At 43.9% G+C, this 273,448-nt stretch overlaps 10 protein-coding genes, 1 long non-coding RNA gene and 2 pseudogenes across 24 annotated transcripts; 5 read left to right on the top strand and 8 right to left on the bottom strand.

The window, feature by feature from the left end:
* Nucleotides 1-7,778: 7,778 nt before the first annotated feature.
* LOC121567548 (protein yippee-like 2) lies at nucleotides 7,779-29,195 on the bottom strand. 2 transcript variants are annotated; one of them, XM_041877679.2, is made up of 5 exons: nucleotides 28,889-29,170; nucleotides 18,976-19,213; nucleotides 17,488-17,531; nucleotides 17,128-17,236; nucleotides 7,779-9,711 (listed from the first exon to the last, which is right to left on the bottom strand). In XM_041877679.2, exons 2-5 carry the CDS (start codon nucleotides 19,090-19,092, stop codon nucleotides 9,622-9,624), a joined length of 360 nt encoding a protein of 119 aa, XP_041733613.1. In that variant the 5' UTR covers nucleotides 19,093-19,213; nucleotides 28,889-29,170; the 3' UTR covers nucleotides 7,779-9,621. The 2 variants fall into 2 exon arrangements, with proteins under 2 accessions (XP_041733613.1, XP_045073617.1); XM_045217682.1 differs by lacking the exon at nucleotides 7,779-9,711 and having other exon boundaries at nucleotides 16,241-17,236; nucleotides 28,889-29,195.
* A 1,077-nt stretch (nucleotides 29,196-30,272) lies between these two features.
* Nucleotides 30,273-33,813, top strand: LOC121567542 (gastrula zinc finger protein XlCGF26.1). 2 transcript variants are annotated; one of them, XM_041877669.1, is made up of 5 exons: nucleotides 30,273-30,558; nucleotides 31,030-31,177; nucleotides 31,422-31,492; nucleotides 31,582-31,657; nucleotides 31,788-33,813. In XM_041877669.1, exons 1-5 carry the CDS (start codon nucleotides 30,394-30,396, stop codon nucleotides 33,317-33,319), a joined length of 1,992 nt encoding a protein of 663 aa, XP_041733603.1. In that variant the 5' UTR covers nucleotides 30,273-30,393; the 3' UTR covers nucleotides 33,320-33,813. The 2 variants fall into 2 exon arrangements, with proteins under 2 accessions (XP_041733603.1, XP_041733602.1); XM_041877668.1 differs by having other exon boundaries at nucleotides 30,273-30,582.
* An 8,759-nt stretch (nucleotides 33,814-42,572) lies between these two features.
* On the bottom strand, nucleotides 42,573-45,032 carry LOC121550503. The gene is made up of 2 exons (XM_041862784.2): nucleotides 43,923-45,032; nucleotides 42,573-43,836 (listed from the first exon to the last, which is right to left on the bottom strand). Exons 1-2 carry the CDS (start codon nucleotides 44,592-44,594, stop codon nucleotides 43,369-43,371), a joined length of 1,140 nt encoding a protein of 379 aa, XP_041718718.2. The 5' UTR covers nucleotides 44,595-45,032; the 3' UTR covers nucleotides 42,573-43,368.
* A 566-nt stretch (nucleotides 45,033-45,598) lies between these two features.
* Nucleotides 45,599-46,930, bottom strand: LOC121568457. The gene is made up of 2 exons (XR_006659372.1): nucleotides 46,408-46,930; nucleotides 45,599-45,999 (listed from the first exon to the last, which is right to left on the bottom strand). It is a non-coding gene; the product is annotated as an uncharacterized LOC121568457 (long non-coding RNA).
* Nucleotides 46,931-53,115: 6,185 nt separating this feature from the next.
* Nucleotides 53,116-59,466, top strand: LOC121567543 (gastrula zinc finger protein XlCGF57.1-like). Of its 3 annotated transcripts, none has more exons than XM_041877671.1 (4): nucleotides 53,116-53,159; nucleotides 56,893-57,157; nucleotides 57,285-57,367; nucleotides 57,684-59,466. In XM_041877671.1, exons 1-4 carry the CDS (start codon nucleotides 53,139-53,141, stop codon nucleotides 59,091-59,093), a joined length of 1,779 nt encoding a protein of 592 aa, XP_041733605.1. In that variant the 5' UTR covers nucleotides 53,116-53,138; the 3' UTR covers nucleotides 59,094-59,466. The 3 variants fall into 3 exon arrangements, with proteins under 3 accessions (XP_041733605.1, XP_041733604.1, XP_041733606.1); XM_041877670.2 differs by having other exon boundaries at nucleotides 53,132-53,429; XM_041877672.1 differs by lacking the exon at nucleotides 53,116-53,159 and adding an exon at nucleotides 53,453-55,057.
* A 7,407-nt stretch (nucleotides 59,467-66,873) lies between these two features.
* On the bottom strand, nucleotides 66,874-71,197 carry LOC121568456 (annotated as a pseudogene).
* A 15,574-nt stretch (nucleotides 71,198-86,771) lies between these two features.
* On the top strand, nucleotides 86,772-137,540 carry LOC121567538 (MAP/microtubule affinity-regulating kinase 4-like). 8 transcript variants are annotated; one of them, XM_045217576.1, is made up of 19 exons: nucleotides 86,772-87,743; nucleotides 101,030-101,227; nucleotides 101,831-101,884; nucleotides 113,372-113,420; nucleotides 117,522-117,587; nucleotides 120,141-120,211; nucleotides 120,436-120,492; nucleotides 120,705-120,941; nucleotides 121,293-121,412; nucleotides 121,546-121,645; nucleotides 121,855-121,964; nucleotides 122,559-122,751; nucleotides 123,379-123,605; nucleotides 124,469-124,575; nucleotides 127,377-127,646; nucleotides 129,634-129,716; nucleotides 131,389-131,433; nucleotides 131,697-131,745; nucleotides 134,641-137,540. In XM_045217576.1, exons 1-19 carry the CDS (start codon nucleotides 87,696-87,698, stop codon nucleotides 134,972-134,974), a joined length of 2,418 nt encoding a protein of 805 aa, XP_045073511.1. In that variant the 5' UTR covers nucleotides 86,772-87,695; the 3' UTR covers nucleotides 134,975-137,540. The 8 variants fall into 8 exon arrangements, with proteins under 8 accessions (XP_045073511.1, XP_045073526.1, XP_045073512.1 ...); XM_045217591.1 differs by having other exon boundaries at nucleotides 131,397-131,433; nucleotides 134,641-134,722; XM_045217577.1 differs by lacking the exon at nucleotides 131,697-131,745 and having other exon boundaries at nucleotides 131,397-131,433.
* A 2,070-nt stretch (nucleotides 137,541-139,610) lies between these two features.
* On the bottom strand, nucleotides 139,611-143,405 carry LOC121567537 (creatine kinase M-type). Its single transcript, XM_041877662.1, has 8 exons — nucleotides 143,301-143,405; nucleotides 141,990-142,199; nucleotides 141,627-141,781; nucleotides 141,325-141,457; nucleotides 141,011-141,182; nucleotides 140,747-140,870; nucleotides 140,361-140,550; nucleotides 139,611-140,131 (listed from the first exon to the last, which is right to left on the bottom strand). The coding sequence occupies exons 2-8, from the start codon at nucleotides 142,177-142,179 to the stop codon at nucleotides 139,953-139,955; spliced, it is 1,143 nt and encodes a 380-aa protein (XP_041733596.1). The 5' UTR covers nucleotides 142,180-142,199; nucleotides 143,301-143,405; the 3' UTR covers nucleotides 139,611-139,952.
* A 16,936-nt stretch (nucleotides 143,406-160,341) lies between these two features.
* On the top strand, nucleotides 160,342-172,946 carry LOC121567536 (kinesin light chain 1-like). 3 transcript variants are annotated; one of them, XM_045220957.1, is made up of 12 exons: nucleotides 160,342-160,633; nucleotides 166,195-166,425; nucleotides 166,573-166,803; nucleotides 167,130-167,205; nucleotides 169,086-169,314; nucleotides 169,440-169,527; nucleotides 169,781-169,882; nucleotides 170,701-170,874; nucleotides 171,093-171,204; nucleotides 171,583-171,760; nucleotides 171,851-171,914; nucleotides 172,113-172,946. In XM_045220957.1, exons 2-12 carry the CDS (start codon nucleotides 166,216-166,218, stop codon nucleotides 172,227-172,229), a joined length of 1,581 nt encoding a protein of 526 aa, XP_045076892.1. In that variant the 5' UTR covers nucleotides 160,342-160,633; nucleotides 166,195-166,215; the 3' UTR covers nucleotides 172,230-172,946. The 3 variants fall into 3 exon arrangements, with proteins under 3 accessions (XP_045076892.1, XP_041733594.2, XP_041733595.2); XM_041877660.2 differs by lacking the exons at nucleotides 171,851-171,914; nucleotides 172,113-172,946 and having other exon boundaries at nucleotides 160,344-160,633; nucleotides 171,093-171,192; nucleotides 171,603-171,732; XM_041877661.2 differs by lacking the exons at nucleotides 169,781-169,882; nucleotides 171,851-171,914; nucleotides 172,113-172,946 and having other exon boundaries at nucleotides 160,345-160,633; nucleotides 171,093-171,192; nucleotides 171,603-171,732.
* A 4,368-nt stretch (nucleotides 172,947-177,314) lies between these two features.
* On the bottom strand, nucleotides 177,315-191,250 carry ercc2 (excision repair cross-complementation group 2). Its single transcript, XM_041877659.2, has 23 exons — nucleotides 191,051-191,250; nucleotides 190,605-190,704; nucleotides 190,435-190,512; nucleotides 190,260-190,322; nucleotides 190,040-190,153; nucleotides 186,637-186,753; nucleotides 186,421-186,537; nucleotides 185,833-185,956; nucleotides 185,647-185,743; nucleotides 185,320-185,453; nucleotides 184,985-185,153; nucleotides 184,610-184,728; nucleotides 184,441-184,510; nucleotides 183,980-184,049; nucleotides 183,362-183,463; nucleotides 183,188-183,251; nucleotides 182,937-183,058; nucleotides 181,560-181,652; nucleotides 181,402-181,474; nucleotides 178,668-178,738; nucleotides 178,356-178,499; nucleotides 177,773-177,916; nucleotides 177,315-177,558 (listed from the first exon to the last, which is right to left on the bottom strand). Exons 1-23 carry the CDS (start codon nucleotides 191,053-191,055, stop codon nucleotides 177,466-177,468), a joined length of 2,283 nt encoding a protein of 760 aa, XP_041733593.1. The 5' UTR covers nucleotides 191,056-191,250; the 3' UTR covers nucleotides 177,315-177,465.
* A 9,225-nt stretch (nucleotides 191,251-200,475) lies between these two features.
* On the bottom strand, nucleotides 200,476-208,257 carry LOC121568278 (cdc42 effector protein 3-like). The gene is made up of 2 exons (XM_041878838.2): nucleotides 208,117-208,257; nucleotides 200,476-202,630 (listed from the first exon to the last, which is right to left on the bottom strand). Exon 2 carries the CDS (start codon nucleotides 202,268-202,270, stop codon nucleotides 201,398-201,400), a length of 873 nt encoding a protein of 290 aa, XP_041734772.1. The 5' UTR covers nucleotides 202,271-202,630; nucleotides 208,117-208,257; the 3' UTR covers nucleotides 200,476-201,397.
* Nucleotides 208,258-233,153: 24,896 nt separating this feature from the next.
* Nucleotides 233,154-248,693, bottom strand: LOC121567534 (zinc finger CCCH domain-containing protein 4-like). The gene is made up of 14 exons (XM_041877658.2): nucleotides 248,173-248,693; nucleotides 242,685-242,979; nucleotides 242,426-242,533; nucleotides 242,024-242,303; nucleotides 241,715-241,917; nucleotides 241,463-241,547; nucleotides 241,114-241,259; nucleotides 240,849-240,950; nucleotides 240,571-240,682; nucleotides 240,235-240,344; nucleotides 239,681-240,111; nucleotides 239,293-239,582; nucleotides 238,872-239,120; nucleotides 233,154-236,145 (listed from the first exon to the last, which is right to left on the bottom strand). Exons 1-14 carry the CDS (start codon nucleotides 248,250-248,252, stop codon nucleotides 234,476-234,478), a joined length of 4,161 nt encoding a protein of 1,386 aa, XP_041733592.2. The 5' UTR covers nucleotides 248,253-248,693; the 3' UTR covers nucleotides 233,154-234,475.
* Nucleotides 248,694-253,144: 4,451 nt separating this feature from the next.
* Nucleotides 253,145-271,803, top strand: LOC121567532 (annotated as a pseudogene).
* Nucleotides 271,804-273,448: the final 1,645 nt, after the last annotated feature.

The following is a 273,448-nucleotide window of genomic DNA, read 5'->3' as shown; positions in this document are numbered from 1 at the left end:
ATAGCCCATCCCATTCTTCTTTTAGGACGTTATCTCATCATGTACTACTCTTTCTAAGGATTCTATGGCGCTGGGGGAGATGGAGATAATTATTATGAAACATTTAATCATGTGAGGGATGTCTGGCTCTGTACTGTTAGGAACTGTCTAGAGTGGATTCATGTCTAACATTTTAATAATTGTTTAATGTAGCAATATTAACTAAGTTCCTTCTGTGTGAGTTGTACAGTAATACTGTTATATAAGCGTGATTAGTTGTGGACGGAATGCTTTTGTTCATTGTGAAGACAATGGGACTAAAGGTAGAAGGGGGGAGAGTTGCCATATTAACCCACTATTTACTAGTGATGTGGAGAAATGTCTCCCTCTTATACAATAATAAGGTTTATACTATGTGAGGGAGCCCACAATACCACAAAACAATTACTTTGTCAAACCATATCTTTCATATCACTCAATCTATTCAGCACAGTATTGAATAGTAGGCCCATAGTATTAACACAGTATTAACATCCTTTCATTGCTACCATTGTTATTGCTATACTATAGTATACACTATGAACCATAAGATTACGTTATGCCTGGACTGAAGAAAGAACATATCCTCTTTCAATGTTCAGCTAGAGCTTTTTTGGAGTGTATTGATTTGATTTATTGCATGGAAAAACAAAGTTGTGGTCCTTTTAACTGTCTCCCATTGATCTGAGAGTGGACTAATGCTACAATATCCGCTGTCTTTTCCACTCATTAAAGAAAGACCTGTTAACAAATACCAAGAACTGTACCTAATTCAAGTCAATTCCTTGACGTCTGTATTTAATAGGACATTGCTGTCAACATCAATGCCCAAGAAAGTACACTGTTGGTTAAAGTTATGTACAGCCGTTTAGCATTTGCCTTTTGCATTCTTTGAACACAGCTCCTTATTGTAACACAAGGCTTCTGTGAGGTTGCCTGTCATGTAGAACAGGGAATCGTGTCTGTCTGCTCTATTCATTATATTTCTGTCTGCAACATTCTGAACGTTTCACATCATGAAATAGACCCCAGTATCCAGCGTAATAATCAGTCAATCCTAATCTGATCGCCCTTCATTATATTTGCCAGCTAGACTGCATGGCAAGGAAGTCCTACAGTATCTCAATCTGGGTATAACTGCAATTCCATAGAACCCTCAGTCCTGGAGGGAAGACCTGGTTTTACATGTGTATATGAGTCCCTTTCACACACGCTCACATGCATGTACAATCTAAAAATATACATTTCAAAGTGGAAATTGAGCGTGAATCAATCTGTATTATCTGAGACAAATGTGGAAGTTACAGCAATCTCTAATCTAGAGGGAAAGTATGACCCTGCATTAATTCCTGGATCTGTTTTCAATCTCCCTCACACACTTCTATACTGCATACACAGAGAGCAGTACAGTACCAGTGAATCCCACCATGTATTGCTAATCGAACACAACAGGGTTGTGTTCATTAGGGTACGCAATGGAAAGCGTTTTGCAACAGAATGTGAAGGCAAATGTTTCTTATTGAACGCGTTCATTTAGTCCCTCCCTGTTTCTGTCCATTTTATCCCATTTGGTGCCAGGAAAGCATGCTGGTTTATTTATTTCAGTCTTCATTGTGAACAGGTGTCAGGCCCTACATGTCTCTGTGGGTGTTTCTGAGTAACTAGAGGTAAACATTCCTTCCCCCCTATGCTGTGCAGTGTACTGTACTGCAGGCCTCAGCTACGGGTGATCTGTGTTGGGATCTCTTCCTACCTGAGACCAGACCCAAGCACTCGGAGAAGATATCTGACCACACACACACACACACCACATGGTCTGTATTCCTTTTTTACATTAACCAGAGTTTACCCAATGTATTAATTTATTTCCAATTGTTCATTATCAATGTCCTATACAACAATGTGGAGGATGCTGTTTGCTTGGCTGTTGTTTGGCTAATTTGTGTTGTAGGCTTATGCAGTGTTGTGTCCTCTCTAATCCATTACAAGCAGGGAGGGGAGGAGGAAGGGGAGGAGTGATTCCATGGCTCCAAGAGAGGCTGAGCTATTTTTAGTTCCCTGCGGTTGGTTGAGAGCTGAGCAGGCGCTAGGCTCCATCAGGTCCCCTGGCACAGAGAGAGAGTGAGAGCAGCCTCTCTCCCCCTATACTCCGATGACTGAGGTTCTCTTAGACGGACCCCACCCCCACATCCCAAACAAACAACACATCCATTCAGACACACTACAGCCCCCTGGTTGCTGTCATCACAGATGTTGATAATGACAGGGTTGTTTTTTTATTCATCTGAAGTAAACAAGGTCTGGGTCCTTTATCATGTCATGTTATTTATCTGATAGTGACTGTGGTTCTGATGAATAGTGCTCTGATAGTGACTGTGGTTCTGGTGCATAGTGCTCTGATAGTGACTGTGGTTCTGATTCATAGTGCTCTGATAGTGACTGTGGTTCTGATGCATAGTGCTCTGATAGTCACTGTGGTTCTGATGCATAGTGCTCGGATAGTGACTGTGGTTCTGATGCATAGCGCTCTGATAGTGACTGTGGTTCTGATGCATAGCGCTCTGGATAGTGACTGTGGTTCTGATGCACTGTGCTCGGATAGTGACTGTGGTTCTGATGCATAGCGCTCTGATAGTGACTGTGGTTCTGATGCATAGCGCTCTGATAATGACTGGTTCTGATACATGGCACTCTGATTGTGACTGGGGTTCTGATGAATAGGGCTCTGATAGTGACTGTGGTTCTGATAAATAGCGGTCTGATAGTGACTGTGGTTCTGATGCATAGCACTCTGATAGTGACTGTGGTTCTTATCCATAGTGCTCGGATCGTAACTGTAGTTCTGATTCATAGTGCTCTGATAGTGACTGTGGTTCTGATGCATAGTGCTCGGATAGTGACTGTGGTTCTGATGCATAGTGCTCGGATAGTGACTGTGGTTCTGATGCATAGGGCTCTGATAGTGACCGTTATTCTGATGCATAGTGCTCGGATAGTGACTGTGGTTCTGATGCATAGTGCTCTGGATACTGACTGTGGTTCTGATGCATAGTGCTCTGATAGTGACCGTGGTTCTAATGTATAGTGCTCTGATAGTGACTGTAGTTCTCATGCATAGTGCTCGGATAGTGACTGTGGTTCTGATGCATAGTGCTCGGTTAGTGACTGTGGTTCTGATGCATAGTGCTCGGATAGTGACTGTGGTTCTGATGCATAGTGCTCTGATAGTGGCTGTGGTTCTGATGCATAGTGCTTGGATAGTGACTGTGGTTCTGATGCATAATGCTCTGATAGAGACTGTGGTTCAGATGCATAATGCTCTGATAGTCACTGTGGTTCTGATGCATAGTTATCTGATAGTGGCTGTGGTACTGATGCATAAGGCTCAGATAGTGACCGTGGTTCTGATGCATAGTGCTCGGATAGTGACTGTGGTTCTAATGCATAGTGCTTCGATAGTGATTGTGGTTCAGATGCATAGTGTTCGGATAGTGACTATGGTTCTGATAAATAGGGCTCGGAAAGTGACTGTGGTTCTGATGCATAGTGCTCGGAAAGTGACTGTGGTTCTGATGCATAGTGCTCTGATAGTGACTGTGGTTCTGATGCATAATGCTCAGATAGTGACTTTGGTTTTGATGCATAGTGCTCTGATAGTGACTTTGGTTCTGATGCATAGTGCTCAGATACTGACTGTGGTTCTGATGCATAGTGCTCGGATAGTGACTGTGGTTCTGATGCATAGTGCTCGGATAGTGACTGTGGTTCTGATGCATAGTGATCTGATTGTGACTGTGGTTCTGATGCATACTGCTCTGGATAGTGACTGTGGATCTGATGCATAGTGCTCTGGATATATGAGGGAAAACGATATATTCCACTTAGGAAAACTGGACAATAACAGTAGATCAATGCCCATAACAGCACATGCAGAATCACAATATAAGAAGGATTCTAACTAACCATCACATGCTAGGTCATTTATAGGATGTGTGTGATCTGTTATCAGTCAGGTCTTTTTTCTTAACCACATGACCTGACCAGGAAAATGTCTAGGTCTACCCACATCACAATACTTTATTGTGGAGTTGACATTTTCATCTACTTGGAGCCAGGAGGAGCTATAGTCTTTGTGTGCCTTTACAGGGTTAAAGCCCTAAAAAGGAGCCCTTATTGCGAAGGACTGTTAATGTGAAGTTAGGCCATGTGAATGTAATCACTGTTCAATGTTTGTGTGAATAAGGGTGTCAGCCATAGGAACAATAAACTATGATCAAACCCAGCCTGCCTCACTGGAGGCCTTTGATTACATTGTTTTCGCTTGCCTTGCACATTGAACACCAGTCATTGTGCTAACGATAGCTAGCATTGGCTTGCGAAACTGCCTCTCTTCCTTCATACTGGACACAGAGACATAGACATAGAAATGGTATCTACAAGTTCATCTGACTCTGGGGATGTAGATAAAGGGCATCATTGCCAAAATCCCGAAGTATCTCTTCAAGAGACTGATACAGACATGAGGTCACTGGACAATAAAATAAAGAGCTTTCCCTCTCTCGGTCTCTCCTCTAAGGGCTGTGGTTCTTGAATGCAAACAAACAAAACGGCAAATGCTTACTCAGGGGTGATGATGTTTCACCAACACAGACTGAGACAGAGTGCCTCCTGTTCATTGGACAGCTTTTAGAGGTTAGCTGAGTCCCCGGTGAGCTCCTTATGGTGAGATATCACACCAATATACCCTTTAACAGCTAGGAAAGCAGTGTTGCTGTTCTTTTTTATAAACTCTCAATAAAAAAACATATCTTTAAGAACAGAGGGAAGGTTCCCAGCTACAGTTATAGTCATAGTTCACAGGCATAGGAACGTTTGAGATGATCTGACGCATGTGGGTTTGTCATGAAACCTTGTACGGCTAAAAGAAGACGCAAACAAGCAAGTGTAAACTACATTCATTGTATTTCCTTCTTTCCCTGCTATAGACAGCCAGTCTGTGTGGGTTGGTCTCTGTACTCAAGCCGGGGCAGGGAAACAGTAGGAGCAGGGAAATGTCAGGAAGCGAGTCCTAACTCGCCCTCTGGGTCGGCTGAGGTCTGTACGGAGAAGACTGACGGGAGGATCGGGGGCGGTGATGATCACACAATGATATGAATGAACAAGTCCAATCATTCATTCAACCTGTTCAGATGTGTGCATCCTCTTTCTGTAATCACGTGGTACAGTATGTTCAGTAGGCAACACAGTACCTTCACGAAGGCTGTGTGAGTGAGACTGTATGACTCACATACTTTCTTAATAGTACTGGGCCAATAGCTGATAGGCGCAATCGCAGCCACAGGTAAACAAAAGCACTTGGGAGAGGCAAATGCCTTGCGCTTTCTTTCTTACTATATTCATAGTACAGAGTAACTCTATTTGTTTGTTTCACAATGCCATAGTTATGGTCAATTGGTCTGAGGCTGGGCGTAAAGACCTGGCATGACACCAGCTCCTACCAACGTGCCACAGCTCCACAAAATAGAGCCTGTGCGGTTGCTAAGAGAACTGGCAAAATGCAAACACAGCAACATCTGCTGCAATGATCTAACAGGGAGGCGGACTGGCCGGGCAGCGGAGCCCCCTCTCAGCCTGGCACCAAGCCTCCACTGGAAACCCCTCCACCAGGGAGATGAGTTGGAAGGGGAAGGAGAGAAAGAGCGAATGATAGGAGAGCGAGGGAGAAGATAGGGAAAGAAGAAGAGGGGCAGCGAGGCAGATGGGAGGAAAAGCATAGGAAAGGGAGATGGAGAGGTAGATAAAGGAGAGGAGGGGATAGGTAAGAAAGATAGAGAAACAGACAAATTGCTGGTGTGACATCAGCCCACACACTCTCCCCTGAAATCTGTTCCCCTCCCAACGAAAACAGCATGGGTTTCGAGCTAAAATAATGATCACATTTGTTTTTGATGAGGCTAGAAGTGGTTATGTATAATCAGTCCTCAAGAGCTGCTATAGATAAGGTGAAGCTGCCATTTTGTTTTTCCACTATTTGGAAAGTATTTAGACCCCTTGACTTTTTCCACATTTTGTTACGTTACAGCCTTATTCTAAAATGGATTCAATTAATTTTTTACTCATCAATCTACACACAATACCCCATAATGACAAAGTGAAAACATGTTTTTAGAAATTTTTGCAAATGTATTTAAAATTAAAAACAGAAATACCTTATTTACAAAAGTATTCAGAACCTTTGCTATGACTCAAAATTGAGCTCAGGTGCATCGTGTTTCCATTGATCATCCTTGAGATGTTTCTACAATTTGACTGAAATCCATCTGTGGTAAATTCAATTGATTGGACATGATTTGGAAAGGCACACACCTGTCTATATAAGGTCCCACAGTTGACAGTGCATGTCAGAGCAAAAACCAAGCCATGAGGTCGAAGGAATTGTCCGTAGAGCTCCGAGACAGGATTGTGTTGAGGCACAGATCTGCGAAAGGTTACCAAAACATTTCTGCAGCATTGAAGGTCCCCAAGAACACAGTGGCCTCCATCATTCTTAAATGGAAGAAGTTTGGAACCACCAAGACTATTCCTAGAGCTGGCCGCCCGGCCAAACTGAGCAATCGGGGGAGAAGGGCCTTGGTCAGGGAGGTGACCAAGAACCCGATGGTCACTCTGACAGAGCTCCAGAGTCCCTCTGGAGATAGGAGAACCTTCCGGAAGGACAACCATCTCTGCAGCATTCCACCAATCAGGCCTTTATGGTAGTGGCCTGACGGAAGCCACTCCTCAGTAAAAGGCACATGACAGCCCGCTTGGAGTTTGCCAAAAGGCACCTAAAGGACTCTCAGACAATGAGAAACAAGATTGAACTCTTTGGCCTGAATGCCAAGTGTCACGTCTGGAGGAAACCTGGCACCATCCCTACGGTGAAGCATGGTGGTGGCAGCATCATTCTGTTGGGATGTTTTTCAGCGGCAGGGACTGGGAGACTAGTCAGGATCGAGGGAAAGATGAACGGAGCAATGTACAGAGAGATCCTTGATGAAAACCTGCTCCAGAGCACTCAGGACCTCAGACTGGGGTGACGGTTCACCTTCCAACAGGACAACGCCCCTAAGCACACAGCCAAGACAATGCAGGAGTGGCTTCGGGACAAGTCTCTGAATGTCCTTGAGTAGTACCAGCCAGAGCCCGGACTTGAACCCGGTCGAACATCTCTGGAGAGACCTGAAAATAGCTGTGCAACCATCCAACCTGACAGAGTTTGAGAGGATCTGCAGAGAAGAATGGGAGAAACTCCCCGAATACAGGTGTGTCAAGCTTGTAGCGTCATACCCAAGAAGACTCGATGCTGTAATCACTGCCAAAGGTGCTCAACAAAGTACTGAGTAAAGTGTCTGAATACTTATGTAAATGTCATATTTCTGTTTTTCATTATTAACAAACCTGTTTTTGAATTTAATCCATTTTAGAATAAGGCTGTAACATAACAAAATGTGGAAAAAGTCAAGGGGTCTGAATACTTTCGAATGCACTGTATATGTACAGTGTATTAGCATATGTATACGAGATGTAGGCTATTGTATATGGCTGTATATATATAGCTCTGGTCTGTCCTTAGCCAATGTCAGTATCGTAATCTATGTCACTATCATATTCTATGTCACTATAATATTCTATTCTATACAAAAGAACATGGACCCTGATACTTGATACATTATGGTGATGTATATCCAAGACCAACATAGCACGCAGAACACATCCAATACAGGTATCAAGGTGATGCTTTAATTGACCAAGTTCCAATGATATTGTCACTCCTATCTCCTCCTTTACAAAAGACACTAAAATTGAAACATTTTCAAAGAGTAAAAAAGTAGTAAATATCCTTCAACCGACGAGGGATATACCAGAGAGAAAGCATGGCAAGAATCCAAATCATAATCATGACGATCACAGATAAAAGAGACATTACATATTACTATTTACATTTAGTAACACAGTCAGAGATTGACATAAATTATAATATGTATATATTAAGATCTGTAATTTACAAAAATCATAATGCATTATATCACAGAGAAAGGTTATCCATAACCTTGGCATTCAACAACAATTCTCAACCCCACGTTTTGCAACACTTTGACCTAAGCAAAAAAAAAATGTATCTTGTGTTTGGTCAATTTATTGTAGATGGGTGTGTTCTTTGGTTGTGCTAGGGACTTCTACAGACTCTGATTGGAAGTCTCGACTGTCAGTCAGTTGTCGTAGATACCAGGAAGATTAGTTTGATTAGTTGTGCTGCTTAGTTGGCTTCTGTTTAGAAAAATCCACAGGTCTACTGTACGGCTTCGCTGTTCAGTGTTTTAAGTGAGGGCCAGGTAGTAAGTTAGTGTGTGTAACAATCTATGAACTGCTATGGTCATCCCAGACTGAAAGAAAGCTTCAGAACGTCAACTTTTCAGAACTTCATATGAGCATCTCCTAAAGGCCTTCACATCCCAACCGCTTTCAGTTACCACACCAGGCCAAAACACTAGAACCAATCTCCAAGCATGTTCAAGTCAGAGCTTCAAAAGTCAAAGATGTTCAATTCCATAGTTCAAATTTAATCCAAAGTGGTGATGGTAGATTTATCATAATTTACATCAGACACAACACATGAAGGATCCAAACATCCCAAGACATGATTTCAGGCATCTACGGATGATGGAGAATGCCAAAGCACTGACTGATCAGATTCTTCTCAGAGTTTAGACATATCCTTGAATCCTTTCACACTCCCTATCATCCTGACTCTCACAACAAAAACTGCTGCCGGTAAGACCTGGAGTGGGTCACACGGCTGTGCAACCAGCTTTTACTACAACCCCACAACCAGGGTGGATTAGAATCCATAATCAGGACCTGCCCTCTCCCTGACCCTCCTCCCCTCAACCCTTTCCCCGCCCAGCCCCCACAGGCCTCAGTGCCAAACCTTAACACCAGGCCTCATCATTGTTTCAGCTGGCACAGCCTTGGGTGGATCAGATCAGCTGGATTTGGGGATAATCATCTTAGGCCATCTCATTCACATACAGACGAGAGCTCCCATCAGCTCTTTAACCCAAGGCTACTGACCATGCCAGGGCCTGGTCCCTCCTCACACTTCAGGCCAGCCAGCCCTAACATAGATAGTAACACAACAACACTGGCCTTGGCCAGGCTCTCTATCTGAAGAGCTACCCATCAGGCTGGGATGTTGGTCTGGGACATGCATGGCTGTTTGTGTTTGTGTGTGTGTATGCACGTGTGTGTGGGTGTGTGTTTGCTTGCCATTGCGTGTGTGTCTGGTGGTGTCCATCCATCCCAAATGACATCCTCCTCCAGTCCAGACACACACAGAGCCCAGAGGGGCAGGTCAGGCTGCTACTACAGCCTCACCCACACTCCCCTACTACCTCCACCCTGGAGGCTGCTGGTGTGTGTCATCAGGAGGGGAGGGTGAACGGAGAGGAGGACAGAGGTCCATGGTAAATCAAAGTCGCACACTCACCCACACACTCACCTCCTTCCCTCCCATCCACCCCCATTCAACCCCCAACCGAGTCATGGACGACGCTTCGTCTTTCAGTCCCAGCCGTTGTCCTTGATCATGTGGGCCAGCTCAATGATGAACTTGCCCTCCTTGTACTTCTGACTGCTCTCAAAGGCATGCTCCTGTGGGGGAGTGTCAGGGTGGGGGAAGAGATGGAGGGAGGAAGGGGTGGAAAAGAGGGAGGGGGAGAGAGAAGGAGGAAGGGGAGAAAGAAGATGAGGCTTTTCCGGGATGAAAGACTTCACACTCATTGCCATTGAAAACACTGTCCTCTGATTTCGCCTCCAACCTTACTGAACCATGTTATATAATGGAGCATTGCAGAGAGTGCTGTGGGCCACTGCAGATTACAAATGTAGTCAAATGTGTTTTTACTGTACATCTCAATCATATGTAGTCTTTCCTTTTCAAGCAGAGAGAGGCGTTATCAGGTTTCATGGTCTGGAAGTCCACTGGGTCAAGCGTCTGTTGAACTCGGATGGCGTTGTAGAAACAACCGTTTCAGGGATATTAATGGCCTCGCCCCACGTTTCGTTATATCTGGGCAGACGTGTGAGGTACGTGTGAGTCATAACACCCCCCCCACACACACACACACACACACACACACACACACACACACACACACACACACACACACACACACACACAGGGGTCTGAGGGGGGAAGTGGTAGTGACCAGGCTGATAAACTGGACAGCTGGTATGTGGACCGGCTGTGTGTTCCACATTGACCTGCTGCTAGAAATACCACCTTTACTAAGTACTGAACATGGTGGCACAATTATACTTCAGTGCAAATATAAAGCTGTCCACATCTATATCATACACTGCTCAAAAAAATTAAGGGAACACGTAAACAACACAATGTAACTCCAAGTCAATCACACTTCTGTGAAATCAAACTGTCCACTTAGGAAGCAACACTGATTGATAATACATTTCACATGCTGTTGTGCAAATGGAATAGACAACAGGTGGAAATTATAGGCAATTAGCAAGACACCCCCAATAAAGGACTGGTTTTGCAGGTGGTGACCACAGACCACTTCTCAGTTCCTATGCTTCCTGGCTGATGTTTTGGTCACTTTTGAATGCTGGCGGTGCTTTCACTCTAGTGGTAGCATGAGACGGAGTCTACAACCCACACAAGTGGCTCAGGTAGTGCAGCTCATCCAGGATGGCACATCAATGCGAGCTGTGGCAAGAAGGTTTGCTGTGTCTGTCAGCGTAGTGTCCAGAGCATGGAGGCGCTACCAGGAGACAGGCCAGTACATCAGGAGACGTGGAGGAGGCCGTAGGAGGGAAACAACCCAGCAGCAGGACTGCAACCTCCGCCTTTGTGCAAGGAGGAGCAGGAGGAGCACTGCCAGAGCCCTGCAAAATGACCTCCAGCAGGCCACAAATGTGCATGTGTCTGCTCAAACGGTCAGAAACAGACTCCATGAGGGTGGTATGAGGGCCCGATGTCCACAGGTGGGGGTTGTGCTTACAGCCCAACACCGTGCAGGACGTTTGGCATTTGCCAGAGAACACCAAGATTGGCAAATTCGCCACTGGCGCCCTGTGCTCTTCATAGATGAAAGCAGGTTCACACTGAGCACATGTGACAGAAGTGACAGAGTCTGGAGACGCCGTGGAGAACGTTCTGCTGCCTGCAACATCCTCCAGCATGACCGGTTTGGCGGTGGGTCAGTCATGGTGTGGGGTGGCATTTCTTTGGGGGCCGCACAGCCCTCCATGTGCTCGCCAGAGGTAGCCTGACTGCCATTAGGTACCGAGATGAGATCCTCAGACCCCTTGTGAGACCATATGCTGGTGCGGTTGGCCCTGGGTTCCTCCTAATGCAAGACAATGCTAGACCTCATGTGGCTGGAGTGTGTCAGCAGTTCCTGCAAGAGGAAGGCATTGATGCTATGGACTGGCCCGCCCGTTCCCCAGACCTGAATCCAATTGAGCACATCTGGGACATCATGTCTCGCTCCATCCACCAACGCCACGTTGCACCACAGACTGTCCAGGAGTTGGCGGATGCTTTAGTCCAGGTCTGGGAGGAGATCCCTCAGGAGACCATCCGCCACCTCATCAGGAGCATGCCCAGGCGTTGTAGGGAGGTCATACAGGCACGTGGAGGCCACACACACTACTGAGCCTCATTTTGACTTGTTTTAAGGACATTACATCAAAGTTGGATCAGCCTGTAGTGTGGTTTTCCACTTTAATTTTGAGGGTGACTCCAAATCCAGACCTACATGGGTTGATAAATTTGATTTCCATTGATAATTTTTGTGTGATTTTGTTGTCAGCACATTCAACTATGTATTTAATAAGATTATTTCATTCATTCAGATCTAGGATGTGTTATTTTAGTGATTTTTTTGAGCAGTGTATATACAGTTGAAGTCGGAAGTTTACATACACTTAGGTTGGAGTCATTAAAACAAGTTTTTCAACCACTCAAAAAAATTATTGTTAACAAATTATAGTTTTGGCAAGTTGGTTAGGACATCTACTTTGTGCATGACACAAGTAATTTTTCCAACAATTGTTTACAGACAGATTATTTCACTTATAATTCACTGTATCACAATTCCAGTGGTTCAGAAGTTTACATACACTAAGTTGACTGTAACTTTAAACAGCTTGGAAAATTCCAGAAAATGATGTCATGGCTTTAGACGCTTCTGATAGCCTAATTGACATCATTTGAGTCAATTGGAGGTGTAACTGTGGATGTATTTCAAGGCCTACCTTCAAACTCCATGCCTCTTTGCTTGACATCATGGGAAAATCTAAAGAAATCAGCCCAAAAAAATTGTAGACCTCCACAAGTCTGGTTCATCCTTAGGAGCAATTTCCAAACGCCTGAAGGTACCACGTTCATCTGTACAAACAATAGTAAGCAAGTATAAACACCATGGGACCACGCAGCCGTCATACCACTCAGGAAGGAGACGCGTTATGTCTCCTAGAGATTAACGTACTTTGGTGCGAAAAGTGCAAATCAATCACAGAACAACAGCAAAGGACCTTGTGAAGAAGCTGGAGGAAACAAGTACAAAAGTATCTATATCCACAGTTAAACGAGTCCTATATTGACATAACCTGAAAGACCGCTCAACAAGGAAGAAGCCACTGCTCCAAAACCGGCACAAACTGCACATGGGGACGAAGATCGTACTTTTTGGAGAAATGTCCTCTGGTCTGATGAAACAAAAATAGAACTGTTTGGCCATAATGACCATCGTTATGTTTGGAGGAAAAAGGGGGATGCTTGCAAGACGAAGAACACCATCCCAACTGTGAAGCACGGGGGTGGCAGCATCATGCTGTGGGGGTGCTTTGCTGCAGGAGGGACTGGTGCACTTCACAAAATAGATTGCATCATGAGGAAGGAAAATTATGTGGATATATTGAAGTTGTGGCAAAATGGTTTAAGGACAACAAAGTCAAGGTATCGGAGTGGCCATCACAAAGCCCTGACCTCAATCCTATAGAACATTTGTGGCCAGAACTGAAAAAGCATGTGCGAGCAAGGAGGCCTACAAACCTGACTCAGTTACACCAGCTCTGTCAGGAGGAATGGGCCAAAATTCACCCAACTTATTGTGGGAAGCTTCTGGAAGGCTACCCAAAACGTTTGACCCAAGTTAAACAGTTTAAAGGTAATGCTACCAAATACTAATTGAGTGTATGTAAACTTCTGACCCACTGGGAATGTGATGAAAGAAATAAAAGCTTAAATAAATCCTTCTCTCTACTATTATTCTGACATTTCACATTCTTAAAATAAAGTGGTGATCCTAACTGACATAAGACAGGGAATCTTTACTAGGATTAAATGTCAGGAATTGTGAAAAACTGAGTTTAAATGTATTTGGCTAAGGTGTATGTGAACTTCCGACTTCAACTGTATACAGCAAATTGACAACTAGAATGCCAAAGGTCTGCAAGGCTGTAATAGCTGCAAATGTAGGATTCTTTGATGAAAGAAAAGTTTGAAGGACACAATTATTATTTATATTAAAAATCATTATTTCTAATCTTGTTAATGACTACATTTCCTATGCATGTTGCTATATTTCCTATTCAAACTCATTTCATGTATGTTTTCATGGAAAACAAGGATGTTTCTAAGTGACCCCAAACTTTTGAATGGTAGTGTATATAATGTATACATTTGTGTTCCACAAGGAACAGTAACTGTATGTCTTTTTCAGTACAACTCAGATTGATGTCCACATCTATCTCCTCATATATATAGGCCACATTATATATAGGCTACATTATATATAGGCTACATTATATATACACACTACATTATACAGTGCCTTCGGAAAGTATTCAGACTCCTTGACTTTTTCCACATTTTGTTAGGTTACAGCCTTATTCTAAAATTGATAAAATAGTTTTTTCCCCTCATCAATCTACACACAATACCCCATAATGACAAAGCAAAAACTGATTTTTACAATTCTTTGCAAATGTATAAAAAATAACAAACGGAAATATCACATTTATATAAGTATTCAGACCCTTTACTCAGTACTGGGAGCCTGAGGGGGCCGGCTGAAGCATGGGAGCCTGAGTGGGCCGGCTGAGGCATGCGAGCCTGACGAGCCGGCTGAGGCATGGAAGCCTGACGGGGCCAGCTGAGGCATGGGAGCCTGACTGGGCCAGCTGAGGCATGGGAGCCTGACGAGCCGGCTGAGGCATGGGAGCCTGACGAGCCGGCTGAGGCATGGGAGCCTGACAAACTGGCTGAGAGTCAGCATTCTGTAAAAGCTTCCAGCATCTGGTATTCCCAAGCAGTCTCCCAACCAAGTACTAATCAGGCCCGACCCTGCTTAGCTACGACACCAGAAAAATTCCTGTTGCTTCCAATTGTTGAATCAGCATTCTGTAACACAGACGCTGGGAGACGAGAAGCAAGTACAGGGTGAGGGTTTAATAATAAATAAACATAGAACAAACCAAGAACAGCGTCTGGACATGAGAAACATAACATCAATGCTGACTGGGCAATGAACCTGAGGGAGTGACAGATATAGGGGAGGTAATCAATGACGTGATGGAGTCCAGGTGAGTCCCATAATGAAGCGCAGGTGTGCGTAATGATGAGTGAACTGGTGACCTCGAGCACCGGAGAGGGGGAGCGGGTGTAGACGTGACAGCGGAACTCTAGAGCTCTGTCAGAGTGACCATCGGGTTCTTGGTCACCTCCCTGACCAAGGCCCTTCTCCCCTGATTGCTCAGTTTGGCCGGGTGACCAGCTCTAGGAAGAGGCTTGGTGGTTCCAAACTTCTTCCATTTAAGAATGATGGAGGCCACTGTGTTCTTGGGGACCTTCAATGCTGCAGAACTGTTTTGGTACCCTTCCCCAGATCTGTGCCTCGACACAATCCCAGCTCTACGGATAATTCCTTCAACCTCATGGCTTGGTTTTGCTCTGACATGCACTGTCAACTGTGGGACCTTATATAGACAGGTGTGTGCCCTTCCAAATCATGTCCAATCAATTGAATTTACCACAGGTGGACTCCAATCAAGTTGTAGAAACATCTCAAGGATGATCAATGGAAACAGGATGCACCTGAGCTCAATTTCGAGTCTCATAGCAAAGGGTCTGAATACTTATGTAAATAAGGTATTTCTGTTTTTTTTTGCTAAAATGTCTAAAAACCTGTTTTCACTTTGTCATTATGGGGTATTGTGTGTAGCTTGCCGAGGATTTGTATTTATTTAATCAATTTTAGAATAAGGCTGTAACGTAGCAAAATGTGGAAAATGTCAAGGGGTCTGAATACTTTCCGAAGGCACATTAGATATAGGGTACATTAACCTGTATATAGGCTACATTATATATATATTGGCTACATTATTTGTAGGCTACATTATTTATAGGGCCTTCTTATTTTGTATACATTAAAACAGATATATTTTTTTGAATGGATTCTAACCCTTTGTCTAATTTGTGATTGGATAAGCAGTTGTTCTTGTTGCTGGTAAAACTGGTCTTGAATCACTACAGTTATCTCAGTGTGGACAGCCCAGCATGAATGGCTACTATTCTGAAACCAATTGAATCACTCTACAAACAAACACTTAAGGTTTTTGATAACAAACCAAACAGTTACCACCATTGTCACATCATTCACAAACATAATTTATTCAGTCTGGATAGCTTTAAGCAGTATGTAGATGCAAGCCTTGTCTTTAAGATCCTGCATGGTCTTGCCCCTCCACCTCTATGCCGGCATATCATGCTCAAGGAAAACACCTCCAGGATAACAAGAGCAGTAACTAGAGGGGATTGCGTTGTCCCTTTTCGACACAGCATATTCGGTCAATCGGCCTTCTCTGTTAGAGCTACAATATGTCACGATCGCCGGTAAGAGAGGACCAATGCGCAGCGTCGAATGCAAACATATTTATTAACACTGAAGGAAACACGAACAAAACAACAAACGATACGTGACAGTACACGGTCAAACATAAACAGACTTGAAACAAAATCCCACAAACACGAAAGAAAAGCCGACTGTTTAAATATGGCTCCCAATCAGAGACAACCAGCTGACAGCTGACACTCGTTGCCTCTGATTGGGAGTCACTCAGGCCAACATAGAAATAATCAAACTAGACCCACAACCTACAACACAAAACATAGAAACTAACACCCTGGCTCAACATAAGAGAGTCCCCCGAGCCAGGGCGTGACACAATATACTGGATTGCAATGCTCATGGACTTGAAAAGCTGCACTGATTATTGCACTTTTACATTTAAATTGAAAACATGGCTCAAATCTATCCAAACCTGTGCACATGAGTTATCTGTGGTTCCTCATATGTAAGATTACAGTGTTTTTATTACGAATAAGTTGTTGTTGTTGTTAGAATTATATATTATTGGATGTCAAGTATTTGTATTTTGTATTGTTTTAGTGTGTATTTGTATTGTGGCAGTATAATTGCCTTTACCTGCCCTGGGACTACGGGTGCAAATTAGCTTTTGGCTAACCCTGGCACATTTACATGGATGTTGCATTATTGTAATATTGATGTTGATTAATGTGCATTTTCCCCTATATATTTAAAAATTTTAAAATAATAATAATAAACATATTTGAACTAGGAGAAGGAGGTCAACTTCGGTTGATTGAGTACTTGGAAAATGTATAGGCCTACATCATGAGAAATATGCCCCTTAGATCAAGATTGGGACTGCAAGGAGTCCCTTTACTGAGTCAGCCTTTGTACTGTAATGTTACACTGATATTAGGAATGATGGGCCCAAAATAGTCTCAGGATTCAAAATTAAGACCAGAACTCAGCCATGTAAATACGATAACATGAACAGTGAAGTAGGGCCTGCACACTCAATTGTTCCAAAACCTTTATTAGTTCACAGCATTTCAATTCTACAACGATCTAATAAGGTATTACTAATGAAGGTAATAATGTGCCAGTGCCTATCCTCTCTAACTCTAGATACAGTATCTGCCCCCCCCAGACACGTGCACACTCTTACACTCACATATTTCCAACCCAGAGTTGTCTTGCAGTTCTCACAGTAGATATCTGCCACAGCATGCAGCCCCGTGAGCAACACTCTCTCTTCCGCCGGCCCACACCCCACGTTCACCCTGAGAGAGAGAGAGCGAGAGAGAGCAAGAGAAAGCAAGCTCATAAGCTGTTGCCTGTCTATACTGAGTCATAACGCCCACTCACACACTAGATAATATTGCCCAAAGGCACTTCATACTGAGCTAGATAGGGACCGTGTTCATACAGTAGGAATGAGCATCTTCATTTCATACTCATTGTGATTGTGCTCGTGGGCTGAGAACTGGATCATGGCTGTACTGTATCTACATGCAAACACACTGATACTCACACTGAGTTGAACAGATAAGCTCTGCCTTGGCTCCCCTGGAAAGACTGCATGAGAAGAAGATAAGTAGGTTAAAAAGGATCCTCAGCCCCGCCACTTCATTGGCGTGATCATTGAACAGCAGGAAATATCCCAGATTTTGCCTTTAAAGTAAGACTGACTGACTGACTGACAGACACATGTGCCTTCTGTACAGGTGAGGGTTTACTTTACATAGTGTAGCACATGGAAATAGTAATATTCTAACATACAAACACACACACCCACACAAGCTGTGGAAGTATGATGGCGGTGAAATGAGCAGGTGCAGTAGGCTCGTTTCCAGTCTGAAAGTGCAGCATCAGCTGTAATACTAGGTCCAAGTGTGAAGGAGTCTGCCAGCAGAGCTTTAAGACAGCTGCAGCAAGCACTCAATACCTTTCCAGTTATTACAGTGCGATGCATTGAAAGTTCTAATTAATCTGTAAAAACTACAGTATTTATACAGTATATCCTTTATTTAACCAGGGAAGTCACGTTAAGATGGACATCTCTTCCAAGTAAGTCCTGGAGCCAAACAGTAGCATGTTCTCTCATGCTCTCTCTTGGGAATGACTTGCAGGGCAGTGTTTCCCTTAAATACATGATTCAACTTATTACCAAACCCTTGATTAGTAGAATCAGGGTCAAGTTCATTCGGCACAAAACAGAAGAAAACGGACTGAAACACGGAGTGTCTATCTGGACTTGTCAAACAAGAAATACTCTAATTTTCTGTTGCAAAACATTTGAAAACGTTTTCCGCTGCATGCCCTAATGAACACCACCCAGGTGTGGTAGGGCTGGGCTTTAAAGATGGACTGCCTTTAAAAAGCAATGAATCCCTTTGAAAACGGCCTATGTGGCATCGATATGAGTCAGAAACCGTTATTCTAGTGTAAAGATGTAGTACAGTGTGTAATTAGGATAAGTCTCGTCTAAAATTTTGTTTGGAACATCCGTGCGTCACAACGGGTAAATGACGATGTCCATTTGCCCAATAACATGGGGTGAACAGCTGCGGTGATTGCTCTCAATCCAATAGCATAGACAGTGAGACAGACCTGCCCAGCAGCTCCGACTGTTTACATAAGACAACACGTCAGGCATTTTTTTACTTGAGAAATACTGCACCAAACAACTTAGTTAGATCTAAAATTGCGTGACTAAAACATCCTCTGCAAGTTCTTAGATTCATTCAGGGGACTTTGAGGAAAGTGAAATAGGCTTCCACATCTACAGTGTCTCACGGGGGACAAACATCATTAACCAAATGCGGAATCGGTTAGGAAACACACATCCAAGACTGAAATCTAGTTTTTCTAATGAGCAACAGAAAAACATACGTGCCAATCGGCATGTTCAGCGGCTCTTTAAAGGAAATGTGGAATAGATTGAGGGAAACACAATTAGAGCAAGCAGTGTTATTAGGGAATGGACAGTTGTGGTCGGTATGTTAAAGTCAGTATTCACCTTGGAGATGAGCTCGTCGTGGTTGGCCAGGTGCGCTCTGCAGTGGATGCAGCTGTAGGTTCGGTGGCAGCTGGGCAGGTAGGCCTGGAAGGTCTTGGAGCGCGTCATCCTGACCATCGGGTGTGGCGGGGTGGGGGGACGGTGCAGGAAGGGGCTGCCGGCCCAGCTAGGCTCGCAGGGGAAGCACCGCAACACACAGGTGAGGGCCGTTGTGGGGGGCGGGGCGGGAGGCACACACCTGTTGAAGCGGAGCACAGGAGATACACAATCTGATGAAGGTGGTCTATAGTCGAAACCTCGTTGTTGTTTTTGACCTAATCCCTGTGTAGGTTGTTGGCAACACAGCACAAACAGATCTGAGTCCAGGATAATCCGTGTGTGGATATAAAGAGATTTTAACTGGAGTGCCTTGGAGAAAAAAAAATTATGAGCTCCCACAGGGATACCTTTACATGGCTGCATAATGCATATCATTGGCTATCTTTTGACACTGTAAAATACAAAAATCTGTTAGCCTCCATATGTTCTCTGCATATGAAGTACAGTAGTGAAATTACTTTGCAGTGGAGCATGACAGAGCATGAATGTGTATGTAGCCTATGATAGATGACAAATGCCAACATGGTCGCTGAGGTATTCTATACTGAGTCAAGCATAGACTGTGATCTCATGATCATTGTATTATACTGAGAGACAGTAGCCTTAAAATAATTTCACTTTAGACTGTTAACTCAAAGAGGCTTGTAAGGGAAAGGCTGTGTACTATAAGCCTTTAAGACATGCCCTTGTTTTCTCTGTAGGCTTCTGCCTCTGAGCCAACAGTGTGGGACCGGGGCATAAAGAGACCACTCAGAGGTCTTGCGCGCACACAAACGCACGCACGCACGCACGCACACACGCACGCAGACACACGCTAACCTCGAAGCCTTTCTTTCTCTCTGTCATTTTAGGACAAAAATGTGAGGATAAGGCTAAAGCACAGTTTAGTACAGATCCAAGTAATCTCAACAATCTCCATAGACTCCAATTAGGAACAGGTTGTTACTCTAAACCAGGGTTGTGGTCAATTCCATTTAAATTCAGTCAATTCAGGAAGTAAACTTGAAATTCCAATTCCACATTTACCTCATTGAAACGCATTAAGGAATATTGGAATGGGAACTTCCTGAATTGACCCCAACCCTGCAGTAAACCCTGGGTGCAATGAGGTTCATCTAGTCAAACAGCCTTGGTTAGATACATATACAGTGGGGAGAACAAGTATTTGATACACTGCTGATTTTGCAGGTTTTCCTACTTACAAAGCATGTAGAGGTCTGTTTTTATCATAGGTACACTTCAACTGTGAGAGACGGAATCTAAAACAAAAATCCAGAAAATCACATTGTAATTAATTTGCATTTTATTGCATGACATAAGTATTTGATACATCAGAAAAGCAGAACTTAATATTTGGTACAGAAACCTTTGTTTGCAATTACAGAGATCATACGTTTCCTGTAGGTCTTGACCAGGTTTGCACACACTGCAGCAGGGATTTTGGCCCACTCCTCCATACAGACCTTCTCCAGATCCTTCAGGTTTCGGGGCTGTCGCTGGGCAATACGGACTTTCAGCTCCCTCCAAAGATTTTCTATTGGGTTCAGGTCTGGAGACTGGCTAGGCCACTCCAGGACCTTGAGATGCTTCTACGGAGCCACTCCTTAGTTGCCCTGGCTGTGTGTTTCGGGTCGTTGTCATGCTGGAAGACCCAGCCACGACCCATCTTCAATGCTCTTACTGAGGGAAGGAGGTTGTTGGCCAAGATCTCGCGATACATGGCCCCATCCATCCTCCCCTCAATACGGTGCAGTCGTCCTGTCCCCTTTGCAGAAAAGCATCCCCAAAGAATGATGTTTCCACCTCCATGCTTCACAGTTGGGATGGTGTTCTTGGGGTTGTACTCATCCTTCTTCTTCCTCCAAACACGGCGAGTGGAGTTTAGACCAAAAAGCTCTATTTTTGTCTCATCAGACCACATGACCTTCTCCCATTCCTCCTCTGGATCATCCAGATGGTCATTGGCAAACTTCAGACGGGCCTGGACATGCGCTGGCTTGAGCAGGGGGACCTTGCGTGCGCTGCAGGATTTTAATCCATGACGGCGTAGTGTGTTCCTAATGGTTTTCTTTGAGACTGTGGTCCCAGCTCTCTTCAGGTCATTGACCAGGTCCTGCCGTGTAGTTCTGGGCTGATCCCTCACCTTCCTCATGATCATTGATGCCCCACGAGGTGAGATCTTGCATGGAGCCCCAGACCAAGGGTGATTGACCGTCATCTTGAACTTCTTCCATTTTCTAATAATTGCGCCAACAGTTGTTGCCTTCTCACCAAGCTGCTTGCCTATTGTTCTGTAGCCCATCCCAGCCTTGTGCAGGTCTACCATTTTATCCCTGATGTCCTTACACAGCTCTCTGGTCTTGGCAATTGTGGAGAGGTTGGAGTCTGTTTGATTGAGTGTGTGGACAGGTGTCTTTTATACAGGTAACGAGTTCAAACAGGTGCAGTTAATACAGGTAATGAGTGGAGAACAGGAGGGCTTCTTAAAGAAAAACTAACAGGTCTGTGAGAGCCGGAATTCTTACTGGTTGGTAGGTGATCAAATACTTATGTCATGCAATAAAATGCAAATTAATTAGTTAAAAATCATACAATGTGATTTTCTGGATTTTTGTTTTAGATTCCGTCTCTCACAGTTGAAGTGTACCTATGATAAAAAATTACAGACCTCTACATGCTTTGGAAGTAGGAAAACCTGCAAAATCGGCAGTGTATCAAATACTTGTTCTCCCCATTGTATATCTGTCAACTAGCAGGTTCAAGGCCTGCCCTGTCATTATCTTGAAATATGGAGCTAAATACAGCTTCAATATATTTAGTTACAGTTTACTGTCAAAGCAATGATGTACTCTATGAATCCAATATGTTCCGTCGCTAATGGATGACGAGTCAACCACACTCTGCAATGGGTGGTATGATTACCTAGGTCTATTTCTGGTTTGATTACCTAGGTCTATTTTTGGTTTGATTACCTAGGTCTATTTCTGGTTTGATTACCTAGGTCTATTTCTGGTTTGATTACCTAGGTCTATTTTTGGTTTGATTACCTAGGTCTATTTTTGGTTTGATTACCTAGGTCTATTTTTGGTTTGATTACCTAGGTCTATTTCTGGTTTGATTACCTAGGTCTATTTTTGGTTTGATTACCTAGGTCTATTTTTGGTTTGATTACCTAGGTCTATTTTTGGTTTGATTACCTAGGTCTATTTCTGGTTTGATTACCTAGGTCTATTTCTGTCTCATGGGGATATCACACAGGCACGCCTCGCACACACACACATATAAACACACACTTACACACCAGTGTTGATATAGTATGGTGAAATCAAGTATTGTGAAAGAGAAACATTATGTCACGGCCTTCCAAAGGATCCATTCCCAAGCTTTTCCCATGTCAGTCAGTGACTTGAGAGATAAAATGAGAGGTGAGTCTCATGTGCATTACAAACGGAGAGACCGGCTTGTCTGCACCAAATCACATTAGCCTTCCAAATCACCTCGATTAGTAATGATGTTCCACCCTCGACTCAGATATAGAAAATCATTTGTCCAGGTCTCTCAGTTATAATATATATTATGTCTCCATGTAACATATGTATAGAATGAGAGTAACAGATGGTGAATACAGTGTATTCGGAAAGTATCCAGACCCCTTGACTTTTTTCACATTATGTTACTGTGATGAGTGTGATGAAAGGAGTCAGGCGCAGGAGGGTAATCACCGAATACAGAGTTTATTCCTTCGTTGACACATAACTGCGCTCAAATAGCGATCAACGAAACAGGCACAGGGGAAACTCTCATCCCTGGCAAATACACGGTAAAGGTAGAATCCAATAATACAATGGCACAGGGGGAAAATCTACCCTGGCAACAAAATGTATGAGTAGCTCCACTGAGCTATACTACTCTCACAAATAACAATCACCCACAAGGACAAGGGGGCAGAGGGAACACTTATACACAGACTAATGAGGGGATTAGAACCAGGTGTGTGTGATTGACAAGACAAATGTGATGATGATTGGGGCGGCAGTGGTTAGTAAGCAGGTGACGACGAACGCCGAAGCCTGCCCGAACAAGGAGGGGAGGCAGCCTCGGCCAAAGTCGTGACAGTTACTTTACAGCCTTATTATAAAATTGATTAAATTATTTTTTTCTTCATCAATCTACACACAATACCCCATAATGACAAAGCAAAAAAATACAAAAATACCTTGCTTATATAAGTATTCAGACCCTTTGCTATGAGACTCGAAATTGAGCTCAGGTGCATCCTGTTTCCATTGATCATCCTTGAGATGTTTCTACAACTTGATTGGAGTCCACCTGTGGTAAATTCAATTGATTGGACATGATTTGGAAAGGCACACACCTGTCTATATAAGGTCTGACAGTTGACAGTGCATGTCAGAGCAAAAACCAAGCCATGAGGTCGAAGGAATTGTCCGTAGAGCTCTGAGACAGGATTGTGTTGAGGCACAGATCTTGAGGCACAAAAAATGTCTGCAGCATTTAAGGTCCCCAAGAACACAGTGGCCCCCTTCATTCTTAAATGGAAGAAGTTTGGAACCACCAAGACTATTCCTAGAGCTGGCTGCCCGGCCAAACTGAGCAATCGGGGGAGAAGGGCCTTGATCAGGGAGGTGACCAAGAACCCAATGGTCACTCTGACAGAGCTCCAGAGTTCCGCTGTGGAGATGGGAGAACATTCCAGAAGGACAACCATCTCTGCAGCACTCCACCAATCAGGCCTTTAGGGTAGAGTGGCCAGACGGAAGCCACTCCTCAGTAAAAGGCACATGACAGCCCGCTTGGAGTTTGCCAAAAAGCACCTAAAGGACTCTCAGACCATGAGAAAGAAGATTCTCTGGTCTGATGAAACCAATATTGAATTATTTGGCCTAAATGCCAAGCGTCACGTCTGGAGGAAACCTGGCACCATCCCTACGGTGAAACATGGTGGTGGCAGCATCATGCTGTAGGGATATTTTTCAGTGGGAGGGACTGGGAGACTAGTCAGGATCGAGGGGAAAGATGAACGGAGCAAAGTACAGAGAGATCCTTGATGAAAACCTGCTCCAGAGCGCTCAGGACCTCAGACTGGGGTGAAGGTTCACCTTCTAACAGGACAATGACTCTAAGCATACAGCCAAGACAACGCAGGAGTGGCTTCGGGACAAGTCTCTGCACGTCCTTGAGTGACCCAGCCAGAGCCCGGACTTGAACCCAATCTAATATCTCTGGAGAGACCTGAAAATAGCTGTGCAGCGACGCTCCCCATCAAACCTGACAGAGCTTGAGACGATCTGCAGAGAAGAATGGGAGAAACTCCCCAAATACAAGTGTGCCAAGCTTGTAGCGTAATACCCAAGAAGACTTGAGGCTGTAATCACTGCCAAAGGTGCTTCAAAGTACTGAGTAAAGGGTCTGAATACTTATGCAAATGTGATATTTTGTTTTTTCATTTTATATAAATTAGCAAAAAAGTCTAAAAACCTGTTTTTCCTTTGTCGTTATGGTGTATTGTGTGTAGATTGATGATGGGGGAAAAAACCATTGAATCAATTTTAGAATAAGGCTGTAACGTAACAAAATGTGGAAAAAGTCAAGGGGTCTGAATTCTTTCCGAATGCCCTGTATATTCACTTGTTTCGAACATTTTATAACTCAACCTATGTTGCACCGGTTGTTTCTTAGGTGAGAGGCTGACCGACACATTGACGAATCCTCCACTCATTTTCAAACACCAGATCATCTTTTGATGCGCTCATCTAAAAAAGGATCTCTTTCAAGACCCAGCATTTGTTTGTAGACTAAATGCAGCCACTACAACAACACAGCACAGCATGGAGAAGCTCTACCCTGCTTTGCACCAAAGCCTCTTTGTTTCATATCACAGAAGAATATCTAAGAACGCTAAGAATAAGTCCAAAGACTAAAACCAAGACACAAATTCTCTCTCTGTCAAATAATTCTCTAAAAGATAACAGGGATGGGATCCGCCAATGCTCTGAGCTTGCAAAAACTGCCAGCATGTTTTTTTGACACATCATCATCATCATCATCATCATCTTCTCCTGTTTCTGTCTGCCTTGCCCCTGAAGGCTGATGTGCTGAGCTGTCTGGTATTGGTATAGTCTGGGTGCCACACTACATGCCACATCACTTACTAGCCAAAGGTCCTCTCTGGTATCACAACAACAACCTTGCTTATGTAACCGGAGAGAAGCTGCTGCTGCTGCTGTGGTCGCTCGAACAGTCAGAGGGAAGATGATAGCGATAGCAGCCAGGGGACTGAGAGAGAGACGGACTGGGGAGCGTGCGTCCTTGTGTTTGGGGTCCTAGTTGTCCTTCATAGCACACAGCCCCACAGTTCCAATGGGAGGCTTTATGTAGTTCCTCTCTCTCTTTCTCTCTCTCTCTCTCTCATTTTGTTTCAGGGGCAACAGACAGCATAGTGATGCGTTACATCACTGACAGCTACAGACCGAATCTCAAATCCCCTTATCTGATCTTGAGGGTGAACAATGTAATCCTTTATTGGGGTTTTCCCTTATTTGATTTGTATGAGCCTTCGAGGGGAGGACATAAATGTTATGGTGTGTGTGCGTGCGCCTCTGCATATTACTGTAATAATTGACTTGAAGAAACTGTATGTCAGTGAGGCTATGTTCATTTGTGTTTCTGTGATTCAGTCAGAAATCAATGAGTAGCCTACTAGCTATACAGTTAGCCTACCTACCCATTCATACATAGAGAGTGGTGGCGGACTGGTGTGTGTGTGTGTGTGTGTGTTGTTGGCTGTGTGTCTGGTTGGGTGCTTGTGTATTTGCATACATGAACCGGGTCAGAGACAGTGGCTGCCTGGATCACTGTATGTAGGGCAGACCTTTAGCCACCACAGATGGTGGGGTTGCCTCAGTTTAGCAATGCAAGGACGTTGATTCAACATACACAAACTCACACACACGCGCAGGCACACACGCACATATACACCTACACACACCTTGTTCATGAGTGTGCTCATTGATCCAAAATGTTGTCTTGTGTTGTGTGTACAGTAACATGTCATTATTTGAAAAAACATCTATCTTTACATTATGATGCTGGAAAAGTATTTACTCAGCATTGCCTTTTAGCATCACACTCGGAAAAGTCCTATACAGGAGTTGCAAGTGCTACAGTGCATTCGGAAAGTATTCAGACCCTTGACTTTTTCCACATTTAATTACGTTACAGCCTTATTCTAAAATTGATGAAATAAAACATTTTCCTTCATCAATCTACACATAATGTTTTTGCACATTTACATAATTATTCAGAACCTTTGCTATGAGACTCAAAATTGAGCTCAGGTGTATCCTGTTTCCATTGTTCATCCTTGAGATGTTTCTACAACTTGATTGGAATCCACCTGTGGGAAATTAAATTGATTGGAGATGATTTGGAAAGGCACACACCTGTCTATATAAGGTCCCACAGTTGACAGTGCATGTCAGAGCAAAAACCAAGCCATGAGGTCGAAGGAATTGTCCGTAGAGCTCCGAGACAGGATTGTGTTGAGGCACAGATCTGCGAAAGGTTACCAAAACATTTCTGCAGCATTGAAGGTCCCCAAGAACACATTGGCCTCCATCATTCTTAAATGGAAGAAGTTTGGAAAAACACCAAGACTCTTCCTAGAGCTGGCCGCCCGGCCAAACTGAGCAATCGGGGGAAAAGGGCCTTGGTCAGGGAGATGACCAAAAACCTGATGGTCACTCTGACAGAGCTCCAGAGGTCCTCTGTGGAGATGGGAGAACCTTCCAGAAGGACAACCATCTCTGCAGCACTCCACCAATCAGGCCTTTATGGTAGAGTGGCCAGATGGAAGCCACTCCTCAGTAAAAGGCACATGACAGCCCGCTTGGATTTGCCAAAAGGCACCTAAAGACTCTCAGACCATGAGAAACAAGATTCTCTGGTCTGATGAAACCAAGATTCAACTCTTTGGCCTGAATGCCAAGCGTCACGTCTGGAGGAAACCTGGCACCATCCCTACGGTGAAGCATGGTGATGGCAGCATCATGCTGTGGGGAAGTATTTCAGCGGCAGGGACTGGGAGACTAGTCAGGATCGAGGGAAAGATGAATGGAGCAAAGTACAGAGAGATCCTTAAAGAAAACCTGCTCCAGATTGCTCAGGACCTCAGACGGGGGCAAAGGTTGATGATCCTAAGCACACAGCCAAGACAACGCAGGAGTGGCTACGGGCAAGTCTCTGAATGTCCTTGAGTGGCCCAGCCAGAGCCCGGACATGAACCCGATCGAACATCTCTGGAGAGACCTGAAAATAGCTGTGCAGCGACGCTCCCCATCCAACCTGACAGAGCTTGAGAAGATCTGCAGAGAAGAATGGGAGAAACTCCCCAAATGTCAAGCTTGTAGCGTCATACCCAATAATCGAGGCTGTAATCGCTGCCAAAGGTGCTTCAACAAAGTACTGAGTAAAGGATCTGAATACTTATGTAAATGTGATATCTGTTTTCGCTTTGTCATTATGGGGTATTGTGTGTAGATTGATGAGGAAAAAAACGATTTAATCCATTTTAGAATAAGGCTGTAACGTAACAACATGTGGAAGAAGTCAAGGGGTCTGAATACTTTACGAATGTAAAGGCAACAAATCAATCAAATGTATTTATAAAGCCCTTTTACATCAGCAGATGTCACAAAGTGCTATACAGAAACCCAGCCTAAAACCCCAAACATCAAGCAATGCAGATGTAGAAGCATGGTGGCTAGGAAAAACTCCCTAGAAAGGCAGAAACCTAGGAAGAAACCTAGAGAGGAACCAGGCTCTGAGGGGTCCCCTTCTGGCTGTGCCGGGTGGAGATTATAACAGTACATGGCCATTAAGGCCAGATTTTTCTCCAAGATGTTCAAACGTTTATAGATGATCAGCAGGGTCAAATAATAATCACAGTGGTTGTAGAGGTTGCAACAGGTCAGTACCTCAGGAGTAAATGTAATTTGTCTATTAGCGCCAGTTGTCTATAGGATACATGCAAATAAATAATTTGACAATGGTCAACTGGGGGAATAGGCTACACATGATTAAACACCCAACACAGAAGCCATAATAAACATGAAGCAGACAGTGACAATGTACCGATTGGCCACAGCAACCGGCAGCCCAAACTTTAGCAAAAAAAATGCACCCTAGGGCAGACAACCTTAGATTCCTGTTACACCCGACCATTTAACTCCCAGGAACTCTCCCTTATATTGCCTTATGCTCACTGGCATGGCATCAGCCTCATGGCAAAATGTGTAGAATAGCAGGAAATTAGCTCTAAAACAGCACAATTTTCTCAGCCTCATGCCAAAATGTGTAAAGTAGCATGAAAACGGCACATTCTGCTCTCTGGCCCATGGCAAAAACGGGTGGGGGGCTTGCTCGGACCTTGCGCTACTCCACTGCATATCATGATATTGATATTGTAAGCAGTTATGTTCCATTACTGCCTGCGGCTGCTGGTGGTGCAGGATCAGGCCACGCGTAACGTGTAATAATAATAATAATAATAACAAGCAGCTCCACTGCAGACCTCGCCATCCCATCCCATCCATGCCCGCAACATAAACAACCAGCTTGCAACATTCTGAACTGCATTGGGCAATTCATTTATAATAGCCTATTCAACCATAATGGTCAAACATTTCATTATGCAACTGAAATTGAATTTAAGGATTATTATGACAGCAAAATATTCCCCATTATAACACAAATATATATATATATATAATGGCAAGGATTTACATAGATTTACCTTTGAATAGAAGAAAAATATGTTGATCACTTAAAAAGTCGCACCTCCTCGTTTTCCTCGTAGCAATGCCAAACCTAAATCCTTCTTCGCATTCCTTTCGAGGTAAATTTCCTCTCCAGCACTGGCAAGTCGTGCAGACGCAATGTTTTTAAGCGCGCGGTGCCCAGACTGAGTTTGATGTAATTGCACAGAACCACACTGTACTTCGTCTGAAGACAAATTGACAGCCGTGTCCGCCAACCAATACAGCGATAAGGCATAGCAACACTGCGCTTATTGGTTATGAATAGACAGGAGCAACCAATACTCTTGCTCGTAATGTTAGGCTGGCTACCTGCAGTGCTATTCAGTTTTAGGACAGAGACAGATACAGACCTGTATTAAAGAATTTGCTGAGGAAAGCTATATCATTCAGAGATTGTGTTGACATGATGTAAATAGGCAGAATAGGCACAGCAATGGACTATGGACTTCAACAACTGAACTTTTGATCCAAGATTAACTCTTCGTATGACTTGTTTTGACGTTCGGTGGACTCTCCTTGGACCCTACTTCAGGGTTCCCCAAACTCGGTCCTGGGGTCCCCCATGGATGCACGTTTTGGTTTTTGTCCTAGCACTACACAGCTGATTCATATAATCAAAGCTTGATGATGAGTTGGTAATTTGAATAAACTGTGTAGTGCTAGGGTAAAAACCAAAACGTGCAAAACGGATAGTTTGTTTCAAATCTTTATGTAACTGATTGCTACCTCCTAGTGGTGGTTTTAAACCACACTCAAGATAAGAGGTGAAAGTAAAAGTTGTGTGTGAAAGCAGATCAGCGCCATCTGATGTTTATACTTGGGGACGTGCTGTTTGATAGAAACAATCTAATTTCTTTCCAAATGGCTTCAACATCTATAAACATGACCTGAGTTTAATGGTAATTTAGCCGGAATCCTGAGAGACACGAGACATAGATGCGTTGCTTTTTCTGTTGAATATGCTCGATTGGTGTATATTTTATTCTTTAGATCATGTTTTAAATCTATACTGACTGATGTCTGGCGATTGTTATATTGTTGTTATAACATACCATATCTCCGGATGTTAGTGAGATATCAAGCCTAGCGGTTAAGAGCGTTGGGCCAGTAACCGAAACGTCACTGGTTCGAATCCCCGAGCCGACTAGGTGAAAAATCTGTCTATGTGCCCTTGAGCAAGGCACTTAACCCTAATTGCTCCTGTAAGTCGCTCTGGATCAGAGCGTCTGCTAAATGAAAAAAAATGTACAGTTCCAACTATCTCACGTGTTGGACTTTTATTTTGAAACTCGAAAATGGCTCAAGAAGTCGATATATGACGTACTAGAGACATTCTAGAAGCACTAAGGCTGCCATTTTTGTCTGGTGAGATGTGCAAGAGTGCCATCAAACAACTTTTGATTCAGCTAGCTATCATACTGGAACTAAAGAAGTCGAACAAAATTGTTAATTTTAGTATTAGATTGAGGACACAATTTCAATGGATTACGAGTCATTTCAATCACAAACAACGTCAATTTTGGCTATTGTTGTTGAAGCGGGCATAGCGGAAATGTGCAGAGTTGAGCATGAAGGGTCAATCATGGCATCATGTAGTGAAATATCTTGCACTGGAGATGATGGTGATCAAAATGCCAACACAGGGGTGGGTGTCTTTCTACCTAGCCAGGTAACTGTGTTGGACCCATTTTGAAACGAGGTTTGCGTAACAGTACCTAATGTAGCCTATTACTTCCAAGATAGCTAGCTGTTCATTAGCCTAACATCTTGACGGTCCGATGCTCAGTTAGTAAAATGTACTGACCCAGTCCTAACTTCAGGGGTCAGGAGGACTCTAGTCTCACTGGTATGATGGCCAACAGCCCAAACAGATTTTGGAACCACTGCTTTACTAGATGACCCTAGTTGATGTCATCCCTCAGATAACACACTAAAGATCAAACTGGGGGATATGGGGTGTTGTTTATTAGGATCGAACGGTGGGAGATGGGGTTTAGTTTTTTAGGATCAAACTGGGAGATGGGGTCATAATATGCCATTTAATATGTCATGATGTGGTTGTGATATTAGGTAGCCTAATATTACCTAGCCATGTTTTTCTTTCCATTTCCATCAGGCACAGCTTGTCTCCATCATGCACCTGTTGATGAAGGAAGCCGTTCGAAAGTTATGTAGGTTATTCAGAGAGTGTACTACAATTCTACAAAATGAAAATGAGACCCTGAAGAATAAGCTGGAATTTATGGTGACACCATTGGAAAAAGGTGAGATCCGAGAAAGAGTCATTCTGAGTTGACCAACAGTAATCAGTTCGGTTAGTTGGGAGAGTGGCTGCAATCCACAGGAAATCTCACAGATTGTAAAAATCCCAAATACAACATTAAAATCTAAATAGCAAGAATACCATGCAGAGCATTAGATTAACTGTACTGCGTAAACATTAATCTGATTTCATATGAAAGAGAAACAGGGTTGAAATAGTTCCACTTATTTCCATTTCTCTTTTAGGTTATGTCATGTCTCCTACCAGTGCAATGAAAGATGGGGAGACCTCCGCATCATCAGAGGAAGACTGTGAGGTGGGTAGATTGTATTTAATCAAATCATGCCAAATGAGAAATCATTGTAATAGGAAGTCTGTTTTTACTGTGTTTGTGTCTGTCGGCAGGAGGATGGCTCAATCGACTGTTCAATCAAGGAGTGTGATATCTCAGGAATCAATGCAACATCAACCAGTGGAGAGGGTAAAACTTTGATTGCAGTGATTCTGCTCAGTAGACGTCTCAACTGTATTTAGATACGTGTATTGCGATTAACCAGAGGTTCATGTGGCTTTCTTTATGTTTGCACTCTATTTGTCCTGAGGTCCTGCAGATGTTGACAATGCATGCAGAGAGAGTTCAGCCGCAGACAGTGACCCCCCTGCAGGAGACAGAGAGGAAGTAAAAACAGAGCCCACATCAAGAAACACTGAAAGTGACGTTGAACACATCAATGATGCTCTCACTGATGGCACACTGGTCAAAACAGACGGCAATGGAACAAATAAAGAAGTTTCATTTGCTGATGTAACAGAAACTACAGAGCACAGCAGCCTCAGAACAAAGCAGATCTTTCCCAAAAGGAAGAAATCCTTAAACTGTGACCAGTGTGGGAGGCGTTTTCATCTGAGCAGCTTGCTGAAACAGCACAAGCGAGTTCACACGGGAGAGAAGCCTTTCTGTTGTGGCCAGTGTGGAAAGAAGTTTATATACTTAACTTCTCTCAACAAGCATGTCTTGGGTCACTCAGAAGGGAGGACTTTCGGTTGCACCGTTTGCGGAAAGACATTCCGTGAGGAGAGAGCATTAAATTCACACAAGTTTGTTCATTCGGAGGCAAAACCATTCAACTGTCTGACTTGTGGACAGGGTTTCACAACAAGAAACAGTCTTATTGTGCACCAGAGAATTCACACGGGTGAAAAACCATATAGCTGCACTATGTGTGGAAAGAGTTTTGCACAATCCAGTTACCTCACGACACATAAGAGAACACACTCCCAGGACAAGCCATTTAGATGTGCTCAGTGTCAAAAGGGTTTCATGACTGAGCGGGCATTGAAATCTCACCAGGTAGTGCACACAGGGCTGAAGGCATTTAAATGTGAGATATGCGGGAGCAGTTTTGGTCACGAGGTCAACCTTAAAAGACACAGTCTGATTCACACAGGGACTAAACCGTTCAGCTGTAAGGTGTGCGGAAAGCAGTTCAACCAATCCAGCACCCTCAAAGGACACATGCAGGTACACGAAGGATTGAAGCCCTTTATGTGTGACATTTGTGGAAGAACGTTTGTATACAATTACGCTCTGAGAAACCACCAGCAGACACACATGGATGACGAAAAGAAGGACAAACACAGGAAACCACAAAGTTGTGAGATATGTGGGAAGCGCTACAGCTCCATTGGGACACTTAAAATACACCAGCTTCTTCACACAGGTGAGAAGCCATTTGTTTGCTCTACATGTGGGAAAACCTTCACCCAGCGAGCTGCTTGTGTCATACATCAGAAGGTTCACACTGGAGAGAAGTCTCACATGTGCGGCGTGTGTGGGAAGAGCTTCAGTTTGCCAAACAGTCTTAGACTACATGAACGAATTCACACTGGCGAGAAACCTTACACATGTGAAACTTGTGGGATGACCTTCCGTATCAGCGGTAACCTTAAAAGGCATATGCGCGTTCATACGGGAGAGAGGCCCTTTAGCTGTGAAGTATGTGGGAAAATGTTTAGCCAAGCTAATAATGTCAAAGCTCACATGCAGGTCCACAAAGGAGAAAAGCCATACTCATGTGACAATTGTGGAAAAAGCTTTGCCTATGTAAGAAATTTCAAGGAACACAAGTGTGTCAATAGATAACCATTTGCAGCACTGTGAGGATTGTATCACAACATTTCTAGCTAGGGGAACCTACATGGTTGACATGTAATTATCAACTTTTATTAGAGAGTGGGCATTGAAAAGTAAGTATGTTAGTTTTAGGGTTGATGATGCTGTAAATCGATATCTGGGCATTTGTTGAGCAGGAAGATGACTTGGTCTTAGTATTATAATTTATTTGAAGAAAAAACGTTTTTGTTCTTTTGCATTTTTTATCAAATCGCATAAGCTTATTTTTTCTTTAAAGGACAGATTAAAATTTACTGGGGGAGGGGTGGTCCAAAATAGCGGAGGGTTGTCAATTATTTATATATTTTTGCTTTGGGGAGGGTTGTGTATTTTTTTTTATTGGGCAAAGGGGAGAGTAGTGTGTTTTTTTTCCCTGGTTAACATTTTCTCTTCTGCTCGTATTTTCCCTATAAACAATGGCTTGACTTAGTTTTGATATTACCCTAATAAACTTAAGAAACGTTTGTGAAGGTTTGGTATAATGTGGCTATTATTACACTTTAGGCCTATAATATGAGGGCAGTGCGCCCCGGCACTCCAACTGACTTAGACAGTTCAACTTGAGGTGAGGAGGTATGTTTCAGGCCTACTTTTACCCCTTTTTTCCCCCAATTTCGTGATATCCAATTGGTAGTTACAGTCTTGTCCCATTGCTGCAACTCCCGTACGGACTTGGGAGAGGTGAAGGTCGAGAGCCATACGTCCTCCGAAATATGACCCTGCCAAGTCGCACTGCTTCTTGACAAACTGCTCGCTTTACCCGGAAGCCAGCCGCACCAATGTGTCGGAGGAAACACTGTACAACTGCGGCCAAAGTCAGCTTGCAGGCGCCCGGCCCGCCACAAGGAGTCGCTAGAGCGCGATGGGACAAGGAAATCCCGGCCTTGATGACGGCTTTTGCACACTCTTGGAATTCTCTCAACCAGCTTCACCTGGAATGCTTTTCCAATAGTCTTGAAGGAGTTCCCACATATGCTGAGCACTTGTTGGCTGCTTTTCCTTCACTCTGCGGTCCGACTCATCCCAAACCATCTCAATTGGGTTGAGGTCGGGGGATTGTGGAGGCCAGGTCATCTGATGCTTAGCTTATTTTTTTCTTTAAGCAATGGCTTTTTTCTGGCCACTCTTCCGTAAAGCCCAGCTCTGTGGAGTGTACGGCTTAAAGTGGTCCTATGGACAGATACTTCAATCTCCGCTGTGGAGCTTTGCAGCTCCTTCAGGGTTATCTTTGGTCTCTTTGTTGCCTCTCTGATTAATGACCTCTTTGCCTGGTCCGTGAGTTTTGGTGGGTGGCCCTCTCTTGGCAGGTTTGTTGTGGTGCCATATTCTTTCCATTTTATAATAATGGATTTAATTGTGCTCTGTGGGATGTTCAAAGTTTCAGATATTTTTTTATAACCCAACCCTGATCTGTACTTCTCCACAACTTTGTCTCTGACCTGTTTGGAGAGCTCCTTGGTCTTCATGGTGCGGCTTGCTTGGTGGTGCCCCTTGCTTTGTGGTGTTGCAGACTCTGGGGCCTTTCAGAACAGGTGTGTATATATATACATTTTACATTTTAAGTCATTTAGCAGACGCTCTTATCCAGTAAAAGGATTACTGTTATACTATTCCAGGTATTCCTTAAAGAGGTAGGGTTTCAAGTGTCTCCGGAAGGTGGTCAGTGACTCCGCTGTCCTGGCGTCGTGGGGGAGCTTGTTCCACCATTGGGGTGCCAGAGCAGCGAATAGCTTTGACTGGGCTGAGCGGGAACTGTGCTTCCGTAGAGGTAGGGGGGCTAGCAGGCCAGAGGTGGATGAACGTAGTGCCCTCATTTGGGTGTAGGGTCTGATCAGAGCCTGAAGGTAAGGAGGTGCTGTTCCCCACATAGCTCAGTAGGCAAGCACCATGGTTTTGTAGTAGATGCGAGCTTCAACTGGAAGCCAGTGGAGTGTGCGGAGGAGTGGGGTGACATGAGAGAACTTGGGAAGGTTGAACACCAGACGGGCTGCAGCATTCTGGATAAGTTGTAAGGGTTGAATGGCACAGGCAGGGAGCCCAGCCAACAGCGAGTTGCAGTAATCCAGACGGGAAATGACAAGTGCCTGGATTAGGACCTGTGACGCTTTCTGTGTAAGGTAGGGTCGCACTCTGCAAATGTTGTAGAGCATGAACCTGCAGGATCGGGTCACCGCTTTGATGTTAGCTGAGAACGACAGGGTGTTGTCCAGGGTCACGCCAAGGTTCTTTGCACTCTGGGAAGAAGACACAATGGAGTTGTCAACCGTGATGGCGAGATCATGGAGCGGGCAGTCCTTCCCCGGGAGGAAGAGCAGCTCCGTCTTGCCGAGGTTCAGCTTGAGGTGGTGATCCGACATCCACACTGATATGTCTGCCAGACATGCAGAGATGCGATTCGCCACCTGGTTATCAGAAGGGGGAAAGGAGAAAGTTAATTGTGTGTCATCTGTGTAGCAATGATAGGATAGACCATGTGAGGATATGACAGAGCCAAGTGACTTGGTGTATAGAGAGAATAGGAGAGGGCCTAGAACTGAGCCCTGGGGGACACCAGTGGTGAGAGCACGTGGTGCGGAGACAGATTCTCGCCACGCCACCTGGTAGGAGCGACCTGTCAGGTAGGACGCAATCCAAGAGTGAGCAGTGCCGGAGATGCCCAACTCGGAGAGGGTGGAGAGGAGGACCTGATGGTTCACAGTATCAAAGGCAGCAGATAGGTCTAGAAGGATAAGAGCAGAGGAGAGAGAGTTAGCTTTAGCAGTGCGGAGAGCCTCCGTGACACAGAGAAGAACAGTCTCAGTTCAATGACCAGTCTTGAAACCTGACTGGTCATTCTGAGAGAGATAACAGGAGAGTTGGCTAGAGACGGCATGCTCAAGAGTTTTGGAGAGAAAGAAGGGATACTGGTCTGTAGTTGTTGACATCGGAGGGATCGAGTGTAGGTTTTTTGAGGAGGGGTGCAACTCTCGCTCTCTTGAAGACGGAAGGGACATAGCCAGCGGTCAAGGATGAGTTGATGAACGAGGTGAGGTAAGGGAGAAGGTCTCCGGAAATGGTCTGGAGAAGAGCGGAGGGGATAGGGTCAAGCGGGCAGGTTGTTGGGCGGCCGGCCGTCACAAGTCGCAAGATTTCATCTGGAGAGAAAGGGGAGAAAGAAGTCAAAGCATATGGTAGGACAGTGTGAGCAGGACCAGCAGTGTCATTTGACTTAGTAAATGAGGATTGGATGTCGTCAACCTTCTTTTCAAAATGGTTGACGAAGTCATCCACAGAGAGGGAGGAGGAGGAGGATACAACAGGGAGGAGAAGGTGGCAAAGAGATTCCTAGGGTTAGAGGCAGAGGCTTGAAATTTAGAGTGGTAGAAAGTGGCTTTAGCAGCAGAAACAGATGAAGAAAATGTAGAGAGGAGGGAGTGAAAAGATGACAGGTCCGCAGGGAGTCTAGTTTTCCTCCATTTCCGCTCGGCTGCCCGGAGCCCTGTTCTGTGAGCTCGCAATGAGTCGTCAAGCCACGGAGCAGGAGGGGAGGACCGAGCCGGCCGGGAGGATAGGGGACATAGAGAGTCAAAGGATGCAGAAAGGGAGGAGAGGAGGGTTGAGGAGGCAGAATCAGGAGATCGGAGGGAGAAGGATTTAGCAGAGGGAAGAGATGATAGGATGGAAGAGGAGAGAGAGTGCAAAGGTTGCGATGGCACATTACCATCTGAGTAATTAATTCCATGAGGGGGGAGGGTGTTCCATTTAATTTACAGTACAAGGGGAGGCTCATGTGAAAATATTTGTAATGTTGGGGAGGAGGGTGCATTATTTTTTGATGACACCTTGAGTTGGACCATCCCACCCCCCCAGTAAATTTCGATCTGTCCCTAACCATATATTAACATTCCCTACACACCTGCAAAGCAATCTCTTGTTTCTTTGGATGTGCAAGTGCATTTCACTTATGTCAAAATTAAAAGTTCCTTTGACGGGAGACTCGGTGATGACTGATTTACTTTTTGATGCATTTGTTTGTAATGATTTCTGCGGTTTTTATAATGTACGCAATATTTTTCTTTAACACAATAATCACAATCTACCAGTACATTTGCCACCAACATCACTCTTTCCCATATAGCTAATGTATAACTGAAAACAACATCGCTTTTAGTTTGAAATACTAAAAACAGTTGTCACTAGTTACCACAGCCACAAAGTAATAAACCCCGCCTATTTCTACAATTTATCTTCTTAAAATATGATCTTAAACGTAACCTTAACCACACTGATAACGTAATGCCTAACCCTAACCTTAAATTAAGACCAAAAAGCAAATGTTTGTTTAAATGAATTTTTACGATATAACCACATTGACTTTGTGGCTACGGTAACTAGTGGAAACCACTAAAAACCCATGCCTCGACCCGGAAGAACATGTGGGTGGGAATCACGACGTGACTTATCCTAGAGCGGAGCTGCTTGTTGACGAACAGACAGGGATTTTTGAAATCGTTGAAAAATAAACAAACTTTACTCAGTGTGGCGGAGGTTCTGCACGGGCGTGCTGTGAATGGGTCAGAGATGGTAGGAGATAGTGATGGAGAGGAAAGTGAAGCAAGTATGTAACATAGTGGTACAAATAAAGGAGGGAGTAAGAAAGAGAAAAAGAAAGTGGGAGAGAAAGGGAGTAGGTGAATGAAGGGGAGCGAGAGGTCTACGGAGGTAGAGAGGAGGCAGAAAATGAAGTTTGAGGAGAGCAACCTAGCTTCCAACGCTAGCGGAAGTTCGGAGGTAGAAAGTACAGAGGAAGGGCAAGATAAGACATGAGAGGAACATGGAGGTGAGGAGGAGCATAAAGTGATTATGAAGTTTAGGGAGGAAGGAGGAGTTGGGGCGATGAGTCCGATAAGGTTGACGGCTGTGATAAAAGAGTTGATTGGGGAAGTTGTTAATGCTAAAGTGTTAAGAGATGGGAGATTGTTGGAGTGCTGTAAGGACATGGCGCAGAGGGAAAAAGCTATCGGAGTGAAGCAAATAGGGAAGTGTAAGGTGGAGTCGAGCAGCTGGACTGATCAAGCAGTGGAGTAAAGGGGTGATAACAGGATGGCCTGTGCAGTGTTGCCAACTCCTCAGTAAGGAAATTGGCTGTTCTAAAAGTCGCTAGAAGTCGCTAAATGACGTCATCACCTAATTTGCATAATTGGCCATGTGCATGTAATTGTGATGGACGCTGTAGGAGAGAGGAATAATGTCGTGGGAGAGACAAAAAGTGGGTAAAAAAACACCCTAAATATGTTTAGAACTACAAATGAACTTTCTTCTGTCAATTCTTGTTTTAAATTTTTTTTGTCAAAGTTGCGCCAATTCAAATCTGGTATTAGGAACAAAAGAGGTCAACACGACTTCTAAGATATACTAGTATTTTAATTAATATAAAACCTTCAATGGTAAATATGATGTTTCGTATATACGGGCTCCTTGAAATATAGTGGGGGAAAAAAGTATTTAGTCAGCCTCCAATTGTGCAAGTTCTCCCACTTAAAAAGATGAGAGAGGCCTGTAATTTTCATCATAGGTACACGTCAACTATGACAGACAAAATGAGGAAAAAAAATCCAGAAAATCACATTGTAGGATTTTTAATGAATTTATTTGCTAATTATGGTGGAAAATAAGTATTTGGTCAATAACAAAAGTTTCTCAATACTTTGTTATATACCCTTTGTTGGCAATGACACAGGTCAAACGTTTTATGTAAGTCTTCACAAGGTTTTCACACACTGTTGCTGGTATTTTGGCCCATTCCTCCATGCAGATCTCCTCTAGAGCAGTGATGTTTTGGGGCTGTCGCTGGGCAACACGGACTTTCAACTCCCTCCAAAGATTTTCTATGGGGTTGAGATCTGGAGACTCCAGGACCTTGAAATGCTTCTTACGAAGCCACTCCTTCGTTGCCCGGGCGGTGTGTTTGGGATCATTGTCATGCTGAAAGACCCAGCCACGTTTCATCTTCAATGCCCTTGCTGATGGAAGGAGGTTTTCACTCAAAATCTCACGATACATGGCCCCATTCATTCTTTCCTTTACACGGATCAGTCGTCCTGGTCCCTTTGCAGAAAAACAGCCCCAAAGTATGATGTTTTCACTCCCATGCTTCACAGTAGGTATGGTGTTCTTTGGATGCAACTCAGCATTCTTTGTCCTCCAAACACGACGAGTTGAGTTTTTACCAAAAAGTTATATTTTGGTTTCATCTGACCATATGACATTCTCCCAATCCTCTTCTGGATGCACTCTAGCAAACTTCAGACGGGCCTGGACATGTACTGGCTTAAGCAGGGGGACACGTCTAGCACTGCAGGATTTGAGTCCCTGGCGGCGTAGTGTGTTACTGATGGTAGGCTTTGTTACTTTGGTCCCAGCTCTCTGCAGATCATTCACTAGGTCCCCCCGTGTGGTTCTGGGATTTTTGCTCACCGTTCTTGTGATCATTTTGACCCCACGGGGTGAGATCTTGCGTGGAGCCCCAGATCGAGGGAGATTATCAGTGCTATTGTATGTCTTCCATTTCCTAATAATTGCTCCCACAGTTGATTTCTTCAAACCAAGCTGCTTACCTATTGCAGATTCAGTCTTCCCAGCCTGGTGCAGGTCTACAATTTTGTTTCTGGTGTCCTTTGACAGCTCTTTGGTCTTGGCCATAGTGGAGTTTGGAGTGTGACTGTTTGAGGTTGTGGACAGGTGTCTTTTATACTGATAACAAGTTCAAACAGGTGCCATTAATACAGGTAACGAGTGGAGGACAGAGGAGCCTCTTAAAGAAGAAGTTACAGGTCTGTGAGAGCCAGAAATCTTGCTTGTTTGTAGGTGACCAAATACTTATTTTCCACCATAATTTGCAAATAAATTCATTAAAAATCCTACAATGTGATTTTCTGGATTTTCTTTTCTCAATTTGTCTGTCATAGTTGACGTGTACCTATGATGAAAATTACAGGCCTCTCTCATCTTTTTAAGTGGGAGAACTTGCACAATTGGTGGCTGACTAAATACTTTTTTTCCCCACTGTACCTCGCAGGGCACTTCAGAGAACTAAAATCCATTGTTTTAGATTCTTCCTCAAATACTCTTACAGAGAGAGAGTTTCCCACCTCTCTGCTGGCCATTCAGAGTAGACGCTTGAGCGTGGTTTAGACTTACTCAGCCTATCCGTTGACGCACCCCTGTTGCCAGGCATAAGTTTATCATAACAACCTGTCATGGTGAGAAGAGCCAGCTCCCCTAGACACCATTCCTACGTCCAAGGAAGGTTCACAGATCACAAAGAACCAGTATAGTCTAGTATTTGGAGACACAAATTATTATCTTATCTTAACCCCTAAAACAGCTCTTCACATCAATCACAGCTTGCCAGGTGACACAACCTACATCAGCCCAGTCTAGAATGCATTCTTTCTAAGTTAGTCATCCCATCAATTAGGAGAATAATAAATCCCCCATAATGTTTTACATTTACATCCCGCCCTGAATGTAAGCCAGGGTGGGATCAGCCAGCGGCGGCTTCCTGCATGCGCGATTCATTTGCAGTCTGGACTCGGAGGGGTGAACATCTCCTGTTCTGACTGCAGCTGGGAGGGACTGTTGCGCGAGGACTGGGCCGCCTGTGAGTGCTTTGGGACAGGGGTAACAAAGCACCCGCTGCTCGTTGAGAAGAGAAAGAACGATACGTGCTTTCACGTCAGAGTCTCCAAAAGTCTCCAATAACACCAGAAAAAGTTGATTTGTCGCTAGTTGCTTTTTTGAAAACATGTCGCTAGAGGGGTCTGAATACTCGCTAAATATAGCGACAAAGTCGCTAAGTTGGCAACACTGGGCCTGTGAGTGTTAGCACTAAAGAGGTATGGGAAAATTTGAGATGAGGCGTTCTAGTGAATGTACACAGATTGCAAGCAACAAGGGGCTGAGATAGGGTAGATAGTACGTCTATTCTGTTACATTTTAAGGACCGGGTACTGCCAAATAAGGTAACAATAGGATATATGAGTTATTATGTGAGGGCTTATGTACCGAAGCCTTTAAGATGTTATAAATGCCAGAGGTTTGGGCATGTGGCAACAGTCTGTAAAGAGAAAAAGAGGTGTGCCAGGTGTGGAGGAGAGCATGAGTATGGGAAGTGTGGAGATGGTGTACAACCAAAGTGCTGCAACTGTGGGGGTGCTCATAGTGTGGCATATAGTTGGTGTGAGGCTATGAAGAAGGCAGTGGAGGTGCAACAAGTGAGAGCGGAGAGAAGGGTGTCATATGCTGAGGCAGTGAGGGTGGTCCAGGAGAGAAAGTGTCATATGCAGAGGCAGCGAGGGTGGTCCAGGTCCAGGGAGATACAGGTTCAAGGGAGAGATAGGTAGAAGCATCTCGACCTGGGATTACGGGGCAGGTGGGCAGCGATATGGTATACATAGTGTTAGAAATTGCGTATTGTTAGAAATTGCGTAATTCAAATCTGGTATTGGAATAAGAGAAAATCAAGAGATATTCAATCCAAGCTAAATGTATTATATGCAAAATGTATGTATGATAAGTATGATGGTTCGTATACGGGCTCACTGAAATACCACGCAGGGCAGACAGAGTTCTTCTTAAAATACTCTGACAGAGATAGTTCCCGCTCCCTGCTGGCCAATCAGAGTAGAGTCTGAGCGTGGCTTAGACTTACTCAGCCAATCCATTGGCGCACAGGCTGGTCCCAGCCCCTTGGCGCTCCACTGTTGCACACTGTTGCCAGGCATCTAGTTGTTTTGCAACTTATCCAGAAAGTCAGCACTTTTGCAGTACACGTCCTTGGACGGTTCACAGATCACAAAGAGGCAGTGTAGTCTAGTATTTTGAGACACAAATTCTTATCTCATCCTACCCCCTAACGTTCCTCACATGAATCACAGCTTGTTATGTGAAACAATTTATGGGTAATTCTTCAACTATGGTACTCTTTGAGCTAGACAGTTTCAGAAAATAAAAACAATTCTACAAACAATTTTTTAGTATCAGTTGGTTTCTCAATCTGTCTGGAAACCTTCCCTGAAGTTGGCTGTGATGATTTGTATTTACTAATATATATTTTTTGCCATTTTTATCTGACAGTCCAAGAAAACGGTCATTTCCATCACATAACAAAACATGTATTTTTAAGAGAAAATAATGAAATATCTTCTGTTATAAATATATTTGATTAAATAGCACACACATATCTGTTCAAATTTGTAATTTATTATTTTTTTCAGAAATGTAACTGTAAAGATTTTACAATGTTTACACTAAAAAACACCTAAAACTAGGTCAATGGAACATTTCATTTTCTTATCATAGCTCAAAATCATATATTTCTCAAAGTGTATACACAAATCTTAGCCCTAACTGCACAATTATCAACACCACTGAATATAGTTGGTTTGATTGTATGTTTTTTATATGTTTTACTTTAAAATATGTGTTGTGGTGGAAATGACATGGCGTGGCGGAAGAGACAGTGTGTGGCGGAAATGACAGATAGGCAACTTCCAATTAAAAACAATTTTTCTACTGCTCTATGTGGTGAACCAGAGCAAATCAATAAGCAACAGCATTTGTGAACAAAACATATCACCAATATTTTTAAATTAAAAACAATCCAAAAAATGAAAAAACATGAATTTGTGTTAAAAATCAGCAAATCATTTCTTCACTGTTTTCTACATGCTGAACTAGAGCAAACTAGTACAAACTAGAGCAAACCCTTTATGTCATCATTACCTTAACATAACCTTAATATAACCAGTTGAATAACAGATAAAATAGGCAATATATTTTGAAATTGAAAACTTATATGCCTATGCTGAACCAGAGCAAACACTCTGTACTTAAACATTACTGTCATGTGTGTTATATTGTAAATCCATGTACTGTCAAACGTAATCATGTGGAATAACAAGTTGAATCTGACTAAATAGACATTGTATTTGCTAAATACTGTATCTGTCAAACTTGCATATGGGCCAGAGGTTCAGTTATGTTTCATGGTCAAGAACAGAGCATATTTCTTTCCAAACTGTTGGCTCCACCATCACATGCCTCTTTGTTACTGGTTGAGGCTCTGGGACCAGCCTGATCACATCTTCTGGCCGGTACCAAATAACATCGTCTCTCATAGGCCAGAAGAACTTGTTTTTGCCAATATGACTCATGGTTCTCACCAGAGCACAACCCTCAGGGTCCACATCCTGTATAATGCCAGGGTAAGGATCCCCATCATACCGTACCACACACCAACTTCCAATCAGTCCCTCATGCAGGTCTATGATGGGTTGAGATGTGCTGGTAAGTGTGCTTGAACTTGGTGATCCCAATGCAGTCTCCATGTTCTGTGCTCCCAGTATGTTGACTTTTTTGAGACCAAAACACTGGCAAGGATGGGGATCTGCACAAAAGCAGCTGAGAACTCGCCAAGAAATCTCCTCCGGTCTTGTAGAGACAATCTAAAAGAACAAAGTGCATTTGAATACTGTGGAGATATAAATTGAAAAATGTTAAACTCTCATAACAAAAATGACATGTGTGATACCTGATGTATCTGCATGGTTCCTTTGATGGTCAGCAGGTCATCAGGAAGGAGACTATCCATCTCTTCAATTTCCCCCTCAGTGATGTACATTAACTTGACAGTTGATGGCTGGTTAAGCAGTTGTTCATACAATACTTTTCCAGTTGGAAGGTCAATGCCCTTGGCCACAAGCGAGTCTGCTTGGCGCTTAACAGCCGCACCAATTCCATCAGCTGGGCCCTTCCCATGTCCGGCCTCCAGAAAATTCCAGGTCACCTTTTTGAATCCTAGCTCATATGGTACTTTGCTCAGGAAAAAAAAGTTCTTTTTTGACCTATACTGAGTGGTTGGGCCATCACTTATGACATGCAGGGTGGTTGCAGCTGTGTTTTGTTGTTTGAGGTAGGGAAGCACTTTTTTGAGGTGAGCCCAGATTGCAGATGGGTCATGGCGCATTGAGGAACTAATGGTGCAAACAGACACAACACCATTCTTCGTGTGAGCCACACCAGTATGGAGGCTTACCGGCTGGTGGGAATCGCCAAAATGGACCGCTTGGATTTCATTGGAAAATTTGCACATGTAATTTTCTGCGAAGTCAATTTGTAGAACAATACTGTCTTCGTCAATCTTTTCTTTTAGTGCTCTCAAAGACAGATATTGGTGTTTTATGTTGTGAATGTGCTTTCCCATCTTTTTTTTCAGTTAGTCAGAAAAGTCATCCAAAAGTGTCTTCAAAGTCCCATATACTTTTTCCTTCGTTGTGTGGTGAACTTTAATCATTTCTTTGGAGCCGTCTTTTTTCTTTTTTTCTCTGTCCTCCACAGAGCTTCTCCATTCAAACCACCAGGTTTGCTCCCCAGCATCGAAGGCAGAGGTTTGGAGTTCATGATCTTTACAATCCAGACACTCCCTGTACATGCATTCTTTTGTCACATTTTTGCATGTAACTGAATACATGAGATCGGTGACTTTGGACGTTTTAATGACTTTGTGAAAGAACAGTTTGTTTGCCATGAACTGTATGTTTGAGTGTAGCTTACACAGACATGTGTCTCTGTCTTTGATCGTTGGTTTAACAATCCAAAAGGGTCGCTTTTTGCAAAACTCTGCATAGGAGAGTCTGACTTCGGGGATTCTCGTGTCTAAACTTCAGGTGCAGTGTCTGCATAGAATCCACCAGGAAGCGCTTTTGCATTTTATTTTTCATCTTTGTAATTGTCTCTTTCTTTCCAGTAGTGGCCCTACTGTTATCGTCGCGTTCTAAAAACTTTGTTATCTTTTCCTTCACTTCTTGGCTGACTCTGTTTCGTTGTGTTTTGCGGGTGTATTTGAGTTTGTCGGCCCTTGTCATGTTTGTCCTGATTAGTTTTGTAGAGAATCCAAACTCCTTCTTGGCCATGGTAACCAGGCGGTATTTTTTTAAGATCTTGCCAGCCACAAGTTTGGAGATCAGTTGCCGAGCTTTACGATTGTCAACATTCTGATACTTTTTTCTTATTTCTGACATAATGGTGTTATGGAATAGGAGTGTCTTCTTTAATTGCTTGCTTTCTTGCTGCATCTGTTGCTTTGTTTTCATTTTAGGTGACTCTAGGATCCCCAGGTTCTTCTTCAGTCGATTACTTATTTTTTTGTATTTTTCAACTTTTCTGAGGGCATCCTCAAGCTTTTGTTTAATGTCATTAAGATCTCTGTACACCTTTGCTTTTGCCTTCGCAACCTTTTTTCTCCCTCTTTTCCTCTGTGGAGTTCTCTCTGGTGTAGGCTCACACAGCTGAGGTGTTTCAGGGATGTCTTCTGCATTAACACTCATGTTGTCTGGTGATGGTGGTGGTGTTGTATGTGCCATGAAACTATTCACTGCTGAGACCATTTTCCATTTCCTACGTCTGTTTCATTGAGAAATTCGCCACTGTCTTCTCATTTTTCGTTGTTCTCTTTTCGGCATTTCTGTCACAGATTTAACAACACCTTGTTGCTTTTTCTTCAGGTATCTTTCTCTGTCCTTCTTGAGGGACTCTGCATATTTAAGTGGATCTGATTTTATTCTTTCTCTGTATGATCTTGACCTCTGTGCTGTGGTATTGCTTGCCATCTTAAAGAAAGAGCCAAGACATCATGTCAAACCTACTTATCTATTGTTCTCTTATTTACCAACAATATTGTAATATTGTTAAAACTGTTTTTGAATTTAGTATCAGTATTATAGCCCAAATAATTTGCTGTTTAGCACGAACAATGTCATTTCCACCACAACCTGTCTTTACCACCACAATGAACACCGTGGTGGAAATGACTGTGGTGGAAATGACATTTCCCCACTTTCCCTCTAAAATCTCATGCTATGTTAGCCTGCTAATATTAGTTTTAGAGTTAGCATTAAATATACACAAATTACACATTATTAAATTAAATGTATCCAGTTATTTTTACGTCCATGTGAAATATGAGCTGTTTGGAAATGACGACCAATAAACATACTCTCAGTTTTACTCATATTTACCTTGATTTTTCTTCTTTTCATTACCCCCTGTAGAGGACACCATTTCATCCAGCCATGTGTTCCACTGTGGAGTTTCTGTTGCTATGGTTACTAAATATACAAACCTAAAACACTGATCCCAGGATTCTATTTTGTACAGTGTGGTGGAAATGACAGTGACCCCAAGGGACAAGGGTTCTATTTATGAAAAATATAGGAAAATGTGAATATGTATCACAATATATAATATGTAGAATTGAAATAAATGGTATTTTATCATTTGTACTTGAAATCTACATTATTTAAATATTTAATTTAGAATTAAGCGAGGTTGAAGATACAAAGTCTGGCTTAGGGACAGAGGGAAAACAGTAAAAACCATGCATAAAAGGCCTCGTATTATATAATAAAAAGAATGATTGAGCCATGATACATTTTTTATAAGTTCCCCTTAGGGTGGAGTAAGTATGACAAAAACAAAAAAGAAGAAATGTTTTTTAGTTTTTATTATTTCATCCAGGGACAAGAAAAGTACCATAGTTAAAGAATCACCCTTATATCAGTACAGTACAAACCTTTTATGTTTAATCACCAATGCATTCCTTCTAAGCTATTCATCACATACAGATCAAATTATGAGAAAATAGATCCCCATAATAGAAAAGAGAAAGCTGGTGACGTTCATAGCAGGAGCTATCAATAGCACTGATAAAGTAGAGTCTAAAACGGAGAGGATTAAACTAATAGTGAAAGCTGCTGGGAGACATTTGAGTATTACATTTACATTACATTTAAGTCATTTAGCAGACGCTCTTATCCAGAGCGACTTGCAGTTAGTGAGTGCATACATAATTTTTTAATTTTTCATACTGGCCCCCCGTGGGAATCGAACCCACAACCCTGGTGTTGCAAACGCCATGCTCTACCAACTGAGCTACATCCCTGCCGGCCATTCCCTCCCCTACCCTGGACGACGCTGGACCAATTGTGCGCCGCCCCATGGGTCTCCCGGTCGCGGCCGGCTACGACAGAGCCTGGCAGGGTTGACATGGGAAGAGGTTCGAGATTACCTCAAGCAGCCGATGGTGGAGTCATGTATTACTGGATCTTAGTTATGGTGGTAGTACTACAATGGAATGCTCGAAGCCTGTTGGCTAATGGGCAGGAATTCAAGCAGTTCATTGTTGATATGATAGCTAAGCCTGATGTGATTTGTGTGCAGGAAACATGGCTCAAACCGAATGTGGAGTTTATCATACAGGGATATGTGGTGGTTCGTAGGGACCGAGATATAGGGGGAAGGGGGGTGTGCCACCTTCATAAAGCAAGGAATTCCCTACAAGATGATAGGCAAAGGTATTGAACAGGAGTATGTGGTGGTGGAGGTGTGGATGAGAGGAAGGTGCTAGTGGTAGTGAATTATTATAATATGTGTCAGATATTGGAAATGGAAGTGCTGGAGGGCCAGGAAAGAAGTAAGGTAATGTGGTGTGGGGATTTTAACACCCACAATACGCTTTGGGGGTGGATGGAAATGGCCAAGTGATGGAACATTTGATAGAAAAGAAAGATCTGGTGTGCCTGAATGATGGCCGAGGGACCAGGTTTGATGTAGCCATAGGGAAAGAGTCTGCCTTGGACCTCACTCTGGTATGTAGTGCGATGGCAGGAATATGTGAGTGGGAGGTATGGGAGGAGTCGACAGTAGGGAGTGATCATTACCCCATTGTATGTACAGTAGGCTGGAGGGAGGAGGAGGTGCTAGTGGATGGAGTAGGCAGGTGGGTGTTTGGAAGGGCAAAGTGGGATCAGTTTCAGGAGCTGAGTGAGCAGGTGATGGCTCGGGTGGATATGAGAGTGGATGTAGATAGTATGAATAACTGGGTGAGAACAGCGTTAGTGGGGGCAGCTACTGAGGCTATACCTAAGAGTTCAGGGAGGAGGAGGAGGAGAGCAGTCCCATGGTGGACGGAGGAGTGTGGGGTAATGGTGAGGATTAAGAACAGGGCAATTAGAATACTGAAAAGGACGCATAACTTCCAACATCTGATTCAGTATAAGCAGGCCCAGGCCATGGTGAGGAGAACTATCCGTCAGGCAAAGAGGTCATGTTGGCATCGGTTCTGTGACACCATTGGAAGGGCGACACCTGTGGGAGAAGTGTGGGGGATGATTAAGAGGATGAGTGGGGTCAGAAGGGAGTGGGATTATCCAGTGTTGACGAGTGGGGAGGATGTGGCAGTAACGGATGAGGAGAGAGCAGAGATGATGACCAAAGCATTTGTCCAAGTGCATAGCTCCGCAAATCTGTCAGAGGAGAGGCAGAGGGGGGAGAGAGGAGCATCCTGGAGTGCTGGAAAGGAGGGAGAATGTACAGTGAGGGGAAAAAAGTATTTGATACCCTGCTGATTTTGTACGTTTGCCCACTGACAAAGAAATTATCAGTCTATAATTTTAATGGTAGGTTTATTTGAACAGTGAGAGACAGAATAACAACAAAAAAATGCAGAAAAACACATGTCAAAAATGTTATAAATTGATTTGCATTTTAATGAGGGAAATAAGTATTTGACCCCCTCTCAATCAGAAAGATTTCTGGCTCCCAGGTGTCTTTTATACAGGTAACGAGTTGAGATTAGGAGCACATTCTTAAAGGGAGTGCTCCTAATCTCAGTTTGTTACCTGTATAAAAGACACCTGTCCACAGAAGCAGTCAATCAATCAGATTCCAAACTCTCCACCATGGCCAAGACCAAAGAGCTCTCCAAGGATGTCAAGGACAAGATTGTAGACCTACACAAGGCTGGAATGGGCTACAAGACCATCGCCAAGCAGCTTGGTGAGAAGGTGAGAACAGTTGGTGTGATTATTCGCAAATGGAAGAAACACAAAAGAACTGTCAATCTCCCTCAGCCTGGGGCTCCATGCAAGATCTCACCTCGTGGAGTTGCAATGATCATGAGAACGGTGAGGAATCAGCCCAGAACTACACGGGAGGATCTTGTCAATGATCTCAAGGCAGCTGGGACCATAGTCACCAAGAAAACAATTGGTAACACACTACGCCATGAAGGACTGAAATCCTGCAGCGCACGCAAGGTACCCCTGCTCAAGAAAGCACATATACAGGGCCGTCTGAAGTTTGCCAATGAAAATCTGAATGATTCAGAGGAGAACTGGGTGAAAGTGTTGTGGTCAGATGAGACCAAAATCGAGGTCTTTGGCATCAACTCAACTCGCCGTGTTTGGAGGTGGAGGAATGCTGCCTATGAACCCAAGAACACCATCCCCACCGTCAAACATGGAGGTGGAAACATTATGCTTTGGGGGGGTTTTTCTGCTAAGGGGACAGGACAACTTCACCGCATCAAAGGGACGATGGACGGGGCCATGTACCGTCAAATCTTGGGTGAGAACCTCCTTCCCTCAGCCAGGGCATTGAAAATGGGTCGTGGATGGATATTCCAACATGACAATGACCCAAAACACACGGCCAAGGCAACAAAGGAGTGGCTCAAGAAGAAGCACATTAAGATCCTGGAGTGGCCTAGCCAGTGTCCAGACCTTAATCCCATAGAAAATCTGTGGAGGGAGCTGAAGGTTCGAGTTGCCAAACGTCAGCCTCGAAACCTTAATGACTTGGAGAAGATCTGCAAAGAGGAGTGGGACAAAATCCCTCCTGAGATGTGTGCAAACCTGGTGGCCAACTACAAGAAACGTCTGACCTCTGTGATTGCCAACAAGGGTTTTGCCACCAAGTACTAAGTCATGTTTTGCAGAGGGTTCAAATACTTATTTCCCTCATTAAAATGCAAATCAATTTATAACATTTTTGACATGCGTTTTTCTGGATTTTTTTGTTGTTATTCTGTCTCTCACTGTTCAAATAAACCTACCATTAAAATTATAGACTGATTATGTCTTTGTCAGTGGGCAAACGTACAAAATCAGCAGGGGATCAAATACTTTTTTCCCTCACTGTAAATGATGCGTTGAGTGCACCATTTACCAGGGCAGAGGTGAAAAGGGCAATAGGTAAGGCTGGGTTAACTTCACCTGGGAAAGATGAGGTGTGCTATGTTATGTTGGCCCATCTTAGTGATGTGGCACTGGATAAGGTATTGGTGTTGTACAACAGTGTGGGAGGAGAGGAAACTACCAGGCAGTTGGAAGGAGGCAGTAGTGGTACCAATCTGGAAGCCCGGGAAGGATCCAACAAAGCCAACAAGCTATCGGCCAATAGCTTTAACATCACATGTATGTAAGATTATGGAACATATGATTACGGAGAGGCTAACTTACTTCCTGGAGAGCAGAGGGCTAGTAATGCCATATCAGAGTGGGTTCAGGAAGGGTAGGAGAACTATGGATCCAGTGCTCTGCTTAGAAGCAGAGGTCAGGAAGGCTCAGGTGAACAAGGAAACTGTTGTAGCTGTCTTTTCTGATGTGGAGAAGGTGTATGGGGGATATGCCGTTGCAGATTAGGAGACAGCAGCTGGCAATGAATTATTGGGTCAACCTACAAGGACATGGGGTGTCTCACCCTGCGAAAGGGATTTTACAGGCATGCTGGGAACATGAGCGAAGACTGAACACAAGCTTTGGGTGGGTGGGTAATACCCAGGCGAAGGTGATGGGACTGTATGGAAGGGAGTTTAGTCCAACGGTAGTTATTCCTGTAAATCCACCATGGCTACTCCCGCCTCCAGTAGTTGATCTAGAAGTGTTGGAAAGACTACAGAAAGATAGGGACGGGGTTGATCCAGCTGATTTCTTTGAGACGTCTGGAAACTGTGTATCCGGATTTTGTGGACATTTACACAGATGGTTCAAAAGATCCAAGGACAGGACGTACTGGGTCAGCATTTGTAGTGCAGGAGTGTGGGGTGGAAGTCAGGAAACGTATTACAGATCATCTGGCTGTATATACGGCGGAGCTGATGGCCATACTGTTGGCCTTGCAGTGGGTGGAGGAAGTTAAGCATGACAGAATAGTTATTTGCTCGGACTCAAGTGCAGTGTTAATGAGTCTCCAGTCCTTTAGCTCACGTAGCAGACAAGACCTGCTTTATGAGGTGCTACAAACCCATGGCAGGATTAAACAGATGGGTATTCAGATAAGATTTACTTGGGTTCCAGCCCATGTGGGGGTGGAGGGGAACGAGGCAGTAGATGAACAGGCTAAACAAGCACTTAGTAGTGGGGATGTTGAAGTGTCAATGAGCAAGGCAGCGGCAAAAAGACTGATATATACAGTGATGGTGCAGAGATGGCAGGAGCACTGGAATATAACTATTAAGGGAAGGCATTTATTTCAGATACAGAGGAAGGGGAGTATGGCAGGAAGGGACAGAAGAGAGGAGGCTATTTTTACAAGATTAAGGGTGGGACACAGCCAGTTGAATAAGACATTAAACATGGTAGGAAAGCATCCATGAGGAAAGTGTGATTGTCAGGAAATAGAGACTGGAGCATGTATTGCTAAAGTGTGGGCAGTATCAGAGGGAAAGCGAGAGGATGAGATTTAGTATGAGGGAGAAGGGGATACAGGTAATTAGTTTAAAGAGTATATTGAGCAGAACGTCATTAGATATAGTCTCAAATATTTTGTTATCTTTTTTTAAGAGAAACGGGGTTGGCAGGTAGGACTCTCCTTCCAGACTCACATTAAGAATCTCCAATCCAAAGTTAAATCTAGAATCGGTTTCCTATTTCGCAACAAAGCCTCCTTCACTCATGCTGCCAAACATGCCCTCGTAAAACTGACTATCCTACCGATCCTTGACTTCGGCGATGTCATTTACAAAATAGCCTCCAACACTCTACTCAGCAAATTGGATGTAGTCTATCACAGTGCCATCCGTTTTGTCTCCAAAGCCCCATATAATACCCACCACTGTGACCTGTACGCTCTTGTTGGCTGGTCCTCACTACATATTCGTCGCCAAACCCACTGGCTCCAGGCCATCTATAAATCACTGCTAGGCAAATCCCCGCCTTATCTTAGCTCATTGGTCACCATAGCAACACCCACCCGTAGTCTGCGCTCCAGCGGGTATATCTCACTGGTCATCCCCAAAGCCAACACCTCCTTTGGCCGCAATTCCTTCCAGTTCTCTGCTGCCAATGACTGGAACAAATTGCAAAAATCTCTGAAGCTGGAGACACTTACCTCCTCACTAACTTTAAGCATCAGTTGTCAGAGCACCTTACCGATCACTGCACCTGTACACAGCCCATCTGAAATTAGCCCGCCCAACTACCTCATCCCTATATTGTTATTTATTTTGCTCATTTGTACCCCAGTATCTCTATTTGCACATCATCTCTTGCACATCTATCATTCCAGTGTTAATACTAATTGTAATTATTTTGCACTATAGCCTATTTTATTGCCTTACCTCCATAACTTGCTAAATTTGCACACACTGTATATATATGTATTTCTGTTGTATTTTTTTTGACTTTGTTTTGTTTTACCCCATATGTAACTCTGTGTTGTTGTTTTTATCGCACTGCTTTGCTTTATCTTGGCCAGGTCGCAGTTGTAAATGAGAACTTGTTCTCAACTGGTTTACCTGGTTAAATAAAGGTGAAAAAAATAAATAATAATAATAATAATTTAGTTTCTCCCTGTCTCTGGCCCACATTCCAGTACGGTAGGTGGCGGTAATGCACCATAATGTTGGATGCCAACCGCTCATAAACCCCACTGAAGAAGAGGAAGAAGAATAAGGAAGAACATGTGACGTATGCCGTTCGAGATGTTTCAGGTCAGTCGGACAACAACGCCGCTAACAGCACAAGCGACACTTATTTTGTAGCTAACGCTAGGTCAATTTGGCCAATAGCGCATATTTAGGAAGATTTGTAACTGCGTTATGATTTCGACAAAAATGTCAGTTTTTCAAGGACAGATTGGCTCCATTTTGGAGATAATGGTCAGCGCGACTGTTACAGAAATTAGCAAAGTTATCGAGGGTTCTGTATCGTCTGAAGTGCCATCAACGGGAGAGAACGCGAGTGAAACCCCAAACGAACAGGTATATCTGCTGATTGTGTAAAGTAAGGCATTTTGTTAACTAGCCCGCTAGTTAATTGCACCGACGTTGCAGCCTCCACTCCACCCAGGGGCGTAATCATTACGTCGAAGACGTTTACTCCAAACGGAAAACGCAAACGAGAGTTTGTATTTGACAAATTCAAGAAGAGTCATCCTCATTTCGTTATGTTTGGTTCTTAAAGATGCACTATGCAGAAATCTCTCCGCCATTTCCTGGTTGTTAAAATTCTGATAGTTCGCCTAATTTATAGTTTGTGACTAGACAAGCAAGTATAGTGTAGAGAATCATTGTTCCATCTAAACCGCTGTGAAATATTTTCCATAACCAAAAATATTGTATTTGCAGCGGTTTGTTGCTGGTGTATAAAAGTAAAAGAGTCAAAAACGAAACTTAAGCACGGGAAACATAGAAATAGCTCACATAAAACATCTACGGCTTCTTAGGCTTGCTTTCAATGAGAATGACCGATCAATGAGAATGGTAGATCAGTAGCCCATGCCTTTACAGCTGAATGAAGACTGTTTTAGGTATGACCCGGTCCACGGGGAGACCAGTGTATTGCCGGCTGCATACAATGCTTTTGGATGGTAAGACGAAACCATCAGTATCGCCATCTGACGGCCTTTGGGCTACATTCTAAACTGAAGACCATGATTAGTTGATTATTGGAGTCAGGTTTGTTAGTAGGGGCTGGGATCAAGTTTCGTAATGATTAGGTTGATATAAGTAGGACACGTGACATCCCGGCAACTTTGAGCTGTGCCTGGTGATCACTAGTTGCCACAGTCATAATCCCTGCCTATTTCTACAATTTATCTTCTTGTGATTTTAAAAGTCCTAACCTTAACTACACGGTGAACCTTATGCCTAACCTTAAATTAAAAGCACCATTTTGTTTTCATACATTTTTATGATTTTGCCAATTTAGACTTTGTGGCTGGGGTAACTAGTGGAAACCGTTATGCCTGTGAACAAGAGGCACGTCTGCCCTTTCATTGGCTAGAATGGTCCCACCTGATTTTGCCTCCTCCAGAATGCCTTCCATTTTTTATGATATTTATTTTCGTTGTTACAGCGGCCACTAGAGTATCTGGTCAATATAATAGATAATCTGTGCCATCCCTTAGCCCAGGCCCAGCATTATGTGCAGGCCTTAGGGGGCCTGGCCCACCCTACCGTACCTCCTTGCCCATCCAAATAAAATATTTAAATATTGATAATTTATTTGACCAAGACGTGCCTAGAGAAAGACTCATCAACCTCAGATAAATCATCTGAGCGTGTGAAACGGCGCCCCTCTGTCTCAGTATGTGTAGCCCATGTATCTGATGCTGTCTGGACAAGAAGTATGGCATGTCATACTCTTTTTGACCAGACAACATCAGATACATGGGCTACATAGTAAGACGGTGCTTTTTCAATCGCTCTGATGCTTTCTCGGGTGAAATGGTAGTTTCAGCCACTTGCGAATTGAAGGGAAGTTGACGGGTGCACTGTTCGGATGCTGGAATTATTTTTGGACGAACGTGCAAAGGTAACCTACTTGAAGTGTATTGTTTGACAATCAGATGAAAGCAAGACTGGATGTGTTCATGCTACATTAAAAGGTAATACATTTTTACAGTTTAAATTACTTGTCTTTACTATAAAATCCACACTAGAACCGCTAAAGCAGTCATTTGGACTGCTCATGAATTTAAAAAATGTATTACTCTGCCATTTTTAAAGTCATGCCGCTCTCCGTCATTGACTATTCTTTGTTGTTAGAATCATATCACAAACAGAACTGGTATTATAACCAATTTTAGGAGGGCATGTCATTTAAAATGGTTTTCCCCTGTTGCCCCTCCTCCTGACAGTAGGGCCTGCGCCCCTCCCAATAGTTGAAGGTGCCGTGCCCAGTTGATAATCACCCTGATAATTGCCTCAACTGAACCTAAACCATACCAAAATCGAATTTTTCACTTATCACAACAGATGAAATAAATGAAGTAAAGTATGATGGGGGAGAATGGGGGAGTTGAGGAACGAGGGGAAGTGGACGATGCATAATTATGTAATCACCAATTGTGAATGAAGAACAGGTCGGGCCATTCTATTGTATTGATCTATTCTAATTATAATCAGTCCACCGAATCCAAGCAGTCCTATCAGTCTACTCTGGCCTACTTGGAGTACACAGTCAGCGAGGGCGTGCATCATTTACAATGGCATGAAGACCAAGACAAATGGATGGACATGTTGCGTTAGCTTTGCTACCAAATCTGAATGAAAACATCTGATGGTGGGCGATAAATTAATCCTGATGACATCTGATGATTATTCTTCTGAGCCTCAGTCTGAATTTACACCTCCGAGGCCTAAGTGTCAAAAAGCCAGAACGGTGCGCACTGAGAGAGGAAGGGACGGCACCGTTTGCATAGAACAAGCCGGTGACAATGCTATGGGCAGATTATCAGCACAAAATGTTATCTCTGAGAGAGCAGTCCCTAAAAAACATTAGCAAAGAACTCATCAGCTTTCATTGTTTGTGGCATTCTTTAATTGATGCCATTGCGTGAAGACGTACACCATGTAAGCATGAGCTGACAATAATTGACTATTTTTGACTGCTGACATATCGACACTTATATTCATTAAAAAGCCATTATTGCTTTTGTGCTGATCACAATTTATCAAGCACACCTGACGCTTATAATGATGTTTAGGCTACTGATGTTTTCATCATTTGACCGCGCATGTTGCTGACTGTGCGTCTTGGTTGTTGGGGTATTTTTTTATTTTGTTATAAAAAATTATGTTACTGTGTTCCAACATGTTACTGTGCTTTCTTTTTCATAGTTATAACAAAGAGCCTCCACTAATACAATTGATTGAACACTTGAATTTGTGCATTTTGTGTTTTTTTTTTTGTGTTTAAAAAAACATGCCCCCCTATGGAAATCAAATGCCCGTCCAACCGATTTGTTCTGGTGCTGCGGCCCTGCCTTAGCCTGGAGACATGACATTGAATTTCATTGGATTCCGCATCGGGCATAAATGAGCGTATGGATCAGGAAAGTTTCCTCTCACGACCTCTACAAGCCAGAATGTTAAATAAAATTATATTTTAACTTACTTTACCGGTTCTCTGTCCGGTAAAGTTAAAATGTTATTCAAAATTCTGGCTTGTAGAGGTCGTGAGAGGAAACCTTCCTGATTTCTAGGCTACCCATCCCTGATCTAGTGCTAAGTCTGGTTGATTTAGCTAATACATTACACTAGTACTTGCCACAGGGTTGGCTCAACTGGAAACATGTTTGTATAATTTAGAGCTACAAGCATTTATCATAATCACCAGAAAGACTTGTCAGCAACGTTTATAATGGTAGCTAGCTAGTTAAGTTTGTTCTGTGAATAATGAAATCTGTATGCCCTCAACTTGCTTTTGCTCTTTACTCAGTTGACCCAGTTGACCTCTTTCATGGAGATACTGGCAAAGGAGGCTGTGGACAAAATCTGCAAGCTATTCAACGAGTGCTCCTCCGTTCTGCATCTGGAAGTGTCTCAGAGTCAAACTGAGAATGAGGACTTGAAGAAGAGGCTGGACGCAGTTGAGACCGAACTGAGGACTGTCTTAGAAGGGAGTGGAGGACAAGAGAACACATCAGCCAATGGCTGCTGCAGTGAAGTCAAGATCACCCACCAGTTAAAAGGCACACAACCAGGTGAGCGTTGGCATTATTTCAGATAAGCCATCCATGGGATTTTAGAGTGCTTTGGTAGACTGTTACTAAAACCAGTGCTTTTGAATTAAATGCAAACCTTTTTGATTTTGACTGCAATCTTTTTCAGGCTTCTGCTCTGGTGATGCAGAAGTGAAACGATCCCCCATCCTCCACCTGTGGAAAGGGAGAATTCCCTCAACTGTAAACGAGGTAGGCTTATTTGCCTAACTGACAATATTCTGTGAGAGGTTTAGTTCTTGGAAAGCTGTCTGGAATTACTAGGGGGTACAGAAAGTAATAACCTATTTACTTGTCTGTATCTGTATCACTCAAGTATCATTATACACCATTTGGTACCAGGTAGTTACCAATTGTATTTAATTATTTGAAGTGAGTACAAGAAGAAGCATTTTATCCCTTTGTCATTATTTCTGTTGTTGTATGATATCATTATATTTAGATAAATAGATAGATAGATCAGACAATAAACCTGCGTTCCATTAAATCACTTTCCCTCTCATCTCAGCACTCGAACATGGAGGACACGATCCAGTCAGTTATTATCAAAGAAGAAAGGTTCGAAGATTACCTGTACAACAGCACCTCAGACCCAAGTCCTTTTATAGAGAGCCAATCCCAGGAGTTGAGTGACCCAGAGAACCCCTCAGAGGAGCCAAAGGACAAAGACTGCGCCGCGGGGCCAAAGCATTTGAGAAAGCCAAAGATCACTGGGGCTCGTCAGGCAAGGCCCAAAAAGGAGAACCACCTTAGCTGCAAACACTGCAGGAAGACATTCAGCAAACTGATCCAGCTGAAAGCTCACCAGGCGATCCATGCAGCAGCGGAGAAACCTTTTATCTGCAAGCAGTGTGGTAGAGGTTTTTCCTTTAAACGCAGTTTGGATGCACACCAGCTGCTTCACACAGGAGAGCGACCACACACCTGTGGCGATTGTGGTAAAGCTTTCACCCTAAAGCAGCTGCTCAAGAATCACCAGAGACTCCATGCAGGGTTGAGACCGTTCCGCTGTGACGAATGTGGCAAGAGCTTTAACCGGGCCCACGGTCTCAAGATGCACCAGATTGTCCACACGGGAGAGAGGAAATACAACTGTGAGATCTGCAAGAAGAGTTTCAGTATACCAGGAAATCTCCACAGGCACCAGCGTATACACACTGGTGAGAAACCGTTCCGTTGCGATACGTGCGGCAAAAGCTTCAACCAAGCAGACACTCTGAAAGGACACCAGCGGATCCACACAGGAGAGAGGCCATTTACCTGTGAGACGTGCGGGAAGTGTTTCATTCAAAGAAGTGCACTGAAAATGCACCAAAGGACACATGCAGGAGAGAGCGCCTTCCTCTGTGTGGTGTGTGGGACAGTCCTGGCTTGCGTCAACTCTCTCAAGACACACCTTCAGACTCACACAGCAGAGATGCCTTGTAGGTGCTCAGTGTGCGGTAGTAGTCTCAGTTCACTCACTCATCTCAAATCGCACCAGCAACTCCACACTATTGAGAAGCCGCACAGCTGTGGCCTATGCAACAAGAGCTTCAAGACGGTCAGCTACCTGAACATACACATGAAAACTCACACTGGGGAGAGACCGTTCACCTGTGACGTGTGTGGAAGGATGTTCACTCAACACAGCAGCCTGAAAACCCACCAGGTGGTCCATACTGGGGAGAAACCTTTCAGCTGTGAAACGTGTGGGAAATGTTTCAGCAACACTGGGAACCTCAACAGGCACCAGCGGATACACACTGGAGAGAAGCCTTTTAGCTGTGACCTCTGTGGGAGGAGCTTCAACCAGGGCAACAGCCTCAAAGCCCACAAACAAATCCACACAGGGGAGAAATTGTACATTTGTGACAAATGCGGGAAGAGTTTTTCCTACCTGAGGAATCTGAAAGATCACAAGTGTTACTATATGTAAAACCGATAGGCATAGCCTCTTATTGCGATGGACCACACTTGGTTTGAACAATTGTCTCGGCATTAAAAATGCATTTATAGGTCATTGAGTGGCATACTAACATATGAAGTGTACTCATTCGATTGATTGCCAAGGAAACCTTTTTTGAAGTATTTAATTTTAAACTTGACTTGTTTTTTTGAAATCAACTATGATTTTGGAAAATGAATAAACAGTTGCCTTTGTGGGGTAGAAAGACTTTGAGTGCATTGGCTGGTGGTCCAGTAACTGTTCAATGGAGCAGAATCGAATTTATTTGAGAAGGGTATACAGTGAGGGGAAAAAAGTTTGATCCCCTGCTGATTTTGTACGTTTGCCCACTGACAAAGAAATGATCAGTCTATAATTTTAAAGGTAGGTTTATTTGAACAGTGAGAGACAGAAATAATAACAAAAAAAAATCCAGAAAAACGCATGTCAAAAATGTTATAAATTGATTTGCATTTTAATGAGGGAAATAAGTATTTGACCCCCTCTCAATCAGAAAGATTTCTGGCTCCCAGGTGTCTTTTATACAGGTAATGAGCTGAGATTAGGAGCACACTCTCAGTTTGTTACCTGTATAAAAGACACCTGTCCACAGAAGCAATCAATCAAACTCTCCACCATGGCCAAGCATATGAGCTCTCCAAGGATGTCAGGGACAAGATTGTAGACCTACACAAGGCTGCAATGGGCTACAAGACCATCGCCAAGCAGCTTGGTGAGAAGGTGACAACAGTTGGTGCGATTATTCGCAAATGGAAGAAACACAAAATAACTGTCAATCTCCCTCTGCCTGGGGCTCCATGCAAGATCTCACCTCGTGGAGTTGCAATGATCATGAGAACGGTGAGGAATCAGCCTAGAACTACACGGGAGGATCTTGTCAATGATCTCAAGGCAGCTGGGACCATAGTCACCAAGAAAACAATTGGTAACACACTACGCCGTGAAGGACTGACATCCTGCAGCGCTCGCAAGGTCCCCCTGCTCAAGAAAGCACATATACAGGGCCATCTGAAGTTTGCCAATGAACATCTGAATGATTCAGAGGAGAACTGGGTGAAAGTGTTGTGGTCAGATGAGACCAAAATCTCTTTGGCATCAACTCAACTCGCCGTGTTTGGAGGAGGAGGAATGCTGCCTATGACCCCAAGAACACCATCCCCACCGTCAAACATGGAGGTGAAAACATTATGCTTTGGGGGTGTTTTTCTGCTAAGGGGACAGGACAACTTCACCGCATCAAAGGGAGGATGGACGGTGCCATGTACCGTCAAATCTTGGGTGAGAACCTCCTTCCCTCAGCCAGGGCATTGAAAATGGGTCGTGGATGGGTATTCCAGCATGACATTGACCCAAAACACACGGCCAAGGCAACAAAGGAGTGGCTCAAAAAGAAGCACATTAAGATCCTGGAGTGGCCTAGCCAGTCTCCAGACCTTAATCCCATAGAAAATCTGTGGAGGGAGCTGAAGGTTCGAGTTGCCAAACGTCAGGCTCGAAACCTTAATGACTTGGAGAAGATCTGCAAAGAGGAGTGGGACAAAATCCCACCTGAGATGTGTGTAAACCTGGTGGCCAACTACAAGAAACCTCTGTGATTGCCAACAAGGGTTTTGCAGAGGGGTCAAATACTATATATATATATATTTTTTTTTTTTTTTAATTTTCGGGGGGAATGGATCAGCTTAATATTGCAGATAGATTGATAGAAGATACAATGTAATTGTCTGCATCACTTCCAATCCCCCATTTTTGATATTTTATATATATACTCCCCTTTATTACTTTTCAACCCCACTATCCTTTCCCTACTTGGAGTAAATTAGTGAACAACAATGCCCAGGCCTCTACTTCCGGTCTATAATTACCATCTACACCTTATGGACAGAGTTAATTTTACAATAATTGTATTATATATATTTTTTTTTGCTCCTGAACTTCTTCTACTCTCAACCTCTCCGATCATTTTCATGATGTCCATCCGGTTTGCTTCTATATGCCATATCTTTCTAACTGTGCTCTTTCCCAAAAGCTCCCAACATACAACCTATATACTTATTATGGACACAGTATGCTTACATGATTAGATATCTTTGTTATTATTTGTTGTTATTAGTCCCATCCTTCAACTCTATTCAATACCTCCCATCTATCTCTTAACACCATCCATATAGGATTTCTATTTGCCATATATATTTCAACCGTACTGTGATGTTTTACAAAAGTTCTGAACCTTTCTATTCTCATTGCTTCTACAGATTGTGAATTAAAAATAAACATTTTTGCTAAAAGTATTATTATATTATTGATTGATTGACTATGACTTTTCAGATCACCCAGTAATGCTATCTGCAAGGTTAGTTCCAGGTAAATATTGTAATCCTTTAGCCATTCCTGGACCTGTGTCCAAAAACAAGCTACAAATGGACAGAACCAAAACAAATGATCTAATGATTCTGTCTCTTCACAGCAAAATCTGCAGAGCTGGGAAGATTGTATCTCCCATATAAATAACATTCTATTGGTAGCAAGAATTTTATATAATAATTTAAATTGAAAGATTCTAATTTTTGAATCCGGTGTCGTTTTGCGTGTCAGTTCATAAACACTATGCCATGGGATCGGTACGTCAAAGATCTCTTCCCAACTATTTTGCAATCTATATGGGACGGCTGTCAATCCTTTGGTCCTTAAGTGAAACTGATATACTTTTTTATTTATCACAGTTTTCCTTAACCAATTATGTTCTTTAATGCAAGGCCGACAGACAAGTTCCTTACTTTCTCCCCTTCCACTTTCCTCTTCCACTTTTGCGGTAAGGCTGCAATTATTTGGTTGTAATTTTGGGTAGAGCAGACATTTCCATATGTTTTTGTTAGCTGCATGTGCGACATAACTCCACCAGTCCTACCGATGATATCATTTACAAAGATTATACCTTTTTTAAACATTCTGTCAAAAAATAAAGGTTTTTTGTCAATTAGTATATTTGAATTTAACCACAATATTTGTTGCATTATTTGTTCTGTCGTTTCTGGAGGATTAAATTGAAATTGCAACCAACTTTCTATGGCTTTGTTTTAGAAATAGTGACATTTGGGAGATTATTTCCTTTTCAAATAACTGAAAGTGAGAGGTTGTAATCTGAATAAAGGGAAAAAGGCCTTTCTTGAACATTGGGTGAGACAATCTTACTAATTTGCTTGAGAACCAGTTCGGATTTAAGTATAACTTTTGTATGACTGAAGCTTTTAGTGATAGGTCTAATGCTTTAATAATTTCTGTCCTCCAAATTCATATTCATTATATAAATATGCTCTTTTAATTTTGTCTGGTTTGCCGTTCCAAATAAAATTGAATATTTTTTTCTCATATAATTTAAAAAACTGTTCGCTAGGCGTCGGCAAGACCATAAGCAAATAGGTAAACTGGGATAATACTAAAGAGTTAATCAGGGTGATTTTTCTATTAAAATTTATTGAAGTGAGATCATTTATTTCCTTTGGGATATGTATTCCGAGTATATCCACATCACCATCAGACCATTTTATTGGTAAACTACATGGTAATGTAAAAATTGTATTTTTTAGTGATCCAATACGTAATATAGTACATTTGTCATAATTTGGTTGTAATCCAGAGAGGTTAGAAAATGTATCTAGATCCTCTATGAGGCTGTGGAGAGATTCAAGTTGTGGATTTAAAAGAAAACATGAATCATCAGCGTACAATGACACCTTTGTTTTTAAGCCCTGTATTTCTAAACCTCTGATATTATTATTGGATCTGATTTTAATAGCTAACATCTCGATGGCCACAATAAATAGATATGCCGATAGTGGACAACCTTGTTTCACTCCTCTTGACAGTTTAAAACTTTCTGAGAAATAGCCATTATTTACTATTTTACACCTAGGGTGACTATACATGATTTTGACCCATTTTATAAGAGATTCTCCAAAATTGAAATGCTCCAGGCATTTATATATAAACCCCAGTCTAACTTTATCAAATGCCTTTTCGAAGTCTGCTATGAATAGCAAGCCTGGTTTCCGTATTTTCCATAGTGTTCTATTGTTTCCAGTACTTGCCTTATATTATCTCCAATGTATCTTCCATGTAAAAAACCTGTCTGATTAGAATTAATAATATCCGACAATACCTTTTTAATGCTAGGATTTTTGTATCACAACACTGAAGTGTAAGGGGCCTCCAATTTTGTAAATGGACTGGATCTTTATATTTTCCACTTGTATCCTGTTTCAGTAATAATGAGATCAGACCTTCTTGAGTGTCAGATAATCTACCATTTACATAGGAGTGGTTAAAACATGCTAATAACGGTCCTCTTAGTATATCAAAAAAGGTTTGGTATACCTCGACTGGTATGCCATCCAACCCTGGAGTTTTCCCGGACTTAAAGTCTTTAATTGCATCCAGAAGTTCCTCCTCTGTAATTTCACCTTCACATGAGTCTTTCTGTGTGGCTGTTAATTTGACATTATCAATAGAAAAAAATCTCTACAATTAGCTTCAGTTAGAGGAGATGGAGGCGACTGAAAAGAAAACATATGCTTAAAGTACTTTGTTTCTTCCTTCAAAATATCATTTGGTGAATTATGGGTGACTCCGTCAATTGTAACCAGTTTCATTAAGTTCTTTTTGGTAGCATTCCTATGTTGAAGATTAAAAAAGAATTTTGTGCATTTTTCCCCATATTCCATCCAGTTTGCTTTATTTTTATAATATATTACACTTGATCTTTCTTGAATAAGTTTCTCCATTTCTTTTTGTTTTTCCTCTAATTTATTCTGAGCCTCTATGTTACAGTTTTTTATTGCCATCTATCTGTTCTGTTAGACTTTCTATTTCCTTTCTTAGTATAAACTCTTTTGACCTAAATTGCTTTTGTTTTCGAGATGAGTACTGAAATGCATGGCCTCTAAAGGCACATTTAAAGGTGTCCCATACAATAAGGGGATTCGCTGTACCTATGTTATGTTGGAAAAAGTCAGTTATAAATTCCTTTGTTCTAATTATAAATAAATTATCATCCAATAGGCTTTGATTAAATTTCCAATATCCTCGCCACGTGGAAATTCAGTAAGAGTAATGTATATGCCTATTATATGATGGTCCGACCGCATTCTGTCCCCTATCAACACTTTTTTACTTTTGGTGCCAACGAGAATGAGGTAAGAAAGAAGTCAAGACGACTAGCTTGATTCAGTCTCCGCCATGTATATCTCACTAGATCAGTATATTTAAGCCTCCATATATCTACTAGTTCTAATGTATCCATGACATTCACAATTTCCTTAAGAGCATGTGGGTGATTGTTTGTGGTGTGATTTCCTTTACGGTCCATTGAGCTATTTAAAACAGTATTATAATCCCCCACCATAATAATATTGTCTTGAGTTGCTTGCAGGCTTGATCATTTATTATATATATTGTCAAAGAATTGTGGATCATCATTATTTGGTCCGTAAAGGTTAATGAGCCATATCTGTTTATGGTCCAATAACATATTTAAAATAATCCATCTACCTTGCGTATCTATTTGGACAATTTGCACATTCGGATCGAAATTACTATTAATTAATATCATCACCCCTTTTGAATTTCTTTGCCCATGGGAGAAGTATATTTCCCCCCCATTCTTTTTTCCCACGCTACTTCATCTCGAATTGTTGAATGAGTTTCCTGTATACAATAGATATTATATTCCTTCTCTTTGAGCCATGTAAATATTGTTCTTCTTTTGTTATTATCAGCTAAGCCATTACAATTATAACTGGCTATACTTATTTCACCATACACCATAATGAGATACAAGTTTCAAGTCTATTTATCATTATATATGTTTGTAAATTTACCAATAAAAAATTGCGTAATGATTGAGTGTCCATATAGCTGTACCGTGATATTTGCATTGCTACGGAGTAACCCTTCAATTGTTCTCCACTAATTCCCCCGCTAAAGCCCCTCCCCATCCCAAGTTGAGCCGTCATCCCAGTGATCAGCATCCCACCCACTTCCCTCTGTATCCCTAAGGCCCCGAGAGGCCAGGACCCATCCATCGAAAACAGCACACAGTGCCACCCACAAAACAGAAGCAGATTAACTGCCAAAAGCATTTCCAATGCTTTCACCTCTCTCTCTCTATATATATATATATATATATAACTATTTTTTTTAAATTATGCATATCCTATTTTCCATCATTATCAATTAATATGCGTAATAATGTCGGCAGTTCACGCGTAGGATTCTAACATATAACCCGGATTGCCATTGTATTACATTTAATTCATTGACAAGCAATTATTATCCTAGCAAATAATTCCCGTGGTCCATCCCATACCCTCCCCCCCAACATCCCCACCCCCCCACAACAGATGCCAGACAAGCACACACTCACATACTCCAACACACTCAACCCTCCTCCTCCACAATCCACCATAAAATCAGATACTCAACGGCTGTTATATCCCAGAGCCCAACTCGAGAAATAACTTGATTTACGAGTGCACATACAGTTAAAGCTGATTGAGAAAGCATGCAGATTGAGCAGAAATTGATAACAATGTGAGATTTGATTAATCTACTTAATCTATGTCAAGTCCTAGGTGATGGAGATCAGATCCACCCTCTTCACCTGAGACACAAACACTCTGATCCCCTGTTGTAACCATTTTCCCAAGCATCTCCATGCGGTCAGACCTTTGATTATTTTGTGCCACCTGGGCCACAATGATAGACCCCCTCCGAGTGTGACCCCCTCCCCATGGGGTTTTGCAGAGGGGTCAAATACTTATTTCCCTCATTAAAATGCAAATCAATTTATAACATTTTTGACATGCGTTTTTCAGGATTTTTTTGTTATTCTGTCTCTCACTGTTCAAAGAAACCTACCATTAAAATTATAGACTGATCATGTCTTTGTCAGTGGGCAAACGTACAAAATCAGCAGGGGGATCAAATAATTTTTCCCTCACTGTACATCTGTAACCCTTCTTGGCTTGTGTACCTTTTTATTAGTGTTGTTATCTCATATTTGTGAGTCAGTGGTAAATAAAACTCCTGAAATTAGTCATTTTGTGTGTATATATTTTGAAGCATTACTTGTTGATCTCCGTGCATATATAGTCCCTCTAACAGCTGCAACATAACATTGAGCAAATTAAAGGGTTATTGAGGGAGAAAGAAAATTGTATATAAGGGAGTGCAACATGCCTGAAACCCTGATCAAGACAGCTTGTAGTCGAAACGTTGGTTATTAAATTATCGGAGCTGCTAGTGTGCTGCTTTTCTTTTAATGCAAATTATTTGGGTGCCTGCAGGTTAGTGTCCCTCTATGGTGCCTTGTATGAAGTGCCTCAGATGTGACTGATATTTTTACACAACTCCACAATAACAAAGACTAATATGGATATTACGTAACAAGGAGAAACAACAGGAAAATAAACCTATATTTCAGTCCATTTTTGGCACTGATATAGAGATCATCCAGTTCACATGAAATTAATTAGAATTGTGTCAATGCATGAATTCCTCCACAAACAGATTATTGACTGTGGACTTGTGGTGTGCCTCCCATCTAGAGGTCTGCATTACCAGCAACTTTTCCCAAGCCAGTTTCCTGAATCGAGCCAAAGTATTAAAAAAAGTTAAATGAATAAGCCAAGGCAACGCTGTGGGTGATGTGAAAGGAAGTGTACATGTGACCAGAAGATTATTATCTTCAGCACTAATAGAAGTTGACGTGCTGTGGAAGAGCGAAATGGTTGAGCAATATGTATGATGCCTGCATACTCATAATTCATGTTAGGTTACCTTGGACACTTCAAATATGCAAATCCTCAAAGGGTAATCAATTAAAGATGTTCCTAATATTGTTGCACACTTTGTTGATTAATTCATTTAATATGTGGTTATGGTGGTCTGCCTCACACCCATCTATGATCATCCTTCCCGCCAATCCTCATTCCTGAAAATCACAAGTCTACAGATGCTGTCTGTCAGTCACATTGATGGGCATGGCAGAACTTCTATGTTTAGAACAAACGCACCAAGACTAAAGACCTTTGGTTATTTTCCCCAAGGTTCTCTGATGTACTCCATGCACATAATAGCAGAGAACTTGTCATAGATTAAGGGCGCCTGACTTGAACCCGTGTTCCACAATTTCCTTAATATCTTTCCATTTAGGGTTAATCACGTTCAACCTCATAAAAGGTTGACTCAAGGCTCACTCATGAATGCTCAGCAGTAATGTAAAGGCTAATGTATCATTGACTCTGTACAGTGGGTACGCAGTGATGTCTAGTGGCATTTAGAAGAACGAGCAGTTGTATCTGTTTGAGTGTGCGACAGCATGTCTTGAGTTGGAGAGAGTATGTATGTTTTATATCCATGGATGGGCAATTAGTCATACATTAGAGTAAATGCCTAAAGTTTATTAACTCTGAACAACACTCATTTTAGTCTAATTCACATCAAGATCACACATTATGGCAGATATTGAAACATATCAAGAAATTAAATGGAATAATTCGTTTTATTGAAAAGAAAAGCATGAATTTTCAATAAAATATTGAACCTCATTCCATGGTATTTTATTTTTGTATTTTTTTTTTTGTATTTTTTTTTTTTTTTTTTTTTTTGGGGGAATGGATCAGCTTAATATTGCAGATAGATTGTATCTTCTATCAATGTAATTGTCTGCATCACTTCCAATCCCCCATGTTTTTTTATATATATATATATATATTCCCCTTTATTACTTTTCAACCCCACCATCCTTTCCCTACTTGGAGTAAATTAGTGAACAACAATGCCCAGGCCTCTACTTCCGGTCTATACTTACTATCTACACCTTATGGACAGAGTTAATTTTACAATAATTATATTATATATATATATATATATATGTATATTTTATTTATTTTTTGCTCCTGAACTTCTTCTACTCTCAACCTCTCTGATCATTTTCATGATGTCCATCCGGTTTGCTTCTATATGCCATATCTTTCTAACTGTGCTCTTTCCCAAAAGCTCCCAACATACAACCTATATACTTATTATGGACACAGTATGCTTACATTATTAGATATCTTTGTTATTATTTGTTGTTATTTGTTATTAGTCCCATCCTTCAACTTTCAATACCTCCCATCTATCTCTTAACACCATCCATATAGGATTTCTATTTGCCATATATATTTCAACCGTACTGTGATGTTTTACAAAAGTTCTGAACCTTTCTATTCTCATTGCTTCTACAGATTGTGAATTAAAAATAAACATTTTTGCTAAAAGTATTATTATATTATTGATTGATTGACTATGACTTTTCAGATCACCCAGTAATGCTATCTGCAAGGTTAGTTCCAGGTAAATATTGCAATCCTTTAGCCATTCCTGGACCTGTGTCCAAAAACAAGCTACAAATGGACAGAACCAAAACAAATGATCTAATGATTCTGTCTCTTCACAGCAAAATCTGCAGAGCTGGGAAGATTGTATCCCCCATATAAATAACATTCTATTGGTAGCAAGAATTTTATATAATAATTTAAATTGAAAGATTCTAATTTTTGAATCCGGTGTCGTTTTGCATGTCAGTTCATAAACACTATGCCATGGGATTGGTACGTCAAAGACCTCTTCCCAACTATTTTGCAATCTATATGGGACGGCTGTCAATCCTTTGGTCCTTAAGTGAAACTGATATACTTTTTTATTTATCACAGTTTTCCTTAACCAATTATGTTCTTTAATGCAAGGCCGACAGACAAGTTCCTTACTTTCTCCCCCTTCCACTTTCCTCTTCCACTTTTGCGGTAAGGCTGCAATTATTTGGTTGTAATTTTGGGTAGAGCAGACATTTCCATATGTTTTTGTTAGCTGCATGTGCGACATAACTCCACCAGTCCTACCGATGATATCATTTACGAAGATTATACCTTTTTTAAACATTCTGTCAAAAAATAAAGGTTTTTTGTCAATTAGTATATTTGAATTTAACCACAATATTTGTTGCATTATTTGTTCTGTCGTTTCTGGAGGATTAAATTGAAATTGCAACCAACTTTCTATGGCTTATTTTAGAAATAGTGACATTTGGGAGATTATTTCCTTTTCAAATAACTGAAAGTGAGAGGTTGTAATCTGAATAAAGGGAAAAAGGCCTTTCTTGAACATTGGGTGAGACAATCTTACTAATTTGCTTGAGAACCAGTTCGGATTTAAGTATAACTTTTGGATGACTGAAGCTTTTAGTGATAGGTCTAATGCTTTAATATTTAATCATTTCTGTCCTCCGAATTCATATTCATTATATAAATATGCTCTTTTAATTTTGTCTGGCTTGCCGTTCCAAATAAAATTGAATATTTTTTCCAAATGGAAAGCTCACACAGGGCTTTAAAAAGTGTGCAGGCTGTGAAATGGATCGGTTGAGTGTGGAACACATGGGTTTGTCCTGTAGCTTCTGGGTATTGTTGATGACCCAGTTATTGATGTATAGGATGGGTGATCTGCATGTCCCAGGGGTTCCCCTCCAGGTGGAGGACCTTCAGGCTCTCCAGAGGCTCCAGTGTCCCATTCAAAAGAGTACTGAAGTGGTTTGATTTCAGGTGCAGTTTCTGGAGGTGGTGAGGGCCTTGAAACATGTCAGGGTGTAGCGGTTCAATCTGGTTGTTGTCCAAGTCAATCTCCTGTAAGTCAGCCAGGGGGGCGAAGACTTGAGGGTGCAAGGCCACCAAGTGGTTGTTCTGGAGAAGGAGGTGGCATATGGGAGATCACAGAGCTGATTGAAGCTGAGATTAAGCTCCCTTAGGGCACCTAACCCATCGAAGCCTGCAGGAGTCAGTGCTGTGAGGTGGTTGTTGTCCAAAACCAGCATCTTGAAGCTGCGAAGTTCAGAAAATAAGCCTGTGGGAAGATCTTCGATCAAGTTTTCATTCAGCAGGAGGTCTCTCAGGTCTCCAAGGGTAGAAAACTGCTCAGGGTGAAGAGCTGTGAAACGGTTGTTGAAAAGCTTCAGGGAGTGGAGTTTAGCCAGACCATGGAAGATGGACTTAGGGAGAGACCTGAGGTGGTTATTGTTCAACTGTAGCTCCCTGAGGCTCTTGGTCTTGTGGAATAGGCCTCTGGGAATCCTCCTTATTGCGTTGTTGTCCAGGTAGAGTGTCCGTAACCTCCTCAAGCTGGAGAACAAGGCATTGTGGAGATCAGCTATCTGATTGTTGTCCAGCTGGAGTTCCCTTAGCTTAGACACCATGTGAAAGAGCCCTGGTGGAATGTATGAGATCTTGTTGCTGTCAAGCTGCAGCTCTCTCAGCGTAGTTAGGTTGTGAAAGAGATCCTCTGGAAGGTATGTCAGGCTGTTGTGGTAGAGATCCAGGAGCTCCAGTCTGCCTAGATATTGAAACACTTCAGATGGGATGGATTGGAGGTTATTGTAGCTCATATCCAATTGACCGAGATGGGATAGACCGCTCAATGAGTCCTCAGCCATTATGCTTAGGTGGTTATTATTCAAAACCAGAATCCTTAGATGGCTGAGCTCAGAGAAAGCATCTTCTGGTAAAAAGGTGATGCTGTTCTTCTGGAGGTACAAGCTGTGCAGCTGTGACACATCCTTCAGGGCAGCAACGGGCACCGAATCTAACCTGTTTCCACTTAGTTCCAGATGACTCAGGTTAACTGCTCCCCTGAATGTGCCATTCCCAATGCTAACCAAGTTGTTCCTAGACAAAATCAGCTTTACCAATTCGGAGGAGTTCTCAAACACCCCTTCCTCAAACTCCACAATACTGTTGCTGCTCAGGTGAAGGTCAGTGAGTGCAGGGGCTCCACCCAGTGCCCCATACTGCAGGCTGTTGATCTGGTTCAGTGTTAGAATGAGTGTCTTCAATTGACCAAGGCCTTGGAGGGATCCTGGGTGCAGGGCCTCCATGTGGTTCTCACTGAGGTCCAGGAAGGTAAGCGCTGAGAGTCCTTGGAGCTGCCCAGGGCCCAGTGAACCCAGGTTCACCCCTGAGAAACAGCTTGACCAGGCTGCTCATGTTGGGCCAGATTAAGTTGGAAGTCAAGGAGACATTGAGGCAGTTCTTGGTGAGATCCAGGAACTGCAGCTGCTCCAGTCCACTGGTTGGGAATGCCTGGATCAGGTTGTGGGCCACATAAAGCGCCTCAGTACCATCTGGGAGGTTAGGGAACTTTTTCAGCCTCTTGTCCGGGCAGCTGACTGTGACGACGTCCAGACGTTCACAGGGTGAGGCAGGGCAGGTAGCAGCTACTGAGATGACGGCCGTGCTTAAAATTCCCAACATCCCCAGGAACTAATGTTGATATGACAGGAAAGGAAATTAGGTCAGTGTGAGATCTGAAACAAATACAGTGGGGGAAAAAAGTATTTAGTCAGCCACCAATTGTGCAAGTTCTCCCACTTAAAAAGATGAGAGAGGCCTGTAATTTTCATCATAGGTACACTGCAACTATGACAGACAAAATGAGAAAAAAATATCCCGAAAATCACATTGTAGGATTTTTAATGAATTTATTTGCAAATTATGGTGGAAAATAAGTATTTGGTCAATAACAAAAGTTTCTCAATACTTTGTTATATACCCTTTGTTGGCAATGACACAGGTCAAACGTTTTTCTGTAAGTCTTCACAAGGTTTTCACACACTGTTGCTGGTATTTTGGCCCATTCCTCCATGCAGATCTCCTCTAGAGCAGTGATGTTTTGGGGCTGTCGCTGGGCAACACGGACTTTCAACTCCCTCCAAAGATTTTCTATGGGGTTGAGATCTGGAGACTGGCTAGGCCACTCCAGGACCTTGAAATGCTTCTTACGTAGCCACTCCTTCATTGCCCGGGCGGTGTGTTTGGGATCATTGTCATGCTGAAAGACCCAGCCACGTTTCATCTTCAATGCCCTTGCTGATGGAAGGAGGTTTTCACTCAAAATCTCACGATACATGGCCCCATTCATTCTTTCCTTTACACGGATCAGTCGTCCTGGTCCCTTTGCAGAAAAAACAGCCCCAAAGCATGATGTTTCCACCCCCATGCTTCACAGTAGGTATGGTGTTCTTTGGATGCAACTCAGCATTCTTTGTCCTCCAAACACGACGAGTTGAGTTTTTACCAAAAAGTTCTATTTTGGTTTCATCTGACCATATGACATTCTCCCAATCCTCTTCTGGATCATCCAAATGCACTCTAGCAAACTTCAGACGGGCCTGGACATGTACTGGCTTAAGCAGGGGGACACGTCTTGCACTGCAGGATTTGAGTCCCTGGCGGCATAGTGTGTTACTGATGGTAGGCTTTGTTACTTTGGTCCCAGCTCTCTGCAGGTCATTCACTAGGTCCCCCCGTGTGGTTCTGGGTTTTTTTCTCACCGTTCTTGTGATCATTTTGACCCCACGGGGTGAGATCTTGCGTGGAGCCCCAGATCGAGGGAGATTATCAGTGGTCTTGTATGTCTTCCATTTCCTAATAATTGCTCCCACAGTTGATTTCTTCAAACCAAGCTGCTTACCTATTGCAGATTCAGTCTTCCCAGCAGGTCTACAATTTTGTTTCTGGTGTCCTTTGACAGCTCTTTGGTCTTGGCCATAGTGGAGTTTGGAGTGTGACTGTTTGAGGTTGTGGACAGGTGTCTTTTATACTGATAACAAGTTCAAACAGGTGCCATTAATACAGGTAACGAGTGGAGGACAGAGGAGCCTCTTAAAGAAGAAGTTACAGGTCTGTGAGAGCCAGAAATCTTGCTTGTTTGTAAGTGACCAAATACTTATTTTCCACCATAATTTGCAAATAAATTCATTAAAAATCCTACAATGTGATTTTCTGGATTTTTTTCTCTCTCAATTTGTCTGTCATAGATTAAGTGTACCTATGATGAAAATTACAGGCCTCTCTCATCTTTTTAAGTGGGAGAACTTGCACAATTGGTGGCTGACTAAATACTTTTTTTCCCCACTGTATATGAAACTTCTGTTGAGCCATAATTCCTACATTCCAGTACACATCCTGCTCAGCAGTTTCAATGTAATCTATGCCATTTCATTGTTCCTTTCTTTGGATATCCAGTACCCTTTCTTTGGAAATCCAGTACCCTATCTTTGGATATCCAGTACTATGTCTTGTTATGTGAAAATCCTGCGACACTACAAACTTGTTGGATGCATTTGCAGTTTGTTTTGGTTGTGTTTCGGATTATGTTGTGCCCAATAGAAATGAATGGTAAATAATGTGTTGTGTCATTTTGGAGTCACTTTTATTGTACAGTGGCTTGTGAAAGTATTCACCCCCGTTGCCATTTTTCCTATTTTGTTGCCTTACAACCTGGAATTAAAATTGATTTTTGGTTTTGTATCATTTGATTTACACAACATGCCTACCACTTTGAAGATGCTAAAAAAACATTTGGTGAAACCAACAAGAAATAAGACAAAAAAACTGAACTTGAGCATGCATAACTATTCACCCACCCAAAGTCAATACTTTGTAGAGCCACCTTTTGCAGCAATTACAGCTGCAAGTCTCTTGGGGTATGTCTCTATAAGCTTGGCACATCTAGTCACTGGGATTATTTCCCATTCTTCAAGGCAAAACTGCTCCAGCTCCTTCAAGTTGGATGGGTTCTGCTGGTGTACAGCAATCTTTAAGTCATACCACAGATTCTCAATTGGATTGAGGTCTGGGCTTTGACTAGGCCATTCCAAGACATTTAAATGGTTCCCCTTAAACCACTCGAGTGTTGCTTTAGCAGTATGCTTAGGCTCATTGTCCTGCTGGAAGGTGAACCTCCGTCCCAGTCTCAAATCTCTGGAAGACTGAAAAAACTATACAAAATAAATAACGGAAAAGTGGTGCGTGCATATGTATTCACCCCCTTTGCTATGAAGCCCCTAAATAAGATCTGGTGCAACCAATTACCTTCAGAAGTCACATAATTAGTTAGAAAAAGTCCACCTGTGTGCAATCTAAGTGTCACATGATCTCAGTATATATACACCTGTTCTGAAAGGCCCCAGAGTCTGCAACACCACTAAGCAAGGGGCACAACCAAGCAAGCGGCACCATGAAGACCAAGGAGCTCTCCAAACAGGTTAGGGACAAAGTTGTGGAGAAGTACAGATCAGGGTTGGGTTATAAAAAAATATCAGAAACTTTGAACATCCCACGGAGCACCATTAAATTCCTTACTAAAAAATGGAAAGAATATGGCACCACAACAAACCTGCCAAGAGAGGGCCGTCCACCAAAACTCACGGACCAGGCAAGGAGGGCATTAATCAGAGAGGCAACAAAGAGACCAAAGATAACCCTGAAGGAGCTGCAACGCTCCACAGCGGAGATTGGAGTATCTGTCCATAGGACCACTTTAAGCAGTACACTCCACAGAGCTGGGCTTTACGGAAGAGTGGCCAGAAAAAAGCCATTGCTTAAAGAAAAAAATAAGCAAACACGTTTGGTGTTCTCCACAACTTTGTCCCTGACCTGTTTGGAGAGCTCCTTGGTCTTCATGGTGCCGCTTGCTTGGTGGTGCCCCTTGCTTAGTGGTGTTGCATACTCTGGGGCCTTTCAGAACAGGTGTATATATATATACTGAGATCATGTGACAGATCATGTGGCACTTAGATTGCACACAGGTGGACTTTATTTAACTAATTATGTGACTTCTGAGGGTAATTGGTTGCACCAGATCTTATTTAGGGGCTTCATAGCAAAGGGGGTGAATACATATGCACGCACCACTTTTCCGTTATTTATTTCTTATAATTTTTTGAAACAAGTTTTTTTTTGCATTTCACTTCACTAATTTGGACTATTTTGTGTATGTCCAATACATGAAATCCAAATTAAAATCCATTTAAATTACAGGTTGTAATACAACAAAATAGGATAAACGCCAAGGGGGATGAATACTTTTGCAAGGCACTGTAAAGAAGAATACAATATGTTTCAGAATTATCATGAATGAATCATGAATCATGATGAATGAGAAAGTTACAGATGCAAAAATATCATGCCCCCAAAACATGCTAACCTCTCACCATTACTAATAACAGGGGAGGTTAGCATTTTGGGGGGGAGTATGATATTTATGGTAGAAACATTAATGTTCAGAAACGTATTTTATTCTCATTTACAATAAAAGTGAGTCCAAGATACATAAAGTGCTTTAATTTCTAAACGGTAAAACAGATGAAAATAACCTCAAATAAAATGTGACATTCTGTACGGTATATAAATACCGTACGGTATATAAATACTGTACAGAATGAAAACATTTGATCACAAATCCGAAATGCTGGAGTGTAGAGCCAAATTAAAAGTTTTAGCTTCACTGTCCAAACAAATACGTAGTGGAGTTTGTCTATAAACATGTCAGCACTGTGTAGCAATGAGTACATTATAATTACACTGTGCTTGCCAACTTAATAAATATATAGTTTCCCTGTCACTTACTATAAAATGGGACCCAACAGATTGCTTGGGAGTGACACAATCTGTCTTTCCAGTAGATTCCCTTATGTAAAATTCCATAATTAAAACGTTTATTGAGATTTAAGGGTCAACCTGCAGTTCAAATAATAACAAAGCAACACCCCGCCACTGTTTTGCTAAAAAGCTGAGGGATGGGGCTGCAGAAATGTAACACTCAAATTCATGGACAGAGCTATTGTCACGCCCTGGCTCTGGGGACTCTTAAATGTTGAGCCAGGGTGTGGATTTGCTATGTTTAGTTTTTCTATGTTTTTGTTCTAGATCGTTTGATCTATCTTGGCCAGGGTGGTTCCCAATCAGAGGCAGCTGTAGCTCGTTGTCTCTGATTGGGGCCCATACTTAGGCAGCCTGTTTTGCACTAGTCTTTGTGGGATCTTGATCCGTAAAGGTTTGTTGTGTTATAACCTCAGGACTTCACGTATCGTTTGTTTGTTGTTTTTGTTGTTAAGTACGTTAAATAAAAGTATGTACGCTTATCACGCTGCGCCTTGGTCCGTGTCTTCAGTCAACGATCGTGACAGCTATGGATACAAGGAAAATTATAGTGTAAACCATGTTTTGAGGCTATACATTGTTTGTTTACAATTACAATGTTTACTAACAAAGGAGTAAAACAAGCTTATATTTTTGGTTCTGATGGGGTACGACAGTTGAACTAAGCTAATGAGGCATCAGTTACATTCTTCAAGAATCAAGGGGTATAATATCATTAATTTTAAAGTCTAAAAATTGATGTAGCAAGGCAGATTGCCCCTTTTAAGGACTTGCATGTTTATCATGTTTTAGCAATGACAAAAGTGTCAAATGTGTGCATGTCACACCCTGGCTCTGGGACTTATTATGTTGAGCCAGGGTGTGTTCATTCTATGTGTGTATTTCTATGTTGGTAATTCTGTTGTGTTGATTACTATGTTTTGCCTGAGTGACTCCCAATCAGAGGCAACGAGTGTCAGCTGTTGGCTGGTTGTCTCTGATTGGGAGCCATATTTAAACTGTATGTTTTCCCTTTGTGGTTGTGGGTTTTTGTTCCGTGTTCGGTCATTGATACCGTGGACGTCACGAGTCGTTTCTTGTTTTGTATTCATGTTTAAACTTTAACTAATTAAAGTATGTTTGTTCATCACGCTGCGCCTTGGTCTACTCCTTACCTCGATCGTGACAGAAAAACCCACCATGCAACGACCAAGCAGCGTGTCCAGGGGCAGCTCTTGGGCTGGACATGGGAGGAAGCGCCGGGAGAAGAGACGGTGGAGGCGCGCCGTAGAGAGGAGCAACGGCGTGATCAGGGTCGTCGTCGGGCGGTCGAGAGGCAACCCCAGAAAAATTTTAGGGGGGGGCACACGGCATGGACGACGGGGCTGACGGAGGCAAAAGAGGGGCGGATTCTGGAGGCCACCAGGTTACGGATACACCACCCTGTACGTCCTGTGCGGATGCCTCACATAGAGTGTGTGAGGGTAGGCATTCAGCCAGGACGGGTTGTGGCCGCTCTTCACTCCAGGGCTCCTATCCGTCTCCACAGCCCGGTTCGGCCTGTCCCTGCTCCACGCACCAAGCCTACGGTGTGCGTCGACAGCCCAGCCCGGCCTGTCCCTGCTCCACGCACCAAGCCTACGGTGTGCGTCGCCAGCCCGGTCCGGCCTGTCCCTGCTCCACGCACCAAGCCTACGGTGTGCGTCGACAGCCCAGCCCGGCCTGTCCCTGCTCCACGCACCAAGCCTACGGTGTCCGTCGACAGCCCGGCCCGGCCTGTCCCTGCTCCACGCACCAAGCCTACGGTGTGCGTCGCCAGCCCGGCCCGGCCTGTTCCTGCCACTTCGCACCAAGTCTACGGTGCGCGTCGCCAGCCCGGCCCGGCCTGTTCCTGCCACTCGCACCAGAGTATACGGTGCGCGTCGCCAGCCCGGCCCGGCCTGTTCCTGCCACTCGCACCAAGTCTACGGTGCGCTGTCGCCAGCCCGGCCCGGCCTGTTCCTGCCACTGCACCAAGTCTACGGTGCGCGTCGCCAGCCCGGCCCGGCCTGTTCCTGCCACTCGCACCAAGTATACGGTGCACGTCGCCAGCCCGGCCCGGCCTGTTCCTGCCACTCGCACCAAGTATACGGTGCGCGTCGCCAGCCCGGCCCGGCCTGTTCCTGCCACTCGCACCAAGTCTACGGTGCGCGTCGCCAGCCCGGCCCGGCCTGTTCCTGCCACTCGCACCAAGTATACGGTGCGCGTCGCCAGCCCGGCCCGGCCTGTTCCTGCCACTCGCACCAAGCCAGGGGTGCGAGTCGTCAGCCTGGTAAGGCCCGTCACTCCTCCACGCACCAAGCCAGGGGTGCGAGTCGTCAGCCTGGTAAGGCCCGTCCCTCCTCCACGCACCAAGCCAGGGGTGCGCGTCGTCAGCCTGGTAAGGCCCGTTCCTCCTCCACGCACCAAGCCAGGGGTGCGCGTCGTCAGTCCAGCACAACCCGTGCCTGGGTCACCGGTGCCTGGTAAGGTACCGGTCAACTGCTCCACTATGGAGCTGAAGCTAACCGCTCCTGCTAAGTCCAGTTCGGCTCCTGCCGGCGGGGCCAGACTGGACCAGGGGCGCTATGGGGGGTGTATTGGAGGGTGGTGGTCAAGGCCGGAGCCAGAACCGCCGCCGAGGAGGTATGCCCGCCCAGCCCTCCCCTGTTTTGTTTAGTTGAGGCGCGGTCGCAGTCCGCGCCTTTAGGGGGGGTACTGTCACACCCTGGCTCTGGGACTCATTATGTTGAGCCAGGGTGTGTTCATTCTATGTGTGTATTTCTATGTTGGTAATTCTGTTGTGTTGATTACTATGTTTTGCCTGAGTGACTCCCAATCAGAGGCAACGAGTGTCAGCTGTTGGCTGGTTGTCTCTGATTGGGAGCCATATTTAAACTGTATGTTTTCCCTTTGTGGTTGTGGGTTTTTGTTCCGTGTTCGGTCATTGATACCGTGGACGTCACGAGTCGTTTCTTGTTTTGTATTCATGTTTAAACTTTAACTAATTAAAGTATGTTTGTTCATCACGCTGCGCCTTGGTCTACTCCTTACCTCGATCGTGACAGTGCATGCATTTAATTCTCACTTTGAAAGTAAGAGTAAACGCACAGTTGCATACAAATATTTAACGAAAAATGCTATTCACTAATCATAAATCAACTTACCTTTGAGGAGGAGAGATTTGTGCTGCATGTGATAGTAGTGAGTCAAAAGTTGTGAAAGTGTCACGATCGTCGTCTACAGAGGAGGACCAAGGCGCAGCGTTGCAGGCAAACATACTCTTTATTTAGAGACACGATCAAAACCAACAAAACGATAACGTGACAGTTCACAGTCTAACACAAACAGACTAGAAACAAGAACCCACAAACACAAAGGGAAAACAGACAGTATAAATATGGCTCCCAATCAGAGACAACCAGCCACAGCTGACACTCGTTGCCTCTGATTGGGAGTCACTCAGGCCAACATAGAAATAAACAAACTAGAACTCCCAACATAGAAATACAACACCTAGAATGAACACACCCTGGCTCAACATATATAGTCCCCGAGCCAGGGTGTGACAGAAAGGTACTGAGATTGATTCTTGCTTTTAAAGGTGAGGGTTTTAGGAAGTGTCAAACTCTTTTTCAGAATATTACAATAACAACAGAAACTCATTCCTAATATATCAGCACAAATGTTGTGGTTTAGAGCCCCTATCTGTGACATCAGATCAGTCTCATATTTGATTACCACAGAAAGATAAGCAGGTGTCTAGATGTCAGTACCAAGAAAGTGAAAGAAACCACTTCAAAGCTTCATCTGTGACTGCACTGCACTCAGTCTAGTCTGTGTCTAGGGTAAAGTATACTGATACTATCTTGCTGTGTTTGATCATGTAGAAAATGCGAAAGGCACACACATTCTGATGGAAAATATAGTATTTGTAAACGATTATCTGATACCTTATTATCACATATTAATGTACTGTGCTCATAGAGAGGAAGGGAGAGGGAGAGAATGCAGCAATAGTCTGTTTAGCTGGTTCACTTTCTATTTCCATCAGTTTTCTTATTTCCTTCTATAATGTATTAGTTTCAATCACCAAGCGTACACTACCGTTCAAAAGTTTGGGGTCATGTATAAATGTCCTTGTTTTTGAAAGAAAAGCAATTTTTTTGTCCATTGAAATAACATCAAATTGATCAGAAATACAGTGTAGACATTGTTAATGTTGTAGCTGGAAACGGCTGATTTTTTATGGAATATCTACATAGGCATACAGAGGCCCATTATCAGCAACCATCAGTCCTGTGTTCCAATGGCACATTGTGTTTGCTAATCTAAGTTTTACATTTTAAAAGGCTAATTTATCATTAGAAAACCCTTTTGCAATTATGTTAGCACAGCTGAAAACTGTTGTGCTGATTAAAGAAGCAATAAAACTGGCCTTCTTGAGACTAGTTGAGTATCTGGAGCATCAGCAATTGTGGGTTCGATTACAGAATCAAAATGGCCATAAACAACTGACTTTCTTCTGAAACTCGTCAGTCTATTCTTGTTCAGAGAAATGAAGGCTATTCCATGCGAGAAATTGCCAAGAAACTGAAGATCTCGTACAACACTGTGTACTACTCGCTTCACAGAACAGCGCAAACTGGCTCTAACCAGAATAGAAAGAGGAGTGGGAGGCCCCAGTGCACAACTGAGCAAGAGGACAAATACATTAGAGTGTCTAGTTTGAGAAACAGATGCCTCACAGGTCCTCAACTGGCAGCTTCATTAAATAGTACCCGCAAAACACCAGTTTCAACATCAAGAGTGAAGAGGCGACTTCGGGATGCTGACCTTCTAAGCAGAGTTGCATAGAAAAAGCCTACATCTCAGACTGGCCAATAAAAAGAAAAGATTAAGATGGGCAAAAGAACACAGCCACTGGACAGAGGAAGATTGGAAAAAAGTGTTATGGACAGATTAATCGAAGTTTGAGGTTTTCGGATCACAAAGAAGAACATTTGTGAGACGCAGACCAAATGAAAAGATGCTGGAGGAGTGCCTGATGCCATCTGTCAAGCATGGTGGAGGCAATGTGATGGTTTGGGGTGCTTTGGTGGTGGTAAAGTGGGAGATTTGTACAGGGTAAAAGGGATCTTGAAGAAGGAAGGCTATCACTCTATTTTGCAACGCCATGCCATACCCTGTGGGCGGTGCTTGATTGGAGCCAATTTCCTCCTACAACAGGACAATGACCCAAAGCACAGCTCCAAATTATGCAAGAACTATTTAGGGAAGAAGCAGTCAGCTGGTATACTGTCTATAATGGAGTGGCCAGCACAGTCACCGGATCTCAACCCTATTGAGCTGTTGTGGGAGCAGCTTGACCGTATGGTACGTAAGAAGTGCCCATCAAGCCAATCCAACTTGTGGGAGGTGCTTCAGGAAGCATGGGCTGAAATCTCTTCGGATTGCCTCAACAAATTGACACCCGGAATGCCAAAGGTCTGCAAGGCTGTAATTGCTGCAAATGGAGGATTCTTTGACGAAAGCAAAGTTTGAAGGACACAATTATTATTTAAATTAAAAATCATTATTTCAATGACTACATTTCCTATGCATTTTGCTATATTTCCTATTCAAACTAATTTCATGTATGTTTTCATGGAAAACAAGGAAATTTCTAAGTGACCCCAAACTTTTGAACAGTAGTGTATACAGTTGAAGTCGGAAGTTTACATACACTTAGGTTGGAGTCATTAAAACTTGTTTTTCAACCACTACACACATTTCTTGTTAACAAACTATAGTTTTGGCAAGTCGGTTAGGACATCTACTTTGTGCATGACACAAGTAATTTTTCCAACAATTGTTTACAGACAGATTATTTCACTTAGAATTCACTGTATCACAATTCCAGTGGGTCAGACGTTTACATACACTAAGTTGACTGTGCCTTTAAACAGCTTGGAAAATTCCAGAAAATGATGTCATGGCTTTAGAAGCTTCTGATAGGCTAATTGACATCATTTGAGTCAATTGGAGGTGTCCCTGTGGATGTATTTCAAGGCCTACCTTCAAACTCAGTGCCTCTTTGCTTGACCTCATGGGAAAATCTAAAGAAATCAGGCAAGACCTCATAAAAAAAATTGTAGACCTCCACAAGTCTGGTTCATCCTTGGGAGCAATTTCCAAACGCCTGAAGGTACCACATTCATCTGTACAAACAATAGTACACAAGTATAAACACCATGGGACCACGCAGCTGTCATACCACTCAGGAAGGAGACGTGTTCTGTCTCATAGAGATGAATGTACTTTCGTGCGAAAAGTGCAAATCAATCCCAGAACAACAACAAAGGACCTTGTGAAGATGCTGGAGGAAACAGGTACAAAAGTATCTATATTCAAAGTAAAACGTGTCCTATATTGACATAACCTGAAAGGCCGCTCAGCAAGGAAGAAGCCACTGCTCCAAAACCGCAATAAAAAAAATAAAAAATAGCGTTTGCAACTGCAAATGGGGACAAAGATCGTACTTTTTGGAGAAATGTCCTCTGGTCTGATTAAACTAAAATAGTACTGTTTGGCCATAATGACCATTGTGGACAAAGATAAATGACATGGGGACAAAGATAGTACTTTTTGGAGAAATGTCCTCTGGTCTGATTAAACTAAAATAGTACTGTTTGGCCATAATTACCATTGTTATGTTTGGAGGAAAAAGGGGAAGGCTTGCAAGCCAAAGAACACCATCCCAACCGTGAAGCACGAGGTGGCAGCATCATGCTGTGGGTGTGCTTTGCTGCAGGAGGGACTGGTGCACTTCACTAGATGGCATCATGAGGAAGGAAAATTATGTGGATATATTGAAGCAACATCTCAAGACATTAGTCAGGAAGTTAAAACTTGGTCGCAAATGGGTCTTCCAAATGGACAATGACCCCAAGCATACTTCCAAAGTTGTGGCAAAATGGCTTAAGGACAACAAAGTCTAGGTATTGGAGTGGCCATCACAAAGCCCTGACCTCAATCCTATAGAAAATGTGTGGGCAGAACTGAAAAAGTGTGTGCGAGCAAGGAGGCCTACAAACCTGACTCAGTTACACCAGCTCTGTCAGGAGGAATGGACCAAAATTCACCCAACTTATTGTGGGAAGCTTGTGGAAGGCTACCTGAAACGTTTGACACAAGTTCAACAATTTAAAGGCAATGCTACCAAATACTAATTGAGTGTATGTAAACTTCTGACCCACTGGGAATGTGATGGAAGAAATAAAAGCTGAAATAAATAATTCTCTCTACTATTATTCTGACATTTCACATTCTTAAAATAAAGTGGTGATCCTAACTGACCTAAGACAGGGAATTTTTACTAGGATTAAATCTCAGGAATTGTGAAAAACGTAGTTTAAATGTATTTGGCTAAGGTGTATGTAAACTTCCGACTTCAACTGTATCTGAGTGCCTAGAAGCATGGCAAGTAAGGCTATGCTAGATGAAAGTGAGACCAGTGGTGTAAAGTACTTAAATAAAATTACTTTAAAGTACTACATAAGTATTTTTTTTAGGGCATCTGTACTTTACTATTAAATTTTTGACAACTTTTAATTTTACTTCACTACTTTCCTAAAGAAAATTATGTACTTTTTACTCCACACATTTTCCCTGACAATCAAAAGTACTCGTTACATTTTGAATGCTTAGCAGGACAGGAAAGTGGTCCAATTCAAGCACTTATCAAGAGAACACCCCAGGTCATCCTACTGGCTCTGATATGGCGGACTCACTAAACACACATACTTCGTTTGTAAATTAGGTCTGAGTGTTGGAGTGTGTCACAGGGCTATCCATACAAGAAAACAGTGCAGTCTGGTTTGCTTAATATAAGGAATTTTAAATTTTTACTTTTGATACTTAAGTATATTTTAGCAATTAGATTTACTTTTTATACTTAAGTATATTTAAAACAAAATACTTTTAGACTTTTACTCAAATAGTGTTTTACAGGGTGACATTCACTTTTACTTGAGTCATTTTATATTCAGGTATCTTTACTTTTACTCAAGTATGACAACTGTGTAATTTTTCCACCAGTGAGACCATCCTTAACAGGCATGACTAGCACATGACTAGCTCTTTCTATATGATGTCTTTCCAGGCTCTGTTTCGAGTGGCTCTTTTAACTTTCACCCTTTTAAGCATTTTGTGATCAAGTTGATCTCATAATAGACGCAGATACAAAGGATAATGGTAGAGAGTGGGACTATTCAATGTGTGACCCAAAATGTATCAAGAGGTTCATCTAAGTGCTGAAATAGTTGCAACTTGAAACAAGGATGAATATATTAAAGTACTGTAGGCCTATATTCTTCCCCTGCTGTTTGAAATAGACCTCCCTTTGGTTCCAATTCAAACTCACACCAGTTTGGAGACTGGAAGTATTTTGAATTCCTGATGCTGCACTTTACCCTCTTTTTTATTTATTTAACTAGGCAAGTCAGTTAAGAACAAATTCTTATTTACAATGACGGCCTACACCGGACAACGCTGGGCCAATTGTGCGCCGCCCTATGGGACTCCCAATCACGGCCGGTTGTGATACAGCCTGGAATCGAACCAGGGGGTCTGTAGTGACGCCTCAAGCACTGAGATGCAGTGCCTTAGACCACTGCGCCACTCGCCACTCGCCACAAATGGAAGAGGGTTTTCGGGCTCAAAGCAGCAGGCAATCACCATATCACAATTGTAATGTTAAAAAGGGGTTTTGCTTACGATGCAACAAAATGCGGCCACCACATAACAGGTAAAAGAAAACAGAATCATTGATAACCACAAGATGACGCCATCACAACAGTTATAAGGATGCCTCCTGCCATGATGAGGCTACTACTCCACTAGGTGGCCCTCTATAACGTCCAAATTGCAACACAGCACAGAGAGCAAACAGGATGACATTGCAACTTCTCACCAACATGATGTTATTTAAAAATGTAAATCAACAAACAAGGTCAACATAACAAGCAAAAGTATTATAACTATACATGAGATATTTAGAAAATAATTCCTAAAAATGCTAATCTTGCCTATTTCTATGGTAACCTAACCAATGCATTATTTTGTTACCCATATACTCTTGAAAACCATAATGTATAAAATCAATGGTCTATAATTCTATCTATTTGGTTCCTTTAACAATTATCATTCAAATAAACAGTTGGACAACATCTTCAAGCATATTTTAATTTCAGTCAAGTCTCATCAAATATAATAATGATTATATTGCCTGATTTTGTTCACAAAAAAAGGTATATGTAAACTTTGAACAACAACATCCTGGGGTTCAGGGACAGGCAGAATTGGACAGACACTTGATTAAGGGCAGAGCATGGCCTCCAGTGTGCCTCCAGACCTCATAATCTCTGCCAGATTAGAGATGAATGCAGTGGGAGGCATTGGGGTTTGGCCGTGGCATTGCCTACCAACAGCTGTAATTATAACATTGAGATGACTAGGTCTGAAATGCAGTAGGTCAACTGGAATAGAGAGAAGTTGCAGTAATTTGTAACTCTCCTCCATTTCTGTCAGTGCAGAAACAACCAGCCTCCGAGGATATGTGAAGCATTTTGGATAACAGCTGATACTGTTCATGTTACCATGTGATGTATAGGCCTACACTGAGTGTGCATGTTTTTTAATGATAATGTAGAAGCCAAATAGATCACATGGTTCAATACTCTCTCAGCTGAAGTTGTAAGGTAACATGTTTGGAATTAATGGGCTACTAATTGGTTATTAATACAGTACTAATACTATTAATTCATGAAGCTATATCAAATCAGATCTGCTAAGAATCTTGAGTCAGACAGTGGAGGCTCTGTTGGACAGTGGACCTGACTGGAGGCAGTTTGTGTTCAGTTCCTCATGGTCAACCAGGGTTGCAGTGGTGGGGCTGTGCCCTGGTCGATTACCCTGACCCGCTCCGTGTGCACTCATCACTTACAATCATGTCCAGGCTCTCTCCATGGTACACACTGTGGAAAGAGCAGCACCAACTGACGCCCACACTTTACCTGTCTTCGCACATACCCCATTAGGAGTATTGAAAATTCCACATAAAGCGGTTCCCAAATGATTTGGTCCCAAATGACTGCCTAATGATGCTTAGGGACTAGATGCTGATTAGAGAGAATCTGACATGTGGAACTTCTCAGGTTCACACTGTTTCTCAATAGTGACTCACTTTCACACACTGCTCTTTCACCCATGCAAAACCCAAGAAAAGCGTTAAACCAACATTCACTATATGCCTATCTCAATAACAAAATACCAAGGGCCCGGGGACCACAGTCGAATGAGGTGTTCATGGGCCCGACCCTCTCGTGTCCTATTTGTACAGGTGAGATTATAGTATTTGGTGCTGTGCTTCTGCTCTCATCACCCACTTGGTATAATCTATAAATTATATGAATAATATAGCTAGATTAAAACATAGAAATGCTATACACCGGAGAACAGATGTTTATTTTATTTTTCTCACCTTTATTTAACCAGGTAAGACAAGATAAAGCAAAGCAGTGCGATAAAAACAACAACACAGAGTTACATATGGGGTAAAACAAAACATCAAGTCAAAAATACAACAGAAAATATATATACAGTGTGTGCAAATGTAGCAAGTTATGGAGGTAAGGCAATAAATAGGCCATAGTGCAAAATAATTACAATTAGTATTAACACTGGAATGATAGATGTGCAAGAGATGATGTGCAAATAGAGATACTGGGGTACAAATGAGCAAAATAAATAATATGGGGATGAGGTAGTTAGGTGGGCTAATTTCAGATGGGCTGTGTACAGGTGCAGTGTTCTCACAACAATATAAATTACAAGTGGAGGAGAAATCAAATACAAGTGCAGTAGTTGTTTGTTGCTTTGTTTAAGGGTGTCTTCTTCAAACAGGGCCCTGTCGCCCCTGTTGTCAAATGCCCAAGAGATGCTGTCTGCAGTGTCAAGCGATGACAATACAGTACAGAATGTTGCTTGCCAACGTGGTTGACGTGTGGCTCGTGCTGGTAACTGCAGTTCTAACGATGACTGAATGGGGGGATTGTCTCTTTAAGAACATGGGGGAAGGGTGTGTTACTGAGCCTCGGACGCAGTATTTTTCTTGACGTTCTTCCGTCTTGCTCTTGTCATACAGTTTGGGGATGCTGTTGTATGTAGGCAAATGTTACAACTGATAGTAATGTAGGATATCTGCGAGAGTCAAAGATAAATAATTTTTCGGACGTAGAGTATTATTCGACGGCTACTTTTTCGGAAGTAGTCCATCGCGAGCAGAAAGAGAAAGGGCGTAACTGTTCATTTGCCCATGCTCTATCCGCAATTGTCATGTCGTTGAATTGTTTCTTTTGACGGGTAATTCTTAATTAATCAACTATGAAATGTGGGCTGACAATTAGGCTTAAGTCGTTCAGTGTTTTGCCTTGGGAGTGGTTGGTTTTGCGAGCATCATTTGGCACCCCCCCAAAAATACATTTTCCAACGACAGACATCCACCCATGGTCGTGGTACGTGCAGACTACCTGACCTATGTTTTTTGTTTTGCCAATTATTTTTTATCGGATCTATCAAACTGCTCTGTTCCGGACATACACCCACAGTCATCACTGGACAAGTGAGAAGAAACCTATTTTGGGTTAATTTTATTTCCAAAATGAGGCACATCATTGATGCCTTTCTTCACAGGAAGAATCAGCCAAACATTAAGTGGATAGCCTAGTAGTCTATTCAGACAGTTTTCTAGACAATTGTCTGTATACTGTCGTGTTCGGTGCTGCCTTTTTACAATGAAAATTAGTATTGTTTGAGGATACAATTCTGTCACTGCTCTCGAACCTGGGGTTGCCGGTAGGATAGGCGTCTATTGCCTTGGAACACTGGCTAGGCGGTGGAGCGGCCAATGTCGACTGTTATCTTCGGTAGAATATAATCCTGTATATACCTACATACAAACCAAGTAGGCCTTTAGCCTAGTAGAAAGGATACTTCAGGGACAATGTCTTCTCGTGCAGCACTACCTGGGAACGAGCGGAAATCGGACCTCGTAAGTATTTAATACGTTTTACTGTCTTATATAATATTTTGTTGAGGTCTGACTGTCATGTGCATTACACCCTGTAAATGGAACAGTGGCATGTAATCAAGCTAGGTGACATGTCAACGTATTAAAAAACGACAGGAGGATGTATAAAGCCCATACAATAATTATTGATTGCTGGGGGTTGGCTGGCTGTAGCCTATTTGCACTGCTGTTAAAACCATCATTCTTTCACTCTGTACATTTTGTTCAAGTGAACAGAATAACCCATAATATATCCTTTTGAGAGAGCACATGCTGTCCCTAGAAAATCTGGAAATCAATAATGATACATCTATAACACTGACATACCATTATGTAATAATATGTCAATTCAATGTGAAACAGATGTGGTCTAGCTAATGCAGTGGCAGGTTTTATATACGATCTCTCAGGCACATATATGTAACTTTGGTTTCATTGTTTGTTTCACACACTTTTGTATTTATTTTTAGGAATGGTGAAAAGAGCACATTCCGTTAATCATCATCGAAAAGGGGATGTTTGGCTTGAGTCTAGTTTGCTAAGTACAGTATAATTGGTGTAGAATAACAGAGCTTAAAGGGACAAGTAGCTCACCAGTTTCGCACAGACCTTCTGGACGGATGACTGGCATTTAAAGCTAGACATTGATAGTGATCCTCAGCCAGACACTTTTAGAAGTGTGAAAATGTATTTTGATCACAACATTGGACAGGCCCCAGTTTATTTCTTTATTTACATAGACGAACAATAGATAGATAGACAATTATATTAGGCCACGCCCACATAACATTATGTTCTACTGTCTGCAGATTGTTGCTGCTTTTATTTGTTGAACATCCTCTGCTACAATAAATATCCATTCAAATCCTATATCCAAGCAGGCCTCACATTATCATGGCAATGACTTGGTCCTTCCTGGAAGGAGTGGCATGCAAGAGTGACACCCTCAAATGCAGATAGATTCACTACAAATGCATTTGAGTTGAATTGACAAAGCATTATTGACAGGTGGCTACAGTGCATTCGGAAAGTATTCAGACCTCTTGACGTTTTCCACATTTTGTTACATTACAGCCTTATTCTAAAATTGATTAAATTGTATTTTTGTGCCTCGACACAATCCTGTCTCGGAGCTGTACAGACTATTTCTTTGACCTCATGGCTTGGTTTTTGCACTGTCAACTGTGGGACCTTATATAGACAGGTGTGTGCCTTTCCAAATCATGTCCAATCAATTGAATTCCAATCAAGTGACAAGACGAGAGTAAATATTTGATAACATGATTCTCTTAATTACAACCACTTTATGCTCGCTTCGAGGAATACAACACAAGTCTTGTGTTAAAGCCCCTGTTGTTCCGAATGACTGTGTGATCTGCGTGGCTGATGTGAGTCAAACTTTTAAACAGGTTAACACTTGCAAGGCTGCTTGGCCAGACGGAATAACAGGCCATATTCTACAAGCATGCGCAGACCATTTGGCAAGTGTCTTCACGGACATTTTCAATCTGTCCTTGTCCCAGTCTGTAATCCCAACCTGTTTCAAGCTGACCTCCATTGTCTCTGTTCACAAGAGCTCCAAGGTAACCTGCCTAAATGACTATGGCCCTGTAGCACTCACATCTGTAATTATGAAGTGCTTTGAAAGGCAGGTCATTAAGACACCCTGGACCCACTCCCAATTCGCATAGCGCCCCAACAGATCCACAGTTGACGCAATCTCAATTGTACTTCACACTGTCCTCTCCCACCTGGACAAGAGGGGAAATAACTATGTGATAATGTTGTTCATAGACTATAGCTCAGTGTCCAACACCATAGTCCCCTCCAAGCTCATCACCAAGCTGGGGACCCGTGGACTGAACACCTCCCTCTTTAACTGGATCCTGGACTTCCTGACGGGAAGGCCCCAGGTGGTGAGGGTAGGTAACAACACCTCCGCCACGCTGACCCTCAAGACAGGGACCCCTCAAGGGTGCTTAGTCCCCTCCTGTACTCCCTATTCACCCACGACTGCGTGGCCATGCACGATTCCAACACCATCATCGAGTTTGCTGACGACACAACGGTGGTAGGCCTGATCACAGACAGCGATGGGACAGCCTACAGAGAGCACGCCCCCATCTGCATCGGCGGGGCTGTAGTGGAGCGGGTCGAAAGCTTCTAGTTTCTTGGCATCCACATCACTAAGGACTTAACAGGGTACACACACAGTCGTGAAGAGGGCACCACAGCGCCTCTTTCCCCTCAGGAGGCTGAAAAGATTTGCATGGGCTTTCGGATCCTCCAAAGCACTACAGAAGGTGGTGCGGACAGTCCAGTACATCACTGGGGCCAAGCTCCCTGCCATCCAGGACCTCTATATTAGGCGCTGTCCCAAAAAATTCCCAAAGACTCCAGCCCCCCAAGCCATAGACTGTTCACTCTGCTACCATCCAGCAAACGGTACCGGAGCATCGGCTCTCGCACCAACAGGCTCCGAGACAGCTTCTACCCCCAAGCCATAAGACTGCTAAGTAGCCATAAGACTGCTAAACACACACACACACGCGCGCTGACCGACACAACACACACATACATGCACGCACAAACACAACACACACACACACTTTTACACTCATCATACGTTGCTGCTGCTCTGTTCTTTATTTTACTTTTATTATTATCTATCCTGATGCCTACTCACTTTACCCTGCCTTCATGTACATATCCACCTCGTACCTCTGCACATTGATCTGGTACTTGTACTCCCTGTATATAGCTACATTCTTGTGTGTTTTATTCCTCTTGTGTTACAATTTTTATATTTTTTAACTCTGCATTGTTGGGAAGGGCTCGGTAGCAAGCATTTCACGGTTAAGTCTACACCCGTTGTATTCGGGCGCATGTGACTAATAACATTTTATTTTATTTGACTTAAATACTGTCATTGTGGGCATCCCGAGTGGCGCAGCGGTCTAAGGCACAGCATCGCAGTGCTTGAGGCGTCACTACAGACCCGGGTTCGATCCCAGGCTGTGTCACAACCGGCCGTGACCGGGAGTCCCATAGGGCTGTGCACAATTGTCCCAGCGTCATCCGGGTTAGGGGAGTGTTTAGGCCAGGGGGGGCTTTACTTGGCTCATCGCGCTCTAGCGACTCCTAATGGCGGGTCGGGCGCCTGCAGGCTGACTTCGGTCATCAGTTGAACAGTGTTTCCTCCGTCACATTGGTGCGGCTGGCTTCCGGGTTAAGCGGGCGGGTGTTAAGAAGCGTGGTTTGGCGGGTCATGTTTCGGAGACGCATGACTCTGCCTTCAACTCTCCCGAGCCCGTTGGGGAGTTGCAGCAATGAGACAAGATCATAATTGGATCGCAATTGGATATCACGAAATTGGGGAGAAAATTAAATAAATACTGTCATTGTGACACTGTTAAACTTGATTATATTTACAGCATAGATAATCAAATGAACACCTAATGTTTTTGATATGGTCACTGAAAGTAGTCAATGTTTCTACTCAGACAATACTATACTATTCTATCCCCAAATTATAATCTTAAAATTCCAATGCAGATGTTTTTAATCTCAATATCAAATCATTTCTGGGTAACAATTAAGTACCTTACTGTGATTGTTTTCAATTAAAATGTTCAAAAAGAAACACGAATAGCTTCTTAGCAAAGAGCAATTTCTCAAGCAAGAATTTAGCTTGAACTGTCTGTGAGTGGTCTGAGTGGGGAGAGGAGAACTGAAAATGAGCTCTTATTGGCAGAGACTTTTGGAACTCTCTCTCTTATTGGTCTATTAACTAATTTACCAGGCAGGCCAAAACTCCATTCCACCAAAACAGGCTGACATTTTAGACGGCCTTTTCGAACAGCTCTTACACGAAAAGGGCATTATCATCATTTTCACAATATTATTCCAACCGCATAGTGTGGAGATATATATAAACACAGGAAAATCATTTTTTTTGCTGCACTGGCCCTTTAACCAAAAACCCATGTTGGTGGTCCTTTATGTGACAGAAATGTTGCAGGCAAGGGATCGAAATGATTGACCTGCTCTTGGAGTCAACTGGGTCACACGCTCCTACTTGTTTGAAATCTCTCCATGGAAACCCAGGGGTCTTTCGCTTCCCAGTCCATTTTCCGCCCAGTTTGAGATCTATAAGAGCGTCTGCTAAATGACTAAAATGTCAAATGTATGCTGAGTGAAAATGTGGTGGTGTAACACGGGAAAGCTCACACTGGTCTCCTCCTATCACGTTGGTCGCGCCGTACCTCCCAGAAGGCCCCGTCTGTAATTACAATTATTTTAGATTGTATCGTCTTCCTCAGTCTCGTTCCTTCGGACAGCCTAGGGGTGTGTGGGAGAGTGAAAACATTTTGCATGGAGGTTAACGTAGTGTATCAGGATGTGTGCACAGTAGGGTAGGACAGGGCTTCGATATGTTTAAGATTTTGGTAAATCATTGGTAACAACAAACCAGACCTGTGAGGCTGTTGGCCTAAAATAAGGAATTTCTTGAACAGGGCTGAGGGTAGCATATTTGGCTCAGTAAACAGTTGATACAACCACTATTTTCAATATTCACATTCGTTTTGCTGCTAGAATTGATAATAGATCTACACAGTGAAATAGATTACTGACCAGAAGATTACATGATGTTCAAACTCCAGGTGGGGTTTCACTTGTGTTGTGCCCTTGTGTAAGACATCTGCCTATATCCTTGTACATCAATCTGTGTAAGCCTAATCAATGTAATTCCATGTCTGTACAACAAAGGAATTTGGTATGTAGGGCAGGCTAATGATGCTTATTCAATGGAATATTATCTCCCGATCATCATAATTTAAGTAATAAACCTAACAACACACATGGTGGTACACATTAGTCATCCAGATTTGAGATTTGCACAATCGCACTTGCTTCGCACCTCCCGCTCCAGCACGTCCCAGGGATCCAAGTCGTTATGAGTCAGGCCACTAATGCGGTCTGCGCTGGTACAGTTTCGCACCCCTTTGCATTATGACATCCTCTGTATGCCCCTCTTCTCTTGCTTCTATCAGCACCATCTGGTAGAGGGACCATTACGTTCACTCTCCAGTTGCCCAGCCAGTCCTATGAATTGAGCCCATATAGGCCTAGTTTCCAAATCCCCGTTTCTGTTATTTTGATCAGTACCTTTTACTTCCCTCTATACATTTCTTATCCAGCTCAGCTTGCAAGTTCAGCCCATATACAAAGAACCCTCCATATTGTGAACAAACTCTTAGTCATTCATTTTGCATATAAACTTTTTGTTTTATTTACCTGTCAATAGTTTATGTCCCCTTTGCAAATAATTCACAAGCCTGTATAATGCAACCACTTTAAACATTATTAAAGTGGCTAGTGTTCCATTTCTTAAAGTGGCCAGTGATTTATAGTCTATGTCTATAGGCAGCAGCCTCTAATGTGCTAGTGATGGCTGTTTAACAGTCTGATGGCCTTGAGATAGAAGCTATTTTTCAGTCTCTCGATCCCAGCTTTGAGGCACCTGTACTGACATCGCCTTCTGGATGATAACAGTTGGATATAAAAGATTGTAAAAACACCAGGAAATCAGCTCCAAGTGATTTTAATTTTGTGAATCTGTTCCCAAGTATTCCTACGCATAATAGAGAGACATACAGTGCATTCGGAAAAGTATTCAGACCCCTTCACTTTTTCCACGTTACGTTAGTCTTATTCTAAAATGGATAAAATGTTTACAAATCCTCATCAATCTACACACAAAGCAAAAAGCTATTTATAAAAAAACTAAACTTAAATATGACATTTACATAAGTATTCAGACCCTTTGCTCAGTACTTTGTTGAAGCACCTTTGGCAGCGATTACAGCCTCGAGTCTTCTTGGGTATGACGCTACAAGCTTGGCACACCTGTATTTGGGGAGTTTCTCCCATTCTTCTCTGCAGATCCTCTCAAGCTCTGTCAGGTTGGATTGGGAGCGTCGCTGCACAGTTATTTTCAAGTCTCTCTAGCGATGTTAGACCGGGTTCAAGTCCGTGCTCTGGCTGGGCCACTCAAGGACATTCAGAGACTTGTCCCGAAGCAGCTCCTGCGTTGTCTTGGCTGTGTGCTTAGAGTCGTTGTCCTGTTGGAAGGTGAACCTTTGCCCCAGTCTGAGGTCCTGAGCGCTCTGTACTGTCCGTTCATTTTTCCCTCGATCCTGACTAGTCTCCCAGTCCCTGCCGCTGAAAAACCTCCCCACAGCGTGATGCTGCCACCACCATGCTTCCCCGTAGGGATGGTGCCAGGTTTCCTCCAGACGTGACGCTTGGCATTCAGAACAAAAAGTTCAATCTTGGTTTCATCAGACCAGAGAATCTTGTTTCTCATGGTCTGAGAGTCCTTTAGGTGCCTTTTGGCAAACTCCAAGCGGGCTGTCATGTGCCTTTTACTGAGGAGTGGCTTCCGTTCTACGGAGATGGTTGTCCTTCTGGAAGTTTCTCCCATCTCCTAGAGGAACTCTAGAGTTCTGTCAGAGTGACCATCGGGTTCTTGGCCACCTCCTTGACCAAGAACCTTCTCCCCCGATTGCTCAGTTTGGCCGGGCGGCCAGCTCTAGGAAGAGTCTTTGTGGTTCCAAACTTCTTCCATTTAAGAATGATGGAGGCCACTGTTCTTGGGGACCTTCAACACTGCAGAAATGTTTTGGTACCCTTCCCCAGATCTGTGCCTTGACACAATCCTGTCTCGGAGCACTACGGACAATTCCTTCGACCTCATGGCTCGGATTTTGCTCTGACATGCACTGTCAATTGTGGGACCTTATAGAGACAGGTGTGTGCCTTTCCATATCATCTCCAATCAATTGAATTGACCACAGGTGGTCTCCAATCAAGTTGTAGAAACATCTCACGGATGATCAATGGAAACAAGATGCACCTGAGCTCAATTTCGAGTCTCATAGCAAAGGGTCTGAATACTTATGTAAATAAGGTATTTCTGTTTTTTATTTGTAATAAATGTGCAAAAATGTCTAAACCTGTTTTCGCTTTGTCATTATGGGGTATTGTGTGTGGATTGATGAGAAAAACATTTATTTAATACATTTTAGAATAAGGCTGTAACGTAACAAAGTGGAAAAAGTCAAGGGGTCTGAATACTTTCCGAATGTGCTGTATATGATCGTATACAAATAATAATAATAAATCATACTTTTTTGGATTTATATATCACTTTTCTACCAACTGAGGTACTCAAAGTGCTTTACATAGTAGGGGGAAATGTGTAGCACCAGTGATGCACGCCAACCATTTTTGTGCCAGAACGCTCACCACACATCAGCTATCAGGTGAGGAGTGAGGTATGCCAATTAGGAATGAGGGGGATGATTAGGTGGCCATGAATTTAGTCATGACACCGGGGTGACAACCCCTAATATTACAATAAGCGCCATTGGATTTTGAATGACCACAGAGAGTCAGGACACCTGTTTTAACGTCCCATCCGAAAGACGGCACCCTACGGAGGACAATGTTCCCAAATGTAATCAAGGTTTGAAATGATTATGTTTTAATCAAATAGTCTATCTGTTTAGGCTTCTTGTGATCAATTTGCAGTCAAAAAAGATTAGTTTTATTATGTTCCGGCCCCCTGACCATCCGCTCCCTGCAGTAGATGGTAGAGTCATGAGTCCTAGTTTCATTTCATGCCTAGTTTCATAAAACAAATTAAAGTGGACTCATAGAATGTGGTACATTAGCCTAGCCAGTTTCACTGCACTGTACTGCTCATCCTCCCCTGGCCTCGACGTGGCAGTTAATGACACTATATCTCTGCCCTTAGTCCTGCTTCTTAGCCCCAGCAGACCCTTTGGAGCCATTCACTACTTTTTAATCTTTGCTTGAGTTGCCCATGGGCCATCTGCCTTGTTCATGGATGAAACTAAGCGAGGTCCTGTACACAAGTTTGGGTGTTCAGCAGAAGGTCAGATAGGCATGTGTTCCATGTGCCTCCTGTGTGGGGTTATGACCAGAGCAACCATGTGCCTCCTGTGTGGGGTTATGACCAGAGCACATTGCAAAAGCTGAGCGATATGGTAGGCTTACAGTGATAGGCCTGTCTAGTGAAAGCATTTTGTTTTGTTCTGGTTTCACACTTTGCACACTGTAGTAAAATGAACTTGCCTATTGAAGGCTAATGGCCCTGTCTCTCTGTGCCAGTGCTCCTGTGTTCTTACTGGTGTTTAGGCTGTTTCATATGGCAGTGCTGTATAGATGAACTGTGTAGGCTGTGCAGTGCACTGTAAGTGGCTTTGGATAAGAGCATCAGTTAAATTCATTTCAGGCTTCTAAGAGGCATCGATTAGAGAACCTGACTGAGAACTTGTGTGTCGTATGTGTGTGAAACCAGAGAGCCATGGCGCCCTTTTTCTGTGTCCACTAGCGGATGAGAGAAAGAGAGGGGGATACCCGACACAGGGAGAAATAAAGCAACCAAAATAAGCAGTAGTGCTTGCTGGTGGAGTTCAGTTCTCTGTTTTCATCTGCCTCTGTTGATGTGTGTTTGTGTGCACTAGCACGTGCCTATGAGTGTGGGGGATTATTAGACCTGTTGCAATGAAAAATGTACTTAAAAGGAAGGAGGGAGTCTGTCCCGTCATTCTTAATTAATGGGTTAAATGACAGTGAGTGCAACTCCCCAAACCTGTTATTAATACAACATGACCAGATTTGTATCTGTTATTCGCTTAGTTTGTATAGAGGCTTATCCTATGAGAGATGGAACATTTCCTGCTTTGAAAGCGAGATACTGTCTGTGTCTGTCTGTTTGTGTGTAAGGCCATTTTGTTTTGAAATTATTTGTTGAAGAAGTACTGAACGTGAAAGCTTCAGGCACTCCTCAGAGGTAGATTGTTAAGTTACTCAAGTTTGACCATCATTCTCTTCTGCTCTTCATACAAATACTTTTAGGAAAGACTTCTCACCTCTTCGGGTACTGAGATATACTTAGGATTGAATGATCCTGATGATAGCTTTAGGGGTTCTTCTTCTAGCATTGTATTTGTTAGGGTCCAAGCCCTGAGGGGATGGACCTTTCCTGCTGTAGTGTTCTCTCCATTAGCATATTGTCTTTACATTTCAAGGTTTTGTTTGACGCCAAGGTGAGACTTGTGCTGTGTCTCTAGTGTTCAGAAGCCATTATCCCCAGTGGCTTCTCAGCTGTGTTGCTCATGGTTCTGGTAAAAACCCAGTGGTAGTTTACCGACTGGACTGACTGAGGAGAGTTCATTCAGTCATGCTGTAGAATTCACTGGCAGGCAGCTGAGCAGACTGTCTGGGACTCCCAAAGAATAGAGGATGTTAGGTCATTGCTGCAAACTAATCTGCCCTCAACCAACACAACGGGATTTGCCAAAAGATCAGTCAACGCTCTGGATTAACAGAAAAACAAGTTTTATGTGAAAATGTACTGAAATGTAACTGCTGTAGAACTAGAAGTTATTGAAGGGGATTGATACTGGCAGAAGAAACTACAGTTTACCAGCTCAGAGTCTGACCTCTGCACGACATAGCAACATATCTGTCTGAATGTAGCTAGTAGCTTGGTGCCAATGAATAAAGTAGCCTAATGTTGGTTCTATTGGGATAATATGTTTTGGATGCTGTCATATTCACACTGTTTTTTACCAAGCTGGATTTCCTTGTCAGCCAGTCCAGGAAACACTGCACAGTTGTGAGACGTGACAGCGTGGCATGTCACCGTGCTCTTCAGGACAGTAAGTGACGCTGGCTAGGGTCACAACTTCCTTGACAAAATCTGTATATCAGGCATTTATGAACAAAGACATTACAACTATCCACATTTGTAAGAGGGACATAGATTTTGTCATTGGTAACACATCATATACCATCATATTTTTATTGAGGCTACAGTGAAATTATACTTTATGGACATATCCAGCCTGAAACACTGTCATCACAGGCAGAGAGAGGAAGTCTGAGAGGGGGTTATGGGGCAGAGGGCATTGTGCAAAGACGGGATGTGTGGTGGCGGGATGGTGTAACCCTGACCCATCCTCAACCCTCCCCAGCCCCATCACACAAACCGCACAGCACAGCTTAGCAGGATGCCTCCTATTGTTTTGTCATGCCGCACACTAGTCATGTGATCAGAGGCAAACGTAGACACGAACCGCTCCCACGCACTGTCCAGCCTTAATCAAAGACAGAAGTGGTTCACATTTGTCTACAGTGGAACGCCCACAGATGGTACAGATGTTAGGATTCATGCTTACCTATGCTACAGGATTTATTGGCCTGTATACATGACTTGTAGGTTGCCATACAGACCTAATATTTCAAGGCTGGCTTCACCTTGCCCTGTGATGCACAGGAAACTGGTTTGACCCTGCAGGACCTTCCATTTATTTCAGCTGGTTGAATGTTATTTTGTGAAACATTTTAGATTCTATGCATTCCCTATTGTTTACACTCAAACTGATCTAATCTCTTACACTTGATTAGGTCTGGCCTTCACCCTCCAGGGTTGTCATGGCCCACACAGAACATTATTGTAGCAACAAAGAAGTAAAGATCACAGGCATATAGTCGCTTGTTTTTTGTTGTTGAAGGTTTTTATTGACGTGCTGTTCAGTTTCACCTCCAAGACCTGTCTGTGACCCTGCTCTGTTGGACTGCTACACTGCTACAACACGCCTTCTGTATTGTTTCATTAGAAGAGGTGTGGTTTGAAACAACAGAGAGTTTGGTTTTAAGAAAGCAGAGCAGAAGCACTCTGAAGGGTGACCTGTCTTGGAGAATTATCATTGTATCCCCCGCGGCCCTACCCCGGTATGTCTCTCTAGTCTGTCTATGTATGTATCAGCGACTCCATCTCGTACCCCTCCCTCTGCCCTCAGCCTTCATCCCTCTATCTGAATACGTCGTCGTGGCAATCGGACGGAGAGAGAGAATCGATGGGCTCTCCTTGAAAGGGTCAAATGGAAAGGGGTTGGGGGAGAAGAGAAACCCAGATTGTGAGGTTGGCTGAAAATGAGAGAAAGATACCAACACTAGACACAAGGGGGTCGGGGTCAGGTGTGGAGAGGAGAGTAGAGGGAGATGAAGGGGAGGGGGCTAGCTGAGGGCTTGTCACACCCAGTGGGATGGGGATGCAGGCAGGGACATAGGGGCTCGGTCGGAGGCGATGCCCAATAGGAGGTCTCCTCCTTCCTGTGGGAGCGAACGAGCGAGGGACACGACATGGGAACAGGTGGATGAGAGGAGTGATGAACCAGACTGCGGCAGGGCGTGGGAGGGAGGGAGGGAGGGAGGGGGATGGGGAGGGGTTGAAAGGACTCTGCCAAGAGTAGTCTGATGCAGCACCAAATGCTCTTTCGCCTGATGTGCTGATCCGGGGTTAAGGCTTGTGCGCTTGCGTGTGCATTGCACATTTATGATAGTGTAGTGTGTGTGTGTGTGCGTGTGTGTGAGTTGGTGTCTCTGCGTGTGTGTTTTAAAGAAAGACAGTCCGTCTCAGTCAGGCAGCGGGATCTCTCCTGGGAGTTAGTGTGCACTATTCTGTCTGAAGGTTATACACTATGCTTTATTATACACTATGCATACACATGGCTGTGGTCTGAAGCTGGGAACTGGGTGTGCTTACGGTTGGTTACTGATGAGATCGTGAGCCTCACCCCGCCTGCATCTGTCTTTTCAATCTCACTGTCTATCTCTCTGGGTGCATTCGAATAGTTATTTGAGGCAAATTAAAGTTCCTAATGCCTTAAGTGACCTGGAAAACCGCTTTCAAATGTATTGAATGAACAACAGAAGGATGCTCTATCAGTCCTTACCTACCTTTCTTTTGCCAAGGATGTAGAGGAGTATTCTTTGCGGAAGCGTTGTTGATTAATGTTCACATAACTCCGCCTAAAGATAATGACGTGGTTTGACAGGTTAAACTAATTTGTGGATGTTCTCTCAAGCATTGGCTTAACACAATTTAAATACCACAAAATCATCATTATCTTAATTATTGTGAGTTCCTAAATAAATATGGGTAAATAAATCCTTAATGTTTCTTCATTCATGCTTTATATTTCAGTTCAGTGACATCGGAGTGAGCATGGCGTAAATGAGGATGGTTAGATTCATTCAAACGCTATCCTCTTCTCACTTTTCCTCAGTGACTTTTCTTCCCCTCTTTACCTTGAACACTGTGATCTTTTCAAAGGAGGTCAAGGTAAAGTCACTAGGAAAGGAAACCATCCGAATGCACCCTCTCTCCTGCCCTATTCCATTAGGGGCCCCACATGTCCCTTCCATCACCACACCTCGCCTAAATTATTCAGTTGATTAAAAATATTGTAACCCTGTCCCTCCACTTCTCCCTTCCCTCCTCCCTCTATTTGTCTTAATGCTCCTGTGTTGGCACTGTATCATGAGGTCATTAGTGACACTACATTGTGAAGTGTAACTTCTCTGAAATGACACTGTTGCTTCAGGGACACCGTGCTATGACTCTTATCCAAACTATTCTCAAAACATCAATAGGGATTTGAAATTATTCAACCAAATGCTGTTATAGATAGTGTTATCCAAACTCTCAGTTTATGCTTTGTTGACTTGGAACATGCTGCGATGGGTAACCCAACGAGCCAGGGCACCGTGTAGGAGGAATGTTGAGCCGTCATGTCGCGATGGCGTGCGAACGCAGCTCCGCGTACGCTACAGTGTGGTGTCGGGCATTCCAGAGCAGATCGATTAGGAGATGCCGAGTTGCACAACACCACCCGTCTCTATTTCATGACCTCAGAGGAGCATGCATGTGAAGAATGCCAGCAATGTGGGGTGGAATGAGATTAGCTGCCTTCCTTGGCTTCCATAGGCCTCATGAGCCACTGCTAACCCATATGTGTTAATGTGTTAGCCTGTTAGCTAGCTTGGCGCTGCTCAGTATTTACTATCAGCCCAATAGCTTTCTCTAATAGCATTAACAGGTTATTCACAACAGACCCTGATGAATTACTCATGGCCACTCGACACTCAACATTAACAATTCCATTACACAAAGCCCTCTATAAATGTTGCCTTTGGTAGTTTCAGACCTGTAGACATTTGCGGGTTCTAGATCACCAGAGTTTCTTAGCTGATGTCTGCTTAAATCACTTTGTATGTGTTCTAGAATCATCTATTGGCCGAGAATGTGATTTCACGCCATTGATGTCAAGATGCGATGCAGCTAGATGGTTTTGCATTTTGTTTATGACCCCTTTCTCTTTTCCCAGCATACCTCTCTCTCGACGAGCCGCTCGGAGAAGAGCACCGGTTGGTCAAGCAGATCATTCGGAGCACGATGCCGGAACTCTATCGCCTCGTGTTCGGACGAGCAGCCGCACATCGGCAACTACCGTCTGCTCAAGACCATCGGCAAGGGCAACTTCGCCAAGGTCAAGCTGGCCAGGCACATCTTGACGGGCAAAGAGGTGAGACTGGACTGGGCAGGAGGTGTGGATGGGCTAGACTGAGGGGTGAGACTGGGGTAGAGAAGTGGGGACTTGACTGAAGAATAGGGTTAGGCTGGTAGGAATAGTGCACATGGCCAATGAGGTTTGTAATAGGCCATTTGACAGGTTGGTTGAGGTGAGAGCATGGAACATATGGGAGGGATGGATGGTAGTTGTAGTTTTAGAGATGATCCTTACATTTTGGACAGAACAAGACTGGGTTTGTTCTTCTAGTCTGTCATGACTTTTAAGGCCTGTGTAGTTGTAAACATAATGTAACGTTAGCCCATAAAGTCATGACCCACATTTTTAGGTGCATAATTCCACAGGATTGTTATCAAGTTAACCTAATGACATGGAATGGGATCATGTGGAGTGCAGTGTGTAGTGAACCATATACATTTATAGTCCTAGTCTCACTCACGCTTTGACCGAGACAAACCACGCTGTTAAGTCACTTATTGGGCCTTATGGCTTGTTGGTTTGTTTTGGGGTTTGAGCTGTGGGATCTATTAAAATGCCCTTTCATATGTCACTGTTTTGATATCACTGATCGTAATCATTTGTCTCTCGCCGTTTCAGGTTGCAATAAAGATCATTGACAAAAACCAGCTCAACCCGACCAGCCTACAGAAGGTGAGTGCAGTTGTGAGCGTGTCATGAGAAACAGTTTGGAGATGCAACGATTAAAAGTCTTGTCGGGCAACGAGGCCGAACAAAGCATGCGACGGTCACACAGTTTTACAAGACACAAACAGCATCAAGAGAACCATTCTCATGTCATTTGAGATAATGATGGTTAGGAGCAGAATTTATCAGCTTGAATGTAACTTTCCGAACGTCATGGTTTTTGTTTTGATATTGACTATGTTATGCTGACCTGCACTCTGTCTACACTCTCTCCCTACACAGCTGATAACTTGCTCAACACCTAGGCTAGTATCTAGGCTAAACAACTAGGCTAATATCAATATACCGTGACAGGAAGTGGACTCCTGTGTGCTTGTTTTGGTGGACGTTTGGCCAGTGAGATTACGTGATGATACAATGGCCTAACCTTTGACCTCGTTCTACTGGTCTCAGAAGCTTATAGTGTCTGGGATGTTTTGATGGTTTTGCTGCGGTCCTTGTTATCCAGAATCCTTGGGGCGTTCCTACCCCATTTTAAGTTGAAATTTAAAATGGTTAAGATTATGGTTAGAGTAAGGCAGGGTTTCCCAAACTCGGTCCTCTGGACCACAAGGGGTGCACGTTTTGGTTTTTGCCCTAGCACTACACAGCTGATTAAAATAATCAACTAATCATCAAGCTTTGATCATTTGAATCAGCTGCGTAGTGTTAGGGCAAAAACTAAAATGTGCACCCCTTGTGGTCCCGAGGACCGAGTTTGGTAAACACTGGGGTAGGGGTTAAGGTTAGGGTCAGGGTTTAGGGTAGGGACGTCCCAAGGATCCCGGATAGCAGTAACAATTTTGCTGCACACATACCAGTGATTTCAGGGCCATTTAAAGGGGAAGTTCAGGATTTTACAACTTCATTTTAGATGGTACCTCACCCTGAAAGTAGTCTATTTCTCAGATACAGGAGAAACTGTAATCCATTAGGGATGTAGCGATTCACACACGGCACCTTCAGTATTCAAATGCTAAAATGGCTTGCGTGATATTAGGCTTATCTATGCACTGTTTCAAGTGGTGTTTAACCGGAATAAAAGTAATATACCGGAGATACAACTCTCCTCTGGTTATACCTGCTGAACGGGGCGTACAATAGATTTTATTTTGATTCTTCAGGTTCACAATCAGCAATAGTTTTGGTAGTTTTGCTTTAAACGATCAGTGTATATGGTAATCTTTTTGATATACACACTAAAGTTGATAATTTCATAACGAGGAAAGCAATCACATGTGCGAGGCGTACTGCATGACCGAAGCGAGAGGAGAAGAGAATATCACTCCATAAAAACTTCCAAAAGGTTAAAAAACCATTCAATTTTGAGTTGGGGGTGAAATCCAAAGTTGTGCTATATATTCAATGGCTAATTCATAGCTAATTTGTAAACAATGAATATTGATACATTTTTAGCTCAAACACTTAATCTGCAAAAATGACAAGTTAATTAGTGGGTGATGGTGATTTCAGAACCACAAAAAACAGACTACATTGCCCCCCCATAATCTGATAGTGGTAGTGGGGTGGTAGATGCCTAGTTTCCCTTATGGCTCTGCTCAGGAGTCTACATAGTACACTACCTGTCAAAAGTTTTAGAACACCTGCTCATTCAAGGGTTTATCTTTATTTTTACTATTTTCTACATTGTAGAATAATAGTGAAGACATCAAAACTATGAAATAAAACATATGGAATCATGTAGTAACCAAAAAAGTGTTAAACAAATCAAAATATATTTATATTTGAGATTCTTCAAATAGTCACCCTTTGCCTTGATGACAGCTTTGCACACTCTTGGCATTCTCTCAACCAGCTTCATGAGGTAGTCACATGGAATGCATTTCAATTAACAGGTGTGCCTTCTTAAAAGTTAATTTGTGGAATTTCTTTCCTTCTTAATGCGTTTGAGCTAATCAGTTGTGTTGTGACAATGTGGGGGGGTATACAGAAGCCCTATTTGGTAAAAGACCAAGTCCATATTATGGAAAGAACAGCTCAAATAAGCAAAGAGAAACGACAGTCCATCATTACTTTAAGACATGAAGGTCAGTCAATACGGAACATTTCAAGAACTTTGAACGTTTCTTCAAGTGCAGTCGCAAAAACCATCAAGCGCTATGATGAAACTGGCTCTCATGAGGACCGCCACAGGAATGGAAGACCCAGAGGTACCTCTGCTGCAGAGGAAAAGTTCATTAGAGTTACCAGCCTCAGAAATTGCAGCCCAAAGAAATGATTCACAGAGTAACACACATTTCAACATCAACTTTTCAGAGGAAACTGTGTGAATCAGGCCTTTATGGTCGAATTACTGCAAAAGAAACACTACTGAAGGACACAAATAATAAGAAGAGACCTGCTTGGGCCAAGAAACACGAGCAATGGACATTAGACCAGTGGAAATTTGTGCTTTGGTCTGGAGTCCAAATTGGAGATTTTTGGTTCCAACCGCCGTGTCTTTGTTTGATGCGGTGTGGGTGAACGGATGATCTCCGCATGTGTATTTCCCACTGTAAAGCATGGAGGAGGAGGTGTTATTGTGTGAAGGAACTTTGCTGGTGACACTGTCTGTGATTTATTTAGAATTCAAGGCACACTTAACCAGCATGGCTACTACAGCATTCTGCAGTGATATGCCATCCCATCTGGTTTGGGCGTAGTGGGACTATCATTTGTTTTTCAACAGGACAATGACCCAACACACCTCCAGGCTGTGTAAAGGCTATTTTACCAAGAAGGAGAGTGATGGAGTGCTGCATCAGATGACCTGGCCTCCACAATCCCCCGACATCAACCCAATTGAGATGGTTTGGGATGAGTTGGACCGCAGAGTGAAGGAAAAGCAGTCAACAAGTGCTCAGCATATGTGGGAACTCCTTCAAGACTGTTGGAAAAGCATTCCAGGTGAAGCTGGTTGAGAGAATGCCAAGAGTGTGCAAAGCTGTCATCAAGGCAAAGGGTGGCTATTTGAAGAATCTCAAATATAAAATATATTTTTATTTGTTTAACACTTTTTTGGTTACTACATGATTCCATATGTGTTATTTCATAGTTTTGATGTCTTCATCAGTATTCTACAATGTAGAATATAGAAAAATCATTGAATGAGTAGGTGTTCTAAAACTTTTGACCGGTAGTGTACATACACCATAGACTTACATCATTTACACACACACACACACACACACACACACCAAACACACACATACGTTCTCTAATCACACCAAATCACACCAAATAGTTTCAAACTAAAACAAATTGTTCCTGTATCGTATCGGAGTCCATATATCTAGATACGTATCGAATCGTCTTGAAAGGGAAATATGCACATCCCTATAATCCATAGTTCTGTTTTCTCTAAACAGCCATTACTAACTTTAGCCACCACCAGCTAAAAATCAATGGGAGTGATGGGGGTAATGATTTTGGAACATTGACAACTATGCAATGATAATGTTGCTGTCCATAGGCCTACATGAGAGACAAATGTAGAACTGTGCTGCTGCTGTATCATGTGTTGCCCCTCAGTGGAACTAAGTGGATTTCTATTTAAGCATGGAGCGATGCGCATAACTGTCCAGTGTGGTCAGAGTTCATGGGCAGACGGAGCCTATGTATGTATAGATACATTGCATAGCTGTAATCAGATTAGTATGCTGGCCCGACTTCGTATGACTGTAGTAGGCTTTCTTCAGACAAAACCAATGGAGGACAGAGACATGTATTGAATTGTGTATGTATGCCCCTCCTCATTTTGAGGCAATTGATCAGCAGGCTTGAGCTTGGTTTGACCACACATACACAGGCTTATTCCCATTGTGCGTCCCTTTCGTACCCTATTCACTATTTGGTGCACTATATAGGGAATAGGTTGCCATTTGAGACGGAACCCTAGTCACCCATCATAATCTGTCCACTTGCTACTGAGAGGTTCCATACGTGCTGATGATGGCTCCTCTAGAGACCGCTGTAGGCTTTGTATGAGCATGGTGACGCATTCACACCTCCCATGTGAGAATTGATGCAGATGACATCACACTCATTCTTCCCTGTTGCTAGGCGAACATGTTTTGATCAACCATCTTCTCACAGGCATCTGATGAGGTGATCTTTGTCCGGTGCACATATTCGGATCAAACCGTCATCTGCTGAACAAACTTTAGCCTCGTTGTGCTGCCACCCTGTCAGCACAACAGGAGAAGGCTCTTACTTAGGACAATCAAATCAATATAAAACACACAGCTATTGATTGTGGCTCTGTTTAAGGTATTATTTGTCTGTCGCGGATACAGATATGGCTGGCACCAGCCACTGCAAATTATACTATTCACAATTAGTTAGCTAGTATCGCTTTGCAGACATCCTGTTAAGTAAACATATTCGTAGACCTTTTGTTATTGCTTGCAAGAAACTCCCATCTCAAGTTTTCAGTGATGAAGTGGCCACCATAGAGTTAAAGGGGCGATCTCGATTGGTACGTCCATTTTGGACTTTTAAAGTAATGATATAGCCATTGATTCTTGAAGAATATAACTTATATAACTGGTCCAGACTGCGTCCCAAATGGCTCCCTATTCCCTATATAGTGCACAACTTTTGGCCAGAGCCCTATGAGCCTACTTAGAGAGTAGACTGCCATTAACGATACACCCACAGTGTTGAGTGGTTGTCTGGTAGGGACTGGGGATGGATGTAGGGAGGGAGGGGAACGGGGGTCGTTTGTGATCTCTGCATGCAGAGGTGCGCTGGTGGATGGATACTGCTGCAGTAGCGCAACGGGCAGACCTTTGTCCTGTCAGCACTATCCTCCTCCCATTCAGGACACACTAGACCAGAGTACCAGGTGACTCGCTCTCTCTCTGTCTCGCTCTCTCTCTCTCTCTCCACACTGTGTCCCTCCCCTCTCTATCCCGCTCTCTTTTGTTTTGCAACATTCCCCTGTCCCACCCTGTCTTTATCTCGCCCTCCCTCTCTCACCCCATTCTCTGACCTCCTCTCCCTGTCTATATGTCACCTGCCCCACTTTATTCCCACTTTATTTCCAGTTTCGATCTATCCCTCTCTGCCTCCCTCCCTTCTCTCATCACCTCTCTTCAGGCACTGCAGAGTAACCACAGATGTACTCTCTGGGTCTCTCTGGAGGCTGGGCCCCCCACAGTAGCTAGTGTCCCACGCCGAAGCGGCGGCAGGTGATTTAAGGGTCCAGGCTCCGCCCCCTCCCAGCCAGCTGCACTGCTGCAGTACGCTTAGGGTAATCTGGCTGCAGTCTGCAGGCTTTAATCTGACAGTGACAGCAGGGCTGCAGCAGCAATACTCCATGTTGGCCCACCGCCCCCCAAACTCACTCAATCTCCCTCTAATCCCATTAGGGGCTGCATAGGGGATTCCCGGCAGCTGACACACACACACACACACACACACACACACACACACACACACACACACACACACACACACACACACACACAGTGTGTTTTCCCAGCAGCTTCAGCATGGTCCACAGAGTCATGAGCAGGACAGACACTTGCACCCATCCTAAAACAACCGCCTCATGTATCTGAAACACCCCCAACTACTTACCAACCCCATGCCTTTCTATCTCATACCCCTAAATACCCCCCCATGTCTCTTCTACTTCTCCCATTTCAACCTCCCTCCCCCTATGTCTCCTTCCTACCACACCCCTCATCTCTACCTCTCACTCATTCCTAGTCCCGACCTCTGACCTATTCCACACTAGGCCCTTTAACTTTAAACCCCGATTTGCATCTCTGTCATCCTTCACGTCACTTCTGTCCCTCATACCTCACCCACCCTTCAGACTCTGTACCCCCTATTCGCCTCATCTTCCACCTCTCTCTCTGGTCTGGATGTTGTCAAGATTTTCTCAAGCTTTGTCATTGTCAAGAGTGTGCATACGTCTGTGTGTGAGAGCGTGTGTGTGGGGGGAGGGTAACCCTTCAAAAGAGTCTGGTGCTACTTTCAGAACCAAAAGGGTTTTGGGAGGCAGCCATCCGGTGCTGGGAGAGGGATGCAGGCGGGGGGGTTGTCCCTCTATCAGGCCCCTTCAGCCAGGAGCAGCATTCCAGACAGACCAACAATGGGGACAGCCGAACACAGAAGGGGTGGGGGCCTCCAGGAGGCCAGGGCACTGGAGCTGGGATCCTGAGAAAGCAAGCGACCATGAGATGAGGCAGAACCAAAGAGCACAGACCGTGTGTGTGCGTGCACGCGTTGGTGTGTGTGTGTGTTCTAGAGAAAGGGATAAGGACGCTGCCTGACAGTATGTTTGTGTATCAGTGGGTAGTGTGTATCATTAAGATATTAAAGGAATTAATACAGAGGGGGCAGGATATTTTCCCACACTGTTGAAGGATGATGGGAAGAGTAGTTTTCATTCTGTTCATCCAGGGGTCAGAATATGTGGAGTAATCCAGTTTGAGTTGCTGCCTATGGTGTGCGTCTCAAATGGCACCCTATTCCCTATATAGTACACTACTTTTGACCAGAGCCGTATGGGAATAGGGTGCCATTTTGGGATGCAGACATGGACTGTGGTGTCTTCTCTGTTTGGGATCTAATGACTGTTGTTGCTACCCTTTACAGGAAACAATTGAAACCAATTGCTGTAGTTCTGGACAGGAATGTGACCTGGATGTGCTTTATTGCTTGCCAAACAGTAAAGGTTGTACTACCTCATGCTCTGTGTAGATTTGACTCTGTCAGCTTCTCAGTGTTACAGTTACATTATAGGGCATCCAATCCTAAACTATGGTCAAACAAACATGAGGTGCAGTCCTGGAATGAACTATTGCTTATTATTACCGGCCATGAATCATTTAAACACTGAAGGTATATTGTAGCTGAGGCTGGCTGGAATTATGCCATACTAATTTGGCCACAAACAGTCACCAATGTGTGTTTGAACTTTGAACCCAATCTACCCTCATGCATATGGGTGCTACACTGGGCAAACTCAATCTGGGTGGAAGCACCTGAGCCCTGGCCCCTGGGGCTGCCCCTGCTGGGGCCATCTGTCTGGTCCCCCCCCCGTGGTAGAACCCCACCACCCAATGATGCTTTTATCACCCTGTCTTCACAGTACACATCTCTGGGCCATCTTCCTGTCAGATGGTTCTCTCCCCACAACACACCTTGGAAACCACACAGCCCCAACCAGGCCCAGTGTATTCTCAGGCCCTTCCTTCCACAGTGACTGTGTGGTTTTAGATCGGCTTGTAACGAGCAAGCTCCAGGTCTGCCCCCCATCACCAAGGTCTCTGTTGAGGGGCCATGTTGACAACAGCCGGTGCCTTGAAACGCCCCTCTCCACTGTGTCCAACATGAAAGGCCTCTCCTCTGCATAATCACACCCCCTTTCCCGGAGGAGCAGCCTGGGTCCCACAGGGATGTGAAGGGGGGAGGGGGCTGGGGTGTATGGGGAGAGAGGGTTAGGGCAGGGAGGTAGGGGTGGAGGGGTATTCTATTGGTTAGTTGGGGGGGGGTTAGGGACAGTGTAGGCAGTGGCACTTGCATCAGATGTTATTGTTTATGCAGGGAGGGAAGGAGCAGTCATTCATGGGCGATGGCTGGGTTGGCCGTTGGCGTGGATAGACGTCTCTTTCAGAGACACAGCAGGTTGATCAGTGGCTCTGCTGAGTCGTTTGAGAGGGGAGCCTGTGTGTTCCGTTTACCTCTCTCTCGCTCGCTCTCTCGCTCGCTGTCTCTCTCTGGACGCATGACAGTGTGGTCAGGCGAAGGAGGGGTGTGCTTGTGTGTGACTGTGCGTGCGTAATGTGGTTGTGTAAAATATTTGTTGTAGCAATTTACAGAAATGTCTGTGTGTGGGTATAGCGAGTGTATATGTGTTTGTCCTGTGCAGACATACTTTGCCTGTGTGTGTATGCGACTATGCGTGTGATTGTTCAGGCGAGAGCTCGGACACAAGGCCTGGATTAACTGGTCCGAGTGAGACCCGCGGGCATGCAGCTCAGACAAAAACATTGCCTTGTGTTCAACAACCGCCTGTGTCCACCGCTGACTAACCCAACGGTAACCTCGGCCCTCAATGACACACAGAGAGAACGAGAGAGAGAGGCAACTTAGTAAGCTGCTTTGTGCAAATCCCCATGCAAAACAACAGAGGAGAAAAACCAGAGGGAGCTCAGAGGTTGATTCATTCTGCCCTGTTGTGCTCTCTCTGTGCTTTCTGCTTCAGAGTGAGAGTGGCTTCCGGTGTGAAGGACAGGGTGAGAGGGATGTGCAGGGATGAGATGGGGAGAGAGGAAGGAGGGAGGACTGCATTAGACAGATGCATACTGTGGATGGGCTGTCCGTTCCCTTGGCCTGTCATGTGCTGAGGGTGGCAGGTAATGCAGGGCATGGTTGGGCAGGGGTGGGGTGGAGAAGCTCCCCTGGGAAGAGATTGGCCTGGGTATGGGACTAAGACTACAGTCTGGGTTTAGGACCTGGATTGGCATGGCAACAGTGACGTAGGGCCATTGCCAAGGGAATTGACCAGGAAGTCATTTATGGGCGTGTGAGAGAGGGAGAAACTGGTAGGTAGAAGGGAGAGGGATATGACGGACGAGAAAAGAAGTAAGGAGGCGCGCGGGGGAGGAGAGGAGAGGAGAGACGGGCTTATCTGATTATTATCTTTAGAGCTCAGGTGAACAGCTGATGCGCTCTGCTCTCCTTCTCAATTCAATTACAGACAGTCTCAAGGGATGTGTGTTTGATTTGGATTGTATGTTCACGCATGGAGATGCATCATGTCATATACATTATAATATGCCATCCCCTCTGTGTGGTGTGTTTGTGGACACTGAATGTATACTTGTGTACTCTGTGTGGCACTCACAGTAGCTCTGGTCCACATTAGCCGCATTATTATGTAACGTCTGCTTCACACAGGCTGATTCTCTCAGACAAGTGTCTGTACGGGACGGGACACATGCACACCAGCAGATTTATGGTTGCGTCCAGCTGCCCTGCACTTTGGCATTGGAAAAATGTATAACAAGGGAAGCAGTGAGTCAGATTTGCTGCCTTTAAATTCTTTCAATGACATGGATTCTCTGTACAGTGTTTCATCTCACTAGCCTATATCCTACAGTCAAGTATCACTGGCCTATAGTCCACTGTATATTTGTTGGGTCTTGATAACTATTTACATTCAGTGCAGGTTCATGGATACAAATGCACAAGATATTAGTACAACAACACTAAACTATCCCTCTACTTGAAGTTGCACTTGGTAAACGAAAGTAGGACTGTGGACACCACCTGCTTCAAAATCATGTGGCACAGCGACAAACCGATCAATATCTTGTGTTGCATCACATACTGTGTTTTTGTTTAAACATGTCTCCATACTGGTTTAGGTAGGTCATTTTGTGTGCAACAGCACAAAAGGGAGAGCGTGGCTATTTTTCAGACGATAGGAGCTATATTGAGTTTGTCCTTGGGACAATGCGGTGCCATAGATTTGTAATGTTTTAATTTGTTTAATTGTACCTTTATTTAACTAGGCAAGTCAGTTAAGAACAAATCCTTATTTACAATGACGGCCTACACCGACCAAACCCGGACGACGCTGGGCCAATTGTGCGAATACCAGGAATCTGTTTGGTAATGTACATGCTGCAGGTTGGCTCATGCATCGCCTCAGGCAACACGCATTATTATGACATCCTCCATGTATTGTTACATGACTACCAGGAAGTAGACAGTCATGCTTACATCATGCAATGGTGGAACTTTCCCCTTGTAAGTAACACCACAAACAAGCAAAAGCCAAACATCATCATCATCTATGTTCATATTTTTTACTTCACCTCCCCCTGGCCATATCCCTAGATATTTGTCATAGTATTGTTTATATAATTATTGTGGTCTGAAAACTGAGAAACATTGGCTGTTTTGAAAGCGCTTCACCTCAGTAAGTATGCTTACGCGCTCCGACGGAACGATGCCTCTGTCTGGCTACATGGGAATCGCTCCCGGCTGTTTTTGAACACCTCTTGGATGCTATCCAAGTCGTGTGTGCGCGCGTGTGTGTGTGTGTGCGTGTGCGCAATTGAAATCATTGAACCCCACTTACAAGGACACTGTACACCAACCAGCTCCGTTCTGTTTGTGCATGTTTATTTGAGAAATTAGTCATTTGCTTGCACAGTCCCTGAGGCATACACATTTGAATCATTCCCAGTTTCCTTCTCTCTGTTTCCCTCTGTCCTCAAGGCAACCCAAAATATATAGATCATCCTAACAACTTTCCACTTGTTTGAAAGCTGCTGCAGAAGGCCGGAATGACGGGTTAGAGCATAGGGGGCTGAGAAAGAGGGGAGGAGAGAGAGGGAGAGTGAGAGAGAGGGACAGAAGGGGTGAGACGCAGCTCCCTGGGTGACACTCTGCGTTTTGGAAGAATGGGCTGGAACTTCTAAGGAAGCTGGCCGCCTTCTCACACAACCATCAGCACATTCCATCCGTTGTGCGTGTTTTTTCTTTCTTTCTCCTTTACTCTCCTTCCTTCTCTTGCTTTTGCTCACTCATACATTGTGAAATCTAACTGTGTGTTTCTCTATTTCTGTCTTTATTGAAGTCTTCCCCTTTCCACAAACCCCTATGACACAGTCTCTCACTGATTCCCCTTTCCATGGTCAGAGCAGGCCGATGCCTCGTCACCCAGTCTCACCATATACAGTTAAAAGAGAGGACTCTGTGGGCTGGTGCACACATACACTATAATTATCCCCAAGATGCTTGTATGTATGCCGTCAGTGCTCCCAGTTTCCCAACTTACAGCAGATGCCACAACCAGGAAAGGAGGCTTGTGATTGTGTTCGAGGGAGGGCCGTCTATGTGTGTGTGTGTGTGTGTGTGTGTGTGTGTGTGTGTGTGAAATTGTGGGTGTGCGACAGTGTGTATATACGATTGTGTGTCACCTCATAACCGCAGGGCGTTGAATCACACACTGTAGCGGCAGACGGTGCCCGTGCTGCACCACCGCTGCAGCGACTGTGATGTGGTGTCCCCACCATTTCTAGAACGAGAAGATGCTAAAAACAGCAGCACCTCCATGATGGATGAGGGGTCCTGTGGGGAGAGAGGCTCTGCCCAGGGGGAGAGGCACTCTGTCTAGTCAGGCTGTCCCTGGAGTGGTCCTCTCTCTAATTAGCAGGAAGCTAGCTAGTGTTGGAGGGGGAGCAGCTGAGCTTCATTATGAATGAATAAATGAGTGACAGTGGTGGATGCGGGCTAACCTCCTCCTATCCGCCTGTGTCTGGTGTACAGTTCTTATATTATGACCAACCCACACTTTCTTGCCTATCTTTACATGCGCTATATATATCGGTGTGACTGTGAAGAGTTCCAATTCTGGGGAAAGAAAGACTTGAATAATGAAATGACATTCTTTTAACTCGCTTCTGCTCTCTCTCTGTCCTCCAGCTCTTCAGAGAGGTACGGATCATGAAAGGCCTCAACCACCCAAATATCGGTAAGCATCTCTGCTATACTAATCTCCCCAGCTTTCAGAGTGTAGTGCCGCAGGGCATACCCGACCCCAGAACATCATCAGCCTAACACCCATCCTCACGCAATGTTCCCCTTTACTGTCAGGATGATATGGACAATAGTCCCCCAATGAGCTCAAAATAATCCTCCTTTCCAGGGGGATGCAGTCTCACTTAGGGACACCCAGACCCCCTCGCGATGCACCTGTAATGGCCAGAGGGTGTGTCCCAAATAGCACCATATTCCCTATGGGCTCTGATAAAAAATTGTGCACTTTAAAAGCAATAGGGTGCAGTTGCTCATGTAAAGCCAGGACAAGTAGACTACCTCCATTTTTTAATAATGCACACATTTAATACTGCATGCAGCTGAACCATAAACTGTGCTGTACCATACTGTTGTATGTATGCTCCCTCACGACGCCAGGACAGCGGAGTCACTCACCACCTTCCGGAGACATTTGAAACCCCACCTCTTTAAGGAATACCTGGGATAGGATAAAGTAATCCTTCTACCCCCCCCCAAAATTGTAAAGTGGTTATCCCACTGGCTATAGGGTGAATGCACCAATTTGTGAGTCGCTCTGGATAAGAGCGTCTGCTAAATGACGTAAATGTTCCCTTGAGCAAGGCACTTAACCCTAATTGCTCCTGTAAGTCGCTCTGGATAAGAGCGTCTGCTAAATGACTAAAATGTTGTGATGTCACGAGAGGCTACACAGCTTTCAGCGGGATTGCTCAAGTAGTGCAAGGAGACCAGGTTCAACCAAAACAAGGATTTTATTAAAGGTCTTGGGAAACTAACGAAAGTATAACACAATTCTGTTCTCTGGTGGCTCTTTAAGGGTTAACAGTTCAGGGATGTCTCTTCCACATCCAAAATCATAACTCTCCCTCGCTCAAATAACTTTTCCCCAGTCTTACTGTATTCCACGTTGCAGCTAGTGGCCAACCCAGCAAAACGTCCTTCCAAATGTCCCACACGTATTTCCACAGGTGCATATATCCAAAGGTGAGTATTTCCCAAAGGTAAGTATCTCCAAATCCTTATATTCCTCATGGAAGTGGACGTGCAGCACTCTTGTCCTCCAGAGAGCCCAGCCTGGAGACCGTGTCTCTTCCCTTCAACAAACCTTCAGCTCATCAGCTCCTCATTTGTTTCAGCTGCGTGGGAAGATTGGCCATAGAGGGGTGGAGTTCCCGACCATACCAGCAGATGGAGCCATAGCTGTCTGGGTTTGCAGCCACCTCAGGGGGATGTAACGTCCCTCCAGGACACAGCCTCTCGTGACATCACACATCCCCCTCCTCGGGACCGACGTCCTCGTCGGGGTAAAGGCAGCGAAGAAGGCATCACGCCGGGAGAGGGCGTCCGCATTGCCGTGGTGCTTGCCAGACTGCTCTCTCTTCAACTCCTCCAACTCTAGGACCAGGGACTCAGCCTCCTGTTGTCTCTCCTTGAGTTTCTTACTGAACGCATCAGCCTTGGTTTTAGCAGAGTTTAGCTTCTGTTGAGCAGCTTTCAGTTCCTTCTCTCTCTCTGCCTCCGCATTCTTCATCTTGTTCTCCAACACCTTGTACTTCTCCTCTGCCTTCTTCTGGACCTCCTTACTACTGCGCAGGGTCTCCTCACACTCCTCGATGGTCCTGCGCAGCCTCTCCAGCTCCTCCTGTTGCTTAGGGAAGGAGCTCTGTTGGAGTTTAGCCTGGAGGATATCTAACTCTTCTGTCTTCATGTCTAACTGTTGCTTTAACAAACGATACCTCCCAGCGGTCCCCTTCAGACCAGACAGTTCTTTGTCCAGATTCTGTAGCTCCGTCTCTGTGTCGGTCTGGGCACCTGCCATCCCTATCAGAGCCCGGGCGGGAGTGAGTAACTCGGAGGATTGCACCGGAGCCTTCCCAGGATGAGTCTTGCCTCTCCGTTTCCGAGGTACTCGGGTTATCCTCTCCTGAGACTCTCTCCAGAGTGGGTAAAAGGCTGGGCAGTCTCGTCCAATTAGGACAGGGACGGGGAGGGAATCAACCACCCCCGCCGTCGTGTGTATGGTTCCCCGTGTGCTGGTCATTGTAAGTTCAGTAATGGGGTATTCTCTGGTGTCCCCATGGACACAGGAAACTGGGAGGACTTTCCCCGGGGGTCAGACACGTTGGGCCCACCAAATCCTTACGCACCAGGGTGGCCCGGCTACCAGAATCCAGTAAGGCCTCCACATCATGGTGATTCACAGTTACCGGGCAGGTGGGGGGTCGATCTGGGCCGCCATCTACGACTCCCAAGAGCGAGGCAACACGGTGTGTGGGTGCTGAGCTGGAGGACTCCGCAGTGGGCATAGGTTCATCGGCTGGTTTCCCACACTGCCAGGAGATATGTCCCATCTCCCCACACCGGTAACACTGTCGAGTTTCCCCCCTCCTGGTGTACTCTTCTTGGACCCGCCTGGTTTCTGGCTCCCCCCTGGAGCCGGGATAAGTCCTGACGTGGCTGGGTTCGAGACCTTGGGGTCCTTTGGACGGGTTCTTCCCATTTGTGGTGGGGCCGCACTCCTGGGGTCTTTTCGGGAAGCATTCAGCATCTCCGCTGTGGCCTGGTACTTTTCCACAGCTTCCACGGTCAGATCAGCCGTGGTCAAGGCCTGTTGACTGATGAACCGTTTTGCCTCATAAGGCAGGGCGCGTAGGTAACGATCCACCACAACGGCCTCCACCACCGCCGCTGCTGTATTCCTCTGCGGATCCAGCCATTTCCTTGCGATTCGGACAAGTTCATGCATCTGCGCCCGAGGAGGTTGGTCTGGTTGGAAGGTCCAGCTGTGAAAGCGCTGGGCCATACCAAACTTTGTGAGTCCATATCTGCTGAGGATCTCAGACTTCAGGGCATCATAGTCAGTAACCTGGTCAGGGCCCAGGTCCCGGACAGCATTCAGTGATTCCCCGGTTAGAAAGGGGGGCTAACAGACCAACCCACTGTTGCTTGGGCCAGGCTTCCCTAGTGGCCGTGGCCTCAAATGCATGCAGGTATGCCTCAATGTCATCGGTAGCTCCCATCTTAGATATAAAGTCACTTGCCTTTATTGGGCGGGTATTTTGGACAACCCTCTGTCTCTGCAACTGCAATTCCTCTGCCTTCAGAAGGTTGGCTTTCTTTTGCTCCTCCAAGAGAGCCACATTTGCTTGCATCTGGGCTTGCTGGCCAGCAACAAGGGCTTTCAATATGTCCTCCATTTCAGTCGGGCGGGGAGCCTACGGCCAACTTGGAAAACTGGGTGATCAAACCTTCGGTATCCTCCTCTGACATGCACTATTAACGCTTGAGCGTGCCCGTATTCTCCACCATCTGTGATGTCACGAGAGGCTACACAGCTTTCAGCGGGATTGCTCAAGTAGTGCAAGGAGACCAGGTTCAACCAAAACAAGGATTTTATTAAAGGTCTTGGGAAACTAACGAAAGTATAACACAATTCTGTTCTCTGGTGGCTCTTTAAGGGTTAACAGTTCAGGGATGTCTCTTCCACATCCAAAATCATAACTCTCCCTCGCTCAAATAACTTTTCCCCAGTCTTACTGTATTCCACGTTGCAGCTAGTGGCCAACCCAGCAAAACGTCCTTCCAAATGTCCCACACGTATTTCCACAGGTGCATATATCCAAAGGTGAGTATTTCCCAAAGGTAAGTATCTCCAAATCCTTATATTCCTCATGGAAGTGGACGTGCAGCACTCTTGTCCTCCAGAGAGCCCAGCCTGGAGACCGTGTCTCTTCCCTTCAACAAACCTTCAGCTCATCAGCTCCTCATTTGTTTCAGCTGCGTGGGAAGATTGGCCATAGAGGGGTGGAGTTCCCGACCATACCAGCAGATGGAGCCATAGCTGTCTGGGTTTGCAGCCACCTCAGGGGGATGTAACGTCCCTCCAGGACACAGCCTCTCGTGACATCACAATGTCTAAAATGTAAATGTTGTGCATTTACAGCACATCTCCCTGCTCTAAGGAACACACAGTAAATCACATTGTGCATTATGAACTGTGTGTATGGTTTGTCTGTGCCACTGTACTGAGGTGTCTGTGTGTGTTTGTGTGTTACAGTGCAGCTGTTTGAGGTGATCGAGACAGAGAATACGCTCTATCTGATAATGGAGTACGCCAGTGGGGGTGAGCAGAGTACCTCACCTTAATCAGTATCCCCACTCGCTCCTCCATTTCTCTCTCTCTCATCTCTTTTCTCTCCACCCTTCCCTCACACTTTCCCTCTCCCCAGTACCTCTGACCCATCGATTTTCTTCTGACCGCCGTCCTCCCTGTCATTTTCGCTCCCCTTCCTTCATGTTCACTTTCTCTCCATTCTTCACTTTGCTTGTGCCCCCCCCCCTTCTCTAATCCCCACTCCGCTCGTTTGTCCAATTTTTCCTCCCATTCTGTTTCTTGCCAAATAAGGAACTACTAGCCAAGCATGTGCCCCCTCCTGATCTCAACCTCACTGCTTTTTTCCCCAGTGGATGTGCCCTCTAGCATGAAGCACATACTGTACATAAACACAACACACACTCATGCATTCATTCATTCAGTCACTCTCTCTCTCACACCACCACCACCACATATTCCCAGACACATGCGTGGGTCACAGACATGTAGACATGCCCATGCATCCGTCACATCAATAAGACATCCAGATGTGACCGTGGCTCACTGTACTTCATAACTTCACTCTCTCTCTCCTCTGACCCTCTCTTTCGTTCTATCACCCTTTTTTCCTCTTTCTTTCTCTTAAACCCTCTCTTCGTTTTTGTCTCTGCCTCTCTCTCTCACTTTTTCTCTTGCTCTTTCTCGTTGCCCCTCTCTTTCTCTTTATTTCTCTCTCTCCCTCCTTCTCTCTCTCTTTGTCATCATCGTCCTCTCACTCCTCATCTTTTCATTAGCCGGTCAATGATCACTCAGTAAATGACCCAAAGTCAACCATAAGGCCAGGGATCACTGAGGTGAATGAGGCCCTATAGGCTCCATAATGAAGATACTGAGCCCAGATCAGTCTCAATGTAATAGTCCATCTCACTTATGATGCTACTGCTGCGTATGCTTCCCTTTGGCATAGGGGGCGCCGTACTACTATGGCTGATATGGTATGTGACAATAAAACATTTAGAACATATTTTTTTATATTTTTTTGGTCTTCATATTCTTACATTACAATTTCTCCTCACTCGCTCACTTAATGTGTGCATCATAGAAATACAATATAATGATATTGTATGACTCTTATAAATACACTATATATACATCAGTGGTGTGCGGGTCAGCTGTTTCTTCACCCGCACCCGCCCGCAATTGCTAATAACCCATCTGCAACCGGCCGACTATGTGGTAAAGTGAAAATCTGAGGCCCGCACCCAACCATAAACCGCAAATATAGAAAATGTGCTGTACAGTCAGAGATGGCGGAGCTAAAAAAAATTTTGACAGGCCTTTTTAGATAGCTCTATGTTTCTGCTTATAATTACTGAAATTTTGGCAGGCTATTTGTTAGTCAACTTCTAACTACTTCTATAATTAGATAAATGCAGCTTCTCTTCTGTCATTACTTGTTGCGCTGGAAGACTAAATAAACCCTGCTCACCAGAATGTCATAAATCGCTAGAATGGATGCTTCAATCTAGTTGACATCTGTAAAGTTTTTTTCTTTCATCTCTGCTTCTATTGGCCACTCGCCGGGGAGAAAATGCAATAAATATTTTTTTTTTAAAGGGAAATATTTTCTGTGTCAAATTTCCAAATGACATCAATTTAACCGGTTTGAAGAAAATGTAAAGCTGTGAAAACTACCCAACATGTTTCTGATAAGATTTAAGTTCGGCTTAGATGCATATTTTATGAGGTTGAAATAGGCTACTATCAGCTTTTATGATGCTGATAAAGATGGCACCTTTACAGATGGTCCCTAACCGCACATTCATTCTCTCAAGATGCTGAAATAAATAAATCACATTCCCGAGTCAAAATGTACATTTGGTGTATAATTTTACCTCAAGAAATCCTTAATTTTGCAAGAGTTCATGTTATATTTGGCTATGTGAGAGGTTATAGACCTACAGTCTGTCCAGATTTCTGGCTACTATTCCATTTAACCCATCTGAACAGTAGTTCCCTTGATGTGCCATTTGGAAGTCCCCGTCTTGTGACTGTTGAATTTGTATAGCGCCTAACAATCATCACACATAACATAGCCGGCACTGCTATCATCCTCTTTACCAAATCTTTCCCCAACATTAGACTACTGTTCTGGCCCTCCCTTCTATTTATTGTCAACTCTCCATTTCGCAGCTTTTCTCTTATTGAAATAAACTCCGACATTGTCCTTTTTGCCTCAGTGGATCGAAGTTAACTTTTTCTGCCGGCGAGCATACAGTTAGACCCTAAAGCTAAGTCTGCACACTAACTCCAGATAAAAGTAACAACATTTAAACCTTAATGTAGCCTACAGATATGAATTGCACAAGAAGGATAAATGTATTGATTTTATATGCATTTTCTCTTTCATGACCATTAACCCGCCCGCCCCGCGTATATAACCGTGGGGACTGCGGGTTATGAGTCAACCCGTGCATCACTAATATACGGTATAGGTGCCTCAATTACACACACTATTCAACCAGACGGTGTTGTAAGCCTGATTCTCTGTTTGTTGATGCGGTTTGTCTCGCTCTCCCTCAGGTGAAGTGTTTGACTACCTCGTGTCCCATGGCAGAATGAAAGAGAAAGAGGCGCGGGCCAAATTCCGTCAGGTGAGATGTGACCAAAAATGTATAATCACAACAAAACCCAGTGAATGGTGTTGAGTTGGCCTGTATTACATTGCAAGCGTTATTATAAGCTTGTATGTGTCAGTGTCTGTGTGTGGGTTTTTTACTGTGACTTGTCTCACTCCCCTTCCTTCTCTCTCTCGCTCTCTCTCTCTCTGTCTCTCTCCCCCCTCTCCCTCTCTCTCTATATATATCTATCTATCTAGATTGTGTCTGCTGTCCACTACTGTCACCTGAAGAACATTGTTCACAGGGACCTTAAAGTATGTGACTTGTTCAGATCTGATGACATGGGCCCTTTTTCACTGTCCAAAATGACAACCACTCATTGATATTAAGCATATCAATATCAATACATTAACGAATGTGGAACACTGATAATCTCTTTCCTGAAATGAGCATACAAACTCAGCCTGAATTGAACAAACTCTTGATCCTTAAAGCTGCACTCTGCTATCTTCACCTGTCTCTGCAGGCTGAGAACCTCTTGCTGGATGCCGACTCCAACATCAAGATCGCAGACTTTGGCTTCAGTAACGAGTTCACCATGGGCAACAAGCTGGACACATTCTGTGGCTCCCCTCCCTATGCAGCACCGGAGCTGTTCCAGGGGAAGAAGTACGACGGGCCTGAGGTGGACATCTGGAGCCTGGGGGTCATCCTCTACACGCTGGTCAGCGGATCACTGCCCTTCGACGGGCAGAACCTCAAGGCAAGGCCCCCCGCAGCGCAGACAAATGGCCTTTACTTTGGCTGAGTCCCAAATGGCACTCTATTCCCTATATAGGGCACTACTTTTGGTCCGGTCCCATATGGTGTGGTCAAAAGTTGTGCACTATATAGGGAATAGGGTGCCAAATGTGACGTTTTTGGTTACTAATGCTGCCTGTTGTACTGAAGGGTTTTGTGCTGATTAGTTCATGTTCACATTTTATTTTCATGTTCAGTTGATCAAGAGAGGGGGCCCATTGTCTTTTAGTCCATTTGCCATTATTATGTATCATGTTTTTGTGTAATGTTATATAACGTTTTGTGCATGTTATCTGTATGTGTTGTTCTCCAGGAGCTGCGGGAGCGTGTTCTGCGTGGGAAGTACCGCGTGCCCTTCTACATGTCCACCGACTGCGAGGGCATCCTGCGCAGGTTCCTGGTGCTCAACCCCACCAAACGCTGCACCCTGGAGGTGAGGAGGGCAACTGCAGGCGGCACTCAGCCATACAGTACACACACACAAGCCATACAGTACACACACACACACACACACACACACCCTGTTTGTGCCATCTTTAACACATCGTTTTATCCCTCCTCATTAGCAAATCATGAACGACAAGTGGATTAACTCTGGCTACGACGGAGAAGAACTGAAGCCTCATATAGAGCCTGTGGAGGACCATAATGATGCCAGCCGCATCGGTGAAATACCTCTAACTCCCCTCTACTCCCTACCTACATATCGTATGCGTCCCAAATGGCACCATATTCCATATTTAGTGCACTGGCCCCTAGTAGTAGTAGTGGTAGTAGTATTATTTTTATTATTATTATTTGGGACACACCCATCCTCTTCTTTCTTTTAGCCTGTATCTCTGTGTAACGTCCCTCATCTCTCCACTCGCCTTCAGAGGTGATGGTGGGGATGGGTTACACCCGTGACGACATCAAAGACGCTCTGACCACTCGGAAGTACAACGAGGTCACCGCCACCTACCTCTTACTGGGACGCATGAATGAGGTGAGGCACAACGAGACGGTGTGGGTGGGTGGGTGAGAGAGAAAATCCTTCATCATTAAGGCTTTATGTGTTGCCTGTCTACCTTCCCAGTGTTCCCCCTGAAATGTTGAGTTTTTTTTAGATATATTTCTGCAGAGACACTCTTTTAAAGGGATAGTGTGAGATTTGGGGAATTCATTGCCAAAGTCTCGCGCTATCCCTTTAAGATCAGTATATTTGTAGCAAACAGAGCAAGCAGTGGTGGGAATGATAGCCATGAGCGCAGAGCCACCGCTAGCTCCTCATCATCTCCCTGCAGTGCAGTGGCGCGCACCAGTTATATTTCAGATGGTGTCAAAATAATTTAATTTTCATGCATTTTGGAGTAGAATGTCCTTTTAAAAAGTCACCAGACGTGACCTCACAGTTGTTCTACAAAGAAAATCGCCCTCCGCTGCCTTTGCCACCGCTGCTAACACAAATCCTAGGGGAACACCTGGCGTGCCGGTCTGCTACAATACGTGTGTGTGCATGCCTGTGTGTCCACACTGTCCACAGTCACCTGAGTCCTGATCCTAACGTGTGTTTCTCTCTCTCTGTGTGTGTGTGTGTCAGGTGGAGGGCATCGAGACTCGGTCAATCAGCAGTCTGAGCCTGGCGCGGGTACGGCCCAGCACCGTCACCAACGGCACCAGTAAACACTCCACCTCCTCCACCACCTCCGCCTCGGCCTCCTCCTCCTCCCACAGCAAGACCACCCAGCGCAGCGCCTCCACCTACCACCCCCGCAGGAGGCACAGCGACTTCTGTGAGTGGGCTGTCTCTAAGGCTGCATCCCAAAATGCACCCTATTCCCTAAATGGTGCACTACATTTGACTAGAGCCCAGAGCTCTGTTCAAAAGTAATGCAGTAGTCAGTAGTAGTGCACTATAAAGGGAATAGGTAGTAGTTACTGTTGATATACATTACTGTCTGTCCATCTGGGAGTATTAGGCTATGTGTCATAGGAGCTTGTCTAACCGTGACATTACATGAATTAGTGTCTAACCTAACTACTGGGGTGTTTGTGGTCCAACTAGCTGTCCGTCACTACCTCCTCACTTGTGTTTTAAATGGTTGTGAAGTAGGATTTCCTTCCGTTCTGCCAAGTTTGAGAATGTTTGCTTTGTGGGTATCAGTGTGAGGTCACCAGTCAGTGTGTGAGATCTTCATAATTTGTGCATTTCCCACTCGTGTCAGTCTATAATATCATAACATGCTGTTTAACCCAAACGATTTACAGTAGTCCATGCAGAATTGTACGTATGGGTGGCCCCAGCTGAATTCCAACCCACAATCTTGGTTTTACAAGCGCCTTGCTCCACCAACTGAGCCAAACAGGACCAGACTTTGATTCTCATGTTGTATCCTCTGCCCTGTCTGTCTGTTGTGCAGGCGGTCCAGCAGCGCCCCCATCCCACCCCAAGCGTAGCCCCAGCAGCGTGGCGGGGGCAGACAGGGAGCTGAAGGAGGAGGGGGGGCGCATGGCATCCCGGAAGGTCAGCAGCAGCGTGGTAGGCAGCCGCTCCATCCAGCCCCCCTCCAGCCCCATGGTGAGCAGCGCCAACAATCCCAACAAGTCAGAGATCCCAGACCGCCGCAAGGAGATTAACACCGCCACGGTGAGCACACACACATGCACATAGGCCATGTTCTAGGCTGACTACATTGCAGCGTTCCAGGCTCACTACATGTCAGCAAACCACATCATATAATAGAGTTATCTGATGCCAGACTGCACCGTTGATGAAGTGGCACGCAACCATTGATCGGCCTACAACATGACCTTACACATAATTATACAATATAAACACGCACACACACAGGGAAAAGAGGGGTTCACACCATCAAGAGGCAATGTTACAAGCGATTAATGAAACTAAGATCAGTGTGCGGGAGAATGAACCAATAATACTTTGAATAGAGAATCTACAGATGAATGCTAAACTAAGATGTGGACAGAGAGAATAGAGATTTAACGCTAGCGTATAGGTCCAGAAACAGTATAGGGATGAACAACAATAGCAACAGTGTGAATGGAGAATATGGAGATGAACCTAAGATGAACCCTTTGAAGGGCTCAGAGGCACTCTGACAGGGTGGGCTGAGAGGGACAACAAGAGTTCAACACTGATACTGTGGTTACGTTCCAAATGGCACCCTATTCCCTAAAGTGCACTCCTTTTGACCAGGACCCATAAGTAGCGCACTATATAGGGAATAGGGTGCCATTTTATTCAACGTAATGCACTATAAAGGGAATAGGGTGCCATTTGGGATGCGTTCGCTGACAATTTTGATGTGGGGGGTGGACATTATCAGAGTCAGGGCTTTGAATAGACATAAACATCCCTAGCATTATGTAACCATTAGACAATAACATTATATGGAGGAGAGGAGGGATATATGATGGATGCCTTTCTGAATTTCACCAAATCACAGTCAACGTGTTATCTATCCAACTGTCATTCTCTCTGCCTTTCAGAACAACGTCCCAGCAAGTGCCATGATTCGACGGAACACGTACGTGTGCACCACGGACCGGAACAGCACAGAAAGGCCCTCCCTACTACAGAACGGAAAGGAGAACAGGTGAGCAGAGCGTTTGGGTTTCGTGTTTGTGTTTGAGTGTTGCACATGTGCTTCTACATTTGTTGACTCCTTGAGTATAATAGCAGGGATAGTGTACATTCACTTTCTCAACATTGTGTTCATACATAACCTGTGTGTTTTGACTGTACTGTACTGTACTGTAGTGGTGTGTTTGTGTGTATAACATTCATTACATCTCTTGACTAGGAGATAAAGAGCTTACGTGGTGTGTCAGAATGTGGTGGTTATCATGTGACCTGAAGTCCTAGCACTGGGGGAGGGGAAGGGTGGGGGTGGAGGGGGAAAGCAGGGTCTGGCAGTGTCCCAACTTGACCACCAACCGCCTCCTAGGCCCTGTCAATGCAATGCCACTCTAGATGGGCTGACGGGACACACGTGCTGGAGCACATAGTTACACCACTGCATACACACAATGACAAAATACACAAACCAACAAACTTGTAAACATACACAAATAATCATGCTCATACAGACATGCATGCTGTCATACAATCACATGATACACACAGAAATACATGGTCATAGTAATCATGCATTACATTCTACACATTTTCAGTTCCTGCCCCTGGTCTCTTTTGCTTTGGGGCTCAGGTTGAGGGTAAGTGATTATGCTCTGAAACGGCTGCAAATCAACAAAAGGACTCTGATGTGTCTGCCCTACTCGGCCCCTCTCACTGTGTGTCTGTCTATCAGAACTCTGGTTATTTAGAGCGTTAAGCTTAAGTAAAGCAGCCCCAGGCCAACAGGGGCTCAGCCAGCCTAGCTAACCCAGCCAGTCAGGGAGAACTGTAGGGAGCGGGACAAGGGGACAATGGGAGGGGGAGCTCTGCCAAGTGGATGAAAGGATGCAGGGTTAAGGGGACATGGGGAAGGAGAGGTGGCTGCTGCTGGACGTCCACACGCCTCCAAGCAGATGTCTGAAAGCTTCATTTTCAGTCTGTTGCTCTCCATCTCTCCCTCAAGCCCTCTCTCTCTATCTCACCATCTCTCTCTATCTCACCCTCTCTCTATCTCACCCTCTCTCTATCTCTCACCCTCTCTCTCTCTCTCTCCATCTCTCACCCTCTCTCTCTATCTCTCACCCTCTCTCTCTATCTCACCCTCTCTATCTCTCTATCTCCATCTCACCCTCTCTATCTCTCTCTCACCCTCTCTCTATCTCTCACCCTCTCTCTATCTCTCACCCTCTCTCTATCTCTCACCCTCTCTCTATCTCTCACCCTCTCTCTATCTCTCACCCTCTCTATCTCTCACCATCTCTCACCCTCTATCTCTCAATCTCTCACCCTCTCTATCTCTCACCATCTCTCACCCTCTATCTCTCAATCTCTCACCCTCTCTATCTCTCACCCTCTATCTCTCAATCTCTCACCCTCTCTATCTCTCACCATCTCTCACCCTCTATCTCTCAATCTCTCTATCTCACCCTCTCTATCTCTCTATCTATCTCTCACCCTCTCTCTCTATCTCTCACCCTCTCTCTCTATCTCTCACCCTCTCTCTCTATCTCTCACCCTCTCTCTCTATCTCTCACCCTCTCTCTCTATCTCTCACCCTCTCTCTCTATCTCTCACCCTCTCTCTCTATCTCTCACCCTCTCTCTCTATCTCTCACCCTCTCTCTCTGTCTCTCACCCTCTCTCTCTATCTCTCACCCTCTCTCTCTATCTCTCACCCTCTCTCTCTATCTCTCACCCTCTCTTTCTCTCTTTCCCTTTCTATTTCTATGCTCACTTTTCTTTTCTCACTTTTTACCAGCCTACCAGTCACACCCCTCCCACATCCCCCTTTCCAGTCTGTCCTTCCCTCCTCCCTGATCCCCCTCAGTCTGTTTCCACCAAAGGCCCAGGTCTGATTTGGCCTCACCAGCCTTCTCTCTCTGTATGATGAAAGCCAATACAAGTGGAAGCTCCTACATTTACATTTTCATTTACATTTTTGTCATTTAGCAGACGTTCTTATCCAGAGCGACTTACAAATTGGTGCATTCACCTTATGATAGCCAGTGGGACAACCACTTTACAATATATCAACAAAAACATTTTTTGGTAGGGGGAGGGTAGAAGGATTAATTTTATCCTATCCCAGGTATTCCTTAAAGAGGTGGGGTTTCAAGTGTCTCCGGAAGGTGGTGAGTGACTCCGCTGTCCTGGCGTCAAGAGGGAGCTTGTTCCACCATTGGGGTGCAAGAGCAGTGAACAGTTTTGACTGGGCTGAGCGGGAACTGTGCTTCCGCAGAGGTAGGGGGGCCAGCAGGCCAGAGGTGGATGAACGCAATGCCCTCGTTTGGGTGTAGGGACTGATCAGAGCCTGAAGGTAAGGAGGTGCCATTCCCCTCACAGCTCCGTAGGCAAGCACCATGGTCTTGTAGCAGATGCAAGCTTCAACTGGAAGCCAGTGTAGTGTGCGGAGGAGCGGGGTGACGTGAGAGAACTTGGGAAGGTTGAACACCAGACGGGCTGCAGCATTCTGGATTAGTTGTAGGGGTTTAATGGCACAGGCAGGGAGCCCAGCCAACAACGAGTTGCAGTAATCCACTCCTACCCAGTGACTCAGCTCTGTAGAGGTTCACCATCCCTCTGCCTTAACGCTCAACTAACTCCAGCTAAAGCCTTTCTGGCTCAGATCGTTTGTCTCAAACGATACATTAGAACGGTGATATACCCTATTTTCTTTTGTCATACATTATGGACTGATCACCTCACTGTTAATGGTTGAGTGATGGATGAACGTGATGATGATCTGATTGATTGTTTTGTCCTTTCTCCTCTCCTCTCTCAGCTCTATGTCCCACCGGCTGCCCCCGGCCTCACCCTCCACCCACAGCATCGCTGGGGCCTCGGGGACCTCCTCCTCTTCGGGCTCCCGCCTCACCCGGGGCTCCAGCATCCGCAGCACCTTCCACGGGGGCCAGCTGAGGGACCGGCGGCCTCCCTCCCACGCTCCCCCCACCTCCCCCACTCTGTCCCACGACGCCAGCCCCCTGCCCCACGCACGTACCCGCGCCACCTCCAACCTGTTCAGCAAGCTCACCTCCAAGCTCACACGCAGGTAAGAGGAGAGTGAAGGGAGTGTGAGGAAGCCCTGAGCTTTAGCCCCCCAGTATAGTGACGCCAACACTTCTAGGCTAGTCCATAGTGAGGGTAGAATTCTTAGCTTGAACCCCATTGACTGGATATTTTAAGTGAAGGAATTTCAGTAGAAACATCAGAAGTGTAAGCAATCCTAGTCTAAACAGCTGAAAGGGACAGGCAGCATGAAATTGGGAGGATTCTAATAGACGTTAGTTCTAATTATATGATGCTGTGCGCAACATCTTTGTTAGCGAAGCCCAGTAAACTACTCATCTGTGTGCATTGATGAAGACAATCAACTTTAGTCTAGATAGCAGGCCTGAACCAAAAGTGAAAATAAATGTTAATTCAGGCATATGACCATGAAATAGCACCCTAAATTAGACTAGCGTGTAGTAGAGGCCTTTACAACAAGTTGGACCCGTTCTGAAATGGACTTGGGGCTTTCCAATCCAGACCCGATATGCATAAATACATTTTTCAAATAGAGACCCGTTCCGAACAGACCCGAGGACAACTAGACCCGTTCCGTATAGACCTGGTCGGATCCAGACCCGGTCCGAACCGAGTGAGAGAAGCAGCAGAAAAGTCCATTTTTAATCTACTTTATTAACCGGAACTGATAAAGCGTGAGGGAGAGGAGGTAGAGAGAGGTGACGCTCTAGCAGGGGCCGTGCTGTGTGTTTAGGCTACTGTGAGTGTGAGAGAGTGACACAGGAACGGAGGAGGGAGGGAGAGGAGAGAGAAGGCAACCAACCGAGCCAACTCGCGCTGTAGTAGACTAATAGCTGCCGTAGCTAGGTTATTTATCATCCAAAATGTTTACGTAGTACCTGTCTTGACTGCATCAAACCGGGAGAAGCTAGTTAAGCTAGCTAGCTAGCAGCTAGCTAGGCTAATTGATGCTGCATGCTCTTTCTCGTCCTACAGTTGCAAAGAACAACAACTGACTTCATTCAGAATATAAAGTAGCAGCCTACCTGTTGTCTCTTGGTCGTTGTAGCCTGTCCTTCTCCTTTAACTTTTAATTCCATCATTTTAATTCCATCTTCCATTGATTAGATATTTGTTAACCTTCGTACTACACAGAGGCTCTATGACTATAGCCTATTGCCACTTTGATGACTTATGATTGACCAACAACAAGCTTACACGCGCCCCTCTCGTGAAAAGCAAAGAGTAGCAGTATAAATTATGCAATTACTGCAGCAGTCGCGTTTGGATCTGTATGGGTCCTTCTGGACAAGTCAGTTAAAATTACACATACCCGTGACAATCATATCAGATCCGACCCAGACCCGTGACATTATTTAGAATTCTGGATCCAGAACTGCTCGGGTCCTGGATCGGGTCTCGGGTATTCGGATCCGTGAAGAACTCTAGCGTGTAGGCTACAGTGTTAGATGGTGTGTTAAGGACAAGCCAGTTGGGCTTTGTGTGCCCTCCTTTACAGTAGCCTAAGACAGGTGACAGTGACTCTTGCAGTGATACTTGGAACCCTTTCTCAATTTGGAGGGCATTCGTCTTAGCCCTAGAGAGACAGTAAGGTGTGTGTGTGTTTCTGGCCATCGGTACTCAGACTTACACTGCTGGAGGGTCCGAAATGCTTCTTACGTCCCCCTCTCTCACTCTCTCCTTAATCTGCTTTGACTTTCCTCAGGCTTACTTCCTCCTCTATTAACCACAGGCTTCAAAACCCCCACTTACCCACTTCACATCTCCCTACTAAACTCTCTCTCTCTCTCTCTCTCTCTCTCTCTCTTGGTCTTGGCTGTTTTTTGGGGAGGTGCTTCATGTTTTGTTTGTTTCTTAACTACTTTACTCTTCCTTGTTAACTTTACGTTTCCTTGCCAATCAGCTGCAATCTTTTATCCTTCTTTTTTCCCCTTTATCCATATCTCTTTCTCTGTCTTTCTTTCTTTGTCTCTCTCGTTCTCTTTGTTTCTCTCTCTTCTTCCTCGTAGGGTCAATCTTGACCCCTCTAAGCGTCCGAACTCAAACAAGTCCGTCTCGGGCTGCACTCTTCCGCAGGGATCAAAAACAGTTAGTAAGTTCTTCTTCCCATGTTTCTGGCTCCTTCGCTCTGTCTGTCTGCCTGTCCGTCTGTCTGCCAGCACCTCCAACCCCAACCCCTCACCCACTCCCCTCTCATTCTGTGTGCGCCCTGTCTGTTGTCTGGGTTCAGTACAAGAGCGCGCCCTAGAGGCCACAGGTGACACAGCATACCCTTGACAACAACAGAACAACAGCCAGCAAGGACCCTGCTTTCCAAAGGCTTTTAAAATGCGCACAGACGTGTAGTACTTGATGTAGGAGCAGTTTGGATCCACTATACATTCTTCTTGTATTTTCAGTTCAATTAAAGGCAGTTGGTTAATGGATTTATTATTGTATGGATATCTACCAACTGATTGTAGCATTTAAAACAATAATACCTTTGAAAATCAAAGGGGTCTGATGTGACTTTGGACTCTCTGGGCTGTTCTTTACCTTCTCCTAAAGCTTCAGGGTGCACCTCACCCTAATGACCTCACCACTCATTGTGCAGTTGTGTGTCGTCCAGTTGTACTTTTGATGACGATTGTAAGATGGTGACTCATTTAATGAACCCCATATATTCCTCGCATTGTTAGAACGTCATCAGTCCCAGAGCAAGTACTGTGAAGCTGTTTCAATGTTTTTGGTTTAGTCTACCTACCTCTTTGCCACAAAACAACGCTATCACAAGGCCAAGGAGGTACAGATTGGAGGGGGTGGCGGTTTTGTTTGTAAGAAGCTGCTGCCATGCGTCCTTAGCATCGCTGACACTTTAAACCAGGATTAGTTGCGTAATAGAGCCTTTATCCCCGCTCTTAACGGGATCCCCTTCACAGTCCCAGCCAGAGGCACAGGCTTGTCAGTCCTTATCCCCCCTCTCCACTCCACTCCACTCCCCATGGGCTCCACTCACTCCCTCTCTCCCAGAGAGAGATTTGACCTAACATGGCAGCCCAGACGCTATCCCACTGGCAGGTTTGTTTTAAGACACTCAACAGCTCAGATCTCTCCCTTATGCTGTTAGATGGAGATTTTATAGAAGGAAAGCTCTAATTCTTTCAAGACACGCCCAGTTCCTGGAATGGCATTTGGGTTGCCAGGTTTGTGGGGACGGCATTTGAAATGGGAAGGTTACGCACATGGGCGACACTCTTTGTGGTGCTTGAACAGCAGCGCCCCCTTGTGTGTGTTAGTTGGATGTGTAATGGGACATCTCAAAGCCTGTCCATACTTTAGTGGTAGTAGTCATTGGGCGAACACCATGTGCTTTCATATGCTTTTTGTCCGAATTAATGGAATACATGTTCTACAAACCCACTTAAAATCCATCACAGCACACGTTAGAATTATCCAGTTATGTTACGCATTGCAAGCACTAGCAGCTTTCTAGTCTCTTGGCAGACACCCGAACCTGCCCCAAGCCCTTCCCTCTAAAATAACACTTCTAGTGTGGCTTCAAAGTGTATGTTTTTTTATTTTTATTTTATTTCATTTAATTTCCTTGCATTTCGGAATGTTGATGTCACTCTGGCTCTGATGAATTGATGGTGTTGTTGTTAAGTTGGTGTTGTGGTTGATGTTGTCTTGCTGAAGGAAGGATGGGAACAGGAAGAGGAGGGAACAAGGGATATTTCTCTATTGGCTGATTCATTCCTAACACGCACCTTTGTCTTCCTCTTGAGGGTCACAGACGAACCTGAGAGAGTCTGCAGATCTCCGGTCACAAGGTGAGTGTCTACAATACAGTATGTCCCACTGTGATGAGAACCTCTTTAATTACTGGCCCAAGATCAGTTTCCCCAAATCCAGTTGTAACCACATTCATTATGATCACACAATGCAAAACCGATCCCAGACCAGTTAGATAGTTGTGACGGATATCAATCAAAGACATTCTCTATCACTCCATGTCTGCCCACTATTGGGCAGTATGGCAGCTCCAGGACCAGTAGTTACTAAAGGCATTTCTATTCTCTCCCTCACACTGTAGCCTCGGCTGCACAGTCTCTGGTCAAACAGTCTCTGGTTAAAACCAGCAGGTAAAGCTCAGAGCGTGGGTCAATGCAGCATTAGCTCTAAATGCCCTTGGTGTGACTCGTAGATAGTAGATGTGGTACCCTGTGCTAGATGCCTGTGAGTGAGTGCCTCTAATTATTTTCTGAAGTAGGAACCTTGTGTGTTTTATCAAGTAGGTTCCTCAGTGTGTGATATTAACAATTTAAACTCCCCAACCTTTGACATTAACCTCATTCTCACATACTCAAATGATTTTAATAAATGAATACCTATAATTATGTAGACATGCAGAATACTTACAGAGCTTCCACTACAAAACTTCCAGTCTTAGTTGTGTTGTGTTGGTGGTGTGTGCGTATAGTTGGTAAGTCATGCTGTTGAACTATTACCTATGTTTCCAAGAGTAGTACGAGTACTAGTGTTTGGTATCTTGGCTATGTCCACCCCTAAACCTACACCTTCCTACACAGCAGATGTGTTTTTGCTAGCGTGTGACTTAGCAAAGTAAGATGCCACTGCAAGCTGATTCTGTGACCCACCAGGACAGCATTCCAAATAAACATTTCTGCTTTGAAATGTAAATCAATGCCAACTTCAATTAGCTGTGCAAACCACCAGGGTTGGGTTTAATTCCATTTCAATTCAGGAAGTACACTGAAATTCCAATTCTCTTCAATGCTTTTCAATTAGGAAAATGTTGAATTAGAATTGGAATTTGGTTTACTTTCTGAACTTTTGACTAGATTGAAAAGGAATTGATCACAACCCTGCAAACCACAGACACCTCCAGAAATAATAATGTAATGACCTGAATATACAGAAAGTATTCAAACCCCTTACCTTTTCCACATTTTGTTATGTTAAAATTGATTAATAAATGTTTTTCCTCATAAATCTACACACAATACCCCATAATGACAAAGTGAACAGAGGTTTTTAATTCTTGCAAATTTATTAAAACAGAAATACCTTATTTATGTAAGTATTCAGACCCTTTGCTATGAGACTCGAAATTGAGCTCAAGTGCATCCTGTTTCCATTGATCATCCTTGATATTTTTCTACAGCTTGATTTGAGTCCACCTGTGGTAAATTCAATTGATTGGACATGATTTGGAAAGGCACACACCTGTCTATATAAGGTCTGACAGTTGACAGTGCATGTCAGAGCAAAAACCAAGCCATGAGGTCAAAGGAATTGTCCGTAGAGCTCCGAGACAGGATTGTGTCAAGGCACAGATCTGGGGAAGGGTACCAAACAATTTCTGCAGCATTGAAGGTCCCCAAGAACACAGTGGCCTCCATCATTCTTAAATGGAAGAAGTTTGGAACCACCAAGACTATTCCTAGAGCTGGCCGCCCGGCCAAACTGAGCAATCTGGGGAGAAGGGCCTTGGTCAGGGAGGTGACCAAGAACCCGATGGTCACTCTGACAGAGCTCCAGAGTTTCTCTGTGGAGATGGGAGAACCTTCAGAAGGACAACCATCTCTGCAGCACTCCACCAATCAGGCCTTTATGGTAGAGTGGCCAGACGGAAGCCACTCCTCAGTAAAAGGCACATCACAGCCCGCTTGGTTTGCCAAAAGGCACCTAAAGGACTCTGACCATGAGCAACAAGATTCTCTGGTCTGATGAAACCAAGATTGAACTCTTTGGTCTGAATGCCAAGCGTCACGTCTAGAAGAAACCTGGCACCATCCCTACGGTGAAGTATGGTGGTTGCAGCATCATGCAGTGGGGTTGTTTTTCAGCGGCAGGGACTAGGAGACTAGTCAGGATTGAGGGAAAGATGAACGGAGCAGACTGGGGTGAAGGTTCACCTTCCAACAGGACAACGACCCTAAGCACACAGCCAAGACAACGCAGGGGTGGCTTCGGGACAAGTCTCTGAATGTCCTTGAGTGACCCAGCCAGATCCCGTACTTGAACCTGATGATCGATCATCTCTGGAGAGACCTGAATATAGCTGTGCAACGACGCTCCCCATCCAACCTGTCAGAGCTTGAGAGGATCTGGGGAGAAGAATGGGAGAAACTACCCAAATACAGGTGTGCCAAGCTTGTAACGTCATACCCAAGAAGACTCAAGGCTGTAATCGCTGCCAAAGGTGCTTCAACAAAGTACTGAGTAAGGGTCTGAATACTTATGTAAATGTGTTATTTCAGTTTTTCATTTTGTATAAATTTGCAAACATTTCTAAAAACCTGTTTTCGCGCTGTTATAATGGGGTATTGTGTGTAGATTGATGACATATTTTTTTTAATCCATTTTTGAATAAGGCTGTAGCGTAACAAAATGTAGAAAAAGTAAAGGGGTCTTAATACTTTCCGATTGCACCATGCATACAGTTCAGATCATTGAGTGGGGCATGACTGTAGCCTGGTCTAATGAATGAGGTATGATGGTGCAGCATTACTTAGAATATTGTTGCCTTGAAGAACACGCGTCCTCAAAAAGGTAAAATTGTGTTGTTGACTTGCCTAACTTTGTTGCTTCCTAATATTCTATTTTATTGCACTGCGGTATCCACTGAATTGTGAACCACAGATACATTTTTCTAGAATTGTCTAATTTATGGCAGCATTTTAAGATGGCAATGTATTGTGGATGCTACATCCACTCTTCAGTGAAGACTGTTAAAAACATTTTATATACTTTCATTTCTATTGGCCTTGTTATCTATTTTAATGGATTTTAATGGATTTCTATTGATACATTTTAAGAGTTGTGGCTGTTAAACCAAACCATATATGATACTAATCTATTTCTCCCCTGTCCCCCTCTTCCCTTCCACTCACCCACATGAATGCATCGTCTCACCCACACGCCACCTGCATCCTCTTCTGTCATTCAATCTTTCACCCCCAATCACTCCCCCACTCCCACCCACCCATGCCTCACTCACTTTGCCCCTGCAGTCGCCATCTACCTGGGCATCAAAAAGCGGCAGAGCCCCGGACCCCCCGATGCGGCTGGGATGTGAGGGTGCGGAGCCCGCGGGACCCGGCGGAGGTGGTGCTGGCGCTGCGCGAGGCGGCTCAGGGCTGCGGCTGCCAGGTCCACCTGGCTGGGCCCTTCCTGCTCTCCTGCACCCACGGGGCGGCTGGCTCACGCGTGGCCTTCGAGGCTGAGGTGTGCCAGCTGCCCGCCGGCCCCGCTGAGACCAGCGGCGTGCGCTTCAAACGCCTGTGGGGGGCGCCGCTCGCCTTCCGGGACATTGCCACAAAAGTGTCCAAGGAGCTGGAGCTCTGAGGGCGACAGGGGGTGGGGCAGAGGGCTTCTACACTGGACAGACTGACCAAGGGGGCGGGAGAAGGAGACGGGCAGAACCCGCTACCCCCGCTGCCAACCTCGCCTCACCCCCGCCAAAGACCCGCTTCTGGTGCCACACGGACACGCAGACGCACAGGCCCGGGCCCGCCACTCACAGACATATGACCTATGAACCCTGCTGAGGCACCTCAATATTATGTGAATCTACGGAGTCTAGCAGTTATTTTTTAATTCCATATTTGCAGATGAAGATATATTTCGTCAACGTCGTTATGATTATATTATATTTGTTGTCATTCCTTTTTAACAGCTGCTATTTTGTTTTTAATTTTATGTTTTTATTTTTTCCGCTTCCATGAGCGATTGACGCAGACTGAATGCATATTTAAGAAACAAGGGGCCAGCCCTTTCCTAGACAGAACTTCAGGCTATAGAGCAGGGGTGTCAAACTCATTTTTCCCTGGAGGCCGCATTCAGTCTTCAACAAGGTCCGGAGGGCCGAACTGAAAATGTGTTATATTTCCTTGCTGTCAAAATTTGCCAAAAATAGTCCTCTATCCATCATTGTTTGAAATTGTTATGCTCCCTGACTGTCTAGCTTTCATTTAGATGATTATTAACGAGCTGGACACAGTCAATAAACTGTAAGAATGTAGGTCCATTATCTTATCATTTCTACAGTTTTGATTTGGTTGTAGTCATTTTAAAGTATATTTAAAATAATAAATTGTTGTTTTTGTTTTGTTTTACTCCAACCCGCGGGTCAGATTGGACCCCCTCGCGCGCCTGATATGGCCCCGGGCCGTATGTTTGACACCCTTGCTATATAAGGAGACATGCAGAAATGCAGAGACGACAAAAAAACGATGCTGTAAAACAAATGCCAGACCCTTCTGCCCATCCATCGTCTGCTCAATTCTGTAAGAATTACCTCTGCTACTCTCGTCAAGTTTCATTTTCTGTTTTGTATATACCGGTATGTTGGTTACCAATGAGCAAAGCTGTCTGACTTCAATGTCCAAAGTAGAATAGGCGATGACTGCTCTTCTGAGCAGGTAACCGTTTGATTTTCTGCGTTTCAGCAGGTAATGTACACAAGCATTCTACATGTTCTTCTGGTAGCACTTTTGGTTTAGCAATATCACCTCTTACAAATTTATTTCCTCTTAAATGGTACAGCACATACACAGGGCCAAGATTCCAAACACGATTTGATATAAGCTGTGTTTAGTATTATGTTGTGGAAAATTGATTGTCACATTTCCACAATCAAGATTTGGATCACTTTTTTTGTATAAGATGACCCAAGATCGCATAAAAAGATAATTGGATCAACTCCTAATTTTCTGTTCAAAAAATATATATCATTGATCACACAGACTATAACAACTACAGCAATGCTTGTTGATTTGCATTCAGTATTTGAGTCCAATGATTCTTGTGTCTGTGGTTCCCTGATGGATGAGTTCCGAACTGCTCCTCAACACCGCCCTCGGCAACACTGAGCAATTGGTCAACAAAACAGGCGTGATGTAGCCACTTCCCTTCTGGTAACCAATCAGACTTCTGTATTGCTGAGTGACATACGAGAGTGAGGAGGGGGGTAGTTTAGAATGTGACCCTGGGTGACCTCGTTGAAATCAACCCTGACACTCTTCTATAAATGAACCACGGCCCCAAGCTGCTCACAATAGATCCAAGTCAGGTAGATAGTCACTTGCTCAGGCCTTGACTGTTTGTCACTGGCTTTGGTTTGCACCAATATACAGTAATGATCCTTGTCGCCTCTCAGTGGGTCACAGCAGCAGACATGCCAGAACTTCATTCCCAGTTGCTGCAGTGGGCTCTTCTAGTTTAGATCTCTGAACCAGGTTTCTATTTTCTCAGCTCAGACTGTGTTGTTGGTGTCGCTGAATGTTCCTCAACCTTTCTTGTTTGCTGAAAAATGGCTCAAAGATTAATCAACAGTGGATGATGTTCTCATTACAGAATGTGCTTGTTTGTCACTGTTCCAGTACAATGTCATTTCTACAGTATGTAACATCCCAGTTATATTCCGTAACCTGTGACACCCCTGACCATCTTCGCCAGCCTGCCCACACTGGACTGCCTGCCCAACACACTCACACATTTTCAGTTGTTTTCAAACTCCACCATTTTCCACCTTATTCCTTTTGGCAATAATATTTATGTGTATGGCAGTAGTACATAGTCATCCATAACACTACTATGACTTCAGTTTGCCGGCTGCAAGGAATCATGGGAGATTTTAGTTGCAACAGGTGGCCACAAATGTCTTAAAATATGAAAGCTGTGATTTAGGGCAATTTTTTTGCAACTTTGCCCAAAATAGGACCTCTTGCCCAACAATTCACATCTGTATTGCTTAAAGCTTAGGACAATGCTTCATAAGTAGAAAGTAGTTGTGCGTTGGAAGCAGTCGCTGTTAAACGGGGTGGAACTATGGAAATGACTGACCTGCAGTCCTGCATGTCTCCAAGGAAAATTGTGTGAAGCAAAAATAAATTATCCTTTCAAACTCTGACATTTTGTATCACGTTTATTTTTGTTCTCACTGTGATTGGTCATGTTATACAGTGCATTCAGAAAGTATTCAGACCGCGTTACTTTTTCCACATTTTGTTACGTTACGGACTTATTCTAAAATTGATTAAATCGTTTTTTCCCCCTCATCAATCTACACACAATATCCCATAATGGGCGGCAGGTAGCTTAGTGGGTAAGAGCGTTGTGCCAGTAACCGAAAGTTCGCTGGTTCTAATCCCTGAGCCGACTAGGTGAAAAATCTGTCTGCCCTTAAGCAAGGCACTTAACCCTAATTGCTCCTGTAAGTCGCTCTGGATAAGAGCGTCTGCTAAATGACTAAAATGTAAAATAATGACAAAGCAAAAACAGGTTTTTAGAAATGTTTGCTAATAACAAAAAACTGAAATCTCACATTTACATAAGTATTCAGACCCTTTACTCAGTACTTTGTTGAAGCACCTTTGGCAGCGATTACAGTCTCGTGTCTTACATTTACATTTTAGTCATTTAGCAGACGCTCTTATCCAGAGTGACTTACAGTTAGTGAGTGCATACATCATTTTTGTATTTTTCATACTGGCCCCCCGTGGGAATCGAACCCACAACCCAGGTGTTGCAAACGCCATGCTCTTCCAACTGAGCTACATCCTTCTTGGGTATGACGCTACATGCTTGGCACACCTGTATTTGGGGAGTTTCTCCCATTCTTCTCTGCAGAACCTCTCAAGCTCTGTCAGGTTGGATGGGGAGCGTTCGTTGCACAGCTATTTTCAGGTCTCTAGAGATGTTAGATCGGGTTCAGGTCTGGGCTCTGGCTGGGCCACTCAAGGACATTCAGAGACTTGTCCCGAAGCCACTCCTGCGTTGTCTTGGCTGTGTGCTTAGGATTGTTGTCCTGTTGGAAGGTGAACCTTCACCCCAGTCTGAGGTCCTGAGCGCTCTGGAGCAGGTTTTCATCAAGGATCTCTCTGTACTTTTCTCTGTTCATCTTTCCATCGATCCTGACTAGTCTCCCAGTCCCTGCCACTGAAAAACATCCCTACAGCATGATGCTGCCACCACCATGCTTCACCGTAGGGATGGTGCCAGGTTTCCTCCAGACGTGACGCTTGGCGTTTCATCAAACCAGAGAATCTTGTTTCTCATGGTCTGAGAGTCCTTTAGGTGCCTTTTGGCAAACTCAAAGCGGGCTGTCATGTGCCTTTTACTGAGGAGTGGCTTCCATCTGGCCACTCTACCACAAAGGCCTGATTGGTGGAGTGCTGCAGAGATGGTTGTCCTTCTGGAAGGTTCTCCTATCTCCACAGAGGAACTCTGGAGCTCTGTCAGAGTGACCATCGGGTTCTTGGTCACCTCCCTAACCAAGGCCCTTCTCCCCTGATTGCTCAGTTTGGCCAGGAGGCCAGCTCTAGAAAGAGTCTTGGTGGTTCCAAATTTCTGCCATTTAAGAATGATGGAGGCCATTGTGTTCTTGGGGACCTTCAATGCTGCAGACATTTTTTGGTACCCTTCCCCAGTTCTGTGCTTCGACACAATCCTGTCTCTGAGCTCTACGGACAATTCCTTCGACCTCATGGCTTGGTTTTTTCAACTGTGGGACCTTATATAGACAGGTGTGTGCCTTTCCAAATCATGTCCAATCAATTGAATTTACCATAGGTGGACTCCAATCAAGTTGTAGATGATCAATGGAAACAGGATGCACTTGAGCTAAATGTTGAGTCTCACAGCAAAAGGTCTGAAAACGTAGGTATTTCATTTTTTTATTTTTATAAATCTGCAAAAAAATCTAAACCGGTTTTCGCTTTGTCATTATGGGGTATTGTGTGTAGATTTGAGATTTTTTTGTTTAAATGTATTTTAGAATAAGGCTGTAAGGTAACAATGTGGAAAAAGGGAAGGGGTCTGAATACTTTCCTAATGCACTGTATGTAAGAAGTTTGTTTATTGTACCATGGTTTTAGGGCATTTACGGGGCTGCTGTAGCGTGTGTGCGTGATGTGTGTGTGTGCGCCCACTGAGTGTGTGTGTGTGAGTGTATTTCGAGACCATACATCAGACAGTGGGGTTGATTGTTAACTGGGGTTTGCTTTATTTGCTCAATACATTTTACAACCAAAAAACTGATTTAAGATTAGGTGCATACACATAGCGATGGCCCTTGGCTGGCACCAGACTATGCGATGGTACTTTGATCCCAGGATGTTGCAGAAAGAACGGGACAGATGGTAAAAAGTCACCGTAGGAAGGAGAAAGAAAAATTATGAAGAGAAAGAATGAAGGAAGGAAAAAATAGTTTGATCAGAGTGGAGTGTCTTTAGGAAAAGTCCAGGGAGGCAGTCTCCTGCCCGTGTGATGACAAGGCTACTCATTTTTATAATACAAAAAACACCGAAGCACAAATGCCGCTTTACTTCTGGGCGGGGATCATGCCGTCGATGGCCTCTCCCTTCTCCAGCTTCTTCTCCATCTCCACCATGAGCTTGACGCCATCCACCACCATCTGCACCTGCTGCACCTCTGAGGAGCCCAGACGATCAGCGTTGGAGATGTCGAAGATTCCACCCACGGAGGCGGTGTCCACACCACCTGCAGGCAAAGAGGTCAAAGGTGAGTCTTCATAATCCTCAACACTGGTGTTCAATGATGTACATGTCAGATTAAATATGGCTTGGCTAGTCAGGTTCAATATGGCTTTGCTAGTCACCTCCAGAGATGCATATGTAATGGCAATGTAATTACATTATAATAACTATTGCGAGGTACAGTATGACTTTGTGCATTAAGACTGTAAAGAGAGTTTGAGAGTAGCTCGTACCTGTGCCGCGCTTCTGCAGACGCAGCCTGGTCAGGATCTCCTCGAACTTGGCGTGTGTGCTCAGCTTGGGCAGCTTGACGTGCACGCCACCGCGCAGGCCAGTTCCCAGGTTGGAGGGGCAGGTCAGCACGTAGCCGAGATGCTGGTTCCACATGAAGCCGTGGTTGTGCTTCGTGAAGACCGCCTCAATCTGCACAAGGTAGAGAAGGACAGGAGACGAGAATGTCCCAGTGAGTGCGTTTTCAGGGGAGAATAGCCAACCGAAAGTGATGTGTGTTCGACTATTGACTATAAGAAAAGCCAGCTGCCATCATTGTGAACAAGCGATAAAGAACAATCTAGTTATTGACAGTGTGTCAGTCCTGTAGGCTCTGTGGCTAGCGTACCTTCTGCAGACCAACGCAGAAGCGTCTGAAGACCTCCTTCATGTTGCCTCCCTTCTCCATGGAGATGACACGCAGGTGATCCTCCTCGTTCACCCACACCAAGAAGCTCTTGCTATCGTTGTGCCTTCAGAAAGGAGGGAGTACGTATTACATGACACACCACTATGATACACTGTGGGACATACTGTACATACATTATCTTGTTTCACAAATGGTATTGTTTTTGTTTGGGTATTGGTATAAGCCTGTGTCCTGGGCACTCACCAGATTCCTCTTGCGTCGGGCCAGTCACGGGCCATACCAGCGGACAGCAGCAGGGGGGAGACGGGCTTGTCAAACAAGAAGTGGTCGGCGATCAGCTGATCTTGCTCGGCATCGGTCATGGCGTTCAGGGGGTAGTACTTTCCCTTGAACTCACCATCCAGTGTGGCCAGGGCTGAGGGGAGAAAGACATAAACATGAGATTGACATGGTCGTGCTTCAAGTCAGCACAGCTGACCCTGATTTATAGTGCTGATTTATAGTGCTGATTTATAGTGCTGATTTATAGTGCTGATTTTTATAGTGCAGACACTCACCTTCAATGGACAGTTTCTCAACCATTCTGCGCTCGCCACGGCTGTTGTGGGGGGGCAGGGTGTATCCCTTGATGCTGCGGCCGGTACGCACACGGCTAGACAGAACGTAGGCGGGGTCAAGATCATCACCTCCCTGCAAACGGGGAAATTAATGTTATGTCACTCTACACATATAACTCATTCAAATGCTATCTAGTCACCACGGTCCACTGCAGCCTTATATATTAGCTAAAAAATCAAGCATGCAAAAGGAGCAACTCAAAATTTGAAATGTGATTGTCATGATCACTCTCTTCACTCACCTTCAGGTTCTCGAAGTTCAGGTCGGTCTTGTGCTGGTCGGTGGGCTTGTAGCCTCCATGACGGTCGGAGATGATTGGGTCGAACATATCCTTGAAGACTTCGTAGCACTCTTCATCACCAGCAACGCATCCGACGGTCATGATGAAGGGGTGTCCTGCAGACAGATGGAGAATAGGTGAGCACTATTGCCACAGGAAAACTACATGTAAAAGGCTACCAACAAAATGCACTACCAACAGTCTCATTTTTCATGCTAATAGTGTATCAGTTAATATCACTAAGAATATTTTGTTTTCAGCCACCAATCAGAGACTTCATATGGCCCTGACGGATCTTCCTGTGTGTGTGCTTCCGAGTCTTACCAGGGTTGTCCACACCGGTCTGGATGCAGTCGTCCAGGGTGAAACCGGAGGGGGTAGACTTGCTCCTCAACTTTTTGTACATGTCCTTGGTCAGCACCTTGGACATGTGGTTGTTGTGCAGGGAGAGGTCTGGGAACTCCTCATCGTCAGAGAATTTCAACTTGTAGTCATTGTGGCAGTTCTTCGTCATGATTGCGGCTCTCTTTTGTCCTGCAAAAAGGAGGGGGGGTAGAAGTGTGAATCTATGTAGGATGATCTGGCACACAGTAACAAAGCCCTCCCAACTAAACATTCAAGAATGGTGAGAGAACAATATCTGGGTCCCTAGCAACAGAATTGTGCCACAATTTGTAAAAGAGAGCATGATGGGTTTTCAGAAAAAAAAATCACAAGGAACTGTCCTAGCAATGGCCTAACAATACAACAAATACCACTAAATGTACCATATTTTGTGGTTTGTAGTACTGAGTCTCCTAGTGTCTTATCTATCAGTCTCCTGGCCCCCTCCAGCCACCGCCTCATGTTTCCACAGAGAGTGACAGGGGTGTGATCTACGTGCTTTTATGCACTTGGCAGCAGAAGGTATTTTTAGACCAGGCCATCTTGCTGTGGCTGTACTCTGACACTGGCATGCAAGCCACTTTTCCATTCCTTCAAGGGAAACACCACCACTGGAGCCTAGTCTGGCTACCCCCCAGTAGGACGTACCAGAGAGTTTCAGAGACTGACTTGATTCATTCTCCGGTCATTAGCACAACTGACCTTCATATCAGAATGAATAGGATCACAGATTAAAAACTACAAACATGCTGAGGAACAATTGCAGACATTATAGAAATTCAATACTTCAAATTGCATGTTTTTTTCTGCAAAATATCTAAAATGACTCTGTGTCATCTATAGATTACCACTGGTAACAAATCAACCAGCCGCTGTCCTGTGACTATCCTTCCTCTACAACAGCCGTTAGTGATCATGGCTGTTTTTAAACTAGTGCTCTCTTTTACCGACAAAACTTTTAACAAAGTTACAGTTTGCACTCAAGAGGATGATGAGTAAAAACGCATAAGAAGTAGTTTAAAGAAGAAAAAAACTGTATATCTTCCATTTTAGGAAACGCTGCAAGAAACTGAAGAGGTGTCCAATGCAAAAAACAAGAAGAACCGATTTCAGGATTCCAAATAGTGCAGCAACAGAGAGGTTTTATTTATGTAACGTGTTTGTTTAAAATTCCTAATTTCTTTTGGTGCTGTTTTTCAGGAGTTCTCCTCATTTCTACTGTTCCAGAAGCTTGCTGCCTAGTAGGTTTACCTGCACAGAAGAAAAGGAGGTAATGGTCCCGGGATCCACCAAAGCCAATATAGGGGTTGCCCAACTTTGACAGGTGTTAGACCCTAGCTTATATACCCAGACCTTTGCACCCATTGGCTGGTTTGTCTCTGAATTCTCTCACTCGATTGGACAGCCACAACCCCTGATGCCCAGTTTAGTTTCTAAAAGGCAAGAACTTACATCACAACACCCGAGACTGTACAACAGCTGTGCCTACCCCCTGAACGGCAACGTCCCCCTCCTCCTCTGATTAGCTACTTGAGGTTGGGGGTTGAAAGAGGGGCTGCAAGCGACAGTTGAAGTAAAGCGACAGTTGTAAAAGAAATACACTTTCTCCGCGGACACCTTTGTAAGTGTTCACACTGAGAGATTGAGGGGTCCTGGGGGAACAAATAACTACTATGTCTAAAAGTGTCTGCTAAATGGCATATATTATATTACTAGTTGTGGGATTTCATGGAAGTTCTCCCCTACAGTCATTGGAGCTCCCTCTCATTCATCTGTAGTGTGTTTGGTGTGTATTCCCACCCCCTTGGTCCTAATTTGAATCAGTCAAAGTGATACAATTTTGCATAGGAATATGGTAATGGTCCCTTGAGAGAGATGGCGAACCGGAAGGGGAGAAAGGAGAAAGCCACTTCATAGAGCATTTCATAAACGATACCTGACAATATGAACCACAAACTTGAACTGTCACACACTCCACTTGGATTCAGAGCAATTGGACTTCGCAGAGGTTTTTGTTGAAGCTCATAGTCAATCAAGGCTTAATGTGATTTCACACAAGGTTTAACTATTTTAATGAGGAGATTGTTTAAAACAAGTCTTCCGCACAGTGCCGCTGTGTCTCCCAGCTCAATGACTAGATGGAATGAACAAGTGGCACAATGTCAGGCAGACGTAAACAGGCCTATTTTGGGTAAATTTAACAAACTAGTGCTTTTCTTATTATCAAGAATTCTCAAGGTCCAAATGTTGGTGAAGATGATGTGATTCTGTCAGAAATGATATCTTATCTTTGCTCTCCATCTCTTCATTTATCCTTCTCTACCTCTTCACTGTATCCTCCATATTCCCATCCAGTTGAATCAGGGATGCCAGTACAGAACACTCCACTGACTTTATACCTTGACACAACTTACTTGGCCAACGTACCACTTTTGGACTTTTATGGTTATCGTTGGTTATCGTTATGTACAGACTGGCTTGGGAGGGGGGCATCTTCTTTTGTCTTTATTATCAGATGAGGATAGTGAGAATAGCGTAGGTATAAATCTGTCGCTTGACATTTACTGAGAAGAACTACAAATGCAGTATTGAGCTTTGGCATGAATACACTAGAAGACAATGCCAAAATGTCCAACACACACTAGCAGAGCTGTTGCCGTGGATTGCGCACACAAAAGGATGAAAGCCCCTCACTTCAGTGTGCCTTACTTACAAATCCATGCTGAGCTTTTGTGCCAACCATTCTGTCAGGACAAATCTCCCAACTGTGATAGATAAGTTATGCCTTCATGTCTATTTCTAGCAGCATGCCAGGGCCCTGCCAAAGAAATATACTGTGTCCCCATAGAGTGATAGTCATAACAAACATGCAAACACAGATCGAAGAAGAAGAAGGGTCTTTGGTTGGAAGTACAGCATAAGATTGAATTTAAAGCATCTACTGTATACAACCAAAGTTTGCTGAAGCAGATTTAGAGAGGGTAAGAGTGATAGAGGTTGATTGTCCAGGCCTTGTGCACAAGCCTCCTTCAGTATGTATTATCAAAAGTATTATTAAGTTGATCATTACAAAATTCGGTCAAAATTCGGTCTTATATGGGAAATGAACCTTACATAATACAAAATGAAAATTGGGTGCCAGCCAGTGGTTTTATATAAAATTATTTTTAGATATTGCAGATGCCTTGTGTCAATTACTGACAGATATTAAATCAAAGAGAGCCCATGTGACAACAAAATTGTTGATGGGTGTGAGGCAAACACTACTAATCCCTCCCATTATGCAAAGTAGGGCGCAGCCAAGAGAAGCTAAATTCAGTACTTATTGATTTTCTATTGCAACACTACTGAGGGGTCCTGGTCATAGCAATGTAATAACCAAATGTGTGAAGAATGACCAGGTTCATATTTCAATTACCAAGTTCATATTTTTTAATGAGGGAAGTGGAATGTGTCTCCGCAATATATTTCAAGCTTGCTATTCTCTGTGGTACAAGGCATTCTCTAAAACAGGTGTTCCCATCTTAGGGGAAGCTACCCCGATAGGCGGACGCCAAGATTTCGTGGGGGGGCGTGGGACCTTCCTTGATTTGAGGGGTAAAAAAAACTGTACTGATCTAAAACGAAGCATAAATCTGCAATGCTTTGGGCTAGAAACAAGTGGTAAAATGCCAGAGGAAGATGCGACTGATGCACATGGGAATATCATTATGACAATATGTCATTATGACATTCAGAAGCTAAACTATGACTTTCCAAAGGCGAGGAGTCGAAGAAATTAGACTTTGCTTGGGAAGTAATCTTGTGTGACTCTGTCGCTATCAATTGATCTATTCACTTTCTGTAAAATAAAATACACTACATTGTGATGAGTTGATGTCGAAGGAGTCAGGCGCAGGAGGGTAAATCACAGAATAACAGGCTTTATTCCGCAAATACAGAGTTACGCATAAATGCGCCAAACACTCTAGTGCGCAAAACAGGCGCACTGGAAAATACAAGGCACACAGGGAAATATCCCACCGAGCTTAGCTATCCTCCACAATAAACAATCACACACAAAGACAAGGGGGCAGAGGGAACACTTATACAGGTACTGATGAGGGGATATGAACCAGGTGTGTGTAATGAAAAAGACAAAACAAATGGAATGATGAGATGAGGAGAGGCAGTGGCTAGAAGGCCAGTGACGAAGAATGCCGAAGCCTGCCCTAACAAGGAGAGGTGGCAGCTTCGGAGGAAGTCGTGACATACATGACTAAAACATCTCATTCCAAAAGTATGGGCATTAATATGGAGTTGGTCCCCCACTTTGCTGCTACAACAGCCTCCACTCTTCTGGGAAGGCTTTCCACTAGATATTGGAACATTGATGCGGGGACTTGCTTCCATTCAGCCACAAGCATTAGTGAGGTCGGGCACTGATGTTGGGCGATTAGGCCTGGCTCGCAGTCGGCGTTCCAATTCATCCCAAAGGTGTTCGATGGGGTTGAGGTCAGGGCTCTGTGCAGGCCAGTCAAGTTCTTCCACACCAATCTCGACAAACCATTTCTGTATGGACATCACTTTGTGGACGGGGGCATTGTCATGCTGAAACAGGAAAAGGCCTTCCCCAAACTGTTACCACAAAGTTGGAAGCACAGAATCATCTGGCTTCCGGGTTAAGCGAGCAGTGTGTCAAGAAGCAGTGCGGCTTGGCGGGGTCGTGTTTCGGAGGATGCATGGCTCTCGACCTTCTTCTCTCCCAAGTCCGTAGGGGAGTTGCAGCGATGGGATAAGACTGTAACTACCAATTGGATATATAACGAAATTGGAGAGAAAAAGGGGTAAAAAAATAAAAAAGGTCACTGAGCTCTTCAGTAAGGACATTCTACTGTCAATGTTTGTCTATGGAGATAGCATGGATGTGGGCTCAATTTTATACACCTGTCAGTAACTGGTGTGGCTGAAATGGCCGAATCCACTAATTTGAAGGGGTGTCCACATACTTTTGGAAACAGTATATCGTGTATGTCCGGGAATCTGGTCTAGACTTTATTTTCCTTATCTATTATTATTATTATGTTAAACTACGTAGAATTGCAGGAAATGAGCTTCAAAACAACAACATTTTCCTAGGTCTCTCAAATTAAACAAAATCAAGCTGGTGGTGTATTTAATATATGCTATCTCAATAAACAATAATACATGGGAAAAAGGTTAGGGAACCCCTGCTCTAAACCATTTGTTGTAGAAAGGTTTAAGTCTCTCTGTGTGTGTGTGTGTGTGTGTGTGTGTGTGTGTGTGTGTGTGTGTGTGTGTGTGTGCGTGTGTGTACATGGATGTATGTTTAGTGAGTATAGGGGGAGGTACTCCCAGTGTCCTGACTCTAAGTCAGGGGTGTCAAACGGGTGGTTTGAGTAAGAAAATAACTTTAAAATGACTAAAACCTAATCAAAACTGTGTAGAAATAATAATGTACCTATATTCATAGTTTGTTTACTGTGTCAAGCTCGATAATAATCACATAAGTGAAAGCTAGACAGTCAGGGAGCATCGAAAATTCCCAAAATGATTGATAGAGGACAATTATTTGCTCATTTTGACGGTGAGGAAATATAACCAATTTTCATTGCAGCCCTCCAGACCTCGTTGAAGACCTAATGGGGCCTCCGGGTCAAAATGAGTTGGACACCCCTGATCTAAGTCAATGCCCAGGGTCCATTTTCACAGCTGTGCCATGCCTATCCTCCTCCCCTAACATGACTGACCAAATGAGTCTCTGTCCATGTCCCCATGCCCCTCCCGTGTGACCCTGTCAACCCCCTCTGCTAAATGACGTAAATGTGCCCTTGAGCAAGGCACTTAACCCTAATTGCTCCTGTAAGTCGCTCTGGATAAGAGCGTCTGCTAAATGACTAAAATGTAAAATGTAATAAAACCCCCATCCAAGCTCATTATTAACGCACCATGGTCAACAGCATTACCATGACTGCATGTTGGGCAGGTTGCCTTTTCAAATGGCCATCAACCAATCAATAAAACACATTCAATCTTGTCAACCAATCAGTCATTTCATTTGTCAAACTCTTGAGATTTGTAGTTTTGCCTTTTGAGTTTTGACCATATAGCACAAAAATACACCTACATGCAAAATACTGTCCATGCTTAGGTTTGATTTAACTATTCCAGTGTTCTTCTGAATTACGTCTACACACCCGCTCTGCCAACTGAGGCCTCCATGACACATGATGGACTCTCCACCAGAGTGCCTGGGCCCTGCTGGTGTGAAGCCAGACCAGAAGCCAGACCAGACAGGGTCTGCTTGGTGAGGATTCACTGAGGAGGCGATAGAGAAGGAAAAGAGGACTAGAAGGAGAGAGAGGGACGCACTCTGGGCCAGTGCCACACTCTCAATTTAGCCTGCCACTTTATCCTCTCTCTGGGCTCCAGCTGCCTGGGCTGGCAGACAGGAGGAACCGTTATGTAAAACTAGCAGCAGCTTGAGGAACAGCGGGGACGAGACAGGGGGTCCCTGTGAACTAATAAGACCCTCCCTAAGCCCCTGCTGTGGAAGCTCCAGGGAGCAGGGAGGGAGCGAGAAGGGGGAGGGGTCTCCACACACAAGACAACTGCTCCTCAGAGCGCCTTGTGTTTTAGAGCGCCTGTGTGATCGGAGTGTGTGCGTGTGTACTGCAGAGGAGGCTGGTGGGAGGAGCTATAGAAGGATGGGCTCATTGTAATGGAATCAATGGAACGGAGTCAAGCACGTTGTTTCCATGTGTTTGATACCATTCCGTTGATTCCATTCCAGCCATTAGAATGAGCCCATCCTCCTATAACTCCTCCCACTAGCCTCCTCTGGTGTACTGGCGTATGTGTGTGTGTGTGCACAACAAAGTATTTATGTATTTTTGTATGTGACGAAGTGTTCAAGTGCTGCTATGTGTGAAGAGTAGAATATGTTAGTAGAGTGACAGTTGTTAACTTTACAGTCCCCAGGTCCAAAAATAATTTAAGGTAACACACATTATTGCATAGAGCCATGGTTACATGGAACGCCCTTCCAAGTAGCACTACTACTACTACTATTACTACTACTACTACTGCTACTACTACTCCTGCTACTACTACTCCTGCTACTACTACTCCTGCTACTACTACTGCTACTACTGCTACTACTACTCCTGCTATTACTACTACTACTACTACTACTACTACTACTACTACTACTACTGCTACTACTGCTACTACTGCTACTGCTACTACTACTCCTGCTACTACTACTACTACTACTACTGCTACTACTACTACTACTACTACTGCTACTACTACTCCTGCTATTACTACTACTACTACTACTACTGCTACTACTACTCCTGCTACTACTACTACTACTACTGCTACTACTACTACTACTACTACTGCTACTACTGCTACTACTACTGCTGCTACTACTACTACTACTACTACTACTACTACTGCTGCTGCTACTACTACTACTACTACTACTACTGCTACTACTACTACTACTACTACTGCTACTACTACTACTGCTACTCCTGCTACTACTACTACTACTACTACTGCTACTGCTACTTCTACTACTGCTACTACGAGCTGTTCTTGTCTATTATTGTTCTGCATTATCATGTTTTATGTTTTGTCTGGACCCCAGGAAGAGTAGCTGCTGCTTTTGCAACAGCTAATGGGGATCCAAATAAAATCCTAAATCCTAATGATCTGTCAGTGCATGCAATTGTGAAAATATTGCTTACAAATCAAACATTAAAAAATAACACAAGGAATAAATAAATAATAACAAGGAATAAATACACAATGAGTAACGATAACTAGGTTATATACACTGAGAACCAGTACCGAGACGATGTGCAGGGGTACGAGGTAATTGAGGTTGATATGTATGTACATATAGGTAGGGATAAAGTGACTAGGCAACGGGATATATAATAGACAGTAACAGCAGCGTATGTGATGAGTCAAAAGAGATTAGTGCAAAAAGGGTCAATGCAGATATTCCTGGTAGCTATTGGTTAACTACTTAACTAACTATTTAGCAGTCTTATAGCTTGGAGGTAGAAGCTGTTCAGGGTCCTGTTGGTTCCAGACTTGATGCATCGGCAGTAGCAGAGAGAACAGTCTATGATTTGGGTGGCTGGAGTCTGACAATTCTTAGGGTCTTCCTCTGACACTAACTGGTATAGAGGTCTGGGGCAGGGAGCTCTGCCCCAGTGATGTACTAGGCCGTACGCACTACCCTCTGTAGTGCCTTGCGGTCGGATGCCAAACAGTTGCCATACCAAGCGGTGATGCAGCCAGTCAAGATGCTCTCAATGGTGCAGCTGTATAACTTTTTGAGGATCTGAAGGCCCATGCCAAATCTTTTCAGCCTCCTGTGGGGGAAGAGGCACAGTTTTCACGACTGTGTTGATGTGTGTGGACCATGATAGTTCCTTAGTGATGTGGACACCGAGGAACTTGAAGCTCTCAACCTGTTCCACAACAGCCCTGTTGATGTGGATGTAGGCGTGCTCAGCCCTCCGTTTTCTGTAGTCCATGTTCAGCTCCTTTGTCTTGCTGATGTTGAGTGAGAGTTTGTCTCATCCCTGTAGGCTGTCTCATCGTCGTCGGTGATCAGGCCTACCACCGTTGTGTCGTCTGCAACCTTAATGATGTTGTTGGAGCCGTGCGCGGCCACGCAGTCGTGGGTGAACAGGGAGTACAGGAGGGTACTGAGCACACACCCCTGAGGGGCTCCCGTGTTGAGGGTCAGCGTGGCGGATGTGCTGTTGCCTACCCTTACCACCTGGGGGGCGGCCCGTCAGGATGTCCAGGATCCAGTTGCAGAGGGAGGTGTTTAATCCCAGGGTCCTTAGCTTAGTCATGATCTTGGAGGGCACAATGGTGTTGAACACTGAGCTACAGTCAATGAACAGCATTCTTACATAGGTGTTCCTTGTGTCCATGTGGGAAAGGGCAATAGAGATTGTGTCATATGTGGATCTGTTGGGACGGTATGCGAATTGGAGTGGGTCCAGGGTGTTTGGGACGATGGTGTTGATGTGAGCCATGACCAGCCTTTCAAAGCATTTCATGGCTACAGATGTGAGTGCTATGGGGCTTTAGTCATTTAGACAGGCGTTCTTGATCACAGGGACTATGGTGGTCTGCTTGAAACATGTATGTATTACAGACTGGGTCAGGGAGAGTTTGAAAATGTCAGTGAAGTCGCTTTCCAGCTGGTCAGCGCATACTCTGAGTACGCGTCCTGGTAATCCGTCTGGCCCTGCGGCCTTGTGAATGTTAACCCGTCTGGTAGGCTCATGTCACTGGACAGCTCGTGGCTGGGTTTCCCTTTGTAATCCGTGATAGTTTGCAAGCCCTGTCACATCTGACGAGTGTCAGAGCCGTTGTAGTAGGATTCAATCTTGGTCCTGTATTGACTCTTTGCCTGTTTGATGGTTCGTTGGACGGCATAGCGGGATTTCTTATAAGCGTCCGGATTAATGTCTCATTGAAAGCGGCAGCTCTAGCCTTTAGCTCAGTGCGAATTTTGCCTGTAATCCATGGCTTCTGGCTGGGATATGTACGTACGGTCACTGTGGGGATGATGTTGTCGATGCCCTTATTAATGAAGCCGGTGACTGATGTGTTAAACTCCTCAATGCCATCAGATGAATCCCAGAACATATTCCAGTCTGTGCTAGCGAAACAGTCCTGTAGCTGATACTGATTTGAGTTTTTGCCTGTAAGCAGGAATCAGGAGGATAGAGTTATGGTCAGATTTTCCAAATGTGCGTGCGGGAGCTTTGTATTAAAGTCACCAGCCACTAAGAGTGCCGCCTCTGGGTGAGCATTTTATTTTCTTCTTATGGCCCTATACAGCTCGTCGAGTGCCGTTTTAGTGCCAGCATCAGTTTGTGGTGGTAAATAGACAGCTACAAAAAATATAGATGAAAACTCTCTTGGTAAATAGTGTGGTCTACAGCTTATCATTCGAACCACGAGACTTCCTTGATATTTGGCAGGGGTGTCAAACTCATTCCATGGAGGGCCTAGTGTCTGCAGGTTTTTGTTTTTTCCTTTCAATTAAACCCTAGACATCCAGGTGTGGGGAGTTCTTTACTAATTAGTGACCTTAATTCATCAATCAAGTACAAGAGAGGAGCAAAAACCAGCAGACACCTGTGATAGAGATCGCGCATCAGTTGTTGTTAACAAAGAGACACAGACCCCCTCTTCTGAGCTTCCCAAACGCAGCCATTCTGTCCTGCCGATGTATAGAAAACCAGCTAGATTTATATTTACAATATCCTTGTTCAGCCACGACTCTGAGAAACATAGGATATTACAGTTCTTCAGATCACGTTGATAGGATAGTCTCGAATGGCGCTCATCCAGTTTATTCTCCAGTGATTGCACGTTCTCCAATAGAACGGAGGTTAGAGGCGATTTATCCACTCTCTGACTTACTCTCGTCAGGTATCCCGCACACCGGCCTCTATAGCGCCGTCTCCTCCTTCGAGTATCGGGGATTTGGGTCAGGTCTGCGATAATCAATGACTTTCGCCACCGACTCATTGAAGTAGAAGTCCATAAATAAATACATAAAATAGCACAATTGGTCAGGAGCCCGTCAAACGGCCGCCATTCCCTCCGGCGCCATTATACGTTAGTGTTTGTCAATCTACTATTGGCTTGTTACTTATTGAAAGAAAAGCATGATTAACAGGCGTCACTGTGCTTGCTTAACAGTTTAGCTTCCTTCCTTACACGTCCGCAAATGGGAGTGATCCCGAATCCTCTGCTTCGCAAAAACACGTGACCGCCCTCTTGAAATTGTCTTTGCCAACTACGCTACCGAAAATCTAGCAATTTGATAGTGCGGGTGGAGACATTTCAAGCTGGGGAGTAAGGATACAAATCCAACTTTGTTACACATGCACAGAGGGATAATACATTGGCTTCTTAAATAGGCTACTTTAAGGTAAGCCTATTAGGTTAGAGGATAGAATAGGCCTAGAAGAGCCTGAAAGAGCAGAGAACTCCCCTAGAAGCAATGATGGCTGTACTAGGGGCGGCAGGTAGCTTAGTGGGTAAGAGCGTTGTGCCAGTAACCGAAAGGTCGCTAGTTCTAATCCCCGAGCCGACTAGGTGAAAAATCTGTCGATGTGCCCTTGAGCAAGGCACTTAACCCTAATTGCTCCCCGGGCGCCGAAGACGTGGATGTCGATTAAGGCAGCCCCCCGCACCTCTCTGATTCAGAGGGGTTGGGTTAAATGCGGAAGACACATTTCAGTTGAATGCATTCAGTTGTACAACTGACTAGATATCTCCCTTTCCCTTTCCCTTACACGAAACATAGAATATGAGACAGGAAGTTAATGCTGGGCTACAGTGACACCTTCTTTGGAATCCACACATGGTGTGACCTCTGAGCGGCCAGTGTCAGACATGTATACCTATGTAGAAAAAAGCGTGTTAGCAGTTTGCAGACCCTACAAATAGATCCAGCCTTTGAAAGGGGACACCATCAACATACAGTGCCTGTAATTTAAATGGATTTTTATTTGGATTTCATGTAATGGACATACACAAAATAGTCCAAATTGGTGAAGTGAAATGAAAAGATTTACTGTTTCAAAAAATTATACAAAATAAATAACGGAAAAGTGGTGCGTGCATATGTATTCACCCCCTTTGCTATGAAGCCCCTAAATAAGATCTGGTGCAACCAATTACCTTCAGAAGTCACATAATTAGTTAAATAAAGTCCACCTGTGCACAATCTAAGTATCACATAATCTCAGTATATATACACCTGTTCTGAAAGGCCCCAGAGTCTGCAACACCACTAAGCAAGAGGCATCACCAAGCAAGCGGCACCATGAAGACCAAGGAGCTCTCCAAACAGGTCAGGGACAAAGTTGTGGAGAAGTACAGATCAGGGTTGGGTTATAAAAAATATCAGAAACTTTGAACATCCCACGGAGCACCATTAAATCCATTATTAAAAAATGGAAATAATATGGCACCACAACAAACCTGCCAAGAGAGGGCCGCCCACCAAAACCCACAGACCAGGCAAGGAGGGCATTAATCAGAGAGGCAACAAAGAGACCAAAGATAACCCTGAAGGAGCTGCAAAGCTCCACAGCGGAGATTGGAGTATCTGTCCATAGGACCACTTTAAGCAGTACACTCCACAGAGCTGGGTTTTACGGAAGAGGAAAACAATAAGCAAACACATTTGGTGTTTGCCAAAAGGCATGTGGGAGACTCCCCAAACATATGGAAGAAGGTACTCTGGTCAGATGAGACTAAAATTGAGCCTTTTGGCCATCAAGGAAAACGCTATGTCTGGCGCAAACCCAACACCTCTCATCACCCCGAGAACACCATCCCCACAGTGAAGCATGGTGTTGGCAGCATCATGCTGTGGGGATGTTTTTGATCGGCAGGGACTGGGAAAGAATTGGAGGAATGAACACATCCAACTTGAAGGAGCTGGAGCAGTTTTTCCTTGAAGAATGGGCAAAAATCCCAGTGGCTAGATGTGCCAAGTTTATAGAAACATACCCCAAGAGACTTGCAGCTGTTGTTGGTGTGTACGTAAGGTCTCACTGTCTGAGTTTCAGATGTCGGGTAGCATTGTAGTACCATGTACAACTAGATCGTATAGATATTTGCAAAGCACTACAATGTGTTTAACATTCAATTTCACATAGAGGTGTCAGAGCCTCACCATAGTACAGCAGCTTCCTATAGCCATCACTATTTCTATACTTTCACACATTACAGAATCAAAATAACCTTGGCAGATTGTGTGTGGATTGCTGTTGCTATTCAAAAACACGTTTTAATGTTAGTGAATGGCAATGGAAAGCATCTCAGGGCACTATATAAAAAAAAAATTATGTACGAAATGTGTACTGTACATGTGACTTGTACATACTGTATGTGTGACTCATACACATTATGTAATATTCTGGTTGAGTTGAGGGATATCATATCGTTGTTGTGCTGTCGACACCACAGCTTACCTGCTGTCACGTTCGTTAAAGGACGGGACAGACCAAGGCGCAGCGTGATATACGTACATGTTTATTCAACTTAATAAACACACGACAAAACAATAAACGAAACGTGAAGGCCAAGGTAGCACACAACAAACCTTAACCGGAACAAGATCCCACAACTAGACAGTGCCAATAGGCTGCCTAAGTATGGTCCCCAATCAGAGACAACGAGCGACAGCTGCCTCTGATTGGGAACCACACCGGCCAACATAGAAATACACATACTAGATAATAAACATAGAAAACGCACAACAAAGAATATACACACCCTGACTCAACATTTAAGCGTCCCCTGAGTCAGGGCGTGACACCTGCGATGGTCAAAATTAGCAGCAAGCTAGGAGCCTGCTATCAGGCTGCGTATGGAACATACTGTATAGCTGCAACATGGACGTCTGTAACTGGAGGAGAGAAGGATCATCCCACCCAATCCCAAACCAAACTGTAGCCCCTATCCCTAGACCAATGGTATTCAAACCCCATTTTTTTCACAATAATTTCTGGGGACCCCATTTCTTTGGCAAGAATTTCTCACGACACCACCCCAAATCTAATGACACAACCTTAGTCTATAAATGTAGATTTTTACATAAACAAATAACCTTCAATTCATTCCATTTCCATCACTTACCAAAATGAAATGAAACCAATAAATACATTTACTCAATACTATTTTATTTTTCAAATTATCTTTCTCAAAAACGTTTGTATATTGTCACATACAATGATCTGTACTCTTCATTTTTTGTTCCCCCCAAAAAATATTAGAACTAAAATGACATTAAATTGCAGACCCCACTGCAGTTCCCCTCCACTAGGGACCCTGACTTTGAATACCACTGCCCTAGATACTTCTTGGTTCACCTTTCAACAGGACAACGACCCTAAGCACACAGCCAAGACAACACAGGAGTGGCTTCGGGACAAGTCCTGAATGTCCATGAGGGGCCCAGCCAGAGCCCGGACTTGAACCCGATCGAACATCTCTGGAGAGACCTGAAAATAGCTGCGCAACCATCCAACCTGACAGAGCTTGAGAGGATCTGCAGAGAAGAATGGGAGAAACTCCCCAAATACAGGTGTGCCAAGCTTGTAGCGTCATAACCAAGAAGACTCAAGGCTGTAATTGCTGCCAAAGGTGCTTCAACAAAGTACTGAGTAAAGGGTCTGAATACTTATGTAAATGTGATATTTCAGTTTTGTCTAAAAACCTGTTTTCGCTTTGTCATTATGGAATATTGTGTGTAGATTGATGAGGGAAAAAAATAATGTAATCAATTTTAGAATAAGGCTGTAACATAACAAAATGTGGAAAAAGTAAAGGGGTCTGAATGCTTTCCGAATGCACTGTATATGTGATTGGTCCCAGGATGATTGAGAAAGTACACATTTTAATGTATTAATAAGATAACATATTATTCCTCCACAGAGTCAAGCACATATAAACAGTAAACAAAATATGTATTTGGAAACGGGTCCATTAAAATAGTGTCTCTCCGTTTGGGTGTGTTGTGTGTTTGGTGATGAAATCGCATTAATTGAAACCAGAGCCAGTTCAGTCACTTGTGCTGGAGGGGCTATGTTTAGTGCCACAGTGTAAAGTTCTCCGCCCACCAGCGGCAGATTGGCTGATTAAATTGCATTGACTCAGCTGTCTGTCTGTCTGTCTGTCTGTCTATTTACCCATACCTCCTCTCCTCCCCGTGACATGGGACTTTAGCACAGTTGATTTCTACTGACCAGAATTACGTAGCCTAGATGGGGGAATGGCTGAGTGGGTTGTCTATGTACATCAGCGGCTCCCAAAGTAGGGGTTGCGACCCCATGTGGGGTCGCCTGATATGAAAATGGGGTCTCGGGAGAATTTCCAAAATCCTGAGAGAGAAAAACATATGTGGCCTATAAAAACAAATAATATTTCCAAAAACCTGAAAAATATATACACAGAAACTCACATCAATACCTTTGTCAGATAACACTGTTAAACGAAAAATATATGCTATTGCTAGCAATCAAGAGGAAACTGACTGATCAACTCAAACTCCCCAGTTTATGCTCTCCAAATGGACGTTAGCTGTGAGGGCCGAGTTGTCCATGCATTGACTTTTGTTCGCTATACATGTCGGCGGATGCTATTCACGAGGACATATTGTTCTGTCTCACGATTCCCGAGTATGAAACGGCATATGGGATGTTCAGTGTGCTGCGTGGCTATATTGATGAAAAAACTGTGGGCTTTTGCACAGATGGCTCCATCTATCATGGGACGGCGGGCAGGCCAAAGGGACTCAAAGGGTACCCTGCCGTCTCCCAATGAGCATTAAATGCCGCGTTCAAAACAACTGAGTACTCGGAACTGGGAACTCGGAAAGAAACGAGCTCCGACTGGGAAAAATTGTTTTGAATGGTCATCCAACTCGGAATTCCAACTCGGGAAGTCTGGCCTCTTTCTAGAGCTCTGAATTTCCGATCTAATGATCACTGACGTCATGATTTGACCTCGTATTTTTCAGAGTTCCCAGTTGTCTTGAAAGCAACATAAAAATCATGGTAGGCTACCTTTCGCCAGCTCATGTCTGTGTGAAGCTGGATTCAGTGCTCTCGTCTGCATTAAAACCAAATATTGGTCCAGGTTGGATGTGAAAGCAGAGATGAGGTGCCCACTGTCGACCACGCCCCCCGACGCGACATGCATCAAGCACACCCATCTCATTAGCGGTGGTGAGATAAGAGACGTTATGGCAGACAAATATGCAATTGACTGCCCCACATTAGAAGTATGTGATGGTGAGTTGAGAAGACAATCAGAAATACTGCTAGAATGTTTTTCAATTGACTGCCATAGCCCCAAATAAAAAAGTAAACATTGGCTGTTAATTACATACTTTTTTTCCCACATGGGTGGGGTTGAGAGAATTTTCAGATATCAAAATGAGGTCGTGGGCCAAAAACGATTGGGAACCCCTGATGTACATGTTACAGTATGTCCACTATGTTAGTCTGTTCATGTACACTTGTTCACATTCATGTTCCATTTCTAAGGGTCACCAAGTATTTGTTACATTGCTTACTTACTTTACATGTTGCCATGAAAACATTGCACAAGATCCATTACCACCGCCCACCACCAAACACACACTAACCTCCATACACTGACTGATACGCAGTCATCCAACTGTCCTATGATTCCCCCCTTTCAGGCATGGCCAGTATGCACAGAGACAGCTGTCCAGTGGGCGTCAGTTGATGTAATGTTTGCTTATACCAATTGCCAAAACCCCTGGACACAGACACATTGATCACATAACCTGTAATTAACACAGGCTTTCCACAAACCCCTATCTTCTGGAGCCGCCCCACTGCATACAATGAGCTATGGGGAAACACACACACACACACAAATACATTGTCCTCTGCCAATATTAAATGGACCATCCACTCTGCAGGACCACAAGGACGCTGGCTCAAGTTATTCCATAAAGGACAGGATGTCATGGCGTATACCAGGACAACGACAGTTCAAACCACTGACATTTGGGAAATAATTTGATAAGCATCATAGGAATCGGTTAAATAATGAATGATGTATGAGGCCAGTAATTATATATTATTGACGTCAAACTAGAAAGGGAGGGTGCGCTTTATTACATTGCCAGAGATATAAATGTAGAACAATATTTGTAGGACAGTTCGGTATTGTTATTACCCTGAAATGTTCTATTATATTAATGACTTTTTTTTTTTTGTTAATACTGGCTCTGGCTCAAAGGGAACAGAACAGCATTTGCAGGCCTAAATAACAGTGAAATCACAAAGGTGTCAAAACTAAGGCCAACTGGCAAACAAATAAACATTCTGGTCCACGCTACTGACTTTAGAATTGGGTGTATGCATAATGCACTGCAGGGTCACTGATGCTGTCAAGCAGGTGACCTGATCTGACCCCTGAGCAGTGTTCACCTAGGACATGGGGAGTAGTGAGGCCTAGCGCCCAGGCCTGGCTTCCCTTACAAGGTATGGGTCTGCCTCAGTAGCCACACAAGCCCAGCAGCTGAACCATCAATCACCCAGATCGTATAACTGCCTGCAGACACCCACCATGTGATCTGCTCTCTGTCTCCCTCGCTCTTAATCTCTGTAGAAGATGCCACTGTGTTCTATAGTCCATGTTGTTCACTATAGCCTTGCAATTTGTTTCTCAGATTGCTCCTGCTATTGCCATCTTTCCCATCACTCTCTGTATTTTCCTCTCGGTTTCTTTCTGCTTTTCAAGCATCCTTTGCAATGCAAATTTCAACATGAATGTTGTAATTCATTAATTCTGGGAGGCCTGCACATCAGATATGTCGTCCAAGATCCACAGACATCAATACCTTTTAGTTTACTTACATTCTCTTTGTCACTCCTATCTAAGCCATTAAGCCATTGCTCTTTTACTGTAACTAATGTTGATGCCTCGTACAACCCTGCCATTGCCACTGTCTCAACTAATACTGCTGCTACTAATGTTTATTATTCTCCCTGGGCCATCCCCCATCCCATCCCACCCTTTTAATCTGCTTTGTTGAAAACTTGCCAAGTTATATTAAGTCCCCACAGGGTTCCACGACCCCTTATACACCCGAACACATCCCCAGCCCCCCACACACTGGCCCCCACCTTTCTGTTATTGCTGGCTGTTTTGTAGTCTCCATGATAAATACAACACCATGCAGTGATGTGTGGTGCCACTGGGCATGTTTGTGTGTTGTGTTGGCTACAATGTAACTGACTTATTGAAAATAACCACTGACTCAAGAAATTAATTATGCACATACCAATTTGTTACTTACAATAACAGTAATACTGTAGCACACAAGCATGTAGCCTATTCCAAAAGATTACCACAACAACAAATATTTCATGGAGAAATAGCCACAAATTTGTCCATATCATCAGAATACCAGTTCTGGTAAGGGGTATGTAGCACTTTGAAAACTAAAATCTCATTCCATTACAGCCTAATAAATTGAGAGCCTGTCATAGAGCAATATAATTTGTATCATATTATATATACATAATATAATATTTGTATATATACACTTTTTTTATGCATTTATTTAACCTAAAATGTGAAAAGAACAGTTTATCTCGGTGACTGTCAGCCTTGCAGTCCTGTTTGTGCTGGTTTGTCCCGTCACTCGCAGTTCAGAGCACCCACAGATAGATGGCCTTGTCCCCAGAGGGAGATGACATCCATCTACCGCGGTGCATGGTGGGAATGATCAGATCAGGTAAAACGAGACAGTCTGAGCCGCAAGAACAGGTGAATGATTATTGAATTACTGTAGGACTGCTGTTAATGCCGTCGTCCAAAGATACCCGTTATCTTGGTCCCATAATAAACAAATAGTGGATGTTTTGACGCGAGCGGTCCAATTAACTTTAATGGGACCCCGAATGAAAATCGGAGATACGCGACAAAAAGAGGTCGACAACTCGCCAAAAGCCTGGAATTAGCAGCAGGTAGGTTAAATATAACTTTGTTGATAGTATTCTTGTTAGTGTTAACATCAATTTGTTATTTGACAGGTGGATCATAATTTAATAGTTTCAATGGCTGCATTATATCCCAATGGTCTTTATTTTCTTCTGTATGCCTGTAGTATGTCATCAATACATTTATTTGACAACATTTATTTATTTATTTTGATGAATACATTTTTGTCTTTCTTTATTTGTCTGTAGCCTAAGCAGTATACGTTTTCCTATACCATTTTAAACGCGTTGACAAAGCAACAACATTACAACAATACACAGGCCTAACCATCCGTTGTTATTGCCTAATGTTATACAAGTTCAAGTTCTTAATCCACATAAAACCGTGTGCACTGTGAAGGCAGACAACGTCTTACGATGGAAAACATCCAAATGCCTATGGCACAAGTCCTCCTGTACACGCGCACATGTTGTTTATCTGTTTCTGACAGGTATTGCATTTCTCCCATAGAGGATGCTCCTCTGTAGGCCTATAGTAACTGTTCCACCATTTTTTATGTAGGTCCACTGACCTGTCAGTTTCTTCACGAGTGCATAAAATGGCCAAACAGGCCTGTCTATATCTGTAAAGGACAAAATAATGCATTATAAAAATGATATATTCCGATTTTCTTAATTCTGTGAATATAGAGTTGTAGGCCTATTTATCCATAAAACATGACATTAACAAAAAAGTATGTAAAGTAAGCTTGATTTGTAGCCTACTGTGGGAGGGTGGTAGGAGGGTAGGCCTACTATTCAGTCATCACATTTATTGCTTTCAATTGATCCTCTTGAGTCTCCTCTTACCACCACTTGTAATGGTATAGTATTTCAGCTCTCCCTAAAGTCTGGACAAGTCTTGGTGACAATAGTGCTGGTTTAAATGAGGAAGATGAGGTAATCCAGAGCATTGCATTGAAGTATATCTATGACTGACATGATTAAACCTCTTATGTAAATGACAGGGTGTGTCATTGTTAAGTCAGCAATCCATTTGAATTCAAGCACTGTTTGACAGCACCCCTTTTGATTTGAACAAACCCTCAGAAAGCGACTTTTTGGACATGAATGCCAAAACATTAGAGATAAAGGTGCTCAAAATGGACCCATTTTGAATACCATACCATGAGACAGCCATGTTTTCATCACTGGAAAAGACCAACGGTCTAAAATTTTTTTTTTTTTTTAACAATTAACGTAAATTATCTAAAAACACGTAAAGGCAGATTTGTTTTGCAGTTTAGACCCTATTTGACATAATTTAAGGTTTTTCTGTTGTGCCCAGCATTGGTTGAGACACAACATGCTCTTGAATACAGCCATGATTTGGCTGATAAATGTACTAAAATGGGAATACAATTTACATTTCAACTTTCAAATGGTACCACAAAGATGGTTGGAGTTCCACATATCAGAGAATGTTGACTTGAATGGGAATATATGTTGTGTTAAATTATACTCTCAATCCTCTATAAGAATCCTATTGAAATTATAGAAATATAGATTAGACATTTAAGTTGACATTCGACGGTGGGTGGACCGGCGGTCATCTTTGTGATAGTAATTAGAAGTTAAAATGTCAATTCAATTAAAATGTCAATGGTGTACCAGCTAAATTGCAGTGGTCTGAAGGGATAGGTCCATTCTCTGAATTCAATTTCTATGATTGAAATGACACCCACCCTGTATTCTAGAGCATGTTGTTTCTCAATCAATGGCGGGCACAACACAAAAACCTCAGATGATGTGAAATAGGGTCTAAGCTACAACCTATGCAAAAATAAACAAAAATGTGAGTTTACCCGTTTTTGGATAATTAACGTTAAATGTTTAAAATTACACAATTTCTATAAAAATTACATAAACAACAAAAAAAATTAATCAAATACACTGAACAAAAATATAAACGCAAAATGCAACAATTTCAAGGATTTTACTGAGTTACAGTTCATGTAAGGAAATCAGTCAATTGAAATAAATTATTTAGCCATGGGTCAGCCTGGGAGGGCATAGGACCACCCACTGGGGAGCCAGGCCCAGCCAATCAGAATTAGCTTTACCCCACAAAAGGGTTTTATTATAGACAGAAATACTCCTCAGTGAACCTGTGTAATGATCATGCTGTTTAATCAGCTTCTTGATATGCCACACCTGTCAGGTGGATGGATTATCTTGGCAAAGGAGAAATGCTCACTATCAGGGATAAATAAGCTTTTTGAGCGTATGGAAAATTTCTGGGATCTGTTATCTCAGCTCATGAAACATGGGACCAACACTTTACATGTTGCGTATATATTTTTGTTCAGTATAGTTTGACGACACTATTTGTAAGCTTTTAAATTATCTCAAACTCAACCGTTTATCTTTTCCAGTGATGAAGACATTGATGTCTCAAGGTATGGTGGTGTATGCAAAATGGGCCAACTTTGAGTTCTTTTATCTCCTGAATGTTTTAGCATTCAGGTCCAAAAAGTCACTTTCTGACCACTTCTTCCATGGGCAAACATGAATGGAAATATACTGTATGTTTAAATCAAAAGAGATGCTGTCAAAAAGTGATTGAATTCAAATAGATTTACCCAAATATTAAATAAGAGCACCACTCTTTTCATCTTTAGATCCGTTATAGGTCCTTTATAAACTGACGGCAGCATGAGTCCCAATCAATTCCAATGACCACTGTTGTTTACCATTACAACTGCCATACGGTGCCCTCCTCCCAGGAGCCACTAGTAAACCGATATCCTTGTGTTAATGTATGGTCTGCTGCAGCTGGCCTGCCTTTTGCTGTTATGCTGATGTAGCCTCCTGCTCAGACCCAGCACAGCTCCCTCTTTTGTTCCCCATAGACACCTGTTTCTCCTCTTAGGCGCTTGGCTTCACAGCGCAACCCTCCTGTCCTGTACTCCCATTAGTATTGGTATGGTGTAAGGGTGATCAGAGGCCTTTTATGCTCATGATTAAAGTTCAGGCTTCCCATCTGGTCTTTGATAAGCCAAACTTATTTTTATTTCTTTTTTGAGGCCATCCTCTGTAGCCCTGCTGCAAGATGCATCAACATGTTATTGCCACAGAGAGCAGGGACTGTTAAATAGAAACCCTCAATCAGAACTATAACACCCACTACTATTTTTTATTTGTATCTGTAGCAGGTCAAGGTTGATATTGTTTTGGGTTTTCATTTAATGTCAGAACTGCACACCAACCATATGATCAGACCTTTTCTCTCTGGACCCATTCTCATTGTACTACACAATCCACTCCAACCCCTCAATGTGGCATGATGCCCCACTGACCAGGAAGTAGGATGAGCATGTGTTATGACTTGAGTCATTGAACTGGGCGGCTGTCAGCTCCAGGCTTTATGCCTTCAGTCTCACAGGAGCAAAATGACACCGTTTTCCCCAGATGTGTTTTACTTACATAACCATTTTTGTCTGTATTGGCTATTCACGGTTTCCTTTGGCTGCCAGAATGCATAGTCATTGTGGTTATGAAAGTTTGCATAAAAATCCCCAGGTAGATCACTTTACAGTTTCCAAGGCTCTGGCAGGGTGTCAGGTCAGCATACTGTTGTCGTCGGTGACACACCCCTGCAGTGGTAAACATAGACTACACTTGTAGTTTTGCACTTTGCACGGAACTTGGAGCATCATATGTTCTGATAAGATGATTTGTTTTGTGAAACAGCTATAGGACAGATAAAAATGGATTGTTGTCATTATGGTAGGCTTGTGTGCTATTAGTTTGGTTAGGCTTATTAGAAGTGATTTATCCCCTCTCCTTTCTCCTCTGTGTGTTTGTCTTTGTGTGTCTAGGGGCTGCTGTTTGTGAGACATCTCAGTTCAGTACCAGCTGTATTTTACTGTAAATCACTACTAGTCACAAGTCACTTTAGCATACTGGCAGTGGTAAAATTATAGTTGTATATAGGGCTGCACGATATATCGTTTCAGCGTCGACATTGCGATGTATGCATCCGCAATAGTCACATCGCAGAACGTGCGATTTAGTAAGGTAAACATGTCAGTCAACAATATATATTTTTTTTAAATGTTAAACTAGCATTATATCTGTCTGATATAACGTCATTTACTCCGATTTATGGGTTATTGGGATACACAGTTTATTATTATTATTTTAAACACGGAGTTCGTTGCTGCACGTGGTTGACATGCAGGCTCTGCTTGCGCGTGACGAAATGATGAGCGAGGAACAGGCAAAAAGAGACCGAAATTGAGAATTTGGTTGCAAAAATAAATGCATCGTCAATTATATGGAAATATTTCGGCTACAGACAGGATGATGTTGACCAAAAAGGTACTTTGTCGAGAGTGCCTTGCAATTGTTGCCACAACACGAGGCAACACGACCAATTTGTTCGATCAATTAAGGCGGCACCACAAATCTTCGTATGACGAGTGCAAAGCATCTCAATGCCCTCCAAAGCAAAAATCTATTTCGGATGCCTTGTATTACACCATACGAGAAAGGTTCCAAACGGCAGAGAGAAATCACAGATTCAATAACATTTCACGTCGCCAAAGAAGATTAACACGGTTACCAAAGAGGGTTTTAAAAACATGATCCGGTCGCTTGACAAGCGGTATGTAATGCCATCACACAACTATTTTTCTCAAGTTGCCATCCCAGAGTTGTACGAGAAATGCAAGGCACAAGTTGAAACAGAGCTGTCACAAGTGGAATATTATACAGCAACAACGGACTTGTGGTCCAGCCGGACAACGGAGCCCTAAATAAGTCTGACCGTACACTTTATTAATGAGGACTTCCACCTGAAAAGTCGCTGTTTGCAAACTGCATTTTCCCCATCCCATTTTCATATCGCAATATATATCACAGAAAAACAAAATATCGCAATGTCAGTTATTTCCAATATCGTGCAACCCTAGACTTGTATATCTAAAGCTAGTTGATTAGCCAACACATTGTCATAGTCCAACACAACACTGTTTACTGTGGAGTGGTGCCATTAGCCATATTACCACCAGTACATAATTCCATGCTGCCATTGAACACCACTGTAGGACCTTTATTCACTTTGTGTGTCCCATATATGCATACACACTGAGTGTAAAACCATTAGGAACACCTGCTCTTTCCATGACAGACTGACCAGGTGAATGCTATGATCCCTTATTGATGTCACTTGTTAAATCCACTTCATTCAGTGTAGATGAAGGGGAGGAGACAGGTTAAAGAAGGATTTTTAAGCCTTGAGACAATTGAGACATGGATTGTGTATGTGTGCCATTCAGAGGGTGAAGTAGTAGGTGCCAGGCGCAACGGTTTGTGTTAAGAACTGGAACGCAGCTGGGTTTTTCACACTGAACAGTTTCCTGTGTGTATCAAGAATGGTCCACTACCCAAAGGACATCCAGACAACTTGGCACAACTGTGGGAAGCATTGGAGTCAACATGGGCCAGCATCCCTGTGGAACGCTTTCGACACCTTGTACAGTCCATATGACCATGTACAAGTATTTTAAAATGGTGAACCCTCCCCTTCCTCCTCCTCCATACAGGGTAGAGCTGAGAGAGGCACCATGCTGTCGGGGGAGGAGATTCTGTGCAGCACGCGGCAAGTGATAGCGGGCCTGGAGGCCCTGCGCGGTGAGAACCACACCCTCCTAGACAACCTGCAGAAGGCACTGGAAGGCCGGCCGGTGGCCGAGAGTGGCAGTGTGGAGCAGGAGAAGAGTGGCATCATCCGCCAGTCTCTGGAGAGGATAGAGCTGGGCCTGGGAGAGGCCCAGGTGGGGTCATACTGGAGATGAGGGAATGCATGGAGAATGGGTGAAGTTGTATTTTGGCTGTATTGGATCTGTATATGTATATATGTACACCTACTTCACTCTCTCTTTCTTTCCCTCTCCCTCCTCCCTCTCTCTCGTCCTCCCCAGGTGATGATGGCTCTGTCGGCCCACCTGGGCTCCCTGGAGGCAGAGAAGCAGAAGCTGCGGACCCAGGTACGGAGGCTGTGCCAGGAGAACCAGTGGCTGAGGGACGAGCTGGCCAGGGCCCAGCAGAGGTTGCAGGACAGGGAGCAGGAGGTGGTCACCCTGGAGGAGCAGAACAGACACCTGCAGTTCATGAGCAGCATCCGCAAGTACGACCAGGAGGAGCCCCCACCGGTATGTCACAGACAACCACAATCAGGGTCGTATTCATTAGGCACCAAACGGGAAAGAACAGACTGATACAGTGAGGAACTACCAAAACTTGTCTAATGAGAAATGCTCATATTCGCTTTCCATTGCAAAATGTTTCGCTACAGTGTACCGTAATGAATATGACCCAGTACATGGTGCATGTGTTTGCCTCATCTCTTATGTTATGACTAAAGCTAAGCTGTTGGTGGCTTATCAGAACAGGTTGCAATGTGTTTCTCTGTATAGTTCATATAGGTACTCCCCTCAGCTCTGTACTATCAATCTAGTAATGTTTTCTATGTCGACAGGATGACAAAGAGACGGGCTCCACCAAGGAGTCCCTAGATGACCTTTTTCCCACGGATGAGGAGGAACAGTCACAGAGTACGTGCACTTGTCAAATGAGCCGGATATTCTTGTCTATCTATCTGCTGTGCATGTATGTGTGTCGGTGTCCCGATGTGTCTCTCTGTGTTGCGTAGTCTGTCACTCGCTGTGCGTTTGTTTGTGTATGTGTCTATGTACAGTTGAAGTCAGAAGTTTACATACATCTTAGCCAAATACATTTAAACTCAGTTTTTCACAATTCCTGACATTTAATCCTAGTAAAAATTCCCAGTTTTAGGACAGTTAGGATCACCACTATTTTAAGAATGTGAAATGTCAGAATAATAGTAGAGAGAATTATTTATTTCAGCTTTTATTTATTTCATCACATTCCCAGTGGGTCAGAAGTTTACATACACTCAATTAGTATTTGGTAGCATTACCCTTAAATAGTTTAACTTGGGTCAAACGTTTGGGGTAGCCTTCCACAAGCTTCCCACAATAAGTTGGGTGAATTTTGGCCCATTCATCCTGACAGAGCTGGTGTAACTGAGTCAGGTTTGTAGGCCTCCTTGCTCGCACACGCTTTTTCAGTTCTGCCCACACATTTTCTATAGGATTGAGGTCATGGCTTTGTGATGGCCACTCCAATACCTAAGCCATTTTGCCACAACTTTGGAAGTATGCTTGGGGTCATTGTCCATTTGGAAGACCCATTTGTGACCAAGCTTTAACTTCCTGACTGATGTGTTGAGATGTTGCTTCAATATATCCACATAATTTTCCTTCCTCATGAATGATGCCATCTATTTTGTGAAGTGCACCAGTCCCTTCTGCAGCAAAGCACCCCCATAGCATGATGCTGCCACCCCCGTGCTTCACGGTTGGGATGGTGTTCTTCGGCTTGAAAGCTACACCCTTTTTCCTCCAAACATAACGATGGTCATTATGGCCAAACAGTTCTATTTTTGTTTCATCAGACCAGAGGACATTTCTCCAAAAAGTACGATCTTTGTCCCCATGTGCAGTTGCAAACCGTAGTCTGTCTTTTTTATGGCTGTTTTGGAGCAGTGGCTTCTTCCTTGCTGAGCTGCCTTTCAGGTTATGTCGATATAGGACTTGTTTTACTGTGGATATAGATACTTTTGTACCTGTTTCCTCCAGCATCTTCACAAGGTCCTTTGCTGTTGTTCTGGGATTGATTTGCACTTTTCGCACCAAAGTACGTTCATCTCTAGGAGACAGAACGCGTCTCCTTCCTGAGCGGTATGACGGCTGCGTGGTCCCATGGTGTTTATACTTGCGTACTATTGTTTGTACAGATGAACGTGGTACCTTCAGGTACTTGGAAATTGCTCCCAAGGATGAACCAGACTTGTGGAGGTCTACCATTTTTTTCTGAGGTTTTGGCTGATTTCTTTTGATTTTCCCATGATGTCAAGCAAAGAGGCATGGAGTTAGAAGGTAGGCCTTGAAATACATCCACAGGTACACCTCCAATTGACTCAAATGATGTCAATTAGCCTATCAGAAGCTTCTAAAGCCTTGACATCATTTTCTGGAAATTTCCAAGCTGTTTAAAGGCACAGTCAACTTAGCGTATGTAAACTACTGACCCACTGGAATTGTGATACAGTCAATTATAAGTGAAATAATCTGTCTGTAAACAATTGTTGGAAAAATTACTTGTGTCATGCACAAAGTAGATGTCCTAACCGACTTGCCAAAACTATAGTTTGTTAACAAGAAATTTGTGGAGTGGTTGAAAAATGAGTTTTAATGACTCCAACCTAAGTTTATGTAAACTTCCGACTTCAACTGTACAATATATTTGTGAGTGAGTATATGTGTCTTTGGATGTTTGTGTTAATGTATATGTGTGTGTGTGTGTATGAGTGACTCTCTCTACCCCCCTCTTGTGTCCTCCTGTCCCCCAGTATCTCAGCCCCACGGTAGTAGTGCGGTGGCAGCGGCCCAGCAGGGAGGCTATGAGATCCCGGCCCGCCTGAGGACCCTCCACAACCTGGTGATCCAGTACGCCTCCCAGGGCCGCTATGAGGTGGCTGTGCCCCTCTGCAAACAGGCCTTGGAGGACCTGGAGAAGTCCTCAGGCCACAGCCACCCTGACGTGGCCACCATGCTCAACATACTGGCCCTGGTCTACAGGTGAGTGGAGCCACGTTAGCCTAGCATAACCTCCATGCTAGGTCTTACTGTGGGGGATTTCCATAGTGTGGCTAGTTCTGTTAGCCATATGCTAATGGTAAAGGCTGTTTCGCTCTTCTCTGCAGAGACCAGAACAAGTACAAAGAGGCAGCTAACCTCCTGAATGATGCGTTGGCCATTCGGGAGAAGACCCTGGGCATAGACCACCCTGCGGTATGTTCCTCTATAGTGAAGGTCAAGGGTCACCAAAATGGCTTTCCCCAGCACAGTGGAGAAGCAGCTACAGTATGTAACCAGTGGTGTAGTGGAGGGTAAACGCACGTTAAACAAAATTTGGCCAACAGTTTACCCATCTTTTGCGGAAGAATCTATTGAAAATATAGGGAGTGTTTCTTTTTTCATCGCGACCGGCAATCAGAGTTTACCCACCACTGTATGTAACTAACAGTACTGTATTTGTTTATAGGTGGCAGCCACACTAAACAACCTTGCTGTACTGTATGGAAAGAGAGGGAAGTACAAGGAGGCTGAGCCACTGTGTAAGAGAGCCCTGGAGATCAGAGAGAAGGTAGTGAGGCAGTAACCTAGCAGCACCGTGACTAGAAACCCTGCCCTCTGATGGACAAATGGCAACTCTGCAAGCATTCTGTAGTATAGCACTGCTACAGTACAAATTGTATATTGTACTGTCATTTCTCAATCATGCAAGCAAAAAGTCATATTACCTATCACTCGTTACTTCTTTCAACAATAAATAATTACTTAGTACTCCCTGGGAAAAGTAATTTGTTCCACTACTCGTTTTAGTACTTTTGCGTTACATCCCAAAACGTTGCACGTCCTCACTCAATGTAAACAATGTTATGTTTCTAGCAGTGGAGAGGTGTTTCTCTCCTGGGCACAGTTTACATTTGACTGTTATATTCTTATAATTTTGTCCTACCAAATCAAAGTAATGGGAGTACTTCCGCGCTGAGAAACTCAATGTTTTAGACGCTTCTGCCATTTCCATCTCCCCCACTAAAGCAGTTACTAGTAGAGTGTGTGTGTGTAAACAGGAACTTGGTGAGAGGGCGTCAGACGAAAACAATTAGAATCTGGGGCGGGGGGGATTTTATAAATTATTTTGTGGCATCACAAATACTTATTTGGATCAGTAACTGTAATAGGAAATGAATGATAACACAAATAACAACCCATTTTTTTTTTCAGTAACTGTATTATTTAAATTGGAAGAGTAACTCTGTTATATTACACATTACCGCAAAAAGTAATTTAATTACTGTAATGCGTTACTTTGTAATGCGCTACCCCTAACACTGCTTATTACCCAAACCTGCCTGTTCATCTCCATTCACCCCCCTCCCCTCTTGTTGTTGTGGGCAGGTGTTAGGCATGGACCACCCTGACGTGGCAAAGCAGCTGAACAACCTGGCGCTGCTGTGTCAGAACCAGGGAAAGTACCATGAAGTGGAGCAGTACTACGAGCGTGCCCTGCACATCTACCAGAGCAGGCTGGGCCCCGACGACGCCAACGTGGCCAAGACCAAGAATAACCTGGTGAGGGATGGAGAGAGAGAATGGAGGGAGGGGTATAAAGGGGGAGTGGACATGGTTGGCATGGTCACTGGGCTAGATGATACCATATTATGTGTGTGTATAATATGCTATGATTGGGTAGAAGTAGGGGACATTGACCCAAGCTGCATGCGTGTGCCTATCGATCTGAGGTGTGATAGCGCTATTTGTGACTAGTATTGCTGTATTTCTGGCTACAGGCTTCATGTTACCTGAAACAAGGGAAGTACAGACAAGCTGAGGCTCTGTATAAAGAGATCCTGACCCGGGCCAACGAAAAAGAGTTTGGATCTTCGGATGGTGAGCGCAAACTCATAATATGATCTTTTGAAATCTGCTCTCTAGGTTCAATAGCATTTTGATCCTAAAAGGGTATTGGAATAAAAATGTATCTCCGATATGTACTGTAAATAGCTAATCGTACTGGATGATGCCACTGATGTGTATCTGTAACAGTGTTGCTTCCAACCCTCTCCTCGCCCCTACCTGGGCTTGAACCAGGGACCCTCTGCACACATCGACAACAGTCACCCTCGAAGCACCGTTACCCGTCGCTCCACAAAAGCCGCGGCCCTTGCAGAGCAAGGGAAACAACTACTTCAATGTCTCAGAGCGTGTGACGTCACCGATTGAAATGCTACTAGCGCGCACCGCTAACTAGCTAGCCATTTCACACCGGTTACATATCCTCTGTGATGTTGGTGTCTCAGGTGAGGTGCGGGATATCTGGACCCAGGATGGGGCTGGGCAGTCTGAAGCGCAGCAGCTCGTTCACCAAGCTCCGCGAGTCGATACGCAGGAGCAGTGAGAAGCTGGTCAGGAAGCTGAAAGGAGTCGGAACTCAGGATACCACCCCTCTGACTCCTGGGTAAAGACCAAGTCCTCATTCTGCAAGTGTTAGCTCTCAAAATGATGTCCAATTTGTTACTCTCACTCTCTCTTTCTGGTTCTCTCTCAGGATGAAAAGGGCTAATTCTCTGAATGTGCTGAACGTGGGTGTGAGGGAGCGTCAAGTGGCAAGGGTGAGCAGCAGTTTCTGATTTCTGGCTTTTTCTCACATTTCTGTACAATATGATTGTTAGTGTTTATTCATCACCTTTCATTTGATGTGCTTCATATCCTAAGGCATTTCTCTGGCTGTGTCATCAAAATCAATGTACTGTATATGTCATTGTTATACACATAGTCAGACTAGTCAAGTGTTTTGTATGTTCTTCCAGAGCCCCAGCGGCCTAACGGAGAACCGAACCCTGAGCTCCAGCACCCAGAGTCTGGCACGCCGAGGGTCCCTCAGCTACACCTCTGAACACTACCAGTTTAATCTGGAAATGAAATGACAATCAATGTTCCTTTTTTATAATGATTTAGTAATGCTCTGTTGTTGTGACTTACTGTACAATGAGGGAAATGCTTGAATTCTTCAATGATTGTTCACAATTATGAACATCTTTATATTTGCATTTGGGACACTCAACTGCAGTTTGGCCATCAAGTAAGTGTCTGCAGCTATTGGATGTTATCCAAATTATTGTAGCTGTGCGTGTAAAATATCTTATTTATACAATGTGGTTTTTAAAACGTGTTACATTCCGATTTTATCTTCTTGTGTTCATGTTTACCAGCAGTACTCGTTTTTGGCACTAGATGATTTTAATTCCAAAACACTGATCTGCACAATTAAAACAATGATTTACTAATATAGCTAGTGAATGTGATGAACAAACCGTGTATTGGCTTCCATGTTAGGTTGTGGTAAAGTGCTCTCTTTAGTCCACAATACTAGAGCAAAGTCTGCACTTCCCAGTCCAGCTGTAGAATGCTATGTAATTATTGTCTAAGGCTTGGCATTCTGTGAAATGTTTTAACTATATTTAGCAGATTTCATTATGAGCTGATAAAAAGCATAAGCTATTTTGATGGCCCAAAAGTAAAAGCACTATGTGCCTGTATGTAATGTCTTATTTTTAATTTGTCTCAGTTTGGGGTACATTTACATTAAATTATTCTGAAACATACAGTGGGGAGAACAAGTATTTGATACACTGCCGATTTTGCAGGTTTTCCTACTTACAAAGCATGTAGAGGTCTGTAATTTATTATCATAGGTACACTTCAACTGTGAGAGACGGAATCTAAAACAAAAATCCAGAAAATCACATTGTATGATTTTTAAGTAATTAATTTGCATTTTATTGCATGACGTAAGTATTTGATCACCTACCAACCAGTAAGAATTCCGGCTCTCACAGACCTGTTAGTTTTTCTTTAAAAAGCCCTCCTGTTCTCCACTCATTACCTGTATTAACTGCACCTGTTTGAACTCGTTACCTGTATAAAAGACACCTGTCCACACACTTAATCAAACAGACTCCAACCTCTCCACAATGGCCAAGACCAGAGAGCTGTGTAAGGACATCAGGGATAAAATTGTAGACCTGCACAAGGCTGGGATGGGCTACAGGACAATAGGCAAGCAGCTTGGTGAGAAGGCAACAACTGTTGGCGCAATTATTAGAAAATGGAAGAAGTTCAAGATGACGGTCAATCACCCTCGGTCTGGGGCTCCATGCAAGATCTCACCTCGTGGGGCATCAATGATCATGAGGAAGGTGAGGGATCAGCCCAGAACTACACGGCAGGACCTGGCCAATGACCTGACGAGAGCTGGGACCACAGTCTCAAAGAAAACCATTAGTAACACACTACGCCGTCATGGATTAAAATCCTGCAGCGCACGCAAGGTCCCCCTGCTTAAGCCAGCGCATGTCCAGGCCCGTCTGAAGTTTGCCAATGACCATCTGGATGATCCAGAGGAGGAATGGGAGAAGGTCATGTGGTCTGATGAGACAAAAATAAAGCTTTTGGTCTAAACTCCACTCGCCGTGTTTGGAGGAAGAAGAAGGATGAGTACAACCCCAAGAACACCATCCCAACCGTGAAGCATGGAGGTGGAAACATCATTCTTTGGGGATGCTTTTCTGCAAAGGGGACAGGACGACTGCACCGTATTGAGGGGAGGATGGATGGGGCCATGTATCGCGAGATCTTGGCCAACAACCTCCTTCCCTCAGTAAGAGCATTGAAGATGGGTCGTAGCTGGGTCTTCCAGCATGACAACGACCCGGAACACACAGCCAGGGCAACTAAGGAGTGGCTCCGTAAGAAGCATCTCAAGGTCCTGGAGTGGCCTAGCCAGTCTCCAGACATGAACCCAATAGAAAATATTTGGAGGGAGCTGAAAGTCCCGAAACCTGAAGGATATGGAGAAGGTCTGTATGGAGGAGTGGGCCAAAATCCCTGCTGCAGTGTGTGCAAATCTGGTCAAGACCTACAGGAAACGTATGATCTCTGTAATTGCAAACAAAGGTTTCTGTACCAAATATTAAGTTCTGCTTTTCTGATGTATCAAATACGTATGTCATGCAATAAAATGCAAATTAATTACTTAAAATCATACAATGTGATTTTCTGGATTTTTGTTTTAGATTCCGTCTCTCACAGTTGAAGTGTACCTATGATAAAAATGACAGACCTCTACATGCTTTGTAAGTAGGAAAACCTGCAAAATCGGCAGTGTATCAAATACTTGTTCTCCCCACTGTATATCTTTAAAAATTCTTAGATTTTGTTGATGTAGCTTATGCATCTTACTCAGGGTGTTAAAGTCAAGAGTAAATATGTGCAATTTGAGGGACAAAAAGCGATTGTTAATTCACTGTGGCGGTATTGCCACGTGATCATTCAAAGGGCTGTAGAGGCGTCACTAATGTAGAAAACCTAGATTGTTAACCCATTGAGGTGGATTGCGACAAGGTCGCCAGTTCCAATCCCAATGAGTGTTCTTTGCCAACCTTAACTAATCACATTTCTCATTTGACATTCTAAATGACTAATTGACTGAACAGCTTTATAAATGTGGGAAACGTGTGGTACCCTCCCTCATGCTGCTGCAGTGGACTAGGCACAATGGGATAGGGACCAGAAGGTCACAGGTTCTAATCTTGCCCATACCCTTTCTTTTAATCGTCTACACTGGTCTAAAAAAAGTGTGCACAATCCGATTAGGACACAATATGCATGTTAGAACCATGTATAAACGGGGCTATAAACTGACAAAGCATAATAAGGGCTCTATTCAATCTGTATCAAGCGTTTCAGATTGCGCAATAGAAATTAAGGTAATTTCCGATTGAGCCGACATATGCAGCGTTTACCATGAATGCAATCGCCGCTAATTGCCTTTAAATTTAAATCACGCTGTAATATAGAATATGCAATACAGATTAAATAGAGCCCTACGTCTTATTTATGTAGAACTCTGTTGCTGTTACACAGTGGCGACCCGTCATTTAGGGCAGGTGGGGCAGAGTCCCACATTCTTAGCTAAAAAATAGCTAGCTGTTTTGCATGTTATTTTGGCATTAATGTGTCATATCAGTTTGCAAACAATGTAAAAAAACAAAACATAAATTAGAGTTAATAAAGCCGCATACAAACATGGTCTCTTTTTTGCTTTCTTAAGGCAGCTCCAAAATGCAGGTGTTTCAGCCTAGCTCAGTGCTTTCTGTGGTGTTGGGGCAGCCAGCGGAAAATACTGAGCGTAGGGGTTGGTAATGTTCTCTAGTTGCGCCGTGATTGGCTGTGTTCTGTCACTCATGGGGACACTTTATCACCACCAAATCTAAGGGTAGAGCTCAGAAATGCAAGCCCCTTGGGTGCTGCTATTGAGTTACATTAGAAGTTCCCATCCAAGAAGGCTCAAGGTCATTGGCCACAGATAAAATCACATTTCTACAGTAGCTTTGATTGGACTGATCATGTCAACATCATACCTTCAAAATATTAGCTAGCAGTCATCATCATGAATCAAGTCGACAATCTACTGGCAAATCCTTTTGAATCCTTGTCATATGAAGAGAAATAATGAAGAGAAATTATAGATAAAACTTATCGGTTCTCATCGGCCATTGGACATAAACATGACACAACCAGTTGGAAATCGCAAATTCAACAATGAGTGGTTTGGAAGGAATCCGTGGCTAACTGCAAGCATTGCAAAGCAATCACTAGCCTGCTACTCAGTGGAGTGGGTGTGTGGTCCCAATTATGGGTTTAAGCATCTCTTTTCCAAGCTTAAAATGATAAACATTCAACATTGGCCATGCTGTCAATCCAGCATGATTTCTGCCGCGCTCCAAACAACTTAACTAGGAAATCTGACTTCAGTGAGTTCAAGACAACTGGGAACTCGGGGAAAAACGAGCTCCGACTGGGAAAATACATTTTGAACGGTCATCCAACTCGGAATTGTAAAATCAGGAACTCGGGCCTCTTTCTAGAGCTACGACCTGAAGATCACTGAGGTCATCATGATCCGACCTTGTTTTTTCCCCCCAGAGTTCCCAGTTGTCTTGAAAGCACCATAAATCTAGAGAATGCCAGACTTTGATGACAAAGTTTGATGACAACATTTTCCCACGAACGACCGCCGCACCACCTTCCTGTTCAAGTGAGCACAGCACAACAAGGTCCAAACATGTATTGTATGCTACTGCATAAATGATGTAATATGCCAGGGAGATATGTATACTGTAGCTAAGAAAGTAATACTAAGTGTATGTTGTGCCTCAACCTAATAATTTGGTCTATTTTTCCCATCTTAATTTTGCCTACAGTTCTGACTTGGTGGTGCACATGTAGCCTATAACCTGTTTTAGAGAAGTGTAATAATTTAATATTGTGCGTGCTTTCATTGTCTGCTTATATGCCCCCTTTATTTGTCCTACAGTTCTGAGTTGGTGTACAGGGAGAACACTAAGATCGGCCCATGTTCTGAATTCTGTCGCTGCACTTTTCAAAAGTGCTGAACAAATAGTTATATTGACTACGTCAGTCCTAGCTTGCTCATGAATGTCTTAATCAAAATTACGGATTGCCTCTTATCCGCTTGTCATCCCCTAATGCCATAGTTTGTACATCTCAATTGTCAGTAGAAACCACATTTGTTTAAGCAAGTCAACCATATCAGCTGTTTTTCTTTAAAGGCAGTAAATTAGGCTGAATTAACTGTTTCGCTGCCAGACAAGGCTCCGCTGATAGCCAGGTGTAGCAGTGGTAAGGTGTTGGAACAGCTTTATGTAGGCCCTAACAGTTTGTGGGCACCGTTGTAGTGCAATTAATGTATTGTTTAGTGTTGTGGCTTTGCTGGCATGCATCCCCCATTTTTTTGTTTTGTTTGCCCCAACAAGATTTACATGCTAAAATCGCCACTGCTGTTACATACGGAGAGCTTTCTTTGCAGATTGTCAATGTCTTTGAAAATGAGTCTCTTCAATCCACTGTGTTCATGCTAGCCTTGTCTGCGTATGTTTCATGATGTACCCTAAGTACATTTTTTTTTAAAACATGTCAACTGCATGGTAGAAACTGTAAACATTTATTTTTCGGCCTCCCGGCTTATGCAAATATACACGTTGTTAAAAAAAAACTGTTCTATGTACAGTAGGACAGTATTGAAACAGTGACCTTGTCTGTATGACAGACGTGGGTTTGACTGGGTGATGACACTTCCTCTTAGGCCTGGTGAGCGATCTGGGCGATCTTTTGCAGCATGTCCTCTGACTGCAGCTGCTCCAGTGTCAGCAGAGACAGGCCCAACTGGTCTTCCTGAGGGGGGGATGACAGAGAGAGACATTCAGAGAAAGGAGGGGTTAAGGGGAGACCTGGGACACGTTCAGTTGGCAAACATTGAAGAACGTTGCAGGTAGAGATATCATGAATAGATGTGATTTCTTATTCTACATGTCAGACCGGCATCTACATTTGTTTCCACAACCTTGGAACCCTACTAAACATGTCTCTGTACTGTGATGTGCTGTACCTGTTTGAAGGGCTGGGCCATCTGGCGTAGGAAGTGTTTGGACAGCTGTACCGTCTCGTCGATGGTCAGGTTGAGGCTGCCGTCAGTGAGGTGCTCCTGAATCCACCGGGGCAGCTTCCCTCGCTTGTCAGCCCGGGCATAGCGCTGCAACACGAGAGAGAAACAGGATCTTAGGCTTTGTTCCAATTCTCTTCAATAGCCTTTTTTTATTTTACCCATTTATTTGTTACCACTGATGTGAAGGCACAAGATAGCTAACAGCATTATGGAACAACCTGCTGTGACCTCAGTGCATTATGGCTTTCAACTTCCAGAAATCCACTTTTTTATGATTATAATTGTTTTATTACAAGGTAAATGTAAAAGTTGTTATTAGGATCCCCATTAGCTGACGCCATAACGTCAGCTAATCTTCCTGGGGTCTAACACAGAACTAAAAATACATTACAAACATTTAAGTAGACATTACAGACACTTAAAAGAGGATCAACAAAATTATCAGGTTAGAGTCTATCAATGATCAGAGTGGTAAGAAATGTTTGCCTCAAACTTTTGGACACACCAAGTTCCAAAAGGTCCTCACCTTGTCGGCGAAGATCATCAAGCCGTAGTCCGTCTTGCCCCTGATGACGCGGCCCACACACTGTGCTGCGTGCCGCATGGCGTCAAACGTCAGGAAGTCATTCTCTCTAATCTGGAACTGGTCCCGCAGGTACTCCAGACGAGCCTGGTAGAGATGGACAAAAGAGGAGAAGGATAACTATTTTGGACAAACAGCCCATTAGGATTAAAGGAAGTAAAGTGAAAGAATAACAGAGAGGGGTGAGGAGGACATACGCGGAACAGAAGAGAAGAACAAGGGAAGGATGATAAACAGCAGAGGAGTGAGACTGACCTTCAGGATCCGGCTCTGTGTGTAAACGTAAGGCACTCCGAACATGATCACCGCACGGCCAAAATGATGAACTGAGGGAGACATTTTCATATCACTCATCTCTTCAAATAACTACACTGAACAACTCACTGTACATGAACTGTGTTGTAACTTTGGTGGCCATTTTGTTTTGCAAATGAGCCTGATGGAGGCTCTACTTCTATGCTACAGGTTATTAATCAACCTACCAGGGTGTTCAAACACTACAGGAACAAGATCATCCACATGTATCGATCACATTTTTACTAATACTGTAGAACTTTGTTCTAAAGCTGTATCGTACCCATTGGATGCAGTGATCACAATATAGTGGTTGTATCCAGGAAAGCCAAAGTTCCAACAGCTGGGCCTAAAATAGTGTATAAGAGATCATCCAAAAGATTTTGCTGTGACTCATATGTGGATGATGTAAAAAATATTTGTTGGTCTGATGTGATTAATAAGGAGCATCCAGATGCTGCAATTAATGAATTTATGAAATTGCTTCTTCCAATTATTGATAAACATGCACCTGTTAGGAAACTGACTGTTAGAACTGTTAAGGCTCCATGGATTGATGAGGAATTGGAAAACTGTATGGTTGAAAGAGATGGGGCAAAGGAGTGGCTAATATGTCTGGCTGCACAGCTGACTGGCTGACTTACTGCAAATTGAGAAATGATGTGACTAAACTCAACAAAAAGAAGAAGAAACTGTATTATGAAGCCAAGATCAATGATATAAAGAATGATGGGAAAAAACTTTGGAGTACTTTAAAATGAAATGGGCAGAAAGACTAATTCAACTGAATCTTTCATCGAATCAGATTGCTTATTCATCACAAAACCATTTGATGTTGCCAATTATTTTAATGATTACTTAATTGGCAAAGTGGGCAAACTTAGGCAGGAAATGCCAACAATGAACAGTGAGCCATCGTATTCATGCATAAAGAAAACAAATAATGAAACAAAACCATTGCAAGTTTGAATTTTGTAAAGTTAGTGTGGGAGAGGTGGAAAATGATTGTTACCGATCAATAATGACAAACCGCCTGGCATTGACAACTTAGATGGAAAGCTACTGAGGATGGTAGCTGACTCTATAGCCACTCCTATCTGTCATATCTTTAATCTGAGCCTAGAGGAAAGTCTTTGTCCTCAGGCCTGGAGGGAAGCCAAATTAATTCCGCTACCCAAGAATGGTAAAGCGGCCTTTACTGGTTCTAACAGCAGACCTATAAGCTTGCTCTTAGAAAACTGTTGACCAAATACAATGCTATTTCTCTGTATACAAATTAACAACAGACTTTCAGCATGCTTATAGGGAAGGGCACTCAACATGTACTGCACTGACACAAATGACTGATGATTGGTTGAAAGAAATTGATAAGAAGAAGATTGTGGGAGCTGTACTATTAGATTTCAGTGCAGTGTTTGATATTACTGACCATAACCTGTTGAAAAAACGTACGTGTTATGGCTTTTCAAACTCTGCCATATCGTGGATTCAGAGCAATCTATCGAATAGAACTATAAGGGTTTTCTTTCATGGAACCTTCTCTAATGTCAAACATGTAAAGTGTGGTGTAGGCCCTCTACTCTTTTCTATTTTTACCAATGACGTGCCACTGGCATGAAACAAAGCATGTGTGTCCATGTATGCTGATGATTCAACCATATAAGCATCAGCAACCACAGCTAAGGAAGTCACTGAAACCCTTAACAAAGAGTTGCAGTCTGTTTTGGAATGGGTGGCCAGTAATATCCTGAACATCTCTAAAACTAAGAGCATTGTATTTGGTACAAATCATTTCCTAAGTTCTAGACCTCCGCTGAATCTGGTAATGAATGGTGTGGCTGTTGAACAAGTTGAGGAGACTAAATTACTTGGCGTTACCTTAGATTGTAAACTATCATGGTCAAAACATATAGATTCAATGGTTGTAAAGATGGGGAGAGGTCTGTCTGTAATAAAGAGATGCTCTGCTTTTTTGACAACACACTCCAAAAAGTAAGTTCTGCAGGCTCTATTTTTGTCTAATCTTGATTATTGTCCGGTCGTGTGGTCCAGTGCTGCAAGGAAAGACCTAGTTAAGCTGCAGCTGGCCCAAAACAGAGCGGCACGTCTTGCTCTTCATTGTATTCAGCGGGCTGATATAAATACTATGCATGCCAGTCTCTCTTGTCTAAGAGTTGAGGAGAGACTGACTGCATCACTTCTTTTTATAAGAAACAATGTGTTGAAAATCCCAAATCGTTTGCATAGTCAACTTACACACAGCTCTGACACACACACTTCCCCCACCAGACATGCCACCAGGGGTCTTTTCACAGTCCCCAAATCCAGAACAAATTTAAGAAAGCATTCAGTATTATATAGAGCAATTATTGCATGGAACTCCTTTCCATCTCATATTGCTCAAATAAACAGCAAACGTGGTTTCAGAAAACAGATAAAGCAACACCTCACGGCACAACGCCTCTCCCCTACTTGACCTAGATATTTTGTGTGTATGTTTTGATATGTAGGCTACCTGTGCCTTTTTTATATATTTTTTATGTATGTAGTTCTGTCCTTGAGCTGTCCTTGTCTATTAATGTTCTGTATTATGTCATGATTCATGTTTTGTCTGGACCCCAGGAAGAGTAGCTGCTGCTTTTGCAACAGCTAATGGGGATCCTAATAAAATACCAAACAAATACAAAACACTCACCAAAGTCGATTCCCTCTGACACCTTTCCCCTGGCCACAGACAGCAGGATGGCTCCTCTGCCATTCTCACAGGCCTGGGGCACAACGGATAAGAGGTCAGAGGTCACAGACACAACGACAGAAGACAACCTAAGACAATCAAAGAAAGGGTCTCCTGACCTCCTGGTATTTCTCCAAAGCCATGCTGGTCTCTGCTGCGTCTGGGGTCTCGATGAAGATCAGCTTGTTCCTCTGGACGTTCTCTAAGATGCCCTACAGACAGACACACAGGGACAGGACAAGAGGACAATGCTTACTCAATTTACAGATTACTCAGGAATCCATCACCGATAAACATTTGGGCACAATGCACAATTCTATCTGCTGCCAATAAAATGCTAACATATACTGAACAAAAATATAAATGCAACAATTAAATTAATTAAATTTAGTGCCCAATCTATGGATTTCACATGACTGGGAATAAAGATTTGCATCTGTTGGTCACAGATTTCCCCCAAAAGGTAGGGGCGTGGATCAGAAAACCAGTCAGTAGCTAGTGTGACCACCATGTGTCACGCTGCATGAGGCAAATCTCCTTCGCATAGAGTTGATCAGGCTGTTGATTGTGGCCTGTGGAATGTTGTCCCACTCCTCTTCAATGGCTGTGCGAAGTTGCTGGATATTGGCGGGAACTGGAACATGCTGTCTGGTGAGTATGCAGGAAGAACTGGGACATTTTCAGCTTCCAGGAATTGTGTACAGATCCTTGCGACATGGGGCAGTCCATTATCATGCTCAAACATGAGGTGATGGCGGAGGATGAATGGCACAACAATGGGCCTCAGGATCTCGTCACGGTATCTCTGTGCATTCAAACTGCCATCGATAAAATGCAATTTCTCTTCGTTGTCCGTAGCTTATACCTGACCATACCATAACCCCACTGCCAGCATGGGGCACTCTGTTCACAACGTTGACATCAGCAAACAGCTCGCCCACATGACGCCATACACATGGTATGCAGTTAGGGGCCAGTTGGACGTACTGCCAAATTCTCTAAAACGATGTTTGAGGAGGCTTATGGTAGAGTAACTAACATTCAATTCTCTGGCAACAGCTCTGGTGGACATTCCTGCAGTCAGCATGCCAATTGCACGCTCCCTCAAAACTTGAGACATCTGTGGCATTGTTTTGTGTGACAAAACTGCACATTTTAGAGTGGCCTTTTATTGTCCCCAGCACAAGGTGAACCTGTGTAATGATCATGCTGTTTAATCAGCTTCTTGACATGCCACACTTGTCAGGAGAAATGCTCACTAACAGGGATGTAAACAAATTTGTGCACAAAATTTGAGAGAAATAAGCTTTTTGTGCATATGGAACATTTATGGCCTCTTATTTCAGCTAATGAAACATGGGATCAACACTTTACATGTTATGTTTATATTTTTGTTCAGTGTAGATATGTCTATTGCTATAATAGTACAGACAGAACCACACCTTATTCACTTTTACATTTATTCTCAATTCCATTTGTGGACCGTGTGTACACACCTGCTCATACCACGAGGCCACAATGTTCTCCATGTAGGTGTAGCTGGTGAAGAAGGCCACGATGCCGTCGGGCACGATCGCAGACATCTCCAGCAGCAGGTTGCCATAGTTACGGATGACAGCTGAAAAATAGAACCCAGACCAGGTTTATTTCAATGTTTTGTTTATCCCAACTAAGGAAAGGAGAGTCTAAGCTTACAAAGAAGCAAGGAAAGATTACAATATTTCGATACAATGTAACAACCACTAACCAAAATCTTCACGCGTCTCAAACTTGGAGGTCATGGCCACCTGGTCGTTCCCCCTCCCCACCACCTGAAAGAGGAAGAGCTCCGTGTCACCCCCTTGCATCCTTTCTGAAGCTCAGCATAGCTTGAATTAACCACTCAGGTCATATCATGTAGACTGTTTCTGAGATTACTCACAAGAGGGCAGAGGCAGGTGCGTGCCAGCGTCATGGTGAAGGATGCAACGGTAACAGGCCGGAAGTCCAGGATTCGGGGGTAAATGTCCAACGGTGAAAGGGTCTGTGGATAGAAACATGATCAGAAGTAGACAGCCACAGGGTAGGACAGCCAAGCCAACACACAGCCAAGGGATCTAGTGTGAGGATCAATGGAGTGAAGTGATGGTCATAGTACTGAACTCACCACTGAAGACACCTACAGGCAAAATAATATACTCAAAATAATATAAACTATCAAACTTCTTTACATTTGTTTGCGTCGCATGCAAATTCATTGATAAACTGTCATTCTGAATGGTGGTAAAAAAATCATTAAAGCTGCATATTTAAGGGGGAATCCCCTGTTGATAAAGTACTGAGAAACACAAAGAAAAGCCATTTGTCCCTCATTAACACATCTACATGGACAAGATAACAAGATACAGCACAAAATTTACAAATAGCACTCTAGCCCGACTGCATTGGAATGTGAGTGGCCCTATCTTGGACAGATGAGACCATCAGCAGGTGGCGTGTAATCACTGATTAGTGGCTAGGTCACAGTTAATCTAGGAACAGGAGGAGGGAGAAAGATTACCCCTGACGTAATGATGACAGACTGGAAGCGCTCGAACACAGGCTTGATGGCAATGGAAGGGTCCATACAGCTGAAAGGAGAGCCAGGGTTAGAAGTAGATCCCAGATAAAAAGCGTAAACTGACATGCGTGTGTTTTTTTTTTAAACGCACTAGCCTATAAAATAAAGGCTGTTTAATATCTGAAACTACATGAATGCCTGGACCTGGATTTATGCCACATATCATATAAATTGTTCCTGTTTCTCTCAACTTGATCCCAGATAAGATGAATGACAAATCTATTCTTATGGTGCATTTAAACTATCCAATGGCACAATGAGTAACTAAGCAGTGTATACATTCACTTCCATCCTGATGGATTATTTCACCCTTGGCTCTTGCATTGGTACAACAGCTCATCCATCAATATCACACCATTCTGCTGGCAAAACAAAATACGCTCAACACAAATGAACCCCACCTGAAGTGCAGCACAGGGTTAGCAATGGTGGGGGTTCTGTCTTCAAAGGGTTCAATGATGATGGTGAAGCCTGAGGGTGGAAGATGGAAAGGACAAGGAAAGTAAATAACCACATAGCTGTAGCCATGTAGAGGTAACATACACACAGTCAGCCTAGTAGGTTCAGTACCTTTGCTGTAAGTGCTGACCAGAGTGGCAAAGTTGGAGATGAGGGTGATGGCTGAGAAGTCTGCGATGTCCGCAATCTCCAAAGTCCTCAGCAACGAACGCAACCTCTCTGCACAGAATCTAGAGAAACAAATAGATATACAATATAAGAATTAAGGAGTGTGGAGGAGTTACTAGAAACTTCTTTCAATGTTCCAAAGAGACATAATCCACGATGGAGTCTTAGGTCTAGGAGCATTATTTTTGCATTGCCCGGTGCCCTGGTGGACGGAGTTTGCACATGTTAAGGGCATTCCATTGGTCCTAAAGTGGAAATCTCCACCAACCAAGGGCACCAGGCTTTACAAAACTAACACAAAAGTACTGTAGAAGTCACCTGAGGGGCTTGCGGTCAATGCAGACCTTCTCGAAGATGTCTTTAAGGAACTGGGGAGCGCTCTCCTGCACTACATGGTGAATCCTCAGCCTGGCCTTCAGGTACTCCAGGAAACGCTTCATGAAGCCCACAAAGTGCTCTGCCGTGCGGATACTGCCAGGGACAGCCTCTGGAGGCGGAGGGGGAAATACGTAAAGAAAGACAGTGCGGGGAGGGAGGACAGGGTATAGAAAGGGAAAGATAGATATATGAAACCCTGTTTGAGCATAAATCGATACAAATATGAACAAATATTCAATAATTGGTTTTTTTCGACTGGACGCCAGTGGGCTAACCTTGGAGGATCTCATCTGGCAACACGGGATTGGACATGTAGACATCGGTCTCCCTGGCAACGTTGGCCTCTTTCAGGCCCTCCACCAATCGTCTGTATTCCTCTTTCAGTTTGGCTGCGTCTGTCTCCTTTATCCTACAGCAGAGGACAAGAGGTTGAGATGACATCACATACCCTCTACAACTTCGGGGCAAGAACAACAAACTGGTTCAGCCTGTCACATTATTAACTCTTTGTACGTTCTCCTTTGTACACATAAATGTTAGTGCTTCTAGTGCTGCTCTCCACTAGAACCCTGAGTGTATGACCCTGAGCAGTATGACCTTACTTGAGAATGGTGTTTTGTAGGGTCTCCACGTTGGCCTGACTACGGTCCAGAGTCCTCCTGGTGATGTTGACGCTCATGGAGTCGATGCACACGTTGTCTGAGGAAGAGGATGGAATATCAGCTTGTGGAGGCTTGAAACAGTGGGTTTCTTAAACAAATGGGAAAGAAACACGTGGACGTCCTTACCGATGTTATGTGCTTCGTCAAAAACAACCACCGATTTCTTGGAGAGCTCCTTTGAGACAAGGTCTGCAATCTTTGGGTCCAGAAGGTAGTGGTAACTGTAAACTATGATGTTGGCATGGAGGATCTGTATGTGTTAAGGAATGAAGCAAGAGGAAAAACATCATCCTTCATACAGTAATGCCACAGAGTTTCTAAACCCAGAGGCACAACATCGCAAGACTTCCGGGAACGCTTGCGAAACAGACCAGGCCAGGGTTTGAGAAGTCAATGAGAGAAGTGAAAAATTCTTACTTGTCAATTTTCTCAAAATCTAAAAAGGCACAACCTAGATCTGAGCCAATGTCATAAGTAGTTGAATATGTTATTACTCCAACCTAGTGACAAACTGACACGTTTTCATTTTTGTCAAAAACAACTTTATATCGAAAGTATATTGCCTACAAGTGTGATCTGTGATTTCTATTGGAGAATCAGTTTCTGCCTATCTTCATACTGTACCGTCTTTAGTAATGCTGTCAAATACAACATGCTACAAAAACACTGGTAAAAGAAAAACATCAGATTACTATGACTATGGGCTATTCTTACTGAATATCGTGCTAGGTAGTAGGGGCACCAGCCTTTCCTCCGCCCAAAGTCCTTCATATCGTCCAGGTTGTAGACTCCAGCGGGGAGGGGCACCTGCTTTCCCATAGCATCAAACTCCTAGAGCAGACAGAGTCAGTCAGACAGAAAGGATGACAGACAGACAGAGGCATGGAAGTGTCCAGATCACTCTCTTTGTCACAATCCCAAGCCCCTCACCTCATAGAAACGGCAGGAAGGCAGGCTTGGGTTGCTGTGCCGTTGGGCACGGATGTATGACGCTGTCAGGCTGTGACATTTCCCATCCACCTCCTTCCCAAAGCGTAAGGAGCTCACCTGAACACAAAGAATCATGCAATTTGGACCATGACATGAACAGACACAAACATCATTTAACTATTTTGAACACACACAAATGTGTTTGAAGAGTGTTACAGGGCCACGGTTAGTGGGTGTCATCGTGAAGATACACTGTTGGCAGTGTACTGACTGCTAGGGTCGGGCAATGAAGTTGTCTACTGCGACCCTTTACAGACATAGAACGCAGTACAGTAACATGTCAATAATTGATAACTTTTCAGACAATTAAAAAAAGTGCTGCATCAGATGAGTCTGTAGCTTTTCAGACAGTAGAATTCTGCTCCTGCATATAATGTTCTATTGTTTCCCTGACAACAATAAACGTTGCTGTTTTTTTATGGTAGGATTGATAGATGTGTTTTCTTTCTACTAAATGTCTTGGTAAGTCGCAATATTTAACGAACTTTAAAGTACTTTTTTAGGAAAGAGTGGTCTGTGCGCAGGCAGGCTAGGATTGACTGTTCCAGTCGCCTACTGATGGAAGTTAGTCTCGCTTCAGAAGCGGCATTACTTTATAGACAAGTCAAATGCCATTCATGTCTCCAGAGAACGTTTCGCGTCGGCGTTTAAAAAGCCGTAGTGTAGCCTACCCTAACAGACAAACATGCCGTAGCCGAGAAGCTTTTAAGAGGCCACATACCATTTTATCTGAAAAGGGTAATCGATACAGGTAGCCTACTGTAATTTCATATGATGAGACAAAAACACATCCACCCACTCATAATCGAAGCATAGCCTACCCCGTGCTCGCAAGACTGGCCTGAAGATACCCCTGTATCCCGGCGACATCGGACCATGAACAGCCTAAGCTAGGCTATTCTACACGCAACAGACCGAAGACTGAACACACACACACACTCGGGTCATTAGCGAAGAGAAAGAGCAGGCAGGCGAGTGCTTGGGAGAGACATGAGGGGCCGTGAGCATACGTCTTGGTCTTGCTTGCCTCGCAAATTCACCAAAGTAGCCTAAAGTTTGTCTATTCCTCTCTGGTTTTATTTACAGTTGAAGTCGGACGTTTACATACACCTTAGCCAAATACATTTAAACTCAGCTTTTCACAATTCCTGACATTTAATCATAGTAAAAATTCCCTGTCTTAGGTCAGTTAGGATCCCCACTTTATTTTAAGAATGTGAAATGTCAGAATAATAGTAGAGAGAATGATTTATTTCAGCTTTTATTTCTTTCATCACATTCCCAGTGGGTCAGAAGTTTACATACACTCAATTAGTATTTGGTAGCATTGCCTTTAAATTGTTTAACTTGGGTCAAACGTTTTGAGTAGCCTTCCACAAGCTTCCCACAATAAGTTGGGTGAATTTTGGCCCATTCCTCCTGACAGAGCTGGTGTAACTGAGTCAGGTTTGTAGGCCTCCTTGCTCGCACACGCTTTTTCAGTTCTGCCCACACATTTTCTATAGGATTGAGGTCAGGTCTTTGTGATGGCCACTCCAATACCTTGACTTTGTTGTCCTTAAGCCATGTTGCCACAACTTTGAAAGTATGCTTGGGGTCATTGTCCATTTGGAAGACCCATTTGCGACCAAGCTTTAACTTCCTGACTGATGTCGCTTCAATATATCCACATCATTTTCCTTCCTCATGATGCCATCTATTCTGTGAAGTGCCCCAGTCCCTCCTGCAGCAAAGCACCCCCACAGCATGATGCTGCCACCCATTTTACATTTACATTTTAGTCATTTAGCAGATGCTCTTATCCAGAGCGACTTACAGTTAGTGAGTGCATACATTTTCATACTGGCCCCCCGTGGGAATCGAACCCACAACCCTGGAGTTGCAAACGCCATGCTCTACCAACTGAGCTACACGGGGGGCTCCCCGTGCTTCACGGTTGGGATGGTGTTCTTCAGCTTGCAAGCATTCCCCTTTTTCCTCCAAACATAACGATGGTCATTATGGCCAAACAGTTCTATTTTTGTTTCATCAGACCAGAGGACATTTCTCCAAAAAGTACGATCTTTGTCCCCATGTGCAGTTGCAAACCGTAGTCTGGCTTTTTTATGGCAGTTTTGGAGCAGTGGCTTCTTCCTTGCTGAGCGGCCTTTCAGGTTGTGTCGATATAGGACTCGTTTTACTGTGGATGTAGATACTTTTGTACCCGTTTCCTCCAGCATCTTCACAAGGTCCTTTGCTGTTGTTCTGGGATTGATTTGCACTTTTCGCACCAAAGTACATTCATCTCTAGGAGACAGAACGCGTCTCCTTCCTGAGCGGTATGACGGCTGCGTGGTCCCAAGGTGTTGCGTACTATTGTTTGTACAGATGAACGTGGTACCTTCAGGCGTTTGGAAATTGCTCCCAAGGATGAACCAGACTTGTGGAGGTCTACAATTTTTTTTCTGAGGTCTTGGCTGATTTCTTTTGATTTTCCCATGAGGTCAAGCAAAGAGGCACTGAGTTTGAAGGTAGGCCTTGAAATACATCCACAGGTACACCTACAATTGACTCAAATGATGTCAATTAGCCTATCAGAAGCTTCTAAAGCCATGATATCATTTTCTGGAATTTCCCAAGCTTTTTAAAGGCACAGTCAACTTAGTGTATGTAAACTTCTGACCCATTGGAATTGTGATACAGTGAATTATACGTGAAATAATCTGTCTGTAAACAATTGTTGGAAAAATGACTTGTGTCATGCACAAAGTAGATGTCCTAACCGACTTGCCAAAACTATAGTTTGTTAACAAGAAATGTGTGGAGTGGTTGAAAAACGAGTTTTAATGACTCCAACCTAAGTGTATGTAAACTTCCGACTTCAACTGTAAATTACACAACTTTCCCCAGGCCTTTATAGCCATATAATCTAGTCCAGAAAATAATGTTTTGTGATAACTGCACTGTGATTTTAATTATGTGGGGGGAAAAAAACTTTGTTTTTCGGTTAGGGAATTTTCTTAACGTTAAGGATCCCAACTTTGTTTAAACGTTTATACGTTCACAACCCTAATGGAATCCATGTTTGATTTTGATTTGGGGGGGGTGGTAGTATAATCTAACAATTGGATTTAAATGATTTCCTGGGCACCACTCGGCGATGCAAACGACGCCTTCCCAAACAGAACCGTCCACGGATATACCCTCCAATGTGGAAAAAGCAATGCTAAACAGACACTGGTCGGTATATATATATATATATATATATATATATATATATATATATATATATTGTTTCAGGCTTATGATTGTTATGCCCATAGACCTCGATTTATTTGCAGATCCTGTGTGTGCTTAATCCTACCTCGGGGTGAACACACAGGTTTTTCCGAGAGGAGAGCGCCAGAGCCAGGAAGTTGTTCTTCTCTCCAGTCTCCTTAGAATAGAACTCCATAAGCTTCCTCAACTCCTCCACCACCTGATGGAGAAGGGAGCAACTTGGCATCAGAGAAGGTGATGAAAAACAAAATGTTCTTCAAGGACAGGGGAGCACACAGAAAGGTGTAGGAGAAGAGAGAGATCACCTTCTCTATCTCAGGAACAGTTCGGGAACAGTAGATCAGCTTTGTGACTTCAAGGGGATACTCCTGTCAAAGAGAGGCGATATCACTCTATAAGTGAACTGTCAATGAGGTCCAGATGGTGATAAAGATTCCTCCAACAGAGTCCTGATGGAGAAACGGGCATATCTTCACTCACCCGCTGATATGCAACAATCAATGACAGAAGAGATATGGTTTTCCCGGTTCCCGATGGCATCTCCAGAACTCCATGTCCCTTTGGATAAACAATGTGTTACCATCATGTATAGGGCCATATCATTATGATAGTCTACAACAAGTGGCATGTTGCTGGGTCTCTCTATTTACCTTGGCATCCAGGGTCCTCTTGAGTTCCAGCATGTAGGAATATTGCTCTGGGTAAATGTAGTCATATGGAAAATAGACTAACAACCCTTCGATGTTGAGCCTAGAATAAAGGTATTCCAAAAACATGCATGGAAGTGCAATGGTCATAGTAAGGGCATTTTAGCCAGTTAACGTTAGCGAGCAAAACAGAACTGTGACAGCATGTACATTAGCTAAATCAAAGAAACCTATAACTAGCTAGCTAGCTAACTTCCCTATTCATCTGTGGCTACGTTCGTTCCAACAGACATTGCACGGTGTAATGTTTACAGTTTAACCAGCTAGCTAGTTTACGATAGCCAACTGCTAGCAAAGAGCTGACTTGCTGCAAGCGAACGTTTACTAGGTACGTTAGCTAGCTAGCTAACTTTGCCCTGTCTGAGAATCTCTCTGCCACGAGCACTTACTTCATTTCGGTAGGATTTCTTGCAGCGGTGAGCTAGTTGCTTCTTTGGGTCATTAACTTTTTTTCTTTATTCACAATAAATAGATGCCTAGCTAACTTATTGGCTAAACAAAACCCTTCAATTAGCTAGCTATGTTCCACACGTTAGATTTCTTCAGACATTCTCCATCTACACGTCTATACAAAGGCCCACCTTTTGCTTCTCCTATTGGCTGCAGAATTGTGAGCTATGTCATTTGGTCTTCTCTGATTGGGTTTGGTATGCGTTGCAGCTAGATATTTTCGAGTTGGGTCGGGGACAATTTTAGCATTTTAGCTAACCCTAACCCTTTTCCTAACCTTAACATAATTGTCCTAACCTGCCAAGTTAATTCTCCTCACCTGCTACGACACTTCTGCTAGTCAAAACCGGCAGACCTGCCTGAGAGCTGTGTGAGTATCCACTAATGCGATACAGCCAGCCAGGGAGGTTCAGAGAACTATTGTGCAGTCTTTTATTCAACTTCATAAAACGAAGCAAAAAAACTGAAATACTGCAGACTAAAGAAAGAACAAAGATTTACCTGAACAGAACTTTCTATTTATATTCAACATGAGCAGAAGGTATTGCCATAATAGTAGTAAAGGTACTGTACTGGTAGCCTATGTTGTTCATTTGACAGGTTATATGATAGGGGAGAGTGGGGTAAGTTGAGCCTTTTTTACATTCAGCATCACTCCATCAAGGGAAATATGGTATTCTTTCTAACAAATATATCTACATACAGTACCAGTCAAAAGTTTGGACACACCTACTCATTCCAGGGTTTTTCTTTATTTTTACTATTTTCTACATTGTAGAATAATAGTGAAGACATCAAAACTATGAAATAACACATATGGAATCATGTAGTAACCAAAAAAGTGTTAAACAAATCAAAATATATTTTATATATGAGATTCTTCAAATTAGCCATCCTTTGCACACTCTTGGCATTCTCTCAACCAGCTTCATGAGGTAGTCACCTAGAATGCATTTCAATTAACAGGTGTGCCTTGTTAATTTGTGCATTTCAGCCAATCAGTTGTGTTGTGACAAGGTAGGGGGGTATACAGAAGGGGCTATCTTCTGTATACCCCCCCTACCTTGTCACAACACAACTGATTGGCTCAAATGCATTAAGAAGGAAAGAAATTCCACAAATTAACTTTTAAGAAGGCACACCTGTTAATTGAAATACATTCCAGGTGACTACCCCATGAAGCTGGTTGAGAGAATGCCAAGAGTGTGTAAAGCTGTCATCAAGGCAAAGGGTGGCTATTTGAAGAATCTCAAATATAAAACATATTTTGATTTATTTAACACCTTTTTGGTTACTACATGATTCCATATGTGTTATTTCATAGTTTTGATGTCTTCACTATTATTCTACAATGTAGAAAATAGTACAAATAAAGAAAAACCCTTGAATGAGTAGGTGTGTCCAAACTTTTGACTGGTACTGTATATTTCAGGACTTTGTGTATCCCTGTAAATAATCAGAATTAATGTAAACATTACAGTTTGAAAACATACTGTAGCTTGTGCAAAAAGAGTGGTCTCTTGGCACAACTTACCCGGGGAATGGGGTAAGTTTAGCCTCGAAACAGGGTAAGTTAAAGTTAGACTCAGCGATATGACATAGATGCAGAAAGGAAACAGCGTAATGAGTAAATTTCCGCAACAACTAAGAGCGTTGAAGCGCCAAGCTCAACTACTCCGCTGTTTTGGTGCCCTGACTACCATGCTGTGAACAGCGTGAAGTGAACCTGTGCACATTTGCAGATCCTGTGTGTGCTTAAGTCTTGCATCTCGCTCATCTCAATATCTGCGGTGCTGCTCATGGCAACAAATCTTCTGTACTGAATGAAATACCACTACCTTATTAAAACCATGTCTATATTTATTTTCCAAATACAATTCAGCACAATCGCTTTTTTGTCTTTTCATCATTTTAAGTATCTTTTAACACAACTAACAAACAAACGTTGTACTTTTTTATTTATTTTTTACACTTTTAACATATCCCAGCAATAATGCCTGGAAAGAAAACATTTCAATTTGCTCAACTTGCCATTGGCTAAACTTACCCAATGGCCATTGGCTCAACTTACCCCAAGGCAAACATTTAGACCAGGACTGCCCAACCCGGTTCCTGGAGAACTACCGTCCTGTAGGTTTTTGCTCCAACCCTAATCTAGCACACCTGATTCTAATAATTAGCAGGTTGATAAGATGAATCAGGTTAGTAACACCTGGGGTTGGAGTGAAAACCTACAGGAGGGTAGCTCTCCAGGAACAGGGTTGGGCAACCCTGATTTAGACTATATTAGCCCACACAGCTAGGATGCACTTTCATGCTAGTGTCACAGTTCCCTCAGCCAGAACCCAAAAGCAGACCAGGACAAGGAGAGTTGAACGAAGGTGAGGGTTTATTTGATACGACAAAAGGTGCAGAATAATCCAGGGACAGAGCGGGCGGCGTGGTTGAGTAGTTGGGGGTGCAGTACTGGGTCCAGTGATGGCTCGGCAGCCGCCCGACCATCAGGCAGAGGTGGGGTGAAGGTTCCGGACGTGTGACTGCAGGTGGAACAAAAACGGAGGTAAGAACACAAAAACTCAACAAAGTACAAAATAACAAAACTCACGCTAGAAACTCTAAACTGATACACAGAACACCTACTGTTCATGGCTAACGATCCGGCAGGAACTGGATGTTTGGCCAGAGCCTAAAAAGGGGTGATGATGAGGGCCAGGTGTGCAGATTGCTGACGGGATGCAGGTGCGGAAAACAAGAGAGCTCCCGGAGCGTTCCCGAACCCTCGGGAAACTGGAGACTACGAACAGGAAACACCCGTCACCAGACAGGACCCGACTCAGACTGCCGGGATCGTTACAGTACCCCCCCTCCGGCCAGACGCCACCGGGCGGACCTCCCGGAGCGCCAGGATGGAGGCGGTAGAAATCCCTGATGAGGTCAGCATCTAGGACCTGTCGCCGCGGAATCCAACTCCTCTCTTCAGGACCATACCCCTCCCAGTCCACGAGATACTGGAAACCCCGGCCCCGCCGTCTGGAATCCATGATGCGACGCACCGTGTAGGCAGGACCACCTCCGATCATCCGAGGAGGAGGAGGAGGAGGCGGAGGAGGCAACAGAGGACTGAGGAAGACAGGCTTGAGGCAGGAGACATGAAAGGTGGGATGGACTCTGAGCGTCCTCGGTAGTTTGAGTCGAACTGCCACCGGATTGATCACCTTCTCCACCACAAACGGACCAATGAACTTCGGTAACAACTTCCTAGACTCAGTCCGTAACGGAAGATCCCGTGTGGCCAACCAAACCCTATCTCCGATGGTATAGGTGGGAGCGGGGGATCCGGCGACGATTCGCCTGGAGCTGATACCGATCCGAACCTCTAAGGAGTGCCTTCCTGGCCCGATGCCAGGTCCGGTGGCAACGACGAATATGAGCCTGAACAGAAGGCACTGATAGCTCCTTCTCCTGAGAAGGGGACAGGGGAGGTTGGTAGCCATACAGGCACTGGAAGGGAGACATCCCAGTGGCAGATGTAGGGAGAGTATTGTGGGCATACTCAACCCAAGGCAACTGAGAGGCCCAGGAGGTGGGGTTGGAAGAGACCAGACAGCGTAGCGTGGATTCCATCTTCTGGTTGGCTCTCTCCGCCTGACCATTGGATTGGGGGTGAAAACCAGATGTGAGACTGACAGTAGCTCCAATGGCCAAACAGAAGGACTTCCAGACAGCAGAGGTAAACTGAGGGCCACGGTCGGAAAACGATATCACTGGGCAAACCGTGGACCCTGAAAACCTCCTAACCAGGATCTCGGACGTCTCCGAGGCAGAGGGAAGCTTGGCAATAGGCACAAAGTGGGCGAACTTGCTGAATCTGTCCACGATAGTCAGAACGACCGTGTTCCCCTCAGAAGCGGGCAACCCCGTGACGAAGTCCAGGGCCAGATGCGACCATGGACGCGGGGAATAGGAAGGGGGTGAAGTAGTCCAGAGCTGGGCCGATTGGTACTCTTATTCTGCGCACACACTGGACAGGCAGCAACAAAACCCCGAGTATCCTCGGCCATGGCAGGCCACCAAAAACGTCTGCGAAGAAACGCCATAGTCCGAGCCACGCCGGGGTGACAAGCCATCTTGCTGGCGTGGGACCATTTGAGGACAGCAGGACGAACCGACTCAGGCACAAACAACCGACCCGGGTGGACCGTTACCGGGACCGGGCTGAGTCCGAAGGGCCGCCAGCACCTCCTCCTCAATCTTCCACATCACTGCTCCCACGACGCAGTTCCGGGGGAGAATAGTCTCGGTCTTGGACCCACTCTCCTCCGTCTTGGAGAACATCCGGGACAAAGGCGTCCGCCTTGCCGTTCTTAGATCCAGGTCGGACGTCAGGGCAAACTTGAATCGTCCGAAAAACAACGCCCACCTGGCCTGACGGGGAGTTGAGACGTTTAGCCGATTGCACGTAAGCAAGATTCTTGTGGTCAGTCCAGACAATAAACGGTTGCTCCGCCCCCTCCAACCAGTGGCGCCACTCCTCCAAGGCAAGTTTCACCGCGAGAAGCTCCCGGTTACCCACATCGTAATTCCTCTCTGCAGGCGAAAGGCGACGAGTAGTAGGCGCAGGGATGGAGTTTACTGTCCGTGGAGCATCGCTGCGACAGGATAGCGCCAACTCCCACATCAGACGCGTCCACTTCAACGACGAACTGACGGGCCGTGTCCGGTTGAGAGAGAATCGGTGCGTTGGTGAATCGCCTCTTCAAATCCAGAAACGCTCGATCCGCCTCCGGATTCCACTTGAAGGTCCTGATACTGGAAGTCAAGGCAGTTAATGGAGCGGCCACACGGCTGTAATCCCGGATGAATCTGCGGTAGAAATTCGCAAACCCCAAAAATCTCTGGAGTTGCAATCTCGTACCGGGCTGGACCCATTCCAGAACCGCTCTAACCTTCTCCTGATCCATCCTAATCTCACCCCTGGAGATGATGTACCCGAGAAAGGATGTAGTGTGGGCGTGAAACTCGCACTTCTCGGCCTTCACGAACAGGCGATTCTCCAACAATCGCTGCAGAACCTGCCGGACATGCTGGACGTGGTCGGAAGGTTCCTTCGAGAAGATCAGAATGTCATCCAGGTAAACAAACACGAAGAGACCGATCATATCTCTCAGGACGTCGTTCACCATACTCTGGAATACCGCTGGAGCATTGGTCAGTCCAAACGGCATCACCTGATACTCGAAGTGACCCATCGGTGTATTGAAACCCGTCAACCACTCGTCCCCCTCTCTGATCCGGACCAGGTGATACGCATTGCGTAGGTCTAGCTTGGTGAACACAGTAGCACCCTGTAAGGAGTCGAAGGCAGAACTCATCAAGGGCAGGGGATACTTGTTCTTGACCGTGATGTCATTCAACCCCCGATAATCAATACACGGTCGAAGAGAGCCATCCTTCTTACCCACAAAGAAGAATCCTGCCCCCGGGGGGTGATGACGAGGGACGAACGAGACCAGCAGCTAGGGACTCCTTGATGTAGGTCTCCAACGCCTCACGTTCAGGTCGGAGATACTGTATAACCTTCCCTTGGGGTAGACAGCTCCAGGAACCAGGTTGATGGCACAATCATATGGTCGGTGGGGAGGAAGTGACAGAGCCTTCTGCTTACTGAAAACTTCCCCAAATCGTGATATGTCTCGGGAACCAGGGACAAATCTGGGGGTTTAGCCTCAATCACCTGACTGGGAACCGAATGGGGGCAGGCAGTCTTGAGACAGTTAGCATGACAATCAAGGCTCCAACTCGTTACCTTGCCCGTCACCCAATCGAACGTGGGATTGTGTTCCTTCAGCCAGGGGTATCCAAGGACCAGAGGAACATGGGAAGACGGCAGAATGAAAAATGAAATCATCTCAGAATGATTCCCCGACAACCGCATCTTAACCGGTTCAGTCCTCATCGTGATACGTGCCAGACTACTGCCGTTCAGAGTGGTCGCTTCAATGGCTTCCGGCAATTGCTCCTTGAAAGCCCCAGCTGTTCCACCAACTCGGCATCAAGAAAGCTTCCATCGGCACCTGAATCGATAAAAGCGTTAAGCGCTAAGCTCTGATTCCTGTTCACAAGGGTAGCCGGGAAGCGGGGGTCTGACAGAGGTACTGAGAGGTTGAAACTGGCTCGCTAAAAGTCCTCCCAACTTTAGCGAGCCGGGCAGTTGGCGACCGCCCCGGGAACAAGTGGAGATGTAATGTCCCGGCGACCACAGTAGAGGCAGCAGTTGGTCTTACGTCTATGTTGACGCTCCTCCTTGGTTAACCCGTGCCGCCCCACTTGCATGGGTTCAGAATCGGGAGAGAGGTCCTCTCCACTAATCCTTAGTGGTGGAGAATGATCGGCGTGTTCTGGTCCACCACCCGACCCGACTGGGAACTGAGAAGCTGATCGATTGGACGGACCCCATTGCTTCTCCCTCCTTCGGCTCTCGGACTCGATTATCCACCCGAATAGACAAGGCTACCAAGCTGTCCAGGTCACTAGGCTCCGGATAGGAGATCAACTCATCCTTGAGCTGCTCCGACAGGCCCTGGTAAAAGGCCGCTTGCAAAGACTCCTCGTTCCACCCACTCTCCACAGCCAACGTCTTGAACTCGATCACGAAGTCGGCCCACGCTGCGAGTTCCTTGGTGAAGAGAAAACAGACGCCTAGCTGCGTCCCTCCCTCGGACGGAATGGTCGAAGAGCTTCCTCATCTCGGCCGTGAACCCCTGGTATGAAGCCATGCAGGGATCCTGTCGTTCCCAAACGGCTGAAGCCCACTCCAGCGCTCGACCACGCAGCAACTCAATCAAAAAGGCTATCCTAGCCTTGTCAGTGGCATAAGAGTAGGGCTGTAGATCGAACACTAATCCACACTGCATAAGGAAGGAACGGCATCTTCCCAGCTCCCCCTCATATTTCTCCGGCGTCGGAACCTTGGGCTCACGGAGGGACACAACTTCAGGAGCGGCAGGCGAGATGGGTGAAACCGGTAGTGAGTCCTCCACCGGACACTGGCGTTGGTTCTGGACCTCCGTCAGGCCGGTAGAAAGGTTCCGAACTGACAACGCGATCTCCTGTAGTACCATGCTCTGATGGCCCAACATCTTCTCCTGCTGGGTAATGGCATGGCGAACAGAGTCCAGGTCCGCTGGGTTCATATTTGGCCGGATCGTTCTGTCACAGTTCCCTCAGCCAGAACCCAAAAGCAGACCAGGACAAGGAGAGTTGAACGAAGGTGAGGGTTTATTTGATACGACAAAAGGTGCAGAATAATCCAGGGACAGAGCGGGCGGCGTGGTTGAGTAGTTGGGGGTGCAGTACTGGGTCCAGTGATGGCTCGGCAGCCGCCGACCATCAGGCAGAGGTGGGGTGAAGGTTCCGGACGTGTGACTGCAGGTGGAACAAAACGGAGGTAAGAACACAAAAACTCAACAAAGTACAAAATAACAAAACTCACGCTAGAAACTCTAAACTGATACACAGAACACCTACTGTTCATGGCTAACGATCCGGCAGGAACTGGATGTTTGGCCAGAGCCTAAAAAGGGTGATGATGAGGGCCAGGTGTGCAGATTGCTGACGGGATGCAGGTGCGGAAAACAAGAGAGCTCCCCGGAGCGTTCCCGAACCCTCGGGAAACTGGAGACTACGAACAGGAAACACCCGTCACCAGACAGGACCCGACTCAGACTGCCGGGATCGTTACAGCTAGGTTTAAACAATCGTAATATTATCTACTTTGGTTTAGATACAAGCGTCATGAAACCTCTAACACAATAAATTAATTTGACTTGGTGAAAATACGTTTTTTTTACCTAACTTGTGTACCATTTTTTCCATGTGGGTTCTTCCTTCACAGACAACATTAAATGATTACCGTTTCCTAAATATTTGGTCAAATTATGTATTTTGTGTATGGTTGCCGTGTATGGGGCGGCAGGTAGCTTAATGGGTAAGAGCGTTGTGCCAGTAACCGAAAGGTCGCTGGTTCTAATCCCTGAGCCGACTAGGTGAAAATCTGTCAATGTGCCCTTAAGCAAGGCACTTAACCCTAATTGCTCCTGTAAGTCGCTCTGTATAAGAGCGTCTACTAAATGACTAAAATGTAAATGTTTCCTAGAAACAAGTGTGGCTCAATGTACCCATTTGGCTCAACTTACCCCACTCTCCCCTAATAGGTGGTGTGGTGGGATGACCTGATATTAGAAAAGAGAAGCCAGAAGTTGCAGTTTCCTCAGATTCCACTATTTTTTGTGAAATTATTTTTATCCACAGAACACAATAAAGGCCCACACAATTCAAAGACAAAATCCAATTGTTTCATTACATAATTATAATCTTCCCTGTTCTGTTATTACTTAGCAAATGATGGGAGCAGAGTAGCGCTTCATTAAGTGTTTAGGGAATTTCCATTTACAAAATCAATATGGTACTTTCTTTTCAGTTTAAGAAAGGAATGATATATCTTTGAGCTCTGTTTCTTGGTCCTGGCCCTGGGGACCCATCAAGCCTCTCATTTGGGGTTGGGTGTATGAGTGTGGGGGTGGGAATGTGCACCGCCTTTGGGTCCCCGGAACCAGGATTGAGAAGCACAGCCTCTAAAGAATGTAAAAAGACACATACAGTACCAGTCAAAAGTTTGGACACACCTGTCCAAAATTCAAGGGTTTTTATTTATTTTGACTATTTTCTACATTATAGAATAATAGTGCAGACATCAAAACTATGAAATAACACATATGGAATCATGTAGTAACCAGAAAAAGTGTTAAACAAATCAAAATATATGTTATATTTGAGATTCTTCAAATAGCCACCCTTTGCCTTGATGACAGCTTTGCACACTCTTCGCATTCTCTCAACCAGCTTCATGAGGTAGTCACCTGGAATGCTTTTTCCAACAGTCTTGAAGGAGTTCCCACATATGTTTAACACTTGTTGGCTGCTTTTCCTTCACTCTGTGGTCCAACTCATCCCAAACCATCTTGAAAAACAAATGATAGTCCCACTAAGCCCAAACCAGATGGGATTGCGTATCACTGCAGAATGCTGTGGTAGCCATGCTGGTTAAGTGTGCCTTGAATTCTAAATAAATCACAGACAGTGTCACCAGCAAAGCACCCCCACACCATAACACTTCCCAAGAGTGTGCAAAGCTGTCATCAAGGCAAAAGGTGGCTATTTGAAGAATCACAAATATAACATATATTTTGATTTGTTTAACACTTTTTTGGTTACAACATAGTTTTGAAATCTTCTCTATTATTATACAATGTAAAACATTTTACAAATAAAGAAAAACCCTTGAATGAGTAGGTGTGTCCAAACTTTTGACTGGTAGTGTATATATAAAAAAGAAAGGAATGGTTCAGCATCTAATTTCCATATTTATTTAATACATTACATTAATATACAGTACATAACAATTGGAAATACTCTGTAATATAACAATGAAATATAATAAAATGCTGAAGGAGTTGATGCAAGTCACAAATTGCACAGCTGTTACAAAAGAGAAACCTTCCTTGGTCATCCCACTACATTTAAAGGATTTTGAAGAAGCTGCACATTTCTGATACTTTGATTCTAATGTACTTTAGCCCCCCAAAAACATTTGGACCTCAGTTTTCGCACTGCTAGAACTGTTGCATTTTGGGTGTCCTTCTTACATCTGCCACTAGATGGAAACCTAATACATAGCATACTCCGGTCTTGATTGTATTGTCCTGACATAGAACAGTAAAATGTGTGCCTGGAAGAATATCAACAATATGATATTTCAGAAAACAACACAAAAGCACAAACCTTGCAGGCTTTTTAAGTACATTAATTGTATTTTCAGGCAACTACATTTCATCCTATCAGAAAACTACAGAGCTTACATAGGGAGTTAGTGAAGTATGAATTATGTACCCTAACAATAGTGAAATGCTGAAAAACATGTCAAATGAGTCTGCAAAAATGTAGACAGCATTTGGGTGGGAGAAATGATTGTCTCTCCCCCATTGTGAATCTGAATATCAAAAGACAAATGGTTGGTTCTGAAGCTGCTGTGTTTCCAGTCTGGATATTATATAGTCCCACAGTCCCAGCGTCTTAAGTCCCAGCCTTTGTGCCTGTCAGTCCTGGCACTATCCTCTGTCTCTGTCTGTTCGTTGGACCAGCCCGGTCATCATTAGGCTATATGGAGAATGGACCAGCCCCTGACACCTCTCTGCACAGCGGTGTCTAAACCCCTTTCCTCCATCTGCTCACAACTCACAGCGGTCATCAATGCTCTTGTAGCGGTCCATGATCCTCAGCACGTCCTCCAGGATGGACGGCCCCAGGTCCAGATCCAAGCCTATCAGGGACTCTGAGCGGGAGACACCGGGAGAGAACCTAGGGCACACGGTGGGCGACTCACTCCGCTCGCTCCCCAGGTCCTCATTGCTCAGGCCAGCGTCTGAATCCAGGCTCAGCCCCCTCAGAGGGTCCAGGGGGCCACAACTCTCTGACATGGAGTCCTCTGAGGAGACCTCTGAGAAGGAGCCGGAGGAGGGCACCAGGTGCCTGAAGGAGGCAGAGTAGCTAAGGTCGTGGCAGGGGTCCATGTAGCAGCCGACAACCTGGTCACACACAGAAATGGAGTGATGCTGCTGCTGGTTGTGATGGTTGTGGTTATGGTTGTTCGGCTGAGGTTGGTGCTGTTGCTGCTGGGACAGGAGGGTTGAGTCCTCCAGGTGGAGCCGAGGTGGCTTGGGCGGGGCCTGCTCGTGGGCGATGAACACAGGCATGGAGATGGTGCTCTTCAGCAGGCTGGTGGAGTGGTGGTAGGGGTTGCGGTAGTTGTTACAAGAGTGGTTGGATCCTTTGTCGTTCATGGGGTAGGCTTCTTCCAGCTGCCTCTCCATACTGTGGGAGCGTGGTAAGCAGTTCAGGGTGGGCAACATGTCCATCTTGCCCTGCAAAAAGCCCACGTCTCCGAACATGTCGCCCTCCCCTTCTGGCCCGACATGGGCACTGTGGCGCATGTCCCCTAGTGGGGGGCTAATCATGTCACTGGACAGGACGTCTCGCAGCTTGAGTTTCTTCCCCCGCTTGGGTGTGCTAGTCTTTAAGTACATGGGCTTCTTGGTTGGCATTCTGTTTCCCAGAATTCAGTGTGTGAGGGGATCGTCTCTCAGTGATGAGATTTGCACCTCCTTTTAATGATATGCCAGACAAAAGTGATTAAAATATATATATATATTCCTTGTCCTTACTTTGTCCGCTTCTTGGTGATCACAGTGGCATGTAGGCCATGACCTGAGATCAACGCACTCTCAAAAAGTCACCATTATTCAATAAGGGTGGTGGGTGTTCCAGCTTCAAAGCCTCCCTTCTTCCTTATCCTTTGGCCTCTCTGAAGATGAAGAATCCTTTGGCTGCCTTTATGTCTGCTGATTCTCTGACGGGGCTCAGTTGCTTTGGGAATGTGACATCAAAACGCTAGTCTTGGAGGTCTGTGGAGCAACAGAGAGAAAGACAGAGAAAGAGATTTACAACCTTGGAGCCAGAGGACAGAAATATAAGGGGAAACACTTCAAGAATCTGTGTGTTTGCTGAGGGGGACTGGCTGAAACTGCCCAAATATGCCTTTAGTTTTACATGGCAGATGATGTGTGCTGATTGGAGGTTTGTGTGGGGTGTTGCAGTGAATCACACAGTAAATCATACATCCTCGGGAATTCGTTGGACATTCCAAAGACTTGCTAGACTTTTGTGGAAACACAATTTGCCAAGGAAGTTGTTTGTTCAAAAGATTTTGTGTGTGTTTCCCTGTGTGGTAACCTGTTATCAGGGTGTCTTTGTGGTTCCGTTGCTGAGACAAACATTGCCTATTATACAGCTGAATACATACTGAGGGAGCAAGAGAGATGAACCTTCAAAACTAACACTTTACATACAGAACTAACACTTAACAGACAAAACTAACACTTTTCTTCTCCACAGCTGTATGCACATTACACTAACAAGCATTTAAATGCATGTTAACTGTACCCTTTTTCTTCAAAGCCCATTTGGATGACAGACATAAAAATCATGAGTTGCACATCATGATCTGTAGTCTTTTGCATGGCATCTTTATTCCCGCTGATCATACACTGTATATACAAAAGTATGTGGACACCCCTTCAAATTAGTGGATTTGGCTATTTCAGTCACACCCGTTGCTTACAGGTGTATAAGATCGAGCACTTTGACTTTCAAAGTGGCACCATCATAGGATGCTACCTTTCCAACAAGTCAAATTTCTGCCCTGCTCGAGCTGCCCACGTCAACTGTAAGTGCTGTTATTGTGAAGTGGAAACGTCTAGGAGCAACAATGGCGAAGTGGTAGGCCACACAAGCTCACAGAACGGGACCACCGAGTGCTGAACTGTTCGTCGGGAGCTTCATGAAATGGGTTTCCATGGCCAAGCAGCTGCACACAAGCCTAAGATCACCATGTGTAATGCCAAGCGTCGGCTGGAGTGGTGTTAAGCTCGCCACCATTGGACTCTGGAGCAGTGCAAACATGTTCTTTGGAGTGATGAATCACGCTTCACCATCTGGCAGTCCGACAGACGAATCTGGGTTTGGCGGATGCCAGGAAAACGCTACCTGCCCCAATGCATAGTGCCAACTGTAAAGTTTGGTGGAGGAGGAATAATGGTCTGGGGCTGTTTTTCAAGGTTCGGGCTAGGCCCCTTAGTTCCAGTGAAGGGAAATCTTAACGCTACAGTATACAGTGACATTCTAGATGATTCTGTGCTTCCAACTTTGTGGCAACAGATTTCCTGTTTCAGCATGACAATGCCCCCGTGCACAAAGTGAGGTCCATACAGAAATGGTTTGTCGAGATCGGTGTGGAAGAACTTGACTGGCCTGCACAGAGCCCTGCCCTCAACCCCATCGAACACCTTTGGGATGAATTGGAACTAATCGCCCAACATCAGTGCCCGACCTCACTAATGCTCTTGTGGCTGAAAGGAAGCAAGTCCCTGAATGGAAGCAAGTCCCTGCAGCAATGTTCCAACATCTGTGGTCCTCTGTAGCTCAGCTGGTAGAGCATGGCGCTTGTAACGCCAGGGTAGTGGGTTCGATCCCCGGGACCACCCATACACAAAAAATGTATGCACGCATGACTGTAAGTCGCTTTGGATAAAAACGTCTGCTAAGTGGCATATTATTTTATATTATTATCTAGTGGAAAGCCTTCCCAGAAGAGTGGAGGATGTTATAGCTGCAAAGGGGGGACCAACTCCATATTAATGCCCATGATTTTGGAATTAGATGTTCGACGAGTGGGTGTCCAAATACTTTTGGTCATGTAGTGTAGTTTATGGCTGTGCTCTAAGCTGACTCACTGATCCTGCTGACTGCATTCAGCTGATGACCTTATCATTAATCATCTCAGTTAATGGAATCCCCACCAACCCTAGGTCTTTACGCCTATCTAGCCATCATCTTATATTCCAGTAAACTGTTCTGTTATGAAAACCTTCTTCATCATGAGACATGTATTTAAAAGTTAAAACAATTTGAATGTCTCATAAGAATTGAGGGGATTTGTGTATGAATCATATCCTGTATGATAGTACTGTTGTCTCACTTGATATGTGTTGAGATGTTACACATTTTCTACCGCAGCCAGTCGACTTCTGGCATCTCTAACCGTCATGTTAATTTTAACTTCACATATGAAGCTGCTTGAGATCTTTATAAGAGGAGAGGTGTTGAGACTTGTTGGTGATGATTTTCACAGTGTTAATTGACCGCAAAGTCGTTGGCCACATTGTGACAAGGCATTGTGTCACTGAGTAGTGAAGTCAGATGGGGGCTGATAGTGAAAGATTGACCTGGCAATGGGACTATACCATTTCTGTGACACACCCTCAGATAAGATACAAACAGCCTACTATTCTCTGAGACAGAGAGATTGAATCCTCCTTCTTGAGTTGGAAGTAAACAATATTTCACCCTTCTATCTCTATATTATATGTCTGGCAGATTGTATGCAGGGAAGTGAATCTATAAATATGCTGGTTGACAAACACAATAGGGATAAAGTGCTGGGCTGGCCCATGCATGCTGACAGTCCTGTTGCTGCATGACAATGCTATAATCCTGTCCTGCTCCACTCTTCATTCAGAAGGCCCTGGGCCTTGCTCCTCACCTATTTATGGTGACGGATTTACCCTAATTCCATCACAGAGGAAGTTTTATTAAACACACACACACACACACGCACACACACACTCGCAAACACACACACACAGACACACAGTCAAACACACTCACACTCACACACAGTCACAAACACACACAGACTACTGATTAAGACAGCTGGATAAAAACTGACAAAAATGTTGATTTACTCATCACAACTGTAAAGTGACAGATATGCCTAAATATTGCTTGTTAATTAAAATATTAATGGGGATATTTAAAGGTCCAATGCAGCCATTTAAAAAAATCTCTATTAAATTTCTGGGTAACAATAAAGTATCTTACTGTGATTGTTTCAATTAAAATTGTAAAAAAAAGATACAAAAATTGCTTCTTAGCAAAGAGCAATTTCTCAAGTAAGAATTTGGGGAGTGGTCTGAGTGGGGAAAGGAAAACTGAAAACTAGCTGTAATCTTATTGGTCGATTAACTAATTTACCGCCTGGTGATGTCACCAGGCAGGCCAAAACTCCATCCCACCAAAACAGGCTGAAATTTCAGGTGTTCTTTTCAAACAGCTATTACTGTATTGACTTCCTCCGAGGCTGCCTCCTCTCCTTGTTCGGGCAGGCTTCGGCGTTCGTCGTCACCGGCCTTCTAGCCACTGCCGCTCCTCATCTCATCATTCCATTTGTTTTGTCTTGTTCATTACACACACCTGGTTCATATCCCCTCATCAGTACCTGTATAAGTGTTCCCTCTGCCCCCTTGTCTTTGTGTGGGATTGTTTATTGTGGAGGTTCGATTAGCTCAGTGGAGCTCTTTGTTGTTTTGTATCGCCGGGTTATTTTCACCCGTGTGCTTCGTTGTTTTTTCAGTGCGCCTGTTTTGCCGCACTGAAGTGTTTGACACATTGCTGCGTACTACTGTTTCGGAATAAACATTTTATTCTGTGATTTGCCCTCCTGCGCTTGACTCCTTCAAATCACCCATCACAATTACACTAAAATGGCATTATCATCCTTTTCACAATTTTAAAGTATATTTCCAAACTCATAGTGTGGAAATATATATAAAACACAGGAAAATCACGTTTCTGACTGCACTGGGCCTTTTTGTATTATATATTTTGATATTATTTTCCTGGACACAAATGTAACATAATTATTAAAGTCAAACATCTGTTTGTAGTTTCTTTCTGCCACATATGGTCTCAATTTGCGTTGTGTATCAAAAGGTTTACCATTATACCGCCAGTTCTGCACTCCTTGTTACATCTCTAGTCGACCAAGGAAAGTGGCTATTAAGAAGTTGTGAATCATTCCTTGTCCTGAAACTCCTAATTCGCCATCCTAATGGCAGGTAGTCCAATAGTCAGAATGCGTCTTGCATTATGTGTAATGTGCTTGACCTTTTGCGTAGTTTTTCACTCTTCTGGTGACCCATGTGTTTTTGCAATAAAACCAGACCAACAAAATAACCCAACGCCCAATCTATTAAATAATTATACTAGAGTATTTTTGGAAAAGTGAATACTCAGGCTATTGTGCAAACGTATTGCCTGTCAACTTTAGCATCATTCATTTGTGTTGTGCATATTGCTGTGCATATTCTGAAGCCTACCTAGACCGTATAATTTACTCATGCCAGCAGTGAATTTAATCAGTTCAATGTTGATGAGGTAATGCCTAAGCGTCTAAATGTATGGCCAGTGTAATTAATTAGTCATCTGGCTTGTGGAAAACAGATTTCTGGGTTTGAAATTAGATTGCAGAGAGCCAGGCTCTGATTTCTTGTCATGATTAAGGTCCCAGGTTATTGTGACCTTGAGTAACAGAGTCTCACTCAGACCCATTTGTTCCTGCCCACTGGGAACATACTGGTTGAATCAACGTTGTTCCACGTCATTTCAATGAAATTATGTTGAACCAACGTTGAATTGACGTCTGTGCCCAGTGGGTGGGTTGTACCTACACAAGCCTTATGTAATATTTAGGCTCTGAGATCATCCAATTCCCGGACATCCCCCAGTTACCTATTTGGTAGGCTACCACTGTAGATCTGCTAATCCACACACACAGCTCAGCTATTTTAAACGCGATTATTTTCCAAGAGAGCAATACATAGGCCTACAGACGGGTTACGTTTGTAGGCCTATGGGACACACGCTTGACACACACGGTTCAAGTTTATTCAAGAGGCCATTGATTAGAGTATAGCAGAGGGCTACTATATAAGGCTGTAAATAATGGGATGATGTAGCCTACAGTATTATATGATTATAAGGAATATACCCAAACAAAAGTACGAACACGTTTATAGCAAACAACTGAATTTAAAGCGGCCTTCTTCTCACTGACTAATTTTATATCTATTTGTGAGGGTCGCGTGGCTCACACTGATAGCTCTGGTAGTGGAACACCCTGTTATATCATACGCCCTATATATTAAGCTTGTAATCTTAGAGATATTAGATCCATCATAATCAGATGCAGACAGTGGTTCCGATATATCGAATTTTATCCATGTTACCAAATTACGCACATTTAAGCTGCTCATCTCATGTGAAGACTGTCATTTCAACACATTTTGATTTTGGTATTAGTAAACAAACATGGGTATAAATTGTTTTTTCATTTGCAGGCATGCAGGCTGGTGAAATAGAACCGATATATTCTTCTTATAATTTAGGTGAGAGATATTCGGACACAGAACGGACAAGTGACAAAATTACTTAGAAAATAAGTGTTTTAATTTCGTAATAATAGCCTTAACAGAAGTAAATAATACTTGCCTACCTTGTAGAGGAATAGCTATATTTCCACAAGGAAGAATCACGGAGCTGTGTCTATAGTCCACGGTTAAGGCGTCAGCTTCTGTTGTTAGCATTAGAACAGGTAAACCTCTTACTGCGAACTGTTTGTTTCTGGAGTCGAGAAGCCTCGCAAACAGTCTGGGTGGAGAAGGGAGGGGGCGTGATGGTTGTAAATGAAGAAAGTGAAAGCGGATCATGTGAGGCGTGCTCTTGGGTGCAATTAACTATTGGTCATGTATAGTAGGCTAAATAGCATGCAGCAACAGATTATTCAAAAACAATGGGAAAGTAAATTCATCACACAGTCTATTACATCTTTGACTAAGCATAAAACAGCAGTTTTTAAAGTTCAGTGAAGCACAAACATAGTTGATGCGCACATTCTGCATATGGGCCAACCAATTAAGCATAGGGCTAATAGTTTTGAGTATGTGATATTGTGAATGTCAGCATTTAAAATGGATCTGTCATTGCTTTTCCCGTCTCTGGGGAACTATCATGATGGCCAAGAACTACCTAGGCAGGCCTACTGTCCCGCCAGATAATTCATCTGATTGGAGTTCATCCAATTGCTCGGTGGTTTACTCTGAAAGTGATGTGACATCACTGTTTAATTAGTAGACTTTACCTGATGGCCTGTATGTACAAACATTTGGACACAATCCAAAGACCTGCGTTTTTGCCTTGTTCACATAAATTAGCCTATGTTTTGACCTATACTACAGGTCAAAAGTTTTAGAACACCTACTCATTCAAGGGTTTTTCTTTATTTTTACTATGTTTTACATTGTAGAATAATAGTGAAGACATCAAAACTATGAAATAACACATATGGAACCATGAAGTAACTAAAAAAGTGTTAAACAAATCAAATTATATTTTATATTTGAGATTCTTCAAATAGCCACCCTTTGCCTTGATGACAGCTTTGCACATATGTGTTATTTCATAGTTTTGATATCTTCACTATTTTTCTACAATGAAAAACCCTTGACTGAGTAGGTGTTCTAAAACTTTTGACCGGTAGTGTAGGCCTACTCTGGCTACATTTTTAATGGCTTAGTACATGACATCCAGGCAATAATAAGGTTAGGCTATATTTACTCCATAAGAACTTTCCCCTACACATCAAGTTTTATGTCTCAAATCAGCACTTTGAAAAGTTTACAGGTAGGCTATTATGAAGATAATTAAAGACAGGGCGCTATTTAGGTAGCCCAAATGTTGGCACCGTAAATCTACCCCAATAAAGTCCTAAATAAGGTCGGGTATGCACGCTGTGCGTAATTACACATGGATAACAAGCAAATGTTCAACCTGATCTCAGAGCACTAAAATCCATGCCACTTAGTATAATGATACTTTACATTAGGTGACAATACATAAACCTACCAATGTAATAGTGGTCATACAATATAACGGGAATTGTAGGACATATAGTATCTTACATCTTGATCGCATCAGTTTGCTTTGACCCTTTTATACTGAACAAAAATATAAACGCAACATGCAACAATTTCAAAGATTTGACTGAGTTACAGTTCATATAAGGAAATCAGTCAATTGAAATAAATTCATTAGGCCCTAATCTATGGATTTCACATGACTGAGAATACAGATATGCATCTGTTGGTCACAGATACCTTTAAAAAAAAGGTAGTGGCATGGATCAGAAAACCAGTCAGTACCTGGTGTGACCACCATTTGCCTCATGCATCTGTACACATCTCCTTCGCATAGAGTTGATCAGGCTGTTGATTGTGGCCTGTGGAATGTTGTCCCACTCCTCTTCAAAGGCTGTGTGAAGTTGCTGGATATTGGTGGGAACTGGAACACGCTGTCATACACGTTGATCCAGAGCATCCCAAACAGGCTCAATGGTGACATGTCTGATGAGTATTCAAGCCATGGAAGAACTGGGACATTTTCCGCTTCCAGGAATCGTGTACAGACCCTTGCAACATGGGGCCATGCCAGTGGAGGCTCCTTAGAGGAGGAAGGGGAGGACCATCCTCCTCTGTGAATTTCATAAAAATGAAAATCCTTTTTAGATGAAACTATATTAGATATATTCACTTCACCAAATTTTTTTTTTTAAGCACACTGTTTTGCAATGTAGCCTCAACAGTAGCCTCAACAGCACTCTGTAGGGTAGCACCATGGTTTAGCAGGAGGACAGCTAGCTTCAGTCCTCCTCTGGGTACATTGACTTCAATACAAAACCTAGGAGGCTCATGATTCTCTCCCCCTTCCATAGACTTACACAGTAATTATGAAAATTTCTGGAGGACGTCCTCCAACCTATCAGAGATCTTGCAGCATGAACTAACCTGTTGTCCACCCAATCAAAGGATCAGAGAATTAATCTAGTACTGAAAGCATAAACTACAGCTAGGTAGCACATGAGTGTATAAAATATGGTGAGTAGTTGACTTAAAGAGAGAGGAAGACAATAGTTGAACAGTTTTGAACAAATTAGTTTCTTCAAAAATGAAGGAGAAGCAAGAGAGAGAGAGATTTCGTATTCTTTTTTCACTTACTTAGCTAGCAAATGCAGCTAGCTAGTTTAGCCTACTCAAACACCCTGCTCAAACAGAGGGATGCTATGTTAGCTAGCTAGCTCTGACTATCCAACACAACACTAGAACTCTTCCAAGTCAAGGTAAGCTTTTGGTTTTACTAATTTATGCCACTGGGGCGCGCCGGTGTAACTGCTAAACTGCTAACTGACTATACACTGTAAAAAGTTACTGCATGATTGTAACAGGTTTACTAACGCGTTAGTTCTATTAGCTATGTTGACTATGATGTTACTTTAGCTAATATGGTGACAACGATGTAGGCTGTGTGTAGCAGTTATGATATGGTTTGGCTTGGAAAGGTTTTTTCGCCTGGTCACATACAGCTGATTTGTTGTGCATTGAAGTCCACAAACGAAGGGAAAAGGTGAGAGGAGGAGAGCAAAATACAGTGAGGGAAAAAAAGTATTTGATCCCCTGCTGATTTTGTACGTTTGCCCATTGACAAAGAAATGATCAGTCTGTGATAAGTATAATTTTAATGGTAGGTTTATTTGAACAGTGAGAGACAGAATAACAACAACAAAATCCAGAAAAACGCATGTCAAAAATGTTATAAATTGATTTGCATTTTAATGAGGGAAATAAGTATTTGACCCCCTCTCAATCAGAAAGATTGCTGGCTCCCAGGTGTCTTTTATACAGGTAACGAGCTGAGATTAGGAGCACACTCTTAAAGGGAGTGCTCCTAATCTCAGTTTGTTACCTGTATAAAAGACACCTGTCCACAGAAGCAATCAATCAATCAGATTCCAAATTCTCCACGATGGCCAAGACCAAAGAGCTCTCCAAGGATGTCAAGGACAAGATTGTAGACCTACACAAGGCTGGAATGGGCTACAAGACCATCGCCAAGCAGCTTGGTGAGAAGGTGATGTAGTATCTTAAGAGTCTAGGATTGTGCTGACGTTTACAAAATTGTGTAACAGCTGAACTTTGCTCTACTTGGTTGTAACATCTGGAAAGCATTTCTGATGTTCATGGAAAGAGGAGATGGGGAGTGAGGAAGAAAAGACTAGGGATTGGTTTTTTAGAATCACACCATAATACGTCATAAAGGATATAAAAGCATGTCTTGAACAATAGAATAGGAGAATAGCTAATCAGATTGGCTCGGGCTGTTTTCCAGACATCTGCAGGTGTTGGTCAAAATTCGATGCTGTAAACTCTTTGTTATAATAAACCTTTGAAAACAGAGTACAGTGTCGGCGGATTCCTTTATCATCACAAGCATGGACCAGCAAAAGTGTTTCTTTTAGGCACTACAGTGACAAATAAATAAAAAATAAATTGGTCATTTAGCAGACGCTCTTATCCAGAGCGACTTACAGGAGCAATTAGAGTTAAGTGCCTTGCTCAAGTGCACATCGACAGATTTTTCACCTAGTCGGCTCGGGGATTAGAACCAGCGACCTTTCGGTTACTGGCACAACGCTCTTACCCACTAAGCTACCTGCCGCCAACAGTTGGTGCAATTATTCGCAAATGGAAGAAACACAAAAGAACTGCCAATCTCCCTCGGCCTGGGGCTCCATGCAAGATCTCACCTCGTGGAGTTGCAATGATCATGAGAACGGTGAGGAATCAGCCCAGAACTACACGGGATGATCTAGTCAATGATCTCAAGGCAGCTGGGACCATAGTCACCAAGAAAACAATTGGTAACACACTACGCCGTGAAGGACTGAAATCCTGCAGCGCACGCAAGGTCCCCCTGCTCAAGAAAGCACATATACAGGGCCGTCTGAAGTTTGCCAATGAACATCTGAATGATTCAGAGGAGAACTGGGTGAAAGTGTTGTAGTCAGATGAGACCAAAATGGAGCTCTTCGGCATCAACTCAACTCGCCGTGTTTGGAGGAGGAGGAATGCTGCCTATTACCCCAAGAACACCATCCCCACCGTCAAACATGGAGGTGGAAACATTATGCTTTGGGGGTGTTTTTCTGCTAAGGGGACAGGACAACTTCACCGCAGATATCAAAGTTGGACGATGGACGGGGCCATGTACCGTCAAATCTTGGGTGAGAACCTCCTTCCCTCAGCCAGGGCATTGAAAATGGGTCGTGGATGGGTATTCCAGCATGACAATGACCCAAAACACACGGCCAAGGCAACAAAGCAGTGGCTCAAGAAGAAGCACATTAAGGTCCTGGAGTGGCCTAGCCAGTCTCCAGACCTTAATCCCATAGAAAATCTGTGAAGGGAGCTGAAGTTTCGAGTTGCCAAACGTCAGCCTCGAAACCTTAATGACTTGGAGAAGATCTGCAAAGAGGAGTAGAACAAAATCCCTCCTGAGATGTGTGCAAACCTGGTGGCCAACTACAAGAAACGTCTGACCTCTGTGATTGCCAACAAGGGTTTTGCCACCAAGTATTAAGTCATGTTTTGCAGAGGGGTCAAATACTTATTTCCCTCATTAAAATGCAAATCAATTTATAACATTTTTGACATGCGTTTTTCTGGATTTTGTTGTTGTTATTCTGTCTCTCACTGTTCAAATAAACCCACCATTAAAATTTTAGACTGATCATGTCTTTGTCAGTGGGCAAACGTACAAAATCAGCAGGGGATCAAATACTTTTTTCCCTCACTGTAGATGCGAGAAGGAATACAACGTGGCTGCTATGAATGTGAACTGTGTTTACGCATGACCAGGGGTGTATTCATTCCGCCGATTCTGTTGAAAAACGTTTCTTAAACAGAAGCAAACTGAACGAAATGGGGATAAACATACCTGAATTTGTCCAATAGAAACTCTTGTTTGCAATTGTTGGACTAATGATTACACCCTACTGTAGATCAGCTAGATGCAGGCAAGAGTGTGCAAGGCGGTATTGAATGTGTCGCTGTCTGTCCATGTGTCACTGTCTGTCACCTCAACATTTTCTCTCGACCTGTGTACACCTACGTTGTAATCTTTCATTCATAGGCTAGGTTATTGCAACCTCATGATGGGTATAGGGAAAATTCGAGTATCATGTAGTAGCCTAAACCTATCGATGTTACATTGAGCTGGATGAACTATTGGGTTTAACTGACTGCCACTGGGCCATGCATTATCATGCTGAAACATGAGGTGATGGCGGCGGAGGAATGGCACGAAAATGGGCCTCAGGATCTCGTCACGGTATCTCTGTTCATTCAAATTGCCATCGATAAAATGCATTTTTGTTCGTTGTCCATAGCTTATGCCTGCCCATACCATAACCCCACCGCCACCATGGGGCACTCTGTTCACAACGTTGACATCAGCAAGCCACTTGCCCACACGATGCCATACACGTGATCTGCAGTTGTGAGGCCAGTTGAACGTACTGCCAAATTCTCTAAAACGACGTTGGAGGTGGCTTATAGTAGAGAAATTAGCATTCAATTCTCTGGCAACAGCTCTGGTGGACATTCCTGCATTCAGCATGCCAATTGCACGCTCCCGCAAAGATTGTGACATCTGTGGCATTGTGCTGTGTTACAAAACTGCACATTATAGAGTGGCCTTTTATTGTCCCCAGCACAAGGTGCACCTGTGTAATGATTATGCTGTTTAATCAGCTTCTTGATATGCCACAGCTGTCAGGTGGATGGATTATCTTGGCAAAGGAGAAATGCTCACTAACAGTGATGTAAACAAATTTGTGCACATTTTAGAGAAATACGTTTTTTGTGCAAATGGAACATTCCTGGGATCTTTTATTTCAGCTCATGAAACATGGGACCAATACTTTACATGTTGCATTTATATTTATTTCTGTGTAGTATAATATATTAAGTTCTTCTGCTTTAGTATGATATGCTACCTTCAACTGCTTTAGTGTGATATGCTACATTAGGTTAGGGATAAAGTTAGGATTAAGGTTAGGGTTAGGAGTTAGGTTAAAGGGTTAAGGTTAGTGTTAGGGTAAGGGTTAGCTAACATGCTAAGTAGTTGCAAATAAGCTAAAAAAAAGTAGTAAGTAGTTGCAAATTTGCTAATTAGCTAAAATGCTAAAGTTGTCAGTGCTGAGATTCCAACACGCAACCTTTGGGTTGGTAGACATTTGCATTATACGCCCATCCAACCTGACAAATTTCCCTCCTTTCATTTTAATCAAATATAATATGTTTTGCTCTGAGACCAGTCTGAAACATTAGGTCTTCAGGAGTCATACTGACAACAGAGCAATAACTGATTTGCGGTCCTTGCATTATGTGTGCAAGGTAGATTAGAAACATTTGTTTCACGTTCAGTATTGCTCTTCGGGCGGGTCTGCAAGACAGACAATTTTTGCGCTGAATCGACTTCACACTAAAATTGCATGCAGGCAGATCAACCCAAAAATAATCTACAAAATAAATCTTCATTTAACTTTTATGGTCTTGTAGTTTAAATGCTCATTAAAGTTAAACACAAGAACTTGCCAGTGGAATTGTTTACAGGTTCCAACACAGACACACACACACACACACACACACACACACACACACACACACACACACACACACACACACACACACACACACACACACACACACACACACACCATACAATTCCAGCCTTTGAAGTGTTGAGAGAATCTGTACACAAAATAAGAACTGACACAGGCCAGAGCAATAGACTGATAGTAAATGTGGATAGATCAAAGAGAGTACAAGCTCACTACAAAACGGGAGAGAGTTATGAAAACGGTTGAGTAATTGGAGACACAGACAGGGTGGAGTAAAGTCAAGAGGATCCCCTCAAAGGCTGTGGGGGCCCTGTCACTCCACCTCCACCCCCACCCCTGCCTCTAATCTGTCCGGTCTGCTGTGGACCTTCCCTGCCTGTGCTGCTGGGTTTATCAGGGGGTCATATGCAGCAGTCCTTCCTTGCTGTGTGGGTTCAACAGCTGGCCAGCTCTCACAGCACAGAGCAGAATAGGGCTATGTGGGCCTGGTCACAGCTACAATGACCCCTCCCAATCTGGGTTCCCCTTACGACCCCGTAGAAAGTCTCAGATGGCTACCTAAATCCATCAAGGGCTCCATTGTTGATCAGAGAACACTGACAATCATACAGTATTCGATTGAGCGAATTTGGGCAGTGAAAGTCACGGACGATGGACAGCTGAGCAACAGAGTGACCTCACAAGCAGGAATCCTAGGAATTCTGGGATGTGTGTGTGTTCACAACATGTGGTTTCCATTATAGACGACTCTGAGTGCTTCAGCTAAACTCAGGGGGGGAATTGGGCTGAGAAGCTCCATTTGGAAATGATGACTCAAAGCGGGAAGGAGACGAAATAATCAGGCAGTCAAGTTCTACTCAGTGTCAGAGTGTGAGGCAGCAGTAACCTTGACTCATTCACTCACTCACAAATCAACTGCAACTGTCTACCAAATTTAGAGTAGGATGTGCAAGTCAGTTATGGTTATAAACTTTTGCATCAATAGTAATGGAGAATGGCCATCAATGCTTATGTGTCGGTATTGGTGTATTTCCGTTTTTTCCAGTCTAATTTAAAACGTGTCGTAAAAAGACAGACAGTCTTGTTGACAGACAACTAAAAGATTTCTGTAAATTAAAACAAGGAGACAAACATTTATTATAGAATGCTTTATTGAATGAACTTGAAAATTCATTCGTGGTCACTTTTTCCACACACTTTGTTCATTGGGTGTATAGGCTTGTGAAACACATAACAATTAAGGATAAAACAGGAGGGGGCTAGGCAGATGAAAATAGCAGAGGGTGAAGGAAGGATGCTGAAAAAGTAGCCGTCCTCCACACCACTGTACACACAGGCAGATAGACAGCCAGTCACTCTCTGTCTCTTTTCCCTCTCTCTCTTTTTTTCTCTCTATTTCTTTCTCACTCTCTCTCTCTCACACACACACACACACACACACACACACACACACACACACACACACACACACACACACACACACACACACACACACACACTTCCCTTTAAGGAAGGCCAGCCATTCCTGTCTCCTCCCTTTCCCATCATTCCCTCTGTCCCCCCACGACAGGACCAGGGTGGATTCGTGGGTCATGGATAAGGGCACACTAGAACAAACAAACCAAAATAGACAACAACAAAGAAAGAGAGGAAGGGTCATTATGGAGGAAAGATGAGGTACTTAACCTGATTCGATAGAAGTCACATGCACACACACACACACACACTACACACACACACACTACTAAAAGTGAACCTGGGAAACACTACAGCTGAGCAGTAAGATAAATAAACAGAGCTCACGGCTCATTGAATGTGACCAAGTCTCAAGGGGATGGAAGGCACAATACTTCACAGTGAGTGGGGCGGCAAGTTCACACAGTGAGAACCCAGAGGGCCTTTTCACAATTTCTCATGCCAACATCTACCCTGAAAAACGTGTTTTTGGACCAGAGGGGCGTGTTGGAGTTTGGATGCCGACTCAAAGGCACTACAGGCCACTTTTAGACAGATGCAATAAATCTTTCTCCAGTTCCACAGATGGATTCTGGATTTGTGTGCTTTTAACCACAACAGGATGGGGAGATGTCCATGTTGAATGTTGGTGGCATGGGGAGGACGAAGGACTTATAAATTGACAGCACTTGTGTTGTTTTAATCACTCTAAATCAGTGCTGCTTGTCTTGGTTGTATTGTAGATCATAATGTCAGTTGAGTCAGAGTAGAGAGACACCTAAATCCTAATTCCCTGTTGATATAGTTGCTATTACAAAGTCGTGTGGAGATATTACTTTCTCAGACTATCAGTTAATAAGAGCCTTAAAATAAATGTAGGTGCTAAAACAAACCATATCTGCAAATATGCTTCATGGCAGTATAAACAAGTATATTTATATTTTTCTAAAACTGAAATATTGAACAAGTTGAGGCCTATTAGTTCCTGAACACCCATAATAGATCACTACATAATAACCTATCTTAGTACTTCAAAGCATCAACATATACAGTAGTGAGTCAAGAGGAAGGGTCCTGCTTATGAGGACTGTGGACGTTTCACTGTGTTATTTCCAAAGGAAGCCAGAGCTTTGTTTTGAAGTTTCTTAAACGGTCTCTGTGGTGTGGAGGAGCAAAGTTGTCTCTACCGTATGCAGACCGGAGTATTCTCATGAATGCAAGCGTTGCGTGGAATTCTTCCAAAGGGGAGAGGAAATGGGGGCGTACAAGCTGGGATTGAAGTCCCATGGGAATTGCAAACTTGACGGTCCCAGAAGTTTGGCACAACACTTTGGCGGGGTACATGCTGTTCACACAGAGGAGGAATAGAAAAACCCTCCTCAACTCCCACCCGGCCCCAAAAGAACACAATTGACCCCATGTGCGTAAGCTTCCCATGTATACATCAAGAGCAGTAAAAAAAAATATAATTTGACTCACTCCAGACTGTGGCTGTTTTATTCTTTTGGATATTATGAGCATTTTGAGATGTGTGCATTCATTGTCCACAGGGAGACATTCACTGGCATGCAACATGGGCCTACTCCACCAAACACAACAACAATGTGTACACCAGAAAGCTCTCTGTGTCATATCTCCACCAGACACATACCAAGATGTCGATGTCAGTCTGTTCATCCAAATATACAATAATGTCACTGATGCCGAGAAAATTCTAAGGAACATTGTTTGTGGGAGCAAATAAAAAAAATCATATTTTCCCCAATGGTTGGCCCTAAAAATGTTTGCATATCTGATGCATACATACACTACCGGTCAAAAGTTTTAGATCAAGTACTCATTCAAGGGTTTTTCTTTATTTTTACTATTTTCTACATTGTAGAATAATAGTGAAGAGATCAAAACTTTGAAATAATACATATGGAATCATGTAGTAACCAGAAAAAGTGTTAAACAAATCAAAATATATTTTATATTTGAGATTCTTCAAATAGCCACCCTTTGCCTTGATGACAGCTTTGCACACTCTTGGCATTCTCTCAACCAGCTTCACCTGGAATGCTTTTCCAACAGTCTTGAAGGAATTCCCACATATACTGAGCACTTGTTGGCTGCTTTTCCTTCACTCTGTGGTCCGACTCATCCCAAACCATCTCAATTTGGTTGAGGTCGGGGGATTGTGGAGGCCAGGTCATCTGATGCAGCACTCTATCACTCTCCTTCTTGATAAAATAGCCCTTACACAGCCTGGAGGTGTGTTGGGTCATTGTCCTGTTGAAAAACAAATGATAGTCCCACTAAGCCCAAACCAGATGGGATGGCGTTCGCTGCAGAATGCTGTGGTAGCCGTGCTGGTTAAGTGTGCCTTTAATTCTAAATAAATCACAGACAGTGTCACCAGCAAAGCATCCCCACACCATCACACCTCCTCCTCCATGCTTTACGGTGGGAAATACACATGCGGAGATCATCCGTTCACCCACACTGCGTATCACAAGACACGGCGGTTGGAAACAAAAATCTCCAATTTGGACTCCAGACCAAAGGACAAATTTCCACCGGTCTAATGTCCATTGCTCATTTTTGTTGGCCCAAGCAAGTCTCTTCTTCTTATTGGTGTCCTTTAGTAGTGGTTTCTTTGCAGCAATTCGACCATGAAGGCCTGATTTACACAGTCTCCTCTGAACAGTTGATGTTGAGATGTGTCTGTTACTTGAACTCTGTGAAGCATTTATTTGGGCTGCAATTTCTGAGGCTAGTAACTCTAATGATCTTATCCTCTACAGCAGAGGTAACTGGGCCTTCCATTCCTGTGGCGGTACTCATGCGAGCCAGTTTCAGCATAGCACTTGATGGTTTTTGCGACTGCACAAAGTTCTTGAAATGTTCCGTATTGACTGACCTTCATGTCTTAAAGTAATGATGGACTGTCGTTTCTCTTTGCTTATTTGAGCTGTTCTTGCCATAATATGGACTTGGTCTTTTACCAAATAGGGCTATCTTCTGTATACCCCCCCTACCTTGTCACAACACAACTGATTGACTCAAACGCATTAAGGAGGAAAGAAATTCCACAAATTAACTTTTAAGAAGGCACAACTGTTAATTGAAATGCATTCCAGGTGACTACCTCAGGAAGCTGGTTGAGAGAATGCCAAGAGTGTGCAAAGCTGTGCGAAGTGTGGCTATGTGAAGAATCTCAAATATAAATATATTTTGATTTGTTTAACACTTTTTTGGTTACTACATGATTCCATATGTGTTATTTCATAGTTTTGATGTCTTCACTATTATTCTATAATGTAGAAAATAGTAAAAAATAAAGAAAAACCCTTGTATGAGTAGGTGTTCTAAAACGTTTGACCGGTAGTGTACTTTCAAAGGGAAAAGAAGATGGCATGACAATGTTGTGCAAATTTAAGGGCCGATTTCCCAGACAGATTAAGCCTAGTCCTGGATTTATGAGCGCTTTGAATTAGGATTCTCTATGGAGAATGCTCTTTAGTCCAGGACTAGGCTTAATCTGTGTCTGGGAAACTAACTATTTCTTTTTTATGATGGTTAATGTTTTCTACGGCTGACTCTTCCAGAAAAGCAGCTCAGACAGGAGTTTAGAAGGATTCAGCTAATGTTGAGACAATGCAGTGATCAAGCAGGAATGTTAGTAGAATACTGAATACACAGAGAAGGAGCCCCCAGCTGATGGCAGTACTACAAGTCCCAGGTGCCTTCAAATCCTGACCTATTTTAACCCTTAAATGTCCAATACCGCCATTTTTATCTCAATATCAGATAATTTCTGGGTAACAATGAAATACCTTACTGTGATTATTTTCAATGAAAATGGTCAAAAATAAACAAAAATAGCTTCTTAGCAAAGAACAATTTCTCAAGCAAGAGTTAGGACTGTCTGGGAGTGATCTGAGTGGGGAGGGGAAAACTGAAAATTAGCCGTTATTGGCAGAGATTTGGAACTCTCTTTCTTATTGGTCTACTAACTAATTTCAGGCTGTCTTGTCAAACAGCTCTTACACTAAAAGGGCATTATCCTTTTCACAATTTCACAGTATTATTCCAACCTCATATTGTGGAAATATATATAAAACACAGGAAATTCACGTTTTTTTTTACTGCACTGGGCCTTTAAGCAGATCAGGGATGGTATATATACACAAGGAGAAGGTACCTTCACTTCATATAGATTTAAGAGGATTAGTGGTTAAAAACATCTGTTAGTTCAAGTGTTCTTTACTTGCCTTTGTGGCCTATAAGCGGTAGACCTATTTGCTGCTATTCAGATTCCGCCCAAAGAAAATAAACATATTTTCAAGGTTCCAAAAGCCAACAGCAACAATTTATGACGATTTGGGAGGGGCAACACTCAAAGTAGGTGCTGAGGACTAAATATAAAACCAAAAACAAACACTACTATAGTAGGATTTCGTAATGATCTTTTTCTGGTGTGTTCATTCCTGGGGTACTGTTGCAGATTTGTTCGTTGCCAGGGGGATTGTGAGGAAGTTCATGAGCAGTTCTGGGATCAGGCCTAAGTAACACTCCCTCTGTACTGAACGCCAAAAACGAAAGGCATTCCTGTCATTAAAGAGTTGAGTGCAGCCCAAGAATTTCCCAATACCGTGTGGAATCAGTGGTCTGAATACTCACTACCTCAGCATTCACATACATGTTTTAAGAATGTCACTCTTAGAAGTCCTTCAGCAGCCAACCAACCATGCCTGAAACTCAAAGTGACACTAAACCATATTAAACCAACAATAGGTTATGTCAGTTCTTTCCCCCGTCTGTTTGAGATCCTCTGTGTAAGGGAGGGACCATTATGGTGCTTTCCTATCTAGACTTACCTCAACACCAGGGTGTCGTCTAGCCTGATGACTCACTAACTTCTTCCGCTGCTCTGTCGTTTGCTACATAATTTAGTCTGAGACTGCAATCATTGAAGTCCTTTGTGGTGACGAGGGGAGAGGAGGGACGTTGTACAAAACAAGTCATCAGCGATTGGATCGTCTCTAACCAGAGTATCAAAGCCAATGCTGAATTTTCAAACCGCGCTTTACCCATGTGTGTTCTGGCCCAACCCATCGGTTTCTGGACCAAACAGACGGCCTCGAATGTGTTCGCATTCAGTGAAGGGTCGGGGAGGTACTCAGATCCAGACTCAAGAAGATAACGTCCGTGGCCGTGGCGTAGCGTTTGGCCGGAGCAAGGAGTCACCATTGCTTTATGTTAATTCATTCAAGACTGTTGCTTTGTGAGGTGTTAAAGTTCAGTTAGCTATTGTTATGTTATTTATTTTTTTAGGGGGTAGATCAGCTTTAATATTGCAGATAGATTGTAACTTCCATCAATGTAATTGTCTGCATCACTTCCAATCCCCCATATGTTTCTTCTTCTTCTTTTTTCTCGCATATATATATATATACATACACACACATATATAATAATAATAATATGCCATTTAGCAGATGCTTTCATCCAAAGCGACTTACAGTCATGCGTGCATACATTTTTGTGTATGGGTGGTCCCGGGGATCGAACCCACTACCTTGGCGTTACAAGCGCCGTGCTCTACCAGCTGAGCTACAGAGGACATACATACATATCCTTTAAAAATATATATATTTCCCTTTATTACTTTCCAACCCCACCACCCCCTCCCTAATTGGAGTAAACTAGTGAACAACAATGCTTAGGCCTCTACTTCATGCTTATACATACTATATACATTTTATGGACACAGTCAATCATTATATTTTGTTTGTTTTTACTCCTGAACTTCCTCCGATCATTTTCATGATGTCCATCTGGTATGCTTCTATATGCCATATCTTTCTAACTGTGCTCTTTCACAAAAGCTCACAATATATAACCTATATACTTATTATGGATAAAGCATGTCTTACACTAGTTATCTTGTTGTTATTAGTTGTTGTTATTAGTCCCATCCTTCAGCTCCATTCAACACCTCCCATCTATCTCTTAACACCATCCATATTGGATTTCTATTTGCCATATATTTTTCAACTGTACTGTGATGTTTTACAAAAGTTCTGAACCTTTCTATTCTCATTGTTTCTACAGTTTGTGAATTGAAAATAAACATTTTTGCTAAAAGTATTATTATATTATTAATCGATTGACTATGACTTTTCAGATCACCCAGTAGTACTATCTGCAGGGTCAGCTCCATGCAAATATATTCAGCCATTCCAAACAAGCTACAAATGGACAGTACCAAAACAAATGATCTAATGATTCTGTCTCTTCACAGCCAAATCTGCAGAGCTGGGAAGATTGTATCCCCCATACAAATAACATTCTATTGGTAGCAAGAATTTTATATAATAATTTAAATTGAAAAATTCTAAGTTTTGAATCCGGCGTCGTTTTGGGTGTCAGTTCATAAACACTATGCCATGGAATCGGTACGTCAAAAATCTCTTCCCAACTATTTTGCAATCTATATGGGACGGCTGTCAATCTTTTGGTCCTTAAATGAAACTGGTAAACTTGTTTATTTATCTTAATTTTCTTTAATTATGTTCTTTAATGCAAGGCCGACAGACAAGTTCCTTACTTTTTCCTCCTTCCACGTTTTTTTAATCAATTAGTATATTTGAGTTTAACCACACCATTTGTTGCAATATTTGTTCTGTCATTTCTGGAGGATTAAATTGAAATTGCAACCAACTTTCTATGGCTTGTTTTAGAAATAGTGATATTTGGGAGATTATTTCCTTTTCAAATACGTGAAAGTGAGGGGTTGTAATCTGAATAAAGGGAAAAAGTCCCTTCTTGAACATTGGGTGAGACAATCTTACTAGTTTGCTAGAGAACTGATTCGGATTTAAGTATAATCTTTGTATGACTGAAGCTTTTAGTGATAGGTCTAATGCTTTAATATTTAATAATTTCTGTCCTCCTAATTCATATTCATTATATAAATAGCCCTGTTTAATTTTGTCTGGTGTAGTGTCTAAAAGACACACCTTTGCTGGTCCATGCTGTAATGATAAGGAATCCGCCGACACTGTACTCTGTTTATAAAGGTTTATTATAACAAAAGTTTCAGCATCGGAATTTGACAGATACTGCAGATATCTGGAGACAGCAACAGCCAAAATCTGTAATTCGCTATTCTCCCCTTCTATTGTTCAAGACATGGTTTTATATAATTTATGACGTAATATGGTGTGATTCTAAAACCCAATCCCTGGCCTTTTCCACATCTCTCCCCATATCATTTTTCCATGAACTTTAGTAATGCTTTCCAGATGTTTCAGCAAAGTAGAGTAAAGTTCATCTGTTACACCATTTTGCAACATCAGCAAAATCTTAGAGCCAAGTTTTCCTCTAACACACTTTCTGCAACGGTCAGCATATCCTAGACTCTTAAGACACTACATATTTCCCCCCTTCGAGACTAATTAAGTCTCGAAAACAAAAAGAATAGGATTATGACAAATAACAATTCTTGTTCTTGAGTAACTTTAACAATAAACCAACATTTATGGAGATTAAACACATGTTTATATAGACACATTTTTGTATGTAGTGTAAATACATTATTATGGAGTGTAAATAAATTGTTATGGAGCGTAAATAAATTGTTATGGAGTGTAAATAAATTGTCATGGAGTGTAAGAGCGAAAAACCTGTCTGGCAGCTTTCATTCCAAATATCCATCAGTCAGTCAAGACAGGAAAATTCTCTCACGGCCCCTCTGCCCTAGGCGACCACCTAAGTACTCCAGATCAATTCACACATCTTCATGAATACATTTTAAGCTATGATGCAATTGAATACATATGAAAACCCCAGCAAACAAAATACAATCAAAATGTCCACATTCAGGCTGGTCGACCCATCGGACCCTCCTGTGGATTCTCTCTTTCCTTGCCTAGACCCCATATCCCTAAACTTCAACGAAATAAACAAAAACATCTGAGGTCCCCACATGTACCCAACAACAGAAAACATAATTGTTCAAAAATTAATACAGAAAGAATATAACACTGGAATGTAGTCCACTACACTTCATCTCCTCCACAGTGTCGACTTTCAATGCGACGTCGATGATGGAATCGGAACATTTCCACTCCTTCCTTGATCCACTTCCTCCAGTCCATTCATATTGTCCATGTTTGAGTATTTGAGTCCCTCTACATATTCCCCCATATGCTTCTGGAAGAAAAGAAAATACCAAACAGTATCTTTTGCAAAACAACACATGCAAATTAAAACATCAATGTCAACTAAAAATATAAGAATGTATATTTAAGATTATATATAAAATGAATCACATTCCATTTCCCCCCTTTGATTCATCACAATAATATAATCGTCCCACAATCAGATATTCCAAATTTCCTAGAGTTATTTCAACCCTAGTTTTCATAACATTTTAGTCTGACTTTTTCCAATTTTATTTTTCTCTAATTTTTTTCAAAAACCCATTTCACTGATTTATTCACAAAACTCTTTCCCATTTTCTGAGGATATTAAGTTGGGAAATTCCCACCTGCTTATGACTTCTTTACACAACAACTTTGCAACCGACTGAGCATCTTTTATCTTAGTTGAACATCTTATGCACCTCTTGGTATATGAATGTAACCAAAAATAACAGTCACACATTATTTTTCAAACAGATTGTGCACCTGCCTATGACATAGTCAATCTATTCAAGAAAATATTATTCCAAAAACTCTACTCCTTTGTGATTTGTATCCTAATCTCCCCTTTTGCAACATAAACTAACCCATAGCTTACTAAATCATCATGGTTTCTCCAAAACAATAATTGATTGCTACTCTAAGGATGTTTTTTTTTCTTTCATTGTCTTCAAAACACTTGCTTTCGAAAGTCCTTCAATTTCTGGTTCAATCCCTTGGATTGCTTCATCTTTCAATGGATACTGATTCTTCCAAGGAGGTCTGGCTCCTCAACTTTCACCTCAATTGAGCTGATTTCACAAATCCAATATCAGTCCTACTTTAATATCTCAAACATTCTTGAACCTTTTTCAACATTTCTTCTTCCATAGATTCTCAATTCATCTTCACACTTCAAATAGATTCATTTATCTTCCGTACAGCTTATGACTCTCCTTGTCCTTGAGCCAAAATCATCATTTTCAGAAATCGCTGATCTTCACTCCAAGTTCTTCTCATAATTAATTGATTTGACATAGTGAGATGTGTAACCTCTTCAGGCTGAACACAGATAAAAAAAACTTTCTGCTTTCCATCATCACTTCCCATAATCCATTGTTTATTTTCACTTCAATTGTTGGATCTTTTTCCGGTCCTGATGCTACCAGCTGAAAACTCCTTTCGGATCTTCTAGGCACCTCTAGAATCCTTGCTCCTTATAGGGTTCACCTAGAGGACAGGTGATCTTCACTTGCTCCTGTATCTTCCTCTGAAGTTCTTTCTTTCCAGAAACTATCTATGGGTATGAAACAATTTATACCACTTGTTGTGGCTGGTATAATTGCATTTGACCTTGTTCAGTTGAAGCTGTAGCAGTGATTGTTGATTTGGTTCACACTGATTCTGCATAACCAATGCTTCTCTTCTCCTTCTTCTCCACCAGTTGTATTTGATTGAGTTTTCTGAGAGTTTCTTGGTCCTGTTCTTTCTGGTTGTGTTCCTTTTTCCGGTACAGATCCACTTGATGGGCTATATGATCTGTATAGACACCTTTTGTCATGCTCCCAAGTCCAACCACTTCTGCCAGTTTGCTCCTTACCGGTAAGGGCAGTCCCATCTGTAGTTTAGCTCTCAAGATTGACTGCTCAATTTGACTCACATCTGGATCATTTCCGGTAATATTTCTCCACACTTGATGAACTCTTGACACGTAGGCTCTCGGATTTTCTTGTTGTCCTAGTGGGTCAATCAGAATGTTGTCAGGATGCACATTTGTTGGAAACGTATCTTTCAGTGCTCTCCACAGCCGATTCCTGCTTGCAGCCAACAATTCAGGATCATTCACAGCAGTTCCCACATATCTATGAAGTCCAGCTCTCTGAAAAATGTATTCCATGCCTGGAATCCCAAGGAGATTAGCCAAAAGTCTCTTAATGTCTCCTATGGCAGACTGTGTTCCCACCGTAATTTCTTCCAACTTTGAAATCCAAGGATATGCTCCATCTTGAAGAGTAGGCAGTTTCATAAGTATATCTGACATATCGGTATTCTGCAAAGGCTTATATTCTAGGTTTTGTCCTCGAATGATCACCGGCATAATTTTCTTACTAGTGCCATCTTTCCTTGGCCTCAATGTATATCTCTTCTCAGATTCTTGGGATTCTTTTCTCAGCAGCTTCTTCTCCTTCGTCTTCAGCTTCTTGAGTTGATCTTCCAGTTCTTTTACTTCTTCTAAATTATTGGCCTTATACAGGTATGATACGCATCGGTCTATATCTCTTTCTATTTCTTCTGTGTTAGTCATTGGAGGATAAAATCCTCTTGAATATGAAGCACCTTTAGTCTCCAAATCTTCATCGTTGTCTCCATCTTCATTTTCACCAGCACTCGAATCACTTGTATTCTTCTTCTTCCAACTTCCATCACCCCTTCTTTCCGCTCTGGCCAACCTCTGTCTGATGACAGGGTCATATCCACCCATGATCTCTTCTGAATCACTCTGATCATCATCATCATCATCATCGTCATCATCAAGTTCCATCCTCCTTGACCTCACTCTACCCTTAGTTTCCAGACATCTCGTTTTGTTCCTGCTTTTGGAGTTTGGATTCATCTTTATGGTCGTTTCTGCTTGTCCTCTCTCTATTATTTGTTCATCTTCATCTCTGATGCAATAGTCACCCTCCTGAATGATCACTGGAAGCTGAGGATAAACGTCCCTTAAACTTGGCTTCTTTCTCATAAGGTGGGGGTGTTTTTGCTGAATCCATATATGAGAAAGGTGTATTGACTTCTGCCATTAGCTTTTCTGTCACCTTTACCTCTTTTGCCATTTTCTCTGTACCTCTGTCTCTCTTATCTTTTGTATCTTTTATCAGTTTTTGTCCTTCATTTTCAAAAAGCTTAAGAACACCCAGCTCTCTTTGTCTTTTTTCTTTACGAAGTTTTCCTTTCTTCCCCTTCTTTTGATCTGCCTTATACGTGGATACAAGCACTTGCATTATCTTGATGACGTCTGGGTTAAGAGTGCCTTCCACTGGCCATGGTTGTTCAATGTCAGGCCAACGTTTATTCCATTTTTCAGATAATTTTGCTATACCATTAACTAGAGGATTACTATTCTGTACTACATGAAGAGGAGTAATTGCTTTTGTAGTTTTGATGTCCTTTTTCCCCATTGTAATGACTATGTTATGTGTTTCCCTCTTGTTTCCCTCTTTTTTTTTTATTTTTTTTTTATTATTTTATAATTTTTTTTATTTGTTATTTTTCTAAATTAAAAAATAATTAATCAATTAATCCAATCAATCAATTAACCAATTAAATCAATGAATCAATCAACTAATCCAATCAATCAATTAATCAACTAATCAATCAAATCAATCAACCAATTACTAATCAAATCAATCAATCAATTAATCCAATCAATCAACTAATCAATCAATTCAATCAATCAATCACTAATCAAATCAATCAATCAACTAATCCAATCAATCAACTAATCAATCAAATCAATCAATCAATCACTAATCAAATCAATCAATCAACTAATCCAATCAATCAACTAATCAATCAAATCAATCAATCAATCACTAATCAACTCAATCAATCAACTAATCCAATCAATCAACTAATCAATCAAATCAATCAATCAATCACTAATCAACAAATCAATCAATCAATTAATCCAATCAATCAACTAATCAATCAAATCAATCAATCAATCACTAATCAAATCAATCAATCAACTAATCCAATCAATCAACTAATCAATCAATTACTAATTATTCTGTGAATTTTATTTTACCAAATTATTGATTAGTGGCAATCTTACCACATCCGATGAGGAAGAGTAAAGGAAAGTAGTCAACTCCAGAGCAATTCAAAAATAAAAGACCTGTACCAGCAGCACTATAATAATAATAATAATAATAATAATATGCCATTTAGCAGACGCTTTATCCAAAGCGACTTACAGTCATGCGTGCATACATTTTTTTTTGTGTATGGGTGGTCCCGGGGATCGAACCCACTACCTTGGCGTTACAAGCGCCGTGCTCTACCAGCTGAGCTACAGAGGACCCAACCCAATTGCTTAATAAGCACCTAATTACCTTAATCTTACAGAATAATGTCAATGCTGGAATTCCAACACAACTCTAATCAAAACAAGTCATTGACAAAAACTCTAATGTGCAATTATCAATTACATCAATTCATCAGTCTGTTGCCAAGTTCCTGCGAAATGGTCACAACATGAAAAATTCTATGTAGACACAATGTATCAATTAAATCCTGTAAGGGAAAGTAGGTTTTGTGGATAAGTACAGTACTGGCCTTAATTTGGCTGGGTGGTTGTCATCGATGCCAGCTGATGTTAGCACCTCCTCTCTCTCTCTCTCTGTCTCCTCCTTCTCGTCTCTCGTATGACAGAAGGACAAAAGAACAAGCAAGAATTTAGTTCATCATTATTTATATATATATATATATATATTTTTTTTTCTTTTCACATTCACGCTAAGAAATAAGCAAACAGCTTAACTCAGGAATATTATAAATAGCTCAATAACATTTTATTTTATTCATTTATTTTATTATTATTATTTTTAATCCGTCAATATATCTGTCATTCACCAACTCAACCGATTATCAACCAAACAGTTTTACAGTCAAGCAACAGTTAATTCAAGAGAACATTTCACTTGTGTGCAAAATTCCCCTTCTTTTTTCTTTTTGTCTGCACTGAAACTGACTCTCCCAAACAGTTCAGTGCAGGGGAGTGGCTAAACTCATAAAATCCTACGCGTGCGCAGTTCAGTCACCAATGTGATTTCAGAGTGAAAGGAGCTATAGACAGACCCGCTGTTGCTCCGTTCTCTCCTCCCATAGACAATAACAAGACTCTACAGAATACACAAACAAACACGAAACACACAGAACACAAATCCCACTTCCAAGTTATGTTATCTTTCACTTATCCTAGTTTGCAGATTGATAGTTATGCTGTTATCAATTACAAAACATCTCTATACACTCTTAAAAAATCATCCCTGTAGGGTCATGCTATTCTAATAGTTAATGAACATTCTCTTTTTATAGAGACTCATAAGGTTTTGACAATATTTCCTTACAAAAGAGTAAACCCCAGTTTTCAGAGCCTTAGTCGACACACAGCTGGAAGTAATCAGAGACGCAGCCCCCCCTTTTTCTCTGTCTCACACACACACACAGACACAGAGACATAGGATTCATTTATACAACGCATGCTTATCGCCGTACCTAATTTTCTTTATATACCTTTGCTAAATTTCTGCTACCTTCAGGTTTTAGACATTCAAAAGAGAGGATTACTTCAGACAGATATTTCGTCAAATAAATTCAGAGCGGTAAACTTACAATTGAATATATTGCCTTAAACCCGCAGTTCCCAGAACTGACTTGAGAGTTAATCTAATAACTATCAAGATTTATGGCCATCATATTGATGCCTTGTTTTTTTTCAAGGGCTTCCTTAAATTAAACGGCGTCCTAAAGTATACTGTTACTTATTTTCTAGCCTTATTCCTTGTACTCTTAGACACTTCTAGACACTCCTTGTACGTTTATTCAAGGCAAAGTATCGGTGTGCCCTATAGACACTCCCCACTTTTTTTTGCTTTGTTCTCAACGCAAACTAATTTAGAAAATTTAGAACGGAATTCCTATCACACAGCAAAAAAGAACCAGCAAAACGCACGCACAGACCCTTTGACGGTACATCTTGAACACACACACTCTCTGGACTCACAAAACGGCCAGCGCCCAATATTAGTGAAAAAAGCTCACCTTTTTTTTGCCGGCTTCTTGAGCGGGAGTCACTTTGTAGCCCAGGAATGGAATGCTGAGAATAGACGTAACACGACCCAAAAAGAATAAAAATAAAACTACCTCGTCGCCATTAAATGTAGTGTCTAAAAGACACACCTTTGCTGGTCCATGCTGTAATGATAAGGAATCCGCCGACACTGTACTCTGTTTATAAAGGTTTATTATAACAAAAGTTCCAGCATCGGAATTTGACAGATACTGCAGATATCTGGAGACAGCAACAGCCAAAATCTGTAATTCGCTATTCTCCCCTTCTATTGTTCAAGACATGGTTTTATATAATTTATGACGTAATATGGTGTGATTCTAAAACCCAATCCCTGGCCTTTTCCACATCTCTCCCCATATCATTTTCCCATGAACTTTAGTAATGCTTTCCAGATGTTTCAGCAAAGTAGAGTAAAGTTCATCTGTTACACCATTTTGCAACATCAGCAAAATCTTAGAGCCAAGTTTTCCTCTAACACACTTTCTGCAACGGTCAGCATATCCTAGACTCTTAAGACACTACACTGGCTTGCCGTTCCAAATAAAATGGAATAATTTTTTCTCATATAATTTAAAAAACTGTTCGCTAGGCGTAGGCAAGACCATAAGCAAATAGGTAAACTGGGATAATACTAAAGAGTTAATCAGGGTGATATTTCCACAAATTGACAGGTATTTACCTTTCCATGGTAGTAAGATCTTATCTATTTTTGCTAACTTTCTATTAAAATTTATTGAAGTGAGATCATTTATTTCCTTTGGGATATTTATTCCGAGTATATCCACATCACCATCAGACCATTTTATTGGTAAACTACATGGTAATGTAAAAATTGTATTTTTTAGTGATCCAATACGTAATATAGTACATTTATCATAATTTGGTTGTAATCCAGAGAGGTTAGAAAATGTATCTAGATCCTCTATGAGGCTGTGGAGAGATTCAAGTTGTGGATTTAAAAGAAAACATGAATCATCAGCGTACAATGACACCTTTGTTTTTAAGCCCTGGATTTCTAATCCCTTGATATTATTGTTGGATCTGATTTTAATAGCTAACATCTCGATGGCAATAATAAATAGATATGCTGATAGTGGACAACCTTGTTTCACTCCTCTTGACAGTTTAAAACTTTATATAGCCATTATTTACTATTTTACACCTAGGGTTACTATACATGATTTTAACCCAATTTATAAGAGATTGTCCAAAATTGAAATGCTCCAGGCATTTATATATAAACCCCAGTCGTACTTTATCAAATGCCTTTTCGAAGTCTGCTATGAATAGCAGGCCTGGCTTCCCAGATTGTTCATAGTGTTCTATTGTTTCCAGTACTTGCCTTATATTATCTCCAATGTATCGCCCATGTAAAAAAGCTGTCTGATTTAGTTAGCTATTGTTACTGTGTATGTAAATGCGAGCAAAAAAGTACCCAGGGACTTGCCTTGGCTCCAAGTCAGAGCAGGTCCGCCAGAGCCATGGCCCAGTGAGACACAGGTGCCGGCCCGCGTAGATGGAAACAGAATAGTCAGCCTTTTGGGTAAAATACTGGGGTAACTTGGGTAAAGTCCGGGGGTATCGTCGGACGGGGCCACAGTGTCCCCCGACCCACCTGTCTCAGTCTCCAGTATCTATGGTGCAATAGTCTATGTGCCGGGGGGCTAGGGTCAGTCTGTTATATCTCGTGTAATTCTCCTGTCTTATCTGGTGTCCTGTGTGATCTTAAGCATGCTCCCTCTAAGTCTCCCATCTCTCTCTCCCCTCCCGGAGGTCCTGAGCCCTAGGATCATGCCTCAGGTCTACCTGGCCTGATGACACCTGGCCGTGCTGCTGCTCCAGTTTCGCAGGCAGAACAGTTGGCTAGGGAACCCTGACCTGTTCACCGGACGTGCTACCTTGTCCCGGACCTGCTGTTTTCGACTCTCTCTACCGCACCTGCTGTCTTGACCTCTGAATGCTCGGCTATGAAAAGCCAACTGACATTTTACTACTGAGGTACTGACCTGTTGCACCCTCTACAACCACTGATTATTATTTGACCCTGCTGGTCATCTATGAACGGTTGAACATCTTGAAGAACAAGCTGGCCTTAAATGGCCATGTACTCTTATAATCTCCACCCGGCACAGCCAGAAGAGGACTGGCCACCTCTCAGAGCCTGGTTCCTCTCTAGGTTTCTTCCTAGGTTCCTGCCTTTCTAGGGAGTTTTTCCTAGCCACCTTACTTCTACATCTGCATTGCTTGCTGTTTGGGGTTTTAGGCTGGGTTTCTGTATAGCACTTTGTGACATCTGCTGATGTAAAAAGGGCTTTATAAATTAATTTGATTGATTGATTGAAAGAGATCTGTGATTGATGATGACGGGACTTCCTGGAGCGAAGAGATGTAAGGATGTAAGGAAATGAGTCACACAGGGATCATGGTTAGCAGGAAACACTAGGATGACAGGTTGATGACATACTACCAGAGAGACGCCTGCCCGCCCTACCGCCTAGGCTGCCCACCAAACTACGAGAAACACTGGTCAGTTACTGGTTGATCACGTATCGCCTTTATTAAATACTTCACAACCTCCCCTACAGTGAACGGTTACAAAATGGTACCTCTCGTCAAACAGGACACTGTTCAATTTACAAAGCAGTCACTTTTAGCAATGGGCAAAACAATAAAATTAGAAAAAAATACTAGATGCTTGTGTAGCCAGGTCAGCCCAGACTTTCATACCTCTATGGAATTAAGTGAGTTTATTTTATTTGTTTGAACCTGCAACAAAAAAAGAATGTCAGTTTCTCCTCTCCTTTCACGGTTACAGGCTGCATCCCACTTAAATGCAAGCGGAAAATACATTTCTTTCTTTCTTTCCATATATATATAATATCAAATGATTCGATTTAACTGTCATGTGACATAGGGAGGAGACAGGAGAGGCAGATATCTCATAAGTATAAAAAATAAATTAAAATGATCATATCTCACGTGACAGACGGACACCCATGACAGTTGTGGTTTTCAATTCACAGTTCTGCCTCAGTGGCAGAGAGGAGGTGTGAGTGGAACCTCAAGTAGGGATGTGTGGGATGGTGGGACCAACATGGCCGACATAGGCTTCACCCCGACACACAAGACAGACAGACAGAAGAGGCTAGAGATAACACAAGGCTGACAGAGCAGAGGGCTCAAATATTTAAAAAGAAGAGACAGCCGGCAGAGGGGAAAGACTGGCAGATAACAGATGGACAGCGCAAAGAAATGACTTCAAATCAAGCAACAAAAGAGTTGTATTCATATATAATATACTGTACTGTTATAACGCTACAGGCAGAGGGAGTGGCAGTGAATGTTCTCTATGTGTTATCTTTGCCTGTGATTGGACTACAAAATATACAATGATTGACAAGTATTCTTCTGACGGCGACACAGTGAAAGCTAGTGATATGAAAGGGTTGGACAGAACGGTTGATAAAGGGAGAGGAGAGAGCTTGGAGACTGGAGTTACAAACAAATGCAAAGGAAAATGAACAGGACAAGGAGCAGCATAAATGACGAAGTACAGCCCATTTAAATCTGTGGACTTGTGTTTTCGTTGTCCTAGGGAATACATTTAGGGAATACATTTTTTATTTATACATCTGTTTGTTTTAAAATAGAGGTCTCTCTTTCCCAGACTCAGACATACCCTCCCACACCCTCCCTCCCCGGCCCCAAAGTCTGTTATAGAATCTGATTAGCCAACACGTTCAAACGTTCATCGTCTGTGGCCAGTCCGGCTTCCGCCTCAGTGCGCTCCTTGCTGATGCGTTCAGTGTTTGTGTCTAAAACAACGTTCGACCAGCCAGGTGGATAGGCTCAGATATCACTGGCAGAAGGGTGATGCCGTGGGGTCAAAGCCTTTAAAAACCTCCTTCAGAGAGGCATTGTCCTGCTCCGTGGTGGTGGTGGTGGTGTCGCCAGGCTGGGCAGGGCTGTTCCCACCAAAGGGACTGCCGGAACCGCTGGGCTTGCTGGCCTGTTTCACCATGCTGAAGACCGAGGACACAGGCAGGTTGTGGACGCCCGCCGGGGCCTGCTCAGCAGCACCAGGGGGGCCCTGTCCGGCCGTGGAGGAGCCAGAGGCAGCAGGACCTCCGGGGGGCCCGGTGGACGGCGAGGGTGCAGGCTTGGGCCTGGGCCGGTTATAGCTGTTGTAGCGGTCAGTGGACTGCTCGCTGCTCTTCTCTGGCTCCGGCTGGTCCAGGGCAGACTTACGGACAAACAGGGGCTCCTTGGCCTTTGGCTTGGCTGGCGCTGCCTCACTGGCTTTGGGCTCTGCAGGGCCGCTGCTGGGGGTTGTGTTTGTGGCGGTACCAGGGCCCTCAAGTTTACCTGCACTAGGAGTCCGGGGGTCATATAGACTAATACCACTTAGTACACTGCTGCCACCAGCTGCACCCGCTCCCCCTCCACAGCCCACCCCACCTGCTGACAGTAGCCGAGGGTCGTAGGGGGCGATGGTGGGGGAAGAGGAGCCGGAGGTGGATGGAGGGGCTGCAGGGGAGACTGTCAGAGGGGGGACAGGGGACTCTGAAGGCTGCTTCAGGGCAGATTTCTGCGGCTGGAGCCGGGGGTCAGCAGTGGCTTTGCGGGCCATTCGAGGATCGACAGGCTTGTCGACAGGGGTGGGCAACAAAGCAGGAGGCGCCGGCAACAAAGCCGGTGGAGGGACAAGGGGGAGAGAAGGGGATGACTGAGAGGGGCCGGATGAGGCGTTAACAGTTTTGAGGATGCGAGAGAGCAGCTCAAAGTCTGGGAGGGAGGAGGAGGCTGGGGCTTCTAAGGAGGGAGCCGGGACGGGTGGGGTAGGGGGGAGGGCCGTGTGGATCCGCTGCTGGCTGCGTGAGAGGCGGGGGTCCATGGCTGAGACAGGGGGGATGCCTGGGGGGAGTGGGAGGAGGTCCTGTTTAGGGATGAGGATGGGGATGAGGTCCTCTGGGTTCCATGTCACTGTCTTAGCATAGAGGGGCATGTGCAGGAGTATGTCCTTCTTGATGTGGCTGAACTGCTTCAGCTGTGAGCGCGGGTCCCTCAGGGCCATGCCCATCAGGGGGTCCAGGGGGATGGGCACAGGCTTGTCCCTCAGAACCCTCTCCGTCTCCTCCTCCTCTGCAGGGGGAGCCGTGAGGGGCGGGGGCTTGTACACCAGGGGGGCGTCTGGTTTGGGGGTGAGGGTTGCGGTAGCGAGCCGTGCCAGGCGGGGGTCTGCAGGGGCGACGGTGGAGGCCAAGGAGGGGTTGGGAGAGTCCAAAGCCTGGGCAGAGTCTGTGGCCCGGGAGAGGCGGGGGTCGCGAGCCAGCCGGGGGTCCCCCTGACGGGGGTCCGCCGGTCGGATGGGGGGTTGCGCTGGGGAGCCTTTCTGGAGGCGGGGGTCGCTGAGGGGGCCTTCAGGTTTGGGGGGTCCCTGGCTCTGCTGGCGGAGCGTCTTCAGGATGGATGTGACACTGCCGCCTCCATCCTCATCCTCACTGGAGTACCAGTTAGCTGAGTCACCTAGGAGATAAAGCAACAGGAATCAGTGATATAATCCATAATTTCAACCGTATGGTCTGAAAGGTATGAAGTAGAACCACAACCACTGAAAACCAGGGGCCGGAACATAATTACAAATCATTTGTAGACTACAATTTGACCACAAGAATCCCAAACAGATATAATATTTGACTAAAACATTATAATTTCAAACCTTGCTTACATTTGTATACGATCACATGTATCTCTCTATTATGCATGGGAACACTTGGAGCTGATTTCCTGGTGTTTTTACAGTCTTTTATGTAAAAAACAAAAAGGTGTATTTATTTTTGCTCAGAAAACTTGGGGTGCCAAATAAAACCACCCACGGTCAAAATTCGGCCAACAGCTCCACCTAGCGAGGGTGTAGAGGCCCATTGGAGTCACTAATCTGATCCATGGGAGTGTCTTACACAACCAGAGCCCAGAGGATGTTGACTCTGCTGAGGGTTACAAGTGAGGGTCAACGGTGTCATACAGACATTTCCTGCCTCCTCGGGACACATATAAATTTCTAACCAAACAAAAGGAGACAGGAACACTGTACATTTTCCACAGACTTACGCAAGCACTTTTCGGGTCTAAAACCGTACTACTTATTAATCATACCATCAGCTTATGAGTCCTAAATGACACCCTATTCCCTTTACAGTGCACTACTTTTGACCAGGGACCAGCCAGGGATGTAGCCAGGGTTTACACAGCATATGCACTCGACTCAACCTATTTTATGCGCTCTACCTAGCCTATACGGGTGAGTGTGACCCCTAGCCAGTATTTATATGGTGTCTGTATCAATATAGCATAGTCCTGCAGTGTTTGCACTGCCAATGCACTGTTTATACTGTGTCAGTGGGAATTGTTTGTTTTGTCTATGGAGAATTGAGATGGTGCCTGCAGTAATTTCCCATAGTGGTGCGTGCCAGGTTTACCAGGCCCAGCAGAAGTGTTTATGTTATTGTATGTGCTTGTCATTATATTAGTGTCTAAGCATGATAGACATCAATACAGTGTCTACAGCAGGGGTGGGTAATAGTTGCAGCTCGAGGGCCACATCAGGATTTCAAAATTCATCGGAGGACCGCACAGATTTGTTTTCGGACCGATTTGTTTGTCAAAAGCAATTTGCGGCCCAGAAAAAGGGCAATTATTTGAAAACGTATAGGTCTATTATAATTTCGACATACACTATATATACAAACGTATTTGGACACCCATTCCAGTTAGTGGATTCGGCTATTTCAGCCACTCCCGAGCACACAGCCATGCAATCTCCATAGACAAACATTGGCAGTAGCATGGCCTTACTGAAGAGCTCAGTGACTTTCAACATGGCACCGTCATAGGATGCCACCTTTCCAAAAAGTCAGTTTGTCAAATTTCTGCCCTGCTAGAGCTGCCCCGACCAACTGTAAGTGCTGTTATTGTAAAGTGGAAAAGTCTAGGAGCAACAACGGCTCAGCCGTGAAGTGGTAGGCCACACAAGCTCACAGAACGGGACCGCCGAGTGCTGAAGAACGTAGCACGTAAAAATAGTCTGTCCTCAGTTGCAACATTCACTACCGAGTTCCAAACTGCCTCTGGAAGCAACGTCAGCACAATAACTGTTTGTCGGGAGCTTCATGAAATGGGTTTCCATGGCCGAGCAGCCGAACACAAGCCTAAAATCACCTCGCCGCCATTGGACTCTGGAGCAGTGCAAACACGTTCTCTGGTGTGATGAATCACACTTCAGTCCGACCGATGAATCTGGGTTTGGCGGATGCCAGGAGAAGGCTACCTGCTCCAATGCATAGTGCCAACTGTAAAGTTTGGTGGAGGATAAATAATGGTCTGGGGCTGTTTTTCATGGTTCGGGCTAGGCCCCTTAGTTCCAGTGAATGGAAATCTTAACGCTACAGCATACAATGACATTCTAGATGATTCTGTGCTTCCAACTTTTTGGCAACAGTTTGGGGAAGGCCCTTTCCTGTTTCAGCATGACAATGTCCCCGTGCACAAAGCGAGGTCCATACAGAAATGGTTTGTTGAGATCGGTGTGGAAGAACTTGACTGGCCTACACAAAGCCCTGACCTCAACCCCATCGAACACCTTTGGGATAAATTGGAACACAGACTGCGAGCCAGGCCTAAATCACCCAACAGCAGTGCCCAACCTCATTAATGCTCTTGTCCCCGCAGCAATGTTCCAACATCCAGTGGAAAGCCTTCCCAGAAGAGTGGAGGCTGTTATAGCAGCAAAGAGGGGACCAACTCCATATTAATGCCCATGATTTTGAAATGAGATGTTGGACGAGCAGGTGTCCACATACTTGGTCATGTAGTGTACTTTCTATCTAGTTTTAGACATTCAAGAGTGGCCTGGGTGGCCGGTCTAGGCCACTGCCTCCAGTGTACTGCTGCAGCATGGTGTCGATCCAGCCCATTGCTATTTCAGCAACTCTCTCCATCTTTCCTCTCTCTATCCTATCCAATAACATTTTTAAGAGTGGCCTGGAGTGTATTTTAACCCCCTAGAGTCTAAGCCTGGAGGTTGTGTCTACAAAGCTAACATATGGAATTGTTTTAAAATGGTCAGACCAAGGATCATTTAGATATTTGATTTCGAATTTTAGGACCCCTTTAGGTATAAAAAAATATACAAAAAATGATTGAACGCATGTTGCCCACCCCTGGTCTACAGTCTGTGTGTGTGTAGAGCGTACCTTCCGTGTCCCTCTCTCCTCCCCCCTTGGCCAGCCTGGCCCTCTCCTCATCCTCCTGCTGTTTCTGCTGGATTCTCATGAACAGCATGCGCTGGGCCGGCGGCAGGAAGTCAGGCACGCCCATCCCCGCCTGCTGATTGGCCAAGCCGCCGTTTGCGGGGACGTCCGGGCCTCCCATGGAGCTCTGGTTTCCTCCCGATCCTCTTCCTTCTTTCTCGTCCATCCCTCCAAAGCCCTGGAAGTCATCACCTGGAAGGTACAGGAGGAGGGTTGACAACTACAATACAGAACACTCTCAGAGACACATTACAGCACAGGTTTAGATTCAATCTGAAATTATATTGGAAGGGCCAACAGTCTCTGATGCGAACAGTGATTGTATGCTTCGTTCATGATGTGATACGATATCAGCTCAGCTCACCTTCCTCCACCACCCCGTCCATATTCATGTCTTGCTGCTGGTTGAAGAAGTTATCAAAGAAGTTACCCCCTGGAGGAGGTCCGGGGGGCATCATAGGCCCCCCTTCTGGGCCAAAGCCTGGCATCATGGGGGGTCCTCCAGGGCCCATGGGTGGGGGAGGACCCATGGACATGTCTGGGGGCATCATGCCAGGTGGAGGGAACCGAGGCGGAGGCCCACCAGGCCCACCGGGGAGCCCTTGGGGGCCAGTGGCGCCAGCTTGGCCTGTGGCAGTTCCCGGGTTCTGACCTCTGTAGCGAGAAGGATTGTTGAGTTATACCATGTTCCTTGTACATACTCAAACTATAAAAGCCACATAAATAGGTTTGGATGGATGTGAAAAGCTCACCTGTGATTAGCTAGTTTCTGAGCTAGCTGTCCCGTGGGCTGCACCTTGATCTCAAACAGCGAGGGGATCTTCTTCCCTCCATTGCCGGGACAGGGGGGTGGGGGGCCCATGGATGGGGGTGGGGGACCATTGGGGTTGGGAGTGCCCTGGTAGGGGCCACTGTCTGGGTAGGGGGTAGGGGGACCAGGACAGGGACCGGACCCTTGGGTAGGCCCTGGACTGGGGAGGCCGTTGGGGGACATGGGGCCCTGTGGTGGTCCAGGAGGTCCAAAGTCCCCAGGGCCAGAGTTGTCGGGCGGCCCTGGTCTGGGCGGTGTCGGGAGCAGGCCCACCCCAGGAGGAGGCTTGGGAAGGGGGTTGATCCCCTGCTTCTTTAGCTCCTCCACCTCCTTCTCATCCTCAGCTCCAGCCTCGGCATCCTCCGCCAGCATCTACGAACACATGAGATGAAAAGGTGGTCAAAAGGGGTTAACGCAGAGGAGAGTGAGTGAAAGTGTGACAGGGTTAAAGAAACAGAGAAAAGTGGTGTATAAATCCACTTGAGGACGGCTCACCTTATTTAACAGGTCTTGGGTGTCGTCGGTGAGAGGCTCATGGGAGAACATGCATTCGTCTCCATTCACACAGCTCCCGGTGGTATGGAACAGCTTGCAGGGGAAATCACGTGCTGGGGAGTTAAGGAACTATGGATGGCCTGAACTCACTCAAAGACTGTCTCTTGGCCATTTAGGCCCGATATTCAAAAAGCGGCCCAGGGGTAGCACTGATTTAGGCTATACTAAACTTGACACCTAGTATGGCAGTTCTAGTTATGCTAGCTGTAAACACACACTGAAGGGAATGTATGAAATGTCCTATCTGATACAAAGTGGACTGCAGGTAAAGGATATCATGCATGTAGGGGCAGTTTTCAGCCCGCGCGCAGAAGCCGGTGATGTAGAACTTGCAGAGTTCTTTCTTCTTGGGCAGCTCAATGTCGTGGCTGAAGTTGCAGTGTTCCCCCTGGAAAGTTGGCAAAGAGATAAAACTATCAAAATCACAACATGTTAGTACAAGATTTTAAAAAGCAGTTGACGGTAACATATGTTAGAAGAATGATTTGACATTCTATTGAGAATGCCTGGCAAGAACATTATCTCCGCTCAAATTCCATGATTTTCTTCCTTACCCAAGTACAGCGGCCCTCGATGTAGTACTTGCAGATGGCTTTCCCTTTCTTTTCTTGGTGCTTGTCCCCCTGGTGCTTGTTGTGCTGGCCTCCTCCGCCATCCTGCACCACAACACAAACAAACAGGTTCTATTTTGCGTTGCGGTGAGGTCTTCCAAGCATTATTAGATTTAAAGCCTTATCAGAAATCCAACTTGTACAGGTTGAGTATTCATTCAGAGCAGCGAGCAGGTCTGTAAGGTGTTGTAGTTGGTTTTATTCTCACCCCCATGTCCCCCACGTCTCCATTGTTGTCCTCATCGTGACCCTGGTCTCCACCTCCTCGGCCTCTCCCTCGGTTCCTCCCTCGGCCTCCCCGGTTCATACCACGTCCCTGTTTCCCCCGGCCCCGCCCCCGCCCACCTTTACCACCTGGTTGGAGCAGGGAGAGACACTTCATCAGTGGGCTACAATGGAACAAGACAGGCAACCGTTTTGGATCGGGTGCAAAGCATGTTTACTTAGGAAGGACATCAGAACAGCTAACCTAGCATGTCTGTATTACAGTAGCATGACTAAGTATTGTGTAGTATGAATAATAGTGGTAATCCTTCACATTCTGACAGCCAACTCACCCCTTCCACGGTCTTTGGACTTCCTGTACTGAGAGTATTCATCATAGTCATCTTCACCCATGTGGTCATAGTCATCATCTCCATACTAGAACACAACATCAACTTGATGAGGAACAATTCAGAAACAAAACACAATATACTTTCCTGAGATTTTCAACACTTTCCTGCTTTAGCAAACACACCAGTATCATTGATAGATCATTTCACATGGTTTGTGCATCTGGGGCCAGAGGATGACCGTCTTTGACTCACCTCCATCTCGTCTCCTCCTCCTCCCCCCCCTCCTCCTCCTCCTCCTCCTCCCCCTCCGTACATCATCCCGTCTCCGTCCTCGTTGTCTCCACCCATCTTGCTCCCTCGTCCCCGACCCCTGCTCCCTCCTCTTCCTCTACCGCCACGCCCTCCTCCTCTCATGCCTCCTCGACCTCGCTGGTTCTTCATACGACCTTTACCTCCTGTGGAGAAAGAAAATGAAACACTGTCAATACCTGTCAATACCTGTCAGCATCTCCACGGCACGCGGGAACCTGCAAGCAAACTAGTAAGGGTCGTTCAATTCACCTCTGACCCCATTTTTGCTACCTCTGCCCCCACGACTGTTGCCCCTTCCACCTCCATCGCCGCTGCCTCCCTCTTTGGCCTTGCGGTACTGGTTGAGCTCCTTGGTGAAGTCATCGTAGTCTTCATCCCCCATCTCCTCATCCTCCTCTCCCTCGTAGTTCTCCTCTTCGTAATCACCGTAGCCCCCGTAGCCTTGCTTGTCCATCTTTACGTAGCTGCCCTTCTTAGGCATGAGGCCACCGTGGCCGGAGGACGGGGCTGGTGGGTAACTTCCAAGGGACTGGGTAGGAAACAAACAATCATTGTTAGACCACTGTAACTACATGGTAACAAACAGACTAGCAACTCCACAGCAAGTATCTTCAATCATGTGATTTAGAGTACTGCCATGGGGTAACTTACAGAAGGGGGGTACGTAGGGCTGTAGTCCCGATACTTCCTCTTCTCACTGGGGCTGTAGTCAGAGTCATCGCTAAAGTCTGAGTGGTCATCACTGGAGGAGGCATGACGCTGTAACACCACACACACAACATAGAAAGAGCGATAGGCTGAGTGACAATGTACTAAGAAACATCTTTAGACTAAACAGTAAGAAAGCAATAACATCCCTGATCTGAAGGGTCTGTAAAGCCCGAGCTGAATGTGGAACACACACTCTTACTTTGTGCTTGGATTTGCGTCTTTTCTTGGCTCTCCTCTTCTCCTTCTCCCGCTCCCTCTCTTTTCTCCTCTTCCTCTTGTGGCGGCGGGCCTTCTCTTCGTCCTTCTCGTCGCCGCTGGCGTGGCGCTCTTTGCTGCGGTGAGTTTTCTCTGGGGGGGCTGCCTCTGCTACTGCTGCTGCTCCTTCATCATCACCTCCATCTTCTCCTCCTCCCCCGGCGCTGGGCTCCTCTGCCACCTCCACCTCTCCACCATCATCCTCCAGCTCCCCCTCTTCCAGCTCACCATCCTCACGCCTGTGACAAACAGAGAACAGATAGAGAGGACATCAAAATGCTGTTCAAACCACACTCTGATCTAATCTGCATAGTTCATGTTTGGACTCCCAGTATGGGACAGATGGAGGGTTCCTGGGTGGTGAACATTACATTCATAGATGCCACCAACCGCCAATAATAATACGGGATCAAAGCTTTTTGTCTGGGGAAAAGTAAAGTGGAATAAAATGGCATTAACAACCGCGACTGCTAGGTTGGGAATTTGGATAATTCCTTTTTCATGGTAGAGGTAACATGGCGAGCTTCAGGTGTACCTGTTCTACACATTTTATACTGATAACTTGTATAGCCCGAGGGAGTCATTTCCCTCATGTTCTAACTTCAGTAATTCAATTTGTGGGTTTCAGTCGCTAATTATGGCGTTTCCTTGTGCGTTTCTGTACGTTTGTATGGACAGTGGAGATAACGTGGTTATCCTCAGGACCAATCAGCTGTTGTTATCCTATCCTGTCACAATGTCTGAGAGTTGCGTTTCTCTGAACTCATCAAACATTAAATCACATCACCGTTCACACAAAAAAACAAGACACAATGTAGGCTTCTCTGCTGTAACATTCTGATGAGTTATGAGTGTTGTGTTTGGGTGACTGGGTTGACGGTTGGCTGTTATTGTGGGTGACATGAAGGACCTAGTGTCTGCTGAAGTCAGAGGGCAAGATCATGTTTTTCTTAGATTAATCACATAGGCATAGGCCTACTGACTGTATGCTGGAGCTAGGACTGCTAGGGTGTAAGGGCTGTGGGGGGGGGGGTCAGGGATAAGGTGGGTGTGGTCTGTGGTAAACAAATTATATGGCAGTTAATAGATGGGACAGCAATCAGTAACAGCAAGTTTCTCTGTGAACAACATTTCAATATAGGTATGACATTTCCATGTGTGTGTAATGTGTCCACTTTGAGCTTCACTGTTTTGTCTCTATGGACTGGGAAAAGTTGAGTGATGCAACTATGATGATGCAACTGGTGGGGGAGGGGGATTCAGTAGGTCCCAACTGCTGGACTGGACATTGGCAATCCGTTGGCCTTCATTTAACAGGGTGGATTCAACATCAACATTCAACACTATTTCAAGGACATTTTGAAAGCAATAGGCCCATCACTAAATCGAGTTAGTCATTCCTGTGCAGGGAGACAGAAGTGTTTACATAACAAAAATAATCTTAAACAGTCTGCTATTTATCAGTGAAGACCAGTCAATTTCAACTGTCAACAGTCCTCAACAGCATACTATATGCTTGCTTAGAAGATGAAAAATATTTCACCAACAACCAATTCAGATCTCAAACGTTACACAGGAAACTGCAACGGTCAAAACTGTATTACAACTGGAATAGCTAGGCCTAAATGTAGCTAGAGAACACAGACAACAAGAAATCAGAAACAGTCACTTTTTCCCCTGCCAGATTTCAAGGTGTAGTTTCACACAGAGACGCCATTACATGATTTACTGAAATACATTGGCGTGACAATAAGGCATGTGTGGTGGTGGTGAGAAGTAGGATATGACCACCATGTCCATTTGAAGCGTCACTTTAGCCATCGAGTCCTGCCTACAGAGTGAACGGATATTTGCTGACACTGATCAGAGCAGGCTTGAGTAACAGTCTCGCTTTCAGTGTCTGGTATAGCCTAACTTCAAAATGGTACAAGTTAGGCCTTTATTTGATTATTCAAATACAGACTGGATTAGAATTATGACTTTTGGCCAAAGTACACAGAAATGGTTTGGGTAGTAAAAGGAGTAAGATGTAGGCTATAGAATAGACTATACTCTGAGCATACAGACCCAATCTGTGGACATAAGCCTATAGGCCAATTGACACAAATAAATGTTGACTGATCTCTCTTTATACTCACACCACATCCTCAACATACTAACTTCCTATGTAGGACATGACATCCTACTGGGCCCGGGGGTTTCTGGGTCTTACTAAAGTCTCCTGCTCCTCATTACGTTTAGTTATCCTAAGTTTACTCTCAGCCAGAGCGGGACCAGATATAGATCTCTCTACCTTACCTGCCACCCTAGATCTAGTCACTCTTAAATAAACCAAATTAATCTAAAACTGCAAGTTGATAAAAACCTGTTTTTCCTTCATTCTCAATGGCATGGTTTTACAACCTGGCATAAAACAATGGAGTCAACATAATTTAACTCAGCACAACCAACCCTTAAATCAATATCTGTCATGGCAGTCACGCACGCAAACACTCACGTCCTTCAAGAGGCACAAGGAGGCCATTCTTGATGAGCGCAGAGCTTTGCATTGCTGGAGGTTCTATGGACTGACATGGACACATACACAGAACAAAGGCTCTACTGACACAGCTCTGACTCCTGGCCCCTTTCCCTAGTGGGGTGCCAGGTACAAATATTGTACTTTATACGTTTACTTCACTACATTCCTAAAGAAAATTATGTACTTTTTACTCCATACATGTTCCCTGACACCCAAAAGTACTGGTTATATTTTGAATGCTTAGCAGGACAGGAAAATGGTCTAATTCACACACTTATCAAGATAACATCCCTGGTTATCCCTACTGCCTCTGATCTGGCGGACTCACTAAACACATGCTTCGTTTGTACAGCAAATTATGTCTGAGGGTTGGAGCGTGCCCCTGGCTATCCGTAAATAAATAAAAACAAGAAAATGGTGCCGTCTGGTTTGATTAATATAAGGAATTTTAAATGATTTATACTTTTACTTTTGATACTTATAAAGTATATTTTAGCAATTACATTTTATACTTAAGTATATTTAAAGTAGTATTTTACTGAGTGAATTTCACTTTTACTTGAGTCATTTTCTATTAAGGTATATTTACTTTTATGTCAATTGGATGATTTTTCCACCACTGCACTCCCATTGGCTGAGAGTATGTATGCCTAACCATTTAGCTGTGCAAAGATATGTTAGGGTCTGGCCAAATCCATCTTGTCTTGTACTGAATGAAAACTTACTCTTACAACATTCTTTATGTAGTAGCCTATTTCAAACTGAGGTTACAGGGGTTTTGGTTTCTAACATTACTGTAATAAAGAGTTGTATATGAAAATGATATTGTCAGGCAGGTCAGATTTCCTGACAAATGTGTTAAATGGCAAATGCAAAGCACCTGTCAACAGCCTCCTCTGGGTTTTATAGCCTACATCACGATTTTCCAAAAAAAATGATGAATCACTCTAATAACAACAGAAGGGTCAGGATATGACAGCACTCACTACTGCCAATTTGATAATGCTCTAGTCTACTCTACGCCAAGGAACAATGCCAAGGAACTATGAACAGAAAAAAGTTACAGTTGGATCCAAATATATAGCCTAATAAAAATAAATAATCTGCTATCTAAGGATAGGCTTGGATAATCACACTTCAAACAAGACAACCTTTACAGTTGCTATAAAGTTGTGTGTGCGCACTGGACACACACTATGTGGTTCCAAGAGCATAAACTGAGTTAATACTGAAAATACCAATCACTAATGTAAACTGACGTTTTCGCTTACAAATACATTTTACAATACTATTCATGCATCATCACAACAGGATTACTGCTTAATGAAAAAGGTGAAAAAGTTCCCTAATAATGAATTAAACTACAAACAATGGGCCTCTATCAAAATGATGGGAAGTACTTACTGTGAGAGGTTTTCTTCACTCAAAAGCACTGGTATGACCATTTCCCCCAAAAAGTTTTTGGAAGATAATAGTGGTCTCCCCACTTTATTATTAGGGTTTGTGGAATGGCATAACTTGGGGGTTGGGGATGCTGAAGACAGACAGGGCAATCAGGTAACGTTTGTGTTTTACTTGACTTTTTAGACATCTGAAATGCTTTGCAAACGTTCAACTCAGTTCTGGGATTTGGTGGGTGTTTGGGATAACAATCTAAAGTAAAATAGCAGTCTGTCCTGAGAAGAGAGAATGGGAAAACTTTATAGGGGCACGAAATTCGGCAATTTTCCTGAACGTGCATGGAAGTGAATTTTTGAAAATCCATTCATGTACAAATCTAGTAATTACAACAACAAAAAATAATGGGTGGCACAAACATATTTCAAGTGGAGATGAGAACACTAAAATAATTGTACAATCACTTTTGTTACATTGTTGCTGACTAGTTAGTATGATCAATTTCACGCCTTGGAATTGTAGCAATTTGTTAGTGATTAAATATTCTATCAATCCCTAGCTAGTTTGCTTAGTTAACGTTAGACTGTGGACCAATAGTGAACTTCATAGCTAGCTAACGTTAACTAATCGAACCAATTAATTGTATTCGCATATATATATATAGGGTGACAATTGACAATCTGCATCAATTCCAATGACAATTTTTTTTCAACATAACTAGTTAGTTGCTAAAAAGGCAGGCACAATGGCGGCCTTGGCTTACTAGCTAGATTGGCTGGCAAGCTAACTAGCAAAGAAATAAACTGCGTAGTTAGCTAGCGTAACTAGTTAGCCACCTCGTTACTTAGCTGGAGTACTAATAAAGGAAATACATACGATGTCCAACAACTGGCTATTAATCAAATCGTTTATCTGACCTGAAAAACCTAGAATGTAATGATTAATTAGGAAACTGTTTAAATTCGCCCTATTGGCTTGGCGGATAGTTTGCAAACGGGCTTTTTTTCACGGATGGCAGCCAGCTAGCCAACTAGCTAGCGAGTTGGAACGTTAGCTAGCCCTCTCTTTGCAATTCAATTTTGCAAAGCTTTTGTGTTCAAAAACGTTTTGGACATTAACTAATTGGACATCTATTCAGAAATGAATTTTTGCTAGTTAAGTTAATGGTGGACAATTAGCAAGCAATAAAATCATATTTTTCTTCATTCGGTCTCTACTTTGATGGGGATGCAACTTTGCTGGATCAGTTATTTGAACTGATGGTATTTTTTCTTAAAATAACTTCTTGAAATACTTATTCAAAGTGAACAGATCCCAGGTTCATATTTGACCTTCCAGTTTGCGCTGAGCAACGTTTCAAGATGGCGTTCGTTACCTCTGTACTTGTTCCCCAGAAAAAGGCGACTTTAATCCCTTTGAAAGAAAAAGGAAAAAGAAACCCGGGCTTTTTATGCCTAAAAAGCACAGGACAAATAAATAGTTTGATAGAAATATGATTGTAGAATTACTCGACCTTTCGTCAGTGAGAAGACTGTGTTCGTGGTTGGTTGTTGTTGGGGAGTTTGGATGGACAGTCATGCTTTCCACAGCCATTTCCTCTAGCTACATTTAGGTGCAAAAAAAATTACAGCTCTACTGGCTTATGCGTCACTTAACTTGGATCTACAGTACTTGTTAATGGTTTTAGGAAGAGTTTCAGTTCATAGTAGTCAATTCCCCACTAACAGTTGTTAGAGAAATAGGTTGAAATTGTGTCCTGAGGTTCTCCGTCCTACAGTTGCGCTGTAAAATGAAACTCATCCACTTAAAATGGCTGACTGTCTCCTCCAAAGAGAAGGGGCGGGATATTCCGAACGTGACGACATAAACATTACGTTCTCATACGTTTGTCACGGAAATAACCGAACGTTCTTCGTTCAGCAGTTGTGAAAGAGCACTCTTTGGCATATGTATATGCATATCTGCAGGCAAGGAGACTGGATTTTAGGGCACATTGAGGTATTCTGCTGCTTGTCCAGTAATTTGAACAAGTTCACTTTACTTTTCTCTTAGTTAGTTGGCCCTCAGTTCCCTCTCCATGGCATGACTATATTGGTGGTAGCTGTGGATGGTGAAGTGTCTCCGAGCCTGTGTATGTAGTGCATGTCCTGTACCAATTATAATTCACTATTAATGCCACAGTCAAATTACAACTAACCAATTATATTTCATTAATTAGATTGATTGGTTGGTTCAACTGTTTTGCCATATCACAATAAAATAAAACCAAGGATCAGGTATAGGCTCCATTGTTCATGTTTTTTGTTGCCATAGGAAACTTAACAAATGTATAGCTTTATATCACGTTTTAAAAGTAATTTCCTCTCACAGAATGTCTGAGTACTGCATGTGAAAATGTCAAATTCATTTCTTCCACTGTTACATTTTTGTTGGTAGGCCCATGCTATGATGGTATGCGTATGTCTTACAGTGAGATGAAAAAAATCATCAGGAGATGGCCTATTCTTTTGATGAAGTCACTAAAGTATAAACCTCTACGGGTCCACTGTCCTCACATTTAGATAAAACAATTCCAAACAGTCCCTTTACATGTCAGAATGTTGAATAATCTTAATTTGAATTTTACCTGTTGTCCGCTGATTTCGGTCTTCTGCTGGTGGAATTTGAGACAAAATATCCACAGGAAAGTATTATTAAACAGACTTCAAAACGCGGGTCTCTGTGTATGGCTATCACGATTTGTTTGCTTATCACCTAAGGAATGTGCACAAGACGTAAGTACATCCACGCGATGCATGCATACTAACCGAAGTCTTGCAGGTGTTTACATGGTTTTGTGCATGTGGCAGGTGATAGAAATCTCAACGGCAATATAGTCACTCTAAAAGGTCGGGTGAATAATACTGTCCTGCGGATATTTTTTCTCAAATTTTGACCCGAATAAGGACCAACCGCACAGACAACCGGTAGAGTAAGTTCAAATGCAATTGTATTCAACATTCTGGCTTGTAAGGAAACGTCCCAAGTTTTTGCAGCGCTTTAATTCAGACTGTGTATGCAGAAAGCTTGCCTGACTCCTCAAACTGAATTCTTACACTACTCCATGTTCGCTACAGAAGAAAGTAACGTCCTTGGGCGTGGTGTGGCGTAGCGTTTGGCCGGAGCAAGGAGTTTGGGTAGCCAGGCAAGCAGAAAGCTGGTATCACAGTCTGATTTATTAGGCAACTAAAGTATATACAGTTGAAGTTGGAAGTTTACATACACCTTAGCCAAATACATTTAAACTCAGTTTCACAATTCCTGACATTTAATCCTAGTAAAAATTCCCTGTCTTAGGTTAGTTAGGATCACCACTTTATTTTACATTTACATTTTAGTCATTTAGCAGACGCTCTTATCCAGAGCGACTTACAGTTAGTGAATACATATTACTTTTTTATACTGGCCCCCCGTGGGAATCAAACCCACAACCCTGGCGTTGCAAAAGCCATGCTCTATCAACTGAGCTACATCCCTGCCAGCCATTCCCTCCCCTACCCTGGACGACGCTGGGCCAATTGTGCACCGCCCATGAGTCTCCCGGTCGCGGCCGGCTGCGACAGAGCCTGGATTCGAACCAGGATCTCTAGTGGCACAGTTAGCACTGCAATGCAGTGCCTTAGACCACTGCGCCACTCAGGAGTTTTAAGAATGTGAAATGTCAGAATAATAGTAGAGAATGAATTATTTCAGCTTTTATTTCTTTCATCACATTCCCAGTGGGTCAGAAGTTTACATACACTCAATTAGTATTTGGTAGCATTGCCTTTAAATTGTTTAACTTGGGTCAATTGTTTTGGGTAGCCTTCCACAAGCTTCCCACAATAAGTTGAGTGAATTTTGGCCCATTCCTCCTGACAGAGCTGGTGTAACTGAGTCAGGTTTGTAGGCCTCCTTGCTCGCACATGCTTTTTCAGTTCTGCCCACACATTTTCTATAGAATTGAGGTCAGGGCTTTGTGATGGCCACTCCAATACCTTGACTTTGTTGTCCTTAAGCCATTTTGCCACAACTTTGGAAGTATGCTTGGGGTCATTGTCCATTTGGAAGACCCATTTGTGACTAAGTTTTAACTTCCTGACTGATGTTGCTTCAATATATCCACATAATTTTCCTTCCTCATGATGCCATCTATTTTGTGAAGTACACCAGTCATTCCTGAAGCAAAGCACCCCCACAGCATGATTTTGCCACCCCTGTGCTTCACGTTTGGGATGGTGTTCTTCGGCTTGCATGCCATGTGCAGTTGCAAACCGTAGTCTGGCTTTTTTATGGCGGTTTTGGAGCAGTGGCTTCTTCCTTGCTGAGCGGCCTTTCAGGTTATGTCGATATAGGACTCGTTTTACTGTGGATGTAGATACTTTTGTACCCGTTTCCTCCAGCATCTTCACAAGGTCCTTTGCTGTTGTTCTAGGATTGATTTGCACTTTTCGCACCAAAGTACGTTCATCTCTAGGAGACAGAACGCGTCTCCTTCCTGAGCAGTATGACGGCTGCGTGGTCCCATGGTGTTTATACTTGCATACTATTGTTTGTACAGATTAACGTGGTACCTTCAGGCATTTGGAAATTGCTCCCAAGGATGAACCAGACTTGTGAAGGTCTACAATATATTTTCTGAGGTCTTGGCTGATTTCTTTTGATTTTCCCATGATGTCAAGCAAAGAGGCACTGAGTTTGAAGGTAGGCCTTGAAATACATCCACAGGTACACCTCCAATTGACTCAAATGATGTCAATTAGCCTATCAGAAGCTTCTAAAGCCATTACATCATTTTCTGGAATTTTCCAAGCTGTTTAAAGGCACAGTCAACTTAGTGTATGTAAACTTCTGACCCACTGGAATTGTGATATAGTGAATTATAAGTGAAATAATCTGTCTGTAAACAATTGTTGGAAAAATTACTTGGTTGAAAAATGAGTTTTAATGACTCCAACCTAAGTGTATGTAAACTTCCGACTTCAACTCTACTTCTCAACAGATGTCTAGAAAGCTCTGGTCTGATAAGGCCCCTAATAACTGATACAGGGTATATTTGTTTTTGCCCAGTGGGAGTGAGATTTTTGGAGAGAATGGATCCTTGCCTTCTGGCTGATCCATATGTGGTGTCAGGTTAGGTGGAGAAGAGTTTGGGGAATGTTGGGTCGATGAAAGTGACTCAAATTTGAATCGTGCTCCTCACCACGCGACTGGGGAGAAGAACTGTGACTTGCTTACCTCTCCAGAGCAGGGTGCCGTTGAAAGGAGTGATAACTGGAGTGGCGTTAAGTATTGAGGAGGTTCAACTGAAGTTGAAGATTCCTGGTGTCTGTGACGCCCACCATTTGGTGCAACACAGACCCGGTGGAGAGGGTGGTGGAACAGAGAAGACACTGTTTGTACTTCTGAGTTTTGATGCAGAGTTTTTACCAGAAAAGCAGGTTGAGGTTGCCAGGATCAGAGTAATGCAGAAGGTGTCATATGCTGAGGCACTGAAGGGAGTAGTAACCTCCCGAGTGGCGCAGTGGTCTAAGGCACTGCATCGCAGTGCTAGCTGTGCCACTAGAGATCCTGGTTCGAATCCAAGCTCTGCTGTAGCCGGCCGCAACCGGGAGACCAATGGGGCGGCGCACAATTGGCCCAGCGTCGTCCAGGGTAGGGGAGGGAATGGCCGGCAGGGAGGTAGCTCAGTTGGTAGAGCATGGTGTTTGCAACGCCAGGGTTGTGGGTTCGATTTCCACGGGGGGCCAGTATGAAAATAAATAAAAAGAATAATGTATGCACTAACTGTATGTCGCTCTGGATAAGAGCGTCTGCTAAATTATGTAAATGTAAATGTAGAGGAAGATGGGTCCACCCTTACGGAAAATGATTGCAGTCAAAGTGCAGTATAACGGCAGTACACATTGTGAAATTACTGCTTCCAAAATACCACAGTCGACTGCAGTTACTGCACTTTTACTGCAGTTTCAAAACTGCAATCTTTTTTTGTAAGGGCAGGGTGAGGGATCCTAAGAGGATCCCTGTGAGTAGGTCGAGGTCAATAGAGAGTGATAGGAATAACGTGCTTTGGTAAGATTGTTTTTTTGGCATTCATGGCCATGGTTGTCAACTGAACCGCAGGAATGGAATGTAAATCACAGAGGATAGATGTTGTGGTGGCAGCTGCAAATAAGTACTTGAGCGTACGAGATTTTACTGCAGAAGAGTTACAAGGTGTTTTGAACGATAGTGTCCCGTACTCCCAGGCTGCTGGCTTGGTGCAGGATCAGATAGGACCAAAGTAGTGGAATAGTGATGAGGTTTTAATGGGTGTAGGGTTAGTTGGTAGGGGAATTTTTTCACAAAATGTAATGAATTGTTACTACAGAATAGTAGGCTGATACACAGCCAATACAGTAGATGGCGGCATGCACCTATAACATTTGTTTGCGGACCGCCATAATACCAAAGAAGAAGATAACGTCATCATCCAGCGTCCGTTCAAATCAGCGATACTCTCCCCGAATTTAAAAAGGGAAATATTAATCCCATTACTGTTAAACTAGACAAATAAACCAGTTTAGATGATAGACATGATTGAGAAGGAGGAATCGATCATTAGCGAGGAAGAAGCTGCTCAGTATGACCGGCAGATCCGACTATGGGGTCTGGATGCACAAAAGAGGTAGCTATTAGCTAACCAGCTGAATCAGATATGTTCGTTCTCGGCTAAAACAAATGTGCACCCGCTGGGGTCCCACAGCAAGAATGGATTGGAAAACACTGCAAATGTTGATGTTTACATCATTTATCAATCTGCACAAAGCATGCATATTTTGTCTTGAAGGCTTTCTACCCCTTATTGTATGATGGCGCCACATAGCTAATAAAGGTGTGCGCCATCTGCATCTGTTCTAGACTGCGGGGGTCTCGTGTGCTCCTGGTGGGGCTGAGGTGGCCAAATATCTCATCCTGGCTGGAGTGAAGGTGCTGACCCTGCTGGACCACGAACTGGTATAGACCACAATACACAAACACAAAGAGGGGGGTGTAACAGAGTTAGGTCAGAGGTAACCTAAAGTAGCAGGCGTAAAATAAACACCTGAAACTACATACTGGTCTTGAGGAGAAGGGGAAAAAACTGTTGGGGGAGGTTCTCTTTTGCACTGTCCAACCAATCCAGTAAATGTGGAGGAGGAGTTAAGATGGAGCTTGGACTTTAACGTCCAATAGCGGAAGTAGCGTCACAGGCTCTTTCTGTTCACCCTGAAAACCGTTCTATACACTGATCTTTACAGGAAACCTACTGATCGTAACAGTTTGTTGAGGGCTGATAGTTGTCATCCGCTTCCCTTGAAAAACAGTTTGCCCTACAGCCAATTCTGTCGAATCAAAATAATTTGTAAAAAAACAATCAGACTTCGACCGTAATATGGCTGAGACGCAAAGAAAATTCAAGGAGAGGGGGTACAAAAATGGTGAGATTAATACTGCCATTGAGAAAATTCAAAACAAATCGAGACCTGATCTCTTTCAATGACAGTCTTGCAAAAAGAAGCATTCTTGCGTTCTAACTACACGCTATTCAAAGTGCTCTGAACAAATTAAGGGAATCGTTCACAAACATTGGCACATTCTAAGATCCGATGACAGTATTGGTAATGTGTTTTCAGACCCTCCCTTGGTTGTATTCTCGCGGGGCAGAAATCTCAGAGATCAATTGGTAAACTCTGATTTACCACCCCTAAATATCCCTGCACAACATCTATTTGCACCGCTACCGGATGGAAACTACAAGTGTAACGGCTGCGCTCAATGCAATGGCACTTACAAATGTAGATCCTTCAAACCCCCAAACAGGGAAACAGATCCCAATCAAAGGTGTTATTACGTGCTCCACTAAGGCAGTTATTTATCTTATAACTTGTCCTTGTGGTAAAAATTATGTGGGTAAAACAAAGCGCGAATTAAAAAACCATTAGGTGCAAAAACTCGACATACCCAGTCGCTGCCCACTTTTTGGAAGCGAACCACTCGATTTCTTCCCTACGTTATATCGGCATCGAACAGGTCACCCTCCCTAGGAGAGGGAGTGACCTCGACAACTTATTGTTAAAACGAGAGGCTGCCTGGATCTTTAATTTAAAGACCCTTGCTCCCTTCGGTCTCAACGTAGACTTTGATTTGGAGCCATTCTTGTGATTTTGCTATTCATTGTAAATGTTGTGGGCCTATGTAGCCAAGTATCTATGATCATATGCTATCCATGTTTTTTGTATGTTGTTTTTATCTGTGAATTGGCCAATGCTATTAGGCCACACCCGGCCATGATTACAGACACCTGCGTGTGTCCTTTGACACTATATAAACTAGTGACCCGCAGTGTTTGTCATTATACCCTGATGAAGACAGCTTGTCTGTCGAAACGTTGGTTATTAGGATATTAAATTATTGCATCTGAGCTCCTAGAGTGTGCGGCTTTCCTTTTCTTTTTCACCCTGAAAACCGGAACATCCGGTTGTTGGGGACTCGGCAGAGGCATGGTGAGAGGGAACCTTCCCAAGTAGGCTAATGGTGGAGTGAAACGCTGAGAAAATTGCAGGACAATATACATTAATTCTACAAACCACTAACTATTTCTGCTCCCTTGCTTCTCAGGTGACGGAGGAGTTATGCCGAGCCCAGTTCCTGATTCCAGTGAGCACTCAAGGCCAGAACCGAGCACAGGCCTCCCTGGAGCGGGCCCAGTACCTCAACCCCATGGTGGAGGTGAAGGCAGACACAGACAGGTTGGAGACCAAACCAGATTAATTCTTCCTTCAATTTGAGGCAGTGAGTACAGTAGTGCAGGATCGGCCTAGTGTCAAGATTACTTTTGTTCATTATTTTGTTACCCTAAATGGCCACTAGGTGGTGCGTTTACACCATTCTTACTACATGTTGCTCTGGGCAAATCAAATCAAATTTTATTGGTCACATACATATATTTAGCAGATGTTATTACGAGCGTAGGGAAATGCTTGTGTTCCTAGCTCCAACAGTGCAGTAGTATATAACAATTCACAACAATACACACATCTAAAAGTAAAAGAATGGAATGAAGAAATATATCAATATTAGGACGAGCAATGTCGGAGTGGCATTGACAAAATACAGTAGAATAGAATACAGTATATACATATGAGATAAGTAAAGCAGTATGTGAACATTATTAAAGTGGCCAGTGATTCCATGTCTATGTAAACTCAGCAAAAAAAGAAACGTTCTCTCACTGTCAACTGCGTTTATTTTCAGCAAACTTAACATGTGTAAATATTTGTATGAACATAACAAGATTCAACAACTGAGACAAACTGAACAAGTTCCACAGACATGTGACTAACATAAATGGAATAATGTGTCCCTGAACAAAGGAGGGGTCAAAATCAAAAGTAACAGTCAGTATCTGGTGTGGCCACCAGCTGCATTAAGTACTGCAGTGCATCTCCTCCTCATGGACTGCACCAGATTTGCCAGTTCTTGCTGTGAGATGTTACCCCACTCTTCCACCAAGGCACCTGCAAGTTCCCGAACATTTCTGGGGGGGAATGGCCCTAGCCCTCATCCTCCGATCCAACAGGTCCCAGACTTGCTCAATGTGATTGAGATCCGGGCTCTTCGCTGGCCATGGCAGAACACTGACATTCCTGTCTTGCAGGAAATCACGCACAGAACGAGCAGTATGGCTGGTGGCATTGTCATGCTGGAGGGTCATGTCAGGATGAGCCTGCAGGAAGGGTACCACATGAGGGAGGAGGATGTCTTCCCTGTAATGCACAGCGTTGAGATTGCCTGCAATGACGACAAGCTCAGTCCAATGATACTGTGACACACTGCCCCAGACCATGACGGACCCTCCACCTCCAAATCAATCCCGCTCCAGAGTACAGGCCTCGGTGTAACGCTCATTCCTTCGACGATAAACGCAAATCCGACCATCACCCCTGGTGAGACAAAACTGTGACTCGTCAGTGAAGAGCACTTTTTGCCAGTCCTGTCTGGTCCAGCGACGGTGGGTTTGTACCCATAGGCGATGTTGTTGCCGGTGATGTCTGGTGAGGACCTGCCTTACAACAGGCCTACAAGCCCTCAGTCCAGCCTCTCTCAGCCTATTGTGGACAGTCTGAGCACTGATGGAGGGATTGTGCGTTCCTGGTGTAACTCAGGCAGTTGTTGTTGCCATCCTGTACCTGTCTCGCAGGTGTGATGTCCCGCAGTGTTTAAACCCTTTACAATGAAGATCTGTGAAGTTATTTGGGTTTTTGCGAATTATCTTTGAAAGACAGGGTCCTGAAAAGGGGACGTTTCTTTTTTTGCTGAGTTTATATAGGGCAGCAACCTCTAAGGTGCAGGGTTGAGTAGCCGGGTGGTAGCCGGCTAGTGAAGGCTATTTAACAGTCTGATGGCCTTGAGATAGAAGCTGTTTTTCAGTCTCTCGGGTTTCAGCTTTGATGCACCTGTACTGACCTCGCCTTCTGGATGATAGCGGTCCCGTGTAGCTCAGTTGGTAGTGCTTGCAATGCCAGGGTTGTGGGTTCGATTCCCACGGGGGGCCAGTATGAAAAATGTATGCACTCACTAACTGTAAGTTGCTCTGGATAAGAGCGTCTGCTAAATTACTAAAATATAAATGTAATAGCGGGGTGAACAGGCCGTGACTCGGGTGGTTGATCATTTTGGCCTTCCTGTGACATCGGGTGCTGTAGGTGTCCTGGAGGGCAGGCAGTGTACCCCCAGTGATACGTTGGGAAGACTGTACCACCCTCTGCAGCAGACCAATGCCAGTATAGCACCTGTTTTGCACAGATCTTTATGTATTTTTTCTGCAGATTTAAGCCGTTTTTGACTGATGATGAGTTCCATTGCATGTAGTTGCACTTTGTTCACGAAACTTAGTGATAACAAGTGTTTTTCATTGGATATCCCTGTTAAAAGGGATACTTCAGGATTTTGGCAATGAAGCCCTTTATCTACTTCCCCAGAGTCAGATGAACTCATGGATAACATTTGTATGTCTCTGCATTCAATATGAAGGAAGTTAGAGGTAGTTTCATGAGCCAATGCTAACTAGTGTTAGCGCAATGACTGGATGTCTATGGTATCTACTAGCATGCTAGCAGTTACAATAGACTTCCAGTAATTGCGCTAACGCTATTTAGCAACTTCCTTCAAACTGCACACAGAGACATACAAATTGTATCCACAAGTTCATCTGACTGGGGAAGTAGGTAAAGCGATTCATAATATGATGCATATAAATATTATTTCTACATTGACGGAGTGAAGGAATTGACAGGTGCCAGTAGGGGGAAAAAATTACAAAAAATAAAGACCCTCGAGTTTGGAGATAAATATATTTATCTAACTTTTGTCTGAACAGCTAACAAGTAGAAACATAGCTTTCCTGTGGCGTTTGGTTCCAGACACACTGCAAAGCAAGCTGTCTAAAGTGCTCTGCTCTGAATCGTGTAGTGGTGGGGTTTTGAAGAGACTCTTCATCAGATGCTCAGGGATTTTCAAAGCACAAACGATCTGCTTCCCCAGTCTGTCTGTGGCGGAGAAACGGCGGAAGCGTCCCGGGGGGAGTGCTAATGGAAGTTCAGGAGGAGGGGGAGGCGGAGTGGGCCGTGCTGTAGACTGGTAGCCTCTTTTATCTGCTAGCTACGGATATGTCTTGTCTGTGTGGCGCAGCACTGGGAAACTGGAACTTGTTGAAATTTGCTGCAATACATGACAAGGGGCTGCTCTTTTTAGTCACCGTGTTTTGGACTGAGGGATTGATATGTCTGGATTATAGTTTTGATCCCGAGAGAGTTTGCAGGTGTTTTTGTCTTTTAGAGATAATTTGAGGCAACAATTCACACCCACAACAAACAAACAAACTCTCTCATTTACTTCACTCAGCATACTGGTATACTCTCCCTATTCTCACTCATGTACTCTCATTGAGTCTATCATAACCACTCATTCTCTGCATGTCTATCACTTTACTTCTCCCTTCACCTCCTACCAGACCCATTCTCCGTTGTTAGGTTCCATTGTACAGATAAGCTATATAACCCCCACCCCCTTTCCTTGCTTCCTTCTTTTCACTCCCTCTCTCCTTCGCCTCTCAAACAATCCAGCTCAGTGTCCCTCTTCACAAAGTCCTTGCCGGAGGCCATCGGGAGGAGGCGCCCGAGCTGCACGCCTCCTTCAAAGGGAGGGAGGATCTGTGGAGAGACAGACCGACAGATAGTACGGCTGGCCAGACTGCTAAAAAGCCCTGTCCCCTCTGGCCTGCCAGTGCCAGCACTCCCAGTTCCCACTGCCAATCCCCTCTAATGAACTACACCAGCAGCAGTAACTCAACATGTCCAGCCAGGGTCTCCCTCAGTGTCTATCGCCAGTGCCACAACACAGAGGGCTTGCCTTTTTGTAGCTGATAACTAACGCCAATAGGACTTCCATAGTAGTCTGTAAGGGTCCCCCTTCCCCCATAATACCTTCTTCCTGTTGAGGTGTGTGGTTTAAGGAAGATCTCCAGTCCATTTTTCAATCATCAAGCATGCACCCAGCTTTGATGATTAGTCTATCCATCTTCATTAGCTAAGGGCACAGCAATTAAAAACAACTTCAACCATGCAGTAACACGTCAATAAGCTGCCCTTGGAAAAACACTGGCGCGTGTAGTGAATTCGATGCTGGCACCTCCCAACATTGTGGTACTTTGTGTTCCGGGAGGGACCAGCGTGTACCACTCACCCATGTCAGGGATGCCACAGACAGATGCCCGTCAGCTGCCAGACAGCCCCTTATCTCTAGCCAAGTGTGGTGTGCTGAGTTTGGTCTGGAGGATAAGATGGACCCAGCCCAAGTGTCAGTTGTTTATTAAGGCCAATTCTCTTTTCCCACCCTGTTCAGATAGAACAAACTAGTCGATTCTTCGATTTTGTTTACTTGAACATGTTTTGTGTCAGAAGGACAGGGCGTCTGTTGTAGAAGCTGGTGGGTGTGATGTTCAAGGGGGGTAACTGAAGGAGTAGGTTGTTGTTTAAGGATGGCTATGGTGGAGGTGTGTGTGTGTGTGTGTGTGTGTGTGCACGTAAATGTAGAGTTAGGCCTACTTGTTCATCATCAAGTACTTTGTAATCACATTCCCTGCAAAGTCTCTCAATGAACATGTACACTGTAATGCAAAAGTATGTGGACACCCCCTGACAGGTGTATAAAATCGAGCACACAGCCATGCAATTTCCATAGATAAGCATTGGTGACGGAGCCACTTTCAATGTGGCTCCGTCATAGGATGCCACCTTTCCAACAAGTCAGTTAGTAAAATTTCTGCCCAGATAGAGCTGCCCCAGTCAACTGTAAGTGCTGTTATTGTGAAGTGGAAAGGTCTAGGAGCAACAACAGCTCAGCTGCGAAGTGATAAGCCACACAAGCTCACAGAACGAGACTGCTGAGTGCTGAAGCGCGTAAAAATAGTCTGTCCTCAGTTGCAACACTCACTACAGAGTTCCAAACTGCCTCTGAAAGTAACGTCAGCACAATAACTGGTTGTCGGGAGCTTCATGAAATGGGTTTCCATGGCCGAGCAGCTGCACACAAGCCTAAGATCACCATGCGCAATGCCAAGCGTCGGCTGGAGTGGTGTAAAGCTCGCTGCCATTGGACTCTGGAGCAGTGGAAACGCGTTCTCTGGAGTGATTAATCACGCTTCACCATCTGGCAGTCCGACAGACAAATCTGGGTTTGGCGGATGCCAGGAAAATGCTACCTGCCCCAATGCGTAGTGCCAACTGTAAAGTTTGGTGGAGGAGGAATAATGGTCTGGGGCTGTTTTTCATGGTTCGGGCTAGGCCCCTTTGTTCCAGTGAATGGACATCTTAACATTACAGCATACAATGACATTCTAGACGATTCCGTGCTTCCAACGTTTTGGCAACAGTTTGGGGAAGGCCCTTTCCTGTTTCAGTATGACAATGCCCCCGTGCACAAAGCGAGGTCCATACAGAAATTGTTTTTCGAGATCGGTGTGAAAGAACTTGACTGGCCTGCACAGAGCCCTGACCTCAACCCCATCGAACACCTTTGGGATGAATTGGAACTCTGACTGCAAGCCAGGCCTAATCGCAAAACATCAGTGCCCGCAGCAATGTTCCAACATCTAGTGGAAAGCCTTCCCAGAAGATTGGAGGCTGTTCTAGAAGCAAATGGGGGACCAACTCCATATTAATGCCCATGATTTTGGAATGAGATGTTCAATGAGCAAATGTCCACATACTCTGGGTCATGTAGTGTAGTTAGCACCATGGGAGTTGTAGTTTTAGCTGCTCTCTCTGACTTTGTCCTGCCCTCCCTTATTGCTCTCAGGTGTGTCTGACCGGCTGCTCCAGAGATCTGATGGTGCGCGTGGACCAACTCTGTGCCCAGCACAACATCAAGGTCTTCTGTGGCGACGTCTTTGGTTACCATGGATACATGTTCTCCGACCTTGGCCAGGAGCACAACTATGTTGAGTAAGTGTTGTGTGTGATTGTCTTGTGTCTGTTTAATTTACTTGTCTTGATTAATCATCAGTTATACTTATGCTCATCTGTCCCTTGTTTTGATGCCCCATCCAGGGAGAAGCCCAAAGTAGTCAAGGCCAAAACAGAGGAGTCCAATGATGGACCTGAGGCCAAGAATCCAAAGGTTGACCACCATGATCAAAAAGGTGAGCGCTGTATAAAAATAGCTCAATTAGAGTTTTATCAATGTATTGAATGTTATCCTCCTCCACATCTAATGATGTCATGTTCCTTGCCCTTTGGCGCTCTCTCTATCCCTACTGAACAGACGGCCAGCTTCTGCTCCTTGAAAGTGGCTCTGGAAGTGGATTGGACAAATGAGAAGGCCAAGAGCAGCCTGACGCGCACCCCCGTGGACTACTTCCTGCTACATGGTACCTGCACCTTTCACAAAGCCATTGGATATAAATACCTATTTGATAAAAGAGAGTTAGAGCAGTAGCTGGCTGCCATCACGTCTTTTTCTTTTGCCATACGAAGCAGTGGCGCTATAGATTGATGCCCTCTATACGTGAGCGTCTGCAGCTCCATTGATATCGCCCACCACCATTCCTCCCTTCCTGTTTTGGTTGTTGTAGCATTGCACCCTGTTCCTTCTAGTCTGATTTGGTCCCTTTAATAGCCTTCACCTGGTTTCATAGACCCTCTTAACATGGCTCTGTTTCCATCACAGGCTCTCCTTGGCCAGTCGTGTGTGACTTTAGAACAGAGAAACAAACAGCTAGCCACCACCCACGACATTCATCCGCAAGGCTGCCTACTCTAGCCCCTGTTGTTGGCTAATATTAATATAACAGCCGGAAAGGAAAGAATTTGTTTGTTTTTGTCGTTTTCAGAGGTGTCTTACAGTATTTGGGTTTCTATAATTAGGTCTAGACATAGTGGTATCTCTCGACTGAGCTGCTCTTGAGGAAGTGGTGCTTCCTCTGTTACAGGCTGTGTTACAGCTCCTCTGTGTCCCAGGGGTCGGGGGTTAGCCTACTGTATCCAACCGTAACCCCTCCGGAGGAATGGAAGGCAGCACAGGCGTGGGGGCACATTACTGTTTTCCCTCAACTTTGATTTAGTTAATATAATTTGAATGTGTTGTTTTTGGTTCATCCCTGTTTGAATCTGATCAAGGATGTCCCAGACTACTCTTTTAAGACAATGTTTACTTTGCACAGATGTCTTTGTACACTTACATATTGTGCCAGTCTGTGGCAGATTTTGAGATAATTCTATGAAATTCAGTGGGTGAGAGAATATTTAGTTGAGGGTGATGATTCATGTGATGATGGTGATTGATGTTGGGTTTTTTATGTGTGTATGCGTGCGAGGTGTTAGTGTAGTGGAAATAGCCGTGGGCGGACTGGGCTCCATGATGTGTTTGATGGACAGCTAAAGAGAGGAAGTGATGACACCTGTTTTAACACTGAGGGGGTGAGGAGAGCTGCCGGGCTTAAAGGGGGGTTTAGAACTTAAAACGTCTCAGTTGCAACGGTACGTCCATCTCGCTCCTTTTATTATATCCCTTTTAGTAATATTCAGACTCCAAACCACATCCTCCTCATATTGACACATCTTCCCACGGTCTCACACAGGATGGGTGTAGTACTGGTGGTGCGTGCTGACAGGACAAGGACATGAGTCATAGATGTCTGATCACGGCCCTGTCAAACTGATCAAAAACTGCTCTTCATTCAAATGAAGAGGTTCGTTGGCACAACACTTGTGGTACGTTGATTGCCACTGTCAATCGTCTGTGGTACAACACAGATAAAGATCTGATTGCACACCGTTTCCACAAGATTATCAGTATGTAATTGGAAGTGTGTGTTTCAATTTGTTTTACTTTTTTTTTTTTTTTTTGCCAGCCAGTGTCATTCCAGCAAGTGATAGAATCACAACCCCACCAACATTTCCACAGTAACATATTCTGTGTTGTATGGAAATGCATCTCAGTATATGTAGCAACGTAACACATCAAATCAGAGCTTCTTCTGTGTGTCTTCTCTGGTTTCCAGCACTTCTCCACCACGTTCTATTGTTCACTCTCTCTTCATGTGTTCCTCTCTTCTTTCCCACAGTACTGCTGAAGTTCCGTACTGACAAAGGTCGTGACCCCCACCCACAAAGCTTTGAGGCAGATGCCACGCTCCTGAGACAGATCCGTGATGACGTCCTGGAGGCCATGGGGCTGAGTAGCGAGCTGCTGCCTCACGACTTTGTCAGGTGACTGGCTCAATTCAACCCAGATTCCACCACATGGTGCATCACTTGACAGCCGTTCACATGTTAAGTTGGACTGTTAGTAATACAGTGCATTTGGAAAGTATTCCACATTTTGTTATGTTACAGCCTTATTCTAAAATTGAATAAATTGTTTTTTTCTTCATCAATCTACACACAATACCCCATAATGACAAAGAAAAACAGGTTTTTATTAAAAATAAATAACTTAAATATCACATTTACATACAGTGAGGGAAAAAAGTATTTGATCCCCTGCTGATTTTGTACGTTTGCCCACTGACAAAGACATGATCAGTCTATATAATTTTAATGGTAGGTTTATTTGAACAGTGAGAGACAGAATAACAACAAAAAATCCAGAAAAACGCATGTCAAAAATGTTATGAATTGATTTGCATTTTAATGAGGGAAATAAGTATTTGACCCCTCTGCAAAACATGACTTAGTACTTGGTGGCAAAACTCTCGTTGGCAATCACAGAGGTCAGATGTTTCTTGTAGTTGGCCACCAGGTTTGCACACATCTCAGGAGGGATTTTGTTCCACTCCTCTTTGCAGATCTTCTCCAAGTCATTAAGGTTTCGAGCCTGACGTTTGGCAACTCAAACCTTCAGCTCCCTCCACAGATTTTCTATGGGATTAAGGTCTGGACACTGGCTAGGCCACTCCAGGATCTTAATGTGCTTCTTCTTGAGCCACTCCTTTGTTGCCTTGGCCGTGTGTTTTGGGTCATTGTCATGCTGGAATACCCATCCACGACCCATTTTCAATGCCCTGGCTGAGGGAAGGAGGTTCTCACCCAAGATTTGACGGTACATGGCCCCGTCCATCGTCCCTTTTGATGCGGTGAAGTTGTCCTGTCCCCTTAGCAGAAAAACACCCCCAAAGCATAATGTTTCCACCTCCATGTTTGACGGTGGGGATGGTGTTCTTGGGGTCATAGGCAGCATTCCTCCTCCTCCAAACACGGCGAGTTGAGTTGATGCCGAAGAGCTCCATTTTGGTCTCATCTGACCACAACACTTTCACCCAGTTCTCCTCTGAATCATTCAGATGTTCATTGGCAAACTTCAGACGGGCCTGTATATGTGCTTTCTTGAGCAGGGGGACCTTGCGGGCGCTGCAGGATTTCAGTCCTTCACGGCATAGTGTGTTACCAATTGTTTTCTTGGTGACTGGTCCCAGCTGCCTTGAGATCATTGACAAGATCCTCCCGTGTAGTTCTGGGTTGATTCCTCACTGTTCTCATGATCATTGCAACTCCACGAGGTGAGATCTTGCATGGAGCCCCAGGCCGAGGGAGATTGACAGTTATTTTGTGTTTCTTCCATTTGCGAATAATCGCACCAACTGTTGTCACCTTCTCACCAAGCTGCTTGGCGACGGTCTTGTAGCCCATTCCAGGTCTACAATCTTGTCCTTGACATCCTTGGAGAGCTCTTTGGTCTTGGCCATGGTGGAGAGTTTGGAATCTGATTGATTGCTTCTGTGGACAGGTGTCTTTTATACAGGTAACAAACTGAGATTAGGAGCACTCCCTTTAAGAGTGTGCTCCTAATCTCAGCTCGTTACCTGTATAAAAGACACCTGGGAGCCAGAAATCTTTCTGATTGAGAGGGGGTCAAATACTTATTTCCCTCATTAAAATACAAATCAATTTATAACATTTTTGACATGCGTTTTTCTGAATTCTTTTGTTGTTATTCTGTCTCTCACTGTTCAAATAAACCTACCATTAAAATTATGGACTGATCATGTCTTTGTCAGTGGGCAAACGTACAAAATCAGCAGGGGATCAAATACTTTTTTCCCTCACTGTAAGTATTCAGACCCTTTACTCAGTACTTTGTTGAGGTACCTTTGGCAGCGATTACAGCATCGAGTCTTCTTGGGTATGACACTACGTATGATGCTACAAGCTTGGCACACCTGTATTTGGGGACTTTCTCCCATTCTTCTCTGCAGGTCCTCTCAAGCTCTGTCAGGTTGGATGGGGAGCGTTGCTGCACAGTTATTTTTAGGTCTTTCCAGAGATGTTCGATCAGGTTCAAGTCCAGGCTCTGGCTGGGCTACTCAAGGACACTTGTGCGTTGTCTTTGCTGTGTGCTTAGGGTCGTTGTCCTGTTGGAAGGTGAACCTTCACCCCAGTCCGAGGTCCTGAGCGCTATGGAACAGGTTTTCATCAAAGATCTCTCTGTACTTTGCTCCATTAATCTTTCCCTTGATCCTGACTAGTCTCCCAGTCCCTGCCGCTGAAAAACATCCCCATAGCATGATGCTGCCACCACCATGCTTCACCGTAGGGATGGTTCCAGGTTTCCTCCAGACGTGATGCTTGGCATTCAGGCCAAAGTGTGTTCAATCTTGGTTTCATCAGACTAGAGAATCTTGTTTCTCATATTCTGAGTCCTTTAGGTGCCTTTTGGCAAACTCCAAGCGGGCTGTCATGTGCCTTTTACTGAGGAGTGGCTTCTGTCTGGCCACTCTACCATAAAGGCCTGATTGGTGGAGTGCTGCAGAGATGGTTGTCCTTCTGGAAGGTTCTCCCATCTCCACAGAGGAACTCTGGAGCTCTGTCAGAGTGACCATCAGGTTCTTGGTCACCTCCCTGACCAAGGTCCTTCTTCCTCAATTGCTCAGTTTGGCCGGGCTGCCAGCTCTAGGAAGAGTTTTGGTGGTTCCAAATTGTTTCCATTTAAGAATGATGGAGGCCATTTTGTTCTTGGGGACCTTCAATGCCACAGAAATGTTTTGGTACCCTTCCCCAGATCTGTGCCTCGGCACAATCCTCTCTCGGAGCTCTGCGGACAATTCCTTCGACCTCCTGGCTTGGTTTTTGCTCTGACATGCACTGTCAACTGTGGGACCTTTATATAGACAGGTGTGTGCCTTTCTAATTCATGTCCAATTCAATTTACCACAGGTGGACTTCAATCAAGTTGTAGAAACATCTCAAGGATGATCAATGGAAACAGGATGCACCTGAGCTCAATTTCGAGTCTCATAGCAAAGGGTCTGAATACTTATTTACATTTACATTTTAGTCATTTAGCAGACGCTCTTATCCAGAGCGACTTACAGGAGCAATTAGGGTTAAGGGCCTTGCTCAAGGGCACATTTACGTCATTTAGCAGACGCTCTTATCCAGAGCGACTCACCAATTGGTGCGTTCACCCTATAGCCAGTGGGATGACCACTTTACAATTTGGGGGGGGGGTAGAAGGATTACTTTATCCTATCCCAGGTATTCCTTAAAGAGGTGGGGTTTCAAATGTCTCCGGAAGGTGGTGAGTGACTCCGCTGTGTGTGGGGGGGGTAGAAGGATTACTTTATCCTATCCCAGGTATTCCTTAAAGAGGTGGGGTTTCAAATGTCTCCGGAAGGTGGTGAGTGACTCCGCTGTGTGGGGGTAGAAGGATTACTTTATCCTATCCCAGGTATTCCTTAAAGAGGTGGGGTTTCAAATGTCTCCGGAAGGTGGTGAGCGACTCCGCTGTGTGTGTGGGGGGTTGAAGGATTACTTTATCCTATCCCAGGTATTCCTTAAAGAGGTGGGGTTTCAAATGTCTCCGGAAGGTGGTGAGTGACTCCGCTGAGGGTGTGTGGGTGGGGGGTAGAAGGATTACTTTATCCTATCCCAGGTATTCCTTAAAGAGGTGGGGTTTCAAATGTCTCCGGAAGGTGGTGAGCGACTCCGCTGGGTGTGTGGGGGGGGGGTAGAAGGATTGCTTTATCCTATCCCAGGTATTCCTTAAAGAGGTGGGGTTTCAAATGTCTCCGGAAGGTGGTGAGTGACTCCGCTGTGTGTGTGGGGGGGTTGAAGGATTGCTTTATCCTATCCCAGGTATTCCTTAAAGAGGTGGGGTTTCAAATGTCTCCGGAAGGTGGTGAGTGACTCCGCTGAGTGTGTGGGTGGGGGTTGAAGGATTACTTTATCCTATCCCAGGTATTCCTTAAAGAGGTGGGGTTTCAAATGTCTCCGGAAGGTGGTGAGCGACTCCGCTGTGTGTGTGGGGGGGGTAGAAGGATTGCTTTATCCTATCCCAGGTATTCCTTAAAGAGGTGGGGTTTCAAATGTCTCCGGAAGGTGGTGAGTGACTCCGCTGTCCTGGCGTCGTGAGGGAGCTTGTTCCACCATTGGGGTGCCAGAGCAGCGAACAGTTTTGACTGGGCTGAGCGGGAGCTATGCTTCCGCAGAGGAAGGGAGCCAGCAGGCCAGAGGTGGATGAACGCAATGCCCTCGTTTGGGTGTAGGGACTGATCAGAGCCCGAAGGTACAGAGGTGCCGTTCCCTCGCTGCTCCAAAGGCAAGCACCATGGTCTTGTAACGGATGCGAGCTTCAACTGGAAGCCAGTGGAGTGTGCGGAGGAGGGGGTGACGTGAGAGAACTTGGGAAGGTTGAACACCAGACGGGCTGCGGCATTCTGGATGAGTTGTAGGGGTTTAATGGCACATGCAGGGAGGCCAGCCAACAGCGAGTTGCAGTAATCCAGACGAGAGATGACAAGTGCCTGGATTAGGACCTGTGCCGCTTCCTGTGTAAGGCAGGGTCGTACTCTCCGAATGTTGTAGAGCATGAACCTGCAGGAGCGGGTCACCGCCTTGATGTTAGCGGAGAACGACAGGGTGTTGTCCAGGGTCACGCCAAGGCTCTTCGCACTCTGGGAGGAGGACACAACGGAGTTGTCCACCGTGATGGCGAGATCATGGAACGGGCAGTCCTTCCCCGGGAGGAAGAGCAGCTCCGTCTTGCCAGGGTTCAGCTTGAGGTGGTGATCCGTCATCCATACTGATATGTCTGCCAGACATGCAGAGATGCGATTCGCCACCTGGTTATCAGAAGGGGGAAAGGAGAAGATTAGTTGTGTATCGTCAGCGTAGCAATGATAGGAGAGGCCGTGTGAGGATATGACAGAGCCAAGTGACTTGGTGTGTAGGGGAGAAAAGGAGAGGGCCTAGAACTGAGCCCTGGGGGACACCAGTGGTGAGAGCACGTGGTGCGGAGACAGCTTCTCGCCACGCCACTTGGTAGGAGCGACCGGTCAGGTAGGACGCAATCCAGGAGTGAGCCGCGCCGGAGATGCCCAGCTCGGAGAGGGTGGAGAGGAGGATCTGATGGTTCACAGTATCAAAGGCAGCAGACAGGTCTAGAAGGACAAGAGCAGAGGAGAGAGAGTTAGCTTTAGCAGTGCGGAGAGTCTCCGTGACACAGAGAAGAGCAGTCTCAGTTGAATGACCAGTCCTGAAACCTGATTGGTTTGGATCAAGAAGGTCATTCTGAGAGAGATAGCAAGAGAGTTGGCTAAAGACGGCACGCTCAATAGTTTTGGAAAGAAAAGAAAGAAGGGATACTGGTCTGTAGTTGTTGACATCAGTGGGGTCGAGTGTTGGTTTTTTGAGAAGGGGAGCGACTCTCGCTCTCTTGAAGACGGAAGGGACATGGCCAGCGGTCAAGGATGAGTTGATCAGCGAGGTGAGGTAGGGGAGAAGGTCACCGGAGATGGTCTGGAGAAGGGAGGAGGGGATGGGGTCAAGCGGGCAGGTTGTTGGGCGGCCTGCAGTCACAAGTCGCAGGATTTTATCTGGAGAGAGAGGGGAGAAAGAAGTCAAAGCATAGGGTAGGGCAGTGTGAGCAGGACCAGCAGTGTCATTAGACTTAACAAACGAGGATCGGATGTCGTCAACCTTCTTTTCAAAGTGGTTGACGAAGTCATCCACAGAGAGAGAGGAGGAGGGGGGGGGGGATTCAGGAGGGAGGAAAATGTGGCAAAGAGCTTCCTAGGGTTAGAGGCAGATGCTTGGAATTTAGAGTGGTAGAAGGTGGCCTTAGCAGCAGAAACAGATGAAGAAAATGTAGAGAGGAGGGAGTGAAAAGATGCCAGGTCGGCAGGGAGTTTAGTTTTCTTCCATTTCCGCTCCGCTGCCCGGAGCTCTGTTCTGTGAGCTCGCAATGAGTCATCAAGCCACGGAGCTGGAGGGGAGGACCGAGCCGGCCGGGAGGATAGGGGACACAGAGAGTCAAAGGATGCAGAAAGGGAGGATGTAAATAAGGTTGTTTTTTTAGTGTTTTTTTTTTTTATAAAGAGTTTTTGATTTTTCATTATGGGGTATTGTGTGTAGTTTGAGGGGAAAAAAACAATTGATTGCATTTTAGAATAAGGCTGTAATGTAACAATTTGGAAAAAGGCAAGGGGTCTGAAAACTTTCCGAATGCACTCTGTTTTTAGGGGTGTTGCATCTGCCAGTGATGGTAGTTATTAGATATATCAAAGATCATCTGTAACTGGCTGCTCCATTCTGAGCTATTTCAGTTTTTCAGAATTAAGACAATTGTTAATTCATCCTTATGAACACGAAAGAGTTTGTATATTTCTGTTGGTGACACTCATGTTGTGGTGTTGTGTCATCAGCTACTGCTTCTCTGAGATGGCCCCTGTGTGTGCTGTGGTGGGTGGCGTGCTGGGACAGGAGGTTGTCAAGGTTGGTTGTCAAGTTTTTTAAATGTTATTATTATTGTTATTATTGACTTTTCATTAGTTTCTTTGACTTTACATCATTCATACTCTACTGTCCATCCTGGCTCTAAACTAGTGTGAACCACCACACATTAGACTGTCTGTACCACATTTACTGTTGTGCAGCTTTCACTGGGGAGAAAGAAACCATGTTATATTTTGGGGAGGCAGAAAGCTAAACACTTGACAGCAGGCCACTCCACTTGATTCTGGGTCCAATCCAGAAATACCCACTGATATGTTTCAGTACTGTGGGGCTTTTGGGAAGATTTAGGTGGACAGTGTGTCTCTTTGGTGTGGCTGTTTTGGGTATGACCTGGGTATTGGAGAATAAGGGAAGTGTCACAGTCCTACCTGTGTTTGAGAGTTGATGGAGCCAGGTAAGAAGAGGTAACGTCAGTCAGTACAGACAAACCTCTCAGCGGGATGATGGTACTGCGCCAGGCTGTCTGTCTCCACGATATGATGTAATGATGAAACCGGATGAAACGGCCTGCAACCGGCAGACATCTTACTGGGTGAAGTCAAGCGATCACGCAGCGGACAGTGCACCCCATGCTCACGCAGTGGAGCGGACACTAGAGTACACCCCATGCATGCAATGCAGGGAAAGCTGGTGAAGCTCCCACAGCAAAGCTGTCCTTAGCTATTGTGGGCTTAGTTTGAGAGATGGTCAGGTAGTGTGTGTGTGTGTGTGTTGTTGGCTGGTATGTTTGTTTGTTTCTACAGGCTATTTCCCAGAGAGACACACCGCACAAGAACTTCTTCTTCTTTGACGGTATGAAGGGCAGCGGGGTGGTGGACTACTTTGGCCCAAGGTGATCGACCATATTCCCACCAATAGAGGTGTGTGCATGGGACATTAAGGACTACACTCACATACTCAGTAACAGTTTTGAGTTCTGTCATTCTTTTTTCAAGTCAGACTATTTATCAATGTGTAACCATTCACCTCAGCTGAAAGTTCAACAAGTGTTTCAACAGGCGAAAAGCATTTGTCATTATACATCAATTTTTTTTATACCTGCGCACACAACACACCTACTAGACGGTTTTTGCAGCATACCTTTTTTGAATTTAGATTTTTTTGTTTGCTATTGTTAGACTGTCCATTTATGTTTCTAGCACACAGAGGGATTTTTACATTTTGTAATAAAAAGATTGTGAACAAAATGATTAGCCTTTGAGGGGTTATCTGGAAATTCAAAGTAGTGACTCAATGGTTGTGTAGCGGTGGATCATATAGGTTCAAATTAGTGGATATACGGCCAGCGACCTGCTGTTAATTCAGTGCATGATGTCATGCCGTATGTGGATGAAAGAGCAGGTATCAGTGCCCTGCAGCACAAAACAAAGGGATTGTTCCAGATGCTTCCAAGACATGCCAAACAGGCCTATCATGAGCATGATAGTTTCCTCTTCAGTCACCCAAACGGGATCTCTCCCTCCATCAGCGGCAGGTGGATGGACCTGTAGAACTGGTCTGTACATGGAGGGAGTGGCATCCCCCTAGACAGAGTGCCCCGTGTACATCAGATAAATTAGTGGTGAGCTTTTGACATTGACACTTGACTGACTTCTGATTTACATTGGTAGTTTAGCAGACACTCTTATCCAAAGCGACGTACAGTAGTGAGTGGATACATTTTCATACTGTGAGAAATGACAACGTGCATTGTGAAACTGTCAATGTAAAGGATGGTTCTTCCCCAAAAAGTGTTTTTGTCCTTGACAATAAAACTGTACATGCAGAGATGTGTCTTCTCAAGCCAGGCACAAAGCAGCATGAAATTCCACATAGTTTATCATGTTTGTTTGTGTGTCTGTTTGTGATGTATTGAAGAAAGAACGGGGAGGGGGAAATCACCTTGTTTTTCGCCTGCAGCGGGGATTCGTGAAAAGGAAAACAGCCAGAGCCTTGAAATGAAACCATGACTGATTAAGCCCCATAAGGAGTCACTGCTCTTTTCCAGGGATTAGGAAAATGCAGGATTAATTACGGACATCGCTTTAAGCCCATCCTTTTAATTAAAGCACATCTCTTATCTCCTCTTCCTGACCACCCCACCCATCCCCCATCTCCCACTCTTAAAAAAAAAAAAGCTACCCCCTCCAGCACTGTGGTGTGGTCATTCATTTTGTAAAGACCCCAGACTGAGCAGCAAAGATCCAAGCGGTCATTCCAGACACCAATCACAATGGGGAACTCATTCCGCCGCTGACATGGAGGCTTTCCATTGGCTCATATGTGGCACAAAGTGCAGGTGAGGACCTCTGGTCCAGATGTTGACTCATTCCAAAGCGTCTTGACGGCGTGTTCAACGGGGGAGGTCTTATTGATTATAAGTAGGTGTCATTCTTCTTGTTTTGGAGACAATGTGCAATCTAGGCCATGTTTAGAATTACGAGAACAACAAAGCCTTCCTGAATAGAGGACAGCCTACAGTACAACAATCTCAAAACATTCCCACATAATGTCATTAGCAGCAAACATCAGAGCTGTGTAGTTACTGAAGATGTGTTCATGTTATCTGGTAATCCCCTACATGTTCTCCATTTACTGTATGTAGCGTGTCTGTTTGTCAAGCACCTCCAGTCCAGACCACCACACTGACCATCACACGCTAGCCAGAGTTGCGTCACAGTCCCCCATTCATCCACCACCAGGAATCAGGTGACTGACTACAAAGAGTCATTGGTGTGATAAGATCTTACCAGTATAATACGGTAGCAGAAACAGGAGACTAGTAAAATAATGTAACCTGAGATTGTTCTTTAATCCAGGGCCATGAGGATAAAGTACTTGTGAACCAACAAAAGTAATTGTATTAACATTACGCTGCAAAGGGTCACTCAATTTTATCACAGACAATCATATCATTCTATTATAGTCTTTATTTTAAAGGTCCAACGCAGCCATTTTTATCTATCAAATCACTTCTGGGTAACAATTAAGTACCTTACTGTGATTCTTTTCAAAAAGAAACAGAAATAGCATCTTAGCAAAGAGCAATTTCTCAAGCAAAGGTTTTGCTAGGACTGTCTGGGAGTGGTCTGAGTCGGGAGGTGAAAACTAGTTGTTATTGGCAAGTAGGTTTGGAACTATTTTTCGTATTGGTCTATTAACTAATTTACCGCCTGGTGATGTCACCTGGCAGGCAAAATATCTGTCACACCAAAACAGGCAGAAATTTCAGCCGTCTTTTCAAACAGCTCTTAAACTAAAAGGGCATTATCATAATTTTCACAATTTCAGAGTATTATTCCAACCTCATAGTGTGGAAATATACATAAAACACAGGGAAATCACATTTTTGACTGCGCAGGGCCTTTTAATAAAAATCATAATCTGATAATCTTACTCAAAAATACATGCCAGAACAAGTGAATAGATTTCATATCTTTATTGTAAAAAAAGGAAAAAATCTGTACAAAAAATTCATGT

This window comes from Coregonus clupeaformis, chromosome 6 (assembly GCF_020615455.1).
Source record: "Coregonus clupeaformis isolate EN_2021a chromosome 6, ASM2061545v1, whole genome shotgun sequence".
NCBI classification, from domain to species: Eukaryota; Metazoa; Chordata; class Actinopteri; order Salmoniformes; family Salmonidae; genus Coregonus; species Coregonus clupeaformis.
The sequence above is the reverse complement of the archived record's forward strand: the minus strand, read 5'-3'. Positions and strand labels throughout refer to the sequence as shown.

What these genes read in the sequence shown, in the direction of transcription:
- LOC121567548 (XM_045217682.1), bottom strand. Translation starts at nt 19,092, where the DNA reads ATGGTCAGGATGACGCGCTCCAAGACCTTCCAGGCCTACCTGCCCAGC. An exon ending in ACGACGAGCTCATCTCCAAG is followed by an intron (nt 17,532 to 18,975) that starts GTGAATACTGAC and finishes CTTCTCATGCAG; the next exon opens with TCTTTCCAGGGGAGCCAAGG. An exon ending in GCTTATCTGTTCAACTCAGT is followed by an intron (nt 17,237 to 17,487) that starts GTGAGTATCAGT and finishes TCTCTCTCTCAG; the next exon opens with GGTGAACGTGGGGTGTGGGC.
- LOC121567542 (XM_041877668.1), top strand. Translation starts at nt 30,394, where the DNA reads ATGGATTACGAGTCATTTCAATCACAAACAACGTCAATTTTGGCTATT. An exon ending in GTGTCTTTCTACCTAGCCAG is followed by an intron (nt 30,583 to 31,029) that starts GTAACTGTGTTG and finishes CATTTCCATCAG; the next exon opens with GCACAGCTTGTCTCCATCAT. An exon ending in AACATCAACCAGTGGAGAGG is followed by an intron (nt 31,658 to 31,787) that starts GTAAAACTTTGA and finishes GAGGTCCTGCAG; the next exon opens with ATGTTGACAATGCATGCAGA.
- LOC121550503 (XM_041862784.2), bottom strand. Translation starts at nt 44,594, where the DNA reads ATGGGAAAGCACATTCACAACATAAAACACCAATATCTGTCTTTGAGA. An exon ending in GAACCATGCAGATACATCAG is followed by an intron (nt 43,837 to 43,922) that starts GTATCACACATG and finishes TTGTTCTTTTAG; the next exon opens with ATTGTCTCTACAAGACCGGA.
- LOC121567543 (XM_041877670.2), top strand. Translation starts at nt 53,268, where the DNA reads ATGATTTCGACAAAAATGTCAGTTTTTCAAGGACAGATTGGCTCCATT. An exon ending in GTTAAAAGGCACACAACCAG is followed by an intron (nt 57,158 to 57,284) that starts GTGAGCGTTGGC and finishes AATCTTTTTCAG; the next exon opens with GCTTCTGCTCTGGTGATGCA. An exon ending in TTCCCTCAACTGTAAACGAG is followed by an intron (nt 57,368 to 57,683) that starts GTAGGCTTATTT and finishes CTCTCATCTCAG; the next exon opens with CACTCGAACATGGAGGACAC.
- LOC121567538 (XM_045217576.1), top strand. Translation starts at nt 87,696, where the DNA reads ATGTCTTCTCGTGCAGCACTACCTGGGAACGAGCGGAAATCGGACCTC. An exon ending in ACGAGCGGAAATCGGACCTC is followed by an intron (nt 87,744 to 101,029) that starts GTAAGTATTTAA and finishes CTCTTTTCCCAG; the next exon opens with CATACCTCTCTCTCGACGAG. An exon ending in CCTCAACCACCCAAATATCG is followed by an intron (nt 113,421 to 117,521) that starts GTAAGCATCTCT and finishes TGTGTGTTACAG; the next exon opens with TGCAGCTGTTTGAGGTGATC.
- LOC121567537 (XM_041877662.1), bottom strand. Translation starts at nt 142,179, where the DNA reads ATGACGAAGAACTGCCACAATGACTACAAGTTGAAATTCTCTGACGAT. An exon ending in GACCGGTGTGGACAACCCTG is followed by an intron (nt 141,782 to 141,989) that starts GTAAGACTCGGA and finishes ATCTGTCTGCAG; the next exon opens with GACACCCCTTCATCATGACC. An exon ending in CCCGACGCAAGAGGAATCTG is followed by an intron (nt 140,871 to 141,010) that starts GTGAGTGCCCAG and finishes TCCTTTCTGAAG; the next exon opens with GCACAACGATAGCAAGAGCT.
- LOC121567536 (XM_045220957.1), top strand. Translation starts at nt 166,216, where the DNA reads ATGCTGTCGGGGGAGGAGATTCTGTGCAGCACGCGGCAAGTGATAGCG. An exon ending in TGAGGAGGAACAGTCACAGA is followed by an intron (nt 167,206 to 169,085) that starts GTACGTGCACTT and finishes CCTGTCCCCCAG; the next exon opens with TATCTCAGCCCCACGGTAGT. An exon ending in CCCTGGAGATCAGAGAGAAG is followed by an intron (nt 169,883 to 170,700) that starts GTAGTGAGGCAG and finishes TGTTGTGGGCAG; the next exon opens with GTGTTAGGCATGGACCACCC.
- ercc2 (XM_041877659.2), bottom strand. An exon ending in CTTCCTGCCGTTTCTATGAG is followed by an intron (nt 186,538 to 186,636) that starts GTGAGGGGCTTG and finishes TGTCTGCTCTAG; the next exon opens with GAGTTTGATGCTATGGGAAA. An exon ending in GGTCAGCACTTACAGCAAAG is followed by an intron (nt 184,511 to 184,609) that starts GTACTGAACCTA and finishes TTCCACCCTCAG; the next exon opens with GCTTCACCATCATCATTGAA.
- LOC121568278 (XM_041878838.2), bottom strand. Translation starts at nt 202,270, where the DNA reads ATGCCAACCAAGAAGCCCATGTACTTAAAGACTAGCACACCCAAGCGG.
- LOC121567534 (XM_041877658.2), bottom strand. Translation starts at nt 248,252, where the DNA reads ATGGCTGTGGAAAGCATGACTGTCCATCCAAACTCCCCAACAACAACC. An exon ending in TCGAGGGCCGCTGTACTTGG is followed by an intron (nt 240,683 to 240,848) that starts GTAAGGAAGAAA and finishes CCAACTTTCCAG; the next exon opens with GGGGAACACTGCAACTTCAG. An exon ending in AGGAGAGAGGGACACGGAAG is followed by an intron (nt 236,146 to 238,871) that starts GTACGCTCTACA and finishes TTTATCTCCTAG; the next exon opens with GTGACTCAGCTAACTGGTAC.